Source organism: Barbus barbus (genome assembly GCF_936440315.1).
Source record: "Barbus barbus genome assembly, chromosome: 20".
Lineage (NCBI taxonomy): Eukaryota > Metazoa > Chordata > Actinopteri > Cypriniformes > Cyprinidae > Barbus > Barbus barbus.
This window is the reverse complement of record NC_136748.1, coordinates 3,772,666-4,061,023: the sequence shown is the minus strand read 5'-3', so window position 1 is coordinate 4,061,023 and position 288,358 is coordinate 3,772,666. Positions and strand designations below refer to the sequence as shown.

Here is a 288,358-nt window from a genome sequence, read left to right as displayed (position 1 = left end):
GTCACTATGAGTTATGTCGTGACGACATTAGGGGTCTATGGAAAGCGCCACAACCTGAACCCCGTCACTACCTTGTGGCATGCAGATGTTGACAAGCTAGTGCGTGACAGACAAATGCCATGCGAAGGTCGCAACCTTCCCACCGCCCCAGCGCAAATTCGCTAACCTTGGCGCCCGCAGGGACCACTGAGTACATTGCTGCTGGAGATAGCCAAGCCGCTGTTCCTTTCCCCAAGAAATCGGAAGGGATTTCGACCTTCTATGAAAGACCGCTTCAAGTCTTTCCTATTTGTTGTTACAGCTTGGCGGTAACGATGGGGAAGCGAGCCTTCCGGAGAAGGGCGCTACGGAGGCCACATCCTGCCCGAAGGGAGGTAACATGTGGAGACACTGGTATGGACTGGCCCAGGCCTGGGGCAGTGCTACATACGCCTGGACCCTGGGGTAGATCCTACCTAGGAGTAGGGAGGAGGGCTGCCAGCAGGGTCTGACAGAGCTCTGTCAAAGGGAAGACACGGGTTTACCGTGAGGGAAACCGTACCATGGATGAATACACGTGTGGGATCACCCGAAGGGAATCAGGCCACACGGGCACCTAGCCGAGCACAGGGGCTGACCGGAGACCCGGGAAAGCTAACACCGGTACTGGGCCTGGCGTCAGACTGCTTCGCCCGGTCTGACTGCCGGGGGTGCTGGAGGACTCCCCCAAGGTTCGCCGTCCGGGGAACTTAACTGGAGGAGAGAAACAGGTGCTCATATCCCCCGGGTAAGGGGGAATGGCGCAGCAAGCGTGACACCGGCCAACTCTTCCCGCCACTTACCTGTTACCCAACACACGGGAAGAGACTGTCTCAATCTGTAAAATCTTGCGAAGGTGTTCGGTGTCGCCCAGCCCGCAGCTCTACAGATGTCTGCCAAAGAAGCGCCGTGCGCCAACGCATAGGAGGAGGCAACACTCCATGTGGAGTGAGCCCTCACCCCGAGGGGGCACGGCTCGCCTTGGGATTGGTACGCCAGGGCGATGGCATCCACTATCCAGTGGGCCAACCTCTGCTTGGAGACAGCCTTCCCTTTCTGCTGACCTCCGTGGCAGACAAAGAGCTGCTCAGGTCCTTCCTCAGAGGGATGCACCAAGGAGGGGCTGTCGCGAGGAGCGTGAGTTCCGGAAACCAGGTCCGGGTGGGCCAATATGGCGCAACCAACAAGACCTGCTCCTCGTCCTCCCTGACCTTGCACAGTGTCTGTGCGATCAGGCTCACTGGGGGAAACGCATACTTGCGCAGGGCCCGAGGCCAGCTGTGTGCCAGTGCGTCCGTGCCGAGGGGGGCCTCGGTCAGGGAGAAATACAGCTGACAGTGGGAGGACTCACGGGAAGCAAACAGGTCTACCTGGGCTTCCCCGAATCGACTCCAGATCAGCCGGATCGTCTCGGGATGGAGTCGCCATTCTCCAGGGAACGTGAGCTGTCGTGAGAGTGCGTCGGCTGCACGATTGAGCTCCCCCGGGATGTGGACGGCGCGCAGCGATTTGAGCTGTGACTGACTCCAGAGGAGGAGATGGCGGGCGAGCTGTGACATGCGGCGTGATCGTAGACCTCCCTGACGGTTGATGTACGAAACAGCCGCAGTGTTGTCTGTACGGACCAACATGTGCTGGCCTAACAGCAGTGGCCGGAACTGCCTCAAGGCCAGATGCACTGCCAGCAGCTCTAGGCAGTTGATGTGCCAAAGCAGTCGAGGCCCCGTCCAGAGCCCAGAGGCTGCCTGCCCGTTGCATGTAGCACCCCAGCCCATGCTGGAGGCATCTGTTGTGACGACAACGTGCCAGGACACTTGTCCTAAGGGCACCCCGGCCCGTAGGAACGCAAGGTCCGACCAGGGGCTGAAAGAGCGGCGACACGATTGCGTGATGGTCACACGACGTGTCCCGCGGCGCCATGCCCATCTCGGGACCCGTGAGTGTAACCAGTGCTGAAGCGGTCTCATATGAAGCAATCCGAGCGGCGTGACTGCGGCTACGGATGCCATATGCCCCAGGAGCTGCTGAAACTGTTTCAGCGGAACCACTGTCCTGCCTCTGAAGGAACTCAGGCAGTTCAGCACTGATTGGGCGCGCTCGTCCGTGAGACGTGCCGTCATACTCCCGGAGTCTAACTCCACACCGAGAAAAGAGATTCTCTGCACAGGGGAGAGCTTGCTCTTTTCCCAGTTGACCCGAAGCCCCAACTGGCTGAGGTGCCGGAGCACCAGGTCCCTGTGACCACACAACTGTTCTCGCGACCAGGCCAAGATGAGCCAATCGTTGAGATAGTTGAGGATCCTGACGCCCACTTCCCGTAACGGGGCAAGGGCGCCCTCCGCCACCTTCGTGAAGGCACGGGGAGACAGGGAGAGCCCGAAGGGGAGGACCCTGTACTGTCATGCCCGCCCCTCGAACGCAAACCGTAGGAACAGCCTGTGTCGAGGGAGGATCGAGACATGAAAGTAAGCGTCCTTCAGGTCGATCGCTGCAAACCAATCCGCGGACTGAACGCACTTGATGATGCGCTTCTGCGTCAGCATCTTGAACGGGAGCTTGTGTAGGGCCCGATCGCAGGTCCAGGATTGGCCGGAGGCCACTGCCTTTCTTGGGCACGATGAAGTAGGGGCTGTAAAACCCCTGCCTCATCTCGGCTGGAGGGACCGGCTCGTTTGCACCCTTTGCCAGAAGGACAGCAATCTCCTCGCGCTAGACAGGTGCATCTCGGACTGCCACCGAGGTTTCGAGGATGCCACTGAACCTGGGAGGCCGCCTGGCGAACTGAATCGCATAGCCGAGTCGAACTGTGCGAATGAGCCAGCGAGACGGGCTGGGTAGCACAAGCCACGCCCCCAGATACCGTGCAAGTGGCACCAAAGGCACAACCGATGTGCAGCGAGGGGGAGTAAGGTTGGATGGAACAGAAGGCGGTGCGTTCTGACTCATCCCCACAAAACTCCCAAGGTCCCTGGGGGGACTGGCTAGAGGTGCGCGGGGATGCACCGCGTCCCCAGACCGCACTCTCTTGGCCACTGGCAAAATGGGTCGCGGGCGAGAGTGAGGAGGCAGTGCGTCACACACTGTCAGCCCCGCAGACCTGAGAACCCGGAGGAAAGGGAAATTGCTCTTTTATTGAAAAAGTGGGAACAGAAACAAAGGGAAACAAAAGATTCTCCGCCCGGCCCTCCTCCGGGGGAAGGAGCGACGCTACTCTCGTCGTCTCCTGGGAAAGAGCAAATTTCCCCATCTCCGGGTTGCCCGCGTCAGGGCCGCTTCGTCGTCTTCCTGGAGGACTTGGCGGCCGGCTGAGGCGCGGGGGGCGCCGCACTCCTGCGAGAGGCTCGACGCACCGGCTTAGGTGTCGACTCAGCACGGGGCGGAGCAGCTCTGGAGGACGCAGGAGGACGCAGGAGGGCGCCCACGGCGACCAGCAGACTGAGGCCTGGCCCTCGGGCCAGCGGTGGCAGCTGGAGCATCCCGCCGAGGGAGGATGTGCTGAATCGCCTCTGTCTGCTTTTGTACTGCCGAGAATTGCTGGGCAAAGCCCTCGACAGTGTCGCCGAACAGCCCCGCCTGGGAGATGGAGGCGTCGAGAAAGTGTGCTCTGTCGACGTCCTTCATCTCTGCCAGGTTGAGCCAGAGATGGCGCTCTTGGACCACCAGAGTGGACATCGCCTTCCCGAGGGACCGCGCCGTGACTTTCGTCGCCCGGAGAGCGAAGTCAGTCGCCGTGCGCAGCTCCTGCATCAACCTCGGGTCGGAACTACCCTCTTGCATTTGTTTTTTGGGCCTTGGCTTGGTGAACTTGCAGGATAGCCATGGCATGCAAGGCAGAGGCGGCCTGGCCCGCAGCGCTGTAAGCCTTGGCAGCAAGCGCGGCCATCAGCTTACAGGCTTTGGATGGAAGACGCGGACAATTCCTCCAAGTGGCGGCGTTTTGCGGGCACAGGTGCACCGCAACCGCTCTCTCCACCTGGGGAATATCCACGTACCCCCTAGCCGCCCCACCATCGAGGGTAGTGAGGACGGAGGAGGGAGACGAGCGGCTTCTGGCGGAGAAAGGACGCGAGATCACTCGGGAACCGGACGGGACAAGCGCTGCGAGAGGGGTAAGAGGTCCGTGGGGACGTGCCCGGCGGAGAAGCTCTCACTGTCACCCTCAGATCTCCCAGAGCGCCAGCCGGCGGTCCTCTGCTCGAGCCAGAGAGACCGGGGTGGGTGGCGGCAGAGGGTGCCAATCCTTTCAGAAAGGAAAGGCGAGATCGCAGCGTTGCCATGTTCATACGCCCACAACAGGCGCATGACTCATCCACAATTGCATCTTCAGCGTGCTGGATGCCCAGACACTGAAGACAACGCTCGTGTCCGTCGTCCGCGGACAGGAAGCGACCGCAACCAAGAGAACACGGACGGAATGGCATCTTTAAAAAGACGCGAACCGTCCAGTGTTTTAGAAATTCGCTCTTTCAGGTGAAGTGCCCAGGGGAATCGCTGCTGTAGGGACACCGCTATCTGCACCGTAACGCCACCCAGGAACGAATCGAGGCAGAAGGCTTTGTGGAGATCAGGCTTTTGACTTCTCATCCACTCGGCTCTGAAGCAAAAATCTCATGAGTGGATGCACCGGTCGCCCTTTTATACCTGTATGCACGGGGAGTGGCTCAGGTATGCAAAATCCACTAGCCAAATTTCATTGGCGTTTTCTCTTATCAGAGGTAGTTGGGGCTCCCAAGTGAATCCCCCCCTAATGTCGTCACGACATAACTCGTAGTGAACAACAGATAGGGAACTGTGCCATCTTTCAAATCTCACCACAAGATCCAGAAAATTTTATCGGCAAACTCAGTGATCCTCTGAGAAAACGAATTCCATCCGAATGTGAATGTCTGTGATTGCCAATGATATTTTTCTCACAACGTGTTTCCTTGTGTATTTTGGCCAATATGAACTACACTTACTACTGCATGCATTTTTGATGTTTGCCTCCCAGCAAATAAATTAAAAAAATAATAATAGTAAAATCAAGCATCAGATCATGTAAACTGTTGAGACGGGCTACTGTAATACTGTTACAGTGCTGTTACTGCTACTGTTTTACTACAAATAAATAAAAAAATAAAATAATTAAACTAAAGTTACCACAAATGAACCATGGTTTTGCTATACTAGCCATAGCTTAACCATGTCATTGTGGTAAACATGTGGTCACAGAGATGTTTGAAACTCAAAAGTAGTTTAGAAAACTAGTCCCATCTGAATAGGGCTAAAAACTGTACTTCTTGAGGAGACTCAAACTGTATGGTGACAAAAAAAAAGAAAAAAAAGACTGTTTTATCAAGCTGTTCTGGAGAGTCTAATCAGTACGGGATCCAAGTTTTGTATGGTACAATTAAAAAATGTATTACATTGTCCAGACTGCCTGCCATGTAGTGGTTATATTATATTACAGTCTGAAGTTTTGCCAAGTTAGAATTTTATTTTTTATTTTTAAATCACTACTAATCACTAAATCACTAATTACTGAGTTTGACAAGACCAAAATAAGTACAAACACAATGAACTCCACATCAAGGCAAGACTTATGAAGGCAAGTAATGTGAGATTGCACAAGTAAAGGTCTTTGCACACTCATCCAAAAGTTTTGCACTTTAAAAAATAAATACGACCTCTCGTTGTGTAAATCATGTTTACACACTGCCTCAGAAACTTTTGTCCGTCATAATAATTCGGATCACGATATTCTGTTGTTGTTTTTTCCGCATCCGTAGCAAGCATTTTGATAGGATAGGATGACGAATATGAAAAAAAGAGAAAAAATGCATAAACAGTGTGCAAGGACCTTGTATAAGTAGCAGCTACAACAAAATTGCTCTCACACTGACAGCAGTTACATTGCTACAGATCAGTTTGTAATAGGGGGTCCTGCGGTATCCATCTGTATTCAGCCACATTACATAATGAATTATGTCGCTGCCAGTGGGAACCTCCTGGAAGTCATGTCAAATGTCACTGTTCCCAAAGAATAAACCACATTTCTTATGAACTCACATTTGATTAGCAGGCATCACGATATGGCTCTCATCTTCATCCTTGACTGCAACACATCGCTATAAGAAATGATTTCTAAATGTTCATTGGCAACCATGTAACACAAGAACAGCTGGAATTATCACTGCATCCCGTTTAGGGTAATTCAAAGCGAAATCGTTGAAATTTCCATTTAAATGATTATCCCAGCTCCCGTTTGGAGGACCGCAGCTGTCTCCTCCTCAAACTCCCACACTCTTATTTTATTGAACACAGATGCTGATCTGACCATTTGCAGCATCTCATGTGACTCACGGTTTGAAGATGGCTGCACAGAGACTGTGTGGTAAATGATGGCCTTGTCTTTAATTCTCTCTGAAAGTCTGTTCTTAGACCACAAAGAGATTTACTGCATATGGATCAAAAACACATATTGTGTCTGAGATATGTTCCGGTCTGGTGTTTTAGGAGACTCAAGAGACAACAGAGACGGACAATAGAGGCATCATGTCTTGTTGGGAAAGTAATTGAGTGCAGATCAGCACTGGCGGCACTGGACTGTCAGAGATCATTTCTGAACAAAATTCTGTCATCATTTACTTGGCCCTAATGTCAGTGCAAACCCCTAAGACTATTGTTCTTCTGTGGAACAGAAAATAAGTTTTGAAAAATGTCTGAGCTGCTCTGTTCTCTGTACAATAACAGAAGTCACAAAAATATGTTCCAAAAATGTTTATTTATTTTAAAAGGGTCATGAACTAAGAAATTTAAATTCCCTTGATCTTTTGATATATAAGAGGTCATCTTGCTATAAAGAAAAACTTACTGTAAATTTCTGAACTCAAAAGTTTTTCATTTGTCTAAAAACAGCTTATTTTGGAGGCAGTCTGCCAAAACGACAGCTTGTGGAATGTTCTACTCTATGATGTAATTCTACATCACATTGCCTGTTCAACCCCACCGACCGATTTTACATCACTGCCTGTTCAACCCCGCCCACCGATTCTACATCGCTGTCTGTTCAACCCCGCCCACCGATTCTATATCACTGCCTGTTCAACCCCGCCCACCGATTCTATATAACTGCCTGTCCAACCCCGCCCACCGATTCTACATCATTGCCTGTTTTGCCCTGTCCACCGATTCTACATCACTGCCTGTCCAACCCCGTCCACCGATTCTACATCACTGCCTGTTTTGCCCTGTCCACCGATTCTACATCACTGCCTGTTCAACCCCGCCCACCGATTCTATATCACTGCCTGTTTTGCCCTGTCCATTGATTCTTCATCACTGCCTGTTCAACCCCACCCACCGATTCTACGTCACTGCCTGTTTTGCCCTGTCCACTGACTCTACATCACTGCCTGTTCAACCCTGCCCACCGATTCTATATCACTGCCTGTTTTGTCCTGTCCATTGATTCTTCATCATTGCCTGTTCAACCCCGCCCACCGATTCTATATCACTGCCTGTTTTGTCCTGTCCATTGATTCTTCATCATTGCCTGTTCAACCCCACCCACCGATTCTACATCACTGCCTGTTTTGCCCTGTCCACCGATTCTACATCACTGCCTGTTTTGCCCTGCCTGTTTTGCCCTGTCCACCGATTCTACATCACTGCCTGTTTTGCCCTGTCCACTGATTCTACATCACTGCCTGTTCAACCCCGCCCACCGATTCTATATCACTGCCTGTTCAACAGAGCGGGGTTAAAAACAGGACAGAAAATAAATTATGTAAAAATCTTGATAACATAATAAGTGGGCCTCAAAGAACAATACAAAATAGAAAACAAAATAAGTTTTATTTTCTTTAAAACCCTTTAAGGTCCAATTCTAGCTATGACTTTGTCTCAATAAACTCCTAATCTGCTGCTTATTAATAGATAGTAAATTAAGTGTGGTTATGGGGTAGGATTAAGAATCTAAAATATGGTCATGTAGAATGTGCTTTACAAGTATTAAAGGGGTCATTTTCTGAAATTTGATGTATGCATCTGAAGACACTGCGTGGGATACTGTTTCCCAGAACGCAATGCGCTCCATGTGATGTTTCATCTTCAAACGCGTGAGTGAACTGGAGGCGGGGAATAGTAATTATAAATGAAGGACTGGTATATTTACGTAGGCTATATGAATATACATGTAAACTACAAACTATCGCTGTGTATTTAAAAACAATATTGTTAGTAGGACATAAATTGTACTTTAATCTCTACGGCACGTTTCCGATCAAGTCAAAGTCACCTTTATCTCTATAGCACTTTATACAGTACAGATTGTTTCAAATATATTAAATAATAATAATATTGCAGCAACATAATATATAAATAAAATAAAATATATAAATAAAAATAATATTTCAATTATGCAAACAGAATTCAATTTCCCTGTCAGCATTCGCAGCAATGGACAAATAGATCAATTTGTTGGTAGAGGCTATTTACATTAACTCCGCCCACCAATAACTGGCTGCGTTAAACAGCACTGCAAAAGACACATGTAATTCTGTAGTATCAGTGAAGAGTTTGCCTTTGACACGAACGACCCGAGTTCGATTCCGGCTTTTGTCAAACTCGTGCTTCTCCTTTTCCCATCACATACCAGATCAGAAAGGCATTTATTTTCAATAAAAATTAAGTAAATATTTGAAAAGTGGAAATAAAACGCCTCATTAATAATGCAGTGTTATGTATGCTTAGCTGTAAGTAGGCTTTTGTCCCAATAAAGTGGCATTCTCTAATAAAATTTATATATATAGGATAATTTACACTCAATACTGTATGTTATTGCCTACGGTTTTGTAATGTACTACAGTACTGAAGTATAAATATCTGCCACCTAACTACTATTTACACGCCTGTTGCTAAGGAAAATGCTGCTATTTTAGTGTAAACAGAATTTATCATTATTTGCACTTAGTGTAACAAGAATATATAGCTTTTTCTACTTAGTGTAACAGTCAAAAATATCATTGTTCAGTTAAAGACAGCTCAGTGTTGATTCAGTTCTGTCCAATATGTAAAGTTAATCAATTATGAAATGAGTTCAATTGGACAATATAGCATTGTTTACTACTATGAAGCCTTATTAACAAGCCTTTCTAAAAAGAACGGTTAGCACATTTGTTTGTAAGGTAACAACTTTGAAAGCTGTGCTGAATTAATGTTCAGTGTTTGTCATGTGACAACACTTAAGCATACTACTCTGAAATATGTGTATACTGTTTCACACACTATTCTTTAAAAAATAGTAGGCAGTATGCACTGTGTTCTGGGCAGTAAGCAGTAAGCAAGTATTCCATTTCAAATACAGCCAGTATCATGAGAACAGCTTGTCACCCCACAGAAGAGAGGGGCGGGGTGAGCAGAGCTCATTAGCATTTAAAGGAACATGCACTAAAAGGGGTTGCTGAAAACAGAGCTGATTTTGACAGGATACAAAGGGTTTGAGAATTTTTTTTAACCAAAGTATGTTATAGACTTTTCATTAAGACCCTAAAGAATCATATCAACTTGAGGAAAATGGGCATCCGATGACCCCTTTAATGAACAGCCAATATGATTGTAATATGCATGCTAATTAATAATGAGAACTGGTCCCTAAACTAAAGTGTTACCAATTTATTTATAATGTTCTCTGAACATTAAAAAGTTTTTTTTTTATTTTGATTTTTTATAAATCTTTATAAAAAATTATGAAAATTTTAAGGGAACATTCTGTTTTTGTCATGTTTGCAAGCATTATGGGAAAGTTACTTTTGAATGTTGTCTAAACCATCTGGAAATTGTAACTATTTTATTAATGATTGTTCCGAACTATATGAGAACCTTGTCAGAACGTTCTGAGAACATTCCAAAAAGATTATCCAAAGTAATTCAAAAAGAACAAAAAGCACCAAAAGGGTTTTGCAAAAATAGTTTTCTGATAACATCTGACAGCTTTATGTGAGAAACAGATTAAATTTTTAAGTCCTTATTCAGTGAAAATCTTCAGGTTTCCTAAAATGTGTGTATATAGCACACTACTTTTGAGGCCCTTTTATGATAGTCTTTTCCTTTTTGGAATTTGACAACCATTAATCAATGTGTACTTGTGTTGGAAAGAAGCACCTTGGACATCAGCCGCTGGGTGTACTGAGTAAATGATGACAGAATTGTTATTTGTGAAAAACCTTTCCTTTAAAATGGCAAAAATAAGCGAGAAAAGCATGCACACTGTTCAAAGCCTTCGGTTTCCGAGAAATGCCAATTCTTGGTAATTTTATTAAACCGATACTGACATGTTGATGATGGGAAAGGTATTATCCAGACTATGTGAAATGGTGACACATTCCAGCATACTTGGTGTCATTGGCGGATGGAAAACAGCGAGACTAGACCAGTGTTTAAACCATCACTGGGCAAAAGTCTATGAAATGCAACGGTGGCCTTGCCAGACTATTAATATAGCCGTGCTGCGAGAGAGACGGTCTATTAGGAAGTCATCAAACGGCCACATATTTGAAATGCCATAAATACTGAGCAAAAAGTATGCTGTCTAGAAAGTATTCACAGCTTTGTTCATCCATAAATGTCATTGTTGGTTAGTGCTGGAATATTTAGGACTGAGCTAATTTATAGGTTTTAAAAATGTTAAAGAGGTTGTGTTGTGCACTTTACATTATGAGTAAAAACACAATAAATGACTCAAGCGATATTCTCCGTAATGATTTTGGTAACAACACCCATGAAATCAGACCTAAGAAAACTGAAAACAGGAAGGTTCCTTTCCCAGCGCAAGTAGGTTACGCTGTGCAAAAAAGACCAATGCAGCATTTGTGGAAATTTCTCCAGGAAAGCAATGGAAAATCATACCAGCAGGATTTATTCTTCTCATCCCTCCTGCAAAAGTCTTCAGATTGTGACAGGCCATATTTAGATAACCGTTCAGTCCTGTCAGTCTCAGAGAGACACAGTGGTCCCTGAAGAAACTGGTCAGGACGTACGAGAGGCAGAGGAAGGAATTGTGCGTCTGCTGTCTGCCTGGAACAATTTATTTTCACACTGCTTTTTTCCTCCTCACCAACATTTCAGAGGTTTGGAAGTTCTTCATTAGCCGCCAACGCATACGTCATTGTAATAACAGCGAGCAGGGGTTTATTTTAACAGCCCGACCATTCATCAACCCCATACGCTCTGCTACTGCATATAGGTTCCACATCGGCTTCCATGCCCATTCAGCCAGACTTGTTTCATTTTCCCACTTGATACGGCGACTCAAAGCCACGGATGGCTTAGCGTTTGCCCAGACTCATTAAACAGGGATGGTTTGACATCATCAAGCGGCGGGGCCTCCAGTTACTTTTTCCACTGCTGATCTCTCTATAGCTCCACATGCCAATCATGGCCGGGAGAGCAACCGTGTCCAACTGTTTCTGATTTAACTAACTGACCGAGGAAGTGTCTGAGTTCTGCCTTTCAATATTTGCATAAAAGAGACAAAACTGTCTTTAGGACCATGACTCCATCAGAGTTGATTGTACTGCCTTTCTAATGAAATGTAATATTGTAATGCAATCTTAAAATGCTTTTTCCTATCTCAGTTTAATGTGATCAGACAACTAAGACAGACGTTTGAGTAAACACCGTTGTGCTTTCAAAACCTCGCTCTGTTTGTTTGAGCGGCCTGATATGTCAACTTCTGACTCAACCATTGCCGTGAGTTCAGGGTGGTCCTACCTGTTTGTCCAAACAAGGAAGATGACCGCATTCAGATGTGATTAGAAAACGTGTTTGAAACAAGAGGTTTGGATGGTTTGCATGAGTCAGTGAACCCCTGGTTTCTCAAAGAACCTTTCAGTGAACAGTTCTTAAAAACCATTTTGTTTTCTTATCCTGAGGAATATTTGAATTATCTAAAGAATCTTTTTCCACTATAAGGAATCTTTTGTAGAAAGGAAAGGTTGCATGGATGTTAAAAGTTCTTTTTGGAACCATCAGTCACTTTATTTTAAGGTCCAATTTTCACTGAGCATTAACAAACCAATAATTATGATTTAGTTTCAGTAAACTGTTCATTTGCTTCTTATTTATAGTCAGTAAGGAAGCTGTTAGATTTAGGTACTGGGTAGGATTAGGGATGTAGAATATGGTCATGCATATAAACTAAAAAACAGCCAATATGCTAATAGTATGCATGCTAATAAGCAACTTGTTAATAGTGAGAATTGGTCCCTATACTAAAGTGTCATCGAACCACCAATCCCAATATAGAGCCCAGCAAGAGTGTTTTAGTTTGTCAGATATTTTTTGTCTTAAGAATGGTGTATATATAAATGTACACCATTCTGAGGGCAAAAATGTCTGACAAACTAAAGCTTTCTGCAAGCAACAAATAAATCCAAATTATTTAATTATATATGTTTTGCCAGTGAACATCTTAGAAATGTTAAGTGGATTGCTGGCTTTAACATCACAGCTCAAAATAGTTGCCAGTGAAGGATTTGGGACTGTGCTTGTTTTTCTGGTGCCTTCAGTCAGTCGGCATGTTAGGACATAATTTTCCAGAGTGATTAGTCACACTGAGATGAATAGGAATGCTAATGAAGAGCTTTCTGAGGGTATTTATTAAGCTCCTTCTTTCATTTTATTAGGTGTTGCTAACCGCAAGAATTAAAGTTTGGCATTTCTGTGATGCAAAGTCTTCAGTGTCACATCATCTTTCAGAAATCATTCAAAGAAACATTTATTGTTATTATCAATGTTGAAAACAATTGTGCAGCTTCATAGTTTTGTGGAAAATGTGATACATTCTTTGATGAATAGAAACTAACAGAACAGCACTTTTTTAACATTCCAAATGTAATTTCCAAGAAACAGCTTTCTGTTAAACTTAATGTGTTCTTTTCAGATGCAAAGTATTTTACCAAAAAAGTCGATCATGGGTCAGTGCTCACAACAATTTCTGTGTATGTGTGTGTGTGTAGAGAGAGAGAGCGGGAGAAAGAAAGCACGCTTTGCACAGATAATAAAAGGTAATTTGGGAATGGTCTTTTTTTATTCTACTGTCTATTGTTGGTGATATTTTCTTGCTTGGTCAGTGTCACGTTGGGTTCTAGTTCTTTTGCCCTTGTGGACTGTAAGCATCTTTGAAATAACTGAAATAATTTGGCGCAGTGATTAGGAACTGTAAAGCGGTCTACTTCATAGCTGTGCTTTTCCTGGAGAATAATTGCACGCCTTAGAATGTTTGTCAACCAATCAGAGTCAAGCATTCAACTGCCCATTTTGATATTTTATTTCAGTTAATGTTTATTTCAGGTGATTCAAATTTATTTTATTGTTAGTTAACTATAATAATCCTGATTCAGTACATGGCTGAAAATGTAATTACATTTAAAACACCTCTCTCTTACTCCTGTGTTTAAGGTCATAAAGATGTCATCGTCTGAGCAGGAAGACAGACTGAGGTATAGGATCTCATGCACACCTGGGGCAAGATCTGGAGTGGGCGGGCCAACATGTTCAATTTGACTGATAGGGTTGTTTGGCTTTGGGGTTAAAGTGCTCAGAGTTTGACTTTTTTTTACAGCATCCACAGATTTTGTGTGACAGCTGCTCGAAACAGAATGTGGACTATGTGTGTAAAACATCTTCAATCTTAAACTCTTAACAGGCTGCTGCAGGACTGCATGACGTATACAGTACAACATAGAGGCTGTGTAAACAGGCGGTCTGGGTGGGATGAAACTCAAAGAATTTTCCATACGTCTCCCTGATGACTTTAACATGTCCTGCCAAACAACTGCAGCCGTCCTGACAGAGAAACCCCCACGGCTCACACCAGCCCGCGCCGTATTTCCCGGGATTAAGTGTCTTTGTTTAGAGCCCTGAATGACAAAGTGATGTCATCTGTGACCCCTTCAGTAATGAAAGTATCTGGTGTTGGAGCATTTGTTCAGTCATAAATACAAATTTCCCACTTGCAGGCTCGAATACTTTGAACAAGACCAAAAGAAAAGTAGCAATTGTAATCTGAATGAGAATGAAAGCTGAATGCACTTATATTCAACTAAATGCTCTCATGCGTTCTCTGTACCTATTATTGTTGTAGTATGTTTTACTTTAAAACCAGCTAGCAGTTGAAATTTATTAGTTGTATTGGAAGAGTCAGGAACAATGATGCTTTTCATAAGCATTAATCATCCATGTATGTTTGTAATTATTCAGCAATTGTATTACATTGCACTGGGTTTCTTGTTGGTTTTAATTAGCTCTGCCTCCTCCTTTAAAGCAAAAATCACAGGACAAATTCAATGCTGCCACCTAGTGTTACGATTTCACAATATATGGAATAAAGTTTATTGTTTCTGTATTATGTGTTATGTTATGGGAGTAATTCACTTTAAAGCTATGTAAAAGATCAAATTCAGGGTTATGAAGCCAATGACAAACCATTTCAGTTTGGTAATTCATTGGTCTCTGTAAACAGCACAATTTCTGTGCTATCTTAATTTGTTAACCGAAATATTAACTGTATGTGTATATATCTAAAATTAGATATATACACATACTCTTAATAAAATTAATAAAAATGGTGACTTTGTTTTATATTAAAAGTATATTTCAACTTTATTCTTAAAACATTTCAACTTTATTCTTGTAATTTTGACTTTTTTTCTGAAAATATTATGATTTGAATCTTGTAATCTTACATTTTTTAATGTGGCACTAAAACAGTCATAGTATAGACATTTAAAAGAAGACAAAAACAACAAAATTACTAAAACTTCAAAATTAATTTAATAATACAAATAAATAAAATACAAAACAAACTCATTCAAAATATTAATAAACTCTATAGGTCAATTGCTAAAAACTGCTAAAAACAAATAATATGCTAAAAACTGCTCTAGGTTTAGACACTCTTTTTTCCATAATTAACTTTACTCTTTCATTCAAAGACATGGCCTTTCTCAAAAATGCACATTGATGTGTCTTTAAAAAAAAAAACAGAAATGATCCTAAAACCAACACACAACTACTGTTTTTATGAATGTACATATGCAAATGCTGCTGCATTTACTTGAGAGCCTCTGGTATGCTAGCAGACGGCACGTCTCTTTCCTCTCCAAACGCAGTCTTATCACAGAGCGCAAGCTGCTTTCCATTACAGGACTGCTGTGATCTGATAGCATTTCATGATAGAACACAAACATTTCCATCCATCCTGGAGAACTGCAAGGATGCTGAATACAAAATCCTTCAGATAAATAAAAACTACTGCAGCAATTCTGCCAAAACACATGGAAAAAATCTGAAAAGGTATCAGAGTCCTCTCTGGGACTGAAGCTCATCCACATGATTCTTGAATACAGAACTATATTAAAATAACAACATAAGACTTTAAACATATAAATCTAAAGTGGTTTAGCTGTAAATCTTCTTTAGTATGAGGTTCTTAAAAACATGCTTACAGTAACTGCAGTCAATACCTTTCAACATTGGCACAGCTATTTGGACTAGCTATCAGGGAATTTAATCTTGTTATACAAAAGTTCCATGAAAAAAAAGGGAAAGAGCAAGAACATTAAAGACTTTTTATATATTTTAGTTTGTTGTTTATTGTCATTTATCTTCAGTATTTCTGAAGATGACCCAAAACAATAAAACAATCCAAATGTGAGTGAAGTGCACAGTATATCATGGTAAAATCAACCACATCGACATCTCTGATTCATTTGCTGTGTTGAGGTCTGTACTGCAATAATAAATCTAAATTCCCGCTGACAATCAAGTTCAGATTGTATTATATGTAGTGAGAAGAACAAACCATTAGATTCAGTAATTTTCTAAAATAAAATAGCCAGTTACAGTTTTACTGGCTGTTTGTTTAATGAAACATGCAGCTGCAGATTCCAGATGTTCTCAGAATTACTTGAACACTGATAAAGCAGATTAAAATGTCACATTATAGAGATCTATTTGAAACACACCGAAACATTATTATTATTATTACGTCTAAATGCATCATTCTTGGAATGTCTTTGATACTGTGCATCACTGCACTATGAATTCTAAAATATGACATGGATCAATTGTTGAACTGGTATTATTTTCACTGTCTGTGATACCTCTGGGAAACGCTATTCAAAGACATGAAATATTTTTTTTATGACAGTTATACATCTCTGAACCTTATAATACTATTAATATTATACCAGATTAAGTATTAAGTCCACTGTACAGTATATGTGTCACGAATCCGGTTCGTAGTCTTCAGAGGTCGCTCTTCCATCATATTGACTCTCACACCACACACTGTTACATATCACACTGGACTGCATTTACCATCATCCACTGCACTGATCACACAGCTGTCACCAATCACACGCTCACCTGAGAGCTATAATACACTAACACCTACTCAGTTCCTGTTCATATCACCGAGTATTGTCTAGCGTTTATCACTCTCCTAGTGTTAGCTACTTTTCCAAGCCATTCCGTGTTCATTTTCTGTTTAGTCTCTAGTATAGTTCTGCGTTTATCACTCACCAAGTGATAGCTGCTGTACGGAGCCTAGTTTCCAGTTCTAGTTTAGTCTAGTCTTTTCATGTTTCCTGATTCCAGCCTGTGTACCTTGAATTAACCCTTGTCTCGCCGCTCGGACTCTGTCTGTACCTCGTCTGGACTATTGCTCATGCTTCTGGATTTCTCCTCTTGTCAAGCCCTCTGGATTCTGTTCGCCGATCGATGACCTATGCCAGCCCTAGTTGTCTTGCCTTAAACATATCTGTTTGCTGATGCTCAACCCTGCCTGTATATGACCATGTCTATAAATAAAGCTTTGTGTATGGATCCGCACGTCTCACGTCTCGTTCGCACCGTTACTATATGAGTATGATGAAAATGTGGAGATATTACTGTTCCTTTTTAAAATAATAATAAAGTATTTTTGTCTAAAATGTGTTCATAATCTAATTGTAAGTAACTATCACATTTCATGTATGAGAGATAACTTTTTAATACATCCTCAAAAGGAGGTTTTATCATGTTTAGTTCACATCTGGGTACAAATTTGTTCCCAAAATATGGTAAATTATGTGCACACACTAACTGTAGGAATGGGAAACTGAATTGCTCTCAGACACTGGCATTAAAACAGAGAAATGAGCATGTTTGAGGAACAGCCAGCACTTTAGCTAGGCTCCAAAATGCAATGTTAAAGTTAATATGTTCCATGAGGTGAGAAGTGAAAGCTTTATAGTCAGTACAATGCTCTTTAAAACAAACATCATTCCAAAACTATGGGGAACATTTTACTTCATCCAAAGATGTGTGACACATGATTTTAATACAGATAATAGTATCAAATCACAATCAATTCCAAGGCATGTGACATCTATAATTACTATCCTATAAAATGATGCATTTGCTCTGATTGTTATTGTGGCAGTAGATTTTGCAACAGCCTGGATTTCCTGGATTTTTTACCTGTCACCTTTATTAGACGGGACAGTAGGAGGAGAAACAGGAAACAGGGGGAGCTCAAACTCAGGTCACCTGAAGTGTATCTGCTCCATATGTTGGAACACTGCCTTACACTTTTCAGACACCTACATACTGTTCACAACATCCATCACTCTCCATCCACAGTGCTCCTCCACTTCCTCCTATCAGCTCACTGACTGCTACTGTCTGCTGACTTCTGTCACAATTCTGCCTGTCATTCTGGCCTTACAATCCCACAATCTCTGCTCATATTTCTTTTTCTTTCACATATCTCAACCTGGATGAATGATCTCCCCCCTTCATTTCAGACTTGTGCAGACAGAACAGCTTGTCATCCCAGCCAAGTCATCAGCTGACCACAACATTACCGTAAAACTGGATTTACCAACACTGCCAAGAACCTGAGGCAGCTGCACCAGCTGTGCTTAAAGGATTAGTTCACCCCAAAAAATTAAAATTTGCTGTAAATTTACCCTTAGGCCATCCAAGATGAGATTATTTGGTCATCGTTAGATTTAGCATTACATTGCTCACCAATGGGTCCTCTGCAGCAAATGGGTGCCGTCAGAATGAGAGTCCAAACAGCTGATAAAAACATCATATTAATCCACAAGTAATCCATATGACTCCATCAGTTATCGTCTTATGAAGTGAAAAGCTGCATATTTATTGAAAACAAATCCATCAAGGCATTCCATCAAGTGCTTGATCTGTGCATATTTCTCTCCTGATTCAGATGAGACCTTCCCGCTCAGAAAACAATATTATGGATCGGCAACTTGTATTTTAACTGAAACCAGTGGATTGAAGTTAAATATGTGTTAATGATGCAGTTGTTTCTCACAAACACACTGATTTTGGCTTCATAAGATGTTATTTGATTGACTGGAGTGGTGTGGATTACTTCTGGATTATTGTGATGTTTTAATCAGATGTTTGAACTCTCATTCTGACAGCACCTATTCATTGCAGAAGATCCATTGGTGAGCAAATGATGTAATGCCAAATTTCTCCAAATTACTTAGTATTAAATTGCCCAGTGACTTATGCACTACTTTTTTGTTGTTGTTGTTGTTGTTAGTTACAAATTAGCTAGCAGTTACTGAGCATCTTGTTTGAACTGTTTTATGTTCCAGTTTAGAACTTTGTCATCAACTGGTGTTGATGACAAGGTAATAACAATCCACAAGTCAACAACCGCCCAGCCTTATCTGCTTTACAGCTCCTGGTCCAGGTCCTTGTCATCTCAAATCACTGACAAGCACCTTCACACAGAGTATCACTCCACAGTCTGGCCTTGACCTGGAGATCACTGGGTCTAAAGGCATGATGGCATGCTGGAGAGATCTCACCCAAAACATTGTGTACCCTTAACATGTTACAGTACAAAGAGCTGTTGCTATTCTTTTCAGATGAGATGTGGAAATTTATTGAGCTCAGCTGAGATTCCATCAGTGTACCAAATGCTTCCAGATGGGTCCTTTGCACCTAAAGTATTTGAAAAAACCATCCTCTTTTCATGATTTCTAACATCTTCTCTTACCCTTACCCTTAAGCAAGCACTCTGTACAACAGAAGTCATTTTAAAGGCAAGGGCATTTTTCCATGGGGGAAAACAATACTTTTCTGAGAGAATGCAGAAGTTTTGTGAGTGCACGCAAAAGCACTGACATTATTTTTTCCTGCGATCTCACTTTATTTCCATCACCACATCCCTGTATGTGCACTGTTCTCTATGTCACAGCTCACTGTCTTTGTCTTCCAGAGTTAGACACAAATTCACAGATGATCTGACCTCTTGCTTCACAATAACACATTTACAGAGAGAATCTGGATCACTTTGCTATTATGCAAACAAAATTTGGTCAGTCAGTCCTCTCTCTCATAGACTAATGTGGTGAATATGTGGAGAAGCTTCAAGAGAAACCTTCCAGCACCATCATGAACAACACTGTAGTCACAAGACGGTCCTTCAGGTTCCTGGGCTCTACCATCTCGCAGGACCTGAAGTAGGAGTTCATTGTGAAAAAGGCCCAACAGAGGTTGTACTTCCTTTACCAACTAAAGTTCAACCTGCCCCAGGAGCTGCTCACCCAATTCTACCCTGCCATCGCAGAGTCTGTTGTGTGTTCATCTATAACTATCTGGTTTGGTTCAGCTACCAAATGAGACATCAGAAGTCTACAGCGAAAAATACAGACTGCTGAGAGGATCATTGGTGCTCCCCTGCCACCCTCCCAGCTAACAGGGAACATTCCCACAACTTTCATTAACATTGTTTCAAAGGTATTTAAAGGTTAGGACAGAACATTCTTAAAATAATATTTATTGGATTTTCTAACAACGTTATTATGGTTTATTTACATTCTTGTAACGCTAAGAGAAAACATTCTTAGAACAACACTCTCGGAAAGTTTTTTAATGTTATTTTTACACAATTGAGGTTCTTGTGATGTTAAAAGAAAACGGTCTTATAACAACATTCTCAGAATGTTCTTTTGATGTTATTTGTACACAATGAAGGTTCTCATAATGGTTAGAGAAAATGTCCTTAGAACAACATTCTCAGAACATCCTTGTGATGTAATTTGTACTTGATTGTTCTCATCATGTTAAAATAAAAACTTTCTTACAGCATATTTAAGAAACAGCCTCATAATGTTGATATAAAAAGTTTTTAGAAATATAATGTTATCATAACTTTATTGTCAGGGTTCTGTCACTCTGGTCTAGAGATCCCTGACACTCCCATCACAACTCTAAGGGCAGTCATGGTCTAATGGATAGAGAGTTGGTCTTGTAACCTGAAGGTCATGGGTTCAAGTCTCAGGTCTGGCAGGGATTGTCGGTGGGGGAGTGAATAACCAATACTCTCTCCACCCTCAATACCACGACTGAGGTGAGACCCTTGAGCACTGAACCCCCAACTGCTCCCCGGGTGCTGCAACATTGGCTGCCCACTGCTGAGTGTATGTTCACTACTGTGTGTACACTTGGATGGGCTAAATGCAGAGCACAAATTCTGAATATGGGTCACCATACTTGGTCACACACCACTTCCCTTTCCCCTTTTCTCTGCTTTTTTGTGAGCATGCGGCTTCGAGTGCACTCTCATTTGCATTGGGGTTCTGTAGTGCAGTGATTTCCTTTCCGAATATGGTATTTGGATTCGGGCACATCCCTGTGCCATACTGAATTGCATAGCATAATTAAAAAATTTTTTTCATTGCATCATATCGCATTGTGTTGAATTGAAATCAGATCTCAATGAATCGGTAGCTGCTTCATATGTATCTTGAATGTATTGTATCACTGGTTATGCATGCATCAGGCTCAGCTTTGGAGATGCTCATCCACGTGTTCGTTTTGTTTTGCACATGGTCCGTAATTTGTTTTGCTGGCCATGTGCTTGTTTTTGTTTTGTGTGAGCACTTTTGTCTTGTTTCCATGTGCTCTCATGTCTATTGTCTTGATCCCGCCCATCTTGCTACCTCATTATTGGTTCAGCTGCCCCACCTGTTGTCCCTCATTACCCTCCTCATTTGCTCCTTATTTATTCTCCTTGTGTTTGTAGTCCTGTGCCAGTTTGTCATCATATGTTCTCTGATTGTGTCCTGATCCTGCCCAGCCTGTCAAATTGCCAGCATAGAGAGAGCATAAGGTTCTCATAATGTTATGACAATGGTAGATTAGAATGTTCCTCAAACATAAAAAAAAACTGGATGGTTTGAACGTGTACAAAACATTCCGAAATAACGTTTTCATAACTTATTGGGAATGTTAGCAAAACGTTAGCTGGGCTCCTGGACATGTACTCTTTGAGAGTGAGAAAGAAGGCAGGTGAATTCATCACAGATTCCACTCACACTGACCAAAACCTCTTTGAATTGTTGCTGTCAGGCTGGTAGGGATGTTAGAAACAAACCTTTTCAAAGCTGTGATTCAACTGAACCAACTGCTTTACAAAAATGTTTTGAGTCATTTGAAACACCACACTCTGGCGACACCTGCTGGTCAAAACAATGTAACAGCAACAAGATCTAGGCCTAAATATATATTGAGATCTTTACGAAAAGAATTTCAAACATGTAAGACTGTAAATGCCATTAAATATTAGCGCTTGTATTCTGTTTTTAGATGGGGTCTTTCCTAATCAGATAATTATAAATATCTTGCTTGCCATTAAAGTGGTCTATAAAACAATAGCAAAGTGAAGGGAGGAGGATGATGATAGTAGTATTTTAAGGTGCAGGTATGATTTAAGGTGCAAGAATGCACATTTTATTTTACAAACCTTTATAAGCCTTTATGTGAAAGGGTAGCTGCAAAAATGTAACTGTGACAAGAATAAAACAGGACAGAAATATTACTCAATTTAAGAACATAAGTTGTTCCAATGTTTTAGCATTTAAACAACTTTTTTTTGCATAGAACTTCTCCTGTTTTGAAAAAAAAAACTTGCATGACAAATTTTGCCATTTTGCCCAAAACTCCAGTGGTTTCAGTGGCTTGTTCTGTGTATTTTAAGTATTTCTGTACTTCAACCATTACATCTGCAGTGAAACTCTAAACCTTTTGTGTCTTATTTTACTGTCCAGGAGTTCCCATAGCGTCTGCTCTCCATGTCCCTGTCCTCCTGCTGAATTTGCTGCTGCTGAAGTTGATGGCTGGAGTGACTGTGGTGGAAGCAGTGTTGATGTTTTATGTTATCACTGCACTGTATTCAGCAATACAGTACTTGACTGCGGCATCAGCGTTGACTGCACTGCCAAAATCAATGATCTTAAATCTGCGATCCAAAAGGGTGTCTTTGGCCAACATCCTTAGGATTCTATAGCTCCGATGCCTTGTTTTAGGTTTTCAATCAAGTTATTTGTGAGAACAGTTGCTATTGGTGACGTCACAATTTGTCCTTTCTCACAGATTTTACAAAACCTCATTTAGACAATACATATCATTTTTAAAGCTCTGCAAAGAGCTCAGCTGTGGCATAAAGACTGTGAGATAATGTCTTAAAACTGTCCACTGTTCAATGGGGTTCTGTTGGTGTTTAAAGATGTTAAAGCAGCACCAACTGCTTTTCGTTCTTTATATACTTTGAAGTATGAAATGTGTTGTTCCACCTTGTTTCCACCTCCTGAAACAGCTTCTTTTTTGACTTGCCCATCTGCTGCTGGATTGCAGATGTTTTCTCTGTGGCAGAGGTGCTTGAACTAAAGAAGGTAACTATTTTTCTGCACTGATTTTTAATGACACTTTGGTCTGCTGTTTGAGAGCACTTTTTCACCACCAGAGTTTAAGGTGTGAGTAAAGCATGGAATGTTTCTAAAGTGAAGAAGATTGGCATACAGAGTCTGAGAATCCAGCAGAACAGTTTTGCTTTGATGTCCTCAGCTGTGTGGGTTTAAGCACAGCACTGGTCAACTTCATTGGTAAGGTATGCATCCATATTCATGGATGTCCACATGTCAGATTCACAATGGTGGCCCTTTCACCTCCTCTACCTTCTCTTTTGTCACTTTGTACCTTGCAGCAACCAAGTCCTTCAGTTCATGCACTGTAGAAAGCACATGTTGAGTCAACCATCTTTACAAACACACTGAAGCTTTCATCCTCCACCACAGAAAAAGGCCGTGAATCTCTGATCGACTAGACCTTCATCAGTGTCCCTTTGCCTTGCTTAAAATAAAAGTGACTTACTAAACCATTTATTGTGTGAATCACGTTATTTATAATATACTTAGTTTATACGCTTTGAGGGTTTAAAATTGAATGTAGTTTTTGCAGTTAAAGGCCCAGAAGATTTAATGTGATGGATTTTACACACAAACCTTGTCTATGAACAACAGATGATTCACCTCCACCGCAGATGTACGCCCATCATCTATTTAAGGGTGTTTGCAGTTTAAGAACAAGTGTTCTTAATAAGAAGTGTTATTGTGTTATGGCAGTTGTTGATCACAAACCATACACCTCACAATGTTGTTTTCAAGTTCTCAAAAGGGTTCCATACAACAGACAGATTAAGCCCACAACATTTGGCCTTGTCTTGTTTGGTTTAAAGTCAGATCTGTCACTAGGAATCCTGAGGTCACAGTGCAAACTGACCCATAAAATATGGTACGGTCACATATTTAAAGGTAAAATTATGTGTCCTGTATCAAATCAGTAAGGGCGTGATTTGTCCCGTATTTTACATAGGGTTATGCATAGCTGACTAAACACATTGCAGTGTGGAGAATACTAAACAACTGAGTCTAAAGATCACGCACTGTAAACCCACATTTAAAAAAAAAAAACACGTCCAGCTCTTTTCCACCACTTTACCACTCTGCAAAGAGGCTCTCCGAATATAAGGCTGAAGTTATTGATGTGTCTGTCCAGTATTTATATAATGTGAATTGCACAGTTTGTCAAAAAGCATTTTCAGTTGCTGAAACAGTGTGAAGTAACAAAGCCTCCTCTGCTGAAAACAGTGCACTTGGCAATAAAGCTCTTTTTGAATCTTTCTAATTTAAGTTGCATTAAGCAGTTGTTTAATTAGCATTTACGTCGCTTCATGTACTTTATATACCCATACCACAATGGTGAAAGTTGTTGCACTTTCATCTATCGACGTGGAACAGCATGACCATCTTTTACACTGATAGGCCTACTTACTGAGTTTAGAGAGTGGTTTTACACATGAATCGATTCCCTTACCTGTCCAATTAAAAAAGAAGCAGCTTGGACTTTACTGCTCGGGGTTTTCTCAGTCATGAACTCTTTCCACCTTGTGTATGCCATGCCAATGTTTACGCTTGCTTTTGTCCTTGTCAGTCTTTCTGTCTTCTGGCTTCAGAGCTACTGGCTACTGATTTCCCCGTTGTCTCGTGTGTTCAATTATATAATTTTTGTTCTTCACACCAAACAACACTGCACTACTATTGTATATACAGAGGCGGCAGAAGATTCTCTCTGAAGTTTAGTGTAACAGCATGGGTCACGTGATTTTAAAGAAAATACATTTTGAGTTGGGCGACTTTTAACATAAGTAAAACACTTTGTATAGAAAACTATTATAAGTACGGTCTTCATCTTATGTAAGTGTAATCAATTCAGATGACTTTTCACAAAAAAAACAATTAGGCCTATCTCTTATTTTTTATAAAGCTGTATAAATTAGCACCAAACTTCTGAATGCACATTCATAAAATGTCGCAATTTTCATTCAAATGTGCTATTATGGCTTTCAATCCCTTTTATAGTATATGTTGGAATGTATCTTACTTATCATTTTGTATTGCTTGGTGAATATCTTTCGTGAATGCACAAAATGCAAGTGTAAGTTGCAGTGTCATTGTCACAAATGTATTGTTCTCTCTCTTTGTAAAGCAACTAAAAAAATAAAAAAAAAAACTTAATGGCCCGGTTTCAAAAACTGGGCTTAGTTTAAACCAGGACTAGGCCTTAGCTAAATTAAGATATTTAAGCAACTTAGAAGAATACATTAAGGTGTGCATCTTGACACAGAACAATGACACTGGCATATTTTAATGTCAGAGCAAGATATTCTCGGTTGAGACGGCTCAAACATGCATTTTAGTCTGGGACTAGATTAAGCCTTGTCTGTGAAACCGGGGGAATGTGAGTAGTCTCAATCTGCTAATGTAAACTGTGCAATACATCCCAGCCACCAATAGAGGACTCCCTCATCCCAGATTTGTCAATGCTTTTATAATGAGCTTTGGAGATGCAAAAAAAAAAAAAAAAACTTGCTAGGTTTTTGACATCAAATGCACAATAACTAGGTAGTGACAGCGAAAGTGACCGTTACAATGATTCTTGCTGACAAATATACTCACCCTCAAAGCATCCTAGGTGTATTTGACTTACTTCTTTCAGACGAATCCAATCGGAGTTATATTAAAAATGTTCCTATCTCTTCCAAGCATTAGAATGGGAGTAGGTGGGTGTTTTTGTTCAACAGTCCAAAAGTAATCAAATAAAGCACGCATCGGTAATAAAATGTCCCTCACACGGCTCCGGAGGGTGGATAAAGGCCTCCTGTAGCGAATCCATGCGTTTTTGTAAGAAAAATATCCATATTTCAAATGTTATAAATACTTTTTTCTTACTTCTGCTGACTGTCATATGTGCAAGCCGTTCCAGCAGGACATGCTAGTCTCGCTAGTTTGTTTACAGGAGCAAAGGAAGCAAAGTTCCCTTACTTTAGCAAAGGAAAACCAGTCTCCTCTTGGCTTATATCTAAATCCTCCTACATTCTTCTTTACAAATCCTCGGTTTGTGCTTCTAATTCGTGACCAGCTTTTTGTTCTGCTGTCTCTCCTCCACGCTTCCACATTCGTCACTAATCACCGGAGCATGCGCACATCCTACGTCATCTGCAGGAATGACAGTCAGGAGAAGTGAGAAAAATATGGATAAATATGGATATTTTTTGGTAACACTTTATTTTAGGGTCTCTTAATGTTGTGAAACGACAGAGAGGTTGGGATCCATTTGCAGCTTTTATTAAGAGTAGTCAGGCAGTACAGGGTCAAACATCAGCAGATCGAACAGTAGAGGCAAAACAGAGACAGAGTCGAATAACAGGCGGGGAATCAGGGCAGGCGGCAAACAATCACAGGTCCAGTATAAACAATCCGGGTCGGGGCAGGCGGCAAACAATCAGAATAATGGCAGAACAGTCCAAGATCAAAACCAAGAAAACAAACACGGGTAGAACGCTCAGAAATGATGGCTGGGGCAAATCAAGACTTCGCAAAGAGTCTGAGTGATCGTGTGGCTTATATGTGTGTGTGTTAATGAGGTGCAGGTGTGTGGCGTGATCAGTCCCAGGTATGAGGGATGATGGGAAATGGAGTCTGAATAGCAACTGACTAATTCTCAGGTGAAGGCTCCCTCTGGTGGACCGGAGGAGGCGGTACGGGAGCCTCCTCTGTAACAGAGCCATCCCCCTGCGAGCGGCTCCTGACGCGAGGAAGCAAGCAACGCCGAGATCTCCCCCGTGGTCGAGGGGCCGGTTTCTCCGGGTGCATCCTGTGAAAGTCCTCAGTGAGAGTGGGGTCTAGGATACCGAACCCCTCCCAGTCGATCAGATATTGAAGGGTACCGCCCCGGCGTCTGGAGTCTAGCAGCTCGTGCACTCTGTAGGCCTCCTCGCCGTCAAGCAGAAACGGCAGGGGGGTCTGCGGTTGGGATCCCTCTTCCAGCTCCCCTCTCAGACCACCAACGGGTTTCAGGAGTGATACATGGAAAGTGGGAGAGATACGATAATTAGAGGGCAGTTCCAAACGAAATGATACTGGGGTTATCGGTCTAGATATTTTGAAGGGACCAACATACCTGGGACTGAGCTTTCTACATGGAAGTCGGAGACATAGATCTTTTGTTGAGAGCCATACCCATTGGCCTGGAGCTTACTAGGGACCAGGACGTCGATGTCTGTTGGCTTGTTGCACTTGTCTTCTTACGGCATGTTGGAGATGGATGTGTGCTTGATCCCAGATCTCCTCGCTGTGTTGCAGCCAGTCAGTAATGGATGGCAGGTCGTGGGTTCGCCTGACCAGGGGAACAATGGGGGTTAGAAGCCCAGAATGCATTTGAACGGGGTCATCCCTGTGGCGGGTTTTGTCAGCGAATTTTGTGCGTACTCCGCCCCGAAATATGTACTTGCTCCAGTCAGATTGTTGTTGGTGGCAGTATGACCTGAGGAACCTTATTACCTCCTGATTAAGGCGTTCTGTTTGACTGTTAGATTGGGGATGGTAACCGGACGTAAGGCTGATGTTGACATTGAGATGTTGGAAGAAAGCAGACCACACCCTTGATGTGAACTGGGGACCACGGTCCGACACGGTGTAGTCAGGTAGGCCGTAAAGGCGGAATACATGATTGCAAAGCAGTTCAGCGGTTTCAAGAGAAGTGGGGAGCTTGGGCAGAGGGACGAGGCGGCAGGCAAAGATGAGCCATCCATCCTCCAGACTGCGGTGACCCACTCTAATGCTTTCCCTGTGAGAAGTTAGCAAACAAAGGCAATGCGGCTTGAGTCCGTGGGATGTAGAAAGGGTTGTTGATCCACGAAGAGTGAGCATTGTAGTAGGAAGCCTTTGCACTTGGTAGGTTCTCCAGCAAATCTCTCAGGGAAGGCGAGACGTGGGCTCATTGAGGGTACCTGAGTGGGTGGAGCGCTGCTGCGGGTCGGCGGTGGATGAGATGAGGCCGCTGGTGGTGATACATTCAGCCCGTGTAATGCTTTGACCAGCTCCTCGGTCAAAGTGGTAAGCCGGTCTAGCTGGTGGTGATGCAAGACGATTTGTGAAGCTTGTTTGGAGAGCTCAGTGAATAGTTGCATGAGCGCTGCTGGATCGCTGTTTGGCAAAGTCTTCTGTTGTGAAACGACAAAGAGGTTGGGATCCATTTGCAGCTTTTATTAAGAGTAGTCAGGCAGTACAGGGTCAAACACCAGTAGATCGAACAGTAGAGGCAAAACAGAGACAGAGTCGAATAACAGGCGGGGAATCAGGGCAGGCGGCAAACAATCACAGTCCAGTATAAACAATCCGGGTCGGGGCAGGCGGCAAACAATCAGATTAATGGCAGAACAGTCCAAGATCAAAACCAAGAAAACAAACACGGGTAGAACGCTCAGAAATGATGGCTGGGGCAAATCAAGACTTCGCAAAGAGTCTGAGTGATAGTGTGGCTTATATGTGTGTCTGTTAATGAGGTGCAGGTGTGTGTCAATGAGGTGCAGGTGTGTGGCGTGATCAGTCCCAGGTATGAGGGATGATGGGAAATGGAGTCCGAATAGCAACTGACTAATACTCAGGTGAAGGCTCCCTCTGGTGGACCGGAGGAGGCGGTACGGGAGCCGCCTCTGTAACACTTAACTAGTTGCTTATTAGCATGCATATTACTAGAATATTAGCCATTTATTAGTACTTATTAAGCACATATTAATGCCTTATTCTACATGACCTTATTCTACATCCCTACTCCTACCCAATACCTAAACTTAACAACTACCTTACTAACTATTAATAAGCTGCAAATTAAGAATTTATTGAGGGAAAAGTTGTAGTTAATAGTGAATAATTCCCTATTCTAAAGTGTTACCTATTTTTCTTACAAAAACACATGGATTCGCTACAGGAGGATACGTGCACTTTATTTGATTACTTTTGGATGTTGAATAAAAACACCCACTTACTCCCATTCTAATGCTTGGAAGAGCAAGGATTTTTTTTTTAAATATCTCAGATTGAATTCGTCTGAAAGAAGAAAGCCATATACACCTAAAATGCTTTGAGGGTGAGTAAAACATGGGCTAATTTTCATTTTTGGGTGAACTAACCTTTAAGTCATATATACATATATCTTGATTTAAGAATTAAACATATTTAAGATATTTTGATTTAAGATATTTGTACTGGAAGACAAGAATGCTGAGTAAGATTTTTACTTATTTATTTTTTTTGCAGTGTGCCTTTTCAAAAGTGACCAGTGACAGCTTTTGTACCTTTTGTAGTGAATGTATTGTTTTTCGAAACAAAGCCATCAACCTGCACAAATTATCTGATGCACTTTGGTCGAGCTGAGTTAAGCGTAAATGATGATGTGTATGTTTTGATTCAGTGTAATTATTTAATCATCTAGTATTGATTTAGCAACATTAAACTGGTCTTGCAGTTCCTATAAAATCTAGGCGTTTCCAGCAGAGCTCAATTAGTCTGGGAGAGTGGAATTCAGAGATGTGTGAAGTGTGGCAGATGTGGATGAAGACATCTCCAGGGATGATGTAATCCTCAGACGAGAGTCCTTCTAGAGTGCTTGCTAAATCTCCTCCTCTTCACGGAGGACACCAGCACCATATCAATATCTCATTCATGTTTACTGTGTGCAACTGTACAGTTGAGTCTGAGCTGCTCAGTACTGATTAAAGATTACCCTTTCTTTGTCTGACCTCACCGATCACTACCTACAGATCAGCAGGACTCCAAGTGCTCAGAATGAAAGACTCTCCTCTCCTCATGCTGCTGTGATGAAATACACTGTAACCTCACAGCAGTGTAGAGAGACTTCCTCCCTTTGTTAATTATCTTGAGCATATTTGAAGCAGATAAAGTGATTATGTGGCTGGAATAGAATTACATTGAGACTCTGAGTGAGAGTGAGAGCTCATAGGTGGATATGTCAGCATGTGCACCAACAGAATAACGCTCAGTTTTTATTTTTATTTTTTAAACTCATCATTAAAAGAATAGTTCACCTCAAAAAAAAAAAAATATTGCTGAAAATGTACTCACCCTCAGACCATCCAATATGTAGAGGATTTTGATCCTCCATGGGAACAAATTTGAAGAAATGTAACAGTACATCACTTCCCCACCACTGCGGGTTTGTAAGAAGCAAATCCATCAAGACATTTTTAACTTCAAACTGTTGTTTCTAGCTAAATATCGTAGTCCTCTATCCATAATATTAATTTCTCCAGTGAAAATATCTGAATCAGGAGTGAAATATGCACCGATCAAGCACCTTTTACAAGAAAAAAACGTCTAAAATAGTTCTAAACGAAGATGGAGTTTGATGTGAGAGGATGGACTTTTTCACTGGAGTAGGCATTATTATGGATTATGGACTGATATTTTGTCCAGAGGCAGTTTACAGTTAAAACATCTTAGGCCGCATGCCCACCAAAGCATTTTTAGCCTGCAGAAAAGCCAGGGGCTCTGCTGAAAACACCCAGCCGAGAGTGCTTCAGTTTAAAAAAAAAAAAAATCAGTTACGACGCTTTGGCTACTATGATACGGAATATCTGTGGAAGAGTATCTGATTTTGCAGATAATTTATTATGATTGGTTAGCTGACTAAAAAATGACAGTCATGAGCGCTGTGTTTTATTCAAAGTTGAACATTCTTCAACTGTCAGTGCAGAGAAAAAAATGCCCAAGTGCTCAGTGTGAAAAAGACGCTCAGAACTCGGCACATGCAGTGCTTGAAATTTAAAAAAAAAAAAAAATACACTAGCCTCTGGAAAAAAATGCTTTGGTGGACTCACTGCCTTAATGATGCAGCTGGTGAAGCAGGTGGAACCAAAGGGATGGAGGCTCGAGACGTAACTAGAAGTCTGGAATCCAGTGGCAAAGAGTTGAAGGGACAAGGGAGCCGATGAGTCGAGGACTGAGGTGAAGTCCACTGCTCTTTGGTCAGAGCTGGAGTTAGAGGATCATCTCACAAAGTCGGAGCTGGAGACCAAGAGATCCTAGGCGGATCTGTACCACTGAGTGGTGCCACTAAGAGAGGAGCAGAGGGGCTGACAGAAGCCAGGGGAGATGGGGCCGAAGGGCTGGCTGTTGCTGGCTGAGGAGTAAGAGGGTGTGGGAGGCTGAGTGGAAGTAATGTTGCCGAAGGAGACTTTAGACTAGTCAATGAAAGAAACAGCGGATACACAGGAGATTCTGAGCTGGGTAGAACTAGAGGTCACAGGTATTATCTTCTTCTAAATCCTCATCTTCTGCAGCGGGAATGTGGGCAGGGTTCTATTCCATCCACTTGAATTCCACTAGCACACCCACCCATACACTGTCACCGGCTCAAGCACCTGGTCAGACTTTCAGTCGGGACTAGCTCTGGGGCGATGATGGGCTCAGGCGCTGGTATCGCAGCAGGCTCAGGATTCATGTCCGTGCTCTGGCAACTGCTCCATGCAGGGTGCAGGAGGTGTCTTAATAGGCTCTAAATCCGGATTGGAGTTGGCAATGTCCTCCTCAGCGGGACAGACAGTCAACTCCAGTCCTTTGTTTAACAGTACCCACGCCACAAACCCCCATTTTAAGCATGGCAGCTGGTTTGAGCTGGTCTTTTGTTGGTAATGATCTGGTTTAAGCTAGTTGCTTAGGACCAGCACATGTCCAGTTTTAACCAGCTCATACCCAGCTTATAACCAGCTCAGGAACCTCAGGACCAGCTTTAACCAGCTCAAACCAGCTGCCATGCTTCAAAACTTACCTTACCAGCCTATGCTGGTTTTTTCAACAGGGATCACCAGGCAGGCCTGCCTTAGAATGCTCGTTGAGGCTGGTGTTATAAAAGATGCAAAGCGAGCAATCAGGGAGGTGGGTAAGGCAAGGCAGGTTTAAAAAGTACGTAGTGTGGCCTGCAGGCATGTTATCTTTGCTCCAAACAGAAGAGGAAAACTGCTGGTAAGTCCATTCTTTCTTGTTGGGTTTGATCTACTTTCAACAATGGTTACAATAACCAAATGATGATGGAGAATATCAGACAGGAACACTTCTTAATTAATCCACAAAGGAAACTCAGGAGATCCCAGGCATAAAATAAAGCACAAACACGTATAACACTGACAACACCAAACAAAGACCTGAGGAAAACTAAGGACTTAAATATGTGCAGGGATTATCAACAGAACTAAAAACAGGTGAGGAACTAATGAGTAACTATTGAAAGCCAATAGCCTCTTGGGCAGTGTGCCGACATGTAGCACCGTTGCACTACCGGCATCGCAAGTCCAAGTCCCGATTTGTAGACCTTTCCCGATCCCATCCACCCTCTCTCTCTCCCACTTCGCTTTTTGTCTAAAAACTGTCCTTCCATAATAAAAGGTTAAAACACCAAAAATAAATCTTAAAAAAAAAAAAAAAAAAAAAACTATGGAAACTAATAAGAAACACAGGCAGGCAGGCAAACAAAGAAATCAAAACAGAACAGAAACCTAACACTTTATAAGACATTAACCCTCTGAGCCCGACAAACGCGAATACGCGTTTTGGGGCAGATTTTCCTGATAAGGCAGAAATGAGCTTGAATTACTCTGCCATTTTTGATCGTTCAGATAAGAGCAATACACCATTCGAATCTGTAAGGGGTCTTCTTTTATTTGTATTCACTCATAATAACAACTAAACTTTGTGCTTTTGAAGAATAAAGAAAACAAACAGGGTGCGCTCTCTGTCTTCTCCGTCTCCGCGATCTGTTTTCAGAAATGCGTCACTAAAATGAAGTGTAACTCAGCAAATACTCAACACAGACACATGAGAGTTATCTCTATCGAAAGCCTGAAGTGTCTTCTTTCAAATGAAGTAAGTATATTACTTCATTTGAATATTCTGTGATTAAGTAATCCGTATGAAACCGACACGATGTTCAGTCTGTCCCGTCTAACTCATTATTTCTAATGAGATCCCGCCCCCTCGCGTTCACATGCAAATAACCACGTGACGCGCGCGCGCTTGGAGACGCCCAACAACAAACACGGAGACTGTTCATCGCTGATATACTGTTAGTTTCTGGAAGAAGACGCGCTGAGTAAAGGCTGCTGATCGATCTAATGAGTAAGTAATGTTTATGTTTTGCATTAGTTAACTGTTATTGTGACATAAACTTGAACACATCACTAGATGGGTTGTTCCCAAATTACAACACGATGAATGCTACGCATCTAAGAATGTTTAGACCATGTTTATTATTAATAATCTGTTCACAAATATATTTGAATAGTGTGCTAAACGATAACAATTAGCTATCAGATATAAAATATCCTTTTTTTATATTACGAAGTACATCCTTTTATAGTACAAAGCATGCTTGAGTTTATGACTGCAGAATCATATCTTCTATACTATAAAATCATACATGATGTTCAGGATGGCTATATGACTACAAAATCATAGTTGGGTTTTCCCCAAACTATAATTCCTGACTAAAATGTTTGAAATCCAGTAAAACATTTTGAATATGATGGGCAATTCATTATATTTAAATTTAATGCTTTTTATAAAACAATAAACCATCATCCCATCACTCCTCCAGCCCAAATTAACTCTCCCCACTGCTCTTCTCCTTCTACACAAACGACCCCTCTGTCAAGCTCCTGAAGTTTGCATATGACACTACAGTCATCGCCTCATCCAGGACGGTGACGAGTCTGCCTACAGACAAGAGGTTAAGGAGCTGGCTGTCTAGTGCAGTCTTAACAACCTGGAGCTCAACACTCTCAAAACAGTGGAGATGATCGTAGACTTCAGGAGAACCCCCCCTGCTCTCCCCCCACTCACCATCATGAACAGCACTGTGACTACAGTGGAGTCATTCCGATTCCTGGGCTGCACAATTTCTCAGGACCTGAAGTGGGACAATCACATCGAGTCCATTGTGAAAAAGGCCCAGCAGGAGCTGCTGAAACAGTTCTACTCTGTCATCATTGAATCTGTCCTCTGCACTTCAATAACAAAGGGCTGGCAAAATCACTCTGGACCCCTCACATACAGCACCGTCCCTCTTTGAACTGTTGCCATCTGGTCGACGCTACAGAGCTCTGAGCACCAGAACGACCAGACACAGGAACAGTTTCTTCCCTCAGGCAATCCATCTCATGAACACTTGACAGTAAACGTGGAACACACAACACTATTATACATTATTTATTTAACACACACATACTAATTTACATTTCAAATTTGAACACATCATACCCGTACATACATAATTGCCTATATTATATATTGTGTTTTTTTCTATTTTTTTACATTGTCTATTTTGTATATTATTCTTTTTATTATCTGTGTCCTGTCCTGTCATTGTCATTCTATTGCACTGTGGAGCTTCTGTCACTATAACAAATTCCTCGTATGTGTAAACATACCTTGCAATAAAGCTCATTCTCATTCTCATGAAGGTAATCTTGATTTTACAGGAACTCGTGGATAAGACGGATGGAGCACACACCTCACAATAATGGACGATGGAGACACACACTTGAAGACTCTGGAGGGAACAGACGTTGGAGTGGAGCAGAGGAGAACACGCTGGAGAGGACACAGGAGGTAAGTATACTATGGAGGTAGGAATACAGGTAAATCGCTGGAGTAGCATAGAGAGTCCACTTCGAATGAACGAGACCGGACACTGGAGTGGTGTGAGGTGTGTGCTTATGTAGCCAGCTTGATGAGGGTGCTCATGAGGTGCAGGTCTGTGCAATTAGAACTCTGGTGATGGTGTGCACTGAAATTGGGTGGTGAATGAGCCTGGCCTATCTGTGATACAAACCTTTCAATGGCGGGTGTTTTTTTTGTCAACAGTTCAGAAGATGTGAAATAAAGTGCGGGCATCCATAATAAAACATCCCTGAAAAATGCAGAAAAATGTCGGAGGATTTCGATATAAGCCAAGAGGAGCCAAGAGGTTTTCCTTTGCTAAAGTAAGAAAACTTTGTTTCCTTTGCTCCTGCATATCTCAGAGGCGCGCACACGACGCCTACGTCATCCGCCTGGATGGCTTCCACGTATGACAGTCAGCGGAAGTGAGAACAAAGGGTTTATTACGTTTGAAATATGGATATTTATCTTACAAAAATGCATGGATTCGCTACAGGAGGTCTTTATTCACCACCCGGAGCCGTGTGAGGGACGTTTTATTACGGATTCACGCATTTTATTTCACGTCTTCTGAACTGTTGACAAAAAACACCCGCTTACACCCATTGAAAGGCTTGGACAGTCCAGGACAATTTTTAATATAACTCCAATTGGATTCGTCTGAAAGAAGAAAGTCACATACACCTAGGATGTTTTGAGGGTGAGTAAAACACAGGCTAATTTTTATTTTTGGGTGAACTAACCCTTTAACTGGAGTAGTGTGGATTATTGTGATGCTTTTATCCACTGTTTGGACTCTCATTCACTGCAGTGGATCAATTGGTGGCTTCAAATCTGTTCCCTTGAAGAAACAAACTAAATCTTGGATGGTCTGAGGGTGAGTTCATTTTCAGCAAATTATCATCTTTGTGTGAACTATTCCTTGAACTCTCTGAAAGGGTTAATGTCTGTAAATATGCTCTTATGATGGGGTAGTTGTGGTAGTTGTGGGTAGTTAGTAGCAGCATTTTCCTTAGTAATTTCATACAAATACAAGTTATAATAGCTCTTTTGTGCTAACTCCCCAGTGGTTAGCAACTGTGGTAATAAATGGTTTTGGACTGGCATTTTATGGTGAACATAAACCTACATTGAAAAAAAAAAATGTGTAGAAACAATTTTCACAATTACTAGAAAATCACTGATAAATTTCGCAATTAATTACAAAGAAATGGCAAGTTACACATTAGATTAAACATGACATAGTATTCACTTGTAAAACATACTCCAGTAATCTGTCTAGTAGTTTTATTTACAACATCAAAAAATCATTTTTACAGTGTACCGACAGACAGCTAGAAGCTCAGGAGAAAAACAGGGATTTGGGGGGAGAAATATGGCCAGGATATGTTCTTTTTTGACAAACAAAACCAGTGTCTGCTTTCACTTCCCATTCCCATAGAGATGCTAATGTCATCATGTTGCTAATTAGCTTCATTTGCGTAGGCATCTGTAGACGGCTCATAGCTGCAGTCCGAGAGCGTAAACTTCACCCTGAAACTGAATTATCCTGTAGATTTCCACTGTTCCTTTACCAACAGATCTGAACTCAGTTTGCCCCCTGCCCATATGAATCCAAGCATTACAAGAGGGTTGATTGGTCTTTAAATTGCTCATCTTTTACTTTTATCTGTTTTTGGATTTAACTTATTATATGTTGTAGCACGTAAAGCACTTTAAAGAAGTCTGAGAAACCCCGTTTACTCTCACGAGGGTTTGAGAACCAGGAATAAGAAAAAGTAAAAAAAAAAAACTTTTTGCTCACATTTTAGTTTGAGGATCAATTAATACTGTTAACCAACTATGAAAAATTACTTTTGCCTGAATAAACTCCTAATTACTTCTTATTTAGGTATAGTTAGTTAGTTGTTAAGTTTAGGTATGGAGTAGGATAAAGGATGCAAGATATGGGCATGCAGAATATGAGTTTTATAATTTCTAACAGCCAATATGCTAGAAATATGCATATAAGCAACTTGCTAATAAGCAACTGGTTAATGGTGAGAATTGGTCCGCAAACTAAAGTGTTACAATTATTCATTCATTCTTTCTTTCTTTCTTTCTTTCTTTCTTTCTTTCTTTCTTTCTTTCTTTCTTTCTTTTGTCTGTTCAGCTAATTTTGCTAAAAAATTTGGCCCACAATAGAAATAACACAAATCAAAATAGATGGGAATTATTAAATTTCTCACTTACTGTATTTTTTTATCATTTTTTTTAGCCTCTGACAACCAACAATAGAAGTTCTTACATGAATCTATTGTTTCTAATAGTGTCTAGTTTTTGCAGATTGCATGGGAACCAGTGTAAGTAAGTTTTAAATGCATTTATTTATTTATTTGAAACCCAACAGGAGGATTAATTTCTCCTTGTCTCCTGCCATACATGTCACAGTTCATGCAAGATGCAGTTCATTACACAGTGTTGTCTGTACATACTGCAGCTCTGGAGCGATCTACGGCTCAGGTAAGTGGCTCACAAAAACTGCTGGGAACATTACAGAAGATAGATCTCTCCAGGTATGATATGCCTCGTTTAGTATCGAATCCCTATCTAACATGTTTGTCACCGCTAGGTGGCACCATTCCCAAAAGACCAACGTTACCTGCCTGCACTTTCTTTTCCAACACCATCTCTTCAATGTAAATCTCCCAATGCCTTTGACAATAAAGCAGGCTACATTTTTCCATTAATCTGAAAGCAGGCTGGCATTTGTTGTACCGTTCATGCCAATTTTATAGTGAATCCATATGTAAATAACTGCATTTTGTGCAAGTGTTATATATTGTCCCACTGTTAAATAATATAATGTTAATAAGAAAGTGACAGACTGAGGTGTATCTCCTGAGATTGCCTATTTTTTATAGGCAGTAAGCAGGGACAGTGGGCAAGCGGTGATCTAAGCCAGTGCGAGGAGGTAAATGTCATGCACTGCTTGTTTTTATTGGAGGTTCTGGCTCAATCTGCCCTTTTCCGTTCCTGGGACCTATTGTTTAAATAGGAGCTTTTAATGCAGGGCACCAGATGGGCCCTCAAACAAGTGTGGATTGAGGCATGTTTACCGGTCAGCGGTGTGTGCAGAGCAGGTGAAAATACTGAATACCCTGCTCCGATGGCCGCGAGGCAGACGTGATACTTTTGCTTGTAAAGCTTTATTAGGCATGTGCAATTGTGGAGAGGATATTAGCATACAGAAGGGAGGATATGAGAGCAGATATGTGCAGCGATTTGAAAACACATTTAAAGGGAGGTGAAGCCGTTTCTGTGCTAGATGGGATGCATCATTACTGTATTATTTGAATAAGAGCCTGTTTTATGACAAAGTGCCAAATTAGCATAAATGGCTGATGGGGAGGGTTTTATCCACCTTATTTTGCAACATGGAAGCAAGCTATTTTCTGTGCATGTGCCAGACTTTCGATAGGTAAGTAACTAGAAGAATGAAAAAGGACAGTAAATGCTAAAACTATTTGCTCTACAAACCAGTGTGTTTATGATTATAATAGTTAAATGTTTGCCATATCAAGCAGCAAAGCAGACTGTTTTTATACAGGTAAAATAACTAGAAGCAAATGTCACTCGCTTATATGTTAAGAAAAGGTGGATAAAACGCACGTCTTGTGTTTGATGTTTGAGATTAGCAGTATATGGCAGTGATGCATATTCCCCAAACAGACATATCACATTTTTCAAGATGCTCATAAATAAAGCTATTATCTTTCTCTATGAAGGATTTTTGTTTTTTTTCATATTACTGTGACATTTCAGTAATCAGCGCGGCTCTGAAAAATGGGTGGAATGGCCCAATTACTGTCTTGTGTTATATAGGACATGTGTCGTGGATTGTGTGTTTGAGCACCTGGCTCTCTGTCAACACAGGATCAGGTCACTGTGTACATTACGCTGCTCACAGCCATCGCAGCGAACGACAAACACAGCTCGGTTTCCTGTGATTAAAACTGAAGGCCAATACTCACCACACAGGGCCTTTGATTAACTGCCTCGATTTTTCTTTGGAATATCTTGATAATTATATAATTATGTTATATTAAATATTAAATATTCTTTTTTTTTTTGGTCCATACAGTCTTCTTCTGATTTCTCATGTCACCAGGTTTCTGGTTCCAAACACTCCTTCAGATCCCAAAATCAAACAACAAACAGTGCTGAACCTTTAACGCCATCATGAAATCTCACTCAGCCAGACAGTGATTTCATTTTTTTCTGAGTATGTAATATATTGGTGTCCGGGAAACCATGAGACCAGGTACACTGTGAGTTTTTAAAAGCTTAGCCTAAATGTGTGATATATATGTAAACAAACAGTGCTCATAAACGGCTGCTGAGATAGTATTCCCATTTGAAAGGAGTAGAGGTTTGGACTTATATCACAAATTAGCAAGTAGATAGAAGTCAATGGTAACCAAAATTACATTTGGATTCTTCAAAATGTCTTTTTTGGGCCATTCCATGACAACTCAACCAGAGGTCCCTGGCTCAAATTTGTGATTTTGATAATATTTTTTTCTGAAGAAAGACAGACATGTATATTGTCATGAATCTGGTCTATGAACTTCTGTTAACTCACCACCAGAGGTCACTCGCTCACCACATGGACTCTTGCACCACACTAACTGTTGCACGCCACCTCAGACTACAATTCCCATCATCCATTGCACTGATCACACAGCTGATTGCACTGATCACACACCCTACATAAACCATGGATTTCCTCTTCCTCTCTGTTGAGTATTGTATTGCGTTTATCACTCCCCTAGTGTTAGCTGCCTTACCGAGCCATTCTGTGTTTTTCTGTTTAGTTCCAGTATTGTTCTGCATTTATAACTCTCCTAGTTTTAGCTGCGATACGGAACCCACTTTGTTGTCATAGTCTTGCCTTGTGTGTTGCTCCTGAATTTACCCTTTGCCTTGCCGTTTGCACCTCTCTTGGACTACTGCTCGTATACCTGGATTATCTCTCTGCCTTGCCCTGTTGGATATCGTTCCCCGATCGTCGACTCTCGCTAGCCCTAGGATTGCTCTGTGTCTTGCCCGTACCATACCGTTGTTTGACCCTGCCTGTTTATTGACTATGTTTATGAATAAAAGCTTGCACTTGGATCCGCACGTCTCACGTCTTGTTCGCCCCGTTACATGAAAGCCAAAATATTAAATGTCATGGATGAATATCTACTGAGTAATCCACTATTTTGTAATCCACTAAATTGTCAAAAATCAGTCTTGATTGAGGGCTGTGGGCCAAAAGTAAATTCTGCATTATATACAACTTTGTAATAAAATGTGAAAAATTACTTTTTGATCAAATTCACTTACAGCATAGAACAGACAAAATAATGTGAATACCAGGGAAGCATGCAATATTTCTTTATGAAGGTTTTAACACCATTTGCCTTTAATACAGCTTCCAACCTTCTTAGAAAAGATTCGGTCACACTTTATTTTAAGGTCCAATTCTCGCTGTTAACAAACAATTAACGATGACTTTTGCCTCAATAAACTACTAATTTGCTGCTTATTAATAGTTAGTAAGGTAGTTGTTAAGTTTAAGTATTGGGTAGTATTAGAGATGTAGAATACAGTCATGCAGAATATGTGTTTTATAATGTTGATATTATGTTAATAATAGGCATGTTAATAAAGTAACATAAATGGTGAGAATTGGTCCCTATACTAAAGTGTTACCAAAGATTCATACAACATCTGAATAGTTACCAGTGGAATGTTGTGTAGTTTGAGCTCTTTCATGGGCGGTGGCTTTGTGAAGGTCAAATATGCAAATCAAACTGACGTCAAGAACTTTACATCACTTTGACATCAAATTGATATCAAGTTGCCTGCTGGGATGATTTTTATGCAGTCATAATAGTAAAGATTGTTGTGTTAAAAACACCAAACGATTGGGCTGTGAAGGTTACAGATGCTCCTGCTTAATGTGACCCTGGACCACAAAACCAATCATAAGGGTCCATTTTTCGAAAATTGAGATTTATGCATCATCTGAAAGTTTAATAAATAAGCTTTCCATTGATGTGTTAGTTTGCCTTGATTTGACAATATTTGACTGAGATACAACTATTTGAAAATCTGGAATTTGAGGGTGCACAAAAATCTAAATATTGAGAAAATCGCCTTTAAATTTGTCCAAATGAAGCTCTTAGCGATGCATATTACTAATCAGAAATTAAGTTTTAATATATTTATTGTAGGAAATTTACTAAATATCTTCATGGAACATGATCTTTACTTAATATCCTAATGATTTTTGGCATAAAAAAAAATCAATAATTTTGACCCATACAATGTATTTTGGGCTATTGCTACAAATATACCCCAGCGACTTATGACTGGTTTTGTTGTCCAAGGTCACTGATGGGCTTCCAAGAAACTCACAAGTTGCCCATTTTACCCACGGCTTGTACTATACTGTACATTGCTACAGACAACATATACAGACAACATAGGCAAGGAAAATAAAAATAAAAGATGATTGCACTGATTGTTTTAAATGATATTAACCCTTTACAATAATGAGTATTCATATTATTTTGTCCAACTCATGTATATTCTCCACATTTCAATGCAAAACGTTACACAATGTTAAAGCAAAAAGATAAAGTAGAAATGAAGACATGCTTCAATGGGATGTTTTAGCCTATCCCACCCTTTTTGTGGATCATCATGGGATAACTTTGGCCCAGGAAATCGGGTTTGGGCAATTCTGACTTTAATAAACCAAAAACCATGAATTCCACTTTGTGCAGAGACGGTTATGCTTGTGGCTATGCTTGAGAGCTTTACATACTTTTACATGTAAGCATCTGCCCAACATTTTTCATCCAGAATGTCTTGTGGTGCATTCACAGGTAAATATTCTCTCAACATGCGTCTTCCGTAGAAATCAAACACACAAAGTTGATGTCTACAGGAACACGGGATGTCTCGAGACCAAAACCACAAAAACAGCTTATTTCTCATGCAAGTTCAGTATTGATCATTTTGAGCAATAATCAGGATACTCATCCTAACACAGCACACAGAAAGCCACCACATTCTCCTCTGGCCTTACCAGCTGCCCTTTGACCGATGGCCTTTTCATACTGGCCATGTGCTGCAAGACAGAAGGGTCTCCTCACATTACTCACAGGGACAGCTGAAGAATCGGTGCAGGGCGCCCTCGCCAAAACCCTTCGGACAGAGACGGATGACCAGGAACCTTCTCCCTTCAGTGGCTGTCAGCATGGGCGTCCGTCACCAGCTAATAATGGCTGGAGTCAATGGAGCGGGGTTCGGGTCAAGTTTAGAGCCTTCAACGAGGGACTGTCATCAAGCAATCAAATCAATCATATTCAGCGTTAGGAGCCAACATCTCGAAGGGGAATCTGTAATGGACTGCCTCATTCTAGCATGTATGATGGCCACATTTATAGCTAGTTTGTGAAAAGACAATGAGTGAAAGGGTGAGAACAGACAAAAAGATTTACAACACAACAACAAGGGTCAATAAGAAAAGACACAATGGCCATCAAATCATGTAACGCCTTCTTGCCATCAAACAATAGGGCAAGAATCACACAGAGCAACATTTTATTGCTCAGAGGTTGCTCTTTGAACATTGATCATCCATGTTTCATCAACTTTAGCTCAGAAAATTCATCCAAAATTCAGGAAAAGGTATCAGTGAGACTTTTTTTTTACAAGCAGAAGGAGCTGTAATTTGATGAGAAATGTGAGATCATAGTAAAAATCTTCACTTGCTTTTGTTTTTATCACATCTGGGTAATTTTCTGTTGATTTCATGTTATGAACACAAAGACCTGCAACAATATATAGGAATATTAGGTTCAGGAGAAAGTGCAGAGATTTGTATTTCTTTTGTACATTGGACATAAAGATTGCTGAAGTATATTTTACAGTATTTTCTACTTCAAAATGTCATGTTTAGTTCAATGTGTTACTTGCCATTTCTTCTTTTGTTATTTGTGAAAATGTGAATATGAAAACTAATTTTGGTTCTCCAAAGAACCTTTCGGTGGACAGTTCTTAAAAGAACCATTTTTTCTTAGTGTAAAGAACATAACTGAAAACGCCTTTTTTCACTCTAAATGGAATGTAACATTTATGGAATGAAACTCTAATGCCAGTAAAGAACCTTTAGAAGAAGAAGAAGATTGTAAGACATCACTCTCCTTTTCTCTCGTTCTCTTTCATTCTTTTTCTTTAGTCATGTCACAGAGCCTCTTTCACCTCTGCTGGCGATGCTGAAGGAATGCGGCCTCAGATAGAGCCACCTGTCATGTGAAATACCAGAGCCACACTCCCCCATTGACATTTCAACATGACATTTGAGATCCACTCCATCTCACTGAGGCAGACTATGAAATACACCTTGCTTTTGCATCGGCCCATTATGTGCAAAAGACACGGCATCAGGATAAAAGATTTGGCCATTGTGTTGATCGCATTAACTGGATAACCTTTAATATGGGACTGGTGCGTGGGCTACAGTTTTCATTTTATTAACTTCATGACTGTAAAAATGCTACAGTAAAAACCAGTTAATTAGTTCACAGTAAATTGCGTTTCTCTGTACGGTGACAAATTTTAATAAATCTAATGTGACATTTCAGTAAATGTACAGGTTTTTTTGTCTTGTTTTTTCAGTCACATAATTTATATTCCTGGAGCTCCCTATGTGGCAGGTCACATTAGATGGTTTTCCATGGAAATAACTATGTTTCTCCATAGTTTTTCTTTTCAGTTATGGGATTTACGTTTCATGTTATATTATTAAATGGCTTTTTATTGAATTATTTTAGTGTCATGTGTGTTACCAGGATGATGTTCTGTATTTGTGTGACTCTGTGCACCTTTTGTATATCAGTATTTACTTAAGCTTGTGGAAACGTTACTTGTGATGAGCTTTAATTTATCAGTTTTTGATAGAAAGATGAAATAACATCAAAGTGACACTGAAATTTACGTCTAAAACAAGTGAAATGCACAAGTCAAACCGACATCAAAAAATTGTCATGACGTTGATTTGATGTGAATTGATCATCAAACATATTTGCATACATATAGGCTCCATTTAACCAATTTCAGTGTGGGATTAACTTCGTATTTTTCCCACTGGAAGAAGTTGCTATTCAAACTGAATTTAAAATGATGTTACAGCATCTTGATCAAGTCTTGACTAATATTTGTCAAATTGATATCAAGGTGCCTGTTGGGTTATAAAGGTACAAAACATAGTACTTCAGCAGGTATTTTAACATTATATCTGTTTGTTTGTTTGCTTATTTATTTGAATCTGTAAATTTAAGTTCAACACATACAATCTTAAATGTTATTTTTATGATGAAGTTGTACTAGCCACAGCTGCCTTTTTTTTTTAATAGTAAAAATTTTTCATCGAGTTTTTTTTTTTTTTCAGTGTTGAAAGCGGTCATCTATAGTAACTCTTTTGGTAACAAGCAACTGCCCAATTATGCTGGAGAACAAACAAACATTAGAACAACAACAACAAAAAAATTCATAAAATTGTCTTTTATTTGGCCATTTTTAAGTTTATTTGCCATCTGAAGGTATAAGGTTTTTTGCAGTGTTAGTTGGCACACTATAGACGTATTGAGGCAGACACTTGGGGGTGGGATCCTCTGACCTTTTAACCTTTTGACCTGTAAGCCACCATCCTGCAACCAACTAACACTCAGGCAACCACCCATAACACATTGTGACTGTATGACGTTTGCATGGACAATCACTACACACAAAAAACTAAATTTTGTCTCAGTTTCTAGTTTCCTCTGTCTTCATTTGTTATTCACGTCATTATAAAGCCATGATTTTAAAACTTACAATATGGTAAAATATGACATAATTCAAAAAAGATTATGAACCGCAACAAACAACATCAGCCAAACGAGAGTGGGTTTTCGATTTGATTATCTAATCACATTCCTTGTAATCTCCATCAGTCCTCTTAGACCCTTCCAGCACGGCTCATCACGACTGATCATGTGATTGACGGAGGCACGGCAGCACAAATCAGCTCTGAGCAGCACATGGAGAATGCTGGTGATTAATGCGCTCATCACCTGAGGGAGAATTTATTTCTACACAATTAGCATATCGCAGATTGTCTCAGATCACACCCTGTTCAGACCTCAAGAGTCATGATACTGTGGTCATGGAAGACATTCAAATATTCGGAACTGGGCAGACAGACAGACAGACAGACAGACAGACAGACAGATAGAAAATTTTCAAACAAAAGAAAATTTACATAGTGTAGCTGTTTGTTACGCAATTAAATAAGCAGGGAGATTTAAATTGTGTAAGTGATATACACTGAGTAACCAACACAATCTTACTGCATTGTATCTGTTTTACTTTTTGGCAAATAGTGGCTAATTCCTATGAACTCGTAGGTTTTTGTATAATCTGCTTATGCCCCAATGACAGTTATGTGTACAGGTGGTCCTAAAAATTCCCATCGTATGAATTCACCACTTTGTAAAATACATTTACAGTTCCATTATCTCATGAGATCAGGCTGGAATTACCGTCTTGACTTTATATTAGAATAGTCTTGATTCCAGCATGACTAATATGTTTTATTACTATGGATATGAGCTAGAATACAATCTCAACGGATGGCTTGCGGTCTCTTCTCCAAAGGGTTGTCCTCCACACCACAGCCTACCGTGTCAACCTTCCTGTGCTAACTAAGCACGGGTCAAACTCTTTGTCATGTCTAGCTTAAGGCTGATGTAAAGGCATTGCCTTAAGCTAAGCGTCTGAGCTCATTTACAGGGTCTCATTATGCAAACCACTCCCTGACGCCCACAGCCTAATTAGGCCTAAATTAATTTGAGTCCAATCTTTTATGTCTCTGGCCCAGGCTGTACCACTTCCCTCCATTTGCAGAATCATATTAATGTTCGTGTGGGAGCACTACTGCTGCAGATGAAAAGACTGATACAATTAATTAAGTCCAGCCTCTGTTCTTGCCTCCTCTCGGCAGAGAAACGATAAGTGCAATGAGCTGCCTCTTATTAACCCCATTATATGGGCTAATAAGGAAGATCATATACAAATCAAGGATGATGCACAATTATACGGGAATGCAAATGACGGCAGCTAACGAGCTGTGTGTCAATGTTGGAAATACTTTGTTTGGGAAACGCGACATTCAGCATTCTTAACATGGCCTCGTTTATTTGTGTTCCTGTGTGAGTGTCTGCGCAGGCATAATTGCATGTTGCATGTGCATGCCAACGAGTGTTTGAGGCTCTTCTTGCATCATCTCCTTTGGAGTTGCTGCGGATTCTTTATCGGCATCAGTGGTTCTGTGATGGACTTTTAGCATCCATGCTTTGCACAAAAGATTCTTTACAGTAGAAGTTTCTTCAGATTATTAAAATTCTTTTATGGCATTGTTACAACAATACAACTTATGGAACCTTTATTTTGCAGGATGAAGGTGATTTGTGAAGCAAAAGGCTGCTTTCAGAACCATGGACAGCAGCCATTGAGTCCCAGTGTTTTCAGGCTGTGTTTTCAGCACTCAAATGGCTTTAGCTCTGCTTCATAAAACGTTTCATTCATGGCTCCGTTTGGTAATATGGGTATCATATTCTGACTCCAACTCAAGTGTATGCTCCATTTATCATGACATATTAACATGCTTTGCTTATCCTTGCGACAGAATATCTGATGTGTCTTCACATAAGCTAGAAATGAACCATTATGCTTTTCTGATTCAAAGAGTGCTTCATAACATGGGAAGGTTTAGAGAGAAAATAATCATGTAGTGTTTTGTGTGGTCGGTGTAATAGCATGAGCCCGCCTGTAGGAGGAGCAGTGCAAATGACCCTTAACCACACATTGCTATATAAACCCAAAAACTGAACCATTAAACATTTAGATTTGATTATTTATTTGAACTGTTTAGGGAACGCATGACTCTTTGAATAACTATTAATGTTATTTTCAAACTCTACAATAATATTGCTCACACAGATGCAATACAACCTGCTCTAGTCTACGGTTTACTTTTGGCATTAAACCACTGAGCTTGTGAACTCGTATGGCATTCGTTACGATGCCCACATTTGTCTTGTTATGAGTTTCGAGTAATACGTTGATAAGTCTTTACTGTGATCGCATTGAGAGGGGGCTCGTGGCCAGTAAGGGAAGGGCGCGCGCCGGCCGAGCAGCTGTATGCAAATGAGACGCGACAAGCACGCGCCACACAGTAAACACGCGCACATACGGCCGGTGCGCAAGCACACAATCTCATTAAAATGCCATCGAAGTGCATTGTGCTGGGTAAGACCTAGACAAACAAACTTCACAGAATGTTAACACAGAGCAAAACATGTTCCGATAAAAGGAAAACGAGCGAAGAGTCTGAACTTAAGATTAAGTTAAATATTAGATGAGCGCGAATCCATTTGGGAGCAGATGCATGATTTAAGCAGAACTTTAGATGATGTCGGGAAGGTTTGAATGGCGCAGCGCAACTATGCATGTTATAATTAGATATATTTAGGAACATTTGAGTCTTGCGTGCCGTGTTAAACCCCGCTAGTGTTGTAATATTTGTGAAACTGCAGGGGAGAATGGTGGCAGGCGCATATCTCAATGCTCGAGCAATTATTTGACTCGGTCATACAGCAGCTTTATGCTAATGAGGGGAACAATAGATGAATGCAAACCCGTGCAACACGTCTGTCCAATTATGCGCGCAAAAGAGAATTTAAAGCAACTGTTTCACGGAGTAAACATGGGATCCTTTGGTGCTGTGATATAAAGCTTTAGAGTTAAAGTATAGATAGTGCTTTCCATGTGCATTTGTTGATATATAACTTACTGAAGATGATTCTAAGAGTATTCTACTAAAATCATTTGGATTTCAGCTTTTCATTTCTAACACTAGTGAAATTTATTTACGGTGGAGCTGCTTGTAAACACACTTTGTAAGTTTTTTTTTTTTTTTAACTAAGCTATTGTAGTTCATTATAATTACAGGGAATGTGTGTAGCTTGCGCTGCAACGGAAAGCGTTAAATAAAACATTCTGGCAAACGCTTCAGTGTCTGAAGTTGTCCCCGGTCATGGTGGTTTGAAGAAATGCAATGATGGCTGACCCCTGGCTTGACCTCGAGGTCAGTGCTCATCTTTGATTGCGTCCAGCACGCGTCTCTCTTTTGGCCAGATTGTTCGTGTATCCCTGTAGAGGTCAATTTGCTTTTCAAAGGCAAAAAAGCCTGTGACGGCTGGCCAGACGCGGCCATTGTGCTGAGAGATGAGGGCTTCTTCTGATGACTTATGCATGCGTTAGCCAGCTGATTTATACTGCCCTCAGACAGACGCGTGGCATTACAAATCTCTCTAAAGTCCAGATTTGCAAACATAGGAAGCGCTTTGGACAAATTTAGCATGTTAGTGTTTCATACGCACTAATTAATAACATGTGGAGCAGCCTTTTTTATTTTTTAGTACACGTATTTACACGAAATACGCGTGAAACTGAAACTTTAAACTGTATGCAAACAATTACCCCATACAAATTGTTTATTTTTTCAAAGATTAATTTATTTAGCATAATATTGCATATTTTACAAAACGACTACTATAAAATCGTTTTGTTTATAGCTCTTGTCTATATTCACTTCAGCTTTATCTTGTGTAATAACTTGCATTGTGTAGGCCTACTGCAATTATTGGCTTTCATGATAAAGTATTGTACAAACGCAATTGTAATGCATTGATCACTTCTGCATTTAACATAATTAAATGTATTCTTAATGAAAACGACAAATTATACAGTTTAATTCAAAGTAGGTCGAAAAATATACATACTTAAATCTGCAGTCTGAAATAGTTAATGCTCCATATTGTCCCGATATATATTTTTCAATAAAATGTAAATATTAAAAATATTCTAAATATATGATACTGAGACATGCGTCAAGATTTAAGTGAAGACATTTCCCATAACGGCTCTAAACTAAGCATTCCGAAAAGAACTTGTGATGATGACGACGATGATGGCCAGTGAGTGACATTTCCTTCTGCGCCCTACAGCCGCGGCACGCGCCGCTCTCCATACATCTCCATCAGACCGTGAACGAAGAGCATCGCGCATTACTACAATAAAGGCCAGGTACATCTGCTCTGTAGCGCCCGGTCCGAGGCTCTCAGCCCTCCCACGGGCAATTCCGCAGAGATCCTCGCTCGCTCCTGATTGGACGAGGACGCGGCGACGAGGGGCGAGAACAATAACATCATTCCGGCTTAAAAAGAGTGCAGCTATGCGTCTAGGAGCAAAAGCATCTCTCAGAAGGAGGGAGGCGGACGGCGCGTTTGTGGCTCTGGATCTCGTCTCGTTGTGCCTTGTCATCCTCGCCTCATCATGCCCAAAGGATTCCTAGTGAAAAGGAACAAGAAAGCAGCGCTCGTTTCGTACCGGATACGCTCGGATGAGGATGGAGGATGCGCTCCAGAATGTCAGATCGCGCAGATCGCCTCGCCTCCACCCGCGCCCAGCGCCTCCAAGCCGGACAGCATCACCTCAGCGTTCCCGTCGGACGGAGCAGAGGCGCCCGTGCCGGTCCACAGCGCCAAGCCGGTGCAGTTCGGCAATCCGGAGACGGTGTACCAAGCCCTGTACAGCCCCACCCGGCCCATCAGCAAGGAACATGACAGGAAATATTTCGAGAGGAGTCTCAACCTCGGCTCGCCTGTCTCTGCCGAGTCGTTCCCGACTCCCGCCTCTCTAAGCAGCCTGGACCATCATCTTCTGTTCGCTCCGGTCGACTTGAAAATCGGCACCAGCAACAGCAACCGGAGCGGAACGGCGCACGTCATCCGCACCGGCGCCAAAAGACCTTCCTCTGACGCCGCCGAGCGTAAAAGCAGCAAAAGCGCCAAGAAGCCCAAAGCCATACGCAAACTCAACTTCGAGGACGAGGTCACCACATCCCCGGTGCTGGGCCTGAGAATCAAAGAGGGGCCCGTGGAGCTTAAGCCCCGAGCGGCCTCGGGCAACACCAACAAGCCCCTGGGGGAGTTCATTTGCCAGCTTTGCAGAGAAGAATACTCGGACCCGTTCTCTCTGGCACAGCACAAGTGCTCCCGGATAGTGCGGGTGGAGTACAGGTGTCCCGAGTGCGAGAAGGTCTTCAGCTGCCCGGCGAACCTGGCCTCCCACCGGCGCTGGCACAAACCGCGCGTGCCAAACGCGCCCAAACAAGCCCTCCAGCCCGCCAAACCGTTCCCAGAGGAGTTCCCCGGCGACAGAGACTCCCCGAGTCCGGGTCTGTCAGAGTCCGGCTCCGACGACGGGCTCTACGACTGCCAGCACTGCGGGAAGAGATTCAAGCGCCAAGCCTACCTGAGGAAGCACATCCTGGGACACCAGGCGCTCCAAAATCAGCTCCTCGGAGAGGCTTTGCGCACCGCGGAGAGCCCCGACATCGTGCCCTCGGAGGACAGCCAAAGCCCGGCTCCGCTCAATCTGAGCCCCGCGGACTGTCTCGCGTGTCCGGCTTGCGGAGAGAAGCTGCCCAACCGGGCGAGTCTAGAGCGACACCTGCGCCTCCTGCACGACGACTCCCAGGTGTTTCCCTGCAAGTTCTGCCCCGCCACTTTCTACAGCTCGCCGGGTCTCACCAGGCACATCAACAAATGCCACCCCACCGAAAACAGGCAAGTCATCCTTCTCCAGATGCCCGTGCGTAATGCCTGCTGAAGACGAACCCACAGCGATCCGTCTATTTTCTTTATCCAACCCCTCGCTAGAAAAGTCTGGAGAAAAGTATGTTTGGTCCTTACAAAGGTATTTTTCTAGAATCCTTGCACACATGATAATGTAATAGCTCCTAGACCTAAGATATGTTCATGTACCTCTGCCTTGAATTCACATGCAGTGCGTTTCACGTCTGTAGCTTTAATCTAGTATGTGAATTACGGGACTGAAATGTTCTCTCTCTCTCTCTCCGTACTGAAAACTACATCAACAAATCTTGAAAACTTTCCCTTTAGTAGCCAGAAAAGCCTTTAGAGAAATACATCAAACTACTGCCTTAAGAACTCTTCAGTGTAATGATTGTTTTTGAATGTCGGCACACAATTACAGCTTACTATCATTATGTAAAATTATTGTAATATGTTTATTCATAATATTTTATTTATTTATTTATTTTCAATGGCTTTGTGTAAATTATTGTATGACTTTTCTCCCGTGTCACATGTTGCAGTCGAATGTTGTGTCGAGATCATCTTGTCTTGGGTTTTGTGCGCTCCCTTGAAACGTGAAGCTCTTATAGATGCAATCTTTTTCTACGTATACAGCTTATTTTCCTAAATGTTTGCTACCTAGCGCTTTATATGTGAGTCCGTGTTGTCTACTCAAATAAAATATTTTCAAAATGAAAAAGCGTCTGGTTCGTGCATATTTGCCACACAATCCCGCCGTGTACTAATTATACAGTAGTTTATTTGAATATCATAGGCAGTTACTATCGCTTAATATGAAAACTGTACATGGTAACGACCTTTCGTTTGGACTTTAAACACAATATGAGCACATTATTGTAATTTCAAGAGCCAGTCACTCATGCAAAGGTTCCATCCTGTATTTATCTACAGATTTAACAGAAATGTATGACGTTAAGAGCAAAGTAGGGGTGTAGGATTTTTTTGTTTTGTGCAGTCTAATACTGCAAAGTTAATGTGCAGCATGACCAACTGTTATCGCAGCTACAAGAAGTTTTTCCACAGGTGTCAAATGCTCAAATTATATAAAGCCAACCCCTGGCAATACACACTTTTAGTTTCTATTCCAAACCCTTTCCATGCTTTAAATGGCAGCAGTATTGATTTTAAATTGGTCGGTCATTCTGAAGTCACCATGTAAGCTCTGCTTGATCGATGAAATAATGCAGTTGGCCCACTGTAAATTCAGCTGAAATCATTTAAAGAGTGACAACAGCCACAACAATAATGAACTCAGAAATGTACAAGAGCATTAACCTGTAATGCATTTCAGCACAGGCATTATTGATTCTGAGCCAAGTGGGATCCATTTTTCTTTCTGTGCCTGGTCTTTTTTATTTTGACCATGAAACATCTCTAAAGAAGCAACCTATCGATCTTGTGCTCTTATTAATATTACATGTTCCTGAAAGAGTAAATATATCAGTATATAGGATAAAATGAGCTGATACAAATCAAATATCAAAGGGTGTCATCAGTTCACAAAATGAGCATCCGATTGTTTAAATAAATCCTCGGTGCACATTATATTCATGTGTAACGTTCACACACCACATGCTGTCATCTGTTTCTCACTAATGATTTTACTCTCGATTCAGTTTATGCAGAACCACTACTTTATGCATGTTCAGAGTGCAATTGGCAAGAAAAGGAAGAAAAAAAAACTCATACATGTTTTGGTCAGATTTTGTGCGCGCACACACACACACTCAGTAATTAAATGTAAGTGTGCTGGAGGCCACCTGCACGAGCTGTAGGTGTTGGAGCATGTGCACCTGTACTCCGACGAGGGACGCGTCTGTGCTCATGGAGCAGCAGGGGAGACAGATGGGTGGGGGGTCAGGTTACCCTCAATATTCCCTCAGCTCCAGCAACAGAACAACCTCTAACCCCAAGCATCACTTCCACCCACTCTCGAGAAACACACAATATGGCCATGCATTCTCTCACAAGATGATTTCAGACACACATACACAACAGCACATCATCATAGTTTCTCCAGGTCAGAAACAGGACAGCGAGAGGTCAAAATCAATGTTGTATTTCATGTTGTAAAAATTACAACATTTCTTTTGCTGAAATCAGAAGGTGGTATTTGGACTTTTGGGTCAACTATCTTCAAAGAGGAGATTTAGTGGACAAATAGTAAATCAATGTAATATTTATTCAACATTTAGGTTAAAACTGAAGTGTCTATTTTAGTTATAGGAACCTGCTGTAATAATTAGTACAATATTCTAGCAATTTCAGAGAGAAAACAGAGAGTTTCAAACCCTGCTCCAATTTATTTTCCAATGTGGCTTTTTTTGTAATTTCTAAAAATTCTTACCGTTAATTGTCAGAGAATTCGAAAAACTGTTTAAATGACAAAATTGTAGGACACGGCAGCTACCCATGAATCATGAAACAAATGCATATAAACATGAACTTCAAATCGATTTAATGAAATGTTTCGATTTCTTCACATTTCTAGTAAAGATAAATCAATTACTTTTTCTATTAAAAACAGTCTGATATGTTAACGAGTCATGACAAAATCTTCAAGCTTCCTTATCTTCAATGTCTTATACAAAGATTATATTACAGGCATTAATATATTTATATCCTTCAGAATTTAGAACATTCAAAGAAAAAACAAAAGAGAGAGACACAATATACAAGGCTAACAACAAAGTCTACACTGAACATGTCATCATCATCAAACAGAAGTTAGGCCAGTTGAAGTATTTTCAACCCAAAGCCCATTTCAAACCCGCATCGTCCCAGTTGAGATTTGGGCTGTGGGTTTGCATACATTCATCAGTGTTTTTCATTCAGAGCGTGGAAGTAGTGCAACATGTGTCCTGTTGCAGCCTGGGCGGAGCCTGCAGTTTGTGTAACACCTGGCCTCCATGGCAACCAGGCCGGGTCTCTACGGGAACAGAGAGGGGCGGCAGGAGAGAGAGAGAGAGAGAAGAGCTGGCATGCTGCTGGTACGGTAAAGGGCACTCGGAGAGGCACGCGGGACTCAGGGAAGCAGGTGGAAAAGAACCCCCATCCAGCATCTAATCAGACAGAAGCCGCTCTCACAAAATGCAGACAATCTCATTCAATTTACTCCAGTGAAATGTAAGACTCGTCGTGTAGGAAGTGTGCGGGCAATTAAAACGGAAAAACTCGGTCAGGTATTACACAGGCACTGTGAACAGCTCCCTTCACACAGCTTCACCTGAGGAGCTGGAGGCTTCTCCTCCGTTTAGTCAGGTATAGTACGACGGCAGATATTTCTCCATATACACACACACAACATGAAACAAATATATATATATATATATATATATATATATTATAAAATCAAATCAAATACAGAGGGAAGAACAGAACAAACATGGACCCACGGCATCTTCACCACCGAGTGAGTGCAGAAACATTGGAATGTCAGAGTAGATTTACATGACAGGAACGGGACAGGTTCAGTTCACAAATGAAGAAGCACACGCTCATGCTACACCTCGACCGAAATACAAACATGTGCCTTTTCCATTCAGCATGTTGCATAAATCAGTTCCATAAAATGATCAAACGAGTTGCTTAAAAGTAAATCATAATAACAAAAGCAATTTCATTGCAGTCTGTTGTCCTTTAGATGCCACTGATTACATAATTGAAATAGAAAAAGGAGGAGACTGGCGCTTTTTTTGATGATTCAAGAGTGTCAGTATTTTCTCAGACCGGCCCAAAGCGCTGTAAGAGCGTCTCAGTGCTGCGACGGGACAAAAAGTCTCTCCCATATGCATCAATGATTCAGTTTTCAGTGTTTGACAAGAAGAAAAGCTCAAAGAACGGGGCAATTCGAGTATTAAAAACTAGCTAATGCCTCAGGGTTTTTGAAATGTCTGTCGTAAGGACATTTCTGGGACAAATCGCAGTCCAAATGCAGCATTGCTGTGAAAATCGCAATTCATTTCACATTTGCAGATTCGCTTCAGCGTACATTCAGTTTCTCTTTCTTCACGGCAGGTGAAGCTACATCATTTTGCGACAACTTTCAAACGAAAAAAAAAAAACAGGTGGAAAATATTAGAGTCAAATGATACATTCATCCACAATGCAGTCTGCCGGCCAGAGGAAGCGTTCAGTTGGAGGACTTGCTGATGGCGCTGGCCGAGCGGCGGAGCTTTCCGGAAACCCGGTTCTTAGAGGCGCGGGGTATGGTGGGTGAGACCTGGTCGCCGGGGTCGTTGGTCGTCACAGTAACACTGAGGTCAGCGCTCGTGCTGCAGCTGAGGGAACCTGGGAAATCAGGACGAATTACACGCAGAGTGAAGAATCAGATATGATATTAATACACTTGCTTTCAAACTGATAGCATGCCATTGCTGAAGCGAAAAACCTCCTCTGATAGAGACGGATGTGAATGGAGATTAAGTAAAGAGCTGAGAACTCAAAATCAGCCTGCTAACTGTCATTCTACAAAGCACTTCCACTTTTCTGCAGAAAAGAAACGTCAATGGAATGAGAGAAAATATGGATTCTGCTGATGATCTGAGACACTGCTACTCCAGAAAGCATCTAAATTAAACAAGCTTCCTGCTTTGTCTAGATGGCATCTGCTTGGCTATTTTCTTTTTGACCGTTTTCTTTTTTTTTACGGGCATCTCAAGTTTCTGCGAGCAGATGGTGTGGGGAACATGCGCTCATTGGAGAGGACCTCCACTCCAGGGCTTCTTTGAAAGAGGGGGAGGAGAGCAGAGAACAACAGTCTCAGCATGTGAAAGGAGTTGGGGAGGAGTAAACGAGTGCGGGGCGCTGTCCACACAGACCATCTCAGGAGGACTCGGGATGCCAGCACGCACCTCCTCTCTAGCTGACTGAACTATCTGTCGTGCCAGGGATTTCTGTCTTTTATCGATCCGAGAGACGACTGGCCATCTTACGTTTCCGGGTGGAGAGCGTAAAGATTCAGAAGCACTCGGCATCAGTGATCGACTTACTAACGTCTGATCATCAGGTTTAATTTAAGCACGGTGAGGCGTGTGAATCAAATCAATCATGCAAACCCTGGAAATGTATTTCTTTATCAGAAACGCTCTTGTAGTTTCATTAAACACCGTAAAAAAAAAAAAAAAAAAAAAAAAAATTTATAACATGGGGCCAAACACAAAATAACTATATATAAATATATAATTATATTTTAAATGGTTTTCTTTTTTTTTTTTAATACTTTTTGTAATATATTTTACTACATAATATTACGTATTATTCAGAAATACACTTACATTAGGAAAATAAAAGTGGAAACACCAAAATGTTTCACAGGAGGATTAAAATAAGGTTTTTTTTTAATTCACTAACCCACTCAAAAGTTTGGGCACACCAATGATGATGATTATTATTATTCACTACTTAGAACTATGATGGTTTTTAAACAGCAATGTTGTTTAAAAGAAGAAAAAGCGAGAGAAAAAAAGCAAAAATATAAACCTTTCAACTGAAACGGGGGAAAAAATCAGTTTAATGCTTCCAAACTTTTCATTGGCAGTGTATACCAAATCTAGAACTTTACAGTGAAATTATATACATTATATATATATTTTTGTTTTTTTAAGTAAGTGGCCCTCATTCCCATTGGCTCTCCACAGCAAACCAAACAAAAGCGTAAAGTGACAAAGACATTTTCCAGTAGGGCAGGTGTTAGTGTCAGATGTGGCCTCAGGCAAACAGACACACGCCAAAGGACAAAGCAACAGGAGAAAAGAGGGGAAAAAGAGAGAGAATAAAGCAGAGACATGCAGGAGAGGAGGATGGCGACCCATTCATGCTGCTACTGTGTTACGATTACTCCGCCGGCGTCCATAATCAGAGCGCGCTCAGAACAGCCAGCCCCAATGCAGCTCTGCCTCTGTGTTCCTTTAAAAGCTCTGAGCAGACGCAGCTCATTAGTGGAAATAAAGAGGGGAAGATGAGTAGACGAGCCGGGGAAAGGGGAGGGGTCTCTGTGACAGAACGCAAGCTCCGTTCAGACCGAGACTCTTACCTTCCGTTACTGTACTGACACCTGTAACACACTTAATCTACAGAGGGAGAGAAGACAATAGAGCAACATGTGAGCTGCGCACCGTCACGGGTGTGTGTGTGTGTATGTGTGTGTGAGACAGAGAGAATGAGAACGCTGTTGAAAATATGGGTGCTAGATATTAATGCTGAGGGGTGAGGAAAGGACAACACAACAAAATGTTAACAAACACACAACATACAGTGATCATGACTGTAGCTGTTTACACAAGCAGATGGTGAAACACATTTCTATTCACACTGGCCCACTTCACTTCTTCTTTGTGTTTCCTGAGAATGAAAGAATGTTTAACAGGAAACAGAACAGAAAAGCTGCGGGATGCAAAACCTGTGATTTAACAGCTCTACTTCAAAAGGTTTTCACGATATGTGCATTAAACTTGTGTTACATAACTGAAATCTGAAATGACTTCGGTCTAAACCAGAGCACGAGGCTCTTATTTCTGAGCAAAGGTGATTGTTTGGTGTTTGCTCTGGAATAACAGTCACAACAGTGCAAAGTGATGATATAAGTAACAAAACATGATATTTTAGAGTTTTTTTCTATTGGTGAGGGTGTAAATGATATTTGTGAGGCGCTGCGGGCCTACATACCTGTACATGTTTAATGAGACACACTAGTCTGTTATATTTCAGAGAAACTCCTGTCTACCATCTATAATATTAAACTAAATCATTGCTTTCAAAATCAATACTTTGAACTCAATTAAATGACTAATAGGTGCCAAACCCTGCATGGATACATCCATACATTTCTATTCCCTTACACATAGTTGACCCTGACCTCAAAGATCTGTTCCAAAACCTAGTGAGCTGCCTACACAGACATCATATAGACATGCCTTCGACGACTGGCAGCAACATTAGTAATATTTGAAATATTATAATAATAATGAAGTATTACAATTTAAATTCCTGTTATTGTATTAAATTTTAATAGCATTGCATTGAATTTTCAGCATCATTCATCATCGTCTTCTTATTATTATAATATTCTTATGTTGAAAACATTTGTGTTGCTTAACATTTGGAATATACTGTATGTAAATTGTGATTTTTTCCAGATTCTTTGATGAATATAAAGTTCAAAAGAATAGCATTTATTTGAAATTGAATTTTTTCAACTTTACTGTTACTTTTAATCAATTTAAAGCATCCTTGCTGGAGGGTTGGGGAAATCTTTCCATTCAGCTTAGAATGCTGTCTTGCAAAGTAGTTGCTTATTTGGAAGCGAACTAGGTTTTGTAACAGAGGTAACAGTCTGCAATAGTGGAATCTTCATCATAAGCTCATCTGATATACTGTGCTTCATTCCTCAAGTGTAACATTTTTTAAAAGAAGCTGTTTAAGAGAAAAAAAAAACAAGGAGGAAAGTCTATGTGCTCATTCACTGTCATAAAAGAGGGAACATGCAGGGTGTATTGAAAAGGTGAGAAAGAGAGAGACACAGAGAGAGACAGGTTTGTGTAACAGACGTGTGGGGCCACATGCCTAATGGAGGAAGCAGGCAGAAAATCTTACAGTCCAGCTTGGCCCAGAGGTAATCCACGTCCCAAACCATCCCTGGCCAACGTCTGCCTGCTGTCATGGGTGAGATGGTGGTGAAACATGGAGCAGCGTCAAAGACTGTAACCCACACATCAGCTCAAGCCCTACTCGATGAGGTGCCCAGGGCCCCAGGCCTGTCTGAACTCTCATCTACGGGTCTGGACCAGGCATTTATGAGGGAATCTATGGCTCTGTTCCAAACCCTGTGAGCTGCTTTCTTGTACCTGTCTATATAAGACGTTATCTCCTGAAACCCCTTTGTAGCCACAGCAAAGGCTTCACTATGTCTATGCTGAAACCTCATGTCACATTGCAAAATTAGGAAAATTACTATGCATCCAGTTTATATTCAAAGGAATTCCATTAACAATACAATGGTTCTGAAGTGCATCAACTATAGAAAACATTGGTCACATGACATTGTAATTGACACTTTAAGTGCAATTATAAAGTTATACTTATATACTGTAAGCTATATATCTCAGAATCAAGAATCATCATAATACTGTCTGGCTAGGGAACAGAGCTTATATTGTGTGTATGTATATGTAGAACGACTTCTTTCCAACCTAAGCCTGCATTTTATGGGTACATTATTAATTAGTAAATAAATATGGACTTTGGTTTTTGTAACACGAACAGAAGGAACAGAAAAAGAAAAGAAACAGGAATGACAACTGAGGTTTAGCACAAGAAAGAGTGAACATGAGAAAGCAATTAGAACAAAAGAGAGAGTGAGGCCAACAGAAGAAGAAAAAAAAGACAGAACAACAATCTGGGGAAGCAGTTATTGATGTATTTGATTGAGGTACAAGAAGCCCTGAGATGCAAAAGAAGAGAAAGCAAGAGAAATGGAGTTTGAAGTGTCTAATGGATGAGATTCTCATTCTCTCTGAGTTCAGCGGACGTATCTGAGCTGCTCCCTATGCAGTCAACAGAGGTCACCGCAGCGGTTTTCAAAGCCCTTCTAGGAGAGAAATGGGTACCGTAGTCAAAACTATCAGAGCATCATTCTGCAAAATTATCCCAGAGAATGTGTCTTGAATAGTGCACTACACAAGCACTGCTGCATTCTGGGATTGGGTCAGTTAACATCCACTTGCAGTCCACAAATTAAAGAAAGAACAAATGATGTAAATAAACTCGACAAAATGCACTGTATGTCCAACCAAACAAATAGAACAGCTTTTGTCATTCTGGGAATGAAAAAAGATAACCGAAGATTCAAAATCTACAGTCTCCTGAAAAATTGACAAAAATGAAGATGAAACGATTTTCTGAATTATGATTGTAGTATGAGAAACAGGGTAATTATTGATAACTAAAAAAAAATAAAAAAATAAAAAATGAAATAAAATAAACATTACCTGAAACAATAAAATATAAGAAAAATCTCAAATTCATTTTATTTCAGCTAGTTGGCAAGGAATCATTTCTCATTATGGTTTAGTTGACATACTAAAATAAAAATGATATAAACTAAAACTAAAAAAACGTAACTATATATAAAAAAAACTACAAAAATTACTAAAACTTTAACTAAAGTTAAAATGAAAACAGAAAATATAAAAAATAAAATGACTAACAAAAATGACAATATACTATATAACACCGATCAGATTGTTGTCCAGGGTCCCCACATCGGTTTGTCAATGCATTTCCAGTCATGCAATTATTAGATAAAATATATTTTATAGTGATTGAACTCACAAATAGCATTTCAAGCCAACTAAATATTTTAGAGCTGAGCATAAGTAGACACTACAGAAGACATTTCCAAGACGTTTAATTTGATTTGATTCATTTCCATGACATTTTAAAGGTCTACAAATTAAAAAATGATATTAACCTGTAATTTCCTGTTGGGACCCTGATTCGTTTAGTATTTTGCAAGTGTGCTTTAAATAGATTTTTAACCACATCACTTTCTCCTTTTGGTTATGTAATTCATTAAGCTGTACTACAGCACATTTTCAGTTTGATATACTGGGCTTTCACAGTCAAAGGCTGTATTGATTTTATTTTGGCCTTCTTAAAGTGAGAAGGCCAAAATAAGTGCACCCTCATCATGCAACCTCAGCTGACAGGGCATTTGAAAAGTAACTGTATCAGACAATCTACCCATTTTAGAGATTTCCTAATTTCATAAACAGCAGAACAAGAAGAATTCATAGGACAGTGAAATAAAAACAAAATAGTTGCACTTTATTTTACCATATGTGCACTTGCAGTGTACTTAAGAATGTACCATACGGAAGCAACGTGGTTTAATATTAGATTTAGGGTTAGATTCACTTACTGCCCAATTGTCATAGTTAATATTGTAAATACACAGTATGTACATGCAGAACAGGATGGTAAAATTAATAGCTATCAACAACAGGAAATAGGAAAGGAAAATAAAAATGGAAACAGTGTCTCACCTGCACCTCCTGTTGGCCAGTAGCTGGGGGAAGGCGAGAAGACCTGGGCAGCAAAGTCCTCAAAGGTCATGTTCTCCTTGTGGTTCTGAATGATGGCCTCCAGATAGAGAGCCCTCTCCTCATAACTGAGAGCCCGTCAAGGAAAATCACATTTACATAACAGCAGAGTGATTATTAAATGCTCGGAGCGCGGAGGGAAACTGTTGACACTCCACTCCGCTCACATACTCTGATATATATACATATAAACACAAATACATTTTATTATAATACATAAAATGTTAGTTTCAATATTTTTAAATGTTTCCGAAGCCTCACCAAGGCTGCATTTATTTAATTAAACTACAGGAAAAACTGCAATAGCTGCTTTGTATTGCAATATTTCTTTTAAACGTAATTTATTCCCGTGATACAAAAATTAATTTTCATCAATACTCCAGTCTTCAGTGTCACATGATCCTTCAGAAATAATTTGAATATGCTGATTTGCTGCTGATTGTTTTTGCAGCTTCAAAGTGTGTGCCATTTTATACTTTTATGAATATAAAAGTGACATATGTGTCACATTTTACACATTTACTTTTATACATTGTGTTTACATTTTATTTTTCAGGATTCCTTGATGAATGAAAAAGGTCAAAAGTACAGAATGCATGCCAATTCGATCAATTTGATTAAGTCTTGCTGAATAAAAGTTAATTAACAAAAGTAAATTTTTAAAGCTTAAAAGTGTGTATTATAATGTACGAGTCCTGGCGACAGCATATGCTTTGACTGCATGGAAAGCAGCAGTGTGAACATACAGCTAAACATCTCCTTTTGTGTTCCACGGAAGAAAGTCACACAAGGTTTGGAAAGACATGAGGGTGTAAATGATGACAGAATATTATAATGATCACAGAATATTCTTATTCTTCAATCTTTTTTCCCCATGTACAGGAAGCTAAAATAATCAGGGGAAATAAATTAATCCCCCCCCCCCCAAAAAAAAAAGTTGATTACGGTTCACTCTAATTAAAGCTTTGCTTTAGGATCCGGCACATTCCAGTTGGCATTTCAGGGCAAATGGCAACTTCACGTAATGTTGTGGGCACAAATGATGAAACAAAATCAGATCTTCCAGCAGACTCCTGAAGCCATTTGCACTGGAGGAGTCATTACACACATGGTGAGCGTAGCCTGTTCAGTTACAGCTACAGTCCGTTAACCGTCCAAACAAACGCACGAGCAGGTGTTTCTGTCTTGATGTGCACATACACACCAACGCAAGCCTGGCAATCACTCAAAAACTGATACACGCATACAATCTGTGTGTACTGCTGTATTTATATGTATATAGCGTGCATGTGTGTGCGCGCTAATGTCTAATGAATAGGTTGTGGAGTGGAGGCAGGGGCGTTCCAGAGCCACATGCCTGCCTGCTGAAATTCTGGAGGGCCCCACTGATGCCATTCCCATCTCATTAGGGAGGCTGCTTATTCCGCCAGGCGCTAGGCTGTTGCCAAGGCCTTTGCACTCCATCATGACCACGCTGGCTGCAGCAACAGCGCTCTGTGTTCGAGCGAGCCAGCGCGTGTGTGTGTGTGTGTGTGCCACGTGCCGGCGCAGCAGGGGCTGAGGCAACCGTGACAAATTGTTGAAAAGGTCCGTCTGAACCCAGCGCTGACAAGCACCTGAGCCTGAGGGCTGCACACAAGGAGAGAGCAATCTGCTTCACTTCTGCATGCTTTTCTGCTAAAAACACGCAGCGGGGAGGGAGGGGGGACACGTATCTGGAAGAAAAACTTTACGCACATTAGTCTGAAAATAAAACCGGCCATCGGTGGAATCGAAACGACCAGCAACAGATGGCACGCGGCGTTCTCAATGTGTACATACAAGTCTGAAAGCACTTGCTCGGAGGATCATCTAAAAATGGCAGGTTTTGCTGCTATAGAAACATGGACAACATTACGGTAAAGAGTCTTTATGGCTCGCCAGGAATGAAAACTACAGATGAAAGCGTTACAAAAGGAATAATACAAATTGGCGATGCAGCAACGTAAAGAGCGTTAAGTAATGGGAGCAAAAAAAAGTGCATGTGCGTGAACTAGAGGACAGAGGGAGAGAGGGAGGGAAAGAGAGGAATGAGAATAAGGGATAATAAGCCTGATCCCACTAGGTCAACAGAGCCATATGGCGTTCCATTATCAGAGATGCAGATGACTTAAGCGTGGCTCAGCTATTGAGATTCCTAAAACAAATATTGACCTCAGTCGGAGTCACCGCTGCCATCGGCCAACCTGCACTCCCACTTCCTGAGGATGAAAAAAAATCCTAACCTCTCATCTATTGAATTTATGCAGCGGTCACAGCACATTACGTATCGTACATTCATCTGCGCCTAAACGATGTTTGCGGCTTCTGGCACACCTCTAATTTTCGTGATACCGCGTAGACTCGACAGCTGTTTGCATAAATGTATGCCAGTGTTCAGATGTGGGATTTGTTCTTTATTGAATATTGTAGCATGAAAAAGGCATAGACAGCTATGCATCAGGAGTCAAAACAATCAAGCTGCTTTTGCTGGCATGATTTGTCTGTCATCTCCTCTCCGTCTCGGGTTTCTCTAATTGTTGTGGCACAGGTTGTTCCGTAGAATGCGTGAGGTGGGCTGGATGACGGTGGTGTGGATTAATTCAATAAAGCAGAGAGCAGTGACGCAGGCTTCGCACGCCGTCCGAGCGCTCGTCTCTGTCGGAAGCAGGGTGAACGGAACATACAGGAAATATGCTGAATGTTTGCACGGACAGAGGTCGCTCGGATGACACCGTTTCAGAACTGAAAAACAAACACGGGGCAATTCTGTATTTTACGCAGGCGAGCGGGAACCTACACAATTTGCAGATGAGAAGAAAGTTATCTGAAGTTTAGGGATTTCCCAACGTGATTGTAATTTAAGTCACCCTTACAGCACCTGCGATGGAAAACACTCCAGTCCAATGCAAATGAAGCATAGTGGGAATTTCTGAAAGCATTAATTGCAAGAACACGACTCCCAAAGAACTGTGCACCCAGAACATCCACACAGAATGTTCTAGAAAGCGCTGGAGAGAGGTATGTGGTGTCAAGAGGGCAAATTTAACATCCCCCTGCCATGTAAAATAATGTGATGACCTCATTCGAGCACAGGTCAGATTGTGCGTAGATGGCAGAAAGGGATAAAGGGGGGAAAAAAATGTGTAAACAAAAAGTACAATAGCGCTGTTACACCAGAGAGGGAAAAACAGATGAAGCAAATCCACTTTGGAGGAAAAACATCCTCTAAGCATTTTGCGGAGGGGTTTTAACACATAATGCTCTTTTTCCACTCTTTTGGAGGCCACTTTGCCACCCCACGGTGCACCAGGTGACAAAGGCGAGGCATTAAAGGCTGTCGAGAGCAGAAGCCCAGGGGAGCGCACAGACTCATTGAGTATTCAGGAACAGTCCAAAACAATCTATTCAACTGGGTCTTCAACCAGAACACTCTGAAGCAGAATGCAGTCAACTGTATCAACAAAAGATTGTTTCAAATGGTAGGGAAACATTTTGATTCGAGTACGAATCTGAATCGATCTGGTATAGGGGTGTGAGGATGTGGATCGTCTAAAATGATATCGCAATTGCTGTTTTAATGATGTTGAAGCAGACATTATTGGGTATATTGCACACTTTGCAAAACATGCAACATTCCTTGCGAATGCATGCTGTTATTGTGATGTAGTCTAGCTTAATGCAGTTAGAATGACCTCAGAACCCAATATATGGGGGCAAAAAGGGCCCTGTATGAGTTTTTGGTTCATAGGGTTAAGCAATATTACAAGCAAGGGTGTGGTTTTCTTCCCAAATATCAGTGAGATTACAAATGTGATGGGTTATATACAACAGTACAATAAACAAGAGGTATTGTGAGTTCTGTTTTATTCAATATTCCTTTTTTCTGGCCATCAAAAACGGTCAAAAACAAAGCCACAGCAGAATCGCTGTGTGCCTCTGAGCAAAACACAGTGGTGTTTCATTGCTGATTGAATCTGTGTTTTTTGAACTAATTAATTGAAGCAATAATTCAATGATTCATTCATAAAGACAGTAGTCACTTTCTTTGCACTTGAAGCCAATAGTCAGTATGTGTGAAGTATCACTTCATTTTTTAATTTTCTTATTTCAAAATAAATTTTTTCAAAGCATTTATATTTGTTGATTACATTTAAGAATTTGTCATAACATAGGATGCATACATCTACTTAGGTTAGAATACAATGGCATTATAAAGATCAATTAAAGGGAAAAAATGGAAAAGTTGATTCCCGTCATGACTGTGAACTAACCACTGCACAGAAAATGAAGAATATGAAGATCTTTGGGAGTCAGCTATCCACTGGCCTAGACCAGCCAAGATACCAGCACAAAAACACACTCAGCTAAATACTGTCTAAGTAATATCCGAAAAATCCTAAAAAAATAAAATAACAAGTAATTATTTTAAGTGTGCTAAAACAGATATTTGTTTATATCACCCAAATCAGCCATCATGAAATGATAATTTTTCTGACGTGTGCGAGAGGGTGATAGAGCGAGATGAAGAGTATGTGTGCTGTTGTCCAGATGGTAAGGGGTGGCCAGTGGGGAATTGAGAGGTCAAGCACTTTGGCAGATCAAAGCCAAGGTCAGGTGGCAGTAGTGGCCATGTTCAAGGTGCACAGGGACTCAGAGGGCCTCAGATGGCTTCTCATTAGCAGTCAGCTCAGGAGCCAGACCCCCGGGACCGCCTTCTGAACCCATCCCACCCTGAAACCCCTCCCCTCCGTCCACACACACAACAAAAGATCTCACCCCGCAGGACACCTCAGCCTGGATTTAACACAGCTGACTCAGGGTCACAATGCCAGTTTGACAATACACAGAAATCTGTCATTAACATGCTCGTGGAGATAAAGAAGTAGCAAATGACGCAGGCTAGGAGCAAAGTAGCTGTGGTTAAGATTACATCATGAAATATGACAAAATTGTCCTGTTAATGGACTTTAGTCAGAGTAGACACAATATGTAGTATGACATAAATGATTTATTTTGCTTAAATAGCTTGTAAAAGCACCGTGCGCATTTTACTTTCACTTTTAAATTAGCGGCAATTCGGCATCAATTGAATTCAATTCAAGCAACAACAAAATACAACACAGAACATATAGCTAACTTTTATTAACAAAACGAATAAAAATACACCATGCCATATGCCTAATATAAAATAACAAATAACTTACAAATTTTAAATAGGTAGGCCTATACAAAACTGAAAAGACTGAGGAACAAATAATTATAAAACGTAGAACGTTTATTAGCGATTAAGATCGAAAGTACGGACTGCATACACCTCGATGTAAAATAATGGGAAAAATATTTTAAATAAAATAAAAATCAGCAAATACTGTAGAACCAAATAGGCTAAATGAAAAATGAATGTTTACATTTTTTTTTTTAAATACCTTCCAATATCAGATAATATCCTTAGATAAATGGCAGGTCAACAGGCTTTTCGAAATCCAAAATATTTTTAAAACAGGCGCTTTTACATTCCGTTTTGAAACTCTTCTGCCATCATCTTGTCTGTCTCACCTCACTCTTGTCAGTCAGCTCGACTCAATCTCCTCAGGTGATAAATTAAATCTGATCTGTGATGTCGTTCGTTTGGTGTGCTGCATTGAGCAGCCGCGTTCAGTTTTAATTGTAGTGTCTGTTCTCTAACTGAACTAAATGATTTTTAGCCGCAACACCGGTTATCACTTGCCCACCACAGCACCGTCCCTCACCGTCATTTAGATTTCTTTAATAGTAATAAAAATAATTTAGTTTTCGTTCTTAATAGTAATAAAAATCACCGCCAACACGTCTATCGCTGCAAGCCTAGCGTAAAGTTTTAACACAACAAATCTTATATCTCACATGAAAGGTCATCATCGCGGCGAAGCTGTATTAAAAGAATAAAGCAGCAGCAGCAGCTACTAGTGCTGAGCCCAAAACACGGAGCGTCGATGTCCCCATTCAGCAGGCATTTGAAAATTGTAAAGTTTTCCAGAGACAGCCATAAACGACAAAGTCATGGAATTTATAGTCTACGATGACCAGCCTTTTTCCGTGGTACTTTATTTTTTGTTGAGGATGCACTTTTGTTTTTCATTTTTTTTCGAGGTTGACACGTGTCCATGCATTTTATTTATTATGTATTTGAAAAACACGTGACTTAAAGACTATATAACTTCCTCATCCCCGTGCACTAAAAAGGTTGAATAGATGCATTTCTTTATGCATGAAATATTTGAAAATAATTTGTTGTTAATGAGTTGTTAATTGCAGATAAACCATAGTTCAGTCATAATTCTGTTAAACCATTTCTGTTACAAAATATTGCGGTGCCTTACACAAAAAATAAAAACATTTGAAGAGTCAGGACTGATGTTTGCTATTATAGTTAGGCCAGAGTTACTAAAATATCAGTTTCATCAGTGAACCTTAGATTTTGTATTCTCCTGGGTGCACAAACTGCAGATTATATGAAAACTATAATATAAAAAGTATGAACTTATTGGTTATCGGTATCGGCCATGATAAGGACTTAATTATCAGTTATCGGTAAAATCTTTTCATATCGTGCATCCCCAGTTTAGTGTTTTATTAGCATTGCAGGGGTCAATTAGCAAACAGAGGCTTGAGGCCTTGCACTGCTGTGTCTGGTTAAGCTGGAGAAAAGCGAGGTCTGATCGGCGATGGAGGACGTAATTGAAACATAAGGAGCCTCTGGAGCTCTAGCCTGAGGACAGGCCACTGTGCTGAGCGTCTGCGTTCAACTGCAGAGCCTGAAGCAGCTGCAACAGTCACAATGTTCCCCTCACTAATGCCAGCTACACTATTTCATTCATGCACCATTCTAGCTTTCTGTTAAAGGAATAGTTCACCCAAAAATAAAAATTCTGTCATTAATTACTCACTCTCGTGTCGTTCCAAACCTGTATGTTTTCATGTCATTCCAAACCCATTACGGTTGAACCACTGATGTCACATGGACTATTTTAAGAAAGTCCTTACTACCTTTCTGGCCCTTAAACGTGGTAGTTCTGTTGCTGTCTATGCAGGGTCAGAGAGCTCTCAGATTTCAGATGAGTCAACATTACTTTAAATTCAGAACATTCAGTTTTAAGCAAAAATTAAGAAATAAAACAGAAATTACTAAAACAAAACACAGGAAAAGAACTACAAACAGTGTAATATTTTACTAAAAAAGTGACTGTTCATTGTTCACCAAAGGTCTTCCTCGTTTCACTGCTATTAGGATGTTATTTTAATTAATCTCTATTACAAACAAATATGATGGACAGGAACTATTAAGGACAGACATTTAGAGTTTAAAGAGCAAATGCAAATTTCCGTCATTTCACTGCTGTCACTATCAAGACACGGCAAAGGTTAACAATACGTTTCTGCGCGGCCCTCTCTTATTTGGCCTCTGAATGGGCTCTTGTGAGAGGATGGAGAAGTTGAAGAACTGGAGAGTGACCATGCATGCTCAACCTCCACTCCAGCCAAGCACCAGCCATTAACCTCGACCAATCACATTGACCTTGCCGTCTAGCCGGGGAAGAGGATAATTGGCTAGTTTAGAAAAAATGGCCCCGCTGCATTTGGGATTTTGTCCGAGCAAGTGCACTGCTGACATTCTCCGTCGGTGAATGGAATGTTCTGCATACAGATGCCTCTCTGCATTTCTGCTGCACTTCAGTCAGATCTAACAGACGGCGCTGCCTGACTCATTTCCACAGTCACAGCTATGCTCCTAATTACATAGTATCACCACCACAGACTGAGAGGGGCTTGATCTTGTGTTTTTAGCAGAATTTTGTAGAAATCGTGCTCCGTGAGGGGTGTAAGCAAGTTGTCCCCATTAGTATTAAGAAGCAGCTAGTAATTAAACTGATTTCTATTTGTGAAGCTCTCTGTGGTTAGTTTTTGAGGAAGCAGTGTTTTCAAGCTGAATGCTAAGGTGTGCTAACACGTTTCTGCAGGAGTTCTGTGGGGTTTACAGACAATCCTCCTCAGTGATCGACAGACCCTTTCAATCACTTCCACTATTCTTCTTTGCTGCTGAAATATTGCCATGCTTTATGTTGGCAGACACAATCTTAAAGACGCTCCTGCTAAACAGGCTTCAAGATTTTTTGGAAGCCTGACAAGTCAGCCATTTCATTTAGTGCTTGTACTAAACACTACTGAACACAACTTATAATACATTGACATACAAACTAGACAATACAGACAAGGAAAAGATTTTCACAGCATTATAATTTTTTTTTTTTTACTTTAGCCTTCATAAATGATATCAATCCCTATAATAATAGGTGTTCACATTATTTTGTCCAAACCCTGTATAAATATAATCAAGGTCTGATCACATTATTAAGCAGTATACTTCAGTTTTGACACAAATGCTTATATGTGTACAGCCAAACAGTCTTTCACAGTATACTCCATTTGATAATGTGCGTGAACACAGTTGCTTGACATGCACACTACTAATGCTAATCTTTGTACTGTGTCTGTGCTATTTCTCTTTATAAGTGATAAAAATGTAGTGTGTATCTCTTAACTTCCTCACATATGCACTTGCCAACATTGGCGTCATTTGTTGTTGCTGTCTCTAGTAGTTTGATGTTGTTCTGTCTCATCCATTTATATATTCATTCATAGGCTAGGCCTGTTTTCCCACCTAACTAATTAGTGCAAATTTGTGCAACCTGAGCGTACAGTGTGAGAAAAATCTGAACGTGTTATTCTGATGAACAAATTTATTTATACATATACCTGTTTGCATGGACCCTTTTCATAAGACTGTGATGGGACGTTTCAATGGTCATCAGCATCATAAAGCCTCCAAATTTTTATTTAGATTTTCATTAAAAAAGAAAATATATATATACAGTCATGGCCAAAAATATCGGCACCCTTGGTAAATATGATCAAAGGCGGCTGTGAAAATTAATCTACATTGTTAATCCTTTTGATCTTTTATTTAAAAAAAAATAAAAAAATCACAAAAATCTAATCTTTCATTGGATAATAAGAATTTGAAATGGGGGGAAATATCATTATGAAATAAATGTTTTTTTCAAACACAATTATTGGTACCCCTAGAAATTCTTATGAGTAAAATATATCTGAAGTATATTCCCATTCATATTCACAATTTTGAGCACTCCAGGGTGATTATGAACATGAAATTATCCAGCCATGGCTTCCTGTTTCACAGAAATATAAATAGGAGGGAAAACAAAGCCCAAATTCCCTTAATCATCCATCACAATGAGAAAAAACAAAGAATATATTTCTGATGTGCAGCAAAAGATAATTGAGCTTCACAAATTAGTGAAGTGGCTTTAAGAAAAGAGCTAGAGCAGTGAAAATTCCCATTTCCACCATCAGGGCAATAATTAAGAATTTCCAATCAACAGAAAATGAAGAGGACGTGTGTCTATATCGTCCTAATGCACGGTGAGAAGGAGAGTTTGAGTGGCTAAAGACTCTTCAAGGACTACAGCTGGAAAATTGCAGAAAATAGTTGAGTCTCGGGGTCAGAAAACCTTAAAAAACAAAACAGCACCTATATCACCACATGTTTTTCGGGAGGGTTTCAAGAAAAATTCTCCTCACTCATCCAAAAACAAACTCCAGCATATTCAGTTATCAGACAGGACTGGAACTGGCTTCTATGGTCAGATGAAACTAAAAAATGAGCTTTTTAGCAGCAAACACTCAAGATGGGTTTGGTGAACACAGGGATAAAAAGTACCCCATGTGTACAATGAAATATACTGCTGTATTTTTGATGTTGTGGGCCTATATTTCTGCTGGAGGTCCTGGACATCTTGTTTAGACACATGGCATCATGGATTCTATCAAATACCAACAGATAAAACAATCAATAAGTGACTGACTCTGTTAGAAATCGTATAATGGGCCATGTTTGGATCTTCCAACCGTACAATAATCCAAACACAAACCTCAAAAACAACACAAAAATGGGTCACTGAGCACAAAACCAAGCTTCTGCTGGCCATTCCAGTCCTCTGACCTGAACCCTGTAGAAAATGAGTGGTGAACTGAAGAGAAGAAGCACCAACATGGAGCTGTGAATCTGAAGGATCTGGAGTGATTCTGGATGAAGGAATGGTCTCTGATCTCTTGTCAGGTGTTCTCTAACCTCATCAGGCATTATAGGAGAAAGTTTAGAGCTGTTAAACTGACAAATGGAGGTTTCAAAAAGTATTGAATAAAAGGGTGCCGTTAATTGTGACCAATGTGTATCAGAGAAAAACATTTATTTCTTAATGATATTTCCTCCCATTTTAAATTCTTATTATCCAATGAAAGGTTAGATTTTTGTGAATAAAAAAAAAAATCAAAAGGATTAACAATGTAGATTAATTTTCACAGCCTTCTTTGTCCATATTTACCAAGGGTGCCGATATTTTTGGCCATGACTATATATATGTGTACATTTATAACACTATAATTTGTATGAAATTACCTGTGCTTCAATTTAAAAAAACCTAGTTAACAGTAATGCAAGGGTGTTTCTAATACAGCGCCAATTTGACATTGTTCTCTCTTCTCATTGCCGTTATCAGTCTCTCTCTATTTTTTCCTTGTTTGAAATGTTGGGAAAACATATCGTGGAGTTTTTTTTTTGCTATTTGAGAAATGGGAATGCAAAAAAATATCTATTTGTGGTAGTGTCCCGTTCACAGCTATAGAAGTTTACCCAACTATGAAAAAAGTACACTTTTGTTTTATGTCACCTTTTCACTATCTCTGATATTTCTTGCATTTTACCCCCTAGTGGCAGTTGCATATAACTTTCAAACTTGGTTGTGAAGCACTGTTACCCTTTGATTATTCACTATAATGAAATGAATGAATAATGATGAATGTTAATTATGAATATATCTACACAAATGACCTGAAAAATCTAAAAGTAAAAAAAAACATGGTAGGTTAATAGTAATAATAATAATAAATATGATCAGAAATATGATAAAAAATACGCTGAAAAAAAAGTGTTTAAAGAATAACGTTGAAGTGCAAAAAAATATGCACTTCATAGTTTTGATTAGACTACATCACGTCCTATCAGACATATTACATATTACAAAAGTTAAAATGTTTCACCGCAACCGAAGATCGGATACAAAATACGAAAGAACCCACAGCTCCCGCACTACTCTACAAAGGAAATGCATGACTTGCAAGACATGCAGCATTTACAGGTGTCTACTCAGCCCTAAATGTTAACTCAAAACAGACACTAAATGCTCCGCCAATGAAAGAAGTGAAGTATCGCTTCTGTAACTAATGAACCATTTATGAGGGCTTTTAAGAGATGGAGGAAAGTGTGTCGAAAAGCACATCTGAGAAAAGCTAGCAGTGAGAGATGTACCGATAAAGTGAGAGAGAGTCTTTCCTCACAAATAGACTCGATGCCAGTTACCGTCAGCTCCAGTGCCCATGGCACAGCAAGTGTTGATTGGTGGCTATCTGTGGCACCGCTGTAAGGGTACCTGTTGTCACGGTACTGGACGGAGGTGTGAAGCACGTCTCGGTGGAAAAGCCCAGAGGAGGTGTAAGGTGATTATGGGATGGATGAGGAAGGGAAATAGAGGGAGAACTCCGGAGGGACGAGTGAAACAATGCTGCTGATGTGCTTGTCATTAGCTCAAGGCCCTGGCGTCTCATTAGTCAGCTTGTTCTCAGAAAGAGACGATGATTACTGATCAAGAGCGCCAGAGCGAGCTAGAGAGAGAGAGAGAGAGAGAGAGAGAGAGAGAGAGAGAGAGAGAGAGAGATGACAAACTACAACAAACAAGAGTTGGGAGGCATCAGAAAGCGTCCCTCTTGTCTTTCAGTCAGTAATGTCAGCTTCTGAAGGATATATGTGTGTGTGTGTGTGTGTGTGTGTGTGTGCATCTTCCACTTTAACGAGAGGCTAATTAAGCCCAGAGCCCAGAGCTGAGGGGACAGGAAGGGGAGTTAAGACAGGTTAATTGAACCTCCAGGGGGACGTTCACACCCTCCACATCTCACCTCTCCAGCATCCATCTCAGGACGAGACACTGCGACGCAGAATTACGAGCGTGACATCACTGCCCATGCAGATTCCCACATAGAGCTGCCAGGCCGGCCGAGTCTGAGCACAGATTTACCACGGCTCTAAATCAAACGTCTACGCTTTCTCTGCGCTACCTGAGCGTGACACACAAAGGCTCCTCTGCCTACGGCGCTCCAAGTATCGATCCGATCTAGGGGTCAAAGGAAAGGGCTTGTCGGCATACAGGGAGAATGCAGAGAGGTCAACAGGTCACAGAAAACTGAAAGATCTGCCACGGTGATACAGGTGGCACTCATTTTACAGATCCCAGGGGAGCTGTTGAGTAAGGTGAGATGTATGCGACTCAGCAGTTTTCCAGTCCAACCTAAACACTCTAAAAGCTTTAATGCAGCATTTCTGAGATAGGAATGCTTAAAGTGTCTCTATTATGGGTTATCAAAGGTTCATATTTTGGTTTTGGGAGTCCCAAGCAACATGTTGACATGCAAGTAAGGTCAAAAAACACTTTATTGCCTTATAATATGCATTTATTTTTACCTTATTACCTAATTACAAGTGGACGGACGACATCAACATGAAACGGCTTGGGATTCGTTTTAAAAACGACTCGTTTAAATGATTTAGAGTCGACTCTTTCTTTTGAGAGACAATAACTTTATACACGGCGCACTTTCAGATTTAAAACTTTGCAGGATTTTTTCATTCACTTAGAGCTGTGTTACACACTGCGTGAAAGGTCATTTTCAAAAATCCATAATGGGGTACTTTAAGAAAATCTGACGCTGTGGAAAGAGCCAGGAAGTGGGAACAAAGCAAACTGCGTCTCTCTGAAATTGGTCACTGGTTTTCCTGATAAAATTCAGATTCTCAGATGTCCAATCAGACGGAGCTTTTTTACTCTTTGAGTCACAGACTGGTAAAGGCTTTAATGTGACATGCAATGAGGGAAATAATCAAGCAAACAAACCGCTACTATAAAAGGCAATTGGCAACAGCAGCACTTTTTAAAAGAAGATATAATAAGATGGAGCCATCAAGGCAGACGCATCTCAAGTCAGAGGTGGGCAGTGCAGGTTCTTTGAAGAGCTCTTTTGTATCAGACACAGGGCTCTTTGTGATAAAAAGCTCCAGCATTTATAAAGCCCTCCTCACCGAGACAATGGGATTAATTCACACGCGAATATGCATTGGGTGCTGAATAATCAGCTAAACATGCCGATCTGAATGGACGTGGATTGGAAGAGAGAATCTGTGATCCTCTTGTAAGGTATCAGACAAATGCACGAAAAATTAATAAAGCTGTTGAACAATGAAATCTAACAAGGACCAAAATCTACTTCTAGTTTCAGTGATAAAACATGTCATACCAGTCTTTCTACAGTATCAGTGGTATCAGCTTTAAATCATGCCTTTACCACACGCTGTTTATTAGGAACATGCAACCAATACAGTTTGACCAATGACAGTCAAAGATGAATTATATAGTTAAGCGTTTTAATGGCCACAAATGAAGACACTGTGACGTGTGTGAGATAGAGATGGGTCATGCTGATTAACCCAGCGTCCAGTAACGAGTACTGTGTTGAGGATTAAGGTTAAACCTAGTCTTTGCTATGAAAATGAACCCTAAGAAATGTGTCTGATCAGGGTCCAGTAACATGAAACCAGCCTAACTACACATAACTCTCATTAGTAATTCAGGAAATCACAGCTAGTACTTAAAAAACTTAGTTTGAAAATATGTAGTTATGCACATTCCTGATGTATGAATGTCCAATATGTGGATTTGAGCAGCCTTCTGTTCTTTTTGTAAGATAAAACAACAATATAAATATTTGATCTTTAATAGTTTTGATTTCAGAATGCTTGAGTATTTGATATTGGTTCTGAATATCTGAAAGACACAGTTTACTTAATGTTTCCTTGTTCAGTTTGTTTGATTGGTTCTATTTATTTGTAATTAGTTTATAAAATATAGTTTACTGGAGTCCATTCTTGGGAAATGGACTCCAGTAAAGTTATTTAATTTTAAAAACTTTAAATAAGCATGCTAGTTTTATTCATTTTATTTCAGTTGTAGCTGTAATTATTTTAGTACATTAATTAAACTAAATGAAAATGAGAAATATTGCTTTGGCAACTAGCAATATTTCTTGTATTCTCAGCTAGTTTATTTCAAGTAGAAAAGCTTATGGTTTTAGTTAACAATAATAACCCTGGAATTAGTATCACTGTGAAATTTTGATCACAACTTGAAAAATTAGAAATGAATGAGAATGCATCTAAGTGGGGATGGGGAAAAGTGGTTAATTTTCTCTTTTTGGACTTATTATTTTTGGTAATATCTGCCTGCAGGCGCTCCGTGCAGTCAAGCGCACTGTTACGAGGCAACAATTAAGCAGGATGTGGAAGCCGGCACCTGGTCCAAGGCATTCAGTGGCTTTCAGCAGCAGCTGACTGTACAGTGTCCTCCACACCAGGTGGTCCTCCTTCAATGACATTAGCTAGTGACTCCAGGGTTAATAAAGGGCCCGCATTGGCCCAGTGTGCTTGCACAAATCCCATTCACTTAGCCACAGACACTGGCTCTTTAAATGGGCTGACCAAACAATGTGCTCTCCCAACACCCACATAAAGAGAGCTCAAACACACAATCTGGGAATGTTACTTGTCATCAGAAAGCATACAGGCTGTCTTTAAAATGTAAATACATTTTATGGATCTGCTGGAGCAGCTGTATGTTGTGCCACTTCCTTCCTACAACAAACTGGGCTCCTTTCCTGCACAATTACAGTGTTGTGGCAATGCAAGACTATCTATATTTTAATACTTTGATCCTTAGATTGTTTTATGTTTGTTTACATAATAATAAGATCAATTAATCAAGCAGCATGTCATCTAAATAGGCAGATTTCAGCATCTGTGTACAATTCCATTATATTTGTGCTTTATCCCAATTAAAGAACACAACGCAGTATGTTTCAGGGATTAAAAATCATGATCCAACTATGTTACTGTGATGCAACATTTTGAATTGTGACATATTTGGAGCAATACTCTACCACTCAAAAGTTAGGAATAATTAAGAATTTTTTTTTTTTTTTGAAAGAAGCCACTTTTGCTCACTAAGGCTGCATTTACTTGATTTGAGTTTGTGATCAGTACGTTTTTTTATGCTTTTGAAAGAAGTCTTATTCGATCAACAATACAGTAAAAACTGCAATATTGTGAAATATGATTAGAATTTAAAATAACTGTTTTCTGTTTGAAATTATTTTGAAATGTAATTAAATTCTGTGATCAAAGCAAAATTTTCAGCATCATTACAGAATCACATGATCCTTCAGAAATCATTCTAATACACTAATTTACAGTTTAAGAAAAAACAAAAAACAAAAAAATATTAATGTTAAGAACTTAAGACTGGAGTAAAGACGCTAACAATTCAGCTTTGCATCATAGGAATAAGAGCAATTTAAAATAAATTAAAATAGAAAAAAAAGAGCACATTTCAAAATATTAATGTTTTACTGTATTTTGATCAAATAACTCCAGCCTTGGTGAGCATTAAAACAAACAAACACACACTTGATGTCTATGCATTTAACTGACAATATTGGATGGGAAATCCACTTAAAAGAGAGATAAAAAAACCATTAAAACACAAAATAGATGAAGAAATTGTGATATTAACTGCAGGAGAATTTTTTATTTTTTTTGTCATCATACTTCTGGGAGATCAAGACCAAACCTATGGGCTGGTGTGGAGGAGGAGCTATAGACACTTTCCGGTCATCCTCATCCTCACTTCACAGCTTTGCGCACCAACCGTGAATAAGACTCATATACATGACAACAGCTATAGATCTGTAGTGGCTCTGCCACAGTAATTAAAAGGCTGTATGAAGCGTTTGAAACCAAGACGTGCAAATCACAATGCAATGCTAAGTGCTTCCATTTCAGCAACACACTGGATTGTCTGGCAATCAAAAGGAGCAGCAAAAATAAAACCAATCACAGACACGTAATGAAGTTCCAAACAGGCGCTCAAAAGTGAAAAGGTGTCTGGTTCAGGCACTACCTAATAATGAGCATTTCCTAAACAAGCAAATTAACAGGAATCACAAGGAACATTACGGCATTAATACAGGCATCCGGCGTAAGGTTCAGATGGAGGAACATTAGCAGAGCTTAGCCCTTCACCAAGCAAACTGCACTCTTCTACTTCACAATGTAAAGAACCTCCATTTCCACATCAAAGCCAGACTGGAAAAAAGCAGGATGCACACTTTTATGTCGCTCTGTGGTTTTTGCTGTTGTTTTGTTTATTCGCCCATCCTCTTCGCAGAGACTCCGTTTTGTGTGAACATGCAAATGGAGAAACACAAGGACATCCTTTAGCTCAGAACAATCACGGGCAGCGCGTGGAGGAGCCGTCTTTGCCTTTGAACTGTTTAAAGTGGTATTAATGGCCAACTTATAAATAATCAACTAATTCCTCTTTAAAGATATCCGCCAGTGGGGCACTGGAGACCGAGAGCGCTGTAGTCTTTAAAGAAACAACCCTCTGTGGCCCGGATGCGCAGTCAAACAACCGCACCAAGCTCTACATACTCAGAAAAACTACTGTTTATGATCAAATTTGAAAGCTACGCAACCATTTGCAGCTTGCAAAACTTGCAAAAATGTGTTTTACTTATGTATGTTGCAGGTTGCCCCACTTCAGTGTTGGAATGACATGTTTTACTAAACATCAGAGAATCCTCAAGCTCATTGGCTCTGTAGATATGCCAATAGCATAGTAAAAATTATATAATAGAACACACTTATTTTTAAAAAGAAGTTCATGCTACTTTACGTTGATAGATGGTAGTGCAGCATCTAACAACTTTGCAGCATGGGTACACAAGAAACAGCAATGCTAATGCTAGCTAAACTACTACTGAGCGCATCCTCAAGGGCCAGTCCCAAATGGCACCGTAAACCCTCGCTGTCTTCCTTGGAGTCCAAGATTTTGTGGCGTAATGCCGCTTTGACTGCCAGGTAGAAGTCTGGAGAAGTTGCATCAAGGGCGCATTGAGGCCGCAAAGAGGGCGCTCATGAGCACCCTTCTGAAAGCTAAAATGATGAATGGCACATCTTACGGCCTCATGGACTTAACGGACATGTGCACGTAATGGCCATTGTAAGTCTTCAAGAATTAAAACGAAAGTGCACATGAAGCGAGCCATTTGCGACAGGGCCTAACAGACACTTTATTTGTGGTGCTCTCTGCTTTTCTCCCACGTTTCTATGGACAGTGTATTACCTACCCCTGTAAAGCCTGACATATGAAATAACAGTCTGGATAATCAAGTAAAACAAAGCTACTTCAGTCCAGCGAGTGATCATTTTGAAATATTAACAATAACAGAGTTCTTGTGTTTACTTTATACAAATCTGTAAAGACTACACAGCAAAAAAGATTGATGTTTGTACAATCATACAGCATGTAGTAGATTGTGTACAAGTTCTGATCACGTCCATCATTTAGAGGCCTTAGAAATTTGTGTATTAATTATGATAAAGTTGGCTTTATAGGGTTAAATACATTTCCTGTGCGCATACGCAATACCCAAGAATATTCCTCATGAGTCATTCCTCATTTATGAAAAAAATGGCCTTTATACACCTATACTTTATCTGTTGTAGTGTGCTATTATTTTTAAATTAGCGTCAATGCTGATTTACAAAAACAACACAACAAAGAAAAAAACGTATCACGGGACGTACAGTATAGTCGGTGGCTTATATGGTGGCTGACATTTGAGTGACATTTAGGGAAGAATTGGATATGTGTGGCATAAGAGAGGATAAGCAGACTTCATTCAGGCCCGGAGAGCTCCGGGAGATTGAATGGCAATCAGAGCACTGCTGATATTCACCGATTGAAGACTCTCTCACCATTGGAGGATTTCAGTATCACAAGAGCCCTAGAGGCAGTATTCTTATCAGCAGCGGCCTCAGACAAAGAAACCTCCCGAATGAGAGATGAGCTTTAACGAGGTCCGCCACTGAACAACCGTGACGATTAGCGAGAGGAGAATCAGGCATGCGTGAAGACGCAAACACAAAGACACGCAAGCCCTCTCCCACAAACAAACACGTATACATCCTGGCACGCACGAGCCTCGAGACGCCAGAGATCTTTTGAGAAAGACCATCGTGCGAAGAATACCTCCGCTGCCGCAGGCAATCTCATTCTAATGAGCGAGAAACAAAACACAAACAAAACTAAAGCAACAGTGCTCTGGAAACACGCGCTCTCGTACATTCAAATACTCCCACACTTAAGTGCCCAAGCTTGCCAGAATTGCTCATTATCACTCCCTTTACAAGACTATAGACAAAGCGCTAGAGACAAAACCCACACACGGCTCATCAATGCGAACGCGTTCATTGTGCACACGGGCGACAAACAAAAAGCGGAGCGACATCCATTTGGATAACCTGAGAGGGCTAACAGCTTTCTCCCAGAGTTGGCAGCCTGAGGAGGGAGGAGAAGAAAGTTCATTAATTAAACAGGGCTTGGGCAGACAGATGGAACCGCTAGCTGGATGCTAATTACTCTGAGAAGACGAGCAGGTTTAACACTCGTCCTCCCCTCCTCCGCCATCAATCACAATTAGCACGGCTCCGAAACGTCCATCCTGCTTGGCGGACCAACAAGAGACGGAGATAAAAAGAAACAGAGGCAGGAACTATGCTCAGCTACAGCACTTCATGTCCGTTTAGAGATTTTTCCTTGGGTATGGACGGGAGGGTCATGCGCGACAAACTTACCAGACCAACATTTCTAGTGACCGAATACACGTTACAGTCAACCAATATCTACACTGGCTGAGAGTCTCTGGCTCAAGAACGTAAGCTCTTGGAGTCTAACATTTAGATTTGATTTGAAATCAAGTTGCATTTAAGTATGAGAGAAATGTATTTACCATTCAAAAGTTGATCAGTATGTATTTTAAAGGGGTCCTATTATGCTTTTTCACTTTCAGTTTTAGTCAGTGTGTATGTTTGGGCATAAAACGATCTACAAAACTACAAATATCAAAGTCCACTTCAAAGGGAGATATTTAGTAAAAAAAAAATCCCTTTTTAAGAACTACAACGAACGGCTCGCTTGGACTACAAAGTTGTTTTGCTGTATTTGTGACATCACAAATTTTAAATCCCGCCTATGGAAATTTGAATGGTTGGGGGCCGAGGAGCACTGCACGTTTCAAAATCAAATCCCGGTGCGGGTGGTTTTTATATCACTGTATTTCTGATGGAAACCAACTGTTTTCAGAAAATTTTGGATGTCATTTTCATTTCATCTTGCATATAATGTCTGATAAAACATCAGACGTTTGTAAACCTCTATCGCTCCTGCTCCAACAGCGCCTCCTGCTGGCAGAGAATTAAATTGCATATATATGTGCGGCCACAAATAGTGTAAATCTGTGGGACTATGGTATAAATAAATTCAACTGTATAACAGTTTCAGTGCAATTCATGTTATAATGTTAGAATTAAAGAACAATAAACATAATATATATTACCGTTGCACTTAACTGTAAAAAGTCAATGCAGTTATTTTTAAGCTGTTGTTGACATCCCATCTAAAACGTGATTTAGCCAAAAAAAAACAAGAACAATAACATTACCACTTTAATATGTCTTGCAATATCCATGCGTGATCCTCTTGTTCAATGTTCTCGAGGTCTGAATAGATATGGCAATATTGACGAACTTGCTGTTCTGGCAAGGGGCGGGGCAATACTGAAACACCGTCTAAGCTGCTTACCAATCACCACGCACTGGAACAGCTAACCAATCACAACACATTTCGTTTGTCAGAAGGCGGGCCTTCATCAAACCCAGAACTAATCGAGCCGTTTGTGTCAGGCTGGGGAGAAAGGTATTGTAATAATGTAAATTATGTGAAAAATAATTCGATTTTTGAACCACCAAGCATGAGAGCATGTTCTAGTACACCCCCAAAACAAAATCAAGACTTTGTAAAAGAGCATAATAGGACCCTTTTAATGTTTTTGAAAGAAGTCTCTATTTATTTTATCAAAAAACAGTAAAAATGGCAAATATTGTGAATTATTTTTACAATTAAAAATTTCTGTTTTCTCTTTGCATATATTTTATTTCTGTCATCAAAGCTGAATTGTCAGCATCGTTACCCCCAGTCTTCATTGTCACATGATCCTTCAGAAATCATCCTAATATTTAATTAATATACATTTAATTTAATTAATTAATATGCTGATATGTTTCTCAAGAAACACGTATTATTATTAGCGTTGAAAAACCTTACTTTTTTTCACAATGCTTTAATAATTATAAAGTTCAAAAGAACAGCATTTAATTAATATAGAAATAATTTGTAACTGTGTATTGTTACTTTTGATCAATTTCATGAATCCTTGCTGAATAAAAATATTAATTTCTGTTAAAATATTATAATATTAATTTTATTTATTAATAGTAAAAATATACTTATTTATTTATTTTTACTATATAGAGTGGTAAAACCATCAATGTCCTGTGTATTGGGTGGACATTGTGAGTAGGGGACAGACAGGTAAATATATAAATATTCCATCTAAACAAGAACAGGTAATCAGCCATAACAGACAATTTCACTGTGTACATGAAAACACGATGTGTTTGTAGAGCATTTGATGTTAAAATCAAATCTACACCCTTGCTTGGAGGCAATCGTTTCCCCATTGTTTCACATTTAATACAGTTGTCTCCCATGTGCACAAAATAAACAACAACAACACAGCAGAAAACACTATGGCAGAGTGCAAAAACACAAGCTGGCAGGTGCCAACAGGAGCCGCTCTCACGCTTACAGGCGCTTTAGTAACGTCACTCCTGAGGGAGCATTAATAAAGGAGCAAGCTCTGCGTAACTCTACCTCTCACACACACGCTGGGGGATCCCACCCTGATCTGGCAATGGCTCCTCCATTCACAATAGTGGCAGAACATAGACAGATGTCAAGCATGAATGCCTAATGGAGTGCTAGTGATTTTTTTTTTTTGTGGGAGGAGATGGAGGTTCAAGTTTAAATGTAGATTGTCAAATTCAATCACATTGGCGCAGACGTTCTGTGATGTAAAAAATGGCTGAGCAACAAACACCCAGTAGCTGCAACAACTAAGCTCATTTTTAAATGATATACTGTCCTTACTAAAGCAACCATTGGTATTCCTATAGCGTATGGAGACAATTTTGATGTAAAGTAGTATACGGTTTAAAAAAAAAAAATCTTGATTGGAACCTCTCCATTCCACAAAAAGTTCTTTACATTGGAAAAAGATTTTTAAAATGTTCTGCACTAAGAAAAAAAGAAAAAAGAAAGGTTCTTTGGAGAACTAAAATCTTTCTTCACTCTTAAAAATGAAGTTTCTAAATTGCCATTTATGGTTCCATGAAGAATATTTAACAACCATTGAATGTTTGTATTGGAACTTTTCGCTAAAATGTTCTTTGGGAAACCAAAACTGGTTCTTGCTACGAAAGCCCCTTACTTGGAACCTTTATTTTTAAGAGTCCAGAACACCCCGCCAACCACTCAAGAATTATTTTTGCATGAGCAAGCACCATAAAATTGTCTTTAGAAATTGTAAAAAATTAAGAAAGAAATTCATTCCCATACTCTCATCCTCTTTACAAGCATTAAAATTGTGCTTAGAGAGCAGCAAAACAGAAGGAAAAGGGGAATATCATCAAGTGAGTATTTCATCTCAGGTTGATAAAGTATGAAGAAGTTTGACCCAGTAGCATGCTGTACTCGTATCGAATTAGACACGGCTCGATGACCCAGGAGTCTTCCTGCTCCCTGCGGAAATTTGATTAAAAAAGCTATTGAGGATTCCGAGCATGATGATGATGTGCAGAAAAGAAAGCCCAGGCAGAGCCAAGGCTGGATAAACATGAAGTACATGAGATTCATGCACACACCTATTATATCTGCCACCTGTTTTTGTCCTATTTTGTTGTTCTGTCACGGAGTTGTTTACTGACCTGTGTTTAAGTCCTGGCTTTACCATAACAGAAAATCCCCCACGGGCATTTGTGTGTGTGTGTCACTATTCTTTGTTCCAGGCATCACAAGCAGCAGGAGGGGTAGAGAGAGAGAGAGAGAAGAGTAATGCTATGAGTCATTCAGTGTTAGAGAGAGAGAGAGGGTGGGTGGCTGGGTGGGAGAATACTTGAGTATTTCATATAAAGAGGCAGCAGTGAGACGCCATATGCCATATGGGAAAAACTGACTTTCCACTCATGGCTGGGCTTGACAGGCCTGAGGATGGGAGCCTCCCTTGAATGTGTGTGTGTGTTAGTTACAAGTTACTGAACACTGTGCAGTATATACTGCCAACTATTTGTGAAACTGTAAGTATTATTTCACACAGTAGAAAGCTACAACATGTACACACACACACACACACACACACACACACACACACACACACAGTGAAAAAGCAATTGAAAAGAAAGAAAATTCAATGCAACTTGATCCATTCAGACTTTTAGGTTCTTTCAACTATTGTCTCAAAAACTGTCCCAAATTACTCTATACAAATAGATACAAATATTCACCATATATAAAATGCCTTATTAAGCCAGTACATTTTTCATATTATATATATATATATATATATATATATATATATATATATATATATATATATATATATATATATATATATATATTACAGTAAAATTACTGAACCTAAACATAGGAGCCTTATAAAAATGATATAGCCTATATAATGACAACAATGACAAAGCAAGAACAACAGAAACAGCAACAAAAAAAGGTTCAACAAACGCCACTAAACTGCAAAACAATAATCCTATAATAGTAACAGTGTAATTTATTAATGCTGGGAACTCATAACCTTTAACATTTCAGCAATATTGTTCAATTTAAAATTCTTTGTTCAGACAGCTGTTTAAGTAGTTAAGACAGCATTCTGATGGTATAACATTGGTTTTTATGTATTCACATTTCTTGTAAGTAATTCACAGCTCTTGTCAAAAGTCAAAAGGTCCCATAAACTGAAAAATATGTAGTTCCTTTTTTTTCCACATTGCATGTTTAATTTAGAACATGTTGTTCAATTGGAAATCTTTAAATTAACATTTGTATTGAATTGTTTCATTTCTGCACTACTAGCGTCACTACAATGAATAGGAAACTTGAATAACTGAGCAATGAGGAAAGCGCCACAACCTCTGAACACCTTAGTTTTGGTTCTCTGTGAAGGCATGTATTTTTTATCTGACATTTTAATCATATTTACCATTTGGCAGTGTCAAATAATAAGCCAAGAAATCACCCATCAAATCAGAAATGGAACGCAATAACAAGTGCAGTATGGAAGAATGCTATTCAAAACATAGTCCTGAACGTGTGCAGGTCTGGACAAGAAGAGATGGACAGAGAGAGACAGGGTGGGAGAGTGAGTTGGCGTAACTCGGTGATCTGAACACACTGGACGATGTCAGGGCCTCCAGTAACAGCTGGCGAGTTGGGAGACCCACGTTAGCAGACAGGGGAGGGGACTCTTCAGTGTTCTCCATACAGCCATTTGGAGAAACTGCTGCACCATTATTTGAATGCTGTTATCTACTATTATATTATGTTGGTCTATTTTTGCAGTATCATTAATTTCATGGCCTCAAACATCATGCAAAAACAGTTAATGGGGTCACTGGGACAGCCTCTTCCAGTTTTACTAAATGGTTCTTAGCCAGAATAATCTGCAACGTGTCGACAGTCAAATGTCAGACTCTGCATTACAATACAAGAGAGGAAGTAGGCTCAACCCTGACATGCATTTTAATATAGCGCATGGATCTTGTGATTTAATAAGCAACTAATATGAACACAGTCAGATCTGTTCTATATGGCCGGATGGCCACAATGACAACCAGACAATCACATTCATAATCTTCATTCTAAATCGCTGATACTTGTTTTACGGTCTATATGAGACCACATCCTCAACTCACCCTCAAATATCCATCACGGGTGCTAAAAGCTGAATCGTGCATGACTGACGGCGGGCAGGAACAGATTATGGCTATTGATTGGTGCCTAAAGATGGATCTGAGCCTGGAGGAGAGAGGGAGTCACTCCATTGATTCTTCTTCAGCAGGGGAGGCAGCACAGAGACTGAAGGTCAGTGAATCTCTGCTTCACTTCTTAAAGGCCACTGGTCTGCCATCGCAAACCCCACGTGGACTGAAGCATGTCAACTTCACACAGAGACTGACAGAAAGAGAGTGAAGAGACAGTGACACACTGACCTTAGACCAAGGAAGGGCTCAGTGGTAAAAGAGTTAAACCAGCTGGCCACTTGTCAACTCTACATAACTCAATGATGATACGGGATGTCACGCATATGGACAGCTGATAGAAGCGGTCTTTGACCTGCATTGCAACAGGACATCTTGCAAGTCAACGCAAAGCTGGCTGAATTAGGAAAAACAGCACAGCGCAAACATAAACCATTATCATGGACAGCATCTGAAGACCTGTTCACACCCAGACAAACATTCGGTGTGACAATTCATGCACTAAACTATTTCATTTGAATGAACGGCTGCCAATGCTGTTAAGTGACTGACAGGAACATTTACATGCCATCAGTGCGATCTAAACTGTTCTAATCTCTTTTGTATCGCACTGATTCAGCACTTAATTTCCTACCTAGAGCTGCTGCTGTTACTTTAAATCATGACTTGGTGTTGCTCACAAACAGTGGCTGGATTCAAGTGCAGTTTACAAAAAACAAAAACAATTATAAATAACTAAATACATAAAAAACAAATGTTCTTAGGAACTTTTTTTTGGTAAAAAGAAACAACAGGCTTGGTGTATTTTCTTTTTTTTTAAATTTGTTTGCAGAACAGACCATAATGTAGTAAGACAAAACATGGGAAGACGACATGACACAATAAATACAAAATAGACATAAAAAAACAAACAAAGAAACTAACTTTACATGCGAATATGTCCTGAGATGTGGGTGGTGATGCTTGGTGTGACAGTTCTTTCTGAAGACTCGCTGATCAACTCACAGCTCAAAGGACTTCAGATTACTATAATAATCTTTTATCTCTTTTAATTACTACAATAATTTAAGACTTCATTATTAAGTTGGAGTTAATCTTTTTTTAAGAGGTAAAATTCGTATTAAAATTTGTATAAAATTCGCCTTGGCTTGCTGTTGCATAACACCAAAACGTCACAGGGAGTTGTAAATGTTCAGTAGCTATCAAACATGGTCATATGCACCAACTCCCTTCATTTTTAGTCATAATGTAAATTATGTAAATAGTTAAACGGATAATGTAAATGATGTAAAAAAAAAATCAGCTGGCTTGAGTTTAGCGTATTTAAGTTTGACATGGCTTGTCACTATTCACTTGCATTACATGGACGAGAGCGAGGGGGACGTATTTTTTAATCTCCTTTTGTGGTGTGAAAAAGAAAGGTCATACGGCATTAGAACAACACCGGGGTGAGTAAATAATGACTGAACTCTCATTTGTGTGTGAACAATCCCTTCAAGAGAGCCCAATCTGCTCCTGAGCAATATCAACACGAGTGAGAACATTAAGGAACAAAAGGCTCATGTATCAGCTGAAGATGAATTTTCTTCATTTATTGATCTTGTAATATATTCCAAGTTTCCCTGCGCAGGGCTTCAGCATGACCCACTTCAAACTCGCAGCAGCTGATGAATCAATAATCACGACACATTATGCGCAATGTGAAAGGTGTCAGCAGGAGCGGGGACTCTCCATTCAAGCTAAGTCCTTTGGAAAAGCATAATCCCAGAACCGAGTGGGATAGAGATCCATAGATTATAGCTCCAAACATTCACCTGCATACACGGACAATAGAAGGCAAGGGTGTGGGACAGCGCAGGGCACAGGGGTGTATTGCAGTGCCCCATGCCAAGCGCTGGTGGTCATTTCACCAAAACCCATCCAATTAAAGCTGAATGATGGTGTAGCCCGCTGGAGGCCCCTCCATCTCTGCGGCAGGGCCAGAGAGAGACACCTGCTTTTATCAGCCTGTGCTGGGAGCACGAGGACTCGCTTTGAAGAAATATTCAACTAATTACGCTGGAGCACCAAGCACAACAAGCAGGAAGATTGCAGGGACCCCGACCATTGTGAAGCAGAAAACTCCAGAGAAGATTTCATCTCTGCACGAAAACAGACATCTCTCAGACTGTGAAGCAAGGTCATTGTTCTGACGGGGAGCGACAGACTGTTAGAGAGAGAAGAAAGAGGACTACATTCACACTGCAGCGTTTTTTCCCCCTGATGTGTGATGCAGATCTGTTTTTGGATGAGAGTGTAAACGAATATTGACCATTCCATTCTGAGCCACTTTCACATGTGGGAATAAACCGGAAATGCATCATACTTTTCATAATGTAACTTCAGTGTGAACAGCTAGGATGAAAGTAGAGATCGACCGATATATCGATATTTAAGCATTTTTCCATAATCGGATATCGGTTTTGTAATATCGGATTCACCGATAAACACAGACATCTTGTGGGTGTTTTGAGAATTGCGCGCAGGATCGTAATTGCAGCGCATCTGAGGGGAGACGAGACAACAACAACAACGGCGTGCAGGTACTTGATTTGCTGTAGTTAGTAAACTATTTAATATTACAGTCATTAATGCACAAATTAGATGTATTACATAAATGCCTGATATGTAGTTTAGGCAACTTGGCTCTAAGAAATATGATAAATAAGATACTCTGTCAAGCCCTGTCCCTATAAAGATATAACTTTGCTTGAAATAACACAGCCATGAATTAGCGCATGGTGGAAATAAAAGCGCTGAATTTAATTCTCTCTCTGTGGTCTATTAGTCTCGTGAAGTCGGAGTCACGTAGATAATCTGTCAAGTCCTCTCCCAATAAAGACGTAACTTTGCATGAATTAAATAATACAGCCATGAATGATTGCATGTTGGAAATAAAAGCATTGAATTTAATTCTCTCTCTGTTGTCTATATGCTCATCATTAGTCTCGTGAAGCCGCTTTCATATTGCAGTTCACTCAGCGGTTGATGCTCAAGAAATGCTCAGCACGGCCACCGCATGTAACTTTTAACAAGATTCACTTTTTTGAAGCACCCTAAATTGTATTAACACTTACTATATAACCATTATTTCGTTTATAAACATCTAAATTGATACAACTCTATGGAAATTCTCTGCAATCGATCACAGTTTGAGTAGCCTATAGTTCTGTGTAAATGCATAGATAAACCGCGCAGTCAGCAGCATAATTTAGAGCATGCCAGTTCAGAAATGCAATAAAATACAATGCTTGTTATATTCCAATATTCCAGAGAATATTATTCTGTGAATTAACATTATCCAGTGAATTATTCTTCACTCTTTATCCTATTAAACAGCTTATAAACCTACTAAAACTGTAGTTAAAAATTAAGTTGATATGACTCCTGTCCTTTATTTATTTTCTCCATTTGAAAACATTAAAATGTTGTTTATTGTTGTAATACGAAGATTAAATTTAACATGACGGGGCTCTAGACTGCGACCAAAATGGTCATTTTATGAGAGTTCAAATTTGACGTGGTCCCATTTGTACGAGTGCATGGTCAACTAAATTTGTTATCTTTGCTGTTTACCTCACGTTACGCTATGGAGGCTTTCTTTAAAAAAAAAAAAAATATGAATATGTATTTGTTTCCTCAGAGTTTGCTAAACATTCTGTAATATACTAGGTATATAGTACAGCATGTGGTGTGTCCTGTGCCATGCCTCGTCTTATTCGTTTTTGTTAATAAATGTTATGTAAGCTAGTTTGTCATTGTAACGTACTGTTTTATTGTTGTTGTGCTTTTTAATTAAGAATAACAATGAATCCATCTTTTGTTTTAGTCTTAAAAAGTGAAAGGTGTATAGATATAAGCAAAACAGACAATTATCTTTTCTTGTAAAATGTGACACCAAGATCGCAAATTTGAAAGTGAAAGCAAAATTTAAATCACAAATAATACCGATGAAAAAGAACGAGTTGAATGTTGAACACTTTCATTACCATATAACTATAAACTATGATAAAAGTTAATTAGCATGCATTGATTAATCAAATGCTGTATCAAAAACAAATTGCAACCAAATTATGTGCTCGTGCGACCAACTGAGGAAGTTAGTAGCAAAAGTGAGATCAGTGGGAAGAATGAGTCTAGAGCCCTGCATGAAAGACTGCTAATTCTCAAAACATTTTTTAAGATGACTGAAAGGAGGAAAAACCAAAGTGAAGTATGGACTTACTTCACACAGTCATTTATTTAATTTATAACAGTAAATAAATATTGGTTCTGCATATCGGTTATCGGGCACATAAACATGCAAATAATTGTTATCGGTTATAAAAAAAAAAAAATATCGGTCGATCACTAGATGAAAGCGAAGCGATTTTCGGTCATGCTTTACATATATAGCCTGACATATATAGTCCAAGGCTGCTCTAGACATCCTGAAATAACTTAAGACAATGCGTTGAGGAGCATGATGAAACTGAAGTGGCAACAGATCTTTCCTTTTTTCCTTTTCCTTTTAGTAAGAGAAAATGTAGGGCAGGAGTTGGTTCAATCCATCGGTTGTTGATTTGATTCTGAGATGTGGGAGGCCTGTCTAAATGAGAGTTTGCAGTCGAATGTAAGAAAGGGGAGGGGTTTAAGCAAACTAAATGATTGGAGGAGCCAGGCATACATCACAAGATAGAAGTCTGCCGCAATTTTATTGTTAGCTAAAACAAAATCTAATAAAAAAATTAATTGAAATGAATCAGAAAAAATAAAGATTACATGGAAAACCTAAACTAAATGGAAACAGAAATGTTGCCTTTGCAACTAACTGAAATAAAAGCTGAAATACTAAAATTGTGAAATGAAATAAACCCAAAATTGAAATTTAAAATATATAAAGCTATTTTACTAAAAACAAAGAGCACCAAAATTTACAAAAGCACATTACAAAATTTCTAAAAATTTAATTGCAATGAAAACTGAAAATATAAAAAGAAAAGCTAATTCAAAATATGAATAGTAAATAATTAATACTAAATTAACACTGGTCTGTCAATATCACCAGAAGATCGAGTTATGACATGTTGATTAAAAATATATATGCAGTACCTCCGCGTAGGGCACCAAGTCCCGGGGGGACACCATCCCAGTTGCTCAAAAAAAATAAAACATAAAAGTGACGCGCCATTCCCGCATCTGCGACTGCTCGCACCTCATGTTTGCGGCTGAATGCAAATTATCATAATTGATGGACAACTATGTTGAGGTTAATAACGTGTTTTAATGTCGGTAATAATTTCACCACCACCAATGCATCTAATATCCTTTCCATGTTCCCTTACGAAAGTTAGCCATGGTTTTAACGAAAAAAAAAAACATGGTTCTTGTAGCCATGGTAACCACAAATTAACCATGGTTTTGTTACTTCAAATAATAATATACAAAGAAGTATTAAGATAATATTTTTTTGTGGCTATAAAAACAGACCTAAGCCAACAACAGCCTTTAAAATGATTAAAAATGCATTATATAAAAACAATAAAGCAACCCTGCTGAAAAAACAAAACAAAACAATAGAATCATCACAGAAAATTCTAATACCATCACAAATGAATCACAATTGCCATTACAAACCATCAACTTTTAACCATTAAAAAATGTTTTTTTTTGTAGTGTGTTTTGGGACATATTCCATTAGGATTTATTGGTTTTAACAAGCCACCAATAAAAGGTGACCAATTACCAACAGGGTCATTACAGTTTCCATTAAAAACCAATACAAGTCCCATTATAACCAGTAAAACCATTACAAATTTTGTGATGGTGTCCATTGTTTTAGTTTTTTTTTTCAACATTACATGTTAGAAATGCCGGTAAAGGGCGCCAAAGGCCTGGTAATTGCTGCTGTTACAATTACAGGACGATCACATCCTTGTTTAATAGGCTATTGACCAAACATTTCATTCAAATATCCACTTAATCTTTCATTTTTTCCCACCTTTTTGCTATAGATGACACAACCTCTATAAATTCTTCAACAAAAAACATGTGAACATCACAACCCTTACAAAAATTAACCATAGTTTTCGCAGTAAAACTGCTTAATTTTCTTTTGTGTGATTTCCGAATGCTTGAGACCATAAAATCAATCAGACAACTGGATGACTGCCATAGGTAACTGTCTAGAGCTACAACTGTAAATAATACAATTAAATGACAATTGATTTACTTTTATGTTTTATCAAAGTTCTATTTTGACCCCTATGGTAGGTGTTTTTTTTTAACTTCCATAATATTTGAGGGAGGGGGCACAACAATAAAATCCTGCTTCGGGCACCCATTTGGCCAGCAGCGCCCTGTATAAATGCATGGTTTACTACCAATAGGGTTTATAACGTTAATAAGATTACTGCATTTAAAAACTAGATGAGGTGAATTTTCTTTTAGTGATGACTTGAAAATACTGCCCTGTCTCTGTACCCTCATAATTAATCACTGTTGTTTTACACATGTGGGTCAATATAGGAGCACCGCCTGTTCAGGTCAGTGTCTGACATGGGACAAACTTCATATGTCACAACCTCAAACCAACAACAACATGATTTGGAATCAGGCCTGTGTTGTGAACTTGGACAAAGAGATGGGATGAGCAATGGAAAGACAAACAGAGGACGAGTGAGCGAGAGAAACACACAGTGTAAGAGGTGACTGTCGAGCAGATGTTCCTGTGACGGACAGATAAGAGACAGTGGTGTAGAAGCAGCCCCCAAAAGCAGATCAATTATTCATAGAGACAGATCAAGTCATTGCAGGAAGCTGTGAAAGCAGAATATCCTTAATGGCCTTTCACACCCTATTCACAAGAGACAATTAACCGTCACACACACACCCACTCACAATAATGATCACACTGATGCAATATCACTGCAGACAGGAAAGAGCAGAATTAAAAATCAGACATGATGCGGCAATATCTACTTATGATCTGTTCCTCATAGCGCTACAGGTGTTAAATAAACGTCACACGCAGTGCTATAGGAATACCTGACTGGTCAAAACGGACCGCTAATCTGAAAAATTAATGTCAATCGTTTTTCTCACTTGCCCACACTACCATTCATAGTTTTGGTATCTGTATGATTAATGTTTTATAATTACCTAATTTGTTACAAATGATTCCTATTTCAAATAAATGCTGTTCTTTTGAACTTTCATTTTAGCAAATCTATTTTTCTATTTACCCTGGAAATAAATAAATAAATAAAAAGTATTGCTGTTTTCACAAACATTCAGCAGCACAATTGTTTTCAAACTGATAAAAAGAATAAATGTTTATCAGCATATTAGAATGATTTCTGAAGGATCATGTGACTCTGATGGCTGGAGTAATTCAGCTTTGATCACAGCAATAAATTACTTTTTAAAGTATATTCCCATAGAAAAATTGTATTATAAAATGTAATAATATTTCACAATATTGCGATTTTTACTGTATTTCTGATCAAATACATGGTGCACAGAAGAGACTTCTTTCAAAGAAATAAAAAATTAAATGATCACTCAGCACTTCTCGGATAGCAAAATTATTTCCTGTTAAATCAACATATTGTAACTATATTTTTATTTATTTGAAAAGCATACATTCAGCTGATCATTATTCTAAAGTAATGACCTTTTACGTTAGTGTTCCTTTTAGATATTATTTTGTGAAAATTACCAAATTACTTTTTTTAGCATATTGGAGTTTTTCTAAGCAAGATACTCAATCATTGGAGAAGGGAAGAAATTCTACATGCAGATAGAAAGGTTATGAGACAAACAAGCCATGGCATAAGCATAGCAATTGGTTCCCAGCCAATGAATTATTGAAAATTAATGGACACTCGAAGTGTATGGCTTCCACAGTTCAACTTGGGAATTGATTTGTAATAATTCATCATCCGGAGACAATTATTACTTGTATAACAGACACAGCGAGTCTGTTTCAGTCTTCTCCCTAGTTCAGCAGAAAAATATGCACTATCCAGGCATTTCTAGGGCCATTCCAGTGCACTCAATCTTTTGCTCCCTAAAAACTCCCACTATACACCATAAAAACCATTTACTTACCCAGAAAAGATGCCATGTCTTTGCCAGAAATGGATGAGCTGTACTTTTAACAGCAATAACAAAGAACACCACACAATGCCAAAAACATAATCGCTTGTGCTGCGTTATACAGCAATGGTGTCTCTAAACGCTATAGCTACATATTAACAAACAACCTCATTAATCGTATCACATATCATAGAGATATCAGTGTCAATTTTCATGTTCACTAGAAAGATAGGGAACAACAGAGTGGAATGAGACACACTCAGAGTGTGTTCTACCTACAAGTACAAAACTAGTGTCAAATCACATACAGAACGTTGTGATCTCACAGATAACTGGTTACCAACCGTAAAGTTGAAGGATACAAACTCTGGTAAAGTGGCAGTCGAGACTTCACAGCCCTGCTGGCATTGATGCATGTGGCCCGCACCAGACTCGGCAACAGCGTTCCAGTCACTATCGCCCCGTCGAACAGAGGCCCAAAGAAAGGAACCTGCTTGAGACAGAGCAAATAATGAAGAAATACTGTTTTAAGTTTTAAATGCAAAATCAATTTACAGGAATTCTCGACCCCATGTTGCATGTGATATGTGTACACCACAAACAGACTGGGAAAAAAATCAATGTGCGGGACAGATAGCGGATGGATAACGCATCACTTCCTTTTGCCAAGGCTTGTGTTTCTTGAGTGGATGAAATGAGAGTTATTTGAGTGGAACAGCAGATAACAGTGACACGGCTGAGGGAATTTCACTAATTGCAGCTGGTGACATGCTGCAGGAACCATACATCCGACAGCATCCAGGCCAGTCAACGCACACAGCAGTCAAGTCTCGTAGAGGTGACATGTTTGCGAGAAATTACAAATGATACACTCTCGGTTTCTCTGGGGATCTAGTGGCAGACGCAGGAGGAGGAAGATGAAAGGCAGCTTGACCGCGATGAGAGTGGCGTGCCGACAGTGCAGTAATGGACTTCCAGCATTAGTGCTTTCAGAGAACAGACAGGAAGAGATACCATCCAGCCCTTCCAGCCACAATCTACATCTCCTGACAATCAGCTAAACATCGCACATCCTGACCAAGATCTTAAGACGCCTCGGGAGAGGCATTTCACGCAATATATGAAAATCTGGTAAGTTATGGTGGACGGCTGTGGTTTTTAATGTAACGTAATGTCATTATCTTCACCACGAGGGACGTACCTGGGTTTTTTTCATGATCTGAACAAAGAACATGTGGTTCTTCATCGGGGAGATGATGATGAGGACATCTCCGAAGTCGGTGGGAATGATTCCTCGTCTGTAATCCCGTGTGTGCTCTGACCACACGATGTGCACTTCATCGTTTCCCAAGTGACGAAGCTATGACCAACAAGAGGCAAAAGCATCAATAAATCTGACATGCAAACCAATAAAATACTGTCAACATTAGTCAGAAACATCATGAGGGCTGCACATCAGGGAAAAAACAATCACAGATAATCGTTTTCACTGGGCATATGTATTGAAAAACAAATTCTTAGAAAGACATTGCAAAAAAAACTATGTTTTCTTCATGATCAACAATTCCAGAAAGAAATAAAAGACTGTACATTTATTTTAGTACATAACAGCTGAAATTATTTTGGGAATTTTCAATCTGAAGTCAAACGAGCTACAGAAATTGGGTTCATTATGTTTCAATCATTTAAACAAATTGACTTTAGCCAGAAAATTGGAGTTTAATTTTACATAAAAATATACATACATTTGTAGGAAATGCATTTTTCGGAAGCTAATTTTTTCGCAGAGAGTCTGATTAATATGTAGTTCTAATGTTGAAGCACCAGCAATCTTTTGCAATAATTTGTTTAATGTTGTACACGAGGAAAACTGTATATCAGAGCAGTGGGCTCAGAGATGTGCTACTACTAGCAGTCAATCCTGTAAAGGCTTTTATATTCAGACAGGAGACGCTGAAACAATAACCAGTGGAAACTGGTTCTAGTATGAGTCAGTTCTGATTCAGATATCTAGAGAGCAGGGAGCATTCTGGAAATGACAGGCAGAATGATTAATGCTGATAATCTTGCAATAATCCTGAAATTTTCAAATATCAAACAGTTAATCATCAACATTGAATTGAACTACACGTTGTTTCAGTAGCAATGTGGTTTTGAAATAACACTGCACTTATGAACACTACTTTTAGGTATTATATGGAGGAAAGATTAACAGAAAATGCTCAGTTAACAGTCAGTTCCCTTCAGAGGTTCATTCATATGAAGTCATTCATGCAAATCCGAGAAGTTTTGTGTGTCACGAATCATGTGAATGGCCTATTTAAATGTCAAAACAAAATTTCCCGAAAGGTGACATGTTTGCAAGTATGCAAATGTGCATACCAATCTTTTTTAGTAATAAACTGAAAAGAAGAAAACAAAATGGATAAAAAAAATATCTTACAATGTACTTGACTGAACAATAAATCTACAAAAAAAGCGACCTTTTCGATTTTTTCCATTTTATTGACGAAGTGTATACTACGGAATCTATTGTTAGCAAGCAAACTGAGAATGACGTGATAGAAATATTTGCTTATATCACTGCAATCCAAGCCTAGCAATGCACACATAAAATGACAAAAATGATTTTTCATACAACACAACACACAAGTGGTTCTTTCTGGGGCTCACAGCATCATTTACTGTCAAAGACTAAACAAAACACAAGCAGCACATAAAGACTTCATTCCAAATAATTAACAACAATTAAGTGGACTATTACCAAAATGGTGAGAAATTAAAGTGACCTCTGTAATCAAAAAAGAGGAGTCTTGGAAGCATGTCGCGGCCTTAAGCGAGCTCCTCTCAATGGGCCGTTAAACATCTGCCGATGCACCCATGCCTAATGAGCCATTACCAAAACATATCCTCTTCACCAAAAATGAAATTACCACATTTCCCCATAAGCCCTTAATTATGCTAATGGCCTAAAATTAAACAAATCCACAACAAGCTGATTGGGTCGGCGCATACTGATCCATTTGGAGAGTCAGCAGAAGAATTGGCGGCATGTAAACAGGTTGGGCGGAGAGAGGAAATACACAGCACACTGTACACATACGCCAGATGCCTTTCTCAATGAAAGGAAGCAGATGTTAAAGACCGCAGACTTCTAAGAAACCTGAACTTTAGAATAGGCTTAAGTAGAGCACCTGTGAAGGTGTTGTGGGTGGTTGCTACGCATTGCTAAAATGTTCCATGCGGTTGCTAGGGTATTCTGGGTGGTTGGTGGATTTTTCCCACACAAGCCAATAGAGTCCATCTCTAAGACCTTCTCATGCGCTGGTCTCCAGCTCAGTTTCTTCCACCAATCAAAGGCTTTGGGATTTTTCACCCATTTTAGCATCCACCAAAATGTCAGTATATCTGCAGTATCATTCCTGTCTATAAATTAAACAGAGTTAAATCAGGGTCTCAGCATTACTTGATTCAACAGGCTGTGGCACAAACAGGGTAACTGCAAGCATAAAATACTCAAAACATATATATAAATATGAATTCAAATTGCTTTGTGTACCAATACATCAATTAATAAATACATACTAATTATAGGTTGACTGATACTTATTTTTGCTGATATGACAATATGATGCAGGATTTTTAAATATAAAACAAACCTGAAATACATATAAGGAATTTATATTGTTATTTTAAAGTGCCTATTCTTTACTATAGCCAGCTGTTCATTTAATTAGATGAGGGACATAAAATAACTTATTAGAATATAAAAAACCAAGAAGTAGACATTGTAACAACCTATCAACAATCATAAGCAATCACTTGGAATAACTATACAGTATTCACTGATTACAAACCATGAGCCTGCAGAATGTGCCACAGCATTGTGTCTTTCACTATTAGTGCACTACTGGTGCATATTTATGAGCTAAACACACAAATGTAACCACAAGGGAAAACTGAATTTTCCTTAGGCCCATATTTTCCGAGTTGGGGACGCGTCAGTGAGAAAATATGGAAGACATCTTCTGTACATGCACAGTCTGTATTAATGGTTAATTAGTTCAATTTAATTAAATTATTCTTATTTATAATTTTTTTAGTTAAACAATCTTAGGCAGGATTTTCAGGATTTTTTTAGACAGGATCGCCATTTTGCTTTGGCCAAAGTATCTTTAAGGGTTCATATGACGTTGCTAAAAATAATATTTGGTGTAATGCAATGTGTTTATGTGGTTTAAAGTTCAAAAAACAAATAATTTTCCACATAATGTACATTATTGTTACTCCTCTATGCCCCGCCTTTCTGAAACACATCGATTTTTACAAAGCTCATCGTTCTGAGAAGCGAGGTGTGCTCTGATTGGCCAGCTATCCAGTTTGTTGTGATTGGCCGAATACCTCAAGCGTGTGACGGAAATGTTACGCCTATATTAGGATTAGGGATGCAACGATACCATGTTTTCAGAACCGATCCGATCCGATCCTGAAAATTCTGAGTATCTGCCGATACCGATCCAATCCGATACCAGCGCAGTTTTTTTGGTTTAAATCGATGTAGAATTTCTATACTTCTGTGTGTCTGTGTGTGTTACTCTTTTGTGTGTTAAACACAATCTACTACATATCAATAACTTCAAATGAAAAATATATAATCATAATCTATGACAAAAATACTTTATACAGTGATTATTAATGAGAAAATAAGTGTTTAAAGTTGATTCTGCTGGTATAAGGAAACAGTTGAAGTGAAATACATTTATATATAAATATATAGGCTACTATAAAATTAAAATGCATTTCTTTTAAATCTGTAGCACAGTAATGAAGGCAGCAACATATGATAGATAGGACAGAACAAGAAAGACTGTTAATAATCTTTCATTGTGCAAAAGTAAGGCTCCAATATAGAGCAGCAGAAAGCGCTTATGTGCATCCCGTGTGCAGAATGATGCGCTTGAAGCAACACGGAGTCACAGCGCGCAGCCCTCTGAGTCCACATAGAAACGTTCAAAGTACAAAGGGAAGAGATATTGATGCGTAGCGTATTAAATCTGTGCGTAAGTTTAAGCCTTTTCTTTTAACAGTTTTAAACCTCAGTAACTGTGCGCTCTTGAAGAGAGTTTGACTGTAGTAACCGAACGCAACACGCAGTTTGAACGCTGAATGGAGGATGACAGACAGCCGCGGCGGAGAGAAGAGTTTACCTGAACTTGAATTTAAAGACTTAAATATTCATCTGTACCTCAGATTAAACTATGGAACAGCTTCAGAACACTTGAAATATAGTGCACGAAAACTTTATGGTGCTTTATAATGTTTTTGTGCCTTTCGTGGGGCTCAACAATAACACAATATTATACGCACGATATCGTATTTGGATCGGTCTCGTCTTACCGATACCCGATCTGCAGAAAATGACCGTATCAGAGTCGATACCGATCCTGAGTATCGGATCGATGCATCCCTAATTAGGATGGCGTTTCCTAACGCAGACAAGACTAAAACAATAAAACCCATTACAAACAAGGCATTTGTTGCATCCAGTGGGGACATAATTACTGATTATAAGACTGTCTTTTTAGGCATCGCGTTGCATCGCGCTGCGTAAACATTACCATGTCTGCATTTGTGATCAGAGAAACGACAAACAACAAGCTCTACTCTACACAGCTCAAAACTCACGTTTGAATAGTCAGTAGCAACATACTTACAGGCTGTGAGTCAGAAGCGTCAGACTGTCCTTGCAAAGTTGGAATTGCCCCACTTTATAGAAACAGTCTTTGTGCGAGCCAGCATTGTAGGCTACTCTCCTGCCAGGTTCAGGAAATAGTCCTCTGTAAAATGTGCTGCACACACTCGAATATTTGCGTTGTACTGCTCTGGAACAGTGTTGTAAATACAACTTAACCACAAAGCAACTTGTCCTTTGAAAATCATATTTCCCATGTTACAAAAACAGCATTCTTCCATCTCAGGAACATTGCTAAGCTTCGAAACATGCTACATGTTTCTGATGCAGAAAAGCTAGTTCATGCATTCATGACCTCTAGACTGGACTATTGTAATGCACTGCTAGCTGGTTGTCCTGCATCTTCAATAAACAAGCTACAGATAGTCCAAAATGCAGCGGCTAGAGTTCTTACCAGATCAAGAAAATGTGATCATATTACTCCAATTTTACAGTCTCTGCACTGGCTACCCATTAAGTTCCGTATCATTTACAAATTATTATTACTTGCCTATAAGGCCCTAAATGGTTTAGCACCTGCGTACCTAACTTGTCTTCTACCACGCTATAATCCAACCCGCTCTCTAATGTCGCAAAACTCTGGACTTTTGGTAGTACCTAGGATAGCAAAGTCCACTAAAGGAGGTAGAGCTTTTTCACATTTGGCTCCCAAACTCTGGAATAGCCTTCCTGATAACATTCGGGGTTCAGACACACTCTCTCTGTTTAAATCTAGATTAAAGACACATCTCTTTAGCCAAGCATTCACATAATGCATCTTATAATCTTGTACTGCAGTTATATCTGATCAAATCTACATTATTATTATTCTTTAGCTTGGGTTGAACAATTTATTTTTGCTTAGATGGAACAGCAGCTACGCTAATCATGTCTCTGCTTGTCTCTCCGTTTCTGCCACGGGGGTAGCTAGGAATTACAGAACTTCAGTCTGGATCCAACCATTACATGATCTGAGATGACCGAACACCTGAGATGGAGGATCAGCGCCGGGAGATGACGTATGTGTCCCTGATCGTAGGCAGAGGCCAGACACCTGGATGAACGCCAGAGACAGATCCCCATTGAGGACCCCGCCACTTAGACAGCCATCGGAAAAGACCACTGGAACCAGCTGAGCCCATTCAATCTGACTTGCTGCAGTTTGGAACTGAACTGCTGGTTTGTTTGGCCAGAGGAGAATTGGCCCCCCGACTGAGCCTGGTTTCTCCCAAGGTTTTTTCTCCATTCTGTCACCGATGGAGTTTTGGTTCCTTGCCGCTGTCGCCTCTGGCTTGCTTAGTTGGGGACGCTTCATTTCCAGCGATATCGTCGACCTGATTGCAAAGACACTATTTAAACTTATTGACACATTATTTTCCTTTTTTGATATTGTGCAGTGCTTTGACACAATTTGCATTGTAAAAAGCGCTATATAAATAAAGGTGACTTGACTTGACTTGATTTTTAGTTGTGTCCTCTTTTGGAAGCCCAAACATAGTAGTTTCACTTTCACAATGAAACACAGCGTCTCCACGACATGGCGCCTGCGGCAGCAACAATACTACAGCCAGAATAAAAATCATGCCCTCTTTTATTGAGTATACATTTGGGCGGTGTTTTGTAAGTCTCCCCACATCGTGACATAGACATGTGGGGCCATGTTTGATTGAGCCGTTTTAGGGGGGCGTGGACAAGTCTTAACTTTGATAAAGAATATCTCTTTGGTTTTGAGACTTTAGTCTTTGCAACTTCAGGGATCTTATCTATGCATGAACAGCCTGTAACACTCCAAAGAGAAAGGAAAACTTGAAATTCCATCATATGACCCCTTTAAACACACCTAAAATTGTAATGATGACTTGTAAAGACAAACTTCCTAGAAGATGCCATCTGACCGGCATTTGAAGTTTTATGTAGTCGAAATACCACGCTTTCTGTCCCCAAATTTAGGACCTCTATTAAAGGGTAATTGAGACTTTTTTCATTTATGCATTTTTACTACCTTAAATTTGAGAACAAACAAGATATACTTGTTTAAAGCTAAGGATTGTCCAATACTTTAAGTATAAACAATAATAATAGTGACATTTGCATTAGCAAACACAAATGTGCCACATGTGCGTACGCTCTTAAAAACAAAGGTCCCAATAAGAGGTTTTCACAACGATGCCACAGAAGAACCATTTTAGGATCCCAAAGAACCTTTCAGTGAACAGTTCTTAAAAGAACCATTTTTAAGTGTGTAGAGCATGACATACACAAGCACACTGTAAACACACAGACACTGTGCAAAGCAAGAGATGCCCTCAAGCTTAAACGCTGCCTTGTAAAGAAGCAGCGTCATTCCCTCTGCAACAAAAGAGTGTGTGTGTGTGTGTGTGTGTGTGTGGTTGGTTGGATGACCGGCTGCCTCCTGACACCGTGGCCTTGCATGGCAACACCCTCCCAGTAACTGCATTACTAGCCCAGCCAGCTGCTCTGCTCCGTTCTGCTCCCAGGCACTCAATTGCATTCAGGAATTCTTCTCTTTTTCTCTCTCTGCTTTCCTTGCTGTCGGCTCTTCACCCCTCTTTTCTCTCGCTACCTCTGAAAGTTGCATTTGTAAATTAGAGGAGTTATTTCCTGTCCGCCTGTGGCTGATGAAATAGCCCTTTCACCCCTCCCCACACACGTGCCGCCCAACAGTCGCCCTCTCTAACCGCCTGAGCGGGAGCGTGGCAATTATGGGGCCTGATGGCCAAAATGAATCGAGCACGGCTCGCGGCACACACGCTCCCTCCCTACACCGAACGGAGGAAGTGGAGTGTGGCTGCGATGGGCTAATATGAGCTCTGACGGTGAGAGGCTTCAATGTCCGGGCGCCTGATGAATTTTTCTCTCTGCAGGCCTGCGCATGATCGGATTGAGCGCTCAAACTAAGCAGGTTCCTACCAGCTCATTTTGCCAGCGTTAACCTGCTAACGCATGTCGATCGCCGTCCTGCCGACACAGGCGGAATTCAATAACAGGGCCCTGCTGGTATCCGGCAGGCCTTTGGCCCTTGCGGCGTGAGTTAATGTGCTGATCGGGGCCCCGGTCACAGCGCGCGCAGGAGTCCAGAGAGAGAGCTGTTACTAAACCTGCACATGCTCGGCTCCCTCGCTGACGACGGCTTCACAGCTCTCAGCGGTCTGACAGAGCCGTGCAATCAGCAGCACGCTCCAAAAGTCACACTCTACACGCGTGTCACTCACCTGCTGTCAGGTCTGTACGACGAACTGCAGTCATTAAATCACCATTTTAAACCAAATAACAGTGTTTTTAGCGGTAAGCAAACATTTATGTCACAGTATTCTCATAAAAGTTTGGTTTTAAGAAAACAAAAAAAACAAAGGTCAGGACCCACATGTCAGGACCCACAAATCTAATTTGCTTTGACTTATTCAAATTAAAGTTATTTTTATCTACAGGTAGATAAACATTTACAACAACAAACACAACATTTTAATTTTTTTTAAATGACTTTTCTTTAAAAATGTTTCCTTAAAATTTTAAAAACTTATTTTGTGTGTGTGTGTGTGTGAACAGTATGTGTGACAGACGGACTGTGAGTCTTTATGCTCTGATATACTATCAGTGATGTTTCTCTGGTGTGATTTTACTTGACTATGGTGAATGCTTAAATTCTAAACCTTCATCATACAGTTGTACATGAATGTAGCCTTCCATGGCATATTTAAGACCATTTTGGTGACTAGATATTAGGGCTGGGAGATATGGCCAAAAAAAACATCTAAGCATTTTTTTTTTTGGCTGAATTGCGATATACTTTATTTATATTTTTATTTTATACAGGGTGGGCCATTTATATGGATACACCGTAATAACATGGGAATGGTTGGTGATATTAAAGTCCTGTTTGTGGCACATTAGTATATGTGAGGGGGCAAACTCCTCAAGATGGGTGGTGACCATGGTGGCCATTTAGAAGTCGGCCATCTTGGATACAACTTTTGTTGTTTCAATAGGAAGAGGGCCATGTGACACATCAAACTTATTGGTAATGTCACAAGAAAAACAATGGTGTGCTTGGTTTCAACGTAACTTTATTCGTTCATGAGTTATTTACAAGTTTCTGACCACTTATAAAATGTGTTCAATGAGCTGCCCATTGTGTTGGATTGTCAATGCAACCCTCTTCTCCCACTCTTCTAAGGGGGTCAGATCGGGAGACCTTGGGGGTCATTCAACTGGCCCACGACGACCAATCCACTTTCCAGGAAACTGTTCATCTAGGAATGCTCGGACCTGGCACCCGTAATGTGGTGGTGCACCATCAATGGAAACCTCAAGGCCACTGGATATTTGAAATTGCTACATGATGATGTCTTTCCCTCTTTATGCACTGAAGCTGGCACGTTCCCTGAGTTTTTCCAGCAAGATGGTGCACCACCACATTATGGGTGCCAGGTCCGAGCATTCCTAGATGAACAGTTTCCTGGAAAGTGGATTGGTCGTCGTGGGCCAGTTGAATGGCCCCCAAGGTCTCCCGATCTGACCCCCTTAGACTTTTATCTTTGGGGTCATCTGAAGGCAATTGTCTATGGTGTGAAGATACGAGATGTGCAGCACCTGAAACTACGGATACTGGATGCCTGTGCTGGCATTTCTCCTGCGGTGTTGCTATCAGTGTGTGAAGAGTGGGCGAAGAGGGTTGCATTGACAATCCAACACAATGGGCAGCACATTGAACACATTTTATAAGTGGTCAGAAACTTGTAAATAACTCATGAACGAATAAAGTTACGTTGAAACAAAGCACACCATTGTTTTTCTTGTGACATTACCAATAAGTTTGATGTGTTACATGGCCCTCTTCCTATTGAAAAAACAAAAGTTGTATCCAAGATGGCCGACTTCTAAATGGCCACCATGGTCACCACCCATCTTGAGGAGTTTGCCCCCTCACATATACTAATGTGCCACAAACAGGACTTTAATATCACCAACCATTCCCATGTTATTACGGTGTATCCATATAAATGGCCCACCCTGTACATTAAAAAAATTAAATAAAAAAAAAATTAACATTTCAATCTAAGGGTGCTTTCACACCTGCCTCATTTAGTTCGGTTGAATCGCACTAGAGTTTGTTTTCCCTCTTGGTGCGGTTCGTTTGGGCAGGTGAGAAAGCAGCAATCGCACTCGGGTGCGCACCAAAAGCGGACCAAACAAGCGTGCCGAGACCTCCTTGAAGAGGTGGTCTTGGCACGCTTTCAAACGAACCCTGGAGTGGTTCGTTTGTGGTGAGAAAGTAATCCGACCCAACGGACCAACGAACCAAGCGGTATCATAATTCATAACGGGAAATATGTTATTTAAAAAGCAGCAGTCAGTGCCTTTTGTGTCTAGCAGTCAAGCGCTTTGAGTACCCAGAAAAGCGCTATATCTATAACTAATAGTGCTATAACAAATTATTATTTGGTGAATGCAAGTGAGAATTTGTGAGAAACTTTGATTTTGTTAGTGAGAATATTTGTTATTGCAGTTGAAAACCAAAGAGCACCTCTTCATATTAAAATGTTGTGTAATTGAATTACTCTTCTCCGCGCATTACAAGAATGCTGTCCTGACGAAGCCTCGATTCCCTCCGGCTGTAACTGCATTATATATATATATATATATATATATATATATATATATATATATATATATATATATATATCTAACTTGCATTCACAGATATATATATACAGTATATATATATACAGTATATATATATATATATATATATCTAACTTGCATTCACAGATATATATATACAGTATATATATATACAGTATATATATATATATATATATATATATAATTATATTTTCTCTATACAAATAATTATATTTTCTCTATATAAATAAATTATATATATACAGGTCCTTCTCAAAAATTTACTAATTGAAACTGGTGGAAAGTTGTCTTAAAAAGCCGCATTTATGAGCATAATTTTTAAGGAACTTTATCAAAATTACATTGCTTTGTCAGGAGTGCAGGCTTTCCAGTCACTTTACATTCATATACAGGTCCTTCTCAAACAATTAGCATATTGTGATAAAGTTCATTATTTTCTGTAATGTACTGATAAACATTAGACTTTCATATATTTTAGATTCATTACAACACAACTGAAGTAGTTCATGCCTTTTATTGTTTTAATATTGATGATTTTGGCATACAGCTCATGAAAACCCAAAATTCCTATCTCAAAAAATTAGCATATCATGAAAAGGTTCTCTAAACGAGCTATTAACCTAATCATCTGAATCTAAACACCTGCAAAAGATTCCTGAGGCTTTTAAAAACTCCCAGCCTGGTTCATTACTCAAAACCGCAATCATGGGTAAGACTGCCGACCTGACTGCTGTCCAGAAGGCCATCATTGACACCCTCAAGCAAGAGGGTAAGACACAGAAAGAAATTTCTGAACGAATAGGCTGTTCCCAGAGTGCTGTATCAAGGCACCTCAGTGGGAAGTCTGTGGGAAGGAAAAAGTGTGGCAGAAAACGCAGCACAACGAGAAGTGGTGACCGGACCCTGAGGAAGATTGTGGAGAAGGACCGATTCCAGACCTTGGGGGACCTGCGGAAGCAGTGGACTGAGTCTGGAGTAGAAACATCCAGAGCCACCGTGTACAGGCGTGTGCAGGAAATGGGCTACAGGTGCCGCATTCCCCAGGTCAAGCCACTTTTGAACCAGAAACAGCGGCAGAAGCGCCTGACCTGGGCTACAGAGAAGCAGCACTGGACTGTTGCTCAGTGGTCCAAAGTACTTTTTTCGGATGAAAGCAAATTTTGCATGTCATTCGGAAATCAAGGTGCCAGAGTCTGGAGGAAGACTGGGGAGAGGGAAATGCCAAAATGCCTGAAGTCCAGTGTCAAGTACCCACAGTCAGTGATGGTCTGAGGTGCCATGTCAGCTGCTGGTGTTGGTCCACTGTGTTTTATCAAGGGCAGGGTCAATGCAGCTAGCTATCAGGAGATTTTGGAGCACTTCATGCTTCCATCTGCTGAAAAGCTTTATGGAGATGAAGATTTCATTTTTCAGCACGACCTGGCACCTGCTCACAGTGCCAAAACCACTGGTAAATGGTTTACTGACCATGGTATTACTGTGCTCAATTGGCCTGCCAACTCTCCTGACCTGAACCCCATAGAGAATCTGTGGGATATTGTGAAGAGAAAGTTGAGAGACGCAAGACCCAACACTCTGGATGAGCTTAAGGCCGCTATCGAAGCATCCTGGGCCTCCATAACACCTCAGCAGTGCCACAGGCTGATTGCCTCCATGCCACGCCGCATTGAAGCAGTCATTTCTGCAAAAGGATTCCCGACCAAGTATTGAGTGCATAAATGAACATAATGGCCATTCTTTTATTGGTCGGATGAAATATGCTAATTTTTTGAGATAGGAATTTTGGGTTTTCATGAGCTGTATGCCAAAATCATCAATATTAAAACAATAAAAGGCTTGAACTACTTTAGTTGTGTTGTAATGAATCTAAAATATATGAAAGTCTAATGTTTATCAGTACATTACAGAAAATAATTAACTTTATCACAATATGCTAATTTTTTGAGAAGGACCTGTATATATATACACATATACGAATGTAAAGTGACTGGAAAGCCTGCACTCCTGACAAAGCAATGTAATTTTGATAAAGTTCCTTAAAAATTATGCTCATAAATGCGGCTTTTTAAGACAACTTTCCACCAGTTTCAATTAGTAAATCACCCCTCTATATGGTTCTTGTCAAGCAGTGTCAGTTAGTTGCTTGAAACTACCTTTTTAGTGATGGAGTCATCCGAGTCAGAAGGCATGCGAGTCGACACATGGAAGATGACCTCCACGTTGGAGGTAGCGTAATATGGTGCTGTGCTACCTGTGCTGCCATTTCTCTGCAAACCACCCATAAACCCACAGTGAGTGGCCAGATTCACCTGAAAGAGAGAGAGACAGAAACTTCCTGATGCTCTGACAGTCCCAGGACATGACATCCGCTCACTACAGACTCATAAAGTGGATTTGATGTGTTATTTTACCTCCCATCCCAGCCCAGAGACAAAGTCCTCATAGGCCTGACTGCCCTCCGTGTTGGACAGAATGGAGTATTTGTCCTCCTGGCCTTCTCCAATGTAGAACACAGCAATCTTGTGCGTCTCTCGACTGGAAGCAAATACACACGAGATGAATTGACATCAACCTCAAGACATTTGAGGTGTCACCATATTTGATGTAGACTGTGTATGTAATCAAAGTGGAGAAACATCTCAAAGACGAAATGGGATGCATCTGAGATCAATTTGAAACGCCATAGCAAAAGGATCTGAATACTGACGCAATGTAATATTTCAGGTTTTTTATTTTTATTTAATTTAAAAAAAATTTAATTTATGCAAAAAAAAAATAAAAAGCACTTTTTTAGCATAGGGTTGCATATGTAATTAAAATATACATGCTTCATATTTTCAACTCTTAAATGTGTATACAAATTGAGAAATGTAAAAAGGGTCTAAATGATTTCTGGGTGTCACATTTTTCCCCCCTTTTTGTTAAAAGATACAGTATCATGTGGTACGAGAATTAATCGCAAATTATAAATATAAATACGATGCTTTTGGTAAGTTAATAATTAATTTGAACTCATAACTAATAGTTCTCTCTCTAAAGAACAGTTGTGGTTTCTTTAAAACATTTAGGTAAGTAATAGGATGTCTGGTAGCCTACACACGGCACGGCAATAAATTTCTTTTTGCAAAGAATGGTATAACTTCACAGCTATTTGCTAATAATTCACATCCAGGTATGCAGTGTGTACTGTGTCTCTTTGGGCAGTGTTGCTAAGGAAGCGTCATGCCCTTGCAGTGTGATGTTTGGCATGCTCAGTCAGCGGTTGCCATGAGTGGGCCGGCTATGCATGCGGAGGGAAACGGTGGCCCGATCCTGGGGGTATTCTTTAATAAGCCTCTGTAATTAGCCACTCTGAGCGCCTATTGATCGCTGTTGGCTGAGAAGTGTGGAGCTGTGATCAGCCAGACGTGGGCAGGATTAGGCCATGAGGAGCAGAGTATCTGAGAGTGGTCTTAAGACATGTCTCCTTAATAGTGCTTTTAAAGGATTTAGCCACTCTCTGTAGACTGGCATTAGGCTGCATGATTGAGCTCTCCAAATGTATGCTGTTGTTTGCTGCTGATTTTTAGTGTTAAGTGCCGAGGAGTCAGACAGAAGGTTGTGAATTTGTTTCCATGTCGCTAATTTACTTGGTGTGTGATTATGTGTACGAAACCTTAAGGCTTCAGATGTTGTGGTCTTCTGAAATGAGCAGAAACCCTTACCACTGCCTCGAGTCTAAATTCTTCAGCTCTCTCAAGAGCTTAGAGTTCTTCTTTAGAAGATGAAAGCTTTTTCTATGAAGAGAAATAGAAATGGAACAGTCATGAAAACCAGAAATAACTTTCCAAAAGATAAATGCTGAGACAGGCAAAATCACTCATTTTGTAATTTTTTTTCAATGTTAAAATATTTTCTTCTAGTCCATTTCAACCAAAGTACAACCAAGTACTGTAAGCAATCTGTAGACTTACTTCTCTGAAGATCGTAAACACAATGCCACCACAGCATCATAACATTGCTCATGATTAAAAATTGAAATTCCATTAAAAAAAAATCTAAAATATTTAGAACCCATGCAATTATATTCACACATTTGTTGTGGCAGGTTCATATATTCTGACTTGCAAAGAGGCCCTCAAAAAAAAAAAAAAAAGAGAAAAAGGATCCTTAAAATGGGAAAGTATGTAATGTCCAAGCTGCTCTTTTCCATTCAGAACGAATAAAAAGGCACCATGAAAGCATATTATTGAACCACTGCTTGAACTGTCAGAGCTCTTCCTCTCAAACATGATTATGGTAATTTCAGTTTATATTCCAAAAATCATAAAAAAAAATTAACACAGACATTTAATGTGAATAATGTAAAAACAAGGATCAGTGGTGATTCTGTAAATGGAAAATGTCTAACAAAAATCACTCGTCAGGGCATAACACGATTTTATCTTAATCTTTGTTTTAATTCTTTGTTTAATTTTATGAAACACTTTTATTATGTTCTATGCTGTGGAAAGAGAACAATGGCAAAAACAAAAGACGTGGGATTTTAGAAAGTGTCCACCTGTCCTCAAGCTTACCCCTATCAAAGAGAAGGAAATCAACCTGTTTAACAATCAGAAATACTTGGGAGATTATTTAAATATTTGTAATATAGTAAGTACCATCACAGGAACATATAATTCCTACTATTTTTACTATTTTATTTTTAAATATTCAAATAGAAAACAGTTATTTGGTATTGTAATAATATTTCACAATATTGCCATTTTTACTTAACTGTACTATTTACACTGTACTAGGGCCAGGCGATAATTCGATAACAATAATAATCGCAATATAATTTTCCTCGATAAAACGATATGAAGAGTTTGATAAATGTTCGATATAATGTTTATGTGCCAAAAGCGGAACGAAACAGCACGACTCAGTTGAATTGCGCCACATGAACAATTTATCCGCTCGGATCAAAGTCAAACTGCCTCTCGGCGCGAGCTCACTAGTGCAGATGCATTTACTCGGTCACGCGAGCACTAAATAGCGCTGTGTGAAGTATAAACTCGCAATTCTGACGTTTTTTCTCGCAATTCTGAGATATAAACTCACAATTCTGACTTTTTTTCTTGCAATTCTGAGATATAAACTCGCAATTCTGACGTTTTTTCTCGCAATTCTGAGATATAAACTCACAATTCTGACTTTTTCTTGCAATTCTGAGATATAAACTCGCAATTCTGACGTTTTTTTCTCGCAATTCTGAGATATAAACTCACAATTCTGACTTTTTCTTGCAATTCTGAGATATAAACTCGCAATTCTGACGTTTTTTTCTCGCAATTCTGCCATATAAACTCACAATTCTGACTTTTTTTCTCAGAATTCTGAGAAAAAAAGTCAGAATTGCGAGATAAAAAGCAATTACCTTGTTTTATTTCTTATTCATTGGCGGAAACGGGCTTCCATAGGCTTCTACAATTTTCACTTTGGAGCAAAATTCTAGCTTTAAACTTGAAAGAAATAAAGATTGGACATATATCGTGATAATTATCGATATCGACTGATAGAAATGTTTTTGGCCATATCGCCTAGCCCTACACTGTACTTTTACTGTTTTTGATCAAATAAATGCAGCCTTGCAATATAATGTATAACGTATATTTGTAGCTATGTGACTGACTGTAAGCTTGTTAATGATTTATGTATTTATGGTACCTTTTTATAAAACACTGGCAGCAAACCAAAATTTAAAATATTCACACAAAGTTGTCTTCTTCACCATAGCTCTCAAGTCTCATTCACACACATTCAAATTGTGCATCAGGAATGGTCTCAAGACTCAACACGTAATGATGTGGCAAAGAGCAGCTTTGCAAGTGGGTGACTGCATTTTCATTTTGGGATGAGCTACTCATTTAAGAATGTTTTCAAGGAGTTCTCATGAAATATTGTACCTGCGATCCCATGAGTTCATGCCGAGGTCGTTGAGGAGGAGCCTGCAGAGGTAAAAAGCAGATTTTGGCTCGTGGTGCGTGGGCTCTCTCTGTCTCTCTGCTCTGATGCTGGGGTCTTCGGTCTGTCGCCGGGCCAGCTCCTCGTCCTCCTGCTTGGCCTGTCTGTGGATGGCATCCATGATGAGCCCTTCCATCTCAGGGTTCATGCCGATGGGTGGAGAGGGTGGCTGGGTGAGCCTCAGCTGGGGCTGCGGCAGACACTCGGGGCTGCTGTGGCCAAGGTCTTCCAGTAGCTGGTCCAACACATCCACACCATCTTCCACTTCCAGCTCAGAGGAGCATTTACTGGAGCGCACGGAGCCCTGCTTTTTAGAGCGAGCGCTGCTGTGAGACGACTGATCTCTGCTGCCACCCAAACTCAAGCCAGAGCCTTCCAAAGTGCGGAACAGAACACCGCCATCCCACGAGTACTTTCCCGAGATGTCCCTGACGATGACACGCACCTCAGAGGAATGATCCCTCGGGTTGGCGCTTATCGCGGCCGTGCTGGAACTGTCAGAGGGGATCTGCAGGTATGAGACTAGTGTGCTGTCATTGAAGACGAAGAGCTGCAGATTGGGGCTTTTGAAGACTTCAGAGGAGAGCTCGGAAGACTCAACGTAGGGGTTGTCGTGGTTCTCACTGACCAGGCTATTTAAGAGGGCAGGGCCGCCGCTGAGAGGATGGTGGCCCAAATGATTGACCAGGTGTGACATTACCATCCGAGCAGTCAGAGGAATCAGCTCTAGGCTTCTCCTTTTCTTTTCTGGGATATAAAACAACACAAGTTCAGTACATTAGAAAACAAAGCTTGCAGGTATACACAAATGATTAGTTCACCCAAAAAAAAAAATCACAATTCTGTCATCAATTTATATAACCTCTTTATTTATTTTTAAAAGGGACAGAGTACAGAAATTAACATTCAAATAAACGCTAATGTATTCAAAGAAACGTAGTGTAAAAAAGAAGAAAAGAGAGAGCGAATAAGGGTACAATAAAGAAAAGAGCCCATGCAGCTCAGATAAATACAAATGCACAGCACATCATACACAAAGATAAGAAGTTTCATATTAACACAGTCTTGTTATGGATGTAGAAAACAACTGACTATCAAGAAGCCAATTCCTTAAATTCTATTTAAATGAGTAATAGGATGTACAAATCAGACTTTGGCTCATATTCAAAACACAAATGCATATCTGTGAAAATGTATTTTATGTGAAACATGAGAGATTTATGGAGTTCCTCCATTAAAAGTTCATGTAACCAAAACTTTGATGGTTTACAAAAGTCAAACATTGTACTGTAAAGATAATCCATTTGAATAAGAGTTTAATCTAAGCCTTCTGAAGAGACACAATCGTTTTATATGAAAAACATATGTAATTTAGGCTTTTATTCGATGTACATACATACAACACATTAAATTTGGTAAACAGAAGCTCAACAGTACTTGCTTGATGAGCGAGAACAAACCTGATTGGTTCTTGTGCGTCAATCAAACACGTCTGAGCTTCTGTTGACCATATTTGATGTGCTCTATGTATGTGTCTGTTCCTCATATAAAGTCATCGTGTCTCTTCAGAATATTTGGATTAAACTGCTCGATTCGTAAGGATTACTTTTACAATGTCTTTGTGAACTTTTTGAAGCGTCAAAATTAGGAGGAACAGAAAACTCTCAGGTTTCATTAAAAGTGTATTCATTTGTGTTGCCAAGATGAACCAAAGTCTTATTTGGAGCATCATAAGTGCAAATGATGACATTTTTTGGGTGAACTATGACTTTAAATTTAAAATAATGAAGTCTGTATTGCCTCATCACTGTTATGCAGAAATCTGCCCATTACCCTTACACCACTCTGTGGGACATGTGATTCTGATAGGTCAGTTGTGGTATTCTGCGGGTCCGCCTTTTTCATTCGTGACAGACCAATATGTCCACCAGGCCAATTAGAGGGCCAATATTTGGAGGTTCGCTATAATTTGGCTGTTTCTATGTCATATGTCCAATTGGTCAATACACAGAAGAGTTACTCATTACTTGTATCAGTTTTAAAATGTATGGCCATCTAATCAATTTCTATTTTGAAATTCAATTTTTAGTAAATAAGTACAAAAATATTGACCAGCCTGATATGTACATATTAGTATAGGCAACGGACACTGAAACATTCATATTGGTCAACCACTAGTTGTCAGTGGCAATCCAATCCCTACATAGTTGTGCTAGTTTCATTTCTCTCAAATCACTCTTCTCACATTATCAAAAATTAAAACTGAAATCAACTTTCAAACTTCATTTAATTATTTGGTAAGTAGCCATGCAAGTGGGATCATTTACAGTCAGCTGGCCATTATCACAAATTACACATCTCTCTGGAATACTCGTTTCTGATTGGAAAACACAATCAGGTAAATATTTTTTGTATAATGACTGCTGTATGACTGACTTTTTTAGGGTAATACAAGTCCCGGCCGGCTGACTGTGTACAGTATTTTCCCTTACTTGTTCTCAAAAGCTGGTCGCTACACTGGCTTTTAGCTGTCATGACCAATGAAGGCCATTTTCCCACGTCTGCACCATATACACGGGTGTCCACACAGACACCTTTAAAATATCTATTCATTCTCCCAAAACAGACTCAAAGCACTGCACTAATGAGCATCACACCTTTCGTGATGAGTGAATAGGGCTCTGCAAGCACTATGAATTAAAGTCCTCTGAATGCTGAACACCTCTCAAAGTGAGAAATCTAGCGTTGTCATTAGTGGATATTAAGATTAAGATGAGAGAGAGAGAAGGGGGAAAAAAACGAAGTGCTCACATTGTGACAGTGCTATCAATACCATCATACCCATCAAAGTGGAAAAAGCTCTTTGCAAAGACGAGCAAGTTGCATTAGGGATGCACAGAGCTTTGAAGTGAACTAATCAATATGAGCTAGGTAGTGGGATATTGCTTATGAGTTGCTCTTTGGCTGAGGTTGTTGTTTTTTTTTCGTACACAGAGATATAAAAGGCATGTCAATGGATGGAGATGTTTGCGTTGCAGAAGCCAGCTTTCTTTTTCTTCCTCTACTCCACAGATATAAATGTACTGTCATAAAAGGCATCCCTGTTGAAAGAGGAAAGAACAACCCCCCCTCACAGCCCACAGCACAACCCCACCAAAAACAGATGACATTTGATGACATGCCAAGGTAGAAAACACACAAGAAATATTGCCTAATGGATAAAGCAAGGTTGGAGGAGGAAAAATGATTTCTTTAATAATTGGCATAAATGGGCTTGCTTTGAGTGGATGAGGGAACTAATGCACACCTCTTTAAAATTCTATTTAATTTCACATTGTGCTACATTTGCTCTAATATGATTCACGAGAGCTCAGCATAAACTCACAGGACAAATTAAAAATGTTCCTTTTTTGTATGTTCTTTTTTCTTTTCAAGGGAGATGCAGCAGTTTCACAATTAATGCGGAAAAATTTGGCACAGTAAATTCAGTCATACTTGCCTTTACATTATAGACATTAAAGAGTGATTTGTGTTGATGTGAAGCAAAAATTCTTACATTTAATAAGGTTTCATGACAAAACTAAACAAAAATGAATACTTAAGGTCATGAAATATAGTTAAACTCACTATATATAAATACATACAGTATTTGGAACCACTAGTATTAGTATTTTACAAATCAACTTAAAAAAAAGCAATAAATACATAAATAAATGAACAATATAATTAAAATAATTTTCCACCCAAAATTGATGCGAGAAGGGTTAAATGTGCAAAATAATGCAAACATTGTTAATTGTCTTAAAAACAGGGACTTTCTGTTTTTTTAATTTTTTTTATTTTGGGGTGAAATATGACCATGACATTTCCCTAGGCACGCTGCAGATAACGTGCTGTAAACAACAACATAACACGACTGCATTAAGATTAACTGCACTCTTTATGTTCCTACTGAAAGCAGAAAACAAAAAGTCCTTACCTTCAGCCACAGTGAGGAGATTTCCGAAGTCTCCCATAACATTGTGGATGGGTGGTGGCTCAAAGCTCTTGACATTGCCTAAAGTAAGGAAGGGTTCATAGTCTGTCGACAGATCAGCAAGGCTGAGGAGGTAGTGGCTCTGTTGAGTGTGCAGGTTAGACCCTGATACACAAGTGTGCAGCACCTAAGACAGCAGAACAGTGACTTAAGTACACCAGTGATACACTACAAAAATTGTGGGTCTAATACAGAACCCTGGGGAACACCTTTGGAAAAAAGGGAGATTATTTATTTAATAATGAGCTGCGTTCTTTGTTGTTCTAGACTGAATTACAAAAACAAAATGTAATGCATAAGATACTAATGGCATTCTTTAGATGTTAATGCATTTCGAAAGCCTAATGAGAATGCGTCAAATAGCGAGCTCTGTTAGGATCAACAACTCAGAAATTACTTCAGCCATGAAGATGCTCTTCTTGGCACTCCACTGAGATGCATTAAAAATAAATCTGTAATAGATTGAAACATTGTTGTTACACCCAGACGGTGTGATTGAGCGCTACAGGGCCACCATATGGAGATGGGACGATATTTACAATGCTAAGCCAGGAAACCCAGCGAGAGGGGCTTTATGGGCTAATAATCTATTTCTCCAGTGATGTGGGAGTGTATCGATGTGCAAAAACAGATGGCCATGGCTCTATTGGCTGGAGAAGATAAGACACAGTCCACTACAGTTTATCATAGTGCCTGAACAGGTTTGCTCTGTTTGATTTAATTAAGGCTTTATCCCTTGGCTCATTCTCGAACACCGCACACTCACGCAGCAAACAACCACCCTGTAAGCTACATACACACCATCAGATATAAATTCATGATGTAAAAGTACCTAAAAATATAACAACAGAACTTTAATTTTGGCACATAATCACCACCATAGAGCCATTAGTGCCATCTGGCCATCTCAAATAAATCAGAGGTAGGGGTCATTCAAAGGTGTGATGGATCATCTCTCAATGTAAATCAGCAACAGACCATCCTACAATGGACTTCAGTCAGGCCATATTTTCTTGTAAGGTCAGAAATTTATTGAGCAATAAACTGACTGCTTTTCCTATTAGCAAACAAACTGGTGCATGATAAAGCAGTCATATATTGACAAAAAGACAAAACAAAAACAAAATTCTGGAAAATGAATCACTTTGCTTAAAGGTATAGTTCACCCAAAAATGAAAATTCTGTCATTAATTACTCACCTTCATGTTGTTCCAAACCTGTAAGATCTTCGGTCATCTTCACAACACAAATTTAGATATTTTTGATGAATTCCGAGAACTCTCTGACCCTCCCATAGACAGCAAGGATCCTAACATGATCAAGGCTCAGAAACGTAGCAAGGACATCGTTAAAATAATCCATGTGACATCAGTAGTTTAACCGTAATTTTACGAAGCTACGAGAATACTTTTTGTGCACAATGAAAAAAATAACGACTTTATTCAACAATTCGTCTCTTCTGCGTCACCCTATAGCGCCATTTTGATAGTGTTAGTTTGTTTGGTGTGTTCCACTCGTCGGGCTCACGTTGGCGACAGTTTGCCCGATTCATCGGGTCCGTCGGCGAGAGGGAGAACTCTGATTGGATGTTCAGTTTAGTGAATGAGTCAGTGCCCGAGAATTACAGCGAAAGGGATGAAAATGAGCACGTAAATGAAGGCGGTACAGACAGAAGGCTGTTTAAATGTTACATGATCTTTCCCAATCATTCTAATACGTGAATGTTTTCATAACAACATGAGCCGCTTAAAATGATTAAAGTTATCAACGTTACTGATATTCAAAATGGTAAGCAAGCGCTGCTTTGTTTACGTTTCGTATATATGTTTATCTTGTATCTTTGTTTCGGTTTCTCCTTTTGAATGACAAATATATACTATATAGCAGCTGAAATAGACAGTTCATTCCTCTCACGTATGCGCAGAATGCACATGTTAGTTTGCCGTCGGCTGTAGTCTGCGCGGTGTGTTCGAGCGCAGCTTTTTGGTCCAATGCTGCCGACGCGAGGCAACAACACCGTCGGCTTTCGTCGGCGCTAGTTCTTTGAAGTCGGCTTGGTGTGTCCCGGCCTTATGAAAGGGTCAGAGAGCTCTCAGAATTCATCAAAAATATTTACATTTTTGTTCCGAAGATGAACGAAGGTCTTGGAACGACATGAGGGTGAGAATAGAGTTTTCATTTTCGGGTGAACTATCCCTTTAAGCGTTAAACCCCGTCTGCCGGTTTTGAGGATTCAGAGTGATTTTCATTAGTCTATAAATGTAGTAAGTGGCACTTCTCAAACTGTGCTGCATAAATGAACCAAGACTCCATAACATTAAAGGACAGTCATTACCAATTATTATTTGAGTAGTACTATAGGCTTGAGATGCTAATCATTATTTCTTGCACTTAACTGAGACACGACACTCAAACGTATGAGTACTGGTGTACTGTCCTGGTGAGGTTTCGTACACGTGTCAGTGTTAGACGCTATTCAGATCTGACAAATGAGAGATTAAAGTAATCCCACTGAGCATATAATAACTAGCGGAAAATGATTAACAGTCAAACGAGTGCAGAGGAAAACAAAGGACATTTATTCTTCCCTTTCCCCCTTTGCAGCAGGTGCGTTTTCTCTCATATGATGATGAACTGGATTCTTGAGTTCAGCATTCATTGGTGAGTTTATCAATCCAACAATGGGACATTTAAATAATTTGGCCATTTTTTTCTGGGAGCATGACATCTGCACAAAGGTCCGTGTCTGTCTGCATCTGCACAACAGGCCGGGACTAATATCTAATTTATTCTGTGCCCCTCAATGCCCTCTCATTAGCGTCTGATGACTAAATATGAGCTCTGAGGGGACGAGTGCATTTATATTAGAACGCATACACATGCGCTGGAATATTTCGGCTTTAATTTGAAGTAACAAACTACAGTATGCTGTTACCCACCCTGTAAATGTAGTCGAGTAGAGGGGCTTTCTGCGAGGCGGGGTCGTCAAGCACAGGCATAGTGATGGGCTCCAGCAGGATGGAGAGAGGTACGGCCATGCACCAGTCCAGCAGGCACAGCAGTAGAGACACCATTAACTAGAGCACACGGAGAAAGCATTCATTCAGCACACTCTTGACACGACCACAAAACAATCAATAAAACTGCCAAAGACAAGCTGTTAGGAAGGATGAAACGACGAGTAGAGACAGAGAATAACCGAGAGCTGGATGAAGAGCCATGTGCTGCTCATTCTCAATTCCCATGTCCAGCACTGCTTACATAAACAGAGATGTTTTGCTTGCTTACCTTTTTATCTGCCTCAGCTGTTGAGTGTTCAGCACTGGGCAGAAGAAATGCTATGGTTGCTACAAAAATCTACAACAGACGAAAAGTGGAGATTAAGTCCCTTACACAATACTGCAACAGTTGCATCATGCTGAGGGAGATGGTCCGTACCTCTATAATTCTTTTGGGTAGGAACGGATCCAGCCTCTGTAAGTGCTGCCAGTGAGAAATCAGTAGCTGAAAGATGTCACAGGCCGCATTGGCCACCACCTTATTTCCAAACTAAAAGACAAAATTACATTCACTCTCACGTTACAGTCCAGACAAAATGAAAAAAAAATGAACATAAAAAAGGCATGCTTTCATTACTTCTTTAACTAAATGAACATTTCTTATTTATATGCAGAATATGATATAATTCTAAGTGCCTCTTGTGCTTGATAAAATATACACTACCGTTCAAAAGTTTTTTTTGTTTTTTTTACATTTTTAATTAAACAAAAATGTCAGTAATGAGATTTATAATGTAACAAAATATTTCTATTTCATATGAATGCTGTTTCTATTTATCAAAGAATAAAAAACTATTCAATAATAATATGTTTTCAATAATAATAACAATAATAAATGTTTCTTAAGCTGCTAATCAGCATATTGGAAAGATTTCTTAAGGATCATGTGACACTGAAGACTTGGAGTGATGCTGCTGAAAATTCAGCTTTACAATAATAGGAATAAATAAAATTTTTCATTATAATACAATAGAAAACAGTTACTGTAAATTGCAAAAATGACAAATTCCACTTTGAAAATGATAAAAAAACAAAAAAAACTAAAATGTTCTTAACTCAAATGTACCATTTAATTTGATGATTTTTGTTTTATTTTATTAAAATTATCACTTCCCCTAAAACCTCTTGTCATCAGACCATAACTCAGCTCATATATAGCTATAATTTTTATAGTTCATATAGAAACATAATAATAAAACATCTTTTTAGGTTTATAAGGTCTCCCATTTTTGCCAATATTATTTGGTATTAGCGATAATAGTAATGATAAATAAGATAATATTTTTGACATGTAAAAATGACACTGAAAAATAATATATGTATATCAATTAAAACACAGCATTTTTGTCATTTCTATTTCTCTGTTTGTTATTTCTATGTATCACTAACTTATTTTTGAGAAACACATTGTTGGGTATATTCCAGGTTAATGGATTGTGTCTACTGCTCCATCCCACAATCTCTTGCTCTGGGCTCATGTGGAATCTGAGGTGAGAGAGGGAGTGTTTTCTCACATAAACAGAAGAAAAGCAGCCACACATAAACTCCCAGCAGTTCAGCACATGCTCTTAGAGATGACAACCCCGTTCCTCTCCTGAAGCTTTATTTTGGCCTGACCTGCTTTGAGCTAGCATGAACAGGGTGTGATTACCACTGCATGGGAACAAAAACACTCAACATGGAAGTTTCCATTTGAAAATGAGTGGTTTCAAATGACTCAGCTACATTTCAGATAATCTTTCCAACTATACTGCAATTTAACAATAAAACAGTATTTGCTAAAAATTTGGAATTTTTATGTAATCAATGGATTTTTGATGAAGAAGTTATAAAGAAGTAATTGTCTACAATAAATTATGCGTGTGCCTGTATACGGTGCCTTACGAAAGTATTCATACCCCTTCATGTTGCTGCCTTGTTAACTGCTTTAAATTTGTTTTTTTTTTTCTACATCAGTCTACACTCCATACACTATATTGACAAAGCAAAAACAGAATTGTCACAACTTTGTAAATTAATTACAAATAAAAAAACTGAAATAAGTACATTGCATAAGTATTCATACCGTTAACTAAATATTTAGCTGATGCACCTTTACAGTCTCAAGTCTTTTTTTGTTTGATGCGACAAGCTTTGCTCATCAGCATTTGGCAATCATCTGCTATTTTTCTCCTTACCTCTTCACCTCTCGAGCTCTGTCAGGTTGGATGGGGGAAGACGCACATTTTCAGGTTTCTCCAGAAATATTTGATTGGGTTCAAGCTCAAGCTGTGGCTGGGCCACTCAAGGACATTCACAAAGTTGTGTATAAGCCACTCTTGCTGTGTGTTTAGGTCCATTGTCTTGTTGGAAGGTAAACCTTCTGCCCAGTCTGAGGTTCTGAATGCTCTGGACTGGGTTTTCATTAAGGCTATCTCTATATTTTGGTGCATTGAGCTTTTCTTCTACTCTGACGAGTCCCTCAGTCCCTGCTGCTGAAAAACAGCCCCACAGCATGAGGCTGCTACCAGCACACTTTACTTTTGGGATGTACTCTGCAGGTGATGAGCAGAGCTGGTTCCCTTCAAACATGATGCTTGGATTTGAGGTTCATCAGACCAGATAATATTATTTCTCACAGTCTGATGGTCCTTTAGGTGCTTTTTTGTAAATTCTAAGTGTGTTTTCATGTGTATTCACTGAGGAGAGGATTGCCATAAAGCCCAGATTGATGGAGTGTTGCAGTGGTGTTTGTCCTTCTGTAGATTTCTCCTATCTGCATATACGATCATGGAGCTCAACTAGATTGACCATCAGGTTCTTCATCACCACTCTAACAAAAGCCCTTCTCTATCAACTGCTCAGTTTGGCCAGGAGGCCAGCTCTAAGAATAATCCTGGTTGTTTCAAACTTCCTCCATTAAGGGTAACAGAGTCTATATACTTCTGTGAACCTTCAATGAAGCAGAATTTTTTTCTGAACTCTTCCTCAGATGTGTGGCTTGACTCAAACCTGTTTCTGAGCTCTACAGACTGCTCTTTTGACCCCAGGGCTTGGTTTTTGCTCTGATATGCATTATCAGCTGTTGGACCTTTTATTAAGACGTGCATGCCTTTCCAAATCATACCCAATAAATTGAATTTTCCACAGGTTAACTTTACTCAAAGTCTAGTAACATCTACAAGCAATATGAATGCTCCTGAGCTAAATTCCAACTGTCCCAGATAAGGGTATGAATACTTATGCAATGGAATCATTTAAGTTTTTTATTTTTAATAAATTTGCAAAGATGTTAAAAAACTTTTTCTTTTCTTTTTTGCTTTACTATTATTGTGTATAGAGTGAAGATTGATGTGGAAAAAAGTATTTAAAGCAGTTTAACAAAAGGCAGCAACATAAAACGTGAAAAAAGGGGTATGAATACTGTATATATACACACAGACACACACACACACACACATTACATTTACATATGCTATAACAAGTCTCAGTTAGCTTAACGCAGTACACGTAGCAAGGTTTTTTTTGTTTATCTATATATATATATATATAGATAAACAAAAAAAACCTTGCTATATATATACATACATACATACATACATACATACAGGTGCACCTCAAAACATTTTAATATTGTGAAAAAGAAATTTTTTTGTAACTTATTTCGAAAAAAAAGTTAAACTTTCATATATATTTTAGATTCATTACATGTAAAGTAAAACATTTCAAAAGTCTTTTTGTTTTAATTTTGATGATTAGAGCTTACAGCTCATGAAAGTCAAAAATCAAGTATCTCAAAATATTAGAATATTTCCTAAGATCAATCAAAAAACGGATTTGTAAAACAGAACAGTTCAAGTTCTTTAAAGTATGTTGATTTATGAACTCAATACTTGGTCGGGGCTCCTTTAGCAGAAACGCCAGCATCAGTGAGGTGTTGCATGGAAGCGATCAGCCTGTGGATCTGCTGAGGCACTATTGAACCTTCAGCTGTATTGTTGGATCGACTGTTTCTCATCTTTCTCTTGAAAATATCCCATAGATTCAATATGGGGTTCAGGTCAGGCATGTTGGCTGGCCAATCAAGCACAGTAATATCATGGTCAGCTAACCACTTGGAAGTGGTTTTGGCAGTGTGGGCAGGTGCTAAAGTCCTGCTGGAAAAGGAATTCAGCATCTCCATAAAGCTTGTCAGCAGATGGATGCATAAAGTGCTCCAAAATCTCCTGTTAGACAGCTGCATTGACTTTGGACTTGATAAAACACAATGGACCAACACCAGCAGATGTCACAGCACCCCAAATCATCACTGACTTCAGAAACGTCACGCTGGACTTCAAGCAGCTTGGATTCTGTGCCTCTCCAGTCTTCCTCCAGACCTTGACTTCCAAATGAAATGCAAAATTTACTTTTATCAGAAAAGAGGACTTTGGACCACTGAGCAACAGTCCAGTTCTTTTTCTCCTTAGCCCAGGTCTTCTGACGTTGTTTCTGTTTCAGAAGTGGCTTGGTAGCCCTTTTCCTGAAGACGTCTGAGCGTGGTGACTCTTGATGCACTGACTCCAGCTTCAGTCCACTCCTTGTGCTCTCCCAAGTGTTTGAATTGTCTTTGCTTGACAATATTCTCAAGCTTGGGATCATCCCTGTTGCTTGTGCACCTTTTCCTACCCAATTTTCAAGAAACCAATCTGAGATGATCTGAGCTTTGTGACATGGTGCATTATCCTGCTGGAAGTAGCCATCAGAAGATGGGTACACTGTAGTCATAAAGGGATGGACATGGTCAGCAACAATACTCAAGTAGGCTGTGGCGTTTAAACGATGCTCAATTGGTACTAAGGGGCCCAAAGTGTGCCAAGAAAATATTCCCCACACCATTACACCACCACCACCAGCCTGCACAGTGGTAACAAGGATGGTTCTCATTGATCCATGTTCTCATTCTGTTTACGCCAAATTCTGACTCTACCATCTGAATGTCTCAACAGAAATCGAGACTCATCAGACCAACGTTTTTCCAATCTTCTATTGTCCAATTTTGGTGAGCCTGTGTGAATTGTAGCCTCTGTTTCCTGTTCTTAGTTGACAGGAGCGGCACCCGGAGTGGTCTTCTGCTGCTGTAGCCCATCTGCTTCAGGGTTTGACGTGTTGTGCGTTCAGAGATGGTCTTCTGCATACCTTGGTTGTAACGAGTGGTTATTTGAGTTACTGTTGCCTTTCTATCATCTCTAACCAGTCTACCCATTCTCCTCTGACCTCTGACATCAACAAGGCGTTTTCGTCCACGCAACTGCTGCTCACTGGATATTTTCTCTTTTTCGGACCATTCTCTGTAAACCCTAGAGATGGTTGTGCGTGAAAATCCCAGTAGATCAACAGTTTTTGAAATACTCAGAACAGCCCGTCTGGCACCAACAACCATTCCACCTTCAAAGTCACTTAAATCCCCTTTCTTCCCCATTCTGATGCTCGGTTTGAACTTCAAGTCGTCTTCACCACATCTAGATGCCTAAATGCATTGAGTGGCTGCCATGTGATTGGCTGATTCGCAATTTGTCTTACTGTTCCAATACTTTTGGAGGGCACTGTATGCTTAAACATTAAGATTTGTACTCATGGAAATTACTAAAGTAGACAAACCTGTTCATTAGAAGGGGGTGACCCAATACTTTTGGCAATATAGTGTGTATATATACATATATTTTTTACACACATTATAATATATAAATATATAAATTATCTAAAATTTATTAAGGTTATCCCAACTGAACAGATCAAATTTGATCACCTTCAGCGTGACACCCAGGACGTTAATGGCATCTTTGACCTGATGGTGAGTTTCTGTCTGTCTCAGCTCCTCACACACCCACAGCCCCAGACTGCAGATCGCTACACACCTAAAACATGGTAAAACACTGTCAGACCATTAGTGGCCCAACGGAGCAGCCATTCATATCATTCACAATGTAAAGCATATCAGTGTGGCTGTAATCATACATGACATTCAAATAGGAACAAAATAAAATATAAAAAAACGAATGCAAGATTACTGTGCACATAAGACATAGTGTCCTGGTTTTTTTGTCAGTCAGGAGAACAGTGGGTAAGGAATGATCTGGTAGTGCAGTACCTGGCTCCTTCACATGTCTCATTGCGTGCGGTCTTCAAAAGGATGTTCAGAAGGTAGTCCTACAGATAGAAAGCATGAAAAAGACAGTTAATACCAATACATTTGATTTTTACATTATAATTACCTTTCAGTAAAAGTTTGAATATACTTGGTTAATTTCGAACAGATGAAAAAAATAAGTGTGCACCATCAGGTGGTGCAATCTGGTAATTTTAGCTTACCATTCTTTTTTTCCTTAAAAGTCTCTGTTTATTTGGTACATGAATTTTATTGGTTTCAATATCACATGAATGGTGAAAAAAGATGTGAGACTATGTTTTTGTTTTTACACTTTCATCTTTAGTCCTCCAGTGTGCAATCCAATCTTATCTTCTGAAGCCATTCAACACCTTTTTTTGAGGACAGTCATTGTTAACTAAACATCTTGACATGAAGAAAGTAAGTCATATAGGTTTGAAATGACAGGATTAAATCTGTTAAATAACACCAAGCCTTCTCCATCTGTGGATTACCTTTGGCATTTGTCATTTTTAACAGTTTCACACCAAAATGTGCAACCTGTGACACCATTAAGAAATGAACACGCTAAAAGCTGAATGGAGTTTCCACTAGGGGTGGGCGATATAACCTTAAAATGATATCACGATATTTCAAGAATATTTGCGATAACGATATTTATGATGATATATAAAAAATATGGAACGACGTTTTATTGGTGATTGCAGCTAGCAGGCAGTAGCATTTATTAGTGCAAACACAATGAAGGGCATTTTCCATCCTTTTCCAATGAGCTACTGTCATTGATGAGACTACCTAATTCGAAGTGTAAAAACACAAATAGTAACTGAGTTACATCATTATAAAAGTAACCAATTATCAGGGAAAGTAACTACTGCATTACTTAAATTTTTTTTTTTAAATATGTCGAGTAACTTGGATGCCTCCAATATTAAATGTTAAATGACTGAAATGGACACTACACAGAATAAATTATTATTTTTTAAACATTGTACAGTTATATCACATCACATTATACCAACAATGCAATTTAACTTAAAATAATAAGTTAGTAAAATTAATATTTTGTGGCCATTTTTAAAACCCCTTTCATGCAGATAAATGCAGTCTTGCTGAGCAGAAGGGAATTCTTTTAAAACATTACAAAATATTACATATCTCAATTTGAACACTATGTGTGAACGTTATAATAAATGTATTAATAGAGCTGTTGTAATTAATATCATTATTATTGTCTTTTTAATTTTATTTAACAGAACAACAGTAAAATTACAATACTAACATTTTTGAATGTTGACTGAGCTTTTATTTTGATGGAAACCCGCAGGAAGTCCTTTTAGTTGGTTGACAGCAGCAGATTTATAATTTATGCTCATTACTAATTTGGGAAGATGCATGTATCACATTGTCACAAGCCTTGTAATAATTCATAAAAGTGTTACTGAGCAACTGACGAGTAACAGTTTCAGTGCAGATCTCCCTCGCGATTTGGACTTTGAACCCTGGCTAACGAGACAGCACCGCGAGCTCATGCGTGTATTAGAAAACATAACGCAGTGTATTTAATTGTTTAAGGCCATTTCGAGATTTTAATCATCATACAGTAACCAGGAACAACCACCCCCTTCCTCTTCTCATCGGAGACATGAGATGCAGTAGTAAACAGTCTCTTGCTGTCGGTGCTTGTAATGATTTTTGCATCTTTCTCAGACAGTTTTAAATGCTTCCACACTGCAGACATGTCTGCTGCATTAGTGCACACCTCGCGTCACATCATTGTTCGGTACAATTTATTAGGTCTTTTTGCTTATTTTTGGCCAAATAATTTCGGCTGCCAAACAATCAGTGCATCCCTAGTAAATACGTCATCGCATTGCTATATCGTGATATGACACTTTTTTTATCATGTAAAAATTTATACCGGTATTATCGTGGGCGGTATGATATGGCACACCCCTAATCTCCACTATAAAAGTGTCATTAGATGCGTGTTATAAGAGTGGGATTTTGTAGCGGCGTACCTTCATGTCCTCTTTGCCAACTACAATATCTTCAGATCCGGGAACAGACTGCAAAGAGGGGATCTGCTGATACAGGTTAGGGAAGCACACCAGCGAACCAAGAACTGTCTGAGCCTCAATCCGTGGAGCCTGACATGAGCATGAATGGAGAAAACACCAACATGAATCTGTGTGCTTCTGTAAGTAGTGTAGATGCCGACTGACAGCAGCAGCGGTACCTCAAAGGAGTCAGTGTTTAGGACACGAGCAGCCGCGGTGATGAAGTCTCCCACCAGCATGGTGAAGCCCGGCAGGCCCAGGAAGAAGAAGCGTGGTGAGCACCATCTAATCATCGTGTTCAACACATCCTGAGCACACCAGAACATGAGAGAGAAGGAACAAAAATAAATAAATAATGTTTTATAATATTCTGTTTGGCAGGGGTGGATGAAGTTCACAAATCAAGTACTTCAATAGGTAAGGATAAACTAAAAAAATATCACTCCAGTAAAAGTAGTCCTTTTCAGTTTTCCTTAAGCAAAAGCACAACAGTGCTTGATTTATAATGTACATAGGTATTACAAGCAAAAACTGCTTTCTGAACCATGTTTACTTATTTAGCAAATTTATATACTTAATACTACAATAAGGAAGACTAATGGATGAAGACACTGAATATGTACTGATCATAAGCATTCACTAGAAAAACATTATAGTTCAATATACTATATTATCTGTTTATGTTACTGCAATTCAAGTGTGCAAACAAGTGAAAACAACTAAATATGCCATATAGTATAAAAAAAATGAACAAAAACTAAATGTGTGGTGTAGGGATGTAACGATTCACAATACTGATTTCACGATACGATTTTCTCACAATATTTTTTATAAAGAATGAGATTTAAGACAAATTAGAAATGAAAAGGTGTCCCTATATTATTTCTCAGACAAAATTGCTAAACATTTCTATGTGAAATTGAAATATAAGAAAACTAAATTGTAATTTCAAAACAAACCCCAAATCAAATGAAAAAAAATCTCTTAATTAGGGATGTAACGATTAACCGCGTGCTGGTTGAAAATCAATTCAAATACGCGACGATTCAAATCGGTTTAGATGCTAAACAAATCGCGATTCAATTAGGTGTAGGAGTTTATATGATTGTCTGAGGGGAAGTGACTGTCTTTAGAAAAGTTCAGATGTTATTTTTTATTTTCATCTAGTCTCTGAACGATGCATATTAAAGATGCCATAGAATGAAAAACTGTCTTTACCTTGGCATAGTTAAATAATAAGAGTTCTGTACATGGAGATGACATACAGTGAGCCTCAAACACCGTAGTTTCCTCCTTATGTAAATCTCGTAAATTAAAAAAAGAGAACTGAAAAACAGGCGAATCAGAACATAACACCGACTGTGATGCAACAGTCGGGATCACTACGCCTCCAACATTTGCATAAACCCGCCCATGTTCTAGGCCAGCCGAATCATCAGAAGTTCTGCAGGTATTGTAAATAAACAAGCGTGGACAGCAGCGAAAATGGCAGAAGTATTGAAATAAATATTTCCCTCCCTGTGTTTCCTTCTTGCTGTGAGTTACTGAAATGAGCCGCACTGTGAAACAGCCAATCAGAGCAGAGCTCATTATTATTCATGACCCTACCAAATAAGCGTTTCATTCTAGGGAGAAATCCTAGGGTTGTAAATGGACATGTAAAATTGTTTCTTGAGAATGTTTGCCCTTACCTAAGCCACATACCTTCTGTGTAGATATCAGAGAACAATTTAAAATGCTGTATCAATGCATTCTATGGCACCTTTAAAGTTCATAAGTGTAGCGCTGCTTTGTTTTCAGCAGAAACCAAGGAAATGCTTAAAGCGCCACCTGCTGGCAGAGAGTGAATCTGCGTCTCATTCAGCTCGTCTGCCGTTTCATTTCATGCAGATATTTTTTAATGAATACAGTAGTTTCACAAAACTGAAGTCAGAGCATTCTGTTTTTGCTTCAAATTTAGAAATTAAACAATCTAATTTAGATTAAAATCTGCTCATGTTGCATGTATGCAGCATCTTTGTTTGGATCATGATTAAAATGCAGTGGTTGCCTCTAATTTTTAATGGAAAGAGACAAAGCCTTATTTTGTTTATATGAAGAGAGTTCTTTTATTACTGCTAGAATGTTAGTTTTGTTATTTTCAATTACATTATATTTACATTTTGATATTTAGCAGACGCTTTTATCCAAAGCGACTTACATAAGAGAACAATAGAAGCAATCAAAACCAACAAAAGAGCAATAATATTCAAGTGCTATATTAGTATATTATTATAGTGTTATATTTCAGTTTCACAAAGAAACGTGCAGCATTTTGTCCAAGCAATAATAAAAGGACACATTTAATTTATGATGTGTCTTAAATGTCATTTGGTAAAAAAAAAAAAACGTGGATCAAATCGAATCGTGAGTTGAGTGAATCATTACATCCCTACTCTTAATATAAACAAACTAAGCTTAGTCTGTGCTCTTTCCATATAAAATTAGAGGCAACCACTGTATTTTAATCATGATCCAAACAAAGATGCTGCATATATGCAGCATGAGCAGATTTTAATCTAGATTTGACTGTATAATTTCAGCATACTCATTTTAAATCACTTGAATCTGCTACAACAGCAGGTAAGCATTTCAATGAATGGGTCTACAATGAATTGGTTCACAAATAACTTAATATCTTAAAGGTATAGTTCACCCAAAAAAGAAAATTTTGTCATCATTTACCCTCATGCCGTTTCAAACCTATATGGCTTTCTGTCTCATGTTGAACAAAAATAATATATTTTGACAAATTCTGAAGAAACAATTGTTCTTCCATAGTAGGGAAAAAAATGCTATGCAAGTCAATGGGGACCATCAACTGTTCGATCACCAGCATTCTTCAAAACATCTAATTTCATGTTCGACATAAGAAATAATAATTTTTTTAATTGGGTGAGTAAGCATTTTTGGGTGAAATATCCCTTTAATATGCATGTATGTCAATATGTGTCACGTAATAATCAATACTAAAATTCAGAGCTAATAACTTGTTTTTCACACCATCAGTAACACGCACACTCAAACCAGACAGACATGAACAATTCAGTGCCTTGATACCTGTCTCACTTTGACTGGATCATTGAGTTGTTCGGATCAATTCACTGTGATTCAGTACAGATTCATAATCACAACTATAACATTGCTATTGTGTTTCAGAGTGGGTATCAATGTCTTCACTTCAAAATAATGAGGAACAAGAAGTGTGACAAAAAAAAAAATAAGTACAGTAAATCTATTTTGTACTAACAGATTCAAACTCAGGTTACATTTACATTTTCATTTAGCTGACGCTTTTATCCAAAGCGACTTACAATTGCTATATATGTCAGAGGTCGCACGCCTCTGGAGCAACTAGGGGTTAAGTGTCTTGCTCAGGGACACATTGGTGTCTCACAGTGGATTCGAACCCGGGTCTCTCACACCAAAGGCATGTGTCTTATCCACTGCGCCATCACCCTTAACCGCATACAACATTTCGAGGCACAATCTCTGGACTTCATAAGTTACTCTGAAGGTGTGAACCATTACATCACTTGGAGTGTATGCTTTAACCACTTAATAAACCACCAACCATTTCTGTCTCTCTCACATCAGTTTCTTGAAACCACCGTACCATGTGCACAAACAAACAAATGCATAAACAAACACGGCTGCTCCGTAACTGCCACATTTATCTTCCTTAATTGAACCCTTTGTAAACACTGTCAGATGAAGAAAAAAGGCACACCAATATAGGCAACCTAGTGGCATAAAAAGAGTCCTGCTGAGAGGGAGATGTGATATTGGTGGAAGTGGTGCATCTGCAGGGACATTTTACCCTCATTCTGCAATAACTGACCTTTGCAATGCTTAGCAACCAGTAGTAATTAAGGGCCACCAAACTGCTGCGTGATTATCCAAAATGAGCATTTTGGAAGAAGCGGCAATTCTGCAAAGCGGGACTATTATGCAGCAGTAAATACAGCAAGCACAATCTGAATCCACAGCATGTGTGTCTGTGACAATTTAACATGGCCAAACGGTTTAAACTGTAAGGATATTTATATGTAGAGACACATAGGTGAATGCGCCGTGACTCCAAACAGAGTCATGTAAAAATGTGAGGTAAAAATCAATGTGCAGTGTCAGTGTGTATTTACTAAATCCAGCCAGCAGTGCAACACCTGTTGGCAGTGCTCTTATTTGTTGACTTTCCTGTTCCTATAGCGGTGCACAAAGAAAGGTTTGATCATTAACTACAGCTTCAGTTTGATCAGGGTTCCTGCACAGATACATTTCACAGCACATTGTTTCAGGCCCTTTTAACTGCAGTGAAACAAATGCTTGTACTAATCATTTCTTTTAAACAATAAAATGTATTATACATCAATACATATTGATGTATGATTCACTCAAAGGGTTATTTTGTGCTGGGAATTCTATTTGTGAACCAGCAACTTTCTACTGAAATATGAGTATTTATTTATTTTATGATGCAGTTTTAATTACGCACATCATTATTTTACAGTAAATATGTGCCCCTTAATCTTGAACCTTTAAGTCAGAGCAATAACTTCAGTTCTTTCCTTCCAATAATCTGCCAGTCACCCATTTAGTTTGCACTTTCTACAATCCCAACGATCAAAGTAAAGTCCCAACCTTGAGGGATGCCACAATGTCAATTCTTCACCATATGATTATTTGTTGATTTAAAAAAATAAAAAAAGTTCATCTGCAAATGTTAAAACTTGTTGAAAATTATTCAAATTTATTGTCTGAATTATTTACATGTTTTGAAAATTATTATCTGCTGTGTGACAACAAAAACATATTGAACCTTAAAAAGAAAACCTATATGCCATTTTGTTTAATTATCCATAAACTAAAATGTAAATTAAAATACAAATAAACAAAAAAAACTAATAAATGAATTAATTAAAAACAACATTTTTACTGCATGTTTTTAAAGGGGTCATCGGATGCCCATTTTCTACAAGTTGATATGATTCTTTAGGGTTTTAATGAAAAGTCTATAACATGCTTTGGTTAAAATTTCTCAATGGTAGTGTAAAACAACACCCTTTTTACCCGTTCACAGTGAGCCGTTTTGGCGCATGTCCCTTTAAATGCTAATGAGCTCTGCTGACCCCACCCCTCTCTTCTGTGGGGTGATGAGCTGTCCTGTTTACAAACCCGATTCCAAAAAAGTTGGGACACTGTACAAATTGTGAATAAAAACAGAATGCAATGATGTGGAAGTTTCAAATTTCAATATTTTATTCAGAATACAACATAGATGACATATCAAATGTTTAAACTGAGAAAATTTATCATTTTAAGGGAACAATAAGTTTATTTTAAATTTCATGGCATCAACACATCTCAAAAAAGTTGGGCCAAGGCCATGTTTACCACTGTGTGGCATCCCCTCTTCTTTTTATAACAGTCTGCAAACGTCTGGGGACTGAGGAGACAAGTTGCTCAAGTTTAGGAATAGGAATGTTGTCCCATTCTTGTCTAATACAGGCTTCTAGTTGCTCAACTGTCTTAGGTCTTCTTTGTCACATCTTCCTCTTTATGATGCGCCAAATGTTTTCTATGGGTGAAAGATCTGGACTGCAGGCTGGCCATTTCAGTACCCGGATCCTCCTTCTACACAGCCATGATGTTGTAATTGATGCAGTATGTGGTCTGGCATTGTCATGTTGGAAAATGCAAGGTCTTCCCTGAAAGAGACAACGTCTGGATGGGAGCATATGTTGTTCTAGAACTTGGATATACCTTTCAGCATTGATGGTGCCTTTCCAGATGTGTAAGCTGCCCATGCCACACGCACTCATGCAACCCCATGCCATCAGAGATGCAGGCTTCTGAACTGAGCGCTGATAACAACTTGGGTTGTCCTTGTCCTCTTTAGTCCGGATGACATGGCATCCCAATTTTCCAAAAAGAACTTCAAATTTTGATTCGTCTGACCACAGAACAGTTTTCCACTTTGCCACAGTCCATTTTAAATAAGCCTTGGCCCAGAGAAAACGCCTGCGCTTCTGGATCATGTTTAGATATGGCTTCTTTTTTGAGCTATAGAGTTTTAGCCGGCAATGGCGAATGGCACGGTGGATTGTGTTCACCGACAATGTTTTCTGGAAGTATTCCTGAGCCCATGTTGTGATTTCCATTACAGTAGCATTCCTGTATGTGATGCAGTGCCGTCTAAGGGCCTGAAGATCACGGGCATCCAGTATGGTTTTCCGGCCTTGACCCTTACGCACAGAGATTGTTCCAGATTCTCTGAATCTTTGGATGATAGTATGCACTGTAGATGATGATAACTTCAAACTCTTTGCAATTTTTCCCCTGAGAAACTCCTTTCTGATATTTCTCCACTATTTTTCACCGCAGCATTGGGGGAATTGGTGATCCTCTTGCCATCTTGACTTCTGAGAGACACTGCCACTCTGAGAGGCTCTTTTTATACCCAATCATGTTGCCAATTGACCTAATAAGTTGCAAATTGGTCCTCCAGCTGTTCCTTATATGTACATTTAACTTTTCCGGCCTCTTATTGCTACCCGTCCCAACTTTTTTGGAATGTGTAGCTCTCATGAAATCCAAAATGAGCCAATATTTGGCATGGCATTTCAAAATGTCTCACTTTCAACATTTGATATGTTATCTATATTCTATTGTGAATAAAGTATAAGTTTATGAGATTTGTAAATTATTGCATTCCTTTTGTATTCGTAATTTGTACAGTGTCCCAACTTTTTTGGAATCGGGTTTGTACTTTAGCCGACTATTTTGACTATTTTGAGGGGGGGAAATAAAAAAAAATATAGTATACATAAAATAGTAAAAATATAGTGAATATGGTGTGTCCTCTTCCTAAAAAAAGTTCACTCTTCAAACCCATTCAAACTTACATTTAGGTCTCATATTCTAGATAATGACTTTTTTTTTGGCTGCATTTTACATATCTGCATTATATATTTATATTAATAACTATATTTAGAATTATCGCATTTTTTTCAAGTTAAATTTATGACCTAAATTTATTTTAGCCTCAGACGGTGTCCCAGTGTCCATTCTATTGACTGATAATGTAAATGCACAAAAACTCAAAGAGATGCCAAAGTTCTATAATGGATACAGAACTCTACAGCTGTACATACAATTTTAACAGTTTTGCACCAGAAAAGAATGAAATCTGTGTTTGAATTGCAGCTCATATCCAGCCCAATGCATGCTGTTTTTGCAGATGGCTGTTAAACTGTACTGTTGTGTTCTTTCAGAAGCGTGTAAGATGTTAACTCTAAGCTCAACTTTAACAGCTCCATCAAGTGAGTGGTAAAACTACAGCAGAAGAGATGCACTCCTGCACTACCGTTCATGTTGTATCTGAACTCTATCTGGCCTTCAAATCTGTTCCTGTGTGGATTTGAGGGAGACTTCAAGCCAACAGTGACACAAATAGAATCTATTATGGACACACAACAGTGTGTAGATCCACAACAGTGGCAAAAAGCACTTTCGCTGTCTTATTTGTTCAATCTCCATTGCAGCTCAACATTCAGGGAGCTCTTATTTCTGACCAAATAACAAGAAACAGAAATAAAGAGTGAGGCACTCCATCGGTCACAGTGCAGTGCCAGCACACACACACATGCCACTGGAGATTTGAACAGGTTTCATCACACTGCATTATCATCAAAACCACAAACAAACAAAACCTGTTTAGGGATCAAACCTAAAGAAAACAAAATGTTGAATGTATATTAGTCAACATCAGACCCGACTAACTCGCTTTTGATTATTCAATATTGATTCTTTGTGAATGCTTAGGAGAGAAGCATTATCATCAATACAGAATCAGACAGCTTTAGAGAGCCTTTACTGCATCACAAGAAAGAAAGACTGTTGCACCATCTAGTGGTCAACTGCATGAAGGAATATTTTAGATTAATACTTAAGTTCTACAAGCAGAATTTGGCGCACATCGTCAACAAATCATAAAAAAAAATCTCTTAAAATAAAAGAGAAGAGAATGAAAAACAATACAGCAATGCACTGTCTATTAAAGACTAAGAATAGTCTTTGTTATTGATATGTACAGTTGTCTAAAACCCCTTTTTGTTGGTGGAAGTACTTTTTCTTGATTAATATGATTTATTTAATTCCTCTGGAGCTTCCACAACTCCTATGTCATTTCCCTTCCTGGTGTGTATGTATTCATGGATGCTTATAATCGATAATGTGCCAAACAGAAGTGTAAAACCAAGAACAGAACACAAGCAGGTTTAATAAAACAGGCATGCAGAATCAACTGTACCTGATTGTCGCTGGTGAAGCCTTTGTGCATGACGTGGTAGAGGTGCACCAGGAAGTCACTGTTGGGCAGCACGTCCTGATGTTTGGTCATCATCTCACAGATCAGCTTATACGCCTGCAGCTTCCCAGCCTTGAACTCTGACGGCAGCATGGTAGCCTGAACACACATCAGAAGTCATTCAGTATTCAATCTGTCCATTTCTATTCAACACAAAAAGTCCAGAGTAAATACAGCAAAGCATGCCCGAATGAGCATATTCATGACATCACTGTGCTCTATTTGCATTCCACCCAGTACATTATATCTGTTTGCTTCTCTCCTAATATTTAATAGAAATGAATTCCCAATAAAGACCTGTTCACACCAAGAATGATGACCATAAAGATAACTATAACAATAACTTGTAGCCTTCACCAATGCATGATAACATTGTGATTATTATAAGAATGCGCTGCATTTCTGTTGTCTGCTACTTTAAATGCTTTAAAGCCAGTTGGATTCTGATTGGCTCTCAAATGTGTTTTTATTGTTCAACAGCTGGAAAAAAATTAATTCTGTAAGTGATTCCAACTATAATGTTACTATATTCCTTTATCGTTATAGTTGTGATATGAACATTTAGAATGATTTTTAAAGGTGCCATAGAATGCATTGATACAGTATTTTAAATTGTTCTCTGATATCTACACAGAAGGTATGTGGCTTAGGTAAGGGCAAAAAATCTCCAGAAACGATTTTACATGTCCATTTACAACCCTAGGATTTCTCCCTAGAATGAAACGGTCTGTTATTGGCTTATTTGGCAGGGTCATGAATAATAATGAGCTCTGCTCTGATTGGCTGTTTCACAGTACGGCTCATCAGCAAGAAGGAAGCACAGGGAGGAAAATATATATTTAAATACTTTCTCTCGCAGTTATATCGTCGGGTAATTATACTGTATTATAAAACGCGGGCATCAGGGAGCCGTTATTAATATGCGAGGCATTGAAACTGCTTTTGAACGATCCATCGATCGCGTTATAGTTTCACTTTCAAGAGACGCGATCACACAAACTATGTTTACATTATGGAGCAACAGTACTTACCACACATTTCACAAGATCAGATGCTTGTCAGTGGTGCTCAGGATCTGTAAGTCATTCGCCATCATCCTCATCTCTCCTTACTGAGAGTGAAATCGTATGTACTGTAACAGGTTACCGCTAGCAAGGAGCTAACCATGTCCCTTTAGTGGCTCACGTTATTTGCTTTCTGTGCCTTTCTGAATACAGACACCAACCCATCCCTGCACTTCACACCCCCTGCACGGCCTGGAACATAACATTTATTTTGTTATTTTCGCTGTTGTCCGCGCTTGTTTATGTACAATACCTGCAGAGCTTCTGATGGTTCGGCCGGCTTAGAACAGGGGCGGGTTTATGCAAATGTTGGGGGCGTAGTGATCGCGACTGTTGCGTCACAGTCGGTGTTATGTTCTGATTCGCCTGTTTTTCAGTGGTCTTTTTTAATCACGAGATTTACATATGAAGGAGAAAACTATGGTGTTTGAGGCTCACTGTATGTCATTTCCATGTACAGAAATGTTATTATTTAAATATGCCAGGGTAAAGACAGTTTTTCATTCTATGGCACCTTTAAAGCTATAGTTACAGTTATCGTCCTGTTCTAATGTACATCTTTTTCTGTGTCAGGCAACATAACAAGTATGACATATTACATATATATATATATATATATATATATATACACTGTATATATACATACACATATACATACATACATACACACACACACACGCACACACACACACACATACATATATATAATAGTTTTGTTTTTTGAAAACCTCTTATGATCAGCAACATTGCATTTATTTGATCAAAAATACTATAAGAAAAGGAATATTGTGAAACAGTTTTTATGTGAATATATTATAAAATATAAAAAAATATTCCTGTCATTCAATGATGAATTTCCATTCTAATCATTCTAATGTGCTAATTTGCTGCTCAAGAAACAATTCCTATTATCAATGTTAAAACAGTTCACATTTTCAAATTCTTTGATGAATAGAAAGTTCAAGCACTTATTGGAAATATAGACAAGCTTTTGATCAATTTAAATGTGTCCTTGCTTAATTAAAGCATTCATTTCTTGCCCTTTTTCTTTTTTTTTACTGACCCTAAAAGAAATCCAATTACAATCACAATCTGAGGCACGTTATTACTAGGTGTAGACAGTAATGTTTCCCGGCTGATCATCTGTGAAACTCTTAATGCAGAGAACGTTCCTGATGGATAGTTAATGCTTGTTACCTTGAAGAGCCAGGAGGCCAGCATGCGCAGAGGAGGGATGAACAAGGGTCTGGCCATGGCTGTGTCTGTATCCATTCTGATCCCAAGATTATCTCTGATCTGAAACAGGAGTTCAGGATCTCTGTCACCAGGATCTTTTGCATTTCATTTCTAAGGTAACTGTTAACCAGGCTTTGTGGGGAACGAAGGCAACCTACCTTGGCCAGCTTGTGCCAGAGCTCGTAGAGGTAACTGAAGACCTTGGCGTGGATGCGGGCGCAGCGGATGCTGTTCACATCACCGAGAATCCCCAAGATCCTCCTCCAGAGAACGAAGGCCGAGTCGGCGTGCCAGCCGGTCAAACTGCCCCCGGCGATGATGCTGATATCATCAGCCAGAAACTCACTGCTGTCTGTAAAAGGAAGAGCAGACACACATAGTGATGCCTTTTAGTATAATATTTTCTCCCTTTATCTACCTGTTGCATGTGTCTTTTTGTTGTTTTTTCCTGCTGAGATCCACATTCTCACTCTGTTATACTATATGAGCCATTAAAACTCGTTTGGTGGAACACTACAGTACGTTTTCGTATACAGTTTACTTTCTTTGTTTAAAAGTTCTGTCTAATAATTAATAAGACAGAACTGTTAAACTGAGACAGCAATCTAATTAGGATGGAGAATGGGAGCTCCAACATTTAGGCAAACATCACAGTCAAAATAAAAGTCCCAATTCTGACACATCAGATGCCAGATGCCAATAATAAAAAAATGCCTTGTTCCCGTCCATGAAGAACATTTCAAATGAGTTATTTATGAGGTTTCATTTTGGTCAAGATGTTGTCTTAGAAGAAAGCTGCTTGTGTGAAGGTCTGGAAATATGTTGCCTTGAATGGATGGATTGAAGTAGAGTGAAGTACACAAGATGAGTTTGGTCTGAGGGAGGTTGAGAGGATGAGTGCAATACCCAGATGGTGAGGCACATTCATGGCATCCTCCAGGAGCTGAGGGCCCTCACAGCAGCCATGAGGCACGAGGAGAGCCGGAGACACTGGGGGACAGTGAGGAGGGGCGGCAAAATCAGACCCTACACAACAACACAGTGATGGATGGAAGGGCGGTGGAATCACATCTTACACAAACAGGGAAATCAAACACACTTAAAGACACATGAGGCACAACAGCTGATCCTGATATAATCATCAAATAATCAGTAGCAGATGCTAGGATGATTTAAAGCAGTGCTTCTCCACCATATTCAAAGGCCCGACACTTCTCTAAAAATAAACTTCAATGTATTGAACTTCAGCCTTGAATGTATTTCATGGCTTCCCCTCTTTATAACCATTGAATTTACAAGATTTTTACAGTCGTTCGTGGTTTACTAAATAAAGGGGTAGTCACACTAAACTTCAATCATGCAATATTTCTTTGGACGCTGCAATGGTTGTGATATCATGTCACACACTCTGCAGTCCCTTTTTGAATCAAATTCAACATATAAAAAATTATGAAATGTAAGAATGTATTTATTTTTTTTTACAGAATTTTCAGTTTTTGGGGGGGTTGAACTTTGCCTGAACAGTCTCCCACATTCACAGTTCATATGAATGTAAGGATTTTTTCAACACAAGGATTGTTTTTTTACACACAATTTCAATCCAACGAATGTATAGTCATTATAAAAATGGCGATTCACTTTTCAAATTTTACTAATTTACATGACTGAATTATTTTATTAGGCTTTCTCATATACCCAGGTTTTCCAAGGCACTGGGGAACCCTAGTGCTTAAAAAAAAAAAAAAAAAAGATAATAATAAATAAATAATAATAATAAAAATAAATAAATAATTTAAATCTAATATATAAATAAATAAAATTTGCTGAGAGGATAAATTAAAATAAGAATTTTTTTACTACTATATATTTTTAGCTTATTTTAATAATACCTTTTTCCTTTTATTTATTTGTTTTTTTTTAAACAATTTTTAGCATCTTGATTCCCCTTGGACATTAGTGCGCTTTGGGCTCCTGGTTGAGAACCACTGATTTAAAGGAATGTTCTGGGTTAAAATACATCTCTCTAATCACAGGTAACCTTGTCTATGGATAATAAACCAAATACTTCCAAATACTATGTCATTTTTTTTTTTTTTTTTTTATGTTCCTTTATGACATGTATACAAAGCATTTTTCTGCCATCAGCCAAACGACTCTCTAATTATCGTAGTTAGCCATAAACATTTTTTTATAAATCTGTAACCATTCACATTAATTTCATGTTAACATGTAATATCTTTAATCTGTATAATGTTTAAATTTCAATAAAGTGTGATGAATTATCTATTTATTTTAATGATTATGCTGGTGCTGTACAATCATTTTTTTAAACTGGCAATTAATGACAAAATCCCACAGATGCTGCTGTATTTAGCCCGGACTATTCCTTTCATCATACGGCATTCGGCTATCATCTTTATTATAAATACTGAGACCAAGTAATGTGCAAGAACAAGAAGAACATCAAGAACAAGACAACTTTCAAACAGAGTGGTGGGACAGCACTTGCTGCTGTGGGTGGACACAGATGGGACACATGAGTGCTGGGTAGGATCAAGGTTCACAGGGGATGGACTGTGCTGAGTTCTGGTACCTGCCAGTGCTTCAGTGTGGCTGAGCAGGAGGCTCCTCTGGCTCACTGTGTCCACAGTAACACTCATGCTCATGTCGTGTGTAGAGGGAGAATCCGGCTCCTCCTCGACCGCGTGCCACGCCAGCAGACCCACCTCAGCATCGTTCAGATAGCCATTAGACGTCTCACTGCTCACACTCTCACCTGACAGAAGAGAGGTTATTTTCACAAAAATATTAGTTATCACACGGCTATCTGAAATGCAGATCTCTGGGGTCTGTTATTCCCTGATAATGTATAACCGTATAGACCGTTCATATCGGTAGCTGAAGACGGTGCTTCTTTTATGTCTCTCATAACACACCAGACTCACCCTCTTTTGTTTCATACAGATACATCTGGTAACATCTTGAGTTTTGGAAGCTCTGTTTAGTGAGCTAATAAAATATTTTAACTATGTTAATTTTCAGTTATGTCCAATTATTTACTTGCATGACAAGTAGCCATGTAAAAGGCAGCATAATGTACATCCAGCTAGTCAGTTGTCATCTTAAATAATACATATATATATTACAGACTGGAGGTTGAGCAGCTGGCTGTATGGTGCAGTCTTAACAACCTGGAGCTCAACACGTTCAAAACAGTGGAGATGATCGTAGACTTCAGGAGAAACCCCCCTGCTCTCCCCCCACTCACCATCATGAACAGCACTGTGACTGCAGTGGAGTCATTCAGATTCCTGGGCACCACAATTTCTCAGGACCTGAAGTGGGATATTCACATTGACTCCATTGTTAAAAAGGTCCAGCAGAGGTTGTGCTTCCTTTACCAGCTGAGGAAGTTCAACCTGCCACAGGAGCTGCTGAAACAGTTCTACTCTGCCATCATTAAATCCATCCTCTGCACTTCAATAACTGTCTGGTTCAGCTCAGCTACCAAATCTGACCTCAGAAGACTACGGAGGGTAGTCCGGACTGCTGAGTGAATCATTGGTACAACCCTCCCCACTCTCCAAGAACTGTACTTATCCAGAGTGAGCAAAAGGGCTGGCAAAATCACTCTGGACCCCTCACATCCAGCACACTCCCTCTTTGAACTGTTGCCGTCTGGTCGATACTACAGAGCTCTGAGCACCAGAACGACACAGACACAGAAACAGTTTCTTCCCTCAGGGAATCCATCTCATGAACACTTGACAACAATTGTGGAACACACAATATTTATACTAATACTAATACTAATGTGGGGAAGTCGTGGCCTAATGTTAGAGAGTCGGACTCGTAATCCAAAGGTTGCAAGTTCGAGTCTCAGGCCGGCAGGAATTGTAGGTGGGGGGAGTGAATGCTCCAATACCACCGAACCCCAAACTGCTCCCCGGGCACCGCAGCATAAATGGTTGCCCACTGCTCGGTGTGTTCACGGTGTGTTCACGGTGTGTTCAATTAGCCATTTTGTCTCCCTGGTGTCATGTGACTCGTTAGTGTTACAAGGTCTCAGGTGTGAATGGGGAGCAGGTGTGTTAAATTTGGTGTTATCGCTCTCACTATCTCATACTGGTCACTGGAAGTACAACATGGCACCTCATGGCAAATAACTCTCTGAGGATCTGAAAAAAAGAATTGTTGCTCTACATAAAGATGGCGTAGGCTATAAGAAGATTGCCAAGACCCTGAAACTGAGCTGCAGCACGGTGGCCAAGACCATACAGCGGTTTAACAGGACAGGTTCCACTCAGAACAGGCCTCGCCATGGTCGACAAAAGAAGTTGAGTGCACGTGCTCAGCGTCATATCCAGAGGTTGTGTTTGGGAAATAGACGTATGAGTGCTGCCAGCATTGCTGCAGAGGTTGAAGGGGTAGGATGTCAGCCAGTCACTGCTCAGACCATACGCCGCACACTGCATCAAATTGGTCTGCATGGCTGTCGTCCAAGAATGAAGCCTCTTCTAAAGATGATGCACAAGAAAGCCCGCAAACAGTTTGCTGAAGACAAGCAGACTAAAGACATGGATTACTGGAACCATGTCCTGTGGTTTGATGAGACCAAGATAAACTTATTTGGTTCAGATGGTGTCAAGCATGTGTGGCGGCAACCAGGAGAGGAGTACAGAGACAAGTGTGTCTTGCCTACAGTCAAGTATGGTGGTGGGAGTGTCATGGTCTGGGGCTGCATGAGGGCTGCTGGCACTGGGGAGCTACAGTTCATTGAGGGAACCATGAATGCCAACATGTACTGTGACATACTGAAGCAGAGACTGGGCCGCAGGGCAGTATTCCAGCATGATAACGACCCCATACACACCTCCAAGACCACCACTGCCTTGCTAAAGAAGCTGAGGGTAAAGGTGATGGACTGGCCAAGCATGTCTCCAGACCTAAACCCTATTGAGCATCTGTGGGGCATCCTCAAACGGAAGGTGGAGGAGCGCAAGGTCTCTAACATCCACCAGCTCCGTGATGTTGTCATGGAGGAGTGGAAGAGGACTCCAGTGGCAACCTGTGAAGCTCTGGTGAACTCCATGCCCAAGAGGGTTAAGGCAGTGACGGAAAGTAATGGTGGCCACACAAAATATTGACACTTTGGGCCCAAATTGGGCATTTTCACTTAGGGGTGTACTCACTTTTGTGGCCAGCGGTTTAGATATTAATGGCTGTGTGTTGAGTTATTTTGAGGGGACAGCAAATTTACACTGTTATACAATCTGTACACGCACTACTTTACATTGTAGCAAAGTGTCATTTCTTCAGTGTTGTCACATGAAAAGATATAATAAAACATTTACAAAAATGTGAGGGGTGTACTCACTTCTGTGCGATACTGTATATATATACACACACACACACACACACACACACACACACACACACACAGATACATTTATTATAATTATTAGTTAATGTCTTATTTTATTACTGCATAATTTTGATAATTATTTATAATATAACATAATTCCCATTGATATTTCCATAATAAATTATACTATGTTGTATGAATGTAAGATGTTTTGCATTTTTTCTATTAAAATCAAGCATAAACCAAACCAAAACAAACAAAACTTAATTTTTACATCATCATCATCATTATTATTATTATTAGTAGCAGTAGTAGTAGTAGCATTACTATTATAGTATACAACCGAGCAAAATAGAATGCAAGAAAAGAAGAAAGAAAGATTTTTTTTTTAACAAGAAGAACAGAAAGATGTCAGGAGTGATCATGGAACAGAGCTCACTTTTCTCCCGTAGTTTACTCTTCAGAAATGTTGGAGCTCCGTCTGCTGGATAATCCAGATCTGATGGACTGCTGCTCCGCCGGATCAGAATCTGTGAATATCCACAAAACTTCAATAAAATTAGCATGCGAAGAATCATTTCATAAATCAAAGGTAATGCAATGATACTGACCGTGGGAGCGTCACCCTCTCTTTTCCCTGTAGAGCTGCTCTCTGACACATATGCTCTGCCCGTTTCCACAGACTCATCTCTCTTCTGACCTTTATTTCAAACCAGTAGCCCACATATCAGAAATCATGCTGCCTGTGATTTCCAAGCAAATTCCTACAGCAGACTAATTCTTAGTTTAAGTTACATTGGCTAATATGCCAAATACAACATGCTGGGTTTATTTATTTTCTTAGAAAAGCAAACCGTAAATATCAGGCCCCTGAAATTCTGCTGGAGAAACTACTGAAGAAGTGACAAGATTCATGTGATTCTACATCATTTTAAACACATACTGTATCGTATATCTAAAGTACTATTCAGCAAAAACGTTCATTTCTACACCCCTCCAGTCATCAGTCTATTACTGTGTGTAATGTGTGTGATTGTGTGTGGGTACCTGGGAAGGTGTCGTTGATGTGCTGTGTGATGTCAGAGGTGCTACTGCTGCGGGGCAGAGGACTGTCTCCATCCCCCATCTCACATTCAGACAGCTGACACTCCTCCACGTCTAGTGGACAAACACACACACCGTCACCAATGCTTCACCTGACACAATCATCATGTTTACCAGAACTCACGAGAAAAACTTTCTATTCATGGGCCCTCGACTTATTCAGCATTTTCATACTAACAGGGCAAACATGCAAATCTGATTATAAACTGTGCTTCAATAATTAAGTGGAAGTTTGCCACAAGCAGTTCTGAGGGCACTAATGGAAAACACCTTTTGTATTTGAATCGAGTAAAAGAGGTTATATAGTGCGCTTAAACAGTTTTCGCAGCTTTCCATCTGGTATTCAATCTCATTGACTGTCTACAAAGTTTGCATGTACCTGCAAACATGCTAAAGTTACAACTAGATGCTCTACATGTGTCTAGAGATACTCTTTAATTTGGTTGTTAGAGCGTGAATGAAGTGAGTAAGTGTTTCCATTAGTGCTCTCTGCACTTCCTCTGGCTGTCTGGATTGAAAGGAAATAGAAGTATCCTTATAAAAACAAAGCATTTATACAGTGGATTATTTGCCTTTTTCCTGGCTACGCTAAATCTTAAATGAAAGCAGATGACTGCAAGATAGAAAAGAGGAAAATAACGTTCCGTGCCGGAGACAGGAAGTTACCTGAGAGTCTGTGAGAGCAGTGAGAGTTGTGAGAGATACCAGGTAAGAAAGAGCTGACAGTGTGGAGCAGCATGGGCACACTCTTAGTGGCCGGCAAAGCCTCACAAAGATGCACACAGTTGCTGATAGACTGACTTCGCTTAGCTGCCCACAGAAGCAGGGAAGGAGAGCACAGGGGAGGGAGAGAAAGAGAGAGAGAGAAGGGGGAAAAGGATCAATTGCATTCTACAGCTGTGGTAATAGCAAGACAATTTATTAAAGGTGAAGCGTGTCATTTCTATGCCAGCAAACCAAACTCAATATTTAGGCTTCAGAATTCATAAAGTTGTGTTCATGTGTAAAGATTATTCTGATTAACAAAACCTGTAAGAATCCTAAACTTTTGTTGGTCAAAGAGCTTATTTACTACAATAATCCAAAAGCCAATGGAAAATCCTATTGGTTTTTGTGAAGGAAACCAGGGTGATGCTGGCTTATGGGTCAGCCTCCAGAAATGTTACTGTATGCCGCTACTCAGACTGATGGTTTGTTTGAAAGCACCTTACACAGAAATGTCACTGCATTTTGAACTGGAATAGGAGCCAGTGTTTTAAAATCCTCAAAAATGACACACTTCAGCTTTAAATGAACACCATGTTGTTCCCAACCCTGCAGTAACAAAAAAGAGGTTGTCATTGAGTGTTTTTTGTTTTGGTTTTTTTGTCTATTGATGCTTTGGAAACACCAATAATACTTTGAAACTGAAATTAAGTGGGATTTAAGCAAAACACAAAAATACAATTTTGCCTACAGTTGCATTTCTGTATTAAAATTAAAATGCTGAGCACCTGACTTTAAAAGAATAATAATGATAATGTGCACAGATAAATCAATTACAGTAAACAAAACAATATTCCATAAAAAACAAGAACTGTCAGTTTTGATTTCAGGGTGACTTTAAAGATAAACCTTTTAGTACAAAACTAGTTTTACTAACTAACTAAACTAGTAATTCCCACCTCATGCTCTTAGTTCTGATTAGACTGCATCACATCTGGCCAGACAGTCGCGTACGGCTGTAAACCTAAAGAAATGTCAATGCGACCGAAGCTCAAATCTGATCTGAAAATTCCAAATATGAATATAATCTGAACTTGACACAACTCTTGTACTACTCTCCATTGGATATGAATGACACAAAAAATATAATGAATCTTCTACATGAGTGACCTGTAAGTTTCATAAAAGACGCTAAGAAAAGCGGGGATTAAAGTCTAAAACCTGACTTGAAATAAGCAAACAAATCAATTGGGTCTAAAGCGATTTCATAAACGACAATTTAAGTTCACGCAATCTCACTAATTCGATCCAGGTTCAATGAGTCAGGATCATTTGATGTGCACGCTTGCTCTTAAACAGCCCTTAATGTGGATCATGGATCAAATTGACCCAGCATGGCAAACAGCGAATATTTGTGCTGTTTAATAATGCATTTGAGATGTTGTGTTTTCCTCAGTGCATAACTGACACGTCACAGGTATATTTTTCATCTGTAAATGTTAGAAAGTCATGCAAATATATCCATTTTGCTGTCAGGAGTGGACGAGGCTTACGCAAGTGAACGAGCGCATGCGCGCTACACAGAAGCAGCTCAAACAAATAATAGCGCAATAATTCTGAATAAAATATGCATTCTGCTAAAATATTTGTTGTTGGACATTAAATGTAAAAAGCTTGAAAAAAGTCTGCACACTCTCAAACATCAAAAAGTCACAAGCGAGATGAAAGCAATATGAGCAATTTACTGAATAAAAACAAGGCAACCGTTTTGGTCACATGTTGAACATTTTCAATGTCAAGCTGGAGAAACGTTTGCTCTCGCCACAGCCATATCACCCTGCAGCCCAAGACTGGTTGCCCACGGAAGCTAAGCAGGGTTGAGCCTGGTCAGTACCTGGATGGGAGACCTCCTGGGAAAACTAGGTTGCTGCTGGAAGAGGTGTTAGTGAGGCCAGCAGGGGGTGCTCACCCTGCGGTCTGTGTGGGTCCTAACGCCCTGGTATAGTGACGGGGACACCATACTGTAAAAAGCACCGTCTTTCAGATGAGACGTTAAACCGAGGTCCTGACTCTTTGTGGTCACTAAAAATCCCATGGCACTTCTCGTAAAGAGTAGGGGTGTAACCCCGGTGTCCTGGCCAAATTCCCTCCACTAGCCCTTATCAATCATGGCCTCCTAGTAATCCCCATCCACTTGATTGGCTCTATCACTCTCTCCTCTCCACCTGTAGCTGGTGTGTGGTGAGCGCACAGGCGCCGCTGTGCTGTGGCTGCCGTCACATCATCCAAGTGGATGCTGCACACTGGTGGTGCTTGAGGCGAGACCCCCACATGATTGTAAAGCGCTTTGGGTGTACGGCAATACACAATAAAAGCGCTATATAAATGCATCGTTCATTCATTCATCTCTTTTCATCTCGCTTGTGACTTATGGATGTTTGAGAGTGTGTGGACTTTTTTCAAGCTTTTTACTTTTTGGGAAACTTTTTTGGTCTACGCACCGCAGTTGGATTATTTTGAAGGTGCGGTGATTCTCTGGCTGCGTTTCTGGACATTAAATGTGACACATGTAGAATTTTAATCCTACATATAAGTGTATTTTTATGATAGCAGTAACTGTAAAATAAATGTAAGCTGGCTAATACAGCCCTACTATCTCAAATGAGTTAAATGTGTGTCGTCTTATCAGTTAAAATGTAGTCCAATTTCTATTATTTATTTTCATTTTTAATTCAGTGATTTTAACTTTTAATTTAGTATTTTTAATGCTTTAAAGAGCAATTTTAGATTGTAATATTTTAATGTTCCACTAATAACCATAAAAGGTACAGCTGTCATAAAACCCGAGAGAAAGGCTGCATGGCTAGAAACTGCTGATCAGCTGAATGTGCAAGTAGCAACTATATTAAAATACTTTCGTTAAAAAAAAGTCAATACGTTTTGGGCACAATATATTAAATACAGTAGCAGTAGCCTATTTTTTATTTATTTGATTAAGTTGCATTTTCTGTATACTTTTATTTTTGGACTAATAATAAAGTCAACTAATTGTATGTGAGCGAGTCAGTAATAGCAATGCGTTCCTATTGGTCAGTGTTAGAGGAACTCATCTTAACCTGACAGTTAGCCTGCTCCGGACCAGGTTAGTTTCCCAGCATAAATTGCCAAAGTGACTGAGCTTGAGCTATGGTAATTTTGCTTTCAAGTGATCAAGAAACCAAATCAAGTGACACTAAGTCAGAATAAGTGAAATAAGCCTGGTTTATTTGGTAAACTGGTGGTTTACCTGGTGGTTTAAAGTAACACCACACACCTTTCCTCTCTTCAAGCTCCACTGATATATCAGTCATGTCTATGTAATCTGGGTCAAGGGGTTGTTGAAATGACTAACCCAAAGTATGAGCAATTGGAACAGTGAACGCCAATAAAAACACACAGACTAAAATGCAGAGTCCACGAAGGCATCACATCAAAGCACAATCTGAATGAACGCTGAAAGTGTTTGTTCTGTAAAGAGCATTTTCACCAACAACCGATTGGTATTTTTACCAGAAATAAGATGAAGTCAAATAGAGGACACACTTTGAGGATTTCTAACCACGCTCTCGTTCGGCTCATGGCGTCCTTTGATACTCAATCCCCGAGAAGGAAATATGAAGCACATTATTTCAAGTTTGCTCTGCCAGCTCTGATAAGACAAAATATTAGCATTGTGTTTTTTTGGCCACTCCATGTCACGTCTGGAGAAGAGCCGTGAAAGCGGAGGGCTCTATTATTCCCTCTACGGCACGCTTTAATTACCGCCTTTTCTTTCTAGATTACATCGCTTTCGCCGAGTTACCTATTTATGCATATTAATGAGCATTAATTACGCTCTTAATGAAACTATCAAAAACAGGCAGGCAGTTTGATGAGGCGGCTCTCCTAACGAGGAGGGGAGGACGCTGGGCTGTTTGAAGATCAATGTAGAAGAAATCCAATTAGGCAAAAGAAAAGGGGGGAATTTAAAGCCACGTCGTTTCATGTGAGCACACACAATCGAGGATGTTTCTAGGGGCGGCGTGTGCGAGAGGCATCCTTCAGTCTCAAAACGCATCTGCTCCAAACTCAACAAGCTCTCCACCATAAAGAGATGCAATCATCTCCAAACCAGGAAAGATTAAAAGGAAAATATTTCTGCGCATGTGTGTGTAAGGAGACAAAGAGACAGAAAACTTGTGTTTGAGAGCGAGTGTGTCACATGGATTCAGTTCCACTTGTTCTATATATGGTGAGAGCAACAGAACACTTTCTGTCTCCACAAACTCTGTGCCGTGGATGGAATTGTGGAATACAGTCATAAAAATGGAATTGACAGCATAATGCAAAATGTCTCGGAATCTGGCAAATCATCCATGAATAAATCAAAAGTAGGGCTGTACACTAAATCAAATTGTGACATAAACTGTTTGTGAATGTAAGAGTGCAAAAAGACTGTTGAAGTCTGTATGATCAGTGTGTCTCTGTGTGAAGGAGCGCTTTACCTAGCAGTTTACCTACTACACATATTCAAGCTTGAAGAAATTGTGACAAATCTATTGTGTACTATAGTACAGTACGATTCTCAAAGTTAATAAAATTAAATATTTTTATTTATTTATGGAATATCACATTTTTTTCCCAACATGGTTTAATTTTAACAGTAAACTTCTGTTGTGTAGCACTTTGCAAAACCAAAAAAAAAAAAAATTAAACTGTTGAATTTTTATGATTCAATTGATTAGACATGCCTTTTGATTATCAAAATAGTATTTAAATAGAATTAAAACAGAATTCAGGAAAAAAATACAAAACAAAAATGCAAATGGAAAAAATTATTTGGGGAAAAAATAAAAAGCAATTTGGGAAAAATAAAACATCTTCAGGTAAATATGTTTAGAATTACTGTAAGTGAATAAACAAAGCAAGCTATAAGCAAGACACCCTGCATACATCTGAGATAGACTGTTTTCATCTGGAGTGTTCATGAGTGCTGCAGATGAACTCTAACCTGATGCTTTCTGCCTGACGTTGTTGCGAGCTTTCTCCACAGCAGGAGCTCCAGTGGTGGTGGCACTGCGGAACCTCATGGGTTCCTGAGCACCCACCTGGTCTCCAGAGCTCCTCCAGCTCAAGGAGAACGACCGCGCTCCATCTGTAGACTTCTGGGAGTCCTGCATCACTCCTGCAACACACACACACACAATATCATTACTACAGTAACTATCTCTGATTCAAACTCTAGATATCTGAATTATTTCTGCAAATTAGTTTTTAATGTTCACAGAAATGCAGGGGTGTTACTTTACATGCAAAGCAAACATATCAAAATGGCATTCACAATCCATTTTCTTCTTTCATAATGTGACATATTTCTGAGTAGAGTAAGACATTTGATATAGGGGATGAAAATAAAGATGACTTAATTACCCAAACGAAAGTGACAGTGTGTTTTTTATGGTCAATAACCTTGGGATTAATTAATAAAAGTAGCAATTTCACCATAAAAGTATGTAATTACAGTGTGCTGTGTTTGACAGTCACTGTGTGACTTTCAGTACTGTGTAAAAGAAAAGAAAAACGCACGGTACTGTACAGGAGCTAACTTGAAGAGTAATTTTATCATATTAACTACACTACCCAGCATGTCACATGGTTTAACACGTTATTCACTCATTCATTAAATATTTTCTTTAGAGTTAATTGCAGTTCAGTTGCAAGATCAATTGAAGTACAATTTCTATCAAGATAAGACGCAGATTTTTACTGCAATTTTTTTTAATAAGGACGTGAAAATTTGATAGCCTTTACATAGAAACTTTTAAGAATGTATTACCTATTAATGCATTATTAATGCATATTTTTCATTTAATATCCGTGAGTAAAACAATGTATTTGCAATCATCATGCTTATTTTTAAGCATGTAATTTACACACACTAGGGATGCACCGATACCGCTATCGGGTCCGATACTGAGCTCATGTACTCGTACATGTACTCATTAAAATGCCCCGATATCAAACGCCGACACCACACAGCACGTGATAAGTGCCATATTCAGACAAAGAAACACCAACCACAGAAAAACAGACAGCAGAATGGAGTTATTAGTGATTAAATATGTCTACAAAGTATATGTATGCAATAAATATAATGTTAAACGTTCAGTATTAACGCCTGTATAGCTGATGTGCGGGAGCTGATAAGCAAAGCACGCTGAGTGGATTGAGCGAGCGGCGGCGCAGATGCGCAAGCTTGTCGAGTGAATATCCCTTTTTCACAGATATCACTGGAAAGTCTGTACTTCGGTCATATATGTCAAAAACAAGTAAGTAAAACAATGCAAAAGTTACTTAACAGTAGGGAGAGAGAGAGAGAGTGCGCACTTCTGTTGTGTGATCTTTATTGATGTTCGCTCACATAGCACGCATAATTTGACTTAAAACTAAATCATAAATATAAGACAACTTAAGGGGCATTCATTCACTATAAACATCATTTATTTTCAACCTTAAGCATACACAACTTTCTGGCAAAGGGAACCTAGCAGCCCGTGTGAAATGCGCTAGGGTGTACTGTTCTTGTTGGTCTCATTCTGCACCAGTACAAATACATGCGCGCGCTGCGTGTGTTTTGCTTGCTTCATGAGTGTTTCTGCATTATATGAGTGGCTTTGAAATCTAAATCGCAGCATGTTTCAGGAGAAAAAAACGTGACTTCTATTTCTGAAAATATCACAGTTAGAAGTTCAAGTTCAAGTTGAGCTTTATTGTCATTCTGCTACATGTGGGGACATACAGTGGAACGAAATGTCGTGTCTCGCAGGAACACGGTGCTACATAAATACAAACATACAACAATGAAGTAAAAAACACTATAAACCTATACACAACTAACCTACTGACAGATTTAACTATAAGTATACTATATAAGTATTTACCCTATACAAACTAAAGTAGGGGTCGACCGATATGTGTTTTTCAGGGCCGATGTCGATACCGATTATTACAGACCAAGTAGACCGATAACCGATATATTGAACCGATATATATGTCTGGTGTAAAAATTAAAATGAATGTCAAAATTAAGAATAACAAGGGCTCTGACAAAAACCGCCTTCCCTAGTGTTGGTTGCACTTCTTACTCTTGTCTTCCCCCATGCATCCATCTACAATAAGGGTAATATATAAAGAGAGAGTTAAAAGTGGGGCCACTGCATGCTTCATGATTAAGCCTATGAATACTAAATACTACAGCTAAACAGCTTGGAGAAATGTAAGTATTTGGCTTCAATAATTTACATGTTAGAAATGTATGTGTAATAGCATAACCTCTCATAATTCTTCATTAATTATTTTCGGTTGACTAAATCATAACCTACAAGAGGGGGCTATTCAATTCATCATCTAATGCACATCCGTTGATTAATTTAAAAAGCGCAATGTATATAATAAGTGTAAATAATTTAATTGTCTTCATAGCTCCATTGTAGAAGTTGTGAAGAAGACCGCAACTATTTTAATGAAACTATAACACTAATAGCCTGTTATAGGCACACTTGGTTCAATAGCCTATTGAAATGTCCCAATTTCCGTCATCATAATCTTGGCCTATGTGACAGTATCTTAGTCTTGGCTTATGTGACAGTAATTTCCATTAGTTTTAATTTACGGAGCAGTGCAAATGAAGGCATAAAACATTAATTTAATTTATCTTTTAATCAAATGAGAGTTAAACTATTTTTTGTCAAATGTTTACTATTAAAATTAAAACATGTAAGAAATAGCGTATTGTGTGATTGTTCTTTTAAACAAAAGCTGTAATAATTGTAGTAGCATTAGTAAATAAACCAAACTTTTATTTTGACGGGTTGCCATGAGGACCTCTTAAGTTTCTGTAGCCTATTTATGATATGACGATCGTTTTACTCAAACGAAACAGTCAAATGCTCATGAAGTAACTCTCAGAGCAGTTCTGGGGATGATGTTCATGTATTTATGTCCTCATTTAGTGACATGGCAGATGCGGAAAACACCGCGAGCGTCGCGCACTTCAGTGTGTGTGTGTGTGTGTGTGTGTGTCAAAACCGCGCGTCTGTGCCATTCACATATACAGAGACACGCCGAACATGCAGAATTCATATTTAAATAGTCTTTTTGCAGCTTAATCTTTACAGCTAGTCCATATCATGAGTCGATTTAAGTGTACTGACCTACTTTTGATTAATTCATCCAAACTTTGACTAATTCCGTGACTCTGCGTTATACAGTAAATGCTATTTATATGACTGGATTCCGCGATTCCCCCTGCGTCTCCCCCATCTCGGAAACCATAAATAGATAATATTGAGGTTTTTACAACTTCAGTGTAGTGGATTGTAATTTATTGCAACTTGAGCAACGTCTGCTGCTGCCTTTGAGAGAGAACTGATGCGTGATGAAGCAGCACCAGTTAGCAAGCGCTTTCGGTGTGAGAGCGCCTTTAGTCTTCCACGTTGATTGGTTGGACTCCTGACTCTCAACAAATCAGATGTGTGGTGGGCGGAGACTGCTCTAGGCCACAGAGTGGTGAGTTCCGACAGGCTGCATCAGAGCCAAATAGCGCGTTTCAAAATTAAATAATTTTATCGGCACATCGGTTTTGAAAATGACCGATGCCGATTATCATAAAAATGCTTAATATCGGTGCCAATAATCGGCCAGGCCGATAATCGGTCGACCCCTAAACTAAAGAATAAAGGATAAAAAATACAACTATACGAATGCTTCACATAAATATTTACCCTATACAAACTAAACAAATAGAAGATAAAAAATACAAACTATACAAATGCTTCACAAATACTGTACATGTGCAAAGAGAGACATTTGAGTCAGCAGCTGGTTGGGGAACAGTGTAGGATGATTTGTAGTGCATGAGCATGTAAACATACATATATTGCTGAGTCTTTTGTGGGATTGTGTTCACGCAGCAGTGTGTGTAAAGTGTCCATAGTGCACATAGTGTAAAGTGTCCATAGTGTAAAGTGTCCATAGTGCACATAGAGGAGAGTGTGGTTTGTACAGGCCCACTCACCTGTGTGTAGCACACTTCGAATTGCGCACAAAAAAAAATAAATAAAAAAAATAAAAGATTCCATACAGTTTTTTCCTTTGGTGTGGTAAGGTTGGGGGGTGTGGTCCATGTTACAGGAGGTAGGGGTTTGCATGGGGTTTCAGAGGGGGGCGGGGTGATTTGAGTTCAGGGCTCTCACAGCCTGGGGGAAAAAGCTGTTGAGCAGTCTGGCGCAGCGGGCTCTGATGCTCCGGTACCGTCTTCCTGATGGTAGGAGCTGGAAGAGACTGTGGGAGGGATGGGTGGAGTCCTTCACGATGCTGTTGGTTTTGCTGGAGCATCGTGTAAGGAAAATGTCCAGGATGGAGGGGAGAGGGGCACCGATGATCTTAGCAGCTGTGTTCACTGTCCGCTGGAGGGTCCTGCGGTCAGCAGCACTGCAGTTCCCGTACCAGACAGTGATGCAGCTGGTCAGCACACTCTCAATGGTGCCTCTGTAGAATGTGGTGAGGATGGGTGGAGGGAGACTTGCTCTTTTCAGCCGACGGAGAAAGTGTAGGCGCTGTTGTGCCTTTTTGGAGAGTGACATGGTGTTGGTGGTCCAGGTGAGATCCTCTGTGATGTGCACCCCCAGGAATTTAGTGCTGCTGACTCTCTCCACAGTCGAGCTGTCGATGGTCAGTGGGGGGTGGTCAACGGAGTTTCTTCTGAAGTCCATCACAACCTCCTTTGTCTTCTCCACATTGAGGGACAGATTGTTTGTGCCACACCATTCAGCCAGCTGTGCCACTTCCTCTCTGTAGTGCGTTTCATCATTGTTGCTGATGAGACCTACCACTGTTGTGTCATCAGCAAACTTGATGATGTGGTTGGAGCTGAACTTTGCAGTGCAGTCGTGGGTCAGCAGTGTGAAGAGCAGCGGGCTGAGCACACAGCCTTGTGGGGCACCTGTGCTCAGTGTGGTAGTGCTCGAGGTGTTGTGACCGACACGGACTGACTGAGGTCTTCCAGTTAGAAAGTCCAGGATCCAGTTACAAAGGGAATTGTTAAGGCCCAGCAGATTTAGTTTATTTATGAGCTGTTGTGGGATTATTGTGTTGAATGCCGAGCTGAAGTCAATGAACAGCATTCTAACATAGGAGTCTTTGTTTTCTAGGTGGGTAAGAGCCAGGTGGAGGGTGGAGGAAATTGCATCGTCCGTAGAGCGGTTTGGACAGTATGCAAACTGGAGCGGGTCGAGTGTGTTGGGGAGGCTGGTTTTTATGTTATGCATGACTAGCCTCTCAAAGCACTTCATCATGATTGGAGTCAGTGCTATGGGACAGTAGTCATTGAGACAGGACACAGGTGGTTTCTTTGGTACCGGTATGATTGTTGTGGTTTTGAGACATGTGGGGACGACTGCCTGGCTCAGCGAGGTGTTGAAGATATCTGTTAGGACATCTGTCAGCTGTGTCAGCTGACATCTGTCAGCACAGTCTCTCAGAACACGGCCAGGTATGTTGTCAGGACCCGCAGCCTTGCGTGGGTTAATCCTAGATAGGGTCTTCCTTACGTCGGCTGGAGACAGACAGAGCGCCCGGTCGTTGGGAGGTGTGGGCAGTTTTTGTGCAGGTGTGTCATTCTGCATTTCAAACCGTGAATAAAAGTGGTTGAGTGCATCGGGGAGGGATGTGTCCTCATCACAGGCCTGTGGCGGGGGCTTGTAGTCAGCGATGGTCTGAATGGCTTGCCACAGGCTCCGTGTGTCTCTGCTGTCTGTGAAGTGGTTGTTTATTTTTTGGGCATATGACCGTTTTGCATTTTTGATGCCACAGGACAGATTGGCTCTTGCTGTTTTGAGGGCTGCTTTACCTCCTGATCTGAATGCTTCATCTCTGGTCTTTAGCAGCCCACAAACATGTGGTGATGGTCCTGGTGACTGTGACATCATCAGTGCACTTCTTGATGTAAGCAGTCACAGTTTCAGTGTACTCATTCAGGTCTGTGTGGTTGTTGTAGGTGGCTGCCTCTTTAAACATATTCCAGTCTGTGTCCTGGAAGCAGTCCTGCAGTGCTGAGGTGGCATTGTCTGGCCATACTGTGATCTGCTTTTGAACCGGTTTGGTGAGTTTGAGAAGTGGTCTATATGCTGGGATTAGCATAACAGAGATGTGGTCTGAGTACCCGAGGTGGGGGCGGGGTTCAGCCTTGTAAGAGTTCTTTACTGTTGTGTAAACAAAGTCCAGTGTGTTGTTTCCCCTTGTTGCAAAGTTCACATGTTGGTAGAACTTTGGCAAAACTGTCTTTAAGTTTGCGTGGTTGAAGTCACCGGCTATGATGAAAAAGCCGTCAGGGTTTTTTGTTTGTTGTTCGCTGATGGCGCTATACAGTTCACGAAGCGCGTCCTTAGCGTTTGCACACGGGGGGATGTAAATCGCTACAATAACAATGGCCGTGAACTCCCGCGGCAAATAGAACGGTCGACACTTCACAATCATAAACTCCACCAGTGATGAACAGTGTTTTGATAATACCGCAGCATTGTTACACCAGTCTTTGTTGATATATACACACAAGCCACCTCCGCGGGTCTTACCAGACAGTGATGAATCTCTGTCCGCTCGGAAGTTGGTTAGCCCGTGCAATTGAATGGCGGAGTCCGGGATGTTGTCGTTTAGCCATGTTTCGGTGAAAACAAACACAAAACAGTCCCTTGCCTCATGCTGTGTAGACCGACTGAGTTGAATTAAGTCCAGTTTGTTTTCCAGAGAGCGAACGTTTGAGAGCATGAGTGTTGGAAGAGCCGGTCTTGTGGGGTTAGCTCTTAGCCTAGCTCGTATACCTTACCGCGCTTCCGTCCTCTCTCACACCGCTTGCGACGCTGCCTTGTGCGGGTAGCGTCAGTAGGCGAGGTCGCGGTCTCGAGGTCCGGCTTCAGCAGTAAGCAAAGGCCTCGTAGCTTCTCAATAGCTGCCGGTGAGAGTTGATATTCATATGCGTTGCTGATATCCAAAAGACTTTGGCGATCATAGATGAATTCTGGGGTGATTTCCTTAAGAGTTAGCGGTAAACTGACACTATTTGGAGACGAACAGACAACATTAAACGACATAAAAGCACTGTCTTTGGGACCCGGAGCAGCCGCTGCGACTGACCGCGCCGCCATCTTCCTTCCATTCCATAGAAGATTTATAACGCCATCTTCCTTCCTTCCATAGAAGATTTATAACGAGTGGTTCCCTGCATTATTACAGCAAAATGCATGATTACAGTAGGCTACTAAGCCGCTGCAATGGAGCAGCTCTAATGCTATTAAAATGAAAGATGATGTAACAGAGCAAAAAAACAATAAACAGTGAAAGTAACTAAAACATGTAAAATACATTTTAATGGGCATAATTAAATGTGAAAATAACCAAAGGATATACAGTCAAACCAAAAATTATTCAGAGACCAGATATAATTTTTGAATTTTTTTTGGTAGTGGTTGCAGGACACTATAGTTCATTTATGTAAGTGAGGACAGCAAAAAAGTAAACTGTGACATAAAATACCCAAAAATTCTTCATATAGTGGACTACCAGTAAAATTGATAAAAATGTGGGACAAAAAATTATTCAGACTTATTCAGAAGTTCAGGTTTTCATGAACCTGGTTGACAGCATACCCAGGAGACTACAGGCGATCATTAAGGCTAAGGGTGGCTCGACAAAGTATTGATAGTTGTGTAAATATTGTCATACTAACAGCTGTCTGAATAATTTTGGTTGATTGTAATCCATTACGTACCTTTCTATCAAAGTTATCTGACATCATCAAGATGAATTTATTCTTACACAGTTTAACTCTGAGTTCTTGTCATATTTCATAACCATTTTCTAAACTATAGCGAATAAACTGTGATAATGTGAGAAATATTGAAGGTGTCTGAGTAAATTTTGGTTTGACTGTATCTATTTGATAAATGAAGTTAACCAACTAACTTTACACATACTCTTTTGGTTTCTGCACCCAATATTTAAAAAATTTACAAATACAATGAAAATATCGGTACTCGGTATCAGCAAGTACCAAAACTTAAAGTATCGTATCGGGCGAGTACTGGAAAAAGTGGTATCGGTGCATCCCTAACATACACCCACCCTTGCCCCGCTGCTTCTTTTCCTTCTGCTCTGAGAGTTTGTCCAACGGTAGGTTGTGGAGGTCCAGGCTGTAGACATGACGGGCCAGTACTGCAGTGAGAGAGTCCATGATGCTGGCCCACTCGAACACCAGCTCCTCCCAGTGACTGAGAGAGGACAGGACAGCCAGCAGCTCATCCCACAGCTCACGCGAGATAAACACGGTCAGGTTGGCCCGCACCCACGCCACGAAGATCGTCTGCAAATGACAGCAGCACACAATTCAAACAGCCTGACCCCCACATCAACCCATATCAACTACATCATCATACGCAACAATAACAATCTTACAAGCAAAGTATTACACAGGGTAAAGCATTCTACTGTCATTAGAGTTTTATCCAAAGTAAACAAAGACCTTATACAAAGAGAGAAATTAAAGAATGTTATCTTCATGTTCTAATATTAAAAGTCATTCTTCAAATCAATTTTGCCATAATAAAATCAGTTATTCTGTTACAGCAAAATACATGAATTTTAAATATTTGTGATAGTTCTTGTGCACACAATACAGTATTACTTAAGCTTTTGGCAAAGAATTACCACCCAGAGATCATATGATCGTAAACACCAAAATTACTTCATTAAAGTGAATGTAAAAGGACATACACTACTGTTTAAAAGTTTAGGGTTGGTACGATTTTTTTCAAAAGAGACAGCATTCATTTGATCAAAACGTTTCAAATTTTTTATAGAATTTTAAGTGTAATTAATTTTTGATATTTATTTAATATGCTGTTTTACTGCTCAAGAACCATTTCTTATTATTAACCAGTGTTGGGGGAAACACATTACAAGTAATGCGAGTTACGTAATCAGATTAGATTAAGTAACTAGTAAAGTAACTCATTACTTAATTTAGAATTTACTCATTACTATTAATTTAGAAGAAAATATCTGAGTTACTTTTTCAAATAAGTAACGCCAGTTACTTTGTTTCTCATGTCTTGACTGACAGCTCTGGTGTTGCCATGTTGAGAGAAATTGGGAGTAAGTGCAGAGCGCTGTGTGAGAACATGATGCTTACTGTAGTTCTAGATTAAATATGAACATGCATTTATTCATCTCACTGCACAAAAACAGATTCAGTATTCCTCAAAATGAATTAAAAGAGTCAAATGCAAACTCAGAATATTATACAAACCTGCTATAAATCAATGTTAAATAAGACAAATATAATTTATGAATTTAATCCCATTTTATTAACCAATCTCTTTGCTACTGACCTTCGATGATCCAATGCAACCATACTAAGCCAAAATGACACATTATCATTTTTGTTATTGTTGAATAGTGTTGACCTTTCTTCTCCTGCATCATATTCTTCATGAAATTTGATTGAGCTGCGCCCTCTACTGTGCAGAAGTGAATTGACATTTCCTTCAGCCTGAGGCATATTCAGTACACTTTTGTTGTGAAAAGGGCTTTCGGTTACACTTTATTTTAAGGCGTCCTTGTTACAGTTTAATTATACATTTAAGTACTGAATAATATTAATTAACTACATGTACTTACTACATGGTTAGGTTTAGGATTAGGGTTATTTTCATGTAATTATGCATGCAAGTATTACATTTGTAAAAGAATAACTTTTTTTCATATTAAAAACAAGCAAGCAAGCCCTGCCCAGATTTAAAAAGTAACTCAAAAGTATTGTAACGCATTACTTTCCATAAAAAGCAATTAGTTACCTGTTTAAGTAGTAACGCAATATTGTAATGCATTACTTTTAAAAGTAATTTTCCCCAACACTGTTATTAACAATGTTGAAAACAGCTGTGCTACTTCATATTATTATTTATTTTTATTTTTTGTATCACAATTTTTATAATAGAAACTGTGATACATTTTTTTCTGAATTCATTGATGAATAGAGAGTAGAAAAGAACAGCGTTTATTTGAAATAGATTTTTTTAGTAACAAAGTCATTAGTCCTGATCAATTAAATGCATCACTGCTGAAAATAAATGCACACATAGCTAAATATATACATAATATTGTACATTCATTGCATTTTACTTAACCTGTTATTGATGTCTTAATGTATGACATGTGTAAATGACAAACTGGAAGGAAAACATACCTTTATAATTAGATTTAATATTATATTATATTAATATTTTAATATTATATCATATGTGCAGCATTAGGGCTTCCTACCAAGTTTATAACATAGCTGAGAGAGAAATGTTAATTATAATTGGATTCATTTAGAGACTGAGACATAATTTCTTCAATAAATCACTGTTTAATAAATTGTCATTTGTTTTTTTCCCTGTTGTACCAAAAGCATACCCAATCCGTGACTTCAAATCCGAGGTATGCAATACTCATTTTTTTGTGTACCGTTACACTCCTAAATAATATATAATAAAAGATGTATATCTGACTGACGCATGATGGTGCAGGGTTCACATGATTTTCATCAGATTTGGGTGAGAGTATATAACAATAAAGGGTGTTTACATGAGAAATGCTAAGATGGTGTAAAGTGAAAGTGACGAAAGTGACGTGACATGTGGCCAAGTATGGTTAGCCATACTCAGAATTTCTGCTCTGCATTTAACCCATCCTAAGTGCACACACACAGCAGTGAACACACACCCGGAGCAGTGGGCAGCCATTTATGCTGCGGCACCCGAGAAGGGTTACGAGTCCGACTCTCTAACCATTAGGCCACGACTTCCCCAGTAGTGATTATCAAAGTGATGTGGGACAAGAGGCATTGGAGTATAACGAGCAGATGAAGAGGTTTTGAAAACATAGGAAGCTGAAACGTTCTGCCTCTGGTTGTGCAGTGTGTGGATTAAAAAAATGTCTTTAATGCATCTAATTATTAGAATCCCTAAATCCATTGCTTGTAAATAGTGTTTGCTTCTGGCAGTTGAAGGCATGGTACAATATGTGTGCACATCAGGATGGTACCGCCTCCGCCTCATTTTGAGCCTGGAAAAACCCTGTGGTGTGTATGAAGCCTTGGGATGTTTATGTGTACTCACTTTGAAGAGGATGCTGGCCAGGCTGTGGGCGAACGGGTCTTTTCTTTGGTTCTCCTGTGGTCTCTTCATCACTGCTTCTGTGATTCTCAGCAACACCTGCAGCAACTGCTCCCTAGAATAATATGACGCACACAATAAGCTGAATGTTTGTGAACAGCTGGTAAAGCAGGGCAGAGCTCTATTGAGATTCAGTGTTGTTGTGTCGTGTGTGACTGACCAGGTCAGGCGGTTCATGTTTTGCTCCATAATAATGTGGCGGTAGACGCTGAGCACAGCTCGGCACACCTCCAGCTGGTTCTCCAGCAGCTTGGGCACATCCTGACACGGCTCCAACAGGAACACGTTGGCAGAGTTTGTCAGGAACACCTGAGAACACATGAAACAATTCATTTTCAACTACACAGCAGGTAAAAGTTTGGAATAGTTCAGATTTTCTAACTCTCCTGTCTGTTGTGTTGAAATCCAGGTACTAGTTTTATATTGGTGACCCATTCATTTTCATGCAAATAGTAAACAAAAAAACAAAAAAAGAAAGAAAAAGAAACTGCCAGTGCAAAACAAAAATTATATAAACCTATATCATAGCTATTGTAGCTGGTTAAAGATTAAAACATGTGAGAAAGGTAATAATTCCCATCTGTTTGTTGGGGGGCAATTTGACCCACATATATTTATGTTCAAGCAGCACAACACATTTTTGAGTTTTTTTTGTTTGTCATGGCTACTTGTATTAACTGTACACAAACGTGCAAATAACTACAAGTATAAATATTATCTAACATTGTGCTTAATTTAAGTAGTATGTTTACATTTCCATTTATTCATTTAGCTGACGCTTTTATCCAAAGCGACTTACAATTGCTATATATGTCAGAGGTCGCACGCCTCTGGAGCAACTAGGGGTTAAGTGTCTTGCTCAGGGACACATTGGTGTCTCACAGTGGATTCGAACCCGGGTCTCTCACACCAAAGGCATGTGTCTTATCCACTGCGCCATCACCCACCCAGTATGTATTGCTATTTGTACTTCCTTTGCCCTTTTCTCAAATCTTTGTGAGGGTAAACTGAGTTTCTCACACTTCTTTTCAGTGCTGCAACAGTCTAATAAATAATAATAATATATATATATATTTTTAAAACAACCTCTGACAGATTTTTTGACTGTGAAACAAAGGAATTTCACTTTTCTTTCTTCTTATTTTTTAAGTTTAAATTGAAAAGTTTATTTGAAAAAATAAAAAAAATTGTATCACTGTTAATGTCTTATAAGTTATACTTTTATTATTCATCAGTTTAATATGTCTATGCTGGATACAATTATTATTTTTATTATTTTATTTTTTTTACTTCCTCCAAACATATGAATGGTATCACCGTTTCCAAGAAAATATTAAGCAGCACAATCATTTTCAACGTAGATAATAATATCAACAAATCATATTAGAATCAAAGCGTAGAATGATTTCAGAAGGAAATATGTTCAAATGTAAAACATTTCCTCTAAATTGTAATAATATTACTGTTTCATGTTAAGCGTGAAGTGAGAGGTGTGTGTGTGTGTGTGTGTGTGTGTGTGTGTGAGCACCTGCAGGGTGGGCTGGATGCCAGCCTTCACGTCCAGGTTCTGTTCTTCAGTCAGACAGCCTCTGCTGATGGCACTGCTGAAGGAGTAAGTGCGCCCCCAACTGGACGATCGTTTGTGCCCATGAGTCTCCAAAACCTGACAGGTTGATAAAGAACAGGTGAGTGGAAATAACTTAATGAATCAGCATCAACAGCATTTTGTACATGAGCGTACCTGCACGTGTACAGTGTCCGTCTCAGAGATGAGGTGCTCTTCCTCTCCATCTTCTTCCTGGCTTGTTGTCTCAGGCTCAGCCATGAAATTGGGTTTTTCCTGCAGAATCCACTTCCTATATACTTTGATCACCTTGCGAGTGGCTGAAGCTTCACAGGCCGGCAGAAGGAAAGCCTAAGTAATGATAAAGAACAAAAGTCTCGTCTTCTATAACAGGGACTTTACTGTTTGATACCAAGGGCCCTCTTACAACACATTGTAAAATGTAAAACGACAGTTATATGTGACCCGTTCTGGCAAAACGAGTCGGAAGTCGCATGGGCTAATTTTGAGCTACAGGCAAAAGAAGTGAAAAATGTCAGTTTTGGTCGAATTTGAGGTTTTCACAAAAATGAGTTCATTAAGCCCTCGTCTAGCGATCCCAATGCTCCAAATAGTAATTAAACATCTAAAATTATCTATATTTGTACGTTTTCTGAGAGGAGTACCTTTTTCTCTGCACACTTCTGGACGACGGCTACTGCTTCTCACCACAAGTTATAAGTCTATTGTTGCAAATTCTAGCTTTGTTAATATTCATATCGAATTCTTGATGACATGAGTCCAAATCAGTGAAATATGATTTTTAAACCCATGCTGATGACGATCGTGCTGACTGACATTTGTGCATAAAGTGCAAAGCATAAGTGCATAAGACGCACCTTTCCGTGAGCGCCCGATCTCCCTTATAAAGTACATTATTGCGAAATATGCATTGGCGAGATTCACATCATAATCTGTTATGACTGACATGAACGTTTAGTTAATAGTTGGGGGAAAATCTGATGTGTAACATTATATTTTATCCATGCATTACAGTAGGTCTTAATAGATCTGTCTCAATGTTACATTAAAAGACGGGATCACTCGCTGCTCTTGATTAAATACTGTTTATTTGCATCTTTGCTCATGTTTTTAATAACAAAGATAAAATAAAAATAGCTATATTGTGATTAATAATATCGTAATTATTATTAAGAAAAGAACTGGAGAAAAATATGCAACGTTGCTTGGTGATTCTGCTTTGGAATCTTGAACAAAAGTTTTCTCAAAATCAGATCTGCTGCTTCTATTGCCTTCAAACGGCTGTACCTCAGTCATTTTATCCGATTCCAACAAGTCATATATCATTTTGAAGGTAGTTTAATGGAAAATGTGAAAATAAAAATAACTCATTTTTGACAATTTGCGCATTTCGACTCATTTTGCCACATATATATTGTTTCCAAAAAAAAGACTTAATGTATGAGCCCAAATTTATACTAGAATAGTAATTCTTTATTCTGATTCACATGAAAACTGTAATAATTCTTCTAAATAAACAGATAAATAAATCTTCTGATGTAAGCATTTAACATGATGAATGGATTCTAGCCACATGGTGGCAGCAAAAGACATAACATCTGAACAAGTTTTATTTTCTGATACAAACCTCAATTGATTAACTGCTCAATTCAGATGTACGTATTATACAGTGGCTCCAAGACATAATTGTGTGTGCATACATACTAGTGTAAAAATCTACAGGTGAAATCATATTGAAAAATTATGATGTTCTTAAATAATGTTCTTTGTTTTCCCTTCCTGTGACTGGGCAGCCCACACAAAATTAAATGCCAGATACAGTTTGTCAAGCTAAAATACCAATAATAACCAGGCTGGAAAATATATGCATGATGCAGGACTTTTAATTATAAACAAGCCAGATATACACCAGGACTCTTATTTTGAAAATGTATATGCTTTACTACTTCCAGCTGAGAAATGCACTCCTAGGGCAGTCTACAACATATACCGTAAACACCATACTGTAAACACTCATAATTCATCAATAGTTGATCATAAATAATCTACTGGCATAAATGTCACTATATCTCTAATCAAGTAGAATTTGCCTAAAATCATGCGAACATGAGGTGACATCATGTAAGCAACAGAAGCACTCGGTCTCTGACCTGATGGAAGACCTCATTGACGAAATTGACGTTGTCTCGTGTGGAGAGCAGGATGGACTGCACCATGTCGTAGACGGCGCGATGCTCCTCCTCGATGCTACACAGACTGGAGTTACTGTCCCTGCGATCTGACAGCGTGCTGCTGTTTGAGTGATTCTTCTCCTGTTCCACAGGACCGTTGGGCTCAGAGTCTGCGTTCTTCTCCTGACTGATACCGCCCGCAGTCACAGTCTGAACACAAACACAGCGAGAAGAAAGAGCTTTCTTCCATTAACTACATATATACAGTTTAAAGTACTAAGAATTGCTAAGCATTATTAAGACTTCACCCATTTAAAAATAAAATAAAATAATGTTTATAAGAAAATATTAAAAAATAATGTGGAAAAGTGTCTACACTACTTGGGACAACACAAATTATATGAAAATAAATAAGTAAATATATAAACTATTCTGCACAGAGGTTATGAGGCTATTGTCGTAATGCAACATGTTAAATAATACAATACATGAGAAGAGAAAGGAGCGCAAATATGAGATGCCAGAGAACCTGCCACTTTTCCTTCAGAAAAATATATTTTGCCAACCGTTTTGGATTCATATGCACCTTACTGATATAGAGGACAATATATGTGCTTCTATTAGCCAAAAGCCGTTCTTAGATGTACAGTATTATATGAACAGTGTTTTCTGTACACTGTATACTTTAAGTGTATGGCAAAGCTACTTTTTTGTGTGGAAAAGAGGTTGATATTGCATTAAACAAAACATGCATTACATGCATTACAATGCATTGAGATTTAATTAAGAAAAATAATATTTCATTTCAGTGAGTATGCTGTCTCAGAAGATATCTGTCCATGTAGCTACTGTAGCTGACAATGAGACAGCGGTTCTCTGTTATCAAGCTTCCTCCCACCTGGAGGATCTTAGGAAGGACCTCTCCTCCGTTCTTAGAGCTGCTCGTGGCCGAGTTCACATACTTCTTCTCCAGGAAGAAGTTAACGAGCCACGTGATGAAGGCCACGCGGGGAGCCAGATACTGATCCCTAGTGCAGTATGTGCTCTCACTGTTACGCGTCACAGGGACGTAGAGGGGCTTTGGTCTGTGAATGGGAAGATCTGTGAGAGAGAGAGGAAAGGAAATACAAATTTAAGATAAGAAATAATAACAGCGTTTCCCATTAATTACCTAGACTGTTTCATAATGAACCAACATATTTTTACATAAGTTTTCAGCCATTGCTTTGGCACAGCACCTGTCAATTGATATAAAATTAAAACTGCGACATGGCTAAGTGTGCTTATCAAGCTGCAAAAGGCTGACGCCATGAGTGTTTCCGAGTACATTTACAGGTGAGCACCGTGCGATCCAGTGTTTTCAGCATCTCAGAACAGCATGGTTCACAGTGAATGCAGCGAACTTCAGACTTGTGTGTCTTGGCAGTTTAACATGCCTTTTGAAACACACTGTTTGGCAGTTATGCTTTATATTCACATTTCCATCATTCCAGCATTGTTGTGGACAGAGCATTTGACTAATTCTGTAAAGAGAAATCTCTTGTTCTGTTGTCACAGAAACTTAGCCTCCCTGCAGTTTTATACCAAAATAAGAGCTCCACAGGTTTAAATCATTTAAGTAAATAAATTAAATCATTGAGCCAAATACTGTAATTTTATTATTATCAAAATGTGAGCTGCTAAACCAACATTTCTTGTCTGAAACTCACCTAATTGTGGCTTGTAGAGGTTGGTTTGTTTTGTGAAAGTGGGGAAGAGGTGAGGCAGGTAGTACTTCTTGAACAGAGTAAAGAGAAATCTGAAGCCTGTGTCCTGGCTCTCTTTGTTTTTCCAGTCCAAGCTGGATGCCTGTGGGGGTAAAAATTTTTTTATCTGATTCAGATTACATCATGGCAATTCAGTTATAAGCAACATGCAGACTTCAAACTGAAACAAAGCAGGCCACTAGGATTATCAGCCAAACACTGATATGAGCAGCTCTGTCTCACCTGGAGAACCATGACCTTGAGCACAATCTGGAGGACAGAGCAGGTGTGGTCATCTGCCACCTTCTCTCCGGGAACCGCCGGCACCAGTGGGCTGATCTCCTCCGGCACAATCTTGGCTACAAAACCACAAACATTGAGTCTGAATATACTCAAAAATATCTGAAAGGTGAGGTGTGTAATTCATGATCCATGGAGTATCAAGAAGAAATTGTAAGTGGGACTTGTCCGTACAAAACTTGTCACAATGCTAGGGTTTTCTGGATGGCTCCTATTCTCCTCTGTAGATCAGAGGTTCTCAACCTTTTTGACTCCAAACGGCCAAACTGTTAAAGACCAGTGTTGGGGAAAGTTACTTTTAAAAGTAATGCATTACAATATGGCGTTACTTTATAAAAAAGTAACTAACTGTGGTACTTAGTTACTTTTTATGGAAAGTAATGCATTGTGTTACTTTTGCGCTACTTTTTGTCACCTGGGCTGGGCTCGCTTATTTATTTGTAATAACAGAAAACCCAAAAGTTATATTTTTGGTAACTGTAAAGGCCCTTTTACACAAAAAGTGAAATTAATAAGCCTCAGGCTGAAGAAAAATACTCTGCCTCTACACAATTTCTCTTAACACAGGGACAGGAAAGGTGACCAGTGAATAAATAGGAAAACAAAGTAACTTGCGTTACTTATTTGAAAAAGTAACTCAGATATTTTCTTGTTAATTTAAAAGTAATGCGTTACTTTACTAGTTACTTGAAAATAGTAATCTGATTACGTAACTGGCGTTATTTGTAATGTGTTACTCCCAACACTGTTAAAGACAATATTCAAAAGGTCCCCAAAAATAAAATTAGTACTTCTGCTGTAAAAATAAAGTTTATTAAAGTGCCAATCAGAAGAGAGGCTCATGAATATTAATTAGACAGGCCAAATCGACCTGTTTTTACCAGAGCTCATGAGAGAAGGCTGTAAAAATATACTGAGTTTAAAAACTAAAATAAAACTCCAGAAAGGTGTACAATATGGGAGCTTTAAGTATGAGCAACAGAAATCGTGATGCCTCCTATCGATGCTCCTACAACAGGCAGTCCTGCGCAAAAAACACACACGACTGGTGGAGCCAGATGTTCAGAGCATTCAAACAAACAGCAGCATTATTACGAGTCTAAATGTACACATTTCTTAAACTTTAAAGTCATCTATGCACAGTAAACTGGGATAATATTTTAAGTTTATTTTAATAATTATTTTTCTCTCTTATATGTTTGGTCCATGGGGTTCTGTATTTGGTACATGTAAACATTGTCACATTCTTTACGTGCATAATAATAAAAAAAAATATATATAATAATAATTATTCACGAACGACTCACTTTTTGCAAGATCTGCTTCCAGCTTATTTTTATCACATGGACTGTGTCAGCTCAAAGCGTCGTGCCACATTGTTCCTGCCACTACTGTCTTTGTCACTGCAGAAGGCTGAACAGCCTTCAGTGTGAATAGCCTATGTGTTTCACTAATGAAATCTATTCAGACATAAAGCACGTCAGCACAGACAGAATAAGGAATATTCACTCATTTCAAATACATATGAACACATCCACAGTGCTTGAAATGAATGTGTCATTACCAGTTCAAGGGCATCAATAAAATCTATTCCGTGAGGAAACATCAAGGGAAATCATTCCTTTCAGCATTTAACAGACTCTGACCTCCTTTTCTGAGGATGCTGTGCCGCCATTTGATTATTACACTCTAATACTAGATTTAAAGTGCCTTTGTGCCACAAGAGCATTAATGGCCATCATTAAAAATTACATTACCGGACAGAAACACAGTAGATGTGTACATGGTGAGGGATAAAAATGAATGAAGGGTAAAACTGTGAACACGGAAGAATAAGAAGGTAATTTTGTTACTTCAGGTAAGACAGCACATGTACTGTACGGCATTTAAACAGCTCAGCTGTTTCGTTTATATATTTTTGTAGGTCAAAACTTGGAAATGAGTCTGCATTTTAGCACTTCTTGGAAATGAGTTTATATTTTTTACCATCTGATTCCATTTAGCTTTAGTCAACTGTATTTCAGCTTCAAAATTCATAAATGTTATCATCATGAACAAAACATGTAAGAATCAGAAACTTCTGTTGGTCACAGAGTTTATTTTCTGTAATAATCCAAAAGCTTTTTTTTTGTCAAACAAAATACATACTCACTGCAGCACCCTAAATCATACATAAAAATGAAAAGAGCTTTTAAAAAATGGCAAGCTCTCAGCTGATTGGTTGGATTTTTAAAATGTATTTTCCTAATAATTATGTCTATACTTACTTACAATTAGACTTGACCGCCCTATTTTTGACACAACACTGAATTATTGTGATATTACTGATTTCAGGTTTATCCATATCTAACCTCATGCAAAACATGCAAAATAATTACTTTGTGTAGCTGTACATTTTTGGTCAGAATAAGAAGTGGACTTCATGCAGATATTCTATAGGCTAGGAATACAAGATTAAGCTTGCACTTTATATCAAGTGTCTTTACAGTATTTAAAATGGAAAAAAAAAAAACTTTTACAAAATGATAACACTTTATTTTACTGTGTCTTCGTTACTGTACATTACATGCACTTACTGTAGTAATAACAGTAAATTATGCATAATTACAAGCACTAATCCTAACCCTTAATACTATTCTGTACATATTTGTTCAATTATATTGCAACAAAAACACCTTCAAATGAAGTGCAACCCAAAACACTTTTGCTGTTATAGAGTTGAGATACGGGTAAGGTCAGGGACATGGTTTGTGGTATGGTTAGATTTAAGAGTTAAGGGGTAGGGTCAACATAGTAAATATAGATGTAATTACATAAATTAATTACAATATTGTAATTACATGCAGGTATTTAAAAAATATACAATGTACAATATGTATGTATACAGTAAGTGCACTGTATCAAATAATTGAATTAAATGTTAGTACATAGCAGCTAAAGGGGCAGTTTTACTAAACAGGGCAAATTAGCGAGAGAGCATAATTCCAAAACAGTGCCGATAAGAAGAGAAATTCCTGCGGGTGATTTACTAAGAACTTCGCACATGAAAGAACACAGACGTAACATCTAATTTACATATCGACCAATGCAATATACGCAAATTAGCACAGTCGCAATTAAAGGATAAAGAAATAAAGAAGCCACAGTACGTTGAAAAGAACTGGAGGCCAAAAAATTACGGTTTTTCTAGAAGTTTTGATAGACCTGGTATTGCGTGACCAATTCGTCTTTTATTTCCTGAACAAATTAAAAATAACACGGATTGGCAAACGATATGCTCAAATAATGTGTTCTTCTGACATTCAATATAAATGAATACATGTGGAAAAATCCTCTCCATTCTACCACGTGCTCTCTGTTCTCTGTGGTACCTCCTCCTAGCAACAATAATTGCAGCCATTTCAAGTGCAAAATAGTTTAAGACATGCTTTTTATGGGTGGTAAATAATGGCGCAAATGTTAATGCACAAATACTCTCCTCCCATAAATTTTGCGTCTGAAAGTGAAAATCCTACAAATGCATTTTCAATAATGTCAGGCACAAACATAACTGTGTCCATGCCTTTTCAGCGCTAATTGATCACTGTGCGTCTTTAATAAAACCTGACAGTACAACTTTAATGCCAAAAGACAGTTTGCGCTGGCACAAGCTGTTAGTAAAACTGGCCCAAAGACACTTCACATGCAATGGGTCCCAGAATAGTTGGTTATGTCAATGTGTGTGTGTTTGTTACCGTCAGGCGGGTTGGAAAAGGGGTTGTATATGATGGTGTCCAGTGTGCAGGGTCCTCTGGATGAGGGTACAGCAGGGAATCCTGGGATCAGACAGGCGAAGATGAGAAGCTGCTCTTCGGCACAGTTACTCTGCAGAGCCTGCAGCCAGAGCAGGAACAGACGCATGCCCTCACAGCGGATCTGCACACACAAACACAACACCACCTCCTGCATTCACACTGATCCACAACAGACGTGTATATCATCATTTTAAGCTCTTCTGATTCATTAATCGACTCACCTTGAAAGAGTTTCCAGTGTGCAAAAGTTTTTTGAGTATAGAACCTAGAAAAGAAAAGTGTTTAAAATAGAGAGATAGAGGACTTGCATCACAGTATGAGTCATTTTATGTCATGTTACCAGTATAGCTCGTTTTCACTGCATAGTTTTTTTTTGCTGGAAATTCAACTCAAAAATGTTTTATATATTACACTACTCAATAACGTAAAACTCAATAACTTTACTTTAAAAAAGCCACACCAGTGTCTACTAATATTTGCTATGGTGCCCAATGTACCTGTATAGAGTGCAAGAGTCTGTTTCCTTATGTAAAAAGCCATAGGAAATGTGTTTTTTTAATGATAACCTATTAAGCTTTAAAGACAGACCTACTGTGAGTTGCAAGGTTGTTAATATTTGCTTTTTTTAATAATCACAAAATACATAATACAGTCAGTCTTCCTAAATTCTCAAACTAATATTTATATAAAAATGCATATTTTGCAATAAATGATTGTCTCTTTAGACACACTTAACATCAATAATTTTTGTATTCATGCTTCATTTTAAACTATGTTGTTTGCAACACTCCACGTGATTATAGTGTCTTCCCCTCACTAAAGCTGCTCAGTCTTGTACCTTTGGGGTTTTTTTATTTGATTTTTAAAATCTTGCTTCAAATTGAAGTTTGTTTGTTATGTTGTGATTCACCTCGTCGCCAGTTGGTTTGGTTCACTGCTTATAACTCTTTAACTGTGACTTTTTAAAAATCCAAATGGGAAAAAAGAATGGGAATAATAGTCCCAGAATCAATGCTGCTGAAAAAGTGGGCATTTAGCCTTTTGCAGTTTACTTCAACCAGGAAATGCAAAAAGAATCCAAAATAAAAAAGGCCCATCTGTTGAATTGTATACTGATGTGCCAGTTGTGGCATTGCTTGGCAATCCTAAGCAGCACTCACACAGTCACACAGTATCTACAGTACACTGGAGGATCACAAGTGCTGTACCACGACTCGCCTTATAATCAACTGAGGAACTACTTCAACACGGACTGGAACTGGACTGAATCTATTAAAAAGCCAAGCTATGTTTTGATACTTTAGCTGACAGAGAGAGGAACGCGAGTGTAAGGAAATAATTTTGCCCAGCAAAGACATATAGTCGAAAATCAATAACAATAACCTTAAAAACGGTTGCATCGGTTTTTGCTTGAATTTCCCCATAGGGATCTGTCTGTCTGTCTGCCTGTCTGTCTGCCCATCTCTATGCGCAGGACTCTAATTGAGGTTATTGCCTCCTTTGAGGGTCTTCCTGTAAGGAAGACTGAAACCATGAGACACATAATTTCATTTAGCAATTTGCATTTCAAATGAAGCCTCTCATTTGCATTTCTCATTTATTAACCTCCTGCTCTCACTCTCTCTGTAGCTAATTATTTTCTCTGAGAAAGTATTAAAGCAGGTTACACCGACTCTCTCCGGAACCTGCTTTAACAGCAGAACTCATACAGACTGACTCATAAATAATAATGCACAAAGAAATAGTGATACTGTAAGCAATATTTCAATTTCAACAGCTAAACTGTGTGGCATGAACCATGTGAGTGTAAAATGAGGTCTAAACAGCACTTACCTATACTGTGGAACTGCCATCGACTGTTGATTTTCTCAGGTAGAAGTTGCAGAATTTTCTGAAAGGAAAAATAAGGACACTCCGTGATCACATTAAACTAATAGTATAAAATTCAAGAGCTCAATGTCAGTCATTTTTCACTTCATATATATAGTATACAACCAATAATAGTAAAGTGGTGCAAAAAAAAAAAAAAAAAAGCCCATGCCAAGTTTCTGTCTCAGGTTTCTCCTTCAATGTAGGTCTACGGTTGTATTGTTCAACAGGACACAACGCAAACTCTGATCACAGAGAAGCAACCCACTAGAGGTGTGTGATACGTATCGTCTAATGATATCGCAATTGTTCAATGTAGAAGCTGACATTATCAAGTATATCACTCTGCAAAAAAAACTAAGACAAATCTTGAGATTGTACACTTTCACTTCTTTATATGGCCTAATTGAATGAAGTTAGAATGACACAATTCTATATATGAGTCTATATATGACCCTGGACCACAAAACCAGTCTTAAGTGTCAATGAGATTTATACATTATCTGAAAGCTGAATAAAATATCTTTCCATTGCTGTATGGTTTGTTAGGATTGGACAATAGATACAACTATTTGAAAATCTGGAATCTGAGGGTGCAAAAAAATCCAAATATTGAGAAAATCGCCTTTAAAGTTGTTCAAATGAAGTTCTTAGTAATGCATATTACTAATCAAAAATGAAGTTTTGATATATTTATGGTAAGAAATTTACAAAATATCTTCATGGAACATGATCTTTACTTAATATCCTAATGATTTTTGGCATAAAAGAAAAATCGATAATTTCGACCCATACAATGCTTGTTTGGCTATTGCTACAAATATACTCCAGCGACTCCTGAATTAATGAATGAATGAGTTTTTGAACAAACTGGATGAATTAATTGCTCAGTGACTCAATGATTAAGACCTGCCACCACCTACTGCTGGGTTTAGTTTAATATTTAATGTATTATTATTATGTATAATCTTTAAAACATTAATCTCATAGTATTTATGCAGTTGTAGTGTAAATGTATCTAAATGCTGGTTTACAGTATGTGCAGCATCTGTAGCACTTCTGAAGTGCAACGGTTTTTGTTGATACTAATTGAAAACCGCCTACAGTTTCTCATATATACAGTAGATCAGGGCTTGAAAACGAAAAAAAAAGAATCCATATTTTAATGTTTCCGTTCCTGGTTCTACTTGAACCGGTTCAGAGCCCTGCAGTAGGTGTTATTGTTTTAATGCAAGAATTTGGCATAAAAGATGATGCAAAAATTTAATAAAGAAATCAATTTAAGGCAGCAAATTTCACCACTAAAAGAAAAAGTTAATTCATGCCATTGCTGTGAACAAAAAAAAACGCACCGAATATAAAGAATGTGAAAATTATCTGTTCACGACAGGCCAAAAACCAGCCTAGATACCAGCACAAAAACACACTCTGCAAAATAGATTCTAATTATTATTACCAACAAAAACACAGAAAATACTGTTTTTTGGCAATACTGCAACACCCAAATTTTTGGGGAGTTTGGGAAGACAAAGGTTCCGCCTACATGCTATTTATTTGAAATAGTCAGCAGAGAAAGATCAACACGCTCCAGCTGTTGAGCCAACTGTGAATTCAATACTACATAACCTTTTTGACACCATATCATTAGTGTCTATTCACAGACAGTTAGACGTGTCCCTGTTGAGTGATACATACAGAGACAAGTGGGTTAAGATTCACTCTAATGGACAACGGTAATGTCATCAGTGGCTAGTGCATTGAGTAATTCCATTATAAGACACTCAACCAAAGAACAGTAACATGGGATCAAGTCTGTCACCGCAAACACACGTCCACAACTCAAAGAGTGGCACCCGTGACACTCTACAAGAAGAGGACACCATAATGTCACCATAATCTCACGTGTACCGCGACAGCCATCACTCATCGTGTCATTCTCATTTACTTCCTGTGTTGATGTGGAACGTGATGACACATGAGTATGAGAGCATTCAAGCACCTCCGTATTGATCTTCAGCGTGTGGAAGGACAGCTCTGGATTACAGCCTGTCATTGTCGTGAGGAAACTGACAAATAACTGGAGCTGATATCCAGTGGCGGGATCTGTTTAAGCCTGCATGCTCGGGGATCGCAGAAGGCGGCTGAGGTTTTGGTAATGCTTCTTGCAGCGGTAATGGAAAGCGCTCCCCTGCCGCGCTGGGATGGCGGATTTGAGATGGGTGGCGTGGAGTTTGTGAGCTCCTGCCGGTTGCCAGAGTCTGTGCTAATCTGCCGCAGCTCTCCAAGCATAAGGATGAAGCATTACCGCAGGCTTTTCTGCATCGTCGTTATCCACACTCAGCGTGCTTACCACATGGTGAGCATGACTGAGAATACACCAGCCATGGAGTGATGGTCCTGAACCCCCTGGGATTTACAGCTCCCACGCATTTGAGAAGAAACTCACTGAAACACCTGAGAAGTACACCAAAATGTAACAACCATTCTGTCTGCAGTACCTGTAGCACCAAGAACAGACTCAATGGAGTGCTGTTGGGGATGACGTACAGTGGTGGCCAAAATGATTGGAACACTAGTATTTTCAGCAGCTAAGTCAGTTATTTCTATCTTTTGCTGTAGTGTGTCAGTAGGACATATCAGTTTACATTTATAAACATTCATTTTGCCATTAATTGTAACAATTCGGTGAGATTTTTGTTTGCACAAGGAGTCTGACAACAGCCAGTGCTCCACACAGAGATCTGATCTCATCATCTAAATCCAGAAGAGCTGTGGCAACGTCTCCAAGATGCTTCAAGAGACCTACCTGCAAAGCTACAGTACTGTTTAAAGTTTTAGGCACTTGTGTAAAAATGCTGTAAAGTGATGATGCTGTCAAAAATAATGTCAGAAATGGAATTTCTTTATCAATTAACTAAATTGAATCAACACTTGGTGTGAGCATCCTTCGCGTTTAAAGCAGCTTTTGTGCACTCGGTGTAAATGTGCTGCAGAGTTTTTCAGGGAGCTTTGCAGGTAGCGTCTTGGAGTTGCCACAGTTCTTCTGGATTTAGTCTCAGTTTGTTCTGTTTCTTCATGCCATTCCAGACAGACTGGATGATGATCAGATCAGATCTCTGTGTGGAGCACAAACATCTCACTGGATTATTACAATTAATGGCAAAATTAATGTTTGGAAATGTAACTTATATTTCCTACTGACACACTACAGCAAAATATAGAAATACTAGCTGGTGAAAATACTAGTGTTCTAATCATTTTGGCCAACACTGTATTTTTGTAGGCCAAAGCCCAAAACAAATGTTGTACTTATAGGACTATCAGATCCATTGCCTCAAAATCTTTTTTGTTTTTGGTTAAATGTCTGAAATAAAGTGTTTAAGCTTAAACTTCCAGGTTGGCCAACCAAAATATATCATCACTGCAGCGCTCAACACAGGTATCTGCTGATATGAGGCTGCTTTCAAACGCTCCTGTGCATATTTGTTTGTTCTCTGAGAAGCGTCAATGGTTTTGATTTCCACTGTGTTTTTTGCTGATTGCTGTAACCAATCACAGGCATGTCCTTTTAAGTGCATGAACACAATGGCCAATCAGAGGGGTTTCTGTACACTGGAGGATGCTCTCATTATTATCAACATTGTAAATAAGAGACTCATTATTCAGTGAAGGAAGCTTCTGATTATGATGGGAGTTTTTGTGAGCGCAGAGCTCAGGCTGAAACCAAAGTGAGTGGCAGCTTCAGTGATTATACTCTTAGATGTCTTAATTACTTACAAATCTGTTATGTAAACAAGTCTTTAAGACACACACAGTGTAAATTAGCATATTTCCATAATGAATTAAAAAAGAAACATAATAATTCTGTCATTAGACTTTCCCTTTTCATCAATTTAATAAAAGCAAAAATGTGTTGCTGAGTCAAAGCACCATTAAATGGGCAATTCAAATTTACCAATAAATGTTTTTGTTTGAATGTTGATTAATATATACGAATATATGTAAATAAATAATAACTGACTTTCATAGTTTGGGCTCTGCTGTTCATTTTTACCTCTAATAGTCACATATCAAGTAAGTGGATTTTATGTAGTTTACAGCATTTGAAAAACAAATCCATAAAAATCCATATATTTTTTGTTCTAGAGAAGAAAGTAAGTCACACATGTTTTGTATCAGAACATTTTCATTTTTCAGTGACCTGTTTACGACCAACTAGTTTGCTAGACAGACTTGCTGAGTTTTGATAAGGTTTAGTTTTATATAACCCAAGTGCACAGAAATCAAAGATGGGTTATAAATTCAAGCAAGTCAAAGTCCATCAACATAAAACATGAAACTTAATGGCGTGGAAAAGTCAGTCATATGATACAAGGACCAGCAAGCACTCTGAAAAACATCCAGGAAGGTCAGAGATCACAGTCTGTAAGCACATGGTTTGTACATGATGTTCAATCTCATAATTTTACGAGAAGAATTTAGACCTCAAGGCACAGCAAACGCACTGCTGTAAAGAAAACCCTCAAGACTCAACAAAAAATATATATGTTAGAGATAATGAAGATAGCATCTGATATTCTTAATCTTCTTTATATAACTGATATTATTTAAAAGAGAAAAATGGTTAGTTTAGGCGTTTGTCTTCTGGGTTTGAAATCAACATCGAGTCAATGTCACACGGTGCAGGTCACAGGTGTCCGTTTGCATGGCCTGGATTCTGACAGAGCAATAGACTTTCAAACAATGACACACTGACATGTTTGTGTGCAACAAACACTTCATCAGTGAGATATTTATGGAGACGTTTTGCTACCAGATGAACTACTAAATATAACATTCTTACAAATTACATAATGTGATGTATGAGTGCATTTAACTTTTGTGTTACAAAATAAAACAAAATATATTTTGCGTAATGAAAACCACCCAAAATGAGGAAAAATGTGTCCTGACAGGAGGACTATAATTACTGTAATTTATGCAGCACATTTTAAGGTGTATGTATTTTTTTTATGTATCATGTAAGTATTTATTGTATTTCATTAATTTATGCAAATTTTAAATAAAATTAAATAAAATTAAATCCAGACAGGATGACTATCATTACTGAAATATATGTACTACATTTTAGTAAAACAAATTCCATTCAGAAATCAGTCTACCAACTTGCTGAATCTAAATGTTTACTGAATTAATATCGGACTCAGTTGCTGACAGGATGTTTGTGTGAAAATTAGTACGTAACAATATACTTTAAAACAAGAGTTTTATTGTTAAATTGTGTTACCAAAAAAAAAAAAAAAAAAACACTGGCATGTAAAACACGTATAAAAAAATACATGTTCCAGTATTAGTTATTTCAGAATGATACGGTGAAGTCTCATTTTTTCTTTCTTAGAAAGTGTCTGTTTATAATGTGAAATGAAATCAGCACTGGTCAGTCTTACATGGCAAAAACTATAGATCTAGAAGTCAATCTATGAGTTCAATAAGCATAACAGGACTAAAAAAAGTTCAAGCAATTGACATTTGCCCAGTTATGACGGTGCGGGCAACTGAATGATCTGAATGACTTAATGATTGAATATTTTGGATAATGTTCCAATAAAAACCTACAGTATGAATAAATAGCACACTGAAGATCAACCAATGATAAAGCAACATCTTGTTTAAAAAGAACCAAACTTTTTGAAAACATTGTTGCAATACCTAGACACTCCAGAAGAGGGAAGCAACTCAATACAAATCACTCCAATTCAACAAAGGTTTCAATATTTGCTCCACTCCAAAACAGAGACTGTCAGAGAGAGAGAGACGGGAATAGAGGAACAGGACGTGCAGTATTTCTTAATCACCAACTGAAAACAGTATATTGACAATATACTAAGGCCGTAATGTAGCTCAAGACTGTAATATACTATTTGAGCTTTCCTGTAGCTCAAATAGTAGAGCATGGCGCTAGCAACGCCAAGATCATGGGTTCGATTCCCAGGAAAAACAAGAGCTGATAAAATGTAAAAACTGTAACTTGAATGCAATGTAAGTCGCGTCTGCTAAATGCATAAATGTAAATGTAATGTCACATTTTGCCAACCACTGTCACACATTCAAGCATTTGTGTTAAGTTCCTGCTTTTATTGTATCTGTTACTTTTATATCAAATCACTAAACAAAATGCAACCAAATATATCCCAACTCCTGAGACATAACTACCAATGCCAAGACTTAATTCTGGGTTCTTTCAATTACATTTTAAATTAAATTAAATAAAAAAAACAAACAAACAAATAAATACATAAGTTAATTATATTAGGTTAGTTAATAATGAATGCTTAGGGAAAATGCCACCAAAATGAACAAATTAACCAAATTTAAGATAAATGGTAAAAATTAAATGTGAAAATTAATAATAATTGTTCATTTTACATTACATTTAGGTCCAATCTCATTGCATCAAAGATGTCTTTGTATGCATTTGTATGCTTTTTATTATTTTTTTCACAGTGTTGAACATTATAACCCACATACATATTTGCTAATCAAGGGCTTTGTAATCACTGAGCTCTGCACTTGCTCAATTTCTGTATAATTCATCCCCAATTTGAAAATGTGCTTTTTCATCCAGTGAAGTCTTAATTTTCTAATACATAAAAAGCTATCTACATACTGTATAGTGTGTGTGTGTGTGTGTGTGTGTGTGTGTGTGCGTGAATTCTATTAATCACAGTATTAATAATCACTATTACAACATTAAGGAAAGAAAGGAAAGGACATGACGTGTGACCAAGTATGGTGCTCCACACTCTGCGTTTAACCCATCCAAGTGCACACACACACACACACACACACACACACATGCACACACACACACACACACACACACACACACACACACACACACCCACACACTGTGAACACACTCATTGAATCAAACCAATTTGATTTAAGAGCCAACACAGATTTAACAGGGCAATTTAAAAAATAAATAAATCAATAAATTCCAGGGGGCAAATATTGCTGCTTAATGACCCTGGCATCCATAAGTGATATTGGCTTTTGATTGTTGATCCATGAATTTATTCCCTTATAGTCATGATTTACACAATCCAACATAATCTCCAGATCAGCAGATCACACAGACAATTTATCCAAACAGTAAAAAGATCACATTCAATTAACTGTGCATAACCAATATGGGTGACATCACAACCACCACAACTGTGCTAATGTTATTAAAATGCACGTCCTTAATATATTTTAATAATGCAGTGACAAATTTTCATAAAAGCAACAAAGCACTCAAGGGTGTAATCCTTAAGCCATCAAAATACAGCACAACGCTTAAATACCACAAACCCAAATTATATAAAAATCCAACACAACAGAGGAGAGCACCAAAAAACTGAGAACCTGCAAAAAAAAACTCCCATCTGTTTTTTGTTTTTTTTGAGAATCACAGGTTTACTTAAGGTCATTTAGATTGACAAGCAGAGAGGAAGAGAGTGATGACAGACAGAGAGAGAGAGAGAGAGAGAGATTACAGCTCCTTGTTCTCTTATTTATGACCTTTTTGGTCCATTTGCATACTAATGAGCCTAAATTGACATCACTGATGGCCAATCGGATCTGGTCATGGGAAAACGGGCACGAGTACAAATGGATTGCTCACTAGCAAAACCCTATTCGTACTCTAATAACATTTGGTACAGGAGTTATCATATTAACACGCTCTCATCGTATCAGGGCTGTGCTGATTCAATCATATTTGATAGATTATTTCTCTCATGATACTGCACCGATACTTCAGACTTTTGTGGGCATTCATATCACCACTCAACATTTTTCAGGCTACATGCAGTGCTGGGGACTGACAACCAGATCATCTCAAGTACAGTTCTGTGCAGCTTGGTTTGCTTGTTTTTCAGTCCAAGTCGGACTAAATTCACTCAATTTTCTAAGTTACATATCTTGTCTTGATGTGAACACATTATTGGTGCACAATTGATCTAAGCCAAATAAGTTATAGTGTGTGACTGCCACACTCTTTCATAACCTAACTGTTTATGAACATCACCATATTTAACATTTAGCCACACAGCCGTATTTTGCAGGGCAGTCAGAGGTGCTTTCATGAGGCTCCACGCCGGATAAAAGTAGAAGAACATGTCCATTAGCAAAGTGCCCCTTATTCACTAGAGACTCAGCAGTCAGCAAAAAAGCCAAGCTGAGGGACAGCACTGACCCGGGGTCAGAGCAGTCAGATGGGCTTCAGGAAGGAGGCACAGGACATGAGATCAGTGATTCAGGGATCAGAGGTCTGATGATGCTGTGGAGTGACTGACAGAAGGGCCTGAGACCACAGCGTCCAGGAAAAGCAGGTCAGGGAATCCAACAAGTTTCTCACAGATGCTCTACAACAAACACTCTTCTCTAATCAAGAGATATAGGTTATTCTCTGTGCACTCTGTAAGATGTGTTTCTGTAGATTAAAATAAGACTTGCTAAAATGTGTCAAGCATTACTGATTCTGACAAATGCTGCAACTTACAATAATTGTTTAATTGTAGGGATGCACCCAAATTAAACACTGGGCTGAAGGCTGAAGGCCGAATACCGAACACGTTTTTTCAACAACAAAAAAAATCCATTACATTTTGCCATTTTTTTTAACCACTGCATAAAATTAAATAGCCAAAAATGTAACAAAACAACCATTTAAAAATATTTAGTTAACACTGAACATGTTTGAACATTCTAGCAGACAGTATACCAACAAAGCACAATTTAACTTAAAATTAATAAGTTAGTAAAATATTTTTTTTGGCCATTTTTGAGACCCCTTCTTGAATCGGTTATGTATTTTTTACTGCACAAATAAATGCAGCCTTGCTGAGCAGAAGAGAATTCTTTTAAAACATTTTAAAACAAATTTTAGAGATCCCAATTTGAACACTATGATGCCACTGTGAGTGTTATAATAAATGTTTTAATAGAGCTGGTGTAATTATTATTATCATTATTTTTGCCTTACATTTCTAATTTTATTTTACATTTTTTTTACAAATTGTTCGGTACAATTTATTCTGTCTTTTCGTTTATTTGGCTGAATATACATTTTTTTGCTATTTTCGCCCGAATAATTTCAGTTGCCAAACATTTGATTACTTTTTCCTCTCGTTTAGTCAATACCTCTAATGATTATTTTCTGATTAGTCAATTATTCCTTTGGTTAACTTACCAAAAAAATTATTACCATAACTTCTGCTATCAATCTTACAACATTTTACTCAAACAGCACAGGTTTGCCGAAACATTTGCAGGTACAGACATGGGACTGACAACTGTGTTAGTGCTGTGTGAACGCAGCCTACTAGATACGACGTATAGTGTTGAGTATGAGTTACTTCAATGGCAATTGTAATTAGAAATGCATTTATGTTTCTGCAAAATGTTGCTTACAATGACTCTGAGCATAATGTTAATGCAAACCTACATCGTTTGGCTTCACAGGTCTTCATTCACAGCCTACAACTTGTAAATGTGCTGGAAAGCAGCGTTGCCATACTAGCATCTACTTTATATTTTCACACCCTTAAACATGATGCTCAACAAAATGAACTGTGATTGGTTGCTTTAAATGTCAGTCAGAAAAACTTTTATATCTCGGTCTCACACAAAGATATCATATGACTTTGGAACTTTAGAATGTGGTGCATTCATTTATTGATGCTCCAAAAGCATCTGTCCCCAATATTATTATTACTCCTTTAGTGTTCCACGCACAACTTTTTTTTTTTCTCATTAGCTAACATTTTGGGCTGATTTGAATCTAGTCATAAAGATCTCAGATTTCATTCGGCTCTTAAGAGAAATGTTTGGGTAGGACTGCTTTAAGAAGAGATGGAAACACCATGCAAATGTATCTTGTTTGCGCCAACCAGCTCCCTCCTGCCATAAGAGGCTCTTTGTGTGTGTGTGTGTGTGTGTGTGTGTGTGTGTGTGTGTGTGTGGCACCTGCGAACAGGAGATGGGGTCTGTGGGCAGCTCGGAGAGGAAGCCGCCATTATGTGCCCATCTGGATGCCAAAGGAACTGCCTTAAGCTAATGACTATCAAGGGTGATAACAGTGCTCTCATTCATCATCCAAGGAGCTTCATGAGCAGCCAGGATCAGTGTGCACTGGAGACAAAAGAATGCTCGAGTCCGGAATAAAGGCGAGAAAGTTGATCTGTTTATTCATCTGCGCTGAGATGCATGACAAAGCCAGATGAAATGCAGCCATGCCCCGATTTCACTGCACATGGAATAACAGCAACAACATGTCCTAATTGTGTTTTTAGCATCACTTTATTTGTCTGTCCACACCGAAAGCTGAAATGCTGTGTGATTCGGATACAAAATATATTTTCAATATAGAGCTGTGATTTGTGTGACTATGCGTATGTGACCCAGAGTATAGAGCAACAGAAACAAAAACCAAGCTACCATCAAAATGCCTTGGCTGGCACAGCTTTGGTTAAAGGGATAGTTCACCCAAAAATAAAAATTCTATCATTAATTACTCACCCTCATGTTGTTCCAAACCCAAAAGACCTTCTTTCATCTTCAGAACACAATTGAAGATATTTTTGATGAAATCTGAGGGCTCTCTGACCCTCCTATAGACAGCAAGGGAACTACCACAAGTGACACAGTAGAAACAAAAATGTGGAATAAAGTCGTTATTTTTGTTTTCTTTGCGCAAAAAAGTATTCTCGTAGCTTCGTAACATTACGGTTGAACCACTGATGTCACATGGACTACTTTGTCGATCATCTTGGTACTTTTCTGTGCCTTGACCGTGGTAGTTCCCTTGCTGTCTATAGGAGGGTCAGAGAGCCCTCAGATTTCATCAAAAATAACTTAAATTGTGTTCTGAAGATGAAAGAAGGTCTTACGGGTTTGAAACAACCCGAGGGTGAATAATTAATGACAGAATTTTTCATTTTTGGGTGAACCATCCCTTTAAAAGTGTGCTGGCACAGACATTAAAATTCTAGAGATCACCAAGTTGCTGTAGTATTCTCAATTGCTGTGCCCAACGGTATCAGGCAGCAGATCACATTGAGCTTTACTTCCTGCATTAATAGTGATCATACTGCGTATTTGCATAAAGCTGCTCAGCTCTGTCAATCATTTTTGTGTCCATGTTGCTTTAAATCGCAACCACAGGTCACATTTTATCTGATACTGTATATTGTGAAAAAGCCTGGTTTAGACTATATATAAACATTTGTGTTGTCTATGTTTTAATTCCGCATCTGAAGTGTCCCGCACTGTGCTGCTCTTATACTGCAAGACAGTGGGCTCCTTTCAGCCGAAAACTATCGAAATAAATTTTTGCTGTGCTGCCGATTAATTGGTAAACCAGGGCTCTATACTTAGTTTTCTTTTAAGAAGCACTTGTGCTCCTAACAATTTTAATTTTTTTAAAAATTAGAAGCACAGTGAAAAAAATTCAGGAGCACCTTCTGATCAATATTACGAGGTGATATTTGACTCCTTAAAAGTGATTTACTTTTAAATGATTTTTTTTCTAACATTACTAAAAGTGTCATCTTTTATGTCAAATTCAAAAATGTATATTTATAACAACGCTAACGATTAAAATGATAGAAGAATAAGAATAAGCTACCGATCAAATGTAATCAGTATTAACAAAATTCATTTGCACTATATAGAGGTGGCAAAGAAGAGCACAAAAGTGGCATGTAGGTATATTTACAGACCTTTAATGAAGATCAGATGTGGGATGATTGCAACTGAATTCATCAATGTGTTGAGATGAATGTTTTATATATACACATTTTGAATATAGAAATATTAAATTATTTACTTTAATAATAAAATTATTATTTCTGTTTATTAATAGTAAACAGTACTTAAATTAAACTAAAACTGCCAGTAGGTGGTGACAACTACATCACTAGATTTATTTAAAAATGCACGTTCATTCATAAACTAAACAAGGCTGTGTTTGCTTGGAGACATGCAGCGGTTTAGCTGTGACTTTATTGAAACTATTTTTGCTGACGAAACAGAGCAAAATCAGGCAATGCAAGTCACTTAATATTAACTTCTTGTTTATTGAACTGTTACAGTCATGGCCAAAAATTTCGGCACCCTTGGTAAATATGATCAAAGAAGGCTGTGAAAATTAATCTGCATTGTTAATCCTTTTGATCTTTTATTTAAAAAAACTCACAAAAATCTAACCTTTCATTGGATAATAAGAATTAACAATGGGGGGAAATATCATTATGAAATAAATGTTTTTCTCAAATGCACGTTGGACACAATTATTGGCACCCCTAGACATTCGTATGAGTAAAATATCTCTGAAGTATATTCCCATTCATATTCACAATTTTGAGCACTCTAGGGTGATTATGAACATGAAATTATCCAGCCATGGCTTCCTGTTTCACAGAAATATAAATAGGAGGGAAAACAAAGCCCAAATGCCCTTAATCATCCATCACAATGAGAAAAACCAAAGAATATATTTCTGATGTGCAGCAAAAGATAATTGAGCTTCACAAATTAGTGAAGTGGCTTTAAGAAAAGAGCTAGAGAGTGAAAATCCCCATTTCCGCCATCAGGGCAATAATTAAGAATTTCCAATCAACAGAAAATGTTACGAAACTGCCTGGAAGAGGACGTGTGTCTATATTAGGGTTGTAACGATATGACGGTCTATCGCGGTTTGAACGTACACTGTTATCATACTATAAACATTTGCATATCTACGGTTTAAAAAAAATCTATATAAAAAAATCTATATATAATAATCTCACCCGCGCATATGCAATTTATTTCGGCTGCTTCACTCTGCTGAAATGACAGAGACTGTATCTAATCTCCATCCCCTGCCGAAAAAAAGTTTAAATTTGCAGTATGGGAATACTTTGGATATTAAAAAAAAAAAAAAAAAAAAAAAAACACGAACGTGGGGTTGTCCTTGAGGACGGATCCAATTTGCTAAAAATGTGGACGCAAAGTGGCTGCAAAAGCAGGAAATACATCCAACATGTTCGCTCATATTCGCGGACATCATCCCTCCGTGCAGATAAAGGTATGTCGCATTTATAACAAGTTATAAGGCTGTATAATTTCCGTGATGCAGAGGGAATGCCGGTGCAGTCGTGAACATGGGATTTACAGTATAACGTGAACGAGGTTGTCACTTAAAACGCGCAATCTGATGGATGGATAAATCAAAAGTAGATATGATCAGTACTACATACTGAAGTATGCATGCATGACACTAATGGTGTACAGCGTGGGTGGTGATAGCGCAGTGGATAAGACACATGCCTTTGGTGTGAGAGACCCGGGTTCGAATCCACTGTGAGACACCAATGTGTCCCTGAGCAAGACACTTAACCCCTAGTTGCTCCAGAGGCGTGCGACCTCTGACATATATAGCAATTGTAAGTCGCTTTGGATAAAAGCGTCAGCTAAATTAATAAATGTAAATGTAAATGTACATAAACATGAACATCAGCAGAGCTGCTCTGAGAGAAAACCAGTTTTATTTGAGAAAAAACATTGTCAAATACACTTAAAGGTCTGCTACAACCCGTCAAAATAAAAGTTCAATTTAACGAAGTCCTGACAGAAATAAATTAGCATTGTACAAAGTACTTAAAAGTTATGGCAACAATAATAATATTTTTTATAATAATTTATTTAAACATTATTTTTAAGGAATATCATGTTTGTCCATGTTAATACCTCTGTTGAGCAGCACTTTTCCAAAAATAAAAGTTGTTAAATTTTCATTTGATAACATTTTAAAACATTAATTAAAATGTTAAAGTGTGATATAGATATACATAAGGCTTATGGCTTTATTTTGTAATTGTTTTTTTTGTTTTTGTTTTTTTTCCTCAGAAGTGAGGCTTACTTTCATTAAAATGATTTCAAGTTTGTTGCAATAAAGGATTTGTTCACTCAAATAACTTGTTCTTATTCTTTTAAGACACATTGTTACTGATAAGAATTATTGTTTAATATATACAGTGAAACCGTGATATTTTCTGAGACGATTATCATACCGTGAAAATCTCATACCGTTACAACCCTAGTCTATATCGTCCTAATGCACGGTGAGAAGGAGAGTTTGAGTGGCTAAAGACTCTCCAAGAACCACAGCTTGAGAATTGCAGAAAATAGTTGAGTCTCGGGGTCAGAAAACCTTAAAAAAAAAAAAAATATCAAACAGCCCCTACATCACCACATGTTGTTTGGGAGGGATTCAAGAAAAATTATCCTAGCTCATCCAAAAACAAACTCCAGCATATTCAGTTATCAGACAGGACTGGCACTTCAAATGGGACTGGCTTCTATGGTCAGATGAAACTAAAAAATGAGCTTTTTAGCAGCAAACACTCAAGATGGGTTTGGTGAACACAGGGATAAAAAGTACCCCATGTGTACAATGAAATATACTGCTGTATTTGTGATGTTGTGGGCCTATATTTCTGCTGGAGGTCCTGGACATCTTGTTTAGACACATGGCATCATGGATTCTATCAAATACCAACAGATAAAAAATCAATAAGTGACTGACTCTGTTAGAAATCTTATAATGGGCCATGTTTGGATCTTCCAACCGGACAATAATCCAAACACAAACCTCAAAAACAACACAAAAATGGGTCACTGAGCACAAAACCAAGCTTCTGCTGGCCATTCCAGTCCTCTGACCTGAACCCTGTAGAAAATGAGTGAGGTGAACTGAAGAGAAGCACCGTCATGGAGCTGTGAATCTAAAGGATCTGGAGTGATTCTGGATGAAGGAATGGTCTCTGATCTCTTGTCAGGTGTTCTCTAACCTCATCAGGCATTATAGGAGAACATTTAGAGCTGTTAAACTGACAAATGGAGGATTCAAAAAGTATTGAATAAAAAGGTGCCGTTAATTGTGGCCAATGTGTATCAGAGAAAAACATTTATTTCATAATGATATTTCCCCCCATTTTTAATTCTTATTATCCAATGTAAGTTTAGATGTTTGTGAATTGTTTAAATAAAAGATCAAAAGGATTAACAATGCAGATTAATTTTCACAGTCTTCTTTGGTCATATTTACCAAGCGTGCCGATATTTTTGGCCATGACTGTATATTAAATCAATATCACATTTGCAAACTCCCTTGCGACCTCACTAAGTCCCGTTATAATGAAAGCTCTCTACACTGCACAATGAATCTCTTATTCACATCATTTACACTTTGTTCGTTATAATGAGAGGATTCGTGAGCTTGCATAACTCAGCACTGAACAAAACTCAGTTTTTTTGAGCAGTGAGTGGATTCTAGTGATGGGCGGTATAACAGTTCATAATGAATACCGGCGATTACTTTTGTGCACAGCTATATGTGTTACTAAGCATGACGGTGAAAATGGACAACCCTTTACAATGCGACTAAATCTTCACTCTAGGTGACTAAATGATGTCTAATATTAGCCGATGGCTAATATATTCTCAGGTTTTACTCGCCATTGTGTGAGTTAGAGGCTGAGTATAAGTTTTACTTGCCGAACACACTGACTGAGTGCTTCAGAGTTTCACTCTCCGTAAAGCAATCTCTGCTATTTTTCAGTTTATCTCAATGGATGCGCAGCACACCTCTATTTGGCATACCATAACTCTAGTGTGAAGACTCGCCGTCGCTTTTTCTCACATACGCAAAGAGAGAGAGCGAGAGAGTCTTACATACCGTGCAGAATTAATGCACTACATGTAAACAGATGTAAACATTCTTTGTTGCATTTTCCTGTCAAAATAACAGCATTCCTTTGGAAATCTTCAGCTTTTAAGAACTGCCAGGTTCTCCGGTAGTGGGCGGAGCTAATGCACAAACGGCAATATCAATGGCTGGTGCTCACCTATTATTGTCCCTGTTTTGATTTCAGCAAATCAATTTGAGCGAACGCAGGCAACGTGATTAATATTCACGAAACCAGCAGCTCATTAATCATTAGTGCGTTTTAGTAGTAGAATTTGTAGTGGTATCGTTATCAGTATTATTTTTAGCTTTTTTCCCCCCTTTTTTCTTTTTTTAGAGACACTAAATGACAAACAATATTTTCAGTTAAAATAAATTTTTTTTGAAGTCAATCTACTGCAGTATTTCCTCTCTCAATCGGTAGAAAATGTGGTTAACGCCTGGTCATGCACGAAAAAAATCAAACAAAAAAAACTGAATACCATGAAACTGGTATCATTTTGAATAATACCGTGATATAAATATTTGGTCATACCGCCCAGCACTGGTGGATTCTGATCAACATTGCGCTCACGGAATCAACAGATATTTCTGAGATACATACTCGACACTGCAAAAACACTTTGCACGTAGAAACCTTTTAAGCTCCCCTGAGCGCAAGCACAAATATGCTGATCGCGTCAGTTGCACTGGTGCTCCTAAATATTTTTTTCATAGTCGCACTCAATAGTTTTCAGTCGCAACTGGTTGCACTATAGAGTCCTGTCAACCTCTAGTTCAATACACTGAAATATATGTAAAATTCAAGTTTACTTAATTTATGTTGAGACTACATGAATCTTTTTTGTCGCATTAACTCATACTGGGTGGTGGATTGTTATTTCCCAGCATGATTTGAATAGGGCTGGATCAGCAGAGTAAATGACAAAATCAAGTGCTATTTCATGTGCTTTTGAGTTAAGGGGAAAGATCTTTGTTTTTAAGGTTCGATTGTAATTCAGTTAATGTTTATTTAGTGTCAGGTAATAAAATTTTGTGTTTCATGGTTTTAGTATAATAATAACCCTGGTGCTGTGTCATCAAACATGATCTTCATCTTACACGTTAACAAGACACAAACAAGAGTTCACTACATATTCGCACACAGGAGAATGCGGATTTAATCCACAACTGTGCTAGATGTCTCAATGGTGCCAGACACAAAGAGAGAGACACAGAGGAGGAGGAGAACAATACCAGCCCCCCACACCCCCTGCCTGACAGCATCCTGAGCGATCATCTCTCTGCCGACCCATAAAAAAGGGGGTCAGACACCCACCACACAGAGGTGTTTGCCGTAATCCCTTCTAGCACGATCACAACACAAAACAGCAGCCATGACAGGACAGGCTGCGACACAGGATGAGGACGAGGGAGGAAAGAGGATGTGCTGGTGGAGATGGGCCTGTGTAAGATGGAGGTTGAGAAGCTTTCATGCTGCATTAACATTGTGGTGCTGCCACAGCGTGAGTCTACTAATGGCTCCTCTCCTGCTGTCGCTGTACACAGACGCTCCACCACACAGCCGCAGCACACTGATGCCAACGTGAAAAGCTTGCAAGAAATATCCAAGCTATTGAGATGTTCGATTTGAGCGCAAAGTCCACTCTTCTCATTTGCTGTCAAGAAAAAAGCACATCTTCATAAGTCAGCCATGATTAGATATTTCAAAGCTTGTAGCTGACATTTTTATTTGCTTACCACTTATCCTGTAAGAACATTATACTTATATTACACAACAATATACAGCTATTACAGTACTTTTACAAATATCATTTTATCCAAATAGGTAATATAAAAAAAATCAAAAAAACATTTTTGCATTTTATTTTTCAGGTTTGTTTTATGTATATTTGTTTCAGATTTGATAATTATAGTTAAAGCATGAGCTCAGGAATCATCCGAACATTTCCATCTAAAACAAGCATGACTTGTACAACTGGTATTTTAAAAACACTCGCTAAATAAACTCGCTAAATGTGCTAACCAGGTTTTTAGGTGAATTTTTTTGTAAGAGTAAAAAGTAAACTTCAAAATAAATAGTCTAAATCCACAGTGAGGAAAACACAGCTTAAATAGATGAGGGGGAAAAAAAGGAAATATTGGGTCCATCCAATCATGAGATAGTGTGGAGAGGAAGGAGAGTTACACTTACTTATTAAAGGGATAGTTCACCCAAAAATGATAATTCTGTCATTAATTACTCACCCTCATGTCGTTCCAAACCCGTGAGACCTCTGTTCATCTTCAGAACACAAATTAAGATATTTTTGATGGAATCTGAGAGCTCTCAGACCCTCCCATAGAGAGCAAGGGTCTTTACGCGATCAAGGTCCAGAAACATAGCAAGAAGATCGGTAAAATAATAGGGATGCAACGATACCATTTTTTCAGAACAGTTCCGATCCGATACTGAAAATTCGGAGTATTTGCTGATACCGATCCAGTCCGATACCAGCGCAGTTTTTTTTTTTTTAAGCGATGTAGAATTTCTATACTTCTCGGTGTTAAACACAATCTACTACATATAGATGACTTCATTTTAATGAAAAATAACAAATGAAAAAATCGAATCATAATCTATGACAAAAATACTATTATAAACTAGGTTAGTGGATAATTCAGCAGCAAAAGATCATGGGTGCACAATAATTTTATTAAACCTAGTGAAACATTTTTAATTACAAATAAAAGTGAATAAGTGTAGGACTAAATCTGGTAAAATGGTACACATTGCTCTTTGTATTGTTGTAAAATACATGCAAAGCTTATGTTTGCAAACAAGCAAACATTTATATACAAATACAGTGCCCTAGAAAAGTATTGGAACAGTGAGGCCAGTTCCTTTATTTTAGCTGTAGACTGTAAACATTTGGGTTTGACATCAAAAGATGAATATGAGATGAGAGATTAACATTTCAGCTTTTATTTACAGGTATTGTCATCTGGATCTGATACACAATTCAGAAGATAGCACCTTTTCTTTGAACCCACCCATTTTTCATGTTACCAAAAGTATTGGAACATGTGACTGACGTGTGTTTTGTTGCCCTGGTGTGTCCTATTAATTGATTATTCAAACAATAAATAGCACTGAATGTCTGCACTCAGTTTCAGATCCGTGCAGACTGCATTTATAGTTAGACGTGTAACCAACATGAAAACCAGAGAGGTGTCTATGGGTGAAAAACGAGCAATTGTGAAGCTGAGAGAAGATGAAAAATCAATCAAACCATTGCACAAACACTGGCAATAGCAAGTACAACCATGTGGAATCTCCTGAGGAAGAAAGAAACCACTGGTGTACTAAGTAACACACCTCAAACGGGTAGATCAAGGAAAACATCTGCAGTTGATGACAGAAACATTGTGACAGCTGTAAAGAAAGACCTTTAAACAACTGTTAGTGACATCAGCAACAACCTCCAGAGGGCAGGAGTGAAGGTATCTACTGTTCGCAGAAGACTTCATGAACAAAAGTACAGACGCTACACCAGAAGATGCAAACCACTCATTAGCAAGAAGAATAGGAGACGAGACTCAAAAATTCTGGGACAAGGTTTTATGGACTGATTTTATGGACCAAAGTGATGGAAAGGCTAAAGTTTGGAGAAAGAAAGGATCTGCTCATGATCCCAAACATACAAGCTCATCTGAAACACAGTGTACACAGGTGTACATTATAGTACACATTACACAAGTAATGTAATGGCTTGGGCTTTCATCGCTGCTTCTGGGACAGGCTCATTAATCTTCATTAATGATGTAACACATGATGGCAGCAGCAAAATTAACTCAGAAGTCTACAGAAATATTTTGTCTGACAATTTACAGAAAGATGCAAACTGATTGGGAGATCCTTCATCATGCAGCAAGATAATAACCCAAAACATAGTGCCACAACAACAAAGGAGTTCTTCAGGGGCAAGAAGTGGAAGGTTTTAGACTGACCAAGTCAATCTCCACACTTAAACCCTGTAGAGTATGCATTTTACCTGCTAAAGAAGAGACTGAAGGGAGTAACCCCCAAAACTGAAAGAGGCTGCGGTGAAAGCCTGGAAAAGCATCACAAAAGAAGAATGCAAAAGTTTGGTGATGTCAATGGGTCACAGGCTTGATACAGTTATTGAAAGCAAAGGATTTGAAACTAAATATTAAGTCTTTTTCACTTTAATCTGTGTTAATTCTCTGTTCCAATACTTCAAGGACCTACAGGTGTGGAACCACATGAGTATAAATAAATAACAGAATTTTCAGTTTTGGGTTAACTATTCTTTTATTTTAATTGATACTTGAACCTGACATTTCACCTGATAAATGGATGTGAAATAATCCTATTTGTTTTGTTTTTTCTCCTATTTTACAGGAGCACTTTTGTGATGCGGCAAGTGGGAGTTGGGTCTTGCTTGGCTGAAAACTGCAAAGAAACACATCTCGTCTTGCTGAAAACTACTCCAAGGAGGTCCAAACACCATTAGTAGAGCCTTTGTTCAGTGAGCATTAACTTCCATTCTGCCTGGATGCTAATTAATGGGATGCTGTTGTTTAAGCTGATAAATGTAAGCATTATAAACCTTATGACATTAAGTGTACATATGGGCCAAATAAAAATATGTATTTTGTGCCTTTGCACTGATTTGCTTTGACATTATGATGTTTTAATTGTTGTAAGAACATGTTCTTTACATGCATTGAAAACACTAAATGTGAAAACATTTTCGTGCAGGGAAAAAGATTTACAATGTTTCCATTAAAAATTAATAATTGTAAACTGTATTGTTTTGTGGGTTTATTTTTTTATATTTTTTCCTGACCATTGGTGCAGTGTTCACCAGTTGAGGGAGTTAAATTCACTCTTTAAAAGTGTAGGTTTATGTTTTAATCTGCATTACCATTTTAAAATAAGTATTTACAATATTTACATTGAATCAACATTAAATAAATACACTGGGTGTGTAGGATTAATCACCATAAAGTGTTAAATGTGTATACTTGTGAGTAATAATTTCTAATAACACCCGGAGTGATTAAAATTAAACAGTAACACAGTGTTTGTATAATAAACACTTTCATCAGTGTTGTTTTAACACTAGCAAAGATGGACCTGTGTGTTCACCTGGAAAGTGATCATTTTAACACCCATGGTGACAAATCTCCCAACATATTTTTGCTGTGCACGAGGTGCGGCTGACACTATTCCTTCTGAATAGTCAATAGGGAAGATTAACTGTAATTATTGAATATCTATCATTACACAAATAATAGAGACTAGATTATCTTGTCAATTAATTAATGAGATATCGGAGGAAACCAGTGGACCATGAAAAAAAAAAAAAAGTAACAACAGAGATATGTCAATGTATCATCCAAAAGTATTTCTTGACTAACAATTGATAATTTGAGCAATATTAATGCATATATAATTGCCAATATTAAATACAAAAGATACTAACCAACATTAATCTTGCAAATTAAGCATATTTATTGTGTTGTAGCTTCAGCTTTTTCCACTTATAATATAATTAATGAACTCAAATGATTTCTGATTAAGCATATAAAAGGCATTTCCCCAGAGTGACCGTTCAAGTCAACTTCTGTTTATGCAACACAAACTCTCTTCTCACACCAAGACACCATTTTTCCTAAAAAAGAAAGCTGGTCACCACCCTGAGCAAATGAAACCAGAGAATGCCCTGCCTGCCTATTTGTATTGCAAACTAGAGTCTACTTTTCAGCCAGGCAGGAAAAGACACAGGGAGTGAGATTGCAGAAAAAAAAACAGGAGAGAGAGAGAGAGAGAGAGAAGAGAGAGAGAGAGAGAGAGAGAGAGAGAGAGAGAGAGAGAGAGAGAGAGAGAGAGAGAGAGAGAGAGAGAGAGAGAGAGAGAGAGAGAGAGAGAGAGAGAGAGAGTAGAGAGAGAGAGAGAGAGAGAGAGAGAGAGAGAGAAGAGAGAGAGAGAGAGAGAGAGAGAGAGAGAGAGAGAGAGAGAGAGAGAAAACCAGCTCTGGGCAGAGCAGCACAAAAGCATCTTCAGCTGAAAACCACCTCAGAGCTGCAGGTGAAACAGACCCACAGATACCTACAGTTCAGCTGTTCAACAACTCAACAGCAACAAACCACAATAAACATAGAAAAGGCTTACTTCAAAAATAAAGAGGATGGAGTCCAGCTCCTCCCGTTGAGATTTGTTCCCTGAAAGAAAGCAATAGAATTAGTTATTGTGTAATTTTACATTCATTCTTTGTTAGTGTTTATTCACTCAGGCTTGTGCGTTTTGCTGTGGTTAGCTATATAGTTATGATCTATGGTGCTAGAATGCTGAAGTATGTTGACAATATTTCATATTCAGTCTTCAATGAATCAGGGGTGGGCATGAGTACCAGAGTAGTTAAAATGTACAGTGATTTACAATTTTGTCCAGGACCTTGACGTCTGACTGGTTAGTGTTGGAACGGCATGCCGTACAGGCTGGATAATTCAAGTGAAACTATGGCAATGAAAGTGTGCAGTAATGTCTGGAATGCATAAAAAAGTCAGCACAATTTCATTGTTGCTCATTGTTAGTTCATGTTAGCTTATGCATTAACTAATGCTTACAAATGGAGCTTATTGTAAAGTAATACTGTAAATGATTTGTGCTTTAGCTGCCTGTGTTTTAGTGCATTGTTACACAATAAAGCAAAGCAATTTTTTTATTTATTCTTGTTTTTACATTTTTGTCAAAGACTACATCTGGATCGGATTCGGAACAATGATCAAAACACAGATGGAGTAGATCACTTTCATCAACACACCGAAAGCTGAACAGTCCTAACCATTTCATTCAGTAACATTAGGTTTTGATTTATATGCTATTATTATATCATTATAAAGACTGTTGTATCAATTCTTTGTGCTTTAGTTGCCTGTGTTTTTTAGCATGATGCTACGGGATGAGTGCATCCACAACAGGAGTCACACATTCAAGACCAACACGTAACTTACCTCAAGATCACTTTTACATTTGTGTCATTTTGAGTAGACAGATAAAAGTTGTAATATTACATTTATGTCAGATAAATATCTGATTAATTTCATGTAGGATGCCTTTGGTTAATTAAACCGCTACCAAAGCACTACGGTTTACTGGTTTTCATCAAAATAATCTTTAATCAAAAACACTTTATTAACAGTAATGATGTGCATAACCTCCCGGCCATTCATCTGATTCAAATGATATATCATGAGTTCATGGGTCTACAGTATTTTGAATAATTCATTAAAAGGACAGGCTCATAGGACTCACTTGTTCATGAATCAAACTGGTTGCGTTGTATGGTACAACTCAATAAAAAGATGCATTAGTAGTGGGTGCAAAGTAAGCGATCTACCACTTACTATAAAAATATAGTGCTCCCTTTCTCTTCTTTTCTGCATTTAAACTCTGCTCTAGATTGCTAATCTACTTCATCCTAAACTTGTTATTATGCATTATGCACTATGAATATTGTGGGCTCTACGACAAACTGTGATAATGCTCATTTGTAAGATGCTTTGAATAAAAGCACAGGATAAATGTAAATGTAAAATTGGCTCAATTTAATCCATACGATTTTTGCTCGTTATCATCATCTGCCCGGTAAAAATCAGAAGCCTGACGGCTTAGAAAAGCACATCTCCTTCACATCACAAGTTGCATGCTTAATGCTTAGGGTTAGGAGTTTGCTCCTATACAGCATCTTTAGGGTGATAATCCATTTTATGCTCTAACGAAAGCTGATGTTGTCATTATAGTGCACTGGTGCATGTTAGCACTGCAGTTCTGTGTTCCAGCATTTTAATTCCAGGTCTTTAAGTTAAAACCTGCTCAGCTGAATCATAAAGTCACTCTCTTGATATGCAGGAAAATGACGAGATGTGAGTTTCAAACAAATACTTCAACTGTAGAATTGTGCTTTAGCATGAAGGACAGATGATGGTCAGTGATGGGACTCAACAGAAACAAAAGCCTCATTAACTTCACATGAGGGGGCATGCAGGCAGCAGCGAGTTACGTCAGGCTGAGGAAATGTAGGGTTGAATCTTTTTTTTTTTTTTTTTTTGCATTATTCAAAAGCTCTTTTCCGAAACCTTTGTGAGCTGCCTTTCTATCTAAGAAAGATATCTTCCATTATAGCATGAAATTCAAATGTAATATTTTACATTATGTGCCTGATTTTGAATGAACTACATTAGAGATGCGCCAAATATATTACAATCAGTAATGTACAATATTATCAGAATGTTTTCAGGTTATCAGCAAAGGAGCGTGTATCCTTAATCGATCACATCAGTTATTGGTTGTTAATGGTGATTTCTTGTTTTATATATCAGTAAGACGTGATACATGCATATTTATCGGTAAATAGTAGATATTTAATTGTAGACTCCTGTTTCCAACAAGATTTAGATTTAGGGATAACAGTTTAATTTAATTAAAAGGTAAAGGTTATGTATAATTTTTTGGGTATTAATTTATTTGCATGCACAACTTCAACATGTGCACTCTTAGTGCTCGATTCATCTAGACATATTTCAAGAATATATATCATTTGCTCTTAAATAAAAAAATCTCTCTATATAGGGAACAATCTCAACTGCTACATTACTATAGAGGTTATAATTAACAACATAGTCCAATCTTTTAAATTAAATGACTGCTTATTTACAGATATAACAAATCAAAATCAAATAAACATTGAATTGTAAGCAAGCATGCTGGACAAGCTAGCGAGAAGCTAATGAGCTATGGACACTAAAAGACTTTCCTGAGGAAAATGTAACATTAAGTGGCATACTGTTTACAAGCTGACATCCTTCTGCAGCTGAAACACTGATTGAGCATCATTTCCGTAAGTTGCACTGTATCCCTCAACAAGTTCTGGTGTTCATGTTTATTTTGTGCTTAAATTTAGTAAAAGCTGTACTAAGAGGAAGAGATGACTGGTTCACTTGTGCTCTGAATGTCATTTGTACCGTGGCAGCTACACCGATCTGTTAATAAGCAAGCATCAAAATGACTGATTTTTGTGATAAAATTGACGGCATCTAAACTCCAGAAAGCATACAAACATATCTTACCTTTTTGCTTTAAGTTACTTTCCAGTGTAATGAAATTTTCATAGAAGATAAAATAAATCTGTGAGCAGTTGGTTTCAAAAAATGCCTTCAGTTCATTCCTGTCAGTAATATCTGTGGAGAAAACAAACAGAAAATAAAGAATTAGACAAAAGCAGACAATATGTGCATGACTGAAACAGATCGTATATGTTATAATTAAATACTGAGCAAAAAATTCAAAGATATGAATGTGCATGTAGATTTAATCCAGACACAAGCTTTCATGAAATTGTAAAATTAACTCAATATACTATATCTGCATTTCAAAAAAGAACTTAGCAAGTTACCTACACTGCATTTTTGGTAATAACAGAAGAGTGCCAAGTCTTCTGACAATGACACCAAAAACTGTGACTGGTTTATCTAGATTAACTGTTTTTTAATCATTGAAGATTTTAATAATGTCAGTGCAACATACACACAATCTTGTATAACATAACAGAAATTGTGCTCAGCTTCAATTGCCTTAAATGTTTTTTTTTTTTTTGACATTTTAATTATTTTACATTGATAACAAGCCTCCACAAGCTTTTGTGTTACATATCAAGAGTTTAAATTCCCCAATCAGGACACATTTTCTGCCCAGTGTTTTACTCGTCTCTTGTGTGATATTCTACTCAAATAAAATGTAATACAGCTAGCAGTGTTCCCTTAGGAGGCCACTTGTGCTATTTGCTATATCTTGACTAATGTTTGTGGTTGCTTAATAAATGCACATATACAACATCTGTGCAGCAATTTTGCTTTTGAATAACATTTTTTTTTATTAAACGTTTTATCAACTTAAAGTTTTGTAACTTTTAAAGTTTTGGAATTAATATTGGGAAATTCAGTGTTTAGTTTACTAGGAATTGCACAAAAGAAAGTACAGATGTAATGTAGAGAGTTTGTTAATATATATGACAAATATAATGAGAGCAATCGTGATCATAACTATATATCATTAATATATATATATATATATATATATATATATATATATATATATATATATATATATATAATTTTTTTTACATGTTCTTTGTACACTGAGAGTGACATTAACAGCGTCGCTATATTCACATGGCTGTAATGTGACAGTTTGAACTGCTGGTAGCACATCCTGATAAAGCACATATTTTCAGAACACCGTTTCCAAACTGAAAAGCTGAACTGAACAGATCTTATCCTTGCTGATGTTCAGATGGAGTGATGCAGAGAGCAGATGACTTCTTAGGGTCATTGACAATAGTAAGGTCACTAGTAGATTTCCAGTAGGTGCTCCTATACCCTTCATGTGTATCCAAGTGAATTTTAGTCAATCTGCATAGGTCAATTGCTACAGTCACTCTTAAATGTTTATTTATTTTTTTTTATCATTTAATTTATTTAATTGTTTATTTATTTATAATAAGCTCTAGGGATGCACCGATTGTTCATCAACCAGAATTATTCAGCCACAAATAGCTAAAAAAAGCTCTTGGTGTTCGGCCGAATAAGCAAAAAGACTGAATAAATTGTATCGAACAATGACGTGACACGATCAAATAGTGGGACGCGTTAATGCAGCAAATATATTGGCAGTGTGGAAGCATAAAACTGTCAGAGAAAGATCATTATAAGAACCGACAGCCAGAGACTGCAGCAATACATCTGTCTTCGATGAGAAGAGGAAGGGGTGGTTGTTGCTGGTTACTGTATGATGATTGAAATCACAAAATGGCCTTAAAAAAATAGTAAATAAAATGCAGAATGTTATTTTTTCATTCTGATAGTGCTGCACGAGAATGTAAAAAAAATTTCAGTGTTAAGTAAATTGTTGTTTTGTAATTAATTTTCTCTTTGAAAAACAGTAAAAAGCAAAATTTGGGTATTTAATTTATGCAATGATGAAAAACAAAAAAATCGGCAAAATACATGGGGGGGGGGGGGGGGGGGGGCGCGGAAAACTGTGTTTGGTATTCGGTCTTCGGCCCAGTGTTTCATTTTTGTACGGATTCAGCTTCAGCCAAGAATTTTCATTTCGGTGCATCCCTAATAAGCTCATCAGTCATCTAAGGTGGTCATCAATATGTTTCCTACAGTATCAATTTGCATCGAGCATTGATACCAAGGTACCAGAGCTTAGTATCGTACAGAAATGAAAAATTTGGTTTCAGAGCAACCCTAAGGTTGGCACAGACTAATGTTCACATCTCACCTCCTCTTTCCTAAACAAAGTGATCGAAGTAGCCCAAAGCCATTAGACTGGCTCCAGGGAAACACTGGCATCTGCAACCAATTTGTAGCAGTGGCACTGGCCTGATTTTTAATAGCAGCAGGGACAGATGATAGATGATGACAAGGAATGGATTTGATGGCTGAAATAATATTCTGCTTGGAGCCAGACTGAAAGAGCTGTGAGAACACCCATTTGACAAATGTGGATGAAGTCATTGCGCTGGGCCAGTGGTGCTTATGTTAGGACACACTGTATTTTAGGTAATTGCCCACTGAATATTAACAATTTCTGAGAAAAAGTACCAGAAAATCTAAATGTAAATGACATCATTGTTATTACCATAAATAGCTGTAAAAGCTAGAACACATTGGGATGGGTGGGCTTACCCAGAGAAAGTCCACATCCGATTAAAGCAAGTAGTCACATCCTAAATAATGGCAAGATGCAGGATGAGCTACTTTATTATTGCTAAATCTATCATTACACTGGATCTACAGGCAAGACACGGTATTACTATTATGATTTGGAACTGGAAGATGGATCTGGAAGCTTTTCTATTTCTCCTCACTCAGACCACGCTTGTGTCCATTAAATATCAAACATATTTATTAAGCATTAAACTCTCAGGACTCAAATAATGACTTTAAATTCAACTGTCAAGCTTAGGCTGGGCTCTTTAGTCTGTATGGCGGGGAAATATCTTGAATATTCATAATTTCACAATGATTTTGCTTGTAATATAAAGTATAATCAGCAGGAAACATTACAAATATTTTTTATCAGATTTAAACAGAATGGACAATTTATAGGCAATACATCTATTACTGTTGTTAATTAACCATCTGATAAAAAGAATGCGCACAGAAAGCAGCTGCCAAAGGGCATGGGAGTACTACATTAAGTTCTCTTTCATGTGCTTAAACGGTCAAGCTTCCAAGAACAGGGTATTCGATAAGACGCGTGCATTTCGATTCTGCGTAACGATTCCTGCGTTCTCATTTTAATGTGAGTTAAATTGATTTAAGTGCAGGAACGGAAAGAACTTGCGCCCTGTTTGCGTGCAGTGCAAACATCTGAAGTGAAGCACAAGCACAAAGAACAGTGTTCTCGGAGAGGATTCCCAGCCTGTGTCCGTTCTCGAACGGCTCCCTGCATTTCCACATCAGAAAAATTTGTTCCAGGCTGGAACTGGCTTCTTTCATATTTATCATCCAGTATGCAGAAGTATAAGTCAGTATATCATCATAAACACAGACGTTTTTGTCTTAAGTGAACGTAAACAGATGAGAAAGAAAACGCACGTGTACAGTATTTTTAGAGATGCATCAATTGACCGGCCAGTGATCGGAATAGACCGATTTTTCGCATGACCAACCCGGATCGGTGACCAGCCGGTCAGTCTCACGTCTTGCCGATTCCGAGCCAGTGCTTGACGTCACAGCCATGCGCACACTCACAGTCGTGTGTAAACACGTCGTTTCGCGTGAGACTGATTCTCATTTTAATTGCATTCAGTGTAAACAGCGACTGATAATGTATTTATGTTGTGCCAGGTGAGGCTTGCACAGCCTGAGTGAGCGTGTGAGAGAGACAGCACACACAAAGTAACTCACAAAATGTATAGATGCATACTGCGGAAGAAGACAGAAAATATATTTTCAATATATGATTTAGATATGCAACATTATACGGCCATGATGTTTCCTAAAATATCAATATCAACACGATTGCAACGTGACTATTTTATACAATAGTATTTAAATAAACAAGAAGTTAAAATTTGTAAAAATAAAAGAGCCACAGCAGAACTGTTGTGTGTCTCCGAGCAACACAGCGGTGTTTCGTTACTGAATGAATCCACGTTTTTGAATGAATCAAGTGAGTCAATGATTCAGTGGCCGATTCATAAGGACAGTCACTTGCCTCGTTTCTGAATGAATCAGCCGTTTGAATGAATCGGTTGAATGAATGAATAAATGACTCGCTCATTAAAACAGACATTTGCCGCCACCTACTGGTGGTTTAGTCATATTTAAAAGTATCATTGCATGTTTTCAACTTTTATTTGTATGTCTTTAAAAAAATAAACATTAAATCTTATAAAATGATTTATGCATTTGAAATTTTGCAGTGTAAATGCATTTAAGGCACCTCAACTTCATCAAACTGTCTGTGTAAATGCATCTAATGCCACTTCAGATGCAGCTTCTGTTTCCTCAGCAGTGGAAAGATAAAGTTTGTTAATACTAATTTCATTTGAATAGTAACAACTCTACAGTTTCTTATTATGCTAACTGAATTAATTGACACAAAGTAAGAATTTGATGTGAAAGATGACACATTTAATAAGGTTAGGGGGAAAAAAATGACCATTTATAAACATAGTGGGAAATGACATCCGTTTTGTTACTTAAAGCAACTCATTTTAAGTTTAAGTTTTAAGTGAAGTGACATACTGCCAAGTATGGTGACCCATACTCGGAATTTGTGCTCTGCATTTAACACACACACACACACAGCAGTGAACACACACACACACCGTGAACAACCTTTGGATTACGAGTCCGACTCTCTAACCATTAGGCCACGACTTCCCCGGCTTAAACTTAAGTTTAAGTTTAAGCTATTTCTTCCTCTTTGCAGTCACAGAGCACTTTATTTTGAGAGTTGTTTAAGTGAGAGAAAATCTGTAGTCCAGATTGGAAGATGGATTTCCAGATTGGGGGAATTAATGTTTAATCATTTATTTTATTATGTAAATTGAAATTTGCATAGATTTTTGTTTGTATATGCGGTCAATTATAGTTTTTAGAAAGCAAATTGCAATCGGTGCATCTCTAGTATTTTTAGATCTGCGTGCGTTCGGGGTTAAAGAGACAGCAGCCTAATAAACATGCTGCCTGTCATTAATGTTTATCAAAGGACAAAAGAAAATCATTCACTGATCTTGACTTTAATTAATGAATCTATATTTTATTTATGAAAAGAAAACTATGCAGTGTTTTTACACTTTTAATTACAGTTTCTGTACCTGAAATTTGGTTCAGTTGTATTTATTTATGCTACTGTATTGCTAATTGATTTGTTCCTATTTCATTACTGACTGTTTACTTGTCTTTAACACTTTAATATTAGAAAGGTATATGAGTCTAGTTGTTTTTGCTGTGGTAGTTTTGTTAAAAGCATAGGCAAATGATCCTCTTGTAGGCCTCAGTGGTGTGTAGGCTGCTGATTTTTGTCATGCTATTCAGCTACAACAGAATGCTATATCTATATGTATGACTTCATTTTAATTTTTTTATTATGGATTTTTTTTTTTTTGGGGGGGGGGGGGGGGGGGGTAATTATTGGAATCGAAATCGGAAACGATAAAATTCAGACAATACCCAACCCTAGTTATGTCTGTGAAGGTAAACAGCTGGGAAAGAAATCGCATGTTTATATTACATCTGTGTGGCAGCAGTAATGCACAGTAAATAAATCAATAAATCCAGTGCTCTCTTGTCTCCTCGGAGGCTGTGCTTCTAAATAGTGTTCTGTGTTCGTCAGTGCAGCTAAAGACAGAACAGTTAGCATGCTTTACTCGAACTTTCACCATGGCGTTAGAACTGGTACACCATTGTGGCTTGTGAAAACAATGACGGTGCCGTGGGAGAAAACTTGCAGATTAAGGGGCGGTAATATTATAATAAGATCCTCTTTCTACGTCACAGGAGGAGTGAAATCTGACGTGCTCGGTTTTTCACAAAACCAAAAAAAATTTACTGGGCTATAATATTTTCACGTTTTCTGAGTTGGTAGATGTACCGGGAACTCAATTATAGCACTTAAACATAGAAAAAGTCAGATTTCCATTATATGTCACCTTTAAGGTTATCAATGTCAAAATATCATACCAGTCCATGCTTAGTATTACTGTGATGCGCTCATGGAAGAGTCCAGGGCAGAAGAGCAGCAATAACAGCACAGGCATGTCTCTTATCAGAGCCTCTCACACGCTCTGCTTTTCAACCCTCATTGTGTCGGGCCTCTTCCTGCTACCCAAGAAAACACACTGACTCACTGACAAAACCTGAGGTCTGTCTGAGTGTTTGTGAGCAAGAGAGAGATCAGTAACATCCAATGACAGTTGGACGTCAAAGAGCTATGTCAACACCAGTGTATTTAAGATGAGAACACGACTGTACCACAGGTCATTTCATGTTCTCCCATTCAGTAACAGCTGGACTACTATAATCCTATTTTTGACAGCACTGTTAATAAGAAATGGCCATTTCCTGATTGCTTTAAAAGGAATAATCCAGGTTTAATTGCTCAATCCACAACATTTGTGACATAACTACCTAACTAACACCAAAAAATAAATACATCAATAAATAAATAAATGGAGCCCATTTAAAAGCAAAAATGTGAAGCTCAGTAATTATAACATAATTTTTTTTTTTTTCTGTTAAAACTTGAGTATTTGCTATATATTTGTATATTGAGTAAGTTGCTAATCACAAAATTTAAAGGTCTGTATTTGACAAGTTTTTCAATTTCAAATTCAATAAAAAGTCACCATTGTTTGAAAGTTTTCACATCATGTAGGAGTCACTTCAGAGTGAATGTAAATCAAATCCGAAAAAATAATGCTGAAGGTATGGTGGGCAAATATACTGAATATTAAAAATAAATTCACTATGATTTTGCTGGTAATATAAAAAGTAATCAACTGTAAATAAGACTTAGTTCACACTGCAGGTCTTAATGCTCAGATCGGATTTTTTGCTGAAATCAGATTTTTTTGTGCTGTTGTTCACATTGTCATTTAAATGCGACTGCCATCAGTGTCATGTGTGAACCGCACACGGCCCTGAAGTGACCCGTATGTGCAGAAGACGTGACGTCAGACGCAGCGCACTGTGTTTGCAGAAATAAAAATGGATGCTGCTCGTGTTAGCGTGTGTTTAGCCATTTTAATAAATTAATTAATTGCCTGCCTCCTCCAGCGTAGAATTGTGACGTCTGTCACATTTCAATGACGTAAAAATCGCATGAAATGCGACATGGCCGTTCAGACTAAAGTCTCATTGCAAAACATCGGATATGTATCCGATTTAGGACCACATATGAAAGTGGCCTGGGCCTGATTTGAAAAAATCGGATTTGTGCTGTTCAGACTGTCATAAGAAAATCAGATATGGATCACATTTGGGCCACTTTAGCCTCCAGTGTGAACTAAGTCTATGGCATTGATTTGAAGTTAATTTGGAAAAAATCATTAATACAAATATTTAAAAAAAAATAACTATTATTAAAAAAATAACATGCCATATTACCCATGCATAACTTTTCCGCGCACACACACACACACACACACACACACACAATGCCACAGTCATGAATTGTATCACAGACATGATGATGGTAAACAATCTAAAATGCTTTAAAACCAGCAGACTTTGACCAAAGACACCAATCTGCATGTCTGCATGACTGATCTTATTAAAACCTCAATCACTATATGACCTTACACAATTATTAAACCACAACATGCAAGAATTTAAAATATATTCTGCATTGAATGCTACAGTTTGGGTAAAAAGAGTGGTACTGTTAGCATGCAGGGCTCTTAGCAGGAACCGATTAGCAGAAATATCACATGATAAATATATTGCAAAACCAATTTGATTTAGCTGTAGGATGGCTAAAGAGATGTGGTATTATATATGCATGACGTTTTCTTTTGAATGAACTGAAATGACTGAATCAAAATGTATCTGTCGTAGAAACAAAATAAGAACCATTTTTTAAAGCTTTTTTTAATATGCATTTCCTTCCCAAATCGTGGCTATAAATGCAGTAAGCTTAAATAAGATCACAGCGTTAGTCAGTGATCTATCTAAATCATGGTAAACGAGTGCTGTAGGTTGGTAATTACTGATTTCCATATGATTTGATTTCACACATCCATCACGGTCATGTCCATAGCACACATACCCACAAATAGTGTCTTTTGATATCTCTCCTGAAATCACCAAATATGGCTAGGTGAAGGTTATTTTAGTATGTGCACTTTAATACTGTAGCAACATACAGTACTGACTACTAAAGCCATGTTTTGGGGTAATGCATTCAGCCAGGTTTCATGCCAGGTTTTATGAAGGTAAATTTAAGACTTTTTTAGACCAAGTTTAATAAATTGAATAAATTGAATGGAACAATGGAAGTAATTTGTATTTACATTCTCCATTAAAATACCTTTAAACTGATATATGACTTGTTGGAATAAGACAAAAAAAAAAGTGACTGAGCTACAGCCGTTTGAAGGTGATCGAGTCAGCAGATCTGATTTAGAGAAAAATCGAGCTAAAGTTTTCTGAAGATTCCAAAGCAAAATCACCAAACAACATTGCATATTTTCCTCCAGTTCTTTTTTTTATAATAATTACTATATTATTATTCACAATAACTATTTTTTTATTTTATCTTTGTTATTAAAAATAAGAACAAAGATACAAATAAACAGTAGTTTAATCAAGAGCTGCTTTTATTTTAATGTTAATCAAACATTACAGATACAGATCTATATTAAGACACTGTAATGCATGGATCAAATATAATGTTGCACATCAGATTTTTCCCCAACCATTAACTAAACACTGATGTAAGACATAACAGATTATGATTGTGTGAATCACGCCAAGACATATTTTGCAACTATGTCCTTTATAGGGAGATCACATGTTCGTGGAGAGGCGCGTCTTATGCACACGCTTTACAAATGTCAGTCAGCGCTAGGGATGGGTACCGAGGAGCGGTACATAATTTGGACAATACCGAACTACCGATAAGCTTCAGGACAAACGATACTGTTATCGTTACTTGCGTTGTTTTATCTCTGTATAATTCAGTGTTAATGGAGAATTAGAAGCTGCTGCTTGTCATTTTCCTTTACTGAATGATGTGGCCGATGTTTGCTCGATGTGCGTGTGATATCCATGCGCATGTGCGGTGTGTGTTTGCATGCAATCAGTGGCAGCAAGTGTAACGTCGAAAGTGTGAGCTCACATTACAAAACTAAGCGATATTAGTGTCAGATGCTGCAACATATGCAGTAGTGTAATTACTGAACAAAGGAGACAACACTAGTAATATAATGAAACATTAACTTACAAAACAACAATTACCTCAAGCAACGCGCTGTATTTACTATGTCTCCCGGCTCCAGAGACTGCAACTCCCGAGACACTTACATCAAATGTCAGCTGACAGACATTTTGTGCCTCTAACAAGTGCTTTTGACCTTCTTTTTGATCTGAATGGTATGCATTGCCATATGCAGAAAACATTCGATGTTTGCCACAGACTTGTCCCACTGCCTAGAACGCAACTGAATACTTCAAGTGTGGAAAAAAATGCGGAAAACTACTTTTAAATAGGAAATTACGAAATATTTACATTCATATTTACAGCTGGTCTATTCGCATGGGATTAGTATTACCTGAGGTAATTCTTCCGGACCTTTTTACAGAAGGTAGAAGTCGCCATAGTCTTTACTGACATCGTCCGTAATGATTACTGAGATGGCACATTCGGACGGGATTAAAATCACTGAGAAGCTCTGGTAAAAAATTACTTTACCCCATCTCTCTATGTAAAACTAATTCTGTCCGAATATGGCTTTAGTTATCATCTGATTGCTCTAATACTGTCAAAAACACAAAGTTTGCCTATAAAAACAGTTATGTCTAAAGTGAAATTAAACAGCTGAGAGAAAAAAAGGATGCGTGCAGCTCTTAAAGCAGTAGTTTTCGCTGAGGGCCGAATTCTGCCAACAATACCAAGCCAAGGGCCACTAACCTATATATGAAGAGTTCATTTGCAAAAACCGATAACTCTTTTTTTTCCAGAAATCACTGACGTTATCAATTTAGGACTTTCTGCTATGATTTAAGACTTTTTTAGGCCTTAAATTTGTGAAATGGTCAGTTAAGACTTTTTGAAGACCCGCAGAAACCCTGATTTAGGCCTTACAAGACACTTGTCTGTTCACACTAATGAAATATAAATGTGAGCACAAACTAGGGCAGCATGATTTGGGGGGGTGGGATAAAATGTGCATTTTCTGATTAAAACTGTAATCGCAATTACAAAACACATTTTTTTAGGGCTTATGTTGTAGCAATATAGCTACAACATAATAATAACAGTGATTATTATTATTATTTAAATAAAAAAAGTAAATACAATAATAAATATTACTATTATTATATTCCACTGTAAAAAATGAGTATTTAAGAAAAATGCATTAATAATTTGCATTTACATTTTCATTAGGATAATGAGCTGCTCATGTGTAAATGAACACAGTGTCACACTACACCCTAAAACATTCAGTGCATATATTTAATCAAACAGCAACCTTTGAGATTTGATAATTGCACTAAGGCATATCGAGATTTAGGTTTTGTGGCCCTGGCAAAGCCAAAGAATGTGAGGAAAGTAAAAGAGAACATAAGCGAAAGCGAGCAGTAAGGTCTGTGGCACATACAGATGCAGACTGTCTCTGGTGTGTGTGTCAAACTCATCCAGTGGGATGAATGTCAAAAACCCATCGGAGCCTGACGTGTCCCTCTCAGACCTATTTACATCATCCTGGCCTGTCAAGGCCAACCACACAGAATCACGGATGAAGGAAGAGCGAGAAGGAAGATCCTGTCCACATGACATGAATGATCAAAGATTGGAATACAACACATTTCAGTGTTTTCATACTCGCACAGTATACCTTCCTTTACCTTCCTTTCTAACAATTTGTTTTGTTGCAGCCTAAAACTAAATGTTTTTAAATTTTTATTTTTATTTTTCTATTTGTGTACATTAAAATCTCAGTACTTAGTTGAAGCACCTTTGGCAGTCATAACAGATCGAGTTTTTTGGGGGTATGATGTGACAAGATTCATTTAAGCTTTAATTCATACAGCGAATAATGGGCAGTGTACAAATACATTCATTGTCACTCACTCTCCTCATATAACGAACTACAGCATGTAATGTGCCATAAATGAGTGAATAAGCCAGCGGTTTGCATGAATGTGCAAACTGCCTCCTTAGGGATTATTTTTTTCTTTCTAATGCGCCTTGCAAGTGCAGCACAACAGTGCAAAGTCATGATGGACATGAGCAGAGGACAAATCTCTAGTTGTCCATCCTCTATTTCCACTGACAGCTAATCTCTGTTGCTGTATAATAAGGTTTTTTGGAATTCAGTTTAGAAATGTAACGGTATGAAAAAATTTGATGACGATTATAGTAACCAAAATTTTCACGTTTATTAGTATTATCACTGTATTGTTCAAATGTGCTGGAAATGTTCAAAAAGTAACATTAAAATGCGCAAATGGCTTCAAATCGCATCGCGTCTGCATTATAAGCGAGCTGCACACTGCATAGTTGACACAGGAATTGTCACTTGCACAATAAAGGCAGTGTTGCATCGTTACTAAACTTTATAAATTGCTTTTCTTGTTAATTATTGCCAGAGTTTAACCATTCAGCGCTTGCGCTCTCCTGGAGACCGTGCACTCATGCACACTCGCAGCGCACACACATAATGCCAGGTTCACATTACTCCATTTGCAGTGCATATGGTGCGTAATTTTATGCGCTCACGTTAACGGATCAGAGCACGCGGTTGCAGTCCGGTAGTGCGTTCCAGGAGCGGTGCGTCTGCAGCAGTGCAGAGATCGTTTTCTCACAGAGTATATCTTTGCTGTATTGCACACACCGAATTAAAGTGACAGTGCATTGCTTGTAAATATCAACATGCTTTGACACGAAAATGTAGTAATTACACTATAAATGCAATTTCAGAGTCATAATATATATATATATATATAAAATTTCAGAGTCATCACATGTGGTTTTTTGTGATAGGTTTAAAGGAAAAGAGCATTTTTAGATAAACAAGGCAATGATAGATGGCCCTCATGGAAGCATGGAAAGCAAAGTTCTTTATAAACCACAAGATTGCTTGTAATAAAGATTTAAATGCAAAAGAAAATTCAGTAGAGCAGACTATTTCTGCCAGTCATAAGTTAATTTAGAATGTTGGTGATAACATAAGAAAAGTACTTTAAATGTTTTGCAAATCCAATACCGATCGGCAGATACTTCTTTCTGTGATCTGCAATCGGTGATCGGCCTCAAAAATCCTGATCGGAGCACTCCTAGTATTCTCGTAGCTTTTTAAAATTATGGTTGAACCCCTGATGTCACATGGATTATTTTACCGATCTCCTTCCTACGTATGTTGATCGTATTAATTACATTGCTGTCTATGGGAGGGGTCAGACAGCTCTCAGCATGCATCAAAAATATCTTAATTTGTGTTCCGAAGATGAACGGAGGTCTTACGGGTTTGGAACCACATGAGGGTGAGTAATTAATGACAAAATTGTCATTGTGGGGTGGAGTAACCCTTTAACACCGCAAAAACAATGCTAACCCTGCTCCAAACTATGGCTTTATAACCCCCAGTTCTAAAGACTAAATGTGTGAAATGTTCCTTTACCCAGGGTTAAATACAAAGACTAGAACGATGATAGCCAGGGGATAAGCACAGTGTGAAAATCCCTATTATTACTCAATTTAAGAATTCACAAGCAAGGTTTAAAAGAAAAACAAACAGACCACTGTTAGAAAGCAATCAGCTTATTTACCACACAGCTTGGTTATGAGACACGCTTAACTGCAGAGCTCTTGATTTGATTTCAAGCCCTTAACAGGGATATTGTTTCTACACCCACAAGGCCAAAAATTCCTACTTTTCATTTAACCATTTCATTGTTTTGCTCCTCAAACAAACAAAAAAATCTGATTTATCTAATTTTACAAAACACAGACCTGATGGCATGTTTTACACAGAGGGCTTAACTCTGCAGAATGAGTTATGAGTTGTTTCCTAATGGGCTGTATGTTTCAGGCCGGCTGTTTCCTGCAGGCATGACCACGGGCTCAGCAGCATCTGTTAAGTTATCACGCAGGAACAGAAAGCGAGAAAAATAAAAACATACAGCAAGACCTGATGGGCATATAAAAAATTCAGAGTGGGGCATTCAGAGAGAAAATAACAGCTTTTTAAAGTGAGCAGATTCTCTGAGTGATCAAACACAGAACAAAGTAGAACTCTCAGGCTTGAAATCACAGAGTAGGACTAGACTGTGAAACTCAGATAAATATTTTTTAGCAAGGCAATTCTTAAAACATTTACTCTACACCCCTAACCATCTCATGTGAAAAAAAATAAAAAAACATATGTCCTGAGGCATTGATTTAACTTGAGAGCGCACACACACTGTGGTCTGAAGTGACTAAATGCAAGCAAACATGGAGGCACATGGGAAGTGTGGCAGTATGATGTATACACTAGTCAGCATTTGAAGTGGATCAAAACCTTTCATCAAAGTTGTCCTAAAACCAATTACCCATACCCATTCTTGTCTTAGGACAACTTTGATTAACTTTTTTGATCCACTTCAAATGTTGACTACTATATACCGAGAAAAACATAACCAAAAAAAAAAAAAAAAAAAAAAAAAAACTATGAAAAAAAAAAAAAATACTATGGAAGTGAATGGCAACCATCAACTGTTTGGTTTCTAACATTCTCCAAAATATCTCCTTTTGTGCTCAACAGAAGTAAGAAACATACAGGTTTGCAACAACTCGAGAGTAGTGGTCGACCGATATATAATTTTTTAAATATCGGCATCGGCCATTCATTTTTTCTGTTTGGCCGATGCGTTCGAGGCGGGACGTTTATTTTGACAGCGCTGAGAACGACAGCGCCTCAGCACACAAGTGCTCACATTCTCCCTCTTTTTTTTTTCTGTCGTCGTTAACAGTTCTGTCTAATACGGATAGAAGTCTGTCTAATAATCAGACAGAACTGTTAAACAAAGGAATTACATGTATGCAAAAGGAAGTATTATAACTATTGCTTTTATATCATTTGTAGTAGAAAGGCAAACAATATAACACTTTCTCATTTGCTGTTAGCATTCAGCAAATACGCATTTATATAATTTAAACAAATCTTTGAATGACTAATGAATATTTAATTTAAGAAACCTTGTGAACTTAGTCAGATCTAGTTATGAGATCTTGTGAAGTGTGCATTTGTATCCTGCATGATCCCGTGTTCTTTGCGTGACGGTCGGTCCGTGCGAATTGAATGCAGGCAGGAGGAGAGTTCAGCTTCACTGGAGACACGCGATCAACAAACTTTAAACTTGTGATTTCAAATTAAGCTGCGCTTTATCCATTTGCCCACGGTCATATTCATGTCATTTTTACTGTGTGCTGTAAAATGAGTGTTACCTTGGATTTATTTGAAAAGATATAATTCCCAATGCACACAAACTTCCCAGAATAATAAGTGCCCTGTTGGTTATAGTGTTTACTTCCTTTTTAATTATATTTTAGTAAATAATTATTTATTTGTGAAAAATACTTTGTCATCTAAAGCGTATGTATGTTTATTTTACACATTTATTTTTTTTATCCATTTTCAAATGATTTCAAATTTCTCCATCCTGCCATCCTGCTTTCCAAGATATCGGCATCGGCTCTCAAAAAACCAATATCGGTCAACCACTACTTAACGGTGAGCAAATGATGACAGTATTTTCTTTTTTTTTGGTGAACTACCCCTTTAAGTAGATGTGTGTGTCATCTGATTAATAAATATTATGTTATTAATGTTAATGCTGTTAATTACATATGAAAGATATGTAATTAAAAGACATTAAAGACTAAAATGTTAATATAAAAAAAAAAAAACGTGGTTTTATTCAGTAGCGGAACACAGCTGTGTGTTACTCATAGACTGTAAAAAAACAAACAATATTCTGCCTGTAATGTAACTCACAATACTGAATTGTTGTATAAAATAGATCACATCTGCATTGTGCAGATTTCCATAAAAAAAAAAAAAAAAAGCACTTTTGCTCGTGAGATACATTATACTATATAAGACAAAAATCCTACAGGGCCATTCTTCCGCCATATTTAGAATTTTCTGCATTCTAATAGGCTACATCATGCTGTAAAGTGTGCAATAAACATGCCAGTAGTCTATTGTACTAGGCTACATCACGCATGGACTCTCTCAAGGTGTGTTTTTATTTGTTTTTTGTCAAAGTGAGTGACATGCTCGAAAATGTAAGCATGTACAACATTAAAACAACTATGATATTTTGTAGTTGATAAATATCGTACACCCCTAATACCGCATTAGGTCTGTTTATCATTGAAAAATTAGGGTGGGCTCAAGGGTATGAGTCCAAATGCACACGATGCAGATGCACTTGACTACAAAAATTACTGAATATGCCAATCTCTAGCAACTATGTGGAGGCAAACTGTGGACAATATGGCCATAATAGCCACCCCTAAAGGAAAACATTACTTACAAATGCTGCAATATTTCTCAGCTCACTGTTTAATTAAAAAAAGCTGCTCAGTATATCAAAAAAAATCTAAAATAAAAAATATGAAGACAATACACCAGCCAGAAAATGACAACATTAAAGCACAAATGTGCACTGGCTCTATGGGGGAAGACTATTAAGTAAATTGAGAAACCGACAGAGGCAGCAGCTTTTGACCACACTGTGACAGGGGTTAATAACAAATCCATGCCTGTCAGCCGGAGCTAAACAGATATGAACGCAGAGGGCAATAAAGATATGGTCAACTCTGGGGTTTTACAGCACCATAAAGCGAGCAGCAGCCACTCTGAACGTTGATAGATTCTTGGAACGGCATCAACTTTCAGACACAAATAATCAATTCTTCATCCTCAGTGGGACAGACAGCTTTCATCACAATGCCAACGAGAAGCCATTCTTCAATCTCCTGCATGAGCTGCTAAAAGCATCTGAAAACATGTAAAGCTGTGACAGGTGAAGCTTTATGAAGGCCATACTTGTCTGTCTGACAGCAGGAGGTGAAGAAAAGAGCCCTGCAACGTCAATAAGCCCAATTACAAAAGCATTAACTACTCAATATAACATGTCTGTTTGTTTGCTCTTTATGAGGTAAATACAGTATGGTAAAAGAGGGGAATCTCCCTGCTGAAGAAAACGCTTTGTTTCAAGGTCCCGCTGACCTTGTGATAAAGTCAAACAACAGTAGAGTCGGTCACATGCTGCCTTGCATGTGTTTTTAACTGGCAGGGTTCGTAATCATCCGACCTACAGCACTTTAACTTCCCCTCCCAACGCTCAGAGGCTCTTTACTGAGGTCACTCTCATAGATCTCAATGAAACGATGAGCCCAGTTTACAGCTATTAACATTCCTCGCAGGTAATCCGATCACAAGTATTCAGCCCTTGCCACAGAACATGCTTCGTGAAAGGGATAGTTCACTCAGGAAATTGGAAATTCTCTAATTTTGTCATTTAAAGACTTTAGTTCATCTTCAGAACACAAAGAAAGATATTTTAAGCCCAGATTTTGTATCTAATTAAACAATTTAATTACAATATATCTACATGTTTACGTTTTACTGCATTACTTATAAGATAAGTATATTCTACTAATTTGTAGAGATATTTGAACCTATGAATAAATTTAAGTTAAATTAACAAAATTAACAGTTTTGTTTTAGATAGTTCTATGAATGTTCTTTTCCGCTATTTACCTTTTATTGTGTCTTTCTTTCCCTCGAGAAACTGTTTGTGATTGGCGAAAATTGTTGTTTGTCTAAACGACGGGACATTTCTCATCCGTTAGCTAGCTAGCTTTCTCACTCGCCTGCAGGACATAACCACGCTTGAACCCCGGACCAGCGAGTTTGACTGACATTTTTGGCCTTTTCCTTTCTCTGATTTCTTTTTTACTCAAGGAGCTGTTTTTTGTGAGGAGTGTAAATTTAGTTTTAGTCATACAACAGCCATGATTCCAGCAGAGGAGAGACAATGTGCTAATATGGTGAGTGCAATAATTTACCACGCTTAATTTTAGGCATGGCTTTTGTTTGAAAGAGTAAGTTTAAGTTAATTAATGGTATAAATACAAAAACGGATGAATGTACTTCTGTTCTGTCTAGGTTCAGAGCCCTCTGAATGACTATCCTGTTTTGGATGGAAGAAGAAATGGAAGAGATGCTCTGGAAGTGTAAGTACGGCCCTCATAACTGTTAAAAGAGAGCACAGCTATTTTAACATTATCCCCCCGGTTTCACAGACAAGGCTTAAGGCTAGTCCCAGACTAGAATGCATGTTCATGCTGTCTTAACTGAAAATACCCTGTAATGACATATCTTAAAATGTGTCAGTGACATTGTCTTGTCTCAAGATGCACACCAGTAAAGTTAAGGCATTTTTATAAAAGCTATTTAAATATCTTAGTTTAACTAACCTGTCTTAAGATAAGCCCTGTCTGTGAAACCCTCTCTTGATGTTCAAACATGGAAGTTATACAAGAACAGAACAATTTCCTTGTTCACATCAGGCATGTACACACTGAAAAAAGTAAATCTGAGTGGATGTAAATGTTAAGTAATTAAAATGCGTGATATCAACAATAAAATGTTATGTTTGTATCTTTACATTAATATATCTAGTTTTGAATTAATCTGCATTTGTTCAAAACACAAAACTATGTGTATTTTTTTCCTTCACAAAATTAATCTAAGTAATCCCAGCCAAGTTTTTTAGGTACACACGCACAACAAACAATACCTTGTTGTATTTACTCGGTACAAAAAAAACTCCCCCTTCCTGTTTCGTTGCATTCAAACGAAGACGAAGACGCGGACTGAACTTAAGGTAAGAATAAAGTTAGCAAATTAACAGTTAATGTTACTTGGGTTGGTACATTCTTTACAGTTCTTGAATTGTTGTACAAAAACGAGGCTTTAAATGTAATTGAAGATTGTTGTACGTGGATTTTCTAATTAGCATTAGGCCTACCATGTGGTTACGCTGGTAGCCTAGGTGGCTATAGTTGCTTTACATGTAACGGTAGGCCTAATTGAAACTTTGCAAGTGGCGATAAAATAGTTTGTTGTAGTGTAATTTGAAGCTTACATTAGAATGCAGCAATAAAATAAGGCATGCAAGTTAACGTAGTGTAAGCACGTGGAGTTTTAGGACATCCATGAATAATGTAGTGTAACGTCGTTTTTTTTTTTTATCTGGGTCTTATTTTATTCTTTAAAAAATATATGTTTTTGTGTTTAAGTGACTGATGGGAACAACAATCTTTTAAATCGGCCCTAGGCTATCCAAACGTGCGCGCATTTGTAGAAATATCGTTTTAGTTTTCAAACTATTTGGTCATACAGAATGCATAAGTTACTCCATTTACCACCGATCTGAAGAGCTGAAAGAGCGCGCTCTGTCTGTTTCTCTTCGTGGTTTGCGTTAGTTAGGACGGTAGTTTGTACGGTCTATGGTTAGATCGCTCATTAGAGGTTTACAGCTGTCAATCATTTTACGTGACCATAATCCTGCCTTCTGCATGACGCTGTTCCCTGTACACTTTCTCACCTGAGCTCCGAGGAAAAACAAACACAAAGAAACCTTTCATATGAAACTGAAGACAATTAGCTGTCTGATCGGCAGGTCAACTACCTGCAGTGTTTGTGGAGAGAAGAAAATGTGAAACTATTTTTAATTATAGTTATAGTTAAATGATTTGGGTTTCATGCATTGGTCAGTTACTAACCATAACACTGTGTCCTTACCAGGTGACTCTCCTGACAAGTAGGCTACACTGGATAAAGGTAAGTAACTTTCAATAAATTATATTTAAATTATATAATACATTTATTGTAGTGAGGAAACTGGGGGTAAAGTTATAACTCAGCTGGCAAAGGTCCAGTTGTCCTGTTTTTTTTGTTTTTTTATTTGCTTTTCACAGAGTAAATTTATAGTCCTGTAAAAAAGTGACTTAGGAGTAGTGTGGAATTTGCTGAAACTAAGCTGCTAACTTAACTAAACTGAAACCATACACTTAAATTAGCTCTCATCCGGTGTAGCATCCCTTTCCAGACATCAGGCCACCTAAATGTCGTTCTTAGTGTATTTCTAGGGTTACTTTTTCTAGTTGGTATTCTGTTTCTCTGTGTCTCTAATTCTTTTCTTTCAGTATCTCATGATGTCTCTCCATCTTTCTTGGTCTTTTTCTCAGATCGAGGAGGAATTCCAGAGGATCACACTGAAGCCACTACAGTCCACATTCTTTGGGAAGTTGGACGAATACACGCCTAAATTGTTGAGACTCTACAGGAGGAAGGGAGGAGCTGTTGGGAAGAAACTTGATGAGACTCTTGAAATCATGAATGAGGCATGTACTTTTAAAATTGTAGCTGTTACTTTAATGTTGTAGCATTCCGATATCTGTACTTAAAGGGTCACACAAAAATTAATTTTCTGTCATTAATTTCTTACCCTCATTTCGTTCCAAAACCGTAAGACCTTCTTTCATCTTCGGTACACAAATTAAGATATTTTTGATAAAATCTGAGAACTTTCTGACCCTCCATAGACCGCAACGTCATTGCAACTTTTAAGGTCCAGAAAGGCGGTCAAAACATCGTTAAAATAGTCCATGTGACTCCAGTGGCTCAACCTTAATGCCATGAAGCAGCGAGAATACTTTTTGTGCACACAAAAATAATGACATTATTCAACTATTTCATCTCTTCCATGTCAGTCTCCTATGCTGTTCACGTAGTAAACACAGCGTTGCCTTTCCGTGTTCTACTTCAAAACGCCAGCTCAGTATTGGCCTCTGGTTGGCCAGCTCCTGCGTCAGCATCACATGCATGCATCATTGTGCTTGCGTGAACAGTGTCGGCCAGTAGTAAGCCGGTGTTGAAGCGCAACTCTGTGTTTACTACATAACCCGTGTAAGAGACTGACACAGTAGAGACGAAATTGTTAAAGTTGTTCTTTTTGTGTTTTTTTGCACACAAAAACAAATACTTGTCGCTTCATCACATTAAGGTTGAGCCACTGTAGTCACATGAACTATTTTAACGATACTTCCTTTCTGGGCCTTGAAAGTGGTTATGACGTTGCTGTCTATGAAGGGGTGAGACAGCTCTCAGATTTCATCAGAAATATCTTAATTTGTGTAATCTTACGGGTTTAGAACAATATGAGGATGAGTAATTGACAGAATTTTAACTTAAAGGGTCAGTTCACCCGGAAATGAAAATTCTGTCAGCAATTCCTCGCCCTCATGTCGTTCCATACATGTAAGACATTCGTTCATCTTCAGAACACAGAAGATATTTTTGAAATCTGAGAGCTGTCTCACTCCTCCATAGGCTGATTGGTAATTGCATCTATCAAGGCCCAGAAAGTTAGTAAAGACATCGTTAAAATAGTCCAAGTGACTACAGTGGCTCAACCTTAACTTTATGAAGCGACGAGAATACTTTTTGTGTGAAAAAACCCCACAAAAATAACAACTTTATTCAACTATTTATTTTCTTCCGTGTGGGACTCTGACGTGAGTTCATGAGAGCCCCACGACGCATGCGCGAGAACGCAGATGACGTCCTGACATAGCCGGAAGCGCTTCACTGTTTGTTTACAATCAGGTGACATACTGTGTATGTAAGCTATTTGAATTCCACATTGATTATGCTTTAGGTCACGATGTAGTGTTTAAAATGGTTCTAAATTGTTCAAAATCTGCGGACATATTTACAAAGACAGTTTTATGTACAGTGCGCATCTTCCTCTGCTTGTTAACAGACAGTGAAACGCTTCTGGCTATGAGGTCGTCATCTTCAGCATCTTCTCAGTTCTCGCGCATGCGTCGTGACGCTCTCATGAACTCACGTCAGAGGCCCACACGGAAGAAAATAAATAGCTGAATAAGGTCGTTATTTTTGGGTTTTTTGCGCACAAGTATTCTCGTCGCTTCATAAAGTTAAGGTTGAGCTACTGTAGTCACTTGGACTATTTTAACAATGTCTTTACTTCCTTTCTGGGCCTTGAAAGTGGTCATGATGAGCTCTCACATTTCATAAAAAATATCTTAATTTGTGTTCCTAAGATGAACGAAAGAATTTTCGAGAATTTTCATTTTTGGGTGAACTAACCCTTTAATATAATCCCATATTTCATATATTTGTAGGACAACAGCATTGAGTCCAGAAGAGAAACTGTGATCAGAGGCCTCATTCTCTACCTTGGTGAAAAGACAGAGGAATTAATCAAGGACTACTGGGTAAAGAAATTATATTTCTGCATAGGTATACTGAAAGATTTTCAAATGTATTTCTTGATTTATATAGAAAGTTTTACACTGCACTTATATACATATTACATATATGTATATAATATACACACTCATATATACACATGACTCTCTCCACATAAATATTTTTCAGTTCACACAAGATTGTTATTGTATATAAATGGAGACAAATGCATGTGAGAAAAAAATTGTCTTAAATCACAACACCGCTCAAAACTACCACAGCAACCACGTAATCCCGCCCAAATCCCAACAACACGCAGCACATTCTTCGAGTGACTTTCGGGCACAAATTGTACATAAGTGTATAGATCAAAACTACCACAGCAACCACGTAATCCCACCCAGATTTCTGTTCAGAGGGAGAGCAAAGAGCTAAATGCATTCTTCACATTAGCAAACAAAAAGTAGGTTAAATTCTCTCTGGTATATTTCACAGGTTTGTGTTGACGACGATGCTGCACCCATCCAAGAGGCCATCACTTCATTTGTACTCAACATCTTTGTGGTCAGCAAAGCCAGGGATGGAGGTCTCGAGAAGCAAGCTGGAATAGCCATCGAGGGAGCAGAGGTCCTTTTTTGCATTCCCAGTGTAGCACATGCTTGCACCTACCTTATGGGCCTTATTTATGCCTTGGAGCTAAGCTATTCAAAGAAACTTAAATACACCTTTGAGGTATTTCAGAAGATCTTCCTGGAGCTGGAGGATGTTAACAAAAACATGTCCTCCAAAATTCACGATCTCAAGATCAGCTTACTGGCCTAAAAGCGATACAGACATTGTTGACAAGTTTTACGGTTCAATTTCTCAGGTTCTCCTAATGCACTCTCAATAGTAACTACTATTGCATTTTCATATAGGGACCATGTTTTGTCTGTTAATGAGCATTTGAAGGAAACATGACTGTGAAGAAGTGAGAAACGCATGACTCATGGAAAATATTTTGCACAACGTGAATTTGTAAGCTAAGCTACCCAAAGAAACTGAAATGTAGGTTTCTTAGAAGATCTCCATTTTCATACGTGATCATACATGTGTAAGTGTGTTGTTTTAAAGTCTTAGAGTATGTTACTGTACAGGACTGAAAAACGCAATTTTATAGAAAATATTCTGTAAAGGTCTTTTTTTTTTTTTCTGAAGACAATAAAGCCTGTCAACTTTCACTTAATGAGCTTTCTTCTAGCACCACCATGAAGCACACTTTTCTATTGTAAACAATGTCTCATCCTGTGACGTGGATATATTTTATTATACTTTGTTTTATACTGACCTTGTCAGTTTTTACTATCAAATGGCCAAAATGTCAGCTTTATGTAATGTAATGTAATAACTAGATTTCCATATTTGATGAGTACATTCTACTGGCATTCTGTACCAGTGTTGAACTTTTACTATAGTAGTAAAACATTACTATTTGCATTTATAATACTCAGTTGCTAATTAGAAAATTTGAGTACATGTAACTTTAAAATACACTAACAAATTTTGAAAACAGTAGATCCCACTTGAAATTTGTAATATTGAAATGTAAAAATTAAGTTGGATTCAATCAAAAATACACATTTAGAACTCTTAAAGTTATGTAGATCACACACACACAAAAATGACTAGAGCAATGCCAAAATTAAGTTAACTTTATGTACAAATTTTATTTCAACAAACAGAAAAATGAAGTAGTTTGTACAAAGACTAGTCTTGTTGGATCTACATAATAAAATTATGCAAAAGAATTCATCATATTTTTTAAGTAAATCAAGCAGAGAATTTTTATCAGTGCATACAGTTAAAGCACTTTATGCACAAAAAAAAAGGACACTTATGCCACCTTCACACCAAAACTCCAGAGCAGCTGTATGTCATGTAGGTTAACTGAGAGCTGTCGGAGGGGGGCGTAATGTCAGACTTTGTGCTTCCATGCCCATATTTGGTCTTCCCGTCCCGGTCCTCGTTTCATGTCTTCATCAGTTAATTAGTCCCCAACCCTGTGTTGTTAATTATCTGCCCTTTTTTAGCCCTGCGTTTCCCTGTGTCTGTGTCCGGTCTTATCGTCAATTTGTGTACTTCCATGTCTCCAGCGATCCCTAAGTTTGTGAAATAAAGTCTTAGTGTTTTGAAAGAAGTTCCTACGCCTCCTCGTTTCCCTTCGCCAGCGTGTGTCGTGACAATTGTGAATGCAGAGTGGAAAAAAACCATGTAGTTTTGATGTTGTTTGTTGTGATTCTGAGATTGTTTGTGTGCTTAACAATAAGTTAATTTGTTAAACTAGTTTTTTCATGTTTTATGGGGAAATGTTTTCAGGATATGAAAAATTCATGTTTTGTTGTGTTTTCAAATTAATTTTTGGAACTGAATTAAAATAAAACAGAAAATTGCATGGGTGTCCCTTTATTTGTTTGCTTTTTTCTTAATTTTCAAGTATAACAAATTGGAAAAATAAAACAACTGATATAGGTTTAACTTGGAAATTAGTACATTGAACTTAAATATACTAGGTGTAATAACTGCAAATTAACTGACATTACAAAACATATTAAGTTAAATAAACTGAATTTTAATTGATATCACAAAACATTTTAAATTAAATCAACTTAATTTTTTTAAGTTCGCATTACTTTAAATTTTTTAGGGCAACCAGTTTCCTCAAATTCTTTAAGTAAATTCAACTTATCCGGGTTTACAGTGCACTATTCCCTCATCATTTTTGTCTATTCACACATCCAAAACGTTCATGCAAGCACAAAAAGACATTCTGAAAGTAATCCATATGAAACTAATGATGCAATACAACGTAATCGCTTTGTATGATGAAAAACTGAAGCAACTGACTGAACCCCTCAGTAAAGTGTGTCGTACAAATAAACAATATTATAATGCCTGTTTTGTTTACAGTTTCAAAGTCATTACAGATAATAATTCACAACCACACTTTGGAAAAAATTATGCAAAAAAACAAAAACTCTTTTTCATATTATCGAATCCTATACTTTCCTGTATTATAGTGTTTATTTTTATTTGATCTTTTTTATTGTTTTTTAATAAATTGTATTGTTCATCTACCTCACATTTTCCATGCTTGCAAACCTTTTTTAGCCAAATTTATGAGGTTGCTGTGTTTCAGAGCCGAGTCAGGCTGCACCATTTTAAATGATAAGTTTAAATCACTCAATCAGTTTTGACATGAATAAGCTGAATGTTGCAAAATTTATGTCACTGTTAAGTATGATGAAGTGCTCATAAACTGTGTTACAGATGTGGCAGTTACAAACGGTTAATATGAAATTATATTAGACATTAAATGTGAGAATCACAAGCAGTGGGTTTTAACAGTGGGTCTGCTAGACAGCTCACTTAGTAGTAATAAGCATGTAATAAGCATTTGCTTATTCATGACAATGGTATCGCTTTAGTTACAGCAGCCGATAATGATTAAAATGAGCCCAAAAACAGCAAAAGAATTCAAAGATGTTGAAATAAACCAGAATAATAACAATAACAAACAACACAGAGCATTGTGACATGATAACTGAAGACAGTCCTGGTCGCATGCTTGAGAAAGAGAAAAGCTGCAAGTAATCAGAGATTTTCTGATGCACACAAATATACCAGGACTAACGATATCAGCAGAAAAATCATTATCACCACAATGATAACTAAATAATTGAAGAGGTTGTGGTTATATTATACAAGCATTATATTAACAAGTTCTTTTCATGAGAAGTTAAAGTTATTTTTCTTTTTCACTGTGAATGTCAGTTCTGTAATGCTGCAACTGCTCGGGTTGTTGAACCCGATTATGAAATCACAACAAAACCTGATAATAAACAGAACACACTCCTTAATTTTAATACGATCAAACAACAATAATGAATTAAAACAATGCAAAAACAGCCTTCAGGTATTTGTCAGCTAAGAAAACTGGTTCAAGTTATTAAAGTAATTATTGAAGTAAAATAATAAAGAACAAATTCATGTCAACATTTGTTTGTGTCATTAATTTTAATGACATGCTGCCGATCCATTACATGCAAGACTTCAGCTATTTTGGCAGCTATTTTGGCACCTCTTTTGTCCCGTTAACAATCAAGTTAAGACATAAACAACATGCAGTATATGCGGTATTACAGAAATAACACACCAATTGGGGATTTTTAACAAGAAGAGTAATTGCTATTGAAGAGAAACTGAAGAGCACTCATGCAGGTTTCTGCACCGTGCAATCAGATCGGATCAAGGCAGACAGCCTGTGCACAAGTATGGTAGTCCAAGAGTCAGAAAGCTGCCATCTGTCAAGACAATGAATGGCACTTTTGATATTCCCACTTTGAGTGCCCAGAGCAAAACGGAAAATATCACCAAGGAAAAGATACAGTTCAAAATATCAGGCATCTTTACGTCACTAAAGTTACTGCTTCTAAAGTTTCAATTACTTTTGAGGAACCACTGAAGCCACTGTTCCTGACAGAGGAAATCTAAATGCTACAGTAGTTGACATTTAATCTTTCTTGCATTAAAGCCAAACAGATGAAAACAGTCCCTATTATACCAGCAAACGTCACCTGAGCACTGGGTGGACAGGAATAATGGACAGGAGTGGCACCACAGCCTGCTGAGCAGGAACAGGAAGGGTGCTCTATACCACTCCTTCGATTCCTCCAGCATTCCAGTTCCCTAAAATCAACTCATTGTGAGCACAGATGTCATCAAAGTGGAAACAGCAGAAGCACGCCACTCCTAACGTCTTCTGAAGTCACCAAACCTGTACAGCGTCCCTTTTCACAATAGAACTGGCAATGTACAGATTTGAGGTTTGTCAAAATCATCAACAAAATCAAGTACTTCATGTTCCAAATACAACAGCAGCAGATCTAAAGTGAGATAGTTTAACAGACTTGCACAGACACTCACTCACAGCTACATTACAACAGAACACCGCATCAAACAGATCACAGATACCAATGACTTCTCACTGGGGCAGTTGATCTGAAGGTATTTACTGGTTACTGGCAGCCAAAGAATTATTCATAGATGTTTTTAATTCCATTTCAGTATTTTACAAAATTGTCTGAAATTTTAAAGTGTTGTATATTGTGATGTAATATAATTGAACCATTTCCACGATTTTTATCTGTATTTTCCTTAAAAGCGGTCACAGAACTGTGCTATGGCGTTTCATAAATGAGACGTTTTTGCTGTATTATTATGGTTCTATCATAAGTTTCAGATTTGTCTGTCCTTCAGCAACACATAGCAACAAACCAGTTAGTCACTACATGTCAGTCGGATATTCTCTTCCCATCCGGACTTCATACCAACAGCATAAGTCTGGCTTTTCAAAAAATCATTGAATGCAAAGCTGTCAGAATTTCAGTAAAAGACAAAATTATAAATATAAAATAATACTCAGAACATGCTTCATTGAGACATTTAAGGCCTTGAGACTGACTGATGGATTTCTGTGCAGCTCTGTCCTTAACCAAATCCAAGGTTTGCAGGAACTTCTAATAGGATGAAGGCCAGATGATGATTTGCATAATTCAAACCTACATGTAAATGCAGGACTCATGGAAATAGATTAAAATCAGCTTCCTGGTAACCTTGCACAGGGAAACAAGTGCTCAGCTACCCTTAAATAACTGAATTCATCATATTTTCCATCAATATTTGAAATAAAATTATGATACACCAATTAAATCATAATTAATTACATGTATAAAAGAGCCTAAGACAAACGGGCACATTGGCTGGTCTAGCCTAAAAAAACAGCCTTTTTGTCACACTATTTGAGTATAAAGCCCAAAGTTTACTTCAGTTTTTTATGTGTACGATAGCATATGCGTACAGTCGAACACACAGTTTTTGTAATTTTAAATAATAAATTCAATACATTTATAGTGTACCTGAAATATACTTGCAATAGTTCCACTTCAGCGCAATCAAATATACTTCAGTATATCTTTAGTTGGACTTACTTCTGCACAATTAAAGTGCATTAAGTACAAAATTAGTTGTTCCAGTTTAGCAGACTTTAAGTACACCAGTTTAGTATACCAAAAGTACAATTGCAGGGCATATTTATTAAGTACATAATAAGTAAATGTATTTGCAATATACTTGGTATTTCAAATACATTTTAGTATATTTATTTTTCACTAGGGCCTATCTGGAAAAACAGCACAATGTAAAGCATGTGTAATGTTCACCCATGCACTAGACCCAAAATGCTTTCCGCCCCTTTGATTAGAGACAAGCCAGTGGAGTGGGTCATCCTGTGACCTGGACTGTGGTGTTGACTATTGTCCTGTCACTGTGATAGTGGGGGTTGGTGGAGGGAGTAAAGACAGGCTGTGTGTGATCAGGTGCTGCTTTAATTACCAAACTCAACCACGCATGACCAGTGAATGCACACACAGCAGCTCTATAGCTATAACCTACTGTACACTCACAACACAGCTACTGCTGAAAACATAACTTCACAGCAACGTAGCAAAAACTATTGGAACTATTTAACAGTTTAACTGTGAAAATAATCAAATTAAATAAAGTAGGCTCTTAGTTAAAGCTGCAATCCATAACTTTTGGCGCTCTAGCGGTTAATAAACAGAACTGCGTGCATCTTGCGGAAGAACATTGTAGCCGGAGCTACTTCTATGTTTAAGTTTATGACGAATCACGCAGGTACCGGGCTGCTCCACAGCAGTACCTACTCAAACCAGTCTAAAACACTTATTATACAGTCATGGCCAAAAATATCGGCATAAGGCTGTGAAAATTCATCTGCATTGTTAATCCTTTGGATATATATATATATATTTTTTTTTTTTAAATCACAAAAATCTAACCTTTCATTGGATAATAAGAATTAAAAATGGGGGGAAATATCATTATGAAATAAATGTTTTTCTCTGATACACATTGGCCACAATTAACGGCACCATTTTATTCAATACTTTTTGAATCCTCCATTTGTCAGTTTAACAGCTCTAAATGTTCTCCTATAATGCCTGATGAGGTTAGAGAACACCTGACAAGAGATCAGAGACCATTCCTTCATCCAGAATCACTCCAGACCCTTTAGATTCACAGCTCCATGTTGGTGCTTCTTCTCTTCTGTTCACCTCACTCATTTTCTACAGGGTTCAGGTCAGAGGACTGGAATGGCCAGCAGAAGCTTGGTTTTGTGCTCAGTGACCCATTTTTGTGTTGTTTTTGAGGTTTGTGTTTGGATTATTGTACATTTGGAAGATCCAAACAGCCCATAACACGATTTCTAACAGAGTCAGTCACTTGTTGATTTTTTATCTGTTGGTATTTGATAGAATCCATGATGCCATGCGTCTAAACAAGATGTCCAGGACCTCCAGCAGAAATATAGGCCCACAACATCACAAATACAGCAGTATATTTCATTGTACACATGGGGTACTTTTTATCCCTGTGTTCACCAAACCCATCTCGAGTGTTTGCTGCTAAAAAGCTCATTTTTTAGTTTCATCTGACCATAGAAGCCAGTCCCATTTGAAGTTCCAGCCGTGTCTGATAACTGAATATGCTGGAGTTTGTTTTTGGATGAGCAAGGAGAATTTTTCTTGAAACCCTCCCGAACAACATGTGGTGATGTAGGTGCTGTTTTGTTTTTTAAGGTTTTCTGACCCCAAGACTCAACTTTTTTCTGCAATTCTCCAGCTGTGGTCCTTGGAGAGTCTTTAGCCACTCAAACTCTCCTTCTCACCGTGCATTAGGACGATATAGACACACGTCCTCGTGTCTATATCGTCCTAAATCCAGGCAGATTCATAACATTTTCTGTTGATTGGAAATTCTTAATTATTGCCCTGATGGTGGAAATGGGAATTTTCACTGCTCTAGCTCTTTTCTTAAAGCCACTTCACTAATTTGTGAAGCTCAATTATCTTTTGCTGCACATCAGAAATATATTCTTTGGTTTTTCTCATTGTGATGATGATAAAGATAATTTGGGCTTTGTTTTCCCTCCTATTTATATTTATGTGAAACAGGAAGCCATGGCTGGATAATTTCATATTCATAATCACCCTGGAGTGCTCAAAATTGTGAATATGAATGGGAATATACTTCAGACATATTTTACTGATAAGAATTTCTAGGGGTGCTAATAATTGTGTCCAACTTGTATTTGAGAAAAAAACATTTATTTCATAATGATATTTCCCCCCATTTTAAATTCTTATTATCCAATGAAAAGTTAGATTTTTGTGATTTTTTTAAATAAAAGATCAAAAGGATTAACAATGCAGATTAATTTTCACAGCCTTCTTTGATCATTTTTACCAAGGGTGCCAATATTTTTGGCCATGACTCTAGGTGTACCGTAGTGATTCAGGACAAGCCAATAACACGGTTGGAAAATGGATTCATGGTGCACTTGCTTATTACATAAATTTTATAAATTTTGAACACAAAAAAAATTATGGACTGCAGCTTTAATGCTAATAAAAAAAGTAAACTAAAACATTGGTATGTAGCCCGTTAGTTTGCATACACTAGTGAAGGTAAACCTGGTGCAACTTTACCCACTCACAAGGTGCATGGAAACAAATAGTATGAAAACAAAGAAAAATCCAGCAACACTTGTGGTAAAGAGAGCTTATAATTATGTCAAAGAAAACCCCAAAAAACTGATGCGTTTCAACGAGTTGGCATACACTGTAAGACCTAATGCACAGATTTGTTTTGACATATTGACACGTTTTTCAGCCCTTCCATTGCTATGCTTATCAATGTTAATAATCGCAATTTCAGATTCAATCTTGCATTTAAATATTTAATAGTGCTGTCCAAATTAACTCAATGCATGCAAAAATAATTTTTCAGTATTTAACCCAATTAACGCAGGGGCGGAGCTAGAGTTGGCCACCTGACTCACAACTGCTGTTTCTGTTTCTTTTTTTCTTGACAAGAATTGCGTTTATGTAGACGCAAAACATCTTTACGACCACATCAAACGGTAAAACGGTAGACTTTTCAGACGCACACTACAACTTCACCTCAGTGTCAGACGACAGTCAAACGAGCGTGCAAACAGTACAGGTGACGTGGAGCTTCAGTAGAACATAGGTGAAGCAATGACGTAGTTATGTAGGAGTCGTGAAGTTACCAAAAAGACTTAAAACTGTGCATGCAAGTATTTGTTATACAGTATATTAGTCACATTTAAGTAGGGCTGTGCAATTAATCAAAATATAGTTTTGATTTCAATTTCGGCCGCCAACATTTATGAAAATACAATAATCGAGATAAACTGTTTATTGTGTCCCATTCCGCCCCCTTTCCAGTGCTTTCGCTTCTCCATAAAAGCCCAATTTCACGCGTAAATCAGTACAATTATGTAATGCGACTTTTGCCAAATGGACCATGCTTGTTCCTCAGGAGGATTTCTGTGCATGAGCTCAGAGACGGACAAGAAAAAGTAATTTTTTAGCGTCTAAACTGTCAAATACATGAAAAACGTGTCAAAAGGCAGCGCTTAGTGATTATTCACATAAACCCTCATCGGTTATGTAATAAATGAGTGTAAACAGTTGAGAATCAAAATAGGTGTGTAACAGTAAATTGGATCCGTGCAGCTCTTAAAGTGACAGTGGGCTATATTCCTGCTGCCAACTGAGTGCTTAATATTAATCAAACAGCAAAAGACAAAAACAAAATCACTCACTGCTCTTGACTGAAGGACTTTGTAGCTTAAATAAGAATGAAATTAAGTTTCATTCTTACAGTGCTGATTATGCACAGATTGTTTCATTTGTATCTTTTTTATTCTATTGTATTTGTCCTTTGCTTTTTTTTTTTTTAATGACGGACAGTTTATCAATAAGTTATTTTCAATTTTCAATAAGTTTGAGGAATTTTTTTTTACTAATTGTTACCCTAGTATTCTGCACTGGTACTGAGAATTGTGACATTTCGCTGATCTCTAAAATGTAGATGTCATAGCAACACTGTTTACAGAAAATATATATTTGATATATATCACTATCTTTAAATAAATCATTCATATATAGTTTTGGTCATATGGCCTGCATGTTCTGCGTATCTCTGTTAGTGAATGACACAGATGCACAGTTTTGTTTACTAGTACACACACTGAAGCGCATGTGACACTCGAGGAGATTAGTACTCAATTAAAATGTTAGGCCTATTTAGCCTTTGCTAATGTTCAGCTAAGTATTAGTTAAACATGCAGTATACTGTATCACTAAAGTTAAGAACATGTCTGATTGCGGTCTAGTAAACAGTGGTTGACAAAACATTAACAAAAAAAAAACAACAACATTTTAAAAATAAAAATGTAGTTGTCAGACAGTTTTGATATTAACCATTACCAAACATATGGTGGTCCACAGAAGCCATGCACTTACTTATTTTTTTTCATTGTTTTTATTGGAACCAGCAATTTGGCCAGTGGCATTAAAACAACAGCTCCTTTAATAGGCAAAAGGACCCTGGTGAAGGTTCTGTCGAGGCAGATCTGCCTGCATGTGTTTTATTAACCATAATTCATCACACACTTATGTCAAATCATATTAAACATTACAATCAATCAAACAAACAAATAACAACACAGATGATAAAACAGAAATGAAATAAAGGCTGGCCACTAATGGTGCTTCTCTGTAGCTCCATCACTCATCCTCATTTCCTGTCCACACAGGAAGCAGCCAGTGAGAGGAAATTCTTCTTTTTATAAAATCACTGGACAATGTCACACTGCAGCAAGGCGAGAGTATCAGCTCATGGCAAACCAGACCAGTTTTATCTAGCTCTTAATAATACATGACTAGAAAACACACAGGAAGTCGCAAACAGCATCCTCTGGCCTGTGACCTCAGCTCACCTGTCCTGACACTCGACCAGAAATGAGTCAGCAAGAAAAACACTGACAAACTGGTCTTATAAAGACTGAACTCTGTGAGACTGCTTTAAAATGTACTTAGAAAAACTGAAACAGCCTGCAGTAATAAATACATGAATAAAATTAAATTCAGCTGCTCAGTGAAGTTTAAAAGGTGAAACAAAGCACAAGTACAGAGATTTCACATGCAGCTGAAATCCCAGCGAGCTGCCAACAAGACTAGCATTTATGGACATCACAGGCAGGTTTGAGTCAGTCATCACAGGTGAGCAAACAGTGATGGTGCCCAAAAATACTCTCAAACATTCAGCTCAACAGAGTAATTGAGGTTGTTACACCTGTTTCTCTTATGATCGGATGAAACTGACACACATCAAATTAACACTCATCACATAAATGGCACGACCGAGCACAGATTCATTCTCTTATTTGAAAAACACACATATGTGTGCGTTTTAAACACACCTCACATGCACTGAGAGAAAACCAGCTCCTCATTACAGGTAAATGTATACAGGTCAATATAATGTAAAACCATCACACATATCAGTGATTATTGTTGTACAGTCACACATATACTGGTGTGTCAGGTCTGCTGTTCAGGTATCTTATATACATTCACAAATCAGGTTTGTTGTGTATAAATTCTGTGTATTCACAACCATATAAATGTGTTACGTCCATTGTTTATATATATATATTCAGAGTCAGTGTGTGAACTATGCATTTATATTCAGACATAACAGTGTATCATGCCTTGTTTATGTGCCATGTCTGTAGTTTATTATATATATTATATTATATATTACTCGCACACATCAGACATGGCACCCATGGGTGCCATGTCTGATGTGTGCGAGTTAATACCGAAAAAAGAAACAACAGACATGTCATTTGTTAATATATTTGGTATATATAAATATATTGACACATAACAGGCTGTCAGGTCTGTTTCTTATATATTCAGGTGTATCATGTATATATTTGGTATATTTAATCACACACATATACGTGTGTTATGTCTTGTGTTTATATATTTTGCTCATATATTGACACATAACAGGCTGTCAGGTCTGTTGTTGATGTAGCACGATAAGCTAGCTAACGCTAATCATTCAATCCATACATTATCGATCACAAATGGAGGAACACGCACATTACAGCCCTGTTTCATACTCAAACGGCCATTTGAACATCTCCGTGGCATTTAAAGCCCCGAAGCAGCTGATTTTATAAGCATAAACTCAGGCTGTGGGGAATATGTGTGAATGTTTCAGTCCTGTCAGACTCACCTAACAGCGCGCGCAGATGCTTCAGACGCGTCAAAACATCCTTCTTTGGGTCCAGAACTTTCTGTGTAGATTTCTTGACGTCTCCATAACCCCTTCGAGTGAACATCCCGCTGTAAAAGGCGATTCTGTAGCCGCTTTTACCTTCCTTTCACCATTCAGACCTGTCTCTTGTGTGTATGTGTGAAGAACAGCACTGACTGAGCGACGGACGGCAGGGCGCCAGATCCTCTGAAACAAATCCCCCTCTGAGGAGGACAGCGTGCCAGATTCAGACCGTTTTCACACATGACTGCCGACACATTTTGCTCTCGACTAATTAAGATGATATTGACTAACCTAAAAACTCACACACAAAAGTCAAAAAGAACAATTACGAGAAAAAAAAAATATTTATAATTTTTTTCAGGCGAAATCCTGCATTGTCTTGATAAAGAAATAAACGAAAAAGGAACACATCTTATCTGCATTCAGTAGGTCATGATGTACATTAATGCATTAGAATACATCATTACGCTAAAGAGTACATTCAGATCCATTGACAACACATTTGATAAACAAACACGGATTGTGTTTGTAAGATATGGCAACACGCTTCTCCGTTGTGGGTGTGTAAACACGGAAGCACACCGACACATACACCGATTCATATTATTAGTAGTATTAGCTTTATTATTATTTTTTAAATGTCATTTAACACTTTGAATTTAAAAAATCAAGCATTAAACATTTGCTTTAGCCTATTTGCCTAATAAAATTAGCAAGAAAATGTAGCTATAGGTATTAATATTACCTAATATTATGTGCTATGCCATTGTTTTATTATTATATATATATATATTTAAATTTATTTCATGATACAAGCTAGATGTGACTACATCCCCAGGGCTTCAGCTGTATCAGGTGTACCTGTAGTGATAGATTATACTGGTGCGCCACCTGCTGTTTGATTGTGATATTATTACTAACACTTGCTTTAGTAACACTAAACAGTAACATAGTAACACTTTAAACAGTTGCTTTACTCATGATGACGCTATCGGCGTCCTATAAAAGACCCAAGTAGAAGTTTGAAGACAAATCAATCATTTCTATAGGTTTAGCAGACTGTATGCTATATATGGATGGATGTATTAGTTCAGCTAATTAAAAATGAAAGGGCAAAAGAGAATATCATATTCCATATTTGTGTTTTTAGTTATTCTATAGCCAGAGGTAATTCATTTAGGGTGTTTTTATTTTGTGTGTGTTTATTTAAGAGCCAGACCCGATGGAGTGTTGTTTCTGGTATTTCTATTATTGATGTAATAATTAATAGAACTCGTGGAGTTACCATTTAATAGTTCAATTAATAACATTTTAAATGTCTTCTTTTCCATCGTAACCATTACTCCAGTCTTCACATGATCCTTCACACATCCTGCTAATAAATATGAAAAATATGAAGAAGCACAACTGTTTTCAACATGTATAACAATCAGAAATGTTTCTTGAGCAGCAAATCAGCAGAATGATTTTGTTTCAAAAATTATTTGTTAGTTGTTTTTTTTATTGTAATAATATTTCACTATATTACTGCTTTAAATGCAGCCTTGCTGAGCAAGAAACTTCTTCAAGAACATCAAAATGTCAGAATTATTCCAAAGATTTGACCATTTAGTCTCATGGAATTTATACTCTATTGCTATTAAAATGATTAAAATATTGTAATTATTAACAAATAAAAATACTTCGATTAGAATGTCATGAAAGAGAAGAGTTAGAATATTAAAAGAAATGTTATTTTAATTTACCAGTCAATATTTAATTATTTCACTTAATTGTCAAAATGCATGACTAGAACAATGGTCTATTATGGAATTTATTGGCTATTGTACAAAAAAAGTAAATAAATAAAGCAAAATATGTGACCCTGGGCAACAAACCCAGTCATAAGGGTCAATTTCAAAAAAAAAAATCTGAAAGCAGAATAGCTTTCCATTGATGTATGGTTTGTTAGGATAGGACAATATTCGGCTGACATACAACTATTTGAAAATCTGGAATCTGAGGGGGCAAAAAAAAATTAAATACTGAGAAAATCACCTTTAAAGTTGTCCAAATTAAGTTCTTAGCAATGCCTATTACTAATCAAAAATGAAGTTTTGATATATTTACGGTAGGAAATTTACAAAATATCTTCATGGAACATGATCTTTACTTAATATCCCAATGATTTTTGGCATTAAAGAAAAATGTATAATTTTGACCCATACTATGTATTGTTGGCTATTGCTACAAATATACCCATGCTTCTTATGACTGCTTTTGTGCTCCAGGGTCACATTTATATTCAACCACAGAATGCCATGACTGAGCAATTATGGAAAGTTGTGTAATGAACATACGTCACATTCACACACACACACACACAAAGCTGTCCCGATGCTCTGTGTGTGTGTGTGTGAAGGGCATCAGGTCAGAGCAGATCTTTCTCTACTGCTGCTACACAATATCATCTGCCAATCACTTCAGCTGGACACTGACACCTCACAGTACGGCTGAATCACCTCCTGCAGTGGAACGAAAAGGTTGTACTGTGTCATGTTAAGATCCTGTCACATTAATTGACTTGAAAACAACATTACGATACTACAAAACATTATTAAATCATTATAAATACAGTTTTCATCTACGTAGGCTATTTGATCCATATTTGATCCTTAAAGTAGGCTACTGTAAAATTGGAAATATATATAATATATCATAATTGCCCCAGAATACATTTTAAACATATTTTCATATATGAACGTTGAAACAAAATATATTATACATTTCAAAACCTATTTAATTGATTTCACTGAGCTTTGTTCTGTAATGCCTTGTTTGATGTCCGATAATCTGCATTAAAAAAGATAGACAGCAGATGGCGTCTTTCAGCAACCTGAGTGAAAGAAAAGAAAAGAAAAGAAAAGAAAAGAAAAGAAAATTAAAGAAATACTTTTTTTAGAACGGCAGATTAATTGCTGCCTGCTGTCGAGTTTTCATGTTCAGTCACAGATGTCTGTTTAACCTGTTTTATACCTGTTGCCAAAATACAGTACGTCAGGCTATTTATGGATTTTACATATTCATGCATTTAGCAGACGTTTTTAATAATAATAACAACAACAATAAAAGAAATAAAAAAAGAAGGAGAAGAAGAAGAAGAAGAAGAAGAAGGATAAGAAGAAGAAAAGCAATTCTTTAAAGAGCCAACTATAATATACAATGGCAGGTTTATTAGAGACAACCAGATCAGGAAAGAAGCTAGAGAAGAGTAATGCAAAAAAAAAAAAAAAACTTCAACAGATCTCTGTAGAATTGCAGAATGCATTAAAATTAGTATCTGTAAAATTCTTGAATGTTGAAGATGACTTACAGGATGTCTGAAAAATGAAGCCACAGGGTGGCGAGAGGACTCCATGAAAAACCACCGCTCCAGCTTTACAAAACACATTAATGGAAGGCTTGAAAGCACTTGTCTCTACTAAATTCACATGAAGAGCTTGCAAATACTTGACTTTTCTCTTTGTGTGGTTATGTTTTCTCCTTGATGTGAATCAAAGTGTCATTAAAAGTAAACGTACTCGATTAAGATTAAAGGAGAGAGCGGGCCATATTATTCCTAAATATGCTCTGCTTGTAAAATAACACACCGTAAATGCATCTTCACACAGAATATCACATCCATGAATAGCAACCGTAAAACTGGATGCTTGTGTGAAGAAAGTAAATGCGTGTCGGTGATGCTGATTGCCTTCAGTCCTGCACATTTATCTGTGGAATAACACCATTTCAGCTCAGGGAAAACTATATGCATTTCTATAAAACATTATCTGGAGTTCTTCAGGCCACTTACTAAGATAAAGACAGTCAGCGCTAATGAACACATTTAATAATAACAGTAATACTAATGTGCAACAGAAGAAAAAATATATCAGGGAAAACAAATGTAATTGCATATAATATATGAACTTTTCAAGATAATCTGTGTTTCCTTTTCGGACTCCAGGGGGCGATTTTTAAAAGTAGGTTTCTTTTCTAAGAACAGCTGCAATAAGGTGCACTTACAAAGACATTTAAGTTGTGTTTCAGTTTCATACAGTCCTAACACGTTGAATATCTTGAAATTTAAACTATATACTAATACATCAATAAATGTAAATGTTTGTGATATTTACTCGTAAAGGATGCACTTCTGTTTATTAGCATTATTAATTCAAGGGCAAAGTTCAACATATAGGAAGGGTAAAAAATATATTGTAAACTAAAACTACAAGTCAAATTAAATATTTAAATGCATTAATTAGGAATTTGATTAAAAATGCAGCGTGCCCACTTATAAAACCATGCACACGATTAATAAAAAAACTCTCCCAAAACACAAGATGTATCTGAGCAGATAATCTAGTGTGAAATTAATAAGCATTAGAGAGGGGAATTGTTGCAGGCGAGGGAAGGTGTTTTTGGCCGAATGCATGGCGGGGTCTCCGTGTCGAATGTGTAATAAAGACTACACAGCAAAGAGAGCTTCAGGATTTCTTACTCTATAATCTGATTCCAATTAAATTTGTCATCAGACACTTAGGAAGGGAGATAGTAGATGTGTAATCCAAACATCTCTGTCATAATTGAGTTCGGTTAAATGTAACATTACCTGCCCTGTGACCACGGCTTAGTGTTTAAACTCAGATGGACACGGTTTGAACTGTACATCAGTTAAACTGGGAAATAATTTCTCTCTTCATTTATTCATCTCAGAAAATAACAGACTAGGAACAGCGCTTTTCAAATAGTAGTATTCATCTGACAGATTGTAGTTTTCAACAAGACTGCAATGTCATTCAACATGTGGCAGTTATCAGTCAAAAGAGAGACTGTTCTCATGTTTTCATTGTCTTTATTGTGTATTGTCACTGAAGGCACAGTTAAAACTAAAACTGAAACAACAACAATAATAATAATACATTTACTGTTTTAAATAAATAAACTTGAACAGAAGCACAAACACAAACACACACAATTTTGTATAATATATAATTATATAATATAACAAAATAATTTATATATATATATATATAAACTTTAATTATTTCAGCTAGTTTACAAGGCAACATTCATCCTTTTCATTTTGTTTAAATTTATGTACCAAAATAACTAAAGCTGTGAATAAAAAAATTACATTTAAAAATGTAACTAAAACTGAATTGAAAATAGAAAATAGAAAATAAAAAGAAATCCCAATATAACACCGGGGTACACAAACAACTTCAGTGAATTTGTTAATATGCCAGATACATCATAATAATATTTGAATGCATGCTGTTAATTAATAAACATTTGCATAAAAGAGACATAAACCAGAAAACAAAATCCAGAAATTAGTAGTTCTGATTTGCCATGAAATCTAGCCTTGAAGGCATCAGAGTGATTCCTGTTTCATCATCATTGCTCTGGTGCCGTCTTGAATTTGGAACACAATCACTTCCCACCATCTCTTCAACCCCCATATCCTCCATACCGTTCCTCCAGCACTGATTGGTGCTTTGGCAGTTTGAATACTAATGCTCACTGTGTCCATCTGACCCATGCGCGTATGAGATGACGATGGCTTCAGCAGCTGAGAACAGAGCAGTTATTTCCAGCATGTCCACCATCGGTATTTACAATCCATTAGCAGCATATATTTGTAAGAATGCTAAATAAATATAATTTAGCATTCTTTATTAGCATCACTGGTTCCACGAAGAACCTTTAACGTCCGTGGAACATTTCCATTACACAAAAGGTTCTTAATGTTATTAAAATGTTCCTCACAGTAAGAAAAAAGATGGAGTTCGATGAATGGATCTTTGGGGAACCAGAAATGGTTCTTTTTTGAAATTGCTGCAAAAACCTTTTTGGAACCTCGTAACCTTGAAAGAATTTTGGAATTGGAATTTTGGGTTTCAGAATGTCCACTGTAACAAAATACTAAACATGTCCATGTAAAGGTGAGCACATGAATGAGCATATGATTTTGGAGCAAGGTTTTTGTTTTTGACATTTATTTTTATTTTTTTCTGAACACGAACACAAAGATGACTGAAAGCACTGTAAGAGTCGCACGACTTCCATTTTCATCATTGTCAAGGGCAAGAATGAGAATTACTGAGTTGATTACAGAACCGTGCTTTATTATTAAAATAATTAATAAATGCCAAAAGCAAACTTGTCTAGTATTTCAGAGAAAACTGCAGAGGGGGAAAAAATGCACTTGTTTAATCAAAATATGCTCATCACAAAAGAATATTCCAAATGGTGTGAAGCGTGTAAAACTTATTTTCAGAATAAAGCGTTAAGGGATGTAAACCTGAATTGGAAGATTATGCGAATGCAAAAATGATCACTAATTTTCACCATTTATCGCTTTCAGTAGATTACTTTTGTTTCATTGTGCAACACCGTTATCCAATATGGCCTCCCATATTTTCTTGGACCAAGTCACCAAAAACCTAAAGATTTAAGTGGCTCTTTAGGGACCTATTTAGATGGCTAAGAACAACAGTCTTTTCAGACTCAGATTAACCTTGTTAGCCCAGTAAGTTTTATTGCTAGTTTTTAAGGGATTGTTTTCAAACTTGTAGCCACAGGGGTGTGAAATAATAAGCACCAGTGGGATTTCACACAAGCCATCATCACACAAACACACACCCAGGCAGTCCTCTGAAACTCCAGCGTTTTGAACCGGTTTAAGCTTCTCTTGGTAAAAACCCAGTCACTTCAGTGAATTATTTCTTTATGTTGACTGGAAATGCTAGAGAGCTCAGCATCATCATTATCTTTCTTTTCCTCCATGCCTCCGACTGAGCTCTGCGATCGACCTCCTTTTTTTTAAGCTTGTTTTATTAGTATCTTCTTGTCAGTGTAAGGCACGGTTTATCACTGCTATCGGCGGACGGCCGTGAAGACAAAGGTCCTCTTTTCTGATGCGCTGACAGAAAATCGATATCTGCTTTCCCATGGACGGCTAATTAACGAAGCACTTGTGTCATGTTGGTTCACAGGAAGTGGCTTTATGTCAGACGATCGTATCGGTTTCAATGCATGAGACACTGAACTACAGATTAAAGTGTCAAGAGGTGAGAAGTAAACACACACATGCGTGCGCACGTACGAGATGATACATTTATTTCCTCAGGTTTGGACCGCAAAGTTCTCTAGCTGAAGATTCAGCGGTTGACGCGCGGGGGGGAAATAATCTTTGGAAATGACCAATCCGTTATACACCGCTGAGAGTGACACTTGCGAATTTCCAGTGCGGACAAGGTGGCAGTACAAACGCTTGATAGATGGCAGGGAATAAAAGGGCTTCTCGTGACAATCTTTCAGCAAATGTCAGCCTTTCATGGTGTTGAGAAGGCCCATTTCATATCTATTACAGCAGGCTTTCCATAGCCGATATTTCAGATTTTAGTGCTCGCCGTGCCGCAAATCCTCTGCCAATCTTCCCCATAAGAATCTTTGCCAGCTCCCCCCGACTCATTCTTCCCCTCTGTACCTCCCTCGCTCGCGTCTTTGATGTGACAGAACAAACCACGACCTATTAGGATTAAGGCTTTGAAAAGATCTTTGATGCTGCTCAAGGTTCCTTTAAACTGGCTAACTGACAATATGAGCTGTGTGGAGGCAGGCTTGAATGAGGAGATTGGCTGTCCTCGCCGAGGTCCACGGCAGCACCTCCGTTCCCCCACCTTCGTTCTCAACCCCTTGCAACACCCCTGAACCCTGCAAAAAAGAAAGAGAGAGAGAGAGTCTCGTACAGCCAAAACCTAGTGTAAGACGCCTACAAATGTGTATTTTGCTGTGGATTTCGTATTGCACTACTGCTAGCGGCGTCTGTTGCAGAGGACTTGGCTCAGTGCCCTTGCCATATCTGAACTGTTGCCCGGAATCAAAGGAAAACAATAGCTCATTTTATTTTCTATACCCCACCCCCACCCCCACCTTCTTTTTATTCCTAAGGACACATAAGCAACGTCAAAGGCAGCAGAAGACTGCAGAGCCGAGGATATGTGAAGGACAGGGATAAATACTGTGCCACGTTATTCAAAAGGAACGAGCCATGGAAAAAATAAACCTTTTTTAAAAGAAGAGGGGGGAGAAACCCTCAGTCAATCTTCTATCGCTAAATTGAATTTGAAATTCACCAATGAGTGCTCCTCTATTTCCTCCAAACATAACTGTTTTGACAGTTGTAGAGACTAGTGGGGAAAATCCCGCTAAAGGTGCACAACTCCTCGAGCCAGCTCCAACTCAATGCACAGAATGTAGAAACTGTAGTTTTTTTGCCTCAATAAGCTCATATGGTCATGCAGAATATGTGCTTTATACGTATTAATAAACAGCCAATATGCTTTTAATAGGAATGTTAAAGCATCTACCTAAAAGCGAGAATTGGTCCCAATATTCAAGTGTTACCACTGACATCTACAGTAAGGTTGTTGTAAACTCATTGCATCACTGCATTCGAGCAAGAATCTGTATTAGATCTCTCAGTAATACTATACCAAAATCATACACTAAAAATGCTTAGCCACAGAGCTTGATTCCCATTTAATGAGACTGATGACTGCTAGCAGACGGCATAACAGAGCAGTTCTTTTCTTTCAAATAGCCTGCCTCTGTAGTTTAGTTTTGACCTTATCTTCATATTTAAAACTATAGGACAGGAAGAGCTAAATAATCTTCTCAGTGCATCTAAACCAACAATGTGTTTATTAGATCCTGTACACATTAAACTACTGAAAGAGTTGTTACCTGTAGCAGAAGAACCGCTTCTCAATATTATTAACTTATCGTTATCTTTAGCTCATGTCCCAAAACCATTCAAGCTGGCGGTTATTAAGCCTCTTATTAAGAAACCACAACTAGATTCTAATGACCTGGCAAATTACAGACCCATTTCAAATCTTCCGTTTATGTCTAAAATTTTAGAAAAAAGTCTGCTCAATTGTGCACCTTCTTGCAAAAAAATGATCTCTATGAAGAATTTCAGTCAGGTTTCAGGTCTCACCATAGTACAGAAACTGCACTTGTTAAAATTACAAATGACTTGCTTCTTGCTTCAGACCAAGGCTGCATCTCATTGCTAGTATTACTTGACCTTAGTGCTGCGTTCGACACTATAGACCATGATATACTCATAGATCGATTACAAAACTATACTGGTATTCAAGGGCAGGCTTTAAGATGGTTTAGATCCTACCTGTCCGATCGCTACCACTTTGTTCATTTAAATGGGGAGTCATCTCAATTATCACCAGTAAAATATGGAGTACCACAAGGATCTGTCCTAGGTCCTCTGCTATTTTCAATATACATGTTGCCCCTTGGTAATATTATTAGAAAATACGGGATTAGTTTTCATTGTTATGCTGATGATACTCAACTATATATCTCAACAAGACCAGATTAAACTTCTAATCTAAGCTAATAGATTGTGTAAAAAAATTAAAAGATTGGATGAGCAATAATTTCCTCCTATTAAATTCAGATAAGACAGAGATATTACTTATTGGACCAAAAAACAGTACACAGAATATCTTGGATTACAATTTGCAACTAGACTGATGTACTGTTACGTCCTCTAAAGTCAGAAATCTGGGTGTTATATTAGACAGCAACTTGTCCTTTGAAAATCATATTTCCCATGTTACAAAAACAGCATTCTTCCATCTTAGAAACATTGCCAAGCTTCGAAACATGCTACCTGTTTCTGATGCAAAAAAGCTAGTTCATGCATTCATGACCTCTAGACTGGACTATTGTAATGCACTGCTAGGTGGTTGTCCTGCATCTTCAATAAACAAGCTACAGATAGTCCAAAATGCAGCGGCTAGAGTTCAAGAAAATATGATCATATTACCCCAATTTTACAGTCTCTGCACTGGCTACCTATTAAGTTCCGTATCATTTACAAAATATTATTACTTGCCTATAAGGTCCTAAATGGTTTAGCTCCTGCATACCTAACTCGTCTTCTACCACGCTACAATCCAACACGCTAAGTCCACTAAAGGAGGTAGAGCTTTTTCACATTTGAATTCGCTAATTATGTCTCTATTTGTTTCTCTGTTTCTGTCACTGGATTAACATCCCGTGGTAACTAGGAATGACAGAAGCTTCAGTCTGGATCCAACCCTTAAATGATCTGAGATGACCGAACACCTGAGAAAAGATAATGCCAACCCCTCAGAGGACCTCAGAGGATGCCAATGCTCAGACAACATACAGAATTACCACATTTTGCCATTAGTTAAATATATTAAGGTTCTGCAATATATAAATATATTGTGGAAACTTTATTTCCTGTAGAGCTGGTTTGCAATTATTTGTATCGTAAAAAGCACTATACAAATAAACTTGAACTCGAATTTATCTTCATAACCTTATTGACCTTATCTCTCTAGCTCTGCATTTCAATTCTTAACATTGCTTGAAAGCCTCTTGGGTCTAAAAGAGAGGTTACTGATCTTTTTTGAAGAAGAGCCTCAAGTTTCCTCTCTGATTTGGAAATTGCATTTTTTTTTTCATATCATCTTAGATTAACCTACAGCCTCTTAACTAGATTAGATTTACGATCGATTTGTTTTAAAGCTTGTGTGCAAGATTATGCCAAATATGAAACTAATATTTATTTATTTATTAGTTTATGTTTTCTAATAAATGTAGTTCATCTCTTTTGATTTGTCAATCGCTGCATTTTGTGGTCAAATATTTTTTTACACAAAAGCTGCTAAACTGTATAACTGACTGTTGATTTCCCATGTATCCTTCTACGATCTCTTTCTTCTCACATGAAAAGAAAAATGTTAAACCCAAATCAATATTTCAAATAGCCACACGTATAACGTTGCAATGGAATGCTGCAGCCCCACGTCTGCCTATGGCTTTCATAAGACATTAATAACACAGAGCACGTTTCAGCGCTTTATGGATTAGCTAATTAGATAATGAGCAAAAAGCAAGATTTAGGCTTCTGTGTGATCAGAAGGCTGATCAATGTGAACAATGTACCATTATTCCTTCTGGAGATTCAGTGCAAGGAGAAGCAACAAGCCTTGACCAGGCATTGTTTCTGTTTAGTGGCGCCGTCAGAGAAGAGAGGCATGTTTGTTTTTAGGCCCTATCTAAAAGACCCAGTGGTGCATTTTGTTAGTCCCAAACAAACAGCAGCACCGCGTTACTGGCTTGCGATCCCCATCCTTCAGCCATGAATGACCATTAAACAATAACAAAGTTCGCGTTCCAAGGTTTGGAGTAGCACTGGTTGGCCGCAGATGACTTTTGTGCATAGCTCCATTAAAATCCCTGGGTGAAAATCCATAATCCATAGACACAGGCGTGGGCATATACTGCCAAATTCCCTCCTCTTCAGCCTGTGTCAATTTTCAGCTCCTTTTAACGCGAGATTGCTTGCATAAAGTGGGTTCTTATGCCATTGTTCAACTAATCATATCCTCTTCTGTAATTTCATTAGATGTGAAAAGATGAGATAGCAACCATTAATCTCTTATTGCTTCATCTAAAATTAAAATAGAGCCAAAAAAGAAAAAGCTCAGGAGAGAACGGGGAATCAATTTGTCATAGTTAGTACATTCACTTGAAAGGAAACATTAATTTGTGCCATTATCTGTCTGAAATCCCATTAAAACTGGGTTAATGTGGTAGCAGCAAATTTCAACATTGTCAGATTGCTTCTTCATTGATATACCGTGAATGTGTTTCTTTGTGATTCATTTATTTAGGGTTGCAGTATGTTAATCTGATTTTGTTGATAACATCAGGTCAGAGTACTCTGGCAAAATTAAGAGCCACTGAGCACGCTCTGTTTCTTAATGGAACATGCAGGATAAAAAACGAATAAACAGTATATTTATCATATATGTGAATATATATAAAGTCCTATTGGGACAAATGTCTGGAATAGAGCAATCTGAGTGTGTCACAAGATATTTGATATCAAACATACCTTTTTTAAATGTATTAAAGTCAAGAGCTTTCCTGATTAAAAGAATAAAGCAGCAGGCTTTATGTATGGCCCTTAACGATGACTGAGGACTTCCATGGTGAGGACGCTGAAGTGAAATTCACAATTCCCACCAAACACAGGTAAATTGAGAGGCATAAATTCTGCATTCTCCAGGTCTCTCCTTTATTGTTCCGTGAAATCAAGGACTCTCACCATTATGATTGGCTGTGGAGCTGTAGTGTGCTAAGGATGCCCTGCCTCATCTGCACCTCATCATGGCTTTCTGTCAATCTTCAAAGCTTCCAAACAGCATTCTCTCTCCTCTCACTCTCATTTTCTTTCCCTTTACACTGTCTTTCACTTCACTCTACATGTGCACGGGAATGATCTCACATCGGTTTAGTTTGATGATCGATTGCTGATCGATTGCTTCTACCTGTCCCTGTCTGTCTGCTGCTGAGAGGTTTGTGATTGTAGCTCCATGTAGCTTCGCTTTTCTGTTGAATCTCTATCTTACTTTCACTCTCTGTTGTTTAAAGTGATAATATATAACTTAATTCCCACCATAGTTCTGGTATTATCTATCAAACTAATTTTGGGCAACTGGGTGACTGTGAGGCGGCATAGTAGCAGGTCAAAACACCACTCTTCCATTCCAATCAAAACATCAAACAGGTTCTCCCCACTCAGTGACGCACCCACTGTGAAACCTGATGAAAGTGCTTTAGTTATTGGCGAGTCTATTGTACAGAACTTGAAAATAGAGACACCAGCCACCATAGTCCATTGTTTACCGGGAGCCAGAGCACCTGACATCTTGGCAAATTTAAAAGTGCTGGCTAATGCTAAACGTAAATTCAGTAAGATTGTTATTCACATTGGCGCTAATGATGTTCGACTTCGCCAGTCGGAGATCACTAAATATAATGCTAAAGAGGTGTGTGAACTTGCAAGTACGATGTCAGACACTGTAATATGCTCTGGTCCGCTCCCTGCTTACCGGGGTGATGAGACATATAGCAGACTGTCGTCACTCAATGGCTTGATGTCTAAGTGGTGCCCGCAGAATAACATAGGTTTCATAGACAATTGGAATTTTTGGGGCAGGCCTGACCTGTTGAAAAGAGATGGTCTTCATCCCTCTTGGGGTGGTGCCGCTCTTCTCTCTAGAAATATGGCACATAGTCTTAGAGTTTGTACTTGACTAACTGGGGCCCAGGTCAGGAAGCAGACAGACTGGCTAAACCGACCCGTCTGCTAGTCGCCTCACGTCACAGAAGTCAGTTAATTCTCAGCACATAGAGACTCCTTCACCTAGATATCACACTATAGAGACTGTGTCTGTTCCCTGAACTAGAAAATACAGAAAACATCCAAACCAAAGTAAGAGTAACAATTTAATTGATGTTCAACAAATAAAAAACAGATATAATACAGATAAACAAATGTTAAAGCTTGGCTTATTGAATATTAGATCCCTTTCTACAAAAGCACTTTTTGTAAATGATATGATCACTGACCATAAACTAGATGTGCTTTCTTTGACAGAAACCTGGCAAAAACCAGATGACTACATTACTTTAAACGGGTCTACCCCCCAAGATTACAGTTACAAACATGAACCACGTCCAAAAGGTAAAGGGGGAGGTGTTGCCACAATATATAGCAATATTGTCAGTATTTCTCAGAGGTTGGGTTTCAAGTATTATTCGTTTGAAGTAATGGTGCTTCATGTAACGTTATCCAAAGAAACAAGTGTTAATGATAAATCCCCTGTGATGTTTGTACTGGCTACTGTATACAGGCCACCATACAGACTTTATTAAAGAATTTGCTGATTTTCTATCCGAGGTAGTGCTGGCTGCAGATAAAGTCCTAATTGCTGGTGATTTTAATATCCATGTTGACGATGAGATTGAAAAGAGATTCTTTGATCAGCATTTATAGACATTCTAAACTCCATGGTGTTAAACAACACGTTTCAAGACATACTCCTTGTCGAAATCATACTCTTATTCATACAGATTTAATACTGTCATATGGAATTGATGTCAGTGATGTCATATGGAATTGATGTCAGAGTGATGATATCTCAGATCATTGGCTAGTTTTGTGTATATTCCATATAACTAAAGCTGTAAAGCCAACTCCTTGTTACAAATATGATAGAACCATCACTCTACCACAAAAGACTACTTTATAAATAATCTTCCTGACTTATATCAGTTCCTCAGCATATCCAATAGCTCAGAAAAACTTGATGATGTAACAGAAACTATTGACTCTCACTTTTCTAACACTTTAGACACGGTTGCTGCTTTACGCTTAAGGAAGGTTAAGGAAAAGAGTCCAACAGCATGGTATAATGAGCACACTCGGGCCCTAAAGAGAGCAGCCCAGAAAATGGAGCACAGCAGGAGAAAAACTAAATTAGAGGTATTTCGTATTGCTTGGCGGGAAAGTACCCTATCCTACAGAAAAGCATTAAAAACTGCTAGATCTGCTTACTTTACGTCTCTTTTAGAAGAAAACAAACACAACCCCAAGTATTTATTTAATACAGTGGCTAAATGAACAAAAAAATATAACATCAGACATTACCCAGCAGCACAGTAGTAATGACTTTATGAACTACTTTACTTCCAAGATCGAAACTATTAGAGATAAAATTGTATCATGGAGCTGTCAGCCACAGTATCGCATCAGATAGTGCACTATAGATCCGCTGAGGAACAATTCCACTCATTCTCTTCTATTGGAAATGAAGAATTGTATAAACGTGTTAATCATCTAAACCAACAACCTGTATTTTAGACCATGTTCCATCTAAGCTCCTAAAAGAGGTGCTTCCAGAAGTCATAGATCCTCTTCTGAATATTATTAACTTATCATTGTCATTAGGATATGTCCCAAAAACCTTCAAACTGGCTATTATTAAGCCTCTCATTAAAAAACCACAACTTGACCCCAAATAATTAATTAATTACAGACCGATCTGCAATCTGCCTTTTCTGTCACAGATATTAGAAAAGGTGGTATCATCACAACTATGTTCCTTCTTAGAGAAAAATGATATATGTGAGGATTTCCAGTCAGGTTTTAGACCATATCATAATACTGAGACTGCTCTCATTAGAGTTATAAACGACCTGCTTTTATCATCTGATCGTGGTTGTATCTCTCTATTAGTGCTACTGGATCTTAGCACCGCGTTTAGCAATATTTCTTTCGAAAAACATGTTTCTAGCATTTGTAAAACTGCATTTTTCCATTTTAAAAATAGATCTAAATTACGACCTATGCTCTCAATGTCAAATGCAGAAACATTAATTCATGCATTCATAACCTCGAGGCTAGATTATTGTAATGCTTTATTGGGTGGTTGCTCTGTATGGTTAATAAACAAACTCCAGCTGGTTCAAAATGCAGCAGCTAGAGTTCTTACTAGAACCAGGAAGTATGACCACATTAGCCCGGTTCTGTCAACACTGCACTGACTTCTTATTAAACATCATATACATTTTAAGATCTTGCTAATTACCTATAAAGCCCTGAATGGTTTGGCACCTCAGTATTTGAGTGAGCTCTTATCGCATTATAGTCCTTCACGTCCGCTGCGATCTTAAAACTCTGGCCATTTGATAATATCTAGAATATCAAAATCAGCTGCGGGCGGGAGATTCCTATTTAGCGCCCAAACTCTGGAACAATATACACATAATCTAGTTTTACACATAATACACTATCGCATTTCTATAATTCAAATAAAATAATATTGACTTGACTTTGGTTTTGTCAGATATTCTGTTCAGCGATCTGCCTTTGAAAACATTTCTGTTGCTTGTTTAAATTGTGGCAAATCTAAAAAGCATTACAAGTCATTCTCTCTCTTTATTTGCAGTTCAATAGTCTGAGTTTATAGCTAGCTAAAATTCTGTATTTCATGAGATGTGAAAATTGTGCATCCATGGATCTGTTTCACAGTCACATGTATTTGTTAGAAGCATATGATAGTGGAGTCTCAAAGGTGTAGTGGTCTTGTGTGTCCAGCCATACATGTTTTAAAAAATCCTGCAAAAGCATCTTACAACTTTTTCACCGCCAATTTAGACGTTTAAACAAAACAATTCCTCCATTTCTTGGACACATTCAGCATATGAAAACTGTCTATGTGACAAATTATTTTTATTTTGTTTCATTGATTTTCAGGAAACAAACAAACAAATAATAACTAAATTAATTAATTAATCAGACATCCCATAAAGGGACATATTTCATAGATTTGTAAAGTTGTTCAAAGATTTCAAAATGGTTCTAGAATAATATTAATGACACAAACTATTTTATTGTTATACTGTGGAAAATACTATATAAGACTTCTAAAATATTTTTACTTCCACTTTCTATTTGAGGTTAATGACAACATGTTCATTACATTTTAATGATGGGTTATGTAACTCAAATATAATATTTGGGTGTATGCAGACTCATCTCAGAAATTGTCATGAATCAGGTCCATGGACTTCCATTTGCTCGCCACCAGAGGTCACTCCTCCATCACATTGACTCTCACATTGCACGGACTGTTTTAGATTTACCCCGGACTACATTTCCCAGCAGCCATTTCACTAATCACACGCTCACACCTGAGAACTATCACACAATCACACACCCTACATAAACCATGGACTTCCTTTCACAGATCGCCAAGTATTGTTCTGCGTATAGCACACTCCTAGTGTTTACATTTACATTTATTCTTTTAGCTGACGCTTTTATCCAAAGCGACTTACAATTGCTATATATGTCAGAGGTCGCACGCCTCTGGAGCAACTAGGGGTTAAGTGTCTTGCTCAGGGACACATTGGTGTCTCACAGTGGATTCGAACCCGGGTCTCTCACACCAAAGGCATGTGTCTTATCCACTGCGCCATCACCACCCAGTGTTAGCTGCCTTACCGAGCCATTCTGCGTTTCTGTTTAGTTCCAGTATTGTTCTGCGTTTATTACTCTCCTAGTTTTAGCTGTGATACGGAACCTGTTTCTGAATTTCTAGCCTGTGTTTCCTGGGTCTACCGTTGTCTCGCCATTTTGTTTGTGGTTCACTTGGACTATTTCTCATGTTTCTGGATTGCCCCTCTTGTCAAGCCCTCTGAATAATGTTCGCTGTTGACTGACTAGCACCTGATTTGGATTATTATTTTTTCTCGCCTGTGCCATACCTGTTTGCTGGTGTTTTGACCCAGCCTGTGTTTTGACTACGTCTCTGTATAATAAAGCTTGCAAATGGATCCGCATGTCTCTCGTCTCGTTTGTCCCGTTACAGAGATATTGCACTATGTTTTTGATGTGAAAAATTAGCTTTGTGGTAAAAAATAAATAAACAAATTTGCGCTGCAATTCATGGCACTTTGGGCATGAATTAAATGTAACACTGTATTCTTAAAGGGGTGGTTGATTGGGATTTCACTTTTTTAACTTTAGTTCGTGTGTAATGTTGCTGTTTGAGCATTAAACAATATCTGCAAAGTTACGATGCAACTCAATGCAACAGTTCAATGCAAACTGAACAGCTCGATCTCACGGCAATTTGTACATATTTTACGAGGTGTCTAATTACGAATTTGTATTCGCAAGACCTCACGCAAACAAATTCATACGATTTTTGCTAAATCTTACTTATTTTACGAGTTGCCAATTCGTATGAATGTGTACGAATGACCTACACCTAACCCTGCCCCTAAACCTACTGGGGTTTAGACAAATCGTGCATATTTATGAGGTGGCTAATTCATACGAATTCGTACGATTTGTCTAAACCCCAGTGAACCCCAGTTTGCAAATCGTGCATATCACTGGGGTTTAGACAAATCGTACGAATTCGTACGAATCAGCCACCTCATAAATATGCACAAAATGGTCGTGAGATAGCGCTGAAACTGAGATATTGTCTTTTAAAATTCTGTCAGTTTAATGCAAATATGGCTTGTAGGGTCTACAACGAGCTACTTCCCGGGTTGGTGACATCACAAACCCTGAAATTTTCATAAACCCTGCCCCCAGGTACACACAACAAAGAGGGCGAGGCCATGTTGTGCTGCTTAAGAGAAGAACATGGAAGAGGAAGCACAGCCGCAGGAGTTATATACACAGAGTCAGTGCTAGTAATGTCAGTGAGGTGTGCTGGGAGGGAGGGGGTCTGTGAGACAGAGACGCTCATTTGTTCAGTCATCTCTCAAACGGCTAGTGTTTGACTTCCTCCCGGTAGGAGTGGGTAATTCAGCAGCACCGTGTGAGCTTGTTAGATCACCAAGGCCCACGGTGGTACCATTCTTTGCAGACCCTTGACAGCAAATATGTAGTAATGATATTGTCTCCAGCTGGGTAATAACACACAATTCAGACGGCCACACACCGCACTGCCGCAGAAATAGAGGGGAGAGAAGAATTACCTTGAAGCACTAGAGGAAAATGACAGTAGAAATGTCTCCAGCCTCTGAAGTGGGGCATTGAAAGATGTTCTCCGGTACAACTGGAACCTCAATAGCTGTTTTATCTCTCAACGAAACAAAACATGCGGCTTGAATAAATGAATGTAAAAATAATTACAAGGGCTTGTGTACATACTCTCAAGTTCATACAACAAAAAACTAATTATCGTGCAATTCAAAAACATTAAAACATAAAAGACCCCATGAAATCAAAAATGGAACTTTGTTTTCACATTTGGTTCAGTTGCTTCCACCCCCTCAGGTACCATCATAAACAGCAGCAGCTGTTTACCACAGTAACTAGGTAGCAACTCAAGACATTTTATAAATGGGTTTGTTGCTTTGGATATAGCAGCAAAATTAGAGAAAGCACCCTTAGTCCACGTAGTCATCTTTCTGCTGGTGTACATCTAAAGGTTAGTGAATATTAAAAAAATTGTCCCAGGAAAACAGACCCATAAATGTTAATGATTCATCTTGCACACCGATGGGGCTTAGGGGCAAAGAAATCCACAAAAAAAAAAGAAAAAAAAAAAAAAAAGAAAAAGGAAGGCCCTAGACAATTACACTAAACCAATTAGAGTGAAATGTGAAAATGAATGAAAACTGTTGACTAACATTCAGATTTGCTTATGTTGCAGTAGATCACACATTTCTGTTGCATGCAACATGCAATGACCAATCAGAGACGTTTAGATTACTCACTGTGTAAAATGCCAGAGTTTTGTTCAGCGCACGTGCTCACTTACTGAATTTTGCACTCTGGTGAAATTTCTCATCATAAATATTAAGTGCAGAAAGATGTAGGTAAAGACATTTTGCAGTGTAGACAGCTTCAGGAGTTTTTGTTAGCGTGCAAAAACTCATTGACTGCTGCAGTGATGGGAAACATTCTTTGCTCGCTTCCTGTTTATTTTATAACCAGTTTTGCTTTTCATTCTACTAAAATAACCAATGTGAAGTCTTGATTTTTGAATGGGTAAAAAGTAATAAACTAATTCATAAATGGTTCTTAGCTTATTTTTTTGTCTTTGTAGCCAGAATATGTCATTTCCCCAAACACAAAAAATATTTTCTATTAAACAACATTAATAATTGCAATACCAAGAGCAATAATTAATCACTAATCAGCAATAATGATTTTGTCATAATATTGCAGCCCTGCCTCATAATGAGTTTCAGTTTTTTTCTTTCATAATTTCTGAACTTTATGTAAGCTATTTATTTGTTGTCGTGTAAACTACCACTGCCACTAGAAGCAGCATTAAACATTATTTGTGAATAAACAAAATGCCATGTCAGACGTAGCTTCTATTTTTATATTTGCAATGTAAGAATGATTTTTATGATGATAAAATGCATTTGTATCAGTCTATAATATTTGAATTGACTGATGTAATTGGTTCAATTTAAGTACTCAAAAGTGACTATTTTTTCAGTAGAAATCGCGAATAATATTTTTCTGTAAAACATACTAACTTGAAAAATTATTTTTTACAGTGTATTTGACAAAGACAACACACACACACACACACACAAACACACAAATAATGTATACGTCATTTATAAAAAATGAAAAACAAAAAATAAATAAAAATAAAAATCTATTACATGGGGCAAATGTGGATACTAATTGGAAAAGGTCATATTTGACCCTGCCCAGTTATGTGTTTTTGTTTGTTTGTTTGTTTGTTTTTTTCCTGGACCAATATAATGCTAAATTATAAATACAGGAAAAGCCAGAAGCAAGTAATTAATTGCCCAACTTCCAGTTTTCTTATGAAATGCGTGTACAGAAGAAACAAAATGTTGAAAGCATGTTGAAAATCATTTTATGGGACCTTTAAACTAATCAGACTGACATTGATTGATGACACTGACATTTAACCAGTAAAAGTGAACTCAACTAACCTCTTTGTTCCCCTACTGTAGTGTGAAATTGTGGCACATGATTCTTAATGAGCGTGAAGTAGTCAAGGGCTTGACATAATGCCTCAGGGGCCTCAAGGGGCCCCCACTGGAGCAGTCTATTAGCTTCCTGCTGGGCTTTGGCTCACACACAGAGCTCGCTGCTCAGGATAAGTTGGTCTAATGCCCCTTTATGGATGCCTCTAGGCTATAAACTGTACTTCTGCTTTCGGTCAGACAAGTTAAGAGACTTGATCAAATGAGTGCAGGTGTTTATTCATTAGTCGTGTTTGCTAAAGCATTATCATTGCTTGTAGTTTGAGACAGAGACCTCATTAAACCGCGAACCCTATTTATTCACTTTTTGGTACATAATTTGTCCTGCTACGTAAATGCTACAGTTTCTCAAATTATGTTTATTTATCAAGAGGTGTGTTTTTACTTTTCAAATCACAGAGATTTCAGAAATTACAAGATTTTTTTCCTTGTAGAAAGTAAGAACCAGTGGCACATTTATGCACTAGAATATCATAGATATTTGGGATTAGAGAATATTGAGATTAGAGAATTGACAACCACCCACAACACCTTTGTAATTGCTTAATTTGTTAAAACTCACTCAGAACACCTTCACATCTGCATAGCAACCACTTACATCCCCTGGCATTGTGGTGGTGACTTTCAAATGGCTAAGTGTTTGCTTTAGAAATGTTAGTTATGAAAATCATATTTAAATATGAATAATTGATTTCTCATTTATATATAATCATAATTGTAATATATTGAAGAAACTGGTCAAATTTTATTGTAAGGTCCGACTTTTGCCTCAATAAACTCCTAATTTGCTGCTTATTGATAGTTAGTAAGGTAGCTGTCAAATTCAGGTATTGGGTAGGATTAGGGATGTAGAATATGGTCATGCAAAATATGTGCTTTATAAGTACTGATAAACAGCCAATATGTGAATAATAGGCATGCTAATGAGCAACTAGTGAGAATTGGTCCCTATACTAAAGTGGTACCAAGTGAATGTAATATCATATAGTAAGGGTGTAAATCAATGGGAAGCCAGCAGCAAATAAATTTGATTCACATCTTGTAGGTTTTCGATTCAAGCTTTTGATTCAGTTACAAATTCAGTACAATTTGTTATGATTAAGAACAGTGTTGGGGGTAACGCATTACAAGTAACATGAGTTACGTAATAATATAACTTTTTTCAAGGAACTAGTAAAGTAATGCATTACTTTTTAATTTACAAGAAAATATCTGAGTTACTTTTTCAAATGTTGTGGGAGCAACATCCTTTTCTCATGGCCACGAGGGAATTACATATTTTTCTCGTGGCCACAAGTTTAATGCGTAAAAAAGCTGCATGACAATAGAAACCGGGGATTATCAGAGATGGTTTTATTAATGTTTTATTTTGAATTAAGAATATATTATATAATGAAATTATTATATTAATTATTAAAAACTGTGCAAGCTGAAACTGTGGTGCCTGCAATTCGGATTGCTCCCTCATTTAATGTGGCCTCTAACAGTCTACCAATATTGAGAAGCTGGAGAGAACAGTCAGTTCTTATATCAAGAAGTGGCTTGGACTCCCGCGATGCCTCAGTAATATCGGCCTGTATAGGAGAAGTGCCCTGGAACTGCCTGTCTCTAGCTTCAATGAAGAGTACAAGTGCACCAAAGTGAGACTGGACATAACCCTGACCGAGTCTCAAGATGCCGTAATACAAGCAGCTGGGAGCAAGTGGACCCCGATTGAGGCCATACAGCAAGCAAAATTCGCTCTCAGGCATGGAGACATTGTAGGACAGGTGCAGCAGGGAAGAGGGGGTTTGGACTTGGGACATGCCGACCCATATGGAACAAAGCAACATCCGCCCAGAGGAGAACACTGATATAGTAGCCGATGTCCGGCAGCAAGAGGAGGCAGAGAGATGCACAAAGGCTGTCTCGCAGTCCAAACAGGGACAGTGGACTAACTGGGAAAATCTAGAGCAACGTAAACTCACCTGGAAGGATCTTTGGGAAATGGAAGGAAGCAGATTGAGCTTCATCATCAGAGCCACCTACGGTGTTCTCCCCACACCCAATAACCTAAACCATTGGATTGGAGAAGATCCATCATGCCCTCTCTGTCAAACCCCAGCAACGCAAAGGCATATCCTCATCGGCTGCAAAACCAGTCTTTCCCAAGGACGTTACACCTGGAGGCACAATCAGGTTCTGAGGCAACTAGCGATTATCTTGGAGGGAAGGAGAACCACCACCAATGCCCTCCCTCCTCCAAAGCCTGGATTCTCAAAAGCCACCACCTTCGTAAGAGCAGGACAGCTTCCAATAAAATCAACTACAAAAATGGAAACAAACCTGTTGGACACTGCCCGGGACTGGAAAATGCAGGTGGATCTGGACCAGAAGCTCAGCTTCCCACCTGAGATAATTACAACTAACCTCAGGCCAGACCTAATACTGTGGTCAACCTCACAAAAGTCCTTGTTCATCGTGGAACTAACTGTGCCATGGGAGGCTGCAATTGGTGAAGCAAATGAACGTAAAAGGCTGAAGTATTCAGACCTAGTAGCCGAAGCAGTACAACGGGGATGGCGAACCCAGTTGCTCCCCATAGAGGTTTTGTAGCCATGGCAACAACCAGGCTACTGAAAGGGTTGGGAGTCAGAGGACAACAACAACAAGCCTTACAACAAGCCATTAGGTTGCTGTCAGAGGCTGTTGAGCGAAGCAGCAACTGGCAGTGGATAAAAAAGAAGGATCCCAAATGGGCTGCAAGATGACCTAGAGGGGTAAAAGCAGAGGGGAGCACACCTGGGACGCCAAGTGTTGCTGTTGAGCCCGTTGGAGGTGTCATGGGCCTATCAACGAAACAACAAGGAAGGAGGGTGCCCACCTGATGACCCCAATGAAGTGATTACCCCTACTCTTGTAGAAGAGTTTTATTAATCAAAATACAAATTAATCATATGTAATCAATGTGAATATAGCCATTTATGTATCAAGTTATTCTACTATTATAAAATTGTATCTGCCTGCATGTGTAGTAGTAGCCCTTTATTGTCACTAGTCACAAGTACCAGCGAAATTAGCCATCAACCTGTCCATACATACAAACATACATACAATATGACAAGGGGGTAGACAGGACAGGAAGACAGGGAATTAGTAGAGGCCTGCAGAAGAATGGAATGTGCCGATGTATGGTTTAAAAAGCTGCACATCCTCTTTTGACATGATAGGGTCTCTTCCTTTAATGTAACATAAATTAGGGACTATTGTCTGCTCTAGGAAACAGATGGAGATATAGCCAAAAAGAAAGGTAAACAATAACAATATAGGAAATGTCTTGAACACGCCTTAGGGGAAACAACTGTATATAATATGGTACGAACACAGATTCTGGAGATTCTCAGAAAATCTAAATTCTGGCAAAACCCCAAGACTCTGAGAATGATTCCTCATAGCACTGGCAGAAGCCACCACACTCTGCCGATTTTTCTAAGGGATTGTACTATCAAGTCCTAGCTCTACTTATAGAAATTATTACATTATTAACTTACATTAACTATAGACCTAGGGTATCATGAATAAATGGAACAAAGTACACAAAATAAAATAGGCCTACAAGAAAACATTTTTATCCATCCCACAGTCCATTAACTGATCATCTTTTTTCCGTAATATTTGTATGTTATTATTATTATTACTATTATTGGTTGTTATGTATTTGCTTTATTTTCCTTTCATTTTGATCTCGTAACATTCTGCATATTTTTGTAAACAACTGTGTAAATGCTTGACATGCCAATAAAGCTTTGAAATGCTATATGACTGGAATTTTTACTGGAAGTGCAGTTTAAAGTTTGGATTTAACATATATTTCATTTTATTTTGGCTACTTAATAGACTATAATTCTAAATACTATAGTGTTTCAATGAGGAATAGATAATTTGTGTAGCTTCATTTGTAAATTAAAACACCACACACCACACGCTCATTTATTGTCACATATGGGCGTAAATACAGTGAAAATTTTATTGTCATAATTGCCAGGTGTTTACAGTATTTGCAAAATATATGGTAGCATAATAACACTAGTATAATTATACAGAACATAATTAGGTAAAGCGATACACAAAATGAAAGGGGAAATAAGCATATAACAATAAAATATAGCCCTGACCAGTTAATATGATGATAATAATAATAATAAATAAATAAATAAATAAATAAATAAAAATACACAATCAGTTAACGGATTTACAAGACTGTAATAAAAAAAAAATGTTTGTTCCATTTCTTTGTTCCACCGAACATGTCCCCTCGCGGTCACCGTAGGATTATGTAAATACTTCTCCTAATGTGTCCATGGTAAGAAAAAGACTAACTATTTAAGACCTTAAATTCAAGTTAAGATTGAGATTGTTAAAGAGTGCAATGTGCCAATAACATATTTTAGAGCTGAACATACCCAATGTTTTCTGCTTACCCAAATACACAATGATACCAGTGAAACAGCTGAATTTTTTCTTATAGAAAACAGAAGAGTTGTATTTCAGTAGTAGCAGCCACACAATGAGTTGGCAGCTTTATCAATGGTTTGCACGTCTGACTCAAGACAAGAGCGCTATTGTGAGAGAGCTGTCATCTGGTCATGTAATAGTCAGTGACCATCCTATATTTAAAAAAATTGAATGATTGAATTTTAAACCTTGAATTCACAATTCAAAAGTCATGTTTCAAAATCGATGCATGTGCATCGGGAGGATTTGTAATTGAGTCATCGAGAAAACGGTGAATCGTTACACCCCTAGCATATAGGCTATGCTTTATTGTATTCTGCTGAATAAAATCTGAAACTGTTCCATTGATATCGAAGCTGGATGCCATTGACCTCAGAGATGGAGGGAGTCATCCCCCACTCCCACAGTCTCTCACACACACACACACACACACAGATTATTCATGAGGGGTGTGCATCAAGAGCTATCCTCAGGCAGGAGAAAATACTTTAATCTGAATGCTTGATCAGAGCTCCCCTCACACGCTGAATCGTCTCTCAGTCACCCTGCTCAATGTCCTCAGCTTGTGGCCGTGAACTCTGTCTCCTGTCTAAGCACTAAGCGAGCGATTGGATGAGAGAAGAGATAGAGGTAGAAAGGAAAGGAAAGGAAAGAAGAGCTTCCTGCTCCTCTCTATTATTTCTACCCTCTGATGCCGATATTTTATAATGTAAAAATAAATTAGAATGCAATGTACAGCGTAGCCTTGATACTCCCTGGCAGAGAGAAAAGGAGACATTAAAATGGACTAATTCATCTTTTCTTCATCTTGTTCATGGGGTAGAGCTGCTTTATTGAAATGAGTCCCTCTTGCTAAGACTGCAGCATACACAGCATACATTTCATACCCTGATGACCTCTGATTAAATTAATGCCACTAAGAGACTTAAATGTTCAGACTTAACTTTTCTCCTTTTGAAGTGATGAAGAATTTAAGTGTTTTCCTGACACACAAAGACATCTAATGCTTCCTCCTCCGTACTAAATCCAAATATTATTTTTTTTGCAACCGTTTGTAATATCAACTTGAAGATGCATAATATACATACAAATGACTGCTGAACCAGCATGCACTTTCTCTACAAATTAATTCTATATCATCATCATCATCATCCCCACTGCACTGTAAAAAAACAAAAGTTGAGCCAACTTCATATTTGAAGGCAATCAGCTTCAGCAGATTTTTGAGTTTTCTCTTGTACTTTGTAGGTCCCTCTCACGCACTTTAATAAAAATAAATAAATAAATAAAACAATCCAATCAATTTTAACTGCTTTTATTTGCAACATTTTTAAAACATTTGTAAGTATTTCTGTGAACATAACATAATTGTGTGAACATGACATAAGTGAGCAAGTTCAGGGGAGCAATTGCCATTTGTTGCACTTCACTGCTGGTCTTCTGACGAGACAGCAGAAAGTTATTCCAACCTCTTACAACTGTTGTGTATGATAGATGAATTGTTTTGAGATTCAACTGCATAATTCAACTGCATAATTGTTGCTAATGCACTGATGACAAATAGTAAAACTCTTCAGCTGGCAAGAGTAAACTCCAAATCAGCTGTTCTTATTCTGCTGGACCTGTTTGAGGCCTTTGACATTGTTAACCACCAGATCCTCCTGTACACCCTTTCTGACTTGTGCATCACAGATACAGTACTTTGGAGGCTTCAGTCCTACCTCACAGGCAGATCTTTCAGGGTTTAATGGAGGGGACAGGTGTCAGATTCACATCAGCTAAAATACTTTGGTGCCTCAAGGTTCAGTGCTTGTTCCTCTTCTTTTCTTCATTTTAACAACCTCACTGAGCACACCACAAAAGCACATAACTTCTCCTACCACTGCTATGCAGATGATACGCAGATCCATCTTTCATTTCAAACAAATGATTCTACAGTCTCACCATGTATCTCTACCTGCCTTTCTGACACCACTGCTTGGATGAAGGAGCTTCATCTGCAGATCAACCTTACCAAGCTCCTTGTAATTCCTGCAAACCAATCAACTGACCACAACATCATTGTACAGCTTCAGTCCACAACACTAACACCAACCAGGACAGCAAAGAACTGAGTGTAGTGTTTGATGAAAAACTAAGCTTTATCACCCACATCTCAACAACACCCCAATCATGTGGATTCGCACTTTACAACATAGGGAAAAATCAGGCTCTTCCTGTCAGAATACAGAACACAGCTACTTGTCTAAGCTAATTCTAGAAAGTGTGTCAGCTATTACGTTATCCTTCCCTCGTACATGCCTAATTTCTAGGTGGAAAGACTGTAAAATAAGACTCCACCGCATAAGTCGTTGATTTCGATTTCACATCCGATTTAGAAAAACCAGAGGGTTATGATCTGTATAAACAATAATTGGGGCAGCAATTGAACCCAAATAAACTTCAAAATGTTGTACAGCCAACACTAGGGCGAGGGCTTCTTTTTCAACAGTTGAATAAACTTGTTGATGACGGTTGCACTTCTTTGAGAAGTAACTAACATGATGTTCAATTCCGTATAAATCTTCTTGCAAGAGAACAGTACCTGCACCGCAAGCGCTATCATCAATTGCACGACTGAAAGACTTCTCAAAATTTGGGGTGGTCAAGATAGGAGCACTAGCCAAAAAGGCTTTGCAATTCTCGAAGGCTTGTTGACAAATCTCAGACCAGTGGAATTCGATTTTCGAAAACATTCCCAAAAATCTACTTAACTCATGTCGATTAGTGGGGATAGGAAAACTGCATATGGCTTCAACTTTAGCACTAATGAGTTTTACACACCCATTACCTTAGCTAAGTAAGTGACAGTCCCTTTCCCAAATTCAGATTTAGCAAGGTTGATGGTTAAATTAGCCTCAGCTAAACGAAAGAATAGATCTTTTATCTGGTTCAGATGTTCAGACCAGGAAGAACTGTAGGCCTCGCATCTAGACATTCCAGACAATATACAATTCACCAAACGCTGTAATGTAGCAGGGGCGTTACGAACCCAAAAAGGCATCACTGTATACTGTAGGAAGGCGTCTGGGGTAACAAAGGCAGATAATTATTTTGCGCAAGCAGTTAAAGGCACCTGCCAATACCCCTTTAGAAGATCAAACTTACTTACATATTGGGCAGAGCCGACATGATCAACACAGTCATCAACACGAGACAAAGGAAAGCAATCGGGTTTTGTCAGAGAATTAAGCTTTCAATAAGTGCAGAATCAAGCTATCGTGTTTGTTTACTAACAAACAGGGAGAGCTCCATGAACTAAAACTAGGTTCAGCCAAACTGTAAGCAGATAGTTTACTTCTTGTTTTAACAATTCTCGATTTACTGGATTAACCCTATAAGCATTTTGTTTAATAGGCGAGGAGGTTCTGACATCAATGTCGTGTTCGATAATGGAAGCATGACCAGGTATATTAAGGAAAAGATAAGGAAAGGACGTGATCAACCCAAAAACGTAATTTCTCTTCCCTTTGTCCAAATATGACAAATAACAAAGCAAATCAGCAAGGATTTGAGAGTTGTTAAGCCACCCATCCACTTTTCCCCCGAGAATGAAGATTCCCATCCTCGTCAAGGTACTTTGAAGATTCACCACACGTGCTACAGGAAGGAGAAGGAACGACACCCTGTTGTGCTAGATTAGAAGGATCACACGTTGTTACGACACCAACAGAATCAGTACTCACTGGATCAACATAAGATTTTAACAGGTTAATGTGACAAACTTGATCTTTCCTCATTCGATCGGGAGTGCTCAACATATAATTATTATCTAACAGACGTTTAACTATACTATAAGGACCAGTAAACTTAGCTTGAAATGGGTTAGTAGGGAGAGACAATAAAGCCCGTACTTGATCACCAACCTGAAAACTCCTTAATTTAGCCTTTCTGTCAAAAAGTCGCTGCATTTTCACTTGAGACTTAACCAATTTATTTTGAGCTATAGCTCGTGCCTCGTAAAGTCTACGGTGGAACCCACTCACATAGTCTATAATGTTGTCGGGAGGCTGTGGGAAACTTGAAGTTGACGCAGGACTTTTGAGAATTGTTTCGACAAAGTTTGAACAGTGATCGGACTGAATAACTTTGGGAATTCCAAAAATAGACAAAATTAGTGAGGGCTTTCAAAATAGACTTAGTGCTGATAGACCTTAATGGGTAAGCTGCAGGATAACGGGTAGTCTGGCACATAATGGTAAGAAGGTAGTGATCCCCTTCCTACAAAGAAGGCCATCATCAAGAAAATATGATGAAGGCAGATCATCAGAACCTGCTGCAGAAAGTAGAGGTTTAAGGGTATCATCAGTCTGTTGTGCTCTTATCAGCTCCCCTCGAGAGATCTGTAAAAGAGAAGTCAATGAGCAATCACCAACATCATTCAAATCAGTACTACACTCTTCAAGATTGGACAAAACATATGTATCAGCAATTTCAGTTTGGAGGATTGTAGATTCTTCCTGATTAGAAAAAGAAGAACAGACTTTTAAATATTTTTGTTCAAGACATTGAGACACATCAGATTCTGGATCACCTGCATTAATGACAGAAAGGAAGGTGTCATTAAGTGGAACCTCTCTAGCTTGGTTTTCAGGGAGTTGGTCAGCCATAGATTGAGTAACTGCACAAGCTGGAAACAAAACATGGAATTCTGTTATGTTTTTCAATATTAGATTTTCTGGGTACAGATACTACTATGGGTGGAGCTGCCACATTTCTCTCTCCCCAAACATTCCCCCCAGCTAAATAAGTTTGCAGAATAAACTTAATTCAAGGAACTGGAAGTGCAGAACGAACACCAACCACAACATCACCCCAGATACTATGGCAGAGGAAAGATGGATTCAGTCCACAGGCACTTCAACAAACTCAAAACCACTCACCAATACATGGGTTCCAGTAGCTGTTTCAGAAGTTAAAGACAACGTTCCTTCCAAAAGGAACTGTGCAGCTCCTGTGTCTCGGAGAATATGCACTGGAACCATTTCCTCAGAACCTGGCCAAGACGCCGCTTCTTCAGTAATAAAGGGCGTATAATCAACAGAGCCAGTAGCACTTGAAGCAACAGATATACTGTATCACAGAGACGAGACAAAGGCTCTCTCTGTCTTCAAGAGTGTCATTAATAAATATTGCAAGTAAATATAGCAAGTAAAGCAACAAGTTTTGAAAAAAAATATTTTTTCTTAAGAACAAGACAGTCAGATATTTTATGCTTTTTACAACAAAAGCAAACCAAGTCTCTTGAAAGTGCTGTCTAACAGCTGTCTTAGCACTTTGTTCCAACACTGCAGACTTTGTCTTAACTTGAGAGACAAACTTAGACTTACTCATGTCACTTTTGAAGCTGACTGAATTGAATGACCCCCCATGGATTAACACAAACTCATCTGCCATGATAGCAGCATCAGAAAGTTTGCTCACCTTGTGTTCATTCAAATATGTAGCTGCAGCAGGAGGAACACAGTGCTTAAACTCCTCCAAAAGTACTAATTCTCTTAACTGCTCTTGAGTTATACTTTCATTGAAGTACACCATCGGTCAAATAAATATTCTTTTCCCCTTGCAAATTCAACATAAGTGCAGTTGTATTTTTATTAAGACTTCTGAGTTTTTGGCGATATGCCTCAGGTACAAGTTCATAGGCATGCAATATAGCAGACTTCACAATATCATTCTCACCACTCTGTTCCAGTGTGAGAGCAGAATAAACATCCTGAGCTTTACATGTGAAAGCACACTGCAGCAATAAAGTCCAATACTTTTTTGGCCATTTCATAGATAAAGCAATACGTTCAAAGTAATCAAAATATTTTTCTACTTCTTTTTCAGAGAATGGCGGAACTAATCTCACATTCCGATGAACATTAAACAGGTTCGTTTCAACTGCTCGATCAACTGTTCTCTCTCTTGCCATTCTCTCTCCAACTCAATTTCCAATTTTCGTACAGACAACTGTTGTTCTAATTTCTTAGCTGCAAATTCCCTTTCGGCTTCTCTCTCTCTCATAGCGCGATTCTCATGCTCAGCACGGAGTTTTTCCGCATCTAAATACAATTGTTTCTCTTGCAGTGACGTATCTCAAAATTTCAGTTCACTTTCAACATCAATATCACAAGGAGAAAACAGAAGATTCACTAGGAACAACAGGCTTGGTTCTTACCTCTAAAACTCCTCTGTCAACCAGTGATCGCTTCAAAGTTGTCACCAGCATTTCGTTCAGTATCTTATCTTGAGTAGTAAGACCAACACTAAAGCGCTCAGCAATTTGTATTAATTGTTCCTTTGTACACCTCTCTAGTAAACATTCTGAGGGACAAGCAAATAAATCTTCGAGCACTGAAGACATTTTTGCACCAACTTACAACAAAATGTGACAAACAAACGAGCTGCTCACGCATGTGAGAGAGATGTATTTACGAGAACTACAACTCCCATAAGCCACTGCTTCAAATAGGAACTACATCTGTACATTACATAACCTACTCATTCACAAAAAACTTCAAAGACTTACCACAAGTCAAAAACACATTGTAGGTACGCAGGAAAGAGAAGAATGCACTAGAAATACGAACGCAATTATTTGCAGGTTCACCTGTATAATCTGAGGAACTCCAGCTCCTATCTGAAAGAAAACACTAACTAATTCCTTCAAAGGTGTTCCGGGCTCGGGGCGGCATTAAACGCTGAACTCCGTGACAATCAGTCTTTTAGACCAAAAGTCTGAAAGCGTACCCCCGACAGAAACCTAGATCTCCACCCAGGATAACCCTCAAAAACAAAAAAGGCAAAATAATAATAATAAAAAAAAAAAAGTGATCCATCGGAAGGATTGTATACACAACCCAGCTGGATACACTCTCCCTAACCAGAGTTCTCATTCATAAAGGTGACCATTCAGAAAAAGTAATTAAACCTACTCACCAACATTCCTACACCAAAGGATTCCGAACGAGCCTCCCAATTTATGTCACGGCCAGCTCATTCCCGACCGTAACATAAAGAGGATCACACGTGCAAACAAATATTTCAGTTGGAGATTATTTATTATGGAAAAAGTTATTGGTTACAGAAACGAAAAACAAACAAAACCAAAAAAAAAAACTGAAGTCTAGGGATTTAAATAAATATAAAAAAACAATAATCCAATGGAGTAAAGAACATTGACAAAGAAATAAACAACAGAAGAGTTGGAGAAAAAACTACTCTGGAGAACGACATACTTCCAGAGGAAGTATCTTTGAGCAGATCAGGAACACCTTTTATACTCTCTGCCCAGAAGTCTCTAATTAGCAGTGACAACACACATTGATGCTACACTGCCACCAGCAGGCAGAAAAAGGGAAAGACAGAGTCGACACAGTATGAGCTAAACTCTGACAGGCACAGACCCCAGAAACCTGCTATAGGCATTCAAAATGGTACAAATTAATAAGAAATAAAAAAGTAAATAATAAATTAGTTCCATTGCGGATTCTAAGTGATCAATGGCTTAGGATATTCCAATTGAACCCTTTGCACAGGTCTGCCAGTAGTGGGCACTCGTGCAACGTACATCCAATTCAACAAGTTAATCTGAGAGCTCTCTGACCCTGCATAGACAGCAATGCAACTGCAATGTTCCCAGATCCAGAAACATAGTAAGGACATTGATAAAACAGTCCATGTAACATCAGTGGCTCAACTTAAATTTTGCGAAGCTATGAGAATACTTTTTGTTCTGTTCTGTCGATGCAGGGTCAGAGAGCTCTCAGATTTAATCAAAAATATCTTAATTTGTGTTCCGAAGATGAACAGAGGATTTACGCGTTTGGAACGACATCAGGGTGAGTAATTAATGACAGAATTTTCATTTTGGGGTGAACTAACCCTTTAAATGCACGTGTCCCGCTTATCCACCATTAGCATCGGTGACTGCGGTTTTCCCAATCTCTCTTAACAGACTCCGGGTGAGCCGCACCTTCATCTCGGGTACACACTGCCAAAATCTTGAGATTATGAAGAAACCCGGCACATCCAAGTACTTCACCCAGTCAATAATTGGTAAATCACTAGGGAGAGGTGTCAACAAACACTTTACTACACGTTGGCAGTCAACACATTGGAAACATCACACTCTTGGTTATACAATGTTCTGTGGTCTTAGGGCCCCTAGGACTCATTTGGCATAACCTTGTCATATCCTGAAGAATGGAGACATCCTGAAGTGGGGCACCACCTGCCAAGCAACTTGTTTCCAGTTCCTATCTGTATCCAAGCATCCAGGCCTGTCAGTGTTGCCACTATGCTCCACCTCCATGGAAAGTCCTCTGAACAAACAATCGTGGATATTCCTGCCTGTTATCCCCCACTACAGAATGCCTTCTGCCAGCCTCCCAGTAACCACAGGACTGTGCCATTGACCTTATTCCTGGTGAACCAGTGCCCAGAAGAAAAAGAAATATCCACTATCTATCCCAGAACAGAAAGCCAGAGAATGTGGTTGAGGCCCTCAAACAAAGCGATTTTGTCCATCTATCTCCCTTGCTGCTTCTAATTTTTCTTTGTGACCAAGAAGGATGGAGGATTGTGGCCCTGCATTGATTACAGATCACTCAATAAGATCACAGTCAAGTTTTGTCGTCTTCCCCTTGTCCCTGTTGCACAGGACAGTTGTGTGGAGTAACACTTTCAGCAAGCTTAACCTGCACAGTACTTACAAATTGATCCGTATCTAGACTGAAGATGAATAGAAGACAAACTTCATAACATCTACAGGCCACTATGAAGACCAGGCAATGCTGTATGGATTAGTAAGTGCCCCTTCCACGTTCCAAGCATTTATAAACAAGACCTTCCAGGAGTACCTCCATCGCTTCGTCTTGGTCTACACTGATGACATCTTGGTGTAATCCTGGAATGAGGCTGAACAATTCCACCACATTCAGCTCATGTTCGCCAAGCTGAGGGAATTTCACCTCTACCTCAAGGCTGAGAAGTGTCCATTCCACCAGAGGTCCACCCACTTCCTTGGTTACATCATCAGTGCAGGAGGCATTAAGATGAAAAAGAGGATGTTGGAAGCTGTTAAATTTTGGCATTTTCCATCAACCATTTAAGAACTCCAATGCATCCTTGGGTTTGCAAACTTCTATGGACTTTCATTAAGAACTACTCTCAAGTCACAGCTCTGTTAACCCCCCATCTCAAGAGTATGCCCTAGTCTTTGTCCTTGCTACCTGAGGCAAAGCACATTTCAATACCCTGAAGGAAGTCCACCTCAGAAGTAAGTGCCATGCTCTCCCAGCAGTCATTTATCCAATAAACTTACAGTGAGTGTAAACTTACACCGGGAGGGAGCAGAACTATGAAATCAGCACCTGAAAGGTCTTGGCCATGAAGTTAGCTCTCAGGGAGTGGCAACACTGGCTAGAAGGGACACGCCATCCATTCCTGGTGCTCACAGATCATTGAAAAGTCAAGTATCTCAGAAATGCCAAGCAATTAAATCCCTGGTAGTTTAGATGGGCCCTCTTGTTTACCTAGTTTAATTTCACCATCACCTATCGTCCAGGGTAAAAAACAAAACAAAAGACTGTAAGGATGATGCACTGTCCTGCCTATATACTTAAGAGGAAGTGTCTAACCATTCAGAGTTCATCCTGCCATTGAGCCTAGTAGTCAGTCTTATCCAGTGGACCCTGGACAATAGGACTGTCGAGGTGGCCACCACTAAGCCAACTCTGCTGGGCTGTCCTCCTAACAAAACTTACATAGCAACATTTCATGCAGATTCCTCTCATCAAATCAATTCACTCCTCTGTTGTCATTGGTCACCCTGAGTCCAAGTGTACCTTCTCAGTCATCCAGGAACAGTTCTGATGGCCCAAGATCAGAAACAACATCACAAGATTCATCCAATGCTATGAAAAATGCGCTAAGATACCTCTCCACCTGTCATCAAGAAAGCTCCTCCCATTGCCCAAAGACCATAGTCATATCCGGAAGTGGATTTGGCCAAAGACTATAGAATACCCAAGACATACCACTCGTATAGTTTTGAATGGGGAAAATGCAAAGCTCAATATGGCCGCTCAATCGTAGGAAGCCCCACCTTCTGAATGAAAGAGCCAATCGCTAATCTGTAAAGTCAGCCCGTCACTGCAGCTGCAGTTAGAAGTCCCGGTTGCTATAGAAACAGTCAGCACTCTGAGACGTGCGCTCAGGACTGCGCATGCGCATTGGCTGATCTAGCCTGAGAAATAAGGTTTTTAATAATGCTATTTGAGCAAAAGAAACAATATTTATGATACAGTTGTTGTCAGATTTCTTTGGTGATTTCAAATATAAAATTTAATCGTAAGTTTAGTGAACAGTTTTGGAGAATTTGATGTTTCCCCATACAAAGTGATAGGAGCTGAAATTGGATGCTCGAGAGGCGTTTCAAAGATGGCCGCCGAGTGACATGACTTTGATTTGGCCAATCTGCCAGCCTCCGATGTTTACATTTGCACTCTTGTAATTGTTGACAAATTCTCCAAGGCCTGCCATCTGATCCCTTTGAAGGGCATGCCCACAGCCATGAAAAGATTTTAATTGCTCTTCAACCACAAATCAGGAACTTTGGATTCAGATTACTTTGCATTACTGGTTCCTGGCAATAACAGTGTAAAACATACCATGTTCCATGAGGCAAGGAACATGGATATTGGGTACAGAAACTGCTGCTACCAGACCCTACCTCTTGGGGTTCTACATTCTCCTCATGCCTTATGACATTGTCATTTTCATCATCATCGTCAGCAATCACATCTTCAGCTTCAATTATGGAAAAGCACATGTTGTGAAGAACAAAAGTGGGAACAAAGTTGTGATTCACCTCCAGAGCTTTAAAATAAAATCCCTTTAGCATGCCAAAAGCACACTCAACAACATACCTTGCCATGGAGTGATGCCTTGTGTAGTGCATGGGGGATGTTAGTTAGGATATATCCTAGGTTACACAACCCTCAATTGTGTACAATTGTTTGAAATTAATTGTGCTGTTTCAGGCTGACTGCATCATGCCAAGAACCAGAAAAGCATGTGCAGACATCTAAAAAAAATTCTTGGTGGTCACATGCAGCCTAGAACTGTACTGAAAAAAAAAATTATATTGAAGAAACAGGCAGTGTTGACTAATAGGCGCTCTATACAAATATGGCATCCCTCAATGGCTGCTAAACACAAAACTCAGCCTGGCAAATCCTGCACCCACTTTTTCACCTTGAGGCAGCTAAACAACTTTTCTTAGAAGGCCAAGGACAGCACATGCTTGTGGACTGTGGATAAAAGGATATCAAAGGCTGAAGCGGTGACCTTATAGGGTGCAGCATGGGCCAGCCAGTAAATAATAGCACCTCTATTTCCTGTTTAACCTCATAGGGGATTGCAGTTTTCAGGAATAATATGGATGCCCTAATGAGGTGCAGATCAGGGCAGAGGTCAAGACTCCTCATCAAAACATCAAGGGTTCACAATCTACAATTCGATCAATAAAGAATACAGTGTTATGCAAGTGGTCTCATTCTTTCTTGCATGGCGTACAATATTTAATTTAAAGCTGTTTATTTAATTCATAAAACCAACACTTCAATCGATTTTCAAGTTTTTCAAGTTGATGCCGATATCCTCGTGGGCAACACGCCGCCATTGTAGCGCTGTTGTGCTTCAGGCATCCTGAGTTCAAATCCCAGCTTGCAGACCTTTCCCAATTGACCTATCGGTAAGCCCCTCCCCTCGAATGCAGACTAGCCAATGGCAGTCGAGTATCAGTTGCACGGGGAGCGGAACTCGGACATCTTTAGGTTTCAGCACCATAGAGAAACATTGGAAGATCTGAAGCTTGCATCGGTTTTATGGCGTTTATGCTTCAAAAATGAAAAAACTATGTGCCTGGGGTACTTGTAACACTGATTCCAGGTATCCTGAGAGGATGGGCAATATAATTTATTTTATTACTTTTCCTGAATCCAAACAAAACAAAATGTCCCTAAGTATCCAAAGTTAGTGAGTCCATGCTAATGTACAAACCTAAATAGAGGACTGTTCTCGCGTCTTGTGTGTAGCTCAAAAACACATAAACGAAGGTTTACATTTCAGTGCCTTTCCATATTAAACTGGTTAAATGTACATTAATTTAATCGTACCCTGCGATACATGAACAGTGTTGATCCTGCATGTTGTCATCCGCGATCGTGATGACCGACCGTAATATGAGGGGCTTACCGATAGGTCAATTCCACCCCCCTCTCTCTCTCCCACTTCACTTACTGTCCTATCAGATTGTGATTATATCAGATTGAATTTATTAAAATATTATTACAAATTATTTAGAATATTCATAAAGATGCAAAAAGATAAATAGACTGACAAAAGGCAACAGATGTAAGTTTGTCATGCAGCTGAGTACTGAGTTAAGGATCTAAATACTCAAGCAATGTGATTTGTTTTCTTTCTTTTTAAATAAAAGTAACCACAAATCAGTGTTTTTATTTTTTTTGCCTATGATTTATGGGGTATGGAGTATAGGCTAATGTGAAAATTTGTTCATTTAATTTAGAAGCATTTTTGCACAAGGCTGTAACATAAAATATAAAAAAATGCAAGGGTCTGAATACTTTTTGAATCCACTGTATCTATAAGTGTGCGTGTGTAATTAAATTGTTCTTTCATTATATTGTTCAACAAACTCACAAACACTTTTGTTTTGGCCATACTTCATTCCAAACTGTTTCACCCATTCATTCTTCGAATTCACTTGAAGTATATCTGGGGCTTAATGCTGCACTGGACTCAAATATTACACACCATTGCTGAGTCTGAGCCACAAGCACTGCTCCTCCATCTCCATTTCTTAACCTCAATTCATCTTAAAAACAGAATGTAAAATGCTTCATGCAGTCTAAAAGGACCACAGTATGTCATCAAGGGATCTACATGCCACTCTGGCAGCAGTGAATGTCCAAAAGACTTTTTCAAATCTGGTCTAAATTGAAGAAGAAACTCAAAATGTATTAAGCCAGACAATTTTATACACATGATTTTTTATATTGCATAAATGTTTTTTTTCTATTCCCTTACCCTACCACAACCACTAATCCTACCCTTCACACAAACCTTTCTGCATCTTTAGATTTTCATGTTAAGCTTGTTTCCTCATGGGGACGAAAAAAAAAAATACCCACAATGTCAAGGATTTCAGATATTGCCATCTTTGTGGGGATATTTTGGGCCTCTTGCATAGGGAATACCTGAACCACACACACGTGCGCACGTGCACACGCACACATGTTGGGTTTCCATGTTTTATGGGACATTCATTGGCATAATGGTTTTTATACTGTACAATCTGTATTTTCTATTGACCTACACCAACCCCACACCTAACCCTACCCCTTACAGAAAACATTCTGCATTTTTAGATTTTTCAAAAAAACGTCACGAATGTATGAGCTTATTTCCTCATGGGGGACCAAAAAATGTCCCCATAAGGACAAGGATTTAAAATATTGCCATCTTTGTAAGGACATTTTGTCCCTATAACGTAGGGTTTACCAGGACCACACACACACACAAATAGATACAGTGGATTAAAAAAGTATTCAGAGCCTTGCATTTTTTTTTTCTTACATTTTGTTGTTACAGCCTTATGCTAAAAGGATTCTAAATTAAATGATTAAAGTCCCTCAGTAGTGAAAATCAAGTTTTTTATTTTGCTTGTTTGGTGTTTTAATATGCTTTTAGACAAACCATGTGCCAATCCATTAATCAGCACCATTGCTCTATTTTCTTCTTAAAACTGTAGTTTCCCAAAGGCTGTGGCTGTTCCAGAAATGCAGTATGAAACAGACCTTTTTTTTTTTTGCTACGTTACAAAATTCAAAAGCCAATCACGTCAAGGGATAGATTCCAACATGCAGATCAACCAGTAAGTTTATTTTTCTTGTGTTTGATCAGTACAGTCTGTATAATTTGATATTTGCACAATTATTTAGTCAGTGTTAAGCCTCCCTCTCTCCATTTGTACAAACACAGCGTGCGTTTCACACTTCACCCATATGCTTGCGGGCACAAATTGGAATCACAAACTTAGATGCATTCTAGTTTTCACAGCATTTTGAGGACACAACATCAACATGTAAGTAACTTTAATGAAAGTTACAGTAGTTGTCCGGTAGTAAAACATAGTTTTATCAGTCATTATCTGAGGATCAAGAGGCCCTGTCTGAAGTGACTGAATGGAGGCGGGCTAATTTGCGTATTCATAGATCCACATATAGTAAACGAGGCAAGGGTGTATAGTTAGAGTCAAGCTATTTTAAGGTATGAGAAAGTTAAGGGATAAACTAATTTTCACATTAGTCTATACTCCATACCCCATAAATCATAGGCAAAAAAAAACACTGATTTAGGATAATTTTTATTTAAAAAGAAAGAAAGAAAGCTAAATAAAGAAAGAAAAAGAAAAGGAACATATCATATTTCTTGAGAATTCAGACCCCTTAACTCAGTACTCAGCTGCAGCACAATTACAGTTATTTTTTGGTTGGTGCAACAAGAGTTTCACTCCTGGATTTTCTGCAATTCTTCTCTGCAGATTCTCTCAAGCTGGTTGGATGGGAAGCATTTTCAGGTTTCACCAGAGATGTTTGATTGAGTTCAAGTCCAGGCTCTGGCTGGGACAGGACATTCACAGAGTCATCCCCACTTCTGCATTGTCTTGGCTATGTGCTTAGGGCAATTGTCCTATTGAAGATGAACCTTCGGCCTAGTCAAGTCAAGTCAAGTCAATATTATTTGTATAGCGCACTTAACAATGCAAATTGTGTCAAAGCAGCTTTACATAAGCTTGAAGTCGTGGCCTAATGGTTAGGGAGTTGGACTCGTAATCCAAAGGTTGCGAGTTCGAGTCTCAGGTCCGGCAGGAATTGTGGGTGGGGGGAGGGAGTGAATGTCCAGCGCTCTCTCCACCCTCAATACCACGACTGAGGTGCCCTTGAGCAAGGCACCGAACCCCCAACTGCTCCCCAGTTGCCGCAGCATAAATGGCTGCCCACTGCTCCGGGTGCGTGTTCACGGTGTGTGTGTGTTCACTGCTGTATGTGTGCACTTTGGATGGGTTAAATGCAGAGCACCAATTCCGAGTATGGGTCACGTCACTTTCACTTATATCAGCTTTACAGTATTTAGACGGGGAAATAGTTTGTCAAAATAGTGCCATTCTCCTTTGGCCAGACAAAATCAGCAGTTTAAATCTAGGCTAAAGGCTAAAGCAGAGTCAGATTGTGCAAAGGACTCATCTGGTTCCTGTGGTCTTGTCCCAATGGCCATCTTGCAGACAGGGTCTTCACTGGGGATCAGTCTCTGGGGCTCATCTAGGTGTCCTGGCTGTAGAAGTCATCTCTAGGTGCTGATCCACCATCTGATCTGGATACAGTCTGGATCTGGGTGGCTACGGTGACCTTGGAATAAGAAAGAAACAGACTAATATTAGCGTAGATGCCATTCTTCTAACAATGTAACAAGTACATCAGGTGTTTTGGGAAGTGTTCCCGGTTCCGGTTGACCTAATTAATGCAGTCTAACAATCCTTTAACGGATTTGAATTGTAGAAATGCGATAGTGTATTATGTGTAAGGCAGGTTAAAGAGATGGGTCTTTAATCTAGATTTAAACTGACAGAGTGTGTCTGCTTCCCAAACAGTGTTAGGTAGATTGTTCCAGAGTTTGGTAGCTAAATAGGAAAACTAAAGAGAGAGAATGACTTGTAATGCTTTTTAGATTTGCCACAATTTACACAAGCAACAGAAAATACTTGATCTGCGCTTTGAGATGTTTTCAAAGGCAGATCGCTGCACAGAATATCTGACAAAACCAAAGTCAAGTCAATATTATTTGATTTGAATTATAGAAATGCGATAGTGTATTATGTGTAAAACTAGATTATGTGTAGATTGTTCCAGAGTTAAAATAGGAATCGCTAAATAGGAATCTCCCCCCCGCAATTGATTTTGATATTCTAGGTATTATCAAATGGCCAGAGTTTTGAGATCGCAGCGGACGTGAAGGACTATAATGCGATAAGAACTCATTCAAATACTGAGGTGCCAAACCATTCAGGGCTTTATAGGTAATTAGCAAGATCTTAAAATGTATACGATGTTTAATAAGAAGTCAGTGCAGTGTTGACAGAACCGGGCTAATGTGGTCATACTTCCTGGTTCTAGTAAGAACTCTAGCTGCTGCATTTTGAACCAGCTGGAGTTTGTTTATTAAACGTGCAGAACAACCACCCAATAAAGCATTACAATAATCTAGCCTCGAGGTCATGAATGCATGAATTAATGTTTCTGCATTTGACAATGAGAGCATAGGTCGTAATTTAGATATATTTTTAAGATGGAAAAATGCAGTTTTACAAATGCTAGAAACATGTTTTTCGAAGGAAATATTGCTATCAAAAAGTACGCCTAGGTTCCTATAACTGATGACAAAGAATTTACAGAGCAGCCATCAAGTATTAGACAGTGATCTAGATTATTACATGCAAAGGTTTTTGGTATCAACTATACATTCCGTTAGTTTTTCAAATTGGTAAGTTTCATCAGGTCGCGAAGAAATATAGAGCTGGGTATCATCAGCATAACAGTGAAAGCTAACTCCATGTTTCCTAATGATATCTCCCAAGGGTATCATGGGTATCATGTAAAGCGTGAAAAGTAAGGGGCCAAGTACTGAACCTTGAGGTACTCCATACTGTACTTGTGATTGGTATGATACCTCTTAATTTACTGCCACAAATTGATGGTGGTCAGATAAGTACGATTTGAACCATGCCAGTGCACTTCCTTCCTCTAATGCCAACATAATTTTCTAGTCTATTTAAAAGAATGTTGTGGTCGATAGTGTCAAACATGGCGCTAAGATCCAGTAGTACTAATAGAGAGATAGAAAGCAGTTATCAGATGATAAAAGCAGTTTGTTTGTAACTCTAATGAGAGCAGTCTCAGTACTATGATTTGGTCTAAAACCTGACTGGAAATTCTCACATATATAATTTTTCTCTATGAAGGAACATAGTTGTGATGATACTACCTTTTCTAATATCTTTGACAGAAAAGGGAGATTCGAGATCGGTCTGTAATTAATTAATTCTTTGGGGTCAAGTTGTGTTTTTTTAATGAGAGGCTTAATAACAGCCAGTTTGAAGGTTTTTAGGACATATCCTAATTACAATGATGAGTTAATAATATTCAGAAGAGAATCTATTACTTCTGGAAGCACCTCTTTTAGGAGCTTAGATGGAACAGGGTCGGTTTAGATGATTAACAAGTTTATACAATTCTTCATTTCCAATAGAAGAGAATAGTGGAATTGTTCCTCAGGGGATCTATAGTGCACTATCTGATGCGATACTGTGGCTGACAGCTGCATGGTAACAATTTTATCTCTAATAGTTTCAATCTTGGAAGTAAAGTAGTTCATAAAGTCATTACTACTGTGCTGCTGGGTAATGTCTGCACCTGCTGATGTTATATTTTTTGTTAATTTAGCCACTGTATTAAATAAATACTTGGGGTTGTGTTTGTTTTCTTCTAAAAGAGACGTAAAGTAAGCAGATCTAGCAGTTTTTAATGCTTTTTTGTTGGATAGGGTACTTTCACGCCAAGCAAAACGAAATACCTCTAATTTTGTTTTTCTCCAGCTACGCTCCATTTTCCGGGCTGCTCTCTTTAGGGCCCGAGTGTGCTCATTATACCACTCTGTTGGACTCTTTTCCTTAAGCGTAAAGGAGCAACCATATCTAAGGTGCTAGAAAAGAGAGAGTCAATAGTTTCTGTTACATCATCAAGTTGTTCTGAGCTGTTGGATATGCTGAGGAACTGAGATAAGTCAGGAAGATTATTTATAAAGTAGTCTTTTGTGGTAGAAGTGATGGTTCTATCATATTTGTAACAAGGAGTTGGCTTTACAGCTTTAGCTATATGGAATATACAGGAAACTAGATAATGATCTGAGATATCATCACTCTGCTGCAATATTTCAACGCCACTGACATCAATTCCATATGACAGTATTAAATCTAGAGTATGATTTCTACAATGAGTAGGTCCTGAAACGTGTTGTTTAACACCAATGGAGTTTAGAATGTCTATAAATGCTGATCCCAACGAATCTCTTTCATTATCAACATGGCTATTAAAATCACCAGCAATTAGGACTTTATCTGCAGCCAGCACTACCTCATATAGAAAATCAGCAAATTCTTTAATAAAGTCTGTATGGTGGCCTGTATACAGTAGCCAGTACAAACATCACAGGGTATTTATCATTAACACTTTTACACGTTTAACACGTTTCTTTGGATAACGTTACATGAAGCACCATTACAATTATACTTGAAACTCGACCTCTGAGAAATACTGAAAATATTGCTATAAATTGTGGCAACACCTCCCCCTTTACCTTTTGGACGCGGTTCATGTTTGTTTATCTGTATTATATCTGTTTTTTATTTGTTGAACATCAATTAAATTGTTACTCTTACTTTGGTTTGGATGTTTTCTATATTTTGTAGTTCGGGGAACAGACACAGTCTCTAGTGTGATATCTAGGTGAAGGAGTCTCTATGTGCTGAGAATTAACTGACTTCTGTGACGTTCCTACTCTCTTTTCATTAAGTATATCTCAGGGTTTTTTTTTTTCTTTTCTTTTCATTCAGCTTTCTGTGTACCCTGACCAGTTCCCCAGTCTCTGCAACTCAAACACAGCCACACCATAATATTTAATCATTTGGTATTTGGTACCATATTGTGCTGGTGATGAGCAGTATACACTTGGAATTGAGGATTATCAGACCAGGGAAGCAAGAGGATTTCATGCGTGATGCTCTGAGGAGAGGCTTCCAATTCTTGGGAACCTTTAATACAGCAATTTTTTTTTTATTATTAATATTATTTTTTTTACAATTATTATTATTTTTTATTTTATTGGAATATCTGAAACAAAGTTTAAAGTTTACACTAAAAACAATTAATTTTTTAAATAATATTATTCATATATAATAAGCAAATAACTGGTACTTTTTTGTGCCTTGGACATTTGTGCATTGACAAAATAATGATTGAAAAAAACATCTATATAATTTAGAGAATGTTGACATAGTAAATAATTTATCATCCGGAATTGAAAATTATGTCAGGACGTGGAACACCTTTTCTTGCACAAGTCTTTAAACCCTTATATCACAACATAAGCAGTGTTTAACAGCATAATACACTTGCCAAAATCAGTCATTACCCTGCGTACATGTGCTGGCAAATGGACAGTGGCTGGTGCTATGAGCTGGAGGTCTGAAGGATTGTTTTATTATCTCAGAGTGAGGAAACTTCTCCATTGCTCCCCTCCTGAGAGCGGCAGTGACCACGCTGCAGAGAGCGCACTGCAGGTGGGGAAAAAAGCAATTTCATGGTTCATTCAGCCTGTAATGTGTGGCTGTAATCTTCGGATAGAGCCTGGCTTTTTGTTTAAGTTTCTCAGAGGACAGAGCTGAGCCCGGCCCAATTAATCGTTCTGCTAAAGTGAACAGCGATGGTGGGGGAAATGAAAGGCTGGTATATTGTGAGCCTGTGTATGTGCAAATACATGTGTTTAAATAACACATTGCTTGTGTAATGTTACATCTAAATTTGTTCCACATGCATGTTCAAGTTCAATAGCACGAGCTCACTGAAACACGTTGTGAGTCAGTACATGAATTTGTCGCAGTGTGGTTTAGGTAATCCTCTCCGGCTGATGCATTAGCTCTCGCCATCTCTCCTCCTTTGTTTTCATCTCAGAGTGGCAGTCTGTAGCTTTCAAACATGCAGAGGAAAAAAAAAAACGCAAGAACAATCACAGCATGAGGGTCATTTTCTGCAAGAGCTCACCTCTGCTTCCCCAGCAGCCTCTTGCCCAGCAGGAGCACTAAATTAACACTTCACTTCACGGCACTGCGCCTCAGCGCTGATGAGCCCTAACTACAGGAGGAGGAGGAGGCGCAAAGGAAGAGTGGAGGGTGCAAGGAAAACGAGTGTGGGAAAACAAACACTCCATTTCCGCTTCATTTGGCCCTCAAATGCAGAGATACGCTCACCTGGAAGGGGTGGCGATTGGAGTTGTGGCAGTTCACTTCTGGCCACACCAGGGAAGTGCCAGGGAACCCTGACAGGGAAGTAGTGTTTGTGTTTGTGAGCGAGATTAGCAAGACGATGATGAGGAAAGGCTAAGAATATTATATGAGGGCCTGATACGGCGGTGAGCGCTAGGGTAATGACTAGCGGGATGTGGTGTCACGGCTCGGAGCCCATTGGTTCTCTCACACCTGTTGGGCTTCATCTAATTACTCAGCCAGAAAATATGCTAGCCGGTTGGAATTGGAAGATGTCGACACCAGTGGAGCATGAAATATGGAGCAGATCATGTGTGGCCATGAGACATGTTGGGAAGACGGAAGTGTGGATGAGAGAGAATGTGTTGTGTGTGTGTGTGAAACTGAGAGGGACCTTGTGTGCTTGTTTTTACACTTGATGTACTTAGAAAACCAAAACATTGTGTAAACTAATGCTTGACATCGCTCATGCGACTAGTTCAGAAATATTCCACTGCATCCTCATTACGGTGAAGAGATATTCGGTACACAAAACCAGCACAAATCAGCAAAAGTCGTGTGTTAGGGGTGAGAGTAATTTAGCAGGGTGGCATGAGCCTATTTCTAAAGCATTCATCATGTTATACATTCAGTCAATTTCACCATTGTTTTTACTATTTTTTTTTCCGTGTCTTTGTTGTTCAGAGTGTTTATTTGCACGCATAAGAGGGATTTGACGTTTTGTATCCGAGCAAATAGAAGCGGAAAAGTGCTTCAGAGTGGAATTAATTAGCGTGCTCTTAAACATGAGCGTGCGGCGAGTAATTTTGTTTGTAGGGTGAGGCTAAGCAGCAGTGTGGTGAGGGGGTGGATCGCAGGCAGGTTAAAATTACTTGTTATGCTGGAGATCATCATGATAGGATTCCAATTGGTCAGTGCCGATGAACAATCAACATGGCCCGTCGGAAAAAGCGCTTCATTCCTGGTATGACCGCTTGAATGCTGATGGATATGAGTGTTTGTGCATGTGAATGAGGAAAATTCAGGGCAGCAGTTCAGTTTTATGTACATGTCTGAATGACAGGCAAAAACATCAGGGAAGAAAAATAAAGCAATTCTTTCTATGTTACCGAATACGACTTATTATATTTCTTGATGAGATTGGATCTGGATGTTAGCTGAACCATTTCATGTCTGTTGTTCCATTGTAATCAACATAGTCAATAAAAGAAGTGACATTGATAACAGAAGTGACATGTCTGTAGTGCAATGGAGAATAAAATGTCTGTTCTGGGTCAGATAAGATCCAGGTAAAGCAGGGTGAAGTTTGGATCGTTGCTTGCTTAACATCTCCATTTTTGAAGTGTCTGAGGAGAGTGATCTTATCACGGATTAACGAGGCGATAGAGCTCCCATGTCTTGAATGGGCATGGCCACATACCAGGCATGGCTTACAGGCCTTCAATTAGAAGATCCTAACACACTTGTCATTTTTAGTGCATGAAACTAATATGAATAGAGGTTCATCTCTCAACAAGAACAATCATAACGTGCGCGGAACAGTTAATCTGCCTGAATTGTCTTTAAAAGGCTACAGTTTCTGTTCCTCATATACAGTACATTTTATCTTTGCTTAACAAGTATGCACATTTGGTAAAGGGACCAAATCTCACTATTAACTAGGTGCTTATAAACATGCCTATTATTAACATATTGACTGTTCATTAGTACTAAGCAAATATTGTGCATGACCATATTCATCCCTAATCTTGCCTAGTAGCTAAACTTAACTGCCTTCCTATCAAATAGCAGCAAATTAGGAGTTTATTGAGGCAAAAGTCATAGTTAATGGTTTGTTAACAGCGAGAATTGCACCTTAAAATAAAGCGTGACTACACATTTACATAAAAAAGGCAATAAATTGTCTAAAGTTCTTAAAGCCTTATTTTCCATAAATCCAAAAACCCAAGCAAACAAAAACAAACTATACTTTGTCATAATGATGGTAACACTTTATTTTACGGTTACATCTATTAGTTGCTTATTAGCATGCATATTACTAGAATATTAGCCATGTATTAGTGCTAATTAAGCACATATTAATGGCTTATTCTACATCCCTAATCCTACCCAATACCTAAATTTAACAACTACCTTACTAACTATTAATAAGCTGCAAATTAAGAATTTACTAAGGGAAAAGTCATAGTTAATACTTAACAAGTGTTACCTATTCTAAAGTGTGACCAAAATATATATAAATAAAAGTACTGCATGTGAAAAAGTTATACAGCATTATCTAAGAAGTACATTGCTGAGGTCCTGGGGTGTTAATATTTATGCCAAGAGAATATCAGCACAACCACCAAAAGTACTTTGTGTAAACAGAAACATGCAGCCTGCAATCGTCATCGAATGTGGCCCCTCAGCTAAGCACCATGGACAGCGTAATGACCAGGCCTTGAGAGTGAAGGAAACTATAGAAAATAGAGAAAAATGTTTTCAACATTTTTGATTGAATTTTGATTTATTTGGATTCAATATTTGTCTTGAGCTCATTTTGACAAAATGTGGAGTTATTGTGTTTCACCTTTGAAGGACAGTATAATCTTTATGAAAAGGAAATGCACTTAATGTGCATATATAGTGTACTTCAAATTGTAAAGGTATAGTTTTTTGTTTTTTAACTGTTCTTGCAGATAAAAAGGCTACTAAAGTGTACTTAAAGAGAGCACATTCATGATTTTTTCTTAACACTTTAAAGTACATTTTCAATCATTTTCAATAAACATGCTTTATAAACATTGTATTTTGATTTTTTTGACTAACATACTATGCTTTAATATGTTAAAATACACATACATTTGTGTGCAGGCTTGGTTTAATAACTAGTGTGTTACTTGATAGGTTCATTATTTTAAATGTACTAAATTGCATAATCATTACAAATGTGCCATTACAAATATATTTAAATATATGATATACAGGTTTGAAAATAAATCAGTGTATATTGCGGTTTACCATAAATGCTTGTCAGAACATTCAGATGTACACTTCAACCATATTTCAAATAAAATATAGGCAATTATGAAATTACATAATAAAAATGCATTAAAGTCCTACTTAAAGCTAATTGTCTTTAATATAAATTAACCGTAACGCTTTACAATAAAGTTCCATTTGTTAATATTACATCAGTTAACAAACTAATAATAAAAAAGACTTTTAAACCATTTATTAATCTCAGCTCATGTTGATTGCATCAATTACCAATACATTACTAAAATCAAAAGCTGTATCTATTAATGTTATTTAATGGACCTCAGCTAACATGGACTAATAATGAGCAGTTGTATTTTTATTAACTAACATTGACAAAGATTAATAAATATTGTAACAAATGTATTAATCACTGTTAGTTAATGCATTAAATAGTTAACAAATGGAACCTTATTGTAATGTGTTACCAAATTACTATAAACTTAATTTTAATTTAATTTATAATTAACTACACATTTTTATTTAACTGGAATTAACATGCAGTGTCTGAAAACATTTCTACTGTTTGCACTTAAGTATATTCTTTTATTTCTATAATAAGCACTCTTTTTAAAAGTACTCTAAAGAGTATACTTCTTTATCACAAGGGAATACACGAAGATACCCAGTTGTAGTTGCTTGGACCATCTGAAATCTGCGATCATCTGAGCCGTAATGTCATGTGGTTAATCACAAGAATGTGCACAGTCACTTAGCTAACATCTATCCTGAGCTGTGACGTGAAAGCCAGCAAAGAGGGACAAATGTAAGTTCATTTCTTGCATTAATAAGCCCAATCATGTGTTGATTTATTAATCTCGCTCATTAGATATTGCGAAAGTTCAGGTTCAGTCATTATCCTAGCATAGTTTCAATGAATGATCTCTTGGACCAGTTTTGATTCCTGAAAGGAAAATTGGATTCCTCACAATTTGAGCCCTTTGAAATTGTCCAACAGAGGGAAGGATAGTCGGAAAAAGATAATATGGGGTGGCAGCGTCCGGGAATGTTGTGCTGGTTTCTCAAAGACACACCCACTCGTTTCCTGTGGTACAGCTAAGCTCTCACTCCCTGAAGTGGAGACACTTGAAACACTAAGAGTGACAGAAACTTCACATAAGCCAGGAGGGCTCCCTCTCTCACGCCTCGCCCCGAGGCCGTTCCACTGTTCTCCCAGGTCACAGGCCACCCTGCGTGGGAGCGCAGTGCTACTGTCACAGGTAGAGATTAGAGGGGTGATAGTCCATGATCCCTCAACTAAAAAAAGAGGAGGATAAAAGAATGAAAGTTGGGATACGCAGGGGGCTCTCGTCCTCTCTGTGGCGAGCCGTAATTGTTTCGCTTCGCTCCCAGTCACAGGTGCCACCCAGCAGTACCACAACCATGTAATCCCCCCAAATCCAGCCTCTTCCGACGAGTGCTAACCAGGAATGTTCTAGCAGGGTCAATGGATTAGATGGAATTCACGGACATGGCTTGGCTTGAGAGGCAGAATTAGAGGAAGAAGTGACAGAGACGGAGAGAGGGAGGGAAAGAAAGAAAGGCAGAGCGAATGAAAGAGGGACAGTGCTATATTAAAATGAGCTTGCCAGGTGGTCCCCCCAAAAAGTGGACACAGTGTGTCGAGTAATCTGAAAAGGCCTGGCTTCTCTGGTCACCCATTGGCTCCTGCTTTAAAAAGCGAGAAAATAAGAGCGCCAACGATGGGGGGTGGAGGTAGGGTTTGGAGGTTGCACTGATGTGCTCTATTGAGGTCTCAGTGAAATGTCCGTCAGGCTTGGTTTACCACAATCACAGCAGTGATTAGACTTCTTTTGATGATAGGTTTAGTTTTCTGGCCATTGGAGAGAAAGAGGGGAAGAGTAAAGGCTGGGGGAGGTGCGGGTGGGACGGGCAGAAGGAACAGGGAGGGGTACCGGGACGGCATATTAATGTCCCACACCAGGAGGGACATCCTACGTAATTTCCCAGCGGGTCGAAGGGGTCAGGTTTGTATTTAGTTAGTGGTAATGATCTCGTTAGGGATCTGAATGGACCACCGTCTAAGCCTTTTCAGGCCAGCGAGCGTGCCTGTCCGCTGCCCCTCCCCCGGCCGCCGCTGTGTGGGCTTCCACAGCCCCTGAACTGTGATTAATAGACTTCCAGGGCTTAATAACTTGCAAAACAGCATTAAACAAGAGACGGCCTGGGACAATCGGCCCAGGGGAGCCCGGGAAGGCCGGCGGAGGGGGTGGGCCGTAAACAGGGACAGCAACAATCGCCAATGCCTGGAATTAACTGAGACGGCAGCGGAGAGCACAATGCTACAGCTGGCCACTGGCGAGATGCCAAACTCCTTTGCAGCTTCCAGGTGGCCTGAGCCCAGCCCAGACCAAATCTTTTCAGTTTTGTAAGTGTTAAAAGATAGAGAACGGGGAGGGAGTGTGTATGTGTGTGTGCGCGGGGTGGGACGGACAGTGAGAGGAAGCCATTGAGCAGGGACAAGAAAGAGAGTAAAGAGCAGAGAGTGATAAGCAGATAATAGGCAGCACATTCAATGGAACAAGTAATCCTTGACATGTCAAAGCCCAAATATGAGCGTGCTTTGTTTTTGCAATTCGCTTCGCCCACAACACTAAAGTGGGAAAAATGGGCATGGTGACCCATACATACACAAACACACACAAACAACCCCCCTCCGCCACCCCACATATCTTCCAGCCCCTGCGCTCTCTGTTCCCACCCTTGTGCTCTCTTGTCTAAATACAAATGTGCTCAGCATGTCGGCTTGTTCAGTCCGCCCTCTCTTCATGTAATGTAGCGTTTCCTTTCTTTCGGCCGTGGGTGTGCATTTTATGCCAATATATGTCTGCTTTTTGTACCAAAGTTTCCCTGCACCTCCAAAGAAGCACTTTTAGTGAAGAAAGGCAACTACATAACTTATTTGAGGGATTTTTCGCACGGAAATGCCTTAAACCACATGTCTCCCGTCATTTCGATATCTGAGTTAACGTTTCATATTAAACATGAATCTGCATATTTTGAGTACCGGGAAGAGTAACGATAGATACGATTTTAAAAAGTATCGAATGAATAATATAAATGTGAAAATTATGCAAAGAAAGTTTCCTGAAGAAAAGAAGTTCATAAATCTAACCTCTGCTTAACATATGCAGACGCACATACACCTATAGGAGCAATGTTTGTATTGGTTTGATGGATGTGTCTCTTTGTGTAAAGGCACTGATTGTGCTCCATACTGAGAACATGTGGCCTCTGCGAGCGGCGACACAAGGATGGGTGGCGGAGCAGCATTCGTCTCACAGAGAAGCTTATAATCAGAGCATCAATTAACCAGGACTGCTAAATGGCCATTGGCAGGGAACACATAAATCGTGCAGCATGTGCTCAATTATCACCAATCATGAGACAATTCTGAAGGTATCTGCTTAGAATAAGAACAGGTAATTTTTCCCCAACAATTTGCCACTAATCTGTCATCTGCCGCCATTTTTACCCAAACAAAGCCAACAGCTGGGAATTGTAGTAAGACTACAATCCTATCAACATTTTTTATTTATTTGTGTCTGTATCTAATAATTATTGCATAAAAATGCTATCAGTTTTAAGTCTGAAACCACATTGAGTCTTAAAGTTTAAGTTTTAAACAAGGAAACCAGTTTTTAGAACATTTTAGAAAATGTAAAATGACTCTGAATTGAAGATAAGAAGCATATACTCCTTCTCTATTTCTAGGTCAGTAAACAAATGTGCAATCTTGACCATATTCACCCCTTTGCTCGAAAAAATACAATTTTCCTGCTTCCAGTGAAGCACTTAAGGAACATAACATAGATCATCAGATTTTGTTCTTGCAAGCTTGAGTGCATGTGTGGAATATATTACATCCGAAATAAGAAATTAATGTAATGTTGTTATTTTATTTTTTTTAATTCAAATGTTGTATCATAAAGCAGTATTTTAATTGCATGCAATTAAAAGTCATGTAATGTTTAGATTCATTAGGACTTTCTAAACCTGCTATTACAAAAGTGAAGTTATAGGGGGGAAAAACCTCTTCCAGCTACTTTTACAAACATCTAAAGATTCTTTCTACTAGAGCTGCATCTAATTTAAAGATGACTGACAAAAGATATTTATTCCAGTTCTAATCTGTTTTCCCATCAGACGAGGAGTTTGTTGTCTCGGCACAAACAGCAATGAGTCCATTTCTATTTTAGAAATATCTGCTCGAACCTTTCATGCAGAAAATACATAAAAGTGAAATGCGAACAAGTGTGTGAAGAGAATGAGTGTGTTAGTGTTGTTTATCGGCAGAACTTAGAGAGCGTTCAAAAGTGTCTAAGTGCTTTGCAGTTCTTCACTTTTTTTCTTGCGTCATCTCGCTCCTCCTCATTCCCTGTTTCCCATCCCAAAAAACCTTTTTGTGTCTTCTTTGTGTCTCTTCCTCTCTTTTTTGACCTTTCTCAGTTCCCTCTTCCCACCCTTTCTCTCTGCTTCTCCCAGCTGTCGCTGGCTCGGCCTCTATCGTAGTGTGGGGGTCTGGGAGGGCCTGTACGGGTGGGCTCCTCTGCAGTGCTAAGCCCCTGACTCCATGCTTAGCCCTGCCATGAATAATGGATTGAAAAAATACATTTATCTTTTAATAGCCATGGCCTCCCCCCATGGCCCCCTCCGGCTACTCCCACTCTGTTAGGCTGACACTAGAGGCTGAGGTTCACACTCGTCAATTGTCTCCTGTCTGTTTGAAGCCGTCGCTTCTTAGTGTCCTAGAGAAGTTTAATCAGGCTTGATTTGATTTGCCAGCGATATACTTCTTTCTTTTTTCTGTAATAAATGGGAATTAACAAACAATTGTTTTCCCCTTAAAAAGATTGGTCTTTGCAGCCATAATTTGTATATATATATTATATGTATATATATATATAATATTAATACATAGTGCATATATGCTCAAGAATGTTCACCAAGATAAGCTAAAGAGTGACCACTCTGTCGTGAAATTTAGTCTGCACTGTATTTAAGTGAACAATGAAATTATCGTAGACTCAGTTATGTTTTTTTTTTCTTCATTTGTCATAGTACTGCATGTTCTCAAGTGTCCAATCACAACATCTTAAGGGACGCAAATATCCTTGAAAAAAAAAATAGGCCTGCTAATGCAGAAATATTTTGAAATAACAATAACAATTAATTTAGCTATAATGTTACTCTTTTGCAATAATAATAATAATATAATAAATAATAATAATAATAGTAATCATGGTCTTATGCATTTTGAAAACATTTTAAGCTAAGATGCTTCAATGTAAGTACATTACCATAAGAGATGAAAGAATATTGCAATGAAGAAAAACATTTATTGTGTTTTAGTGTATTCAGTTTCATCATAAAATTCCTAGAGATGGAAAAAAGCATCATACACCGAGAGGGAGAGAGAGACTATTTGTGCAGCCAAATGAAGTATTTGCAACACAAATAAAGGAGAGATACTTCAGCGGATCATTTCCCCTCACTCTTAATAAAGTGCCTTTGAATCTCATCTCAACCAGCCTCTCAGGCCCCTCTCACTAATACACCAATAACTCGGCTTACTTTGTTTAAACGGGACGAGGAAGATTTGTGAGTGGAAGAATACATCTCCTCTTTCATCCTCTCATCTACATGTAAGCCATGGCCTTAGTGATAAAAGCCAGTCTGAAACAAAACTGTGTGCCTGCTTGCACTGCGCTCGTATTATTATTATTCATTTTCATTTTATAATGTGAACATATAGGAGAACGTTTCACAGATCATAATTTCATTACTTTAATGTCTGGTGTTGGTGGCAGTGATAAAAGCAGACTAACCCAGAATACCTTTACTGCTATAACACATCTAAACTGAATGTGAATTAATTTACTTGATATGTTAATTTTGAAATGTTTACATTTATATTGATCATGCTTTGAATATGAAACGATTAACACAGTGCGATACAAAAATACCCTGTGTGCCAAAAATGATTATTTGTTATTCTTTAATGTTGTTTCCCTAAATTCATATTATTTGTTCCTTAGATTGATCTGCGCTAATTACGATCACCACAGGATCAGGAGAGGATCCTGAAACACATCCAGCTACAGTCCGTCTGTGTTTAATATGATATTACTGAAGATGAGTTCTGCATTCAAATCATTTTCTTTTAGTCTCAAGGAAAATGCATCTAATTACTAGGCTCAGAAATCTTTAAAGATTTTTTTTTAGCTGTAATAAAAAATTTTGTTTTTCTTATATGAGTTAAGTAATAAAAAAAAAATATAAAGTAAAATTTAAACAGGTCACTACAAACATGTAGAGAAATCCCTGCTAGAATAAAAATTTAAAAAATAAATTAATAAATAAATAAAAACCATGTTTTACGAACAAATACTATTACTACTTTTCCTACTTCAAAATTTCATGTTTAATTCAATGTGTTACTTTCAGTTTCTTTGTAATTACTTGTGAAATTTATTAGCAATTTCTGAATGAAAATTATTTCAAAGTAAATCCTGGACCAAAGTAATAGTAGCAAATTTGACTTAAGAAAGAACAGTTGGTAGGAAAGTTTGAAATTATATATATTTTTCCCCACTAGGAATTTTAAGTTGTCAAAATAGAGTTAAATAGAAATACGACTGTCCTCCAATCAATCCTTCACTGGGCTCTAGTCTGTATAACTACCATCTTCAATTCCACACTTGCGATCGAATAAACGGCATCGTATAAACCCTTATTACCCCACTTTCTCTGGCCGTCCCTGCAGCGGGAAGAGCTGTGCACTGGCCAGGCCTCCTCAGCACTGCTTTCTGGGGTTCGAGGAGCAAAAAGAGACAGGGAGAGGAGACTGAAAGCCTCATTTATCATCACTTGTGTGGGCAGTGTTGCCAAGGCAACACTCAGGCTGGCAAATGCCACTGCGTGGAATACTAATGAGGCACTTGGCAGGGCTGCTGGCGGGGCTGCACAGAGCGCTTCGGCACACGGAGGACACTGCTGTCACTCTGCTCCAGGAACCCTTAGAGCTGAGGTAAACAGTCAAAAGGGAAATCAATTAAGGGCCTTCCATAGGGCTTGGCAAGTGTGTTAATCTGCAAAGCCACGTTTAAAATAACGCTCCAATCTGCCCGCAGTACCCTCCAGCTTCTGGCGCGAAGAAACTAGAGGAAAAACAAAAACAAACGTGTGAGACAGAACAAGGAAGTTCAACTTCAGTCAGCTCTAGCAGCATATCAGATATTATGATTTAGCTCGAACCAGCAGTTTATGCATGTTACCTACTCATAAAACATCAGTGCTGAATATATAACTGTATCATCAACCTAGTCCACTTAATATAGGAATTACTTTACAAATAAATCAGAGATTAATGCTGTACTTCATGTAATATTATTATGCAATCTAATATTTAGTGTATTATAACATTTTGTATTCTTAAAGCTATAGGTTTGAGCAAATTTAACAAATTCAACAAAAACGGTGCTAATAATGTTGGACTGAGGTAGTTTTTTTTAATATAAATAATCTGTATTAATTAGCTAATGCCGTCACTGCAATTGCAATCATTAATAAAAGTATAAAATAATGTAATAACGTTTTGTGTAATCAAAAGCTCAGATGAAATTATTTCAGCATTAATGGAAAAAAAACAACAACCTTATGTCAGCTAACGTCCATTAAATAATATTAACAGATATAACTATTTGTAAATGTTTAAATTAACATTGTTAACATTTTATTGGTTATCTAATGATAACAATTTTAATGTTAACTAATGTTAATTAATGTAGTTAACTGATGTTAGCAAATTTAATCTTAATATGAAGTGTTATCAAATTATTTGTATAAACACACACACAAAGATAGCATTATAGACTTTTTTATATAATAACACATACTAATGCAAAGCCTTTTAATACTCCCCCTGACTGCTTTCTCGTAGCATGGCTACAGTATGAAGCCTGGTAAAGAAGCGAACTGCAGGTAAATATAGGCCCTAAAACCTTCCGTCAACACCTCTGTCTTAACAAGACTGCTCATTTCCACCTGACAGATTAGTATGGTATCTTCCCTCTCGTCTCTCTTTTCCTACAAGAAATGGTGCAGGGGATAAATTAAGCTGGAGCATGTCTTTTCTCTTCTCTCTGTGCTACTTTATTGATTCAGGTACTTTGATCGAGCAGGTCCTAATCAATTCTTAAGCGGTGAGACGTGGGCAAAATCATTTCCCTGACAAACCCCTTCAAATGACTTGTCATTAATTTGCCTCTTTACTGGCACTTGTTTGCTCAGAAAACGAGATGCGTTTGGCTTTCTCTGTCTATTAGCAGGGGTTGTGCTCTTTGGGGGATTTTCATGGGCTGCTAAGCGTCAGGGAGGGCACAAGGAAGGATTGGATACACCATGTTTGCTCATCCTTACCGAGTCACTTATTAGCACTAATTGGGTGGGACAGTTCAAACAAGCACAGCAAAGTGGGGTGTCACACAAGCGTGACATGGGTGCAAACAGGCAGCAGCGGTGGCGTTGGTGCTGTATGAGATGGGGGTTACGCTGCCCACCGCTCCGGTCAAACGAACATGCTCTCTTCTGCCATCCAAAGTGCTGTTCTGGTTCCAAGCCTGGCCGCCGGTATCGCTCTTATAATAAAAGGTTCTTTATTGGCATCGATGGTTCCATGAAGAACCTCTAAGATCCATGGAACCTCAAAAGGTTCTTTAGATTTTTTAAATGCACTTCACATGAACAAACTAATGGTTCTTGAAGAACTGCTCACTGAAAGGTTCTTTGGGGAACCAACAAAGTTATTCTATGGTACTGCTGTGAAAACACTATACTGAAATGATCATCTAAACGGGGAGCCTTTTTCCAGCTCTTCTTCAGTTCTGAAAAAGAACCAGCACATGGGCACATACGAAAAATAACACAGCCGCCCGTAACAAATAGTACTTGGACAGCTGATAGAAGAAAGCGCACAAACAGGCACGGTCCATCCATACAGAACATTAATTCACAGCCAATACAGGGTCTCAACAGCCATGTGATGTTACACACAGCCCCCCGGCCCCTGGGAACCTTATGCTAATGAAAAATCACACCATCTCACTGTCAACACCAAGACCCTTTCTGCCCTGTAGTACTGTTTAGGATGTGTTTTGGCTAAAAGATGCTAATTTCCAGGGATTATTTACCTCCATAATAGCTGCAATTATATTCCATGCTAACCGATTTTAAAGTATAAGCACCAATTAGTAACTGGTCATTATCTTGAGCATTTGAAACTCGCAGTGAAGTAATAGGCTGACATTTCCTAGCCTGTGCAGGGGAATTGCTGTAGTGCCTCTATAATTAGAGCCTGTTTACCTTCAGTCTCCAGAAGATGATATAAAATCACAGTTCTATCATTCCGCATGATGCCAAGAGCAAAAATCCCATGAAGGATAACTTGACAAATAAAGTAAAGTGGAGTCTAAATTCTTTCAGTAGATTGTTTTAATGAGTCTTGCATTCTCTTCTGTTGAATCAGGGTAATTAGTGTAATTAAGCACAATACATAGCATGGCTAGAACAAAGGCAGAGTCAGAACTGATTATATATACATATATACTGTATATATATATATTTCTTTTTTTTTTAAATAGGTTTCTACAGTTCAGTGAAGAACCTTACACATCTACGTAACCTTTCCATTGCTCAAAAGGTTCTTCATAGAGGAAAAAGCTTCCTTTGATTATTAAAATGTTCTTCACACTAAAAAAAAAGAGAACTGTTATGGTTCTTTGAGGAACCCAAAATGGAAGTTACTACAAAATCCTCTTAAAAATAAAGGTTCCAAAATAGAATTATTAACTTTTAATCTTTAGTCTTAATTAATCTAGGTCGCAATTTTTAATACATAGTGGTTCAATTTTAGAAAATCAGTGGGATTTATTTATTTCATTTTTTTAATAAAATAAAAAAATAATAATTTTGCTTAACTACCCTTGGTAACTAAGAGCTGTTCTGTGTTTTACTGCCGTCTACAGCATTCACCACAGTAGCGGGGCGGAGTGCCTCCATCTCCCAATAAATCAAGACAATACATTGGGTCTGGCTAATGGATGTTTAACAAAACCCCCTCATTTCAAACAGTTTGACTCCATGTCCCAAAACACAATGTGAAAACTCCCCCTGGATTACCGCTGACCCCAGGGGCAGGCAGGCCACACAGGCGCTAATAGAAACGACTACTGCTGTCTTGGAGCAGTGGCTCTGGGAGTATGCTCGAAGGGAAGAGCACCACGTATGCATGAGGAAGATTTGTATGCATGTGTGTGTGTGCTAGACAGATACATGACAGTGGGTTGGGACAGGTCACTGTAAAGACTTCTTAATGGATCGTCATTGACACCCACTAAAGCTGCGCTGCATCTGGGTGCTTTTTAATTAGGCTTTGTGTTCCCGCTGCTGGACTGCCCACAAGAATGAGAGGACATATTTACAGCACGACAAGCC

At 38.6% G+C, this 288,358-nt stretch overlaps 3 protein-coding genes across 7 annotated transcripts; 2 read left to right on the top strand and 1 right to left on the bottom strand.

Moving 5' to 3' along the window:
- Positions 1-48,920: 48,920 nt before the first annotated feature.
- LOC306886026 (insulinoma-associated protein 1b-like) lies at positions 48,921-50,258 on the top strand (the record flags this gene model as incomplete). Its single annotated transcript, XM_079442879.1, has 1 exon — positions 48,921-50,258. One exon carries the CDS (start codon positions 48,921-48,923, stop codon positions 50,256-50,258), a length of 1,338 nt encoding a protein of 445 aa, XP_079299005.1.
- Positions 50,259-54,257: 3,999 nt separating this feature from the next.
- On the bottom strand, positions 54,258-229,838 carry LOC306886696 (ral GTPase-activating protein subunit alpha-2-like). Of its 5 annotated transcripts, XM_079444012.1 has the most exons (41): positions 229,636-229,838; positions 195,944-196,054; positions 192,987-193,036; positions 170,995-171,052; positions 169,383-169,426; positions 169,102-169,282; positions 165,311-165,426; positions 165,032-165,170; positions 164,221-164,423; positions 163,302-163,532; positions 161,308-161,481; positions 161,095-161,229; positions 159,727-159,875; positions 159,510-159,621; positions 156,472-156,709; positions 148,304-148,477; positions 142,513-142,623; positions 142,077-142,165; positions 141,905-141,995; positions 138,694-138,876; positions 137,007-137,126; positions 136,259-136,452; positions 136,062-136,160; positions 133,744-133,899; positions 125,573-125,701; positions 125,355-125,483; positions 123,316-123,374; positions 122,974-123,082; positions 117,586-117,696; positions 117,436-117,504; positions 117,087-117,224; positions 114,091-114,274; positions 110,054-110,858; positions 107,831-107,902; positions 106,538-106,661; positions 106,280-106,435; positions 93,933-94,091; positions 93,094-93,221; positions 60,310-60,434; positions 56,301-56,337; positions 54,468-54,556 (listed from the first exon to the last, which is right to left on the bottom strand). In XM_079444012.1, exons 1-40 carry the CDS (start codon positions 229,739-229,741, stop codon positions 56,333-56,335), a joined length of 5,766 nt encoding a protein of 1,921 aa, XP_079300138.1. In that variant the 5' UTR covers positions 229,742-229,838; the 3' UTR covers positions 54,468-54,556; positions 56,301-56,332. The 5 variants fall into 5 exon arrangements, with proteins under 5 accessions (XP_079300136.1, XP_079300138.1, XP_079300135.1 ...); XM_079444010.1 differs by lacking the exon at positions 56,301-56,337 and having other exon boundaries at positions 54,258-54,556; XM_079444009.1 differs by lacking the exons at positions 54,468-54,556; positions 56,301-56,337 and adding an exon at positions 56,888-57,919.
- On the top strand, positions 213,129-218,617 carry LOC306885948 (uncharacterized protein; the record flags this gene model as incomplete). The annotated part of the gene is made up of 8 exons (XM_079442774.1): positions 213,129-213,164; positions 213,283-213,350; positions 213,531-213,540; positions 213,980-214,003; positions 214,927-214,962; positions 215,370-215,525; positions 217,332-217,424; positions 217,894-218,617. 8 exons carry the CDS (start codon positions 213,129-213,131, stop codon positions 218,218-218,220), a joined length of 750 nt encoding a protein of 249 aa, XP_079298900.1. The 3' UTR covers positions 218,221-218,617.
- Positions 229,839-288,358: the final 58,520 nt, after the last annotated feature.

What these genes read in the sequence shown, in the direction of transcription:
- LOC306886696 (XM_079444009.1), bottom strand. Translation starts at nt 229,741, where the DNA reads ATGTTCACTCGAAGGGGTTATGGAGACGTCAAGAAATCTACACAGAAA. An exon ending in CCATCCTCTTTATTTTTGAA is followed by an intron (nt 171,053 to 192,986) that starts GTAAGCCTTTTC and finishes TTTTCCTTTCAG; the next exon opens with AAAATTCTGCAACTTCTACC. An exon ending in GAATGTGCCTCACCATCTGG is followed by an intron (nt 136,453 to 137,006) that starts GTATTGCACTCA and finishes TTCCTTTTACAG; the next exon opens with ACAGCAGTGAGTTTCTGGCT.